Source organism: Tenrec ecaudatus, chromosome 9 (assembly GCF_050624435.1).
Source record: "Tenrec ecaudatus isolate mTenEca1 chromosome 9, mTenEca1.hap1, whole genome shotgun sequence".
Lineage (NCBI taxonomy): Eukaryota > Metazoa > Chordata > Mammalia > Afrosoricida > Tenrecidae > Tenrec > Tenrec ecaudatus.
Genome location: NC_134538.1, coordinates 157,709,839 through 157,986,977, shown reverse-complemented (window position 1 = coordinate 157,986,977; position 277,139 = coordinate 157,709,839). Strand labels below are relative to the sequence as shown.

The window sequence follows — 277,139 nt, the reverse complement described above, 5'->3', positions numbered from 1 at the left end:
GGGGGTTCACAGTCTGATGCCCAACCCGCCCCCTGGAGAGCGATCTTTCTAAGCCTGGGAATGTCTCTGTGCCTGGTGAGGCTCAAGGGAACCACTCCCTGAGGTCTCTGCTTGGCTTCAAGGGGCTCAGCTCATAGCCAGCTCAGTGGAGCTGAAGTTCTTCTGAGATTTCCAGGGGTCAGGGTGAGGCAAGACGGGGGCTGCCCACCGGTGGGGGCGGAAAGTGAACGGGGGGACCTGGGCTGCCTCATGCTTGGACACCCTGACCTGACTTTGATGTGGGACTAGGTTTTGCCTCCACCTCCCTTCACCTCCCTTCTGGGGCTGGTGTGGCTTGCAGGTGGGTTCTGCTGAGCTGGCCCGGCCTCGAGGTGGTCGCAGTCCTGAGAGCGAGAGTGAGCGTGGGAGTGAGGCGTTGAACAAACACTTGCTGAATTGTCCTCGGATGTTTAACGGGGCTCAGCCTCGGAGGGAGCGCCCCAGCTCTAAATCTGAGACCCAGCACCTGGATCAGGGCTCCCCCGTGGAGCTCCTGCCTGTGGAGTGGACTCCTTGGCCTCCCAGGGGCCGAGGAAAAGGGTCTGGCCCACACGTGAGCCACAGGCGGCAGGAGAGAGGCTGCGTGGAGGGGGGAAGTGAGAGCCAGCACCTCGGGGCCTCGCCTCCCCCGTAGGCCCCAGTCCCCCGGCCTGCCTGGTCGGGGGTGGACGGCTGTTGTCCTCACCAGCCTGGAACACCAGTGAGCCACAGCCCTTACGTTGGCTCCGCTTCGGAACAACCCTGCACAGTCTTTCCAAGCTGGTGCATCTCTAGGGGAGCAGGCAGCCTCGTCTATCTCCCGTGAAGCGACTGGTGGGTTTGAACCTTGGACTCTGTGGTAGCAGGCCAACGCATACCCTGCAGCGCCCCCAGGGAGCCTTGAAGAGAGGACAAGAGTCTGGGTGTGGGCAGGTAGCTCCCAGGGGTTAGGCCTGAAGTGCTGAGCCTTGAAAACTATAGAGAGAAAAAAAAAAAGAAAACTATAGAGAGCCCTGTTTCCAAGTACCCGGTGTGCCGACCGGAAGGCAGAAGCAGCCACCCTTTCAGCTAGAGGAAGCCCACTGGGCGATCAGCCTGGGCTGTTTCGGCTCTCTGATCCACGGCGGTCTCCGGGCTGCAGAGCCTCACCCCACAGCACGGCCCTTCCTGATGCTGAGCTGTTCTGCGTGTGATTTTGCAAGGACTCCGCCCTCCGGGAAGGCTATGGAGAAATGCGAGGTGGGGCGGGAGCCCCCAAAGGCCTTCCTGTTTACTCCGAGGGGGAGAGAGCAGGGGGGGGTGGAACTTCCGTCTGTGGCACTGGCGTGTCATCAGAGGGGAGCAGGGTGTGGATACACAGCCTCCACACTAGCTCCACGTACAAGGACAATGTACGCCTGACTCCTTCTGGAGAGTGGTGACCCAAACCCGATTTCTCCTCGGCGTTAGGGATCAAAGAGGGTGGAGGTTGGCAGCAGCGTGCCTGCTACAGGAGGGTCAGGGCTGTGAAGACCCCAGACCGGACGCTGGGGATGCCCCATTCAGCATAGCAGGTTGAACACGTGCTTTGGCTGTCTCTCCGAAAACAAGCCCAAACTCGCTGCCATCGAGTCAGTGCTGACTCACAGCGACCCTCTGCGGGTTTCCGAGGTGAGCCTGTGACTTGACGGGATAGAAAGCCCAGTCTTCCTCCTGTGGGGCTGCTGGCGACGTCGAAGTGCTGCCCACAGGGATCGCAGCCCAACACGTAAAAGGACTCCCCCTAAGTCCCTCTCAGTTTGGAGCAGAGAGACCTCTGCTGCCGCCCCACTGCCTGGAAACATCGATCCCTCAGGGAAACCAAAGCCGAGAGATCAAGGAAAATTGAAAGCTGGAATGAGATAAAGAGACATCGGGCCCTGCACGCTGACAGAAGCCGGTTTGTGTCTCCGGGACCCCCAGGCTGCTTCTGCAGAGGGGCGCCTGCGGAGGACATTGGAGTTGAGGGGGGTTCAGGAGGGGCACCTGGCGCTCACAGATGGTTTACACTCCGCGGGTGACCAAAAGATGCAAACCTACGGAGAGGCAGGCCTGGCCATCAGACCTGCCTCAGGCACCCTCCCCCAAATTTTTTTTTCATTGCTACTTCATCACTGTCATTTTGCTCCTGTTATGAATTGGGAGACCCCTGTGAAAGGGTCGTTTGACTCCTAAGGAGTCTCGACCCACAGGTTGAGAGCCACTGGATTAGATAAACTCTGTAAAGAAAGCAGATGGACTTCCATCAGGTAATCACTTGCCATCTGTGTTGGTCTGGAGTTAGACTAGAGAAACAAACCCATGGACACACATATGTATATAAGAAAGAGGCTCATGACCACCACACCATCTAACGTAATAGAATCGTCACTTTCCATTGAATATAGTATGATGTAATGGCTTTCCCTAGTGTCCTCTAATGAGGGCTGTGGCCATTCACTGGGAGAACTCGCCCCTTCCTGTGGGGACCCGGGTTCCGTTCCTGGCCCATGCACCTGATGTTCAGCCACCACCCATCAGTCAGCGGGCGCCCTGGGCTGACGAGCGGGGTTCAGTGGAGCTTCCAGACTCTGACAGTCATGGAAGAAAGGCCTGTTTATCTATTTCTGAAAACCAGTCAACAAAATCCCTATGTGCACGGTGTCGCCAAGCTTCAGGGGCCAACCTGACAGCCACTGCCCTCAATAACACTGGTGATGAAAATCTTGTCATTTGTCAGCCAGTTTATGCTGCTTCTCCAAGGGCCGCCTCTTCTAGTGAGGGTACTGGCTGGAAGGTGGCCGGGGATTAAGCGTATATAGACCCAGGTGGGTTTATAACATCTCCCCTTGTGCAGCCGAGTTCACTTAGCACATGGGAGCACTCCTTAGGAACAGGAGGGCTTGCTAAAGAGGCATGCTCCTGAGCCCTGCCCGGATGTGCGGGCGAAGACAGGGCTGAGGCTGGGAGAAAGGACGGACGGACGCCTGTGGCCACCTTCTGCTTTGGAGAAACTTCAGACTTCCAGAACTCTTGTTCACATTCTGAAGTGTGATGGTGGCTTCACAAAAGTTGACAGGACGCAGTAGTTTCCCTTATGCCCACAGTCCACAATTACTTCATTTAGCTATGTACCTATCATTGTTTGAAACGAACTTGTCCGTCACGAAAGAATCCAAGTCCTGTCTGTTTTACTTGTCGTCCTTGTACAGCCCCTCAGACCAACGGTCCGATCGGAGGGGCAAGGAGTCTGCAGGATTCTAAGGCTGTGACTTTGCTCGCTCTCTTTCTCTTTTTCAATTTTAACGTTATATATATATATATAAATGGATAATTTCCCCCTTTTGTTTGCGGAGTATAATACAACACCCCTCCCCCATCTTCTGTATGACTGTACAGCCCAGTCCATCAAATCAGTGACAGTATCCCAGTAAACTCTGTACAGGTGCTTTCTCCCACCTCACCTCATAGCATCTCTTACAGTCTCACCCTTTGGTGTGCAAGCCATTTGTCTTTTTTCCTTTATAAGAATGGCGTCTCACAATATTTATCTTCATGAGATTGACCACCTTTGCTGAGCATAATGTTCTCCAATTGTCCAACTGTGTCCAGATTCCGCACTTACTAACCTCCTACGACATTGGTTATTTGTCTAGCTTCTGTCTCTCTCTTAATAGTTTATTTTACTTGCTTTTGGCGGGGGTTGGGGGTGCTGAGACATGTGAAAGTATATTGCAGACCTCATGACACCTCATCCCTAAATAGGTATTCAGGTGTCTCTTGAAAGAAAAGCATGCCACCAGGCCTTGGCCGTGGAGTCTGCCCTGCCTCACAGCGTCCCTACAGGACAGAGGAGAACTGTCCCATTGTCCTCTCTGTGGGAGTTGGTGGGTCACCCCGTCTTGTCCCAGTTAGCAGCTGAGTGCTTAGCCCCTGAGCCACCAGGGTTCCGTAGGAAGAAAGCTCATGCCCCGTACCCAATGCCACCAGCACATCAAAGACAATGACCAATCATTCTGCACATCATCACATGTATCCAGTGGTCTCCGATGCAATGTGATCTGTCATGGATTTCTTTCTTTCTTTGAGCAGGTTCCAGACACGGCATTTAACATCCAGTTGGCGATGTCTCTTTACTTCATACTAGAAGATACTGCCCACTCCTGCCCTCCCTCTTTCTTGAAATAAAAAAGATCTCTTCCACTTTTTGAGGTTCCAGGCACTTTGCCTGAGGGTCTACATGTATACCCAGAATCTGTCTCTTTTGCTCCCTGTTGTTGTCGTTGAATCAGTTCCTCTGTGCCGGGGGGTGGGGGGGATGGGCAGGGGGGAGTTCCTGACGGTGGGTGTTTGATCAGGTTGGATTTGTTTAGATTCCCAAGAGTCCCTATGAAAGCGGGCATTTCCGATCCCATCCGAGGCCCCTCAGTGCGACAGCTTGGTTACATGGTGCGGTTGGTGACCACCAGGGGTCTCCACGGTAAAGGGAAAGGCTTCCTGAGGTCCTTTGTCACCTGTGGGTGCTCCAGGTAGCCTGGCAAGGAGCACCTGTGGCTTTGTGGGAGCAATAGCAAGGTTGGCAGTTTCAATCCACCAGCCGTGCCACAGGAGACACATGAGGCTTTCTGCCCCTGTGGAGACTTACAGCCTGGGAAACCCTAAGAAGCAGGGCTCGACAACACAAGCAAACCTATTGCCCTTGAGAACAGAATAGCACTGCCCCTGTGGGTTCCCGCGCTAGTCTTTGCTGCAGTGACAGCATCTGGTGTCAGCTTGCCAAGGGGTGGAGTCTGCCCTGTCAGTCAGGTCGCAGTATGATGACCTCATTTAGAGGCACCGCGGAGATAAATAGCTCACTGGAGGTGAGACACACACACTTTCTGCTTGGTATTCCTGATGACAAGACACATGGAACGAACTACACTTGAGCCCTGGAGCTGGAGGAGCCATGTGGAGACCCACGCCAGCGCTGAGATGTCTCCACTGCCACTGGATCCACAAGACTTCCCGCCCACTGGCCTGTGAGCTTCCTGCATTCAGCATCATTGCAGGTGTTGCATGAGTCTGAAGAGGAATTTATAGATTGGTATCAGACATATGGACTAATATTGGACATAAGGACTTGATCTGGACTGGGCTGGGCTGTTTTCTTAATATACACGTATTATTTATATAAAGCTCTTTCTTATACACCTGTGAGTCTCCACGGATTTGTTTCTCTTGGTCACTGACATCATGCATTATTGTCAGACAGGCGAACTTACAAGATTGGTCTAGGACCATAACTTGTTTCATTTTGAGGGCCACAGAGTGGCGAACTCCCAGTCTCTCCTTACCCTCCCTCCGACCCCATGCTCACGGGCTGGCATCTCATTGTGGGCTCTCTCTGACTGTGAGGATCTCATCCCCAGGGCCTGTCAGAGCCCTCTCCAGCTGCCTCCTGCATCTCCTCTCCTGGCACAATGAGTGGGTCCAGGCTGTGCCCCGGCCCGGGATCAGCAATTCTCCAAGAGCATCCCTTGACCACTCTCCACCCCATCACCATGGTATCTCTCCTTACTCTCATGGACTTGGCCCAGCCCTTACAAAGACTGAACAAAACAACCCAGTGGCTATTGGGTCCGCTCCAACCACTGCCCCCACAGGGTTTTCCTGGATGACTCTCTGGAAGGAGCCGCCAGGTCTTTCTTCCGAGGTGCCCCTGTTTGCACGGCTCTGGGTAATGACTCCTGTTGACCATCGTAGGTTGCTTCCGACTCACGGCGGCCTGGTGTGAGACCTGATGACACAGGCCCACCCTCGGCTGTCTTCAGGAACTGGGCTAGGTTCAGTGTGTTGTCAGCCCATCTCGTGGAAGGTCTCCACCTGCCCACGTCCACTGCCCCTCCACATTACCGGCCACGCCAGCTTCCTCCTCCCTGAGGACATGATCATGATGGGAGGGTGGGTTCCTGGGTCTTGCCGGCCTCCTCTGATCTAAGGGTCAGTCAGGGTATGTCCAACAAATTCTCCAGGCTCGCCCATTAACAGGTTAATTAAAGGCTTCAGCTGAGACCCCGCAATTACCTAGCAGCACCCAGGGCATCCCCCCACCCCACCCAGCTGCAGGGGTGAGTGAGGGATTGCCGAGGGGCCCTTTTGCTAACCTGTGCACAGGTGCCTCTCAGCATGCAGAGGGCAGGTCTGCAGGGCATCTCTGCAGAGTAGGCCAGGTTCAAGGCAGCGAGTCTGTTTTCTCTGGCAGAGAGACTTCCTCCTCCCAACAGGAATTTCTAGTTATCAGCCTAAGTGTGACTGACCTTCCCTTCCAAAGAAATTACCTTTCCCTGCACTTCCTGTTGTCCTCAGGGGAAGCCTCTCTGCTTCTCCCCTCCCCCTTGGCAGGTTCCAGGAGCCCCCCTCTTCCCTGCCCCCCCCCCCGCCCCGTGGGTGTGGAGTGTGGAGGGGCGTGTTGGGAGCCCCGTGAGTGTGGAGTGTGGAGGGGTGTGCTGGGAGCCCCGTGGGTGTGGGGTGTGGAGGGAGGGGCGTGCTGGGAGCCCCGTGGGTGTGGAGTGTGGAGAGGCGTGCTGGGAGCCCCGTGGGTGTGGAGTGTGGAGGGACGTGCTGGGAGCCCCGTGGGTGTGGGGTGTGGAGGGAGGGGCGTGCTGGGAGCCCCGTGGGTGTGGGGTATGGAGGGGCGTGCTGGGAGCCCTGTGGGTGTGGGGTGTGGAGGGGCGTGCTGGGAGCCCTGTGGGTGTGGGGTGTGGAGGGAGGGGCGTGCTGGGAGTCCTGTGGGTGTGGGGTGTGGAGGGAGGGGCGTGCTGGGAGCCCCGTGGGTGTGGGGTGTGGAGGGGCATGCAGGGAGCGGAGGCTGGGACAGGAAGATAAAGAGGAAAACAGCAGAGGCAGATGTTCCTTCAGCTGAGAAACAGGAAGCAACTGGCAGCTGATAAGCAGTTGTCTCCTGGGCTGGTGGCTTGAAGCCCCTCAGAGGGAGCTGGGCCAGCATTGGTCTCTCCCCCATCTGCCGGGGGGCCAGGCAGGGTCCCTCCCCAAACACTCCCTTCTCCCTCCTCCGGGAGAGAAATCACCCATGTTCACTCTCTACCATCCTCAGTGCCAGTTGCCTTCTAATTGGATAGCCAGTCACAGGCCGCCGTTCCCTGTGGGCTACAAGGGTGGGGCCTGTACCCCACACCCCTCCATGCACATTGTACACACCCCACATACCATATACACACATCATACACACCCACACCCTCACATACCTACCGCATACACACATCATACACACTCTCATATACCATATACACACACCATACATACCCTCACAAACCATATACACACACTATACACACCACATACCCTCACATACCATATACACTCCCACACTCCCCCACATACCATATACACACACCATACACACCATATACCATATACACACACACCATACACACCCACAACCTCACATACCATATACACCCCCACATACCATATACACACCATACACACCCACCCCACATACCATATACACACCATACACTCTCACACCCCCACATACACATGCACCACACATACCCCATACCCCACATACCATATACATACATCATACACACCCCACATACACACCATATAAACCCATATCCCCATTTACACACCCCACATACACACATACACACACCATACACACCCACCCCATACCATATACATACCACACACCACACATACCACATACACACACCATACACACCCCACATCCCAACAGACCATATACACGCACATCATACACATTCCCACACCCCACATACCACACACACATTCTCACAAGCCAAACACACATCATACCTGCACTACATACCCCACATATTCACACACACCAATTTATACCACACACACAACATATCACACACTATACACACCACACAACTGTCACACTCACCGCATACATAAAAACACAACACAAACTACATATATCACACATTCTACATTCCACACACATTGTACTCACACCATACACACACACCCATACACTAAGCATACCACACATACCCCATACACTCACACACACCTCACACTCATACCACATGCACAGACAACACACAACTATACCATGACACATAGGTACTGTGCAGCTCACACCCCACACCCCGACATATGCCACATGTACCATACACACCACACGGCACCCACAACACACATGTATATTCCATCATACTGCACACACTACGCACACACTCCCCACACACACCTACCCGTGTGTAAGCACACACTAGCTTTCATTCCCAATGAGACAAAAGAAGCTCTGAGGGGCCTGCATTCTCCCAGAGTGAGGGCCCCCAGTCCCCACAGACCTGGGGCTCCCTCCACAGGGTCACCCACAGTGAGAGGCTCCTTGGGCCTGGGTGTCTCCTCGGGAAATGTGAGTGAAGAAGGAACGCTCGGACCCCAAGAGAGCCCCAGTAGAGATACAGAGTCTAAAACTGTCCTCGGGGGACTTAAGACCCCAAGCTCAGGGCCATCCAGTCCCTCCCGGTGCACTGCGACCCTGTCAGACAGACTAGAATGGTTCCTGTGGGCTCCTGAGACCGCAACTCTGCATAGGAGTAGAAAGCCTCGTCTTTCTCCCTCGGAGCATCTGGTGGTTTCGAACTGATGACCTTGCAGTTAGCAGCTAAACTTGCAACCACTGGACTAGCGGGGCTCCCTTCTAGGGGAACAAGACCCCCATATGCAAACACATTTGATCGAGACCCCTTTATGAAGCCTCAACAGGACCAAGTCCAGACGTGGTTTATTGTGAAGGTCTGCAGTGATGTTCATCAGCTTACCCCCACCGTCCACCGCAGGGCACAGAGCGGGCTAGGGGCATGGGGGACACACAGCACTCCACTCTGGAAGACCCAGAGCTCCCCACACCTAAGTACCATTGGGCAGTCCGCCCCCGCCACACACACACACACACACACACACACACACACACACACACACATCTTCCTTCTCCATCTTAAACCAGCTGCCATTCTGTCGACTCCCATGCGCCCAGACCCTGTGGGTCAGAGGACAGCTCTGTTCTATGAGGTTTCCAAGGACTGACTGGTTTGTTCAGACGTAGATTGCCAGGAGATTCTTCTGCAGAGCCTCTCGGTGGTCATTACCATCCAGCCTTTTGGTGAGCAGGTGAGCGCACACTGACCAGAATTCCTCCCATCTCCCAGCAGGCGATGGCACCCAGACCCACAGAGACAGCGGTACTGGCCCTTTAAGTGCTAGGATGGACCTGAATGTCCAGGACAGAGGTTAGTATGAAGTCTGGGAACACACATCTTCTGAGGAGCTCGAGGCGGTAGGGGGAGCAGTTGGCCAGCTTCATGTGCTACCTCCTTGCTGAAATAGGGAGACGTCTGGCTCCCTCCAAGGGACATGGGGGTTGGGTACTCCCAGTCAGACGGCCACCTGAGCCCAGGGGACCTTGAAAAAGGGATGTCTCTGGGCCTCAGGTTCCTCAATTTTCAAATGGGACCATTATACCCTCTCCCGCTAACTACAAGGTCAGCAGTTTGAAACTGCCAATCGGCAGCCACTTGGTGACAGTGAGTGGTGTTGAATCGAGGGCATTTACTTTATATTAAAGCTCATTTTATTGGAGGCTCTCACAGCTCTTATAACAATCCATACATCAAATGTATCAAGCATATCTGTACCTAGATTGCTATCATTTTCTAAACATTTACTTTCTATTGTGCCCTTGGTTGGGTGACAAGCTCCTCCAATGATATGGGGAGAGCTACCTAAGGTGCCCAGGTGGGGGTCCTCTTACGCCTGTGAGCACCACACCTGGCTGGTCACAGGATCACTTCTGAGTCTTCTGAACAAAGCAAAAGACCACACCTGGGGCTTCTGAGCTGACCTAGCAGGTCGGGGAGGTGCTCTGTGCCACCTGATTTCTGAAAACCCATGATGCTGAGCACGCTGAGGATTCTCAGGGTGGGGGTGGGGGGAGGTGCCCCCTAGGACCCGAATTGCGCTAACAAGTCGTCATCAAGGCCAGGGAGGACTGTGGCCTGGGGGTTGAGCTAGTGGCCTGGAGGTCCTCTAGGTGTGACCTACTTCTCGGGTAGGGTTCATGTGACCTGGCCTGGGAGATGCTCCACAATCATCCCCAATCCTGTTCTATAATGTCCTGGCTTTTCTGGCAGTGTATGGGTGGGCCTGTCTCCACCCCCCACAGGTAAGGGAGTGTATGGGTGGACCTGCCTCCATTCTTCCCCAGGTGGGGCAGTGTATGGGTGGGCATGCCCCTATCAGAGGCAACCTGAACTTCAAGGGCTCTGGCTGAAAGTGCAGTGACTAAGGAAAAAAAAATGTGGCCACTGAGTGGTGGCCTGTCCTCACCCTTATCCCGGGTTCTCAAGCGGCTCTTTGTGAGGTTAGTGGGGCTGGAAGTTAGGGTGTGTCTCTACAGCCCACCCTCATCCCCACAAGAGAGCAGAGGAAACCAGGCACAAATCCCAGCAGGAGGGGCCAAAGGAGTGGCTGGTCTGCCTGTCCAGAGCCAGGCTGAAGGGAGCCCCAGCCCGGCCCCAGAGTCCAGTGAGCGCCCACCTGTCCCTAGAGCCCAAGCCTGAATTTGAACTTCCAGCCTCTGAGACTGTGAGCAAGGACATCTCTGTTTAGGAAAGCTGCCCTCTTACAGTATGCTTGCGATTCCCTGTCAGCGCTGGGAGGGGGCGTGTCCCAGAACCCTTGTCACAACCCCAACCACCGGCCCATGCTGCCTGGGGGTCTGCTGTCCCTGCGGCCCCACCCCGCACGAGCCCACGTTGTAAATGGCACACAGACAGCAAGATGTACGTGTACACACAGAAAGACACACACGCACGCGCGCACACACACACACACGTCTGGCCGAGGCTAGCCCAGACACGAGTCGAGTGGGGGCAGCCGAGCGCCCCTGGACAGCTTCAGGGTCCCTCCCTCGCGAGGGCGGCCCCCGGGGTACGGACCCTCCCCCTCGGCCCGACCCAGCCCAGCCCATTCCCGGGTCCGCTAGTCCGCGAGGCCTCTCCAGCATCCACTGTCCCACCGCTACGGCCCCGAAGCGTTCCCCTACCGTCCCAAAGTGGGGCGCCCAAGGGAAAGCGCCCAGGACTGACCGAGCCCAAAGCCCGCGCAGCCCCGGGCTTCCCTGAGACCCCCTGCCCAGCTGGTGTCATTGTCCCCAGCAGCCCCCTCCCCGCGGAGCGGGCGGTGTCGCCAATCACTGCGCGGGGCACGTGCCGCACGTCCGCCGGTCGGCCAAGGCGCTGGGGGAGGGGCCGGGCCGAGCGCGGGGGAGGGGCGCGCGGGGGAAGGTGGGGGCGGGAGTGCGGGGTGGGAGGGGTGCAGGCGTGCGAGTGTCTGCCCTCGAGGGACCCATAAGAGGGTCCGGAGAGGACGAGCCCGGAAAGTCGCCAGCGCCTGGTTCCACTGCTGGGCCGGGCTCAGCTCGGCAGGAGCCCCTCTTTGGCGCCCACCCACCCAGCGGCAGAAAGGAGGGCTTCGGTTCCTGGTCAACTTGCAAATCTCAGACTTCCAGCTCATGGCGGCCCTTCTCCCCCCTGTGGGTTTCTGAGACTGCCCCTTTCAGATCGTCCCGGGGCTGGTAGCTTTGAACTCCTGACCTTGAGGTTAACAGCCAACTCATAGCCACTCCGCAGCCACTGGGCTGTCCTACTGGAGCGTGGCACTGTGAGCGGAGGCCCAAGGAAGAACTCCAGCAGTCTGGGTGGCCAGTGAGGGGACTGCCTCTGGGCACAGGTGACGCCCTTCTAGGGCTAGCTGTGGTGTCTGTCCCAGCAGGCTGGGAACCCTACTTCCCCTCATGAAAGGGTTGTCACCGCTTCCGGGCCAAGACCACCCTTTCCCTTTGAAGCCTGGGCGGGACTGCCGTTCTCTGGCACCTGTGTGCAGAGTCTTTGATGTGGCAGGAGACTGCGCCCAGACTGGCTGGCCGCAGAGGAGATCAAACCCCCAGCCCCCAGGATGGAGAAGTCCTCCCCACGTCCCATTAAACCTTGAGAGTCAAGCTCTAGTCGGGCATGCCGTTCTGGAAAATGACAGCCGGGAGCACTGCCACCATGTAATCACCATGTCACCAACGCTACCTAAAACCAAACTCATGACCTTTCAGTTTGGTCGATTCTGACTCAGAGAGACCCGGAGCCGCTGGGGGATTTGGCCGTTTGAACCACCAGCCTTGCCACGAGTGGCCCAGTGCTTACCTCCCAGCCCCCTACCTCTCTGCTAGGTGGGCAGCACCTCCTTTCTCTGAGGGAGGAAGGCAGTGTAGAACTCTCATCTTCTGGGCGGGAGGCCAGGGTTGGTTCCTGACCCGGGCAGCTCCTATAAAGGCAGTGGAGGTTTACCGGTTACGGGCTGGGCTACTCACGGCAAGGCCAGCAGTTCGGAACCACTAGCAGCTCCATGGAAGAAGGGCAAGGCTTTCTACTCCTGTAAAGAGTTATAGGCTCAGAAACCCAGGGACAGTTCCGCCTTGCCCTCTAAGGTTGCTATGAGTCGGCGCTGACTCAATGGGAGTGCATTTGTGCTTTCTTTTTGGTGGTGCTGGGCCGCTTCCAGACGATCACAGACTAGGAAGGAAAGCTTGCCATCTCCTTCAGAAGACCAGCCGATGGTCCCCCCCATGAATGGCGAGGGACTGCTGAGGGCCGGAGCAGCGTCTCTTGCCTGGATGGCAGCGTGGGAAGATACGGAAGGACTGGGGTCACAGAGAGCCCACCACACCACTGAGCATGCCTTACCAGGAGTGACCGGGCTGAGTAAGTGGCTCCTCTCACAAGTACCTACAATAGTGCCACAGGGAGCTCTAGGGGACATGGACATCCCGCCCCCCCCCCCCCCCCCCTGGCTGCTGCACGGTTCTCAGTCTGCAGGCCCCCAGGCAAGCCGCTTGGAAAGGTTTTTAAGGCTGTGTGAGAACAGCCTCCCAATGGGAGGGTGAGTGGAGCTCCCCCCCAACAAGATGTTCCAAGACAAATGAGGCCATGTGTCTCCCCAAGCAGGTGTGCTCCCGACTCCAGCTCTTTCCCCGGCTCAGCTGCAGCACGTTCCCAAAGACAAGTGCCAGGCCTTTCTTCCCAGGGCCTCCTGGGTGGACCTGAACTTGCAGTCTTTCAGTTTCCACCCAAGAAACTGCAGCGAGTTCAAGCTGCCCCGGGGACCCCTGATTCAGGCCCAGGCTTGAGGCTGCAGGGGTCAGTAACATTGTGTTCTCTGACGCCGCCCAGGTTTAAGTGAAAGGTGTTAGTTTCGGGGACGAGTGTTGGGGGCCGTGCAGAAGTGCAGGGTGCGGGGAGGGAGAAGAGCACAGCCATGGGACCCTGTGTTCACGGAGAAATGACGAGTTTGGTCTCCGCTGAGTTCATCCCGGGCATGGTATGGGGGAGTCAAAGCAGTGAGGAAGACATCCCTGGGGGAGATCAAAGCACAGGGGTCAGGAAGCTTAACAGTCACACCGCGCAGGGTCATGGCCACACAGACCACCACCGTGCCCTGGCTGCCTCAAAGCCCTAAAAGTCTGGAAACCTGGCTCGTGGACCCTGGGAGGATCTCCTTTACATACAACCACCGTCTCCCTCTTTCTCTCTAATACAGTGACAGGCACAGAGAATAAAGCCTCAGAATGGAAAACACCCAGGTACAGTGAATGCTGGAGGACTCCGTAGAGGGTTGGTGGTTCAAACCCACCCAGAGCCCTGGGGGCAGAGAGATGAGGCCTTGGGCTGCTAACTGAAAGATCAGTAGTTTAAAACCAACCACCAGAAGCTGCTGCAAGGAATTAGTCTCCTCAACCCACTGGAGCACCTCCGCCCTGCCCCATGGGCTCGCCAGGGGTTGGGATCAACTTGATGGCAGTGTTTTTCTGTTTGTTTGTTTTTGGTGTTAGTTTAGGACCCAATTTGGAAGCCAGGACTGGCAATCTGTTTCCCAAAGGCCACAGCCTGCAAACCCTCGCCCCCACCCTCCACCCCCAGTCATTTTGTGCATACCTGGGGCCTGGTGCACTGCCACCCAGCAACAGTGGAAGTAGTGCTGCCCCCCTCCCCCTCCTGCCTCTCCCAGGGCGTTCACCTTCACTGGGTGTCCCGTCCCTGGTCTGTGTCTCCAGGTCCTCCTGTGACTGTGGCTTGGTTTTCTCTCTGAGGCAGGAACCATGGGAGCTGAGGAGGGGCCCCTCCTGCACCCATATGCTCATATCACAGTGCAGGAAAGTCAGGCGCTCCTCTGAGACTGCTCAGAATGGCAGAAGGCGAAGGAGCCAGGACCGTGAATGTAATAGATGAACAAGTGTTTGCACTTCGCAGGGCCCCCAAAGACCTGCCTAATGACAACAAACAGCACGCGTGCGTACACACACACACACACACACACACACACACACACACACACACCCCTCACTGCCATTCAGTTGATTCCAACCCATAGTGACCCTGTAGCAAACCACATACAGAGCCTCAAAGCCACACTGACACGCAGGGACGACAGACGGCTGTGCTGATGGTGGGAAATTGAGACACTGGGTGACGCTCCCGGTCCTGGGACCGTGCCACCCTCTCTGCTCAGCAAATGCCAAAGTCTGGTCTCACTTTTGCCTCTTCTTCTTAAAATCACGAAATTGTTTCTGGATTTATGTCGGTCAGGACAAGCGGGCACTAACGCCCATCCTCCTTGAAGGCGAATCAGGGTCAAGCGGACTTTAGCGAAGCAGCCACCCACGACCTGTCTGGTTGGCTGATAGGTGCTCTCATCATCAGACCAGCCCCAGCCTACTGCTCGGAGTCCGTTCAGACCCCAGAGACCCTGCCGGACAGAGCAGAACGACCCCTGCACGTGTCTATGGCTGCGAGTCTGAAAACGTCAACCGCACTGCCGTCTGGTGAAAGCGACCCCGTAGGACGGGGTAGACCTGCCCCGGGGGATGCCCCGGCTGGAGCGCTTCACAGCACTGGAAGGCCTTGTCTTTCTCTTGCGCAGTGACTGCTGGATTTGGACTGCTGATCCTGTGGGGAGGAGCTCACCACACAGCCCACCACACCATCCCCGGGCCCAGGGAACGTGGCCAGCCCCTCGGAGCCTGCCTTTTTGCCCAGCACGCCAGCTCACTGTAGCCTTGGAAGATGCACCTGTTACCGTGGAGATTGTACCCTGGGCCCTGGGTGCAGAGTGGGCAGCTCCACTGGGTTTTCCCGGCTGGCACTGGCAACAGGTGTCTAGGCTGTTCTCCCAGGCACCCCTGGGGCCAGAAGTCCCACCTGCTGGTTAGAAGCCAAGGTCCTTAATCCTTTGCACCTCCCGGATCCTTCTGTAACCCCCAAACTGGGCCACCTTGGTGTCACATGAACGTAGCGGGCAGAGTGGGAGATATGGCTGAGGCCTGAGCTGGGAAGTGGCCCCAAGAAGTGGGGAGAGGGCTGGGGAGGGGCACTGGGAGGGAAAGCCATCGAAGGCTATGTGCTAACTTTAGGTAACCAGGCCTCCCTGGGTGGGCGGGAGGGGGGTACCATGCGGAGCCGTGGAGTCCAAGAGGAGGGACAGAGGATATTTGGCCATCAGCCCACCTCTCCTGAAGGTCAGGGGCATTCCCCACTGCTCAGGTTCCTGCCCATGCCACACCATGGCAGGGGGTCACCGGGCAAGAGACACAGATCAGGCAAGGTGCTGGGGCCTGCCACAGCGACAGATGGTTACAAAGAGGTGGGTGGGAGGAAGGGTGGTAAGATGTGCCCTAGCTGTGCTGGTAGCTCGGGGACGTTGAGCACCGCCTCGCCCCTACACACCCGCACCCCCAGCATTGCCTGCTGGCTGGAAGGGGTGCTCATCTGTGGCACCTACCCTCCTGTGGCAGCTGGTGTGGTGCCATTGGCCTGGTGGCACACCTGCTTAGGGTGTGGGCTTCCTGGGAGAGTATGGAGCCAACCCATTTCAGGACCAGCTGGGGTGAGCCGGCGGTTTCCTCCTGATGACAGGGCGACTTTGCTGTGCTGGTGCTTTGTCCAGGGGTCTGGGAAAACAAGACTGGGGCTTTGATGCCTCTGCATCGTCGTCTACAGCTACAACTCACTGCCCTCATGCCGATTTCAACTCAGAGCCACCCGACAGGCCCCTGTGGGCGTCTGAAGCTGGAACTCTTTATGGGAGCAGGAAGCCTCACCTTCCTCCCTTGGAGCAACTGGTGTTTTCAAACTGCTGACCTTGTGGTTAATGTGTAACTCAGAAAGAGCCGCTCTCCCTTGTCCTATAGGGTCAAGGTCAGTGAGGACCAACTGGAGGCAGTCAGAAGGCGTATACATTCACACACACTTACATACACATATTCAGACACATGTACACATTCACACACATTCAGACACATGTGTACATACACTCACACATTCAGGCACATGTATACCAACACACATTCATACATATATATACACATATTCACATATACATACATTCACACATTCAGACACATGTATACATACACACATTCACACATACTTACACATACACATTCACACACACAATAAGCATACACATTCACACATGCACATACACATTCATAGACACATAGGTATACACACATTCATATATACATACATTCACACACACTCACATACACGTACATTTACACATTCACACATGTATACATACACATTCACATGCATACACACATACATACACACATTCACACATACATACATACACATTTACACATCCACACATGTATACATACACATTCACACATACATACACATTCACATAATCATTCATACGCACACACACAGGCTTCCAAACTCTTCGGAAGAAGTGTCAGCCTCGTTAAGCCCATTTCCCCATGAACTTTCTGGTCCTGTGGTAGGTCAGCTCTCCCATGAGTGCAGTGAGGAAGTGCTCAATTGCTGACAGGCTGGCTGCTAGCAGGCGCACAGACTCCGCACCCCCTGCTGCAGTGTGTACCTGAATACGCTCAGCTCCATATACGTCTATATTGGGGGCTCCAAAACGTTCGTGGGGAATGGAATGAAGTGATGAAGGAATTTCCCCTCACACTTTTTGAAGGCCCCTATGAAGCACATGTATTACATACACATAGAGAGAGATGGGTCCAAAAATCCATTATAGTGTGAAGGCAGGCCGCACCCGCTCAGTCCCGCACTCTCAGTGAGGGATGGGTTGTCTGAGGGGGCATTAAGGAAAGTGAATCTATCACATTCAATCACATTATGGAACTGCTGCCAGCCTTGTGTTTGGCAAAACCACTGGGAACCATGATTGTGGTAGTTACACAATCTGCTGGCAGTTTGAGAGGATGAAGAGTGAAGTGATGGAGTTTAGTTTGTCAATCAGGTCACAGCTTGATAACCTCATTTGGAGGTGCAACAGAAATAAATAGCTCCCTGGAGGCTGGACACTCGCATACTCCCTGTGAGACGTTCCTGACGACAAGTCACGTGGAGACAGGCTAATGGCAGCCAGAGCCTCGGAGCTGGAGGAGCCACGTGGAGACCCACACCAGTGCTGAGATGCTGCCACCACCACTGGATCCACAAGACTTTCCACCCACTGGCCTGTGAGCTTCCATCGCATGTGTTGCGTGAGTCTAAAGAGGAATTTATGGACTAGTATCAACACATGGGGTAATATCGAACATAGGGACTTCATCTGGACTGGGCTGGGCTGTTTTTGCAATCCACAATTTCTCTTTTATAGGAAGCCCTCTCTTACTTACTCTCTCTCTCTCTCTCTCTCTCTCTCTCTCTCTCGTCTCCCTGGATTTGCTTCTCTAGTCCACCCGGACGAGCACTGTTTGGGGAAGGAGCCTTGCTGTTGAGCTGTGTTGAGGTACATCAAGCGGGTCAGTGAGAAGGAGGTAGACTCTCAGTGAGAAAGAAGGCCCTCATAAAGTTGGACCAACTCCGCTGTGTGGAGTCAGTTTGTTATCACCAAACTGCCCCACAGGGTTTCCAAGATTGTACATCTTTATGGGCGCAGGCAGCCTCTTCTTTCTCCCACAGAGCAACTGGCTGGTTCAAACCACTGGCCATTCAGCTAGTAGCACAATACTTAACCCATGGTGCCACTGGAGCTCCTGAGCCTGGACTTCATACCGGGCAATAATCTGGTGGCTGGTGCTTGGGCTTTCTGAATTTTCCTTCCGCGTGGACACATCCCTGGGCGGCAGGAGAGAAGCTCCAGGTCCTGGGTGGGAAGCTTTTCTCTGGGTTCCTGGAGAAGCCAGTTGGACGGGTTTGGACGGGTTCAGTCGGTTCAGGTTTTGTGGTTTGTGAGTCGAAACCCTGGGCCTGTGTCTGGAAGTTGCTTGGTGAGGTGCTCATGAATTTGTGGGTGATCAGAGGACTCTTGACTCCAGGCCCTTGCCATCTCTTTCCTAAGGTCCCGAGTGAAAAAACAAAGGGCGTTGGAAGAAGACGGGTCAGGGCTTGCCTCTCTGCTCAGCCTCAGGCCTCTGGGGCCTGGGTTCCCTCCCCAAGCACTCACGCCTCGACGTAGGGCTGGGAGCGGCTGCTGTCCACAGTGAGAGGATGGGCCGTAGCCCTTCATGGCTCAAGCTCATCAGAGGCCATTTTCCCTTAGCATCACACCTGTCTGGACAGGTTGTCGGCCCCTGGAGAAGGACTGAGTATGTGATCAGTGAGAAAGAGGAAGCCCCCCCATGGGGCTCGGACCCAGCCTTGACTGTGAGCACCAGGCAGGGGCTCCCCATGGTGCGTGCGTGCGGGGCGCTGTGAACCCTGGACAAAGGTCGACAACAACAGGAAGGCGCAGGCCTGGTCTTAGCGACGCCCGCCCGGGAGCCCCAGCCTGAGCAGCCGTCTGTCAGTTTCTGCCCCTCCCACAGTGGGAGGAGGGGACATCTGTGCTCGGTCCATGTTCTGGTACCTTCCAAATCCCACTGCAGGGCCTTCAAGGCGGCTGGTGACTTTCTTCTCTGACTGTTCCCTCACGCTGTCCCTTCCCGCTTCATGGTTCGTGTCCCCCTTCATCAATGATTCTCCTGTCCTTTGGACGAGCCAGGGGCCTTGCTGTGCTGCGGTGTGTCCGGCCGCCAGCCAGGAGGTCCACAGCTTGAAGCTGCCAGTTGCTCTGAGAGAGAAAGACAGGGCTTCCTACTCCCATGAAGAGGTCCAGTCTCAGAAACCCACAGGGGCAGGGCAACCCTGTCCCGAAGGACCACGCTAGGAGTCAGAGTGGACCCCACAGTGAGTGAGCGAGTGTTCCACCTCAGCAGCAAGGCGAGGCCCCCCCACCTCAGGGAGCGGGTGTCTGATCCCTGTTTTCCCTTTCCCGGTGTAGGCTGCTCCTTCTACTTCTGCCTCTGCCTCCACTCTGCCCCCGCCCTCTGAGCTGAGCTTTGGCAGCTCTCTCCACCCAAAGGACTCCTGCCAAGGCTGCCAACACCCTGGGACAAGGTCTCAGCTCTAATCGCGTGTGACCCTTATCTTTTCTGGGGTTCCTGAGGTCGCCTTTACTACTTCAACAGAGAAAAGACCAAGTCTTATCACTCTAAAGCCCTTTGTGTTCCCGTGCTTTTGAGGACACCCCTACCCCGCCCACGCACCCACCCAACCATAGACCTGTCTATACCCAGGGTGTGCGTATCTTACAAATGGGGGTGCTTTTGATGAGCACAAATGTCTTCTCGCGTGGGTTGGGAGGCTGGAAGCCTCAGTCCAGAGCACCAGCTCCGGGGAAGGTTCTCTCCCTCTATTGGTTCAGGTTCCAGCATCCATGGACCCAACTGTCCCTGTGGTTTTGGTATCACTCTTCCTCAGGGCCCAGGAGGTTTCCGGCCCGGGGGACCCTGGATCCAAAGGACATGCTCTACTCCTGGCTCTCCTTTCTTGGTGGTCCTGAGGTCCCTCCAATCTCTGCTGTTTTGTTTCATCTCTTTTATATTTCAAAAGAGATTGCCTTGAGATACACCTTGTGGCAGTTACATCATCTGATGTCAACTTGCGAAGGGGTGGAGTCTAGCTCGTCAATCAGCTCATAGCTTGATGACCTCATTTGGAGGCACGAAATTGATAAATAGCTCACTGGAGGCCAGACACATAATCCCTGTGAGACATTCCTGTTGACAAGACACATGGAGCTATGCTAGAGCCCTGGAGCTGGAGGAGCCATGTGGAGACCCCTGCCAGCGCAAAGATGCTTCCACCGCCACTGGATCCACAGGACTTTCCACCCACTGGTCTGTGATCTTCCTGCACTCGGTATTATTGCATGGCTGTGTGAGTCTGAAAAGGAATTTATAGATTGGTATGGGATATATGGGCTAATACCGGACATATGGACTTGATCTGGACTGGGCTGGGATGTTTTCTCAGTAGACAACTGGTCTTGTATAGAAAGCTCTTTCTAATGCACACATGAGCATCTATTAATTTGTTTCTCTAGTCCATCCAGACTAACACGCACCTTAATTCTGTAGATGGTATCTTGCTTCACCAACATAACAGCTGCTAGACCTGCCTCAGTCGCCTCATTGGCTGCGGTGGGTTCCAGGGGAGCAGGTTCTGGCGGCAACGGTGCTGTGCACAGCGGACCAAACCACGGCCGGTGACCCTCTCAATTGTTGTGCTCGAGTCCATTGGTGTGGCGGTGGTCTCACACCATCTCATTGAGGGTCTTTTTCTTTTCCCTGGAATCTCTCCTTACCAAGTGTGTTAGTCCTGGTGGACTAGAGAAACAAAATTCCTAGACACTCATACGTGTATAAGAAAGAGCTTTATATGCAAGAGCAATTGAGTGCCACCTTCTCCTGCTCTCTCTCCCACCTCTGAGGCTGTGCTGTCCGCTGTGTTCTTGGGCACCTTCTCCCTTTCCTTGACAACAACAATGACAAACTATCTTCAAATCATTTCTGACTTAATGGAAGTTGAAAGAAATCATTCTAGTCTATCTGCCCTCAGATTCTCCAAGCATTTTAGCACATTTGCTTAATCATCTGATCCATCTAGGTCCCTGTTCATCTGTCTGGAGCCCTGGTGGCGGAGTGGGTTGCTCACTGAGTGGCTAGTCCAAAGGTCAGCAGTTCAAAACCACCAGCTGCTCCTCAGGAGAAGATGGGGCTTTGATCTTCAGTAAATACTTAGAGTCTTGGAAACTCATGGGGGCCATTCTACTCTGTCCTATCCGTGACAGACTTGGCTCAACTGCAGTGATTTTTAAATTCTTATTTTTAATCTATTCTCTCTCTTACCCAATTAGTCCATCCGTTTATTATCTACCACTTATTATCTATCATCCATCCATCTATCCACCTATCTTATCTATCATCTGTCACTATCTGTCTGTACTTCCCCCCATGTATTCATTTCTTAAGTTTTCTGCTGTGAATTGGGTGAAGGTTTATGGAGTGAATCAATTTCCCACTGAACAGCCCCCACACCTTTTATTTCATTCACTGACTGCAACCCTAGCAAGCTAACCTTCCTCTTCTTGTGTATTGCCTTCACCTTCATCCAAGTTCAGGGTTCATACTAACTCAGGTGACCTTCAATCATAATTCACCTTCCCTTGCCTTCCCACCTCTGGGAATTATCAAGTCTTGTTTCTTTTTGGGTGACTACCTTGCCTTGACTTAAAAACGTTTCCTTAGCCTGCACTTCACTTGTCATGTGACTGAGCCGTTCCATCAGGTTCCGATTTGTGCAGCCGTCCCCGCCACCGATGTGAGAGCATGCCGTTGGCTTCCTCGTCAGTCACATCTCGTTTTCCGGAAACACAGGCGGTCTGTTCCCCTCTGCAGGCTGATCCTCTGGGGAAGATCCTTTCTTGTCTCTCTCAGCCTCTGGTGGCCTCCCCTCCATGTCCTCACTATTCCCATGCCCCTCACCCCACCCCCCACACACCCATCTAGGGTTTCTAACCTTTCCCCTTGGGCTAGAGTCCCACTCATCCAGGAACCCTGTCTTATCTACTCCCGGTTGGGAAACCGCAATCAACACACCAGCTGGCTTGAAACACAAGCTCCATAAACCTTTGTTGACTGAAGAAGCAGGTGACTGAGTGGAGGAGGGAGGGAGATAGGACTCAGACAAACGGCAACTTTTCAACCAATCGAGCGAGAGTCAACAGGTCTCTGGCGACTCGGCAACTCGGGACAAGCTCTAGGAGTGTCACTGTCCCAAGTCTAGGCCCTGCAGGAGGGACACCAGGAACCAGATGATCAATTTCCTTGTCCAAAAGGCTTCACCGTGGCAAGGCATTCATTGGTTACTCATGGTGCCCATGACCCAGCAGGACTGAGTGTCCAGGTGACCAAGGACGCCAAGGAAGAGCTTCCCAAGGTCCAGGTGGTTCAGAAAGGGTTGGGCTGCTGGGTTCAGGAAGAAGAAAGGCCAGATAAGAAAGGCACCAGCAAGACTCTGCCCAGGTGGCCAACCACGTGGCCTCAATCCCCCATGGATTGGCAACCCATCCGGCCCACAGTTTCCTAGGAAACCAAGGGCCAAACAGTCTGTAGCTCAACTTGGCCTGGCGCCTGGTACATTTTATGAGGGCCAGATGGCCGGGCCCTGTGCGTTGTTCGTGGTGTGGGGTGGGTGGCCCAGGGCCTAAGGTGGGATTCGGAGCTAGGCAGCTAGAGGAAGGCCCTCTCTCCTGTCGAGGGGCGCCAGGCCAGAGGAGACCCCGAGAATCACTTTAGAGTTGGCAGGCAGGAGAGCACAGAGCCAAGGGCTGCTGTCAAGATAGGACAGCGAGTTTGTGAGAACTTGGGAGGGACCATGTGTTTGGGATCTGGGTCAAGATCATTATTCCCCTCCCCCCCCGGGTTTTTTGTTTGTTTGTTTCATTGTATTGTGGTAGAAATAGATGAACAAAGCATGTCTTGTCAGCGATGTCTGGGTGTGCAACTCAGTGACATGGACTACATATTTGAAGTTGGCCATCATTCTTGCTATTTCCCCCCCTTAGAACATTCCATCCCCAATAGCATAATCTCCATTCTGCCTAAACAAAGTTCTCCCGCTCCCTCCTCCCTTCCAGCCTCGCTCACCGAGGCTCATCTTTGACTTCTGAATCCCTGAGTCTGTGTATTTCATCCAAGCAAGATCCCATGGTGTTTGTCCTTCTGAGATGGGCATACTTCATCAGCACAGGGTTTTCAAGGTTTGCTCAGGTCACATGAGCCCTGGAGGGGCCGTGGCGAAGGTCCTGGCTCTTCGCAGCGACATGGCCACTTGGAAACAAGTGGCCACTCCTCGAGAGACAGCTGTGGCCATCTGCTTCCTGAAAGACACTCTGACTCAGACTCTCGGCAGCAGTCCTACTCTGTCCCGGAAAGTGATCCTGTGTCGGAATTTCGTGCAATGGTACACAGCAGTGTCCCCAGGTGGCATCAGGATGTCCCTGGGGCTAGTTCGCCCCATGTGAGCTCGTCTCTCCTTTTCTCGGTTGTATCTTAGCTGCCTGCGCAGAACCTGGGACAAAGCTGGCACCAATCAGACTGACAACCAGCCATCAGCAGGACCACTGGAAGGACAGGGCCGATGGAGGTAAAGAGAGTTATCGTGGGAACGAGCCATCCTTTTCAGAGTTGTATCTACTAGAATTGATGCCTAATGGAGGCACCAAAGGAAAGAAACCATAGCAACAAACATGTAATAGGCAGGGCGATAGGCTCAGGCTCCCCCCCCCCACCCCCCATGCCAAGTACTGTGGACACCTTAGTCAGGTGTGAGGAGGTGAAGCAGCTGGGATGTCCCATTGGAGCAGGGAGGTGCTGCAGAAGGATCCAGAATGAGCAGGAACGAATGACTACACCTGACTCGTTCAGCTGAGGCAGGAAGTGGCTTCAGTGGGAGCTGCTCCCCAGGCTTGCGGGGCGTAGAGTACACTTAGTGTCTGTGTGGACGCCTGCACCCTGATCACTGACAGGGAAGGACCTTGCCTGTGGGGTGGGGCTAGAGGAGGGCACAGAAATACCCCGGGGGCTGGGCTGGGGTTTCTATTCTCTGGTGGCCGGGGGAACTCCTGCGTGGGCTCCTCTGGGCATGGTTTGAGGGGCTAGCAGACCAGCATACAGGTAGGCATGCTCACCTTCAGGAACCTGGACTAGAAGTCCCAAAGGGAGTGCCAGCCACCAGTGGCAAGGACCCTGCCACCTGGGGCCGTGCCTGTAGACAGGAAAGGAGGGCCACTCAGAGCCCAGCAGGCAGAGGACATGGCAGCTTCTGCCATCTCAACAGAGACAGCCCTGGTTCCTTCTGTAGGGATGCAATGACACCGTGGCATTTACATTTGCCGTCAACCTGCGCCTATGGAGGTGTGGAGGTGTGGAGGTGTGGAGGCATGGAGTCCGAGCCTGAAGATGAATCTCTGAGATGGTAACTTTGGGTGGGAGTAGAAAGCCTCATCTCTTTCCCACGGAGCAGCCGGTGGTTCTGAACTATTGACCTTGCAGTTAGCAGCCCAATGAGTAACCACTATGCCACCATGGCTCCTGCAGCTGGTGACAATGAGGATGTGCCTAGGATGAGGGTGATGATGCTAATGAGGTTGATGAGATGCTGAGCACAATCCTAATTAGATGCTGCTGCTGGAGATATTCATAACGATTGGGGATGATGGTGATGACGAAGGGAGCCTTGAAACCCCGAAATAAGAGTGTATTAGGCTGGGGTTGTCTAGAGAAATAAAATCAGTGATACTCATGTGTGTATAAGAAAGACTTTATATCAAGAAGGCATCCTAGCCCAGTCCAACTCAAGTGCAACTCAAGTTCATCTCAACTCAAGGCCGAGGTGTCTTCAAACTCACCTTGCTGCAGGCCAATGACATGACGCAGGAAGGTGAGACAAGAAGCAGAGAGAACACAGGCCGGTGGGGGGCGGGGCAGAGTTGTATGGAGTCAAGGTCGTTGTTGGTGGCAACATGGTGGCAGGGCGCCAACAGCTCTCCAGAATGGCAGGGCACACGGAACCAGGTCTGGCAGCAGGCAGAGTCCAAGCAAAGAGGAGAGCAAATGGGCAGAAGAGAGGAGACAGCAGCCTACACTTTCACACATAGGAGCAAGTTCACATAAAATCTCACTGCTATTACCCAGGGGCCACCCCAGAAGGACTTAACATAGAGACCTGCCGCAATGAACCGAGCCCTGCCTCAAAGGCGCCTGCATCCTGGGACTGAGGACGGGGGTACTAGGATGGGAGAGGAAGCAGAGAGTGGCTGCCCCGGATCTGTGGAAGTGGTGGTCATTGGACCTTGAGGGGAACCATCAGATTGGTGAGTGTCCAATGGAAAGGGACCCAGAATCACCATATACTTAGTACCTCGATGCCCTACCTCCCCCACCACAGTGACAAGACAGGTTCTGATCTGTTGGACAGGGATCTGAACTTGAAAGAATTGACCCAGGAAGTTCACCCCCCTGCCACCCCCTCCCCAATCACCCATCCCCATGCTTAGGGCAAACAGAGCTCAACTGAACGGCAGCTCCAATTATGTGGGGCAACTCAGGGTGGAGCTGGACCCACATGGACTCCTCATACTGACAGGGTCTCCGATTGCTGAGTCACTGGGAATATTGATGATGCTACCAGGGAGATGATCTTGTCCCCCAGGGGAACAATTGACAATGTTTTACTTTTCTGTTTTGATGGGTTTTTGTTTTCCTGCCTTTAGCTTGTTTTTGTTTGTTTGTTTTTTGTTGTCTATGAGTTGGTTTGTTGTTGTTGTTGGGGTAGTTGGTCTTATGGGGTTTTGATTTTTTCATAATAAGACTGCCAGGGTGAATCTGAGTGGTGCATATCTTAGGGACAAACCGATGGATTCTGGGTCCCCACTTAACTCTAGCCCCAATGCAAGAACAGTTAGTTCTGATAACCTGGCTCTGCTCGAGACTCACCTTCATGAAATGATCACTGAAGGGAAGGGTGTTACAGCAACGTGTGGTGAAGAAAGCACACGGTGTCCGGCTATCAATCAGCTAGCGTCTGGGGTCTTAAAGGCTTGTTGTATTCAAATAAGCAGCCATCTAAGCAAGGAGTCAACTAAGTCCACATGGAAGAAGCACACCAGCTTGTGTGATCCAAAGACAACAATAACAAAATTCAAATATGAAAAGGGAAAAGTATCAGAGCCTAAATTGTGAACATTCAATTTGTAGAAGCCTGTGGAGCCCAGTGGGAGCCCCAAACTCATCTGCAGAGTGTCTAGTCAGATGAAGTCTCTGGCAGCTCCCTCTAGCCACAGGCAAGGGTCTCCAACAGCTTTGCTCTCAGGTAGAGATCACTGTAATTGCCGGATTGAACTTGATACTTGCTCGGTTGACCTCCCTCTTGACCTAACCTGAAATTGCTCGAGGTGCAAGTACTTATTGCTTATTCCATGACAAAAATTTCTTCCCGGACTTTTTAAAAACTGTTGGTGGTCTTTTCTTCCTTACTCACTATTTGTATTTTTACCTTTGTATTATTATTTCACCCTTACCACTTTATTTCGTGTCTGTTTTCTATATTGTTTCTGTTGAGTTTTCCAGTTTGTGAAACACATTAGTTTGTTGTTGTTTTGTTTTATATTGTTGCTTGGGTTTGCTCTGTCTTGTTTTTGTGCATGTTATTATCTCTGCAGGTCTGTCTAAATAAGATAGGCTGATGAACAATCTGGAGGAGAAAACAACTAGACCGACAGTTCCGGGGGGACATGGAGAGGGGGAGGTGGGGAGAAAGGTCGTGGTGTTAACAATCCCATTCGCTGTCCTTGCAGGGAAACCGTAGGCCTCCTGTAGCCAGGCTGCCAGGCCCCGGTTTCCTCCCTGGGCATGCGCAGTGCTCCTCTCATAAAAACCCCACTGCACACAACAGGAGCCCTGGCTCTGCCCTGCGCTCTCTTCCCCGCCCGCCAGAGGCCCCTGCTGCAGCTGCTGTGTGTTTCAGGGGCCTTCTGACCCAGGACTCTCTTCTGGCAAGACATGGACCCGTGTGCTGTGGGGGGCCACAGGGCCTTGCTTCACTGGCTAGTCCTTGGAAGTAGGTGGCCAGGCCTTACCTCCTGGTAGCACCGCTATAGTCTACCCACCTGTACGGCAAACCCTGCTGGTGTTTGAAAGCCTGGTGGCCCCGCTTCCTGCATCATGCCGACAGCGTGCCAGGCAGTAATCATGCATGTTCTCATGAGTAGCTGTAGTCCACAAAGCGTGTGCAGGGCAGAGCTGCTCCCTGGGGCTCCCAGGGGGGTGACTTCTCAGAGGGGCATCTCCAGGCCCGTCTCTCTAGAACAGCGGTTCTCAACCTTCCTCATGCCGCGAGTGACCCTCTCATACAGTTCCTCGTGTGGTGGTGACCCCCAACCATACAATTACTTTCGCTGCTGCTTCATCACTGTCATTTTACTACTGTCATGAATCGTCATGTAAATGATATGCAGGATGTATTTTCATTGCTACCAATTAAACATTATTAAAACATAGTGATTCATCACAAAACAATATGTAATTATAGATTGTGAAATAATTATTTCTAATGACAAATAAATGAAATTTTGTCTTGAAGCATGGTGTAGCATGGGTCATAGTCTTCACACCGGGTACCCCTATGTGGGTGTATCTGCCTGTGGGCAGACCCGCGTGGAAACAGATAGAGGAGCAGTGTCTCAGTTCCTAAGACCATAGAAAATATGTGTTTTCTGATGGTCTTAGGTGACCCCCAAAGGGGTCGTGTGTTAGTCTACATACATTAGAGAAACAAATCCATAGAAAATCATATGTATATAGGAGAGAGTTTTATATTAAGGGTAAGTGCACATTAAGAAAGCATCCCAACCCAGTGATGTCCAAGCCTATAAGTCTAACATTAGCCTATATGTCTGACACCAATCTACAAGTCCTCCTTAATCTCACAAAACACACAATGTTGCTGACTTCAAAAGGAATCAGCAAGCATGTAAGCATCTCAGTGCTGGCCGGGGTCTCCACACGGCTGCTCCAGCACCCAGGGCTGCATAGGGGTAGGTCCATGTGGCTTCTCCTCAGGGATGTCTTGCAGGAAGTGAGCCTTGCCAGCTGAAGCAGGGAACTGGCTAGGGCAGCCGCACCCTGGTCTGACCATCAGAAAGCAAGAGACACGAGAAAACAGAAAGGCGAGACTCACTGAGCCATTTATCTCGCCACCCATTAATTAACTCCACATGTGTTTATCAGCCAGGTTAGCACAATAAACCTTAACTATCTCCGGTCTAAACCTACAGGTTGTGAACTGCTGTTTTAGATGCTCTGGGTGGGTTTGACCTGCCAATGATTGGCTAGTGTGGAGGGTTTAGCTGTCTGTACCCACCAGGGACCCCAGGAACGTGTGTAAACCCCTGCCACTAAGGCACCCTGCTAGAGCCAAGTAGAATATTTCCTGGGCTTCTCCAAGACTCCGTCAGTCCCTCCAGGTGCAGGCGGCCTCATCTTTGTCCCGTGTCGTGGCTGGGAGGTTTGAACTGCTGACTTGTTTGCAGCTAGAGGCACAGCAGAAGTGGAAGCTTAGGCGGGGCGCTGCTTCAGCATTTTCAGTGAGGGGGTGGTGCTGTCAGCAGGAACGGAAGCCCAGGCCTCCAGGTGACCAGGCCCCCGCCCGTTTCACTTCTCTCTCCCACCCACGGCTGGCCGAGGCCCAGGCAGAGTGCGGTTTTTCTCAGCCCAGGAAGTAGCAGCCGCAGAGAAAGGGTGTACACCACCCCTCTCAGTGGCAAAAAGGACATAGCAGGCAGCTCACGGTCAGGTTCTAACATACCCTGCCACCTCCCTCAGGGGGCTTCTGGTCTGCACCCAGGCCCAACGCCTGTCCAGCACGGACACTCTGGCCTCTGCTGGTCTTGTCTTTTCCTGTCTCTGTCTGGCCACCACCTGTCCTGAACTCAGAGTAAGCTTCATGACCCCCTGGGGCAGGGCTTGTGAGGACAGCGACCACCAACTCCATCCCCAGAGTGTTGATTCGACAGATCCAGTGGGTTGGAGATCTGAGGGGGCTTTGGTGCTGCTGGGCTTGGGCTACTCGTTGAGAAGTGGACTAAGGCGTTGGTGTCAGCAGGAGGCTGAGGCCCTGGGGGGAATCCTTGCCCCCCCCTGGTTTCCAGGCTGTTAGGAAGATGAGGTACCCCATTCTGTACCCCATTCATTGTGGGTGGGACCCCCACAGGGGTCACTGTAGGTTACCAGAGCATGTTCTCACCCTCTGGAGGTGGAGGCCTGTGTTGGGGTGGGGGTGGGGGGTTTTCTGCAGCCGAGTCTCTGCGTTCCACAAGCTTATCGTCCTCCTGGTGAGACAGAATGACGACTCGGGCTGACACCCAGTGCCCAGGGTGTCCTCAGACCCAACACATGGCCCTAACGATAGGCTCAAGTCCAAGCCCCGGGAAGCGTGAACAGGGACCTGCTTGGAAATGGGGCCTCGGAGATGCTGTCAGTCAGGTTGAGGTTGTCCTGGAGTGGGGTGGGAAGCAGTGCAGTTCCTGGCCTGGCCGTCGAGGGGGCTCTGAGCAGAGAGTGGCATCGTCCCCCGTCCCAGAGGTGACAGCTTCAGGGCTGTGGGGAGGCAGCATGTGGAGAGGGAGGCAGAGATGGGAAGGGCACTGCCACGAGCCGAGGAATGCCCAAGGCCACCAGGAGCTGGCAGAGGTGAGGGAGGGGCCTGCTGGGCGACCTTCAGAGAGAGCTGGGCCCTGCCACCCTGGGGCTGTAGACATCCAGCCCCCAGGGCTGTGGGCACTGTTCTATGGGGTTTCTTTAGCCTCTCTGCTCGGCTCAGGGTGGCTCTGTGGGACCTGCTGTCCAAGAGCTCCCCAGGGCTCAGATGAGGCTGTGACAGCACAACTCCACCATCCTCTGTCCAGCTGCTCCCTACAGGGGGACGCCTGGACACACAGCGGAGGCCGGCGATGGGGTCGCAGCACCGCGTGATGTGGTCCTACACCTTCGCCTGCTCCCTACATCGGGACTGTGTGTGTTGAGGCGCGGGGTTGACCCGGGGAACAGTGAGTTAATGACGATGCTGAGCTCAGTGCCACCCTCTCCCTGATGAGGGGTGCAGTGCCTCCCTGGAGGCGGAGGAAACGTGCTCTGAGCTGCAAAGCTGCTGTTTGAGCGCCATGCTGTTCAAGGCCCTGAGCTGGACATGGAAGACTGGTGAAACAGGACATGTTTGTTCCCCGTTTATTTCACACACACAACACACATGCACACATGTGCATACACACACATACATACACACCCAACACACAATGGCCCTGCCATGTTCTGGGCTGACCTTTGCATACTGTGACTCTGGCTGAGGGTACCTTCCTGGAAAGCTCCCACATCAGGGCCAGCGCCCTGAGCCCTCCCGCTGAATGCCACCTTAGCCTGGTGTCCTCTAGGGTCAGCACTGTCCCCTGGTGCCCCCTCAGTGAGCCTCTCACAGCCTGTGCCTGAGCCCCCTCCCAATTCCCCGCCAGTGCCTGGCCTACCGGGGGCCTTCACAAAAGTTGGGGAGTGAGCAGGTCACGCCCCTGCTTGTTGAAGAAACCATCTAGCACCGAGGAGGCAGTCTGTGCTAATTTGGGCGAAATATCTTTTTCTCTGAACCCTTGAAGGTGATAAAAAAACAAACCCACCACAACAAAAAGCAGAAACTGACGTGGGTGGAGGCCGGCAAAACAAGGCTGATTAGATAAGTGAGGACAAAGCTGTTCTCTGGGACTCTGCGGCTCCTGTTCGCCGCTCCTTTTCTGGAAGCCAGGCCTCTCGGTATCGTCTGGTCACCTTGGCCGCCAGGACACCACGGCCGAGGACATAACGGCCTTCTTTGTCTCCCCCCAAGCTGATCTCTCCGTGGCTCCGGAGCCTGCCAAACTGCCTCAAGTGACAGCCTCCGGCCCGCTAGATGGATGCTCTGCTCACTGCAGGGGTCCGAGCCCATGCTGGAACAGAAGGTGCTAAGGTTAGCACTTAGCCTATGAAACAGGCGACACATTGTCATCTTCCCCAATGTCGAACTGACTTCAGATCTTTAAAAAGATACTTATTTAAAAAATCATTTTATTGGTGGCTCCTACAACTCTTGTCACAATCCGTACATCCATTCATTGTGTCAAGCACATTTGTACATTTGTTGCCATCATCATTCTCAAAACATTTACTTTCTACTTGAGCTCTTGCTATCAGATCCTCATTTTTCTCCTCCTTACCCGCACCACCTCCCTCACGATCCTTGATAATTTATAAATTGCGATTTTGTCATATCTTTCACTGTCTGACATCTCCCTTCAACCACTTTTCTGGTGTCCGTGCCCCAGGAAGGGGGTTATATGTAGATCCTTGTGGTCAGTTCCCGCTTTCTACCCCAATTTCCCCATCCCATCCTGGTATCACTAGTCTCATTATTGGTCCCGAGGGGTTTATCTGTCCTGGATTCCTTGTGTTTCCAGTTCTTATCTGTACCTGTGTACATCCTCTGGTCAAGCCGGATTTATAAGGTAGAATTAGGATCATGATAGTGGAGGGGAGGAAGCATTAAAGAACTAGAAGAAGTTTTATGTTTCATTGGTGCTATAATGTAGCCTGACTGGCTTGTCTCCTCCCATGACCTGTCTGTAAAGGGATGTCCAGTTGCCTACAGATGGGCTTTGGGTCCCCACTCTGTTCTCCCCCTCATTCACAATGATTTGATTTTTTGTTCTTTGATGCCTAATACCTGATCCCATAGGCACCTCGTGATCACACAGGCTGGTGTGCTTCTTCCATGTGGGCTTTGTCACTTCTCATTTAGATGGCTGCTTGTTTATCTTCAAGCTTTTAAGACTCCAGATGCTATATCTTTTGATAGCCAGGCACCATCAGCTTTCTTCACCACATTTGCTTATGTACCCGCTTTGTCTTCAGTGATTGTGTTGGGAAGGTGAGCATCATGGAATGCCAGTTTAATAGAATAAAGTGTTCTTGCATTGAGGGAGTACTTGAGTGGAGGTCCAATGTCCTTCTGATACCTTAATACTAAACCTATAAATATATGCACAGAGATCTATTTCCCCTTCATCATATAAATATATTTACATATATACATGCCTGTATTTAGACCTCTATAAATGCCCTTTGCCTCCTAGTTCTAAAAAGATACTTCTTTGCATTCCCCAGTGAATGTTTTGTTCTTCCCCTTTTTTATCCTGTAACTGCTAAAAGTGAGGTGGTAGGAGGGGGTGGCTGGGGAGGGGTAGGGTTCTGAGAGGAGACAGGGAGCCTGCATTCAGAGGCTGGAAAGAAAGGGCTCAACAGGGAAGACTCAGCTGGGGACAGACTGTCCATGGGGCTCTGTTTCCATGGCGAGCTTCCATCTCCGGGGTCCCACTCACCAGGCCTCCACACACAATCCCTGTGATCCAGAACATCTTTGTGGGCTGGTTTGGGGAATTAGTCAGGAAGTTCTGCCTCCAAGGATAGACATGTGGTGATGGTGCATGAAGTATGTTGGCGGGTGTGTAAGTCCGGGTAGACTAGAGGAACAAATTCATGGACACTCACATGTGTGTAAGAAAGACCTTTATACAAGAGCAACTGAATATTGAGAACACATCCCAGCCCAGTCAAGTCCATACGTCCGATATGAGCCCATATGTGTAATACCAATCTATAAATCTTCAGACTCAAGAAACACATGCAGTGATGCCGAATGCAGGAAGATCACAGGCTAGTGGGTGAGACGTCTTGTGGGTGAGACGTCTTGTGGATCCAGTGGCACAGGAAGCCTCTCATGGCTCCTCCAGCTCCCAGGCCTCTGGCTGCATCAGGGTAGCTTCATGTGGCTTCTCATGAAGTGAGTGCCCCGCCTCCAGCGAGCTATTTATCTCCTTAGAGCCTCCAAATGAGATCATCAGGCTGCGACCTGACTGACAGGCTAAACTCCACCCCTTAACTCTTAATAGTCTCAAGTTAACAGCAAATTATGTAATGACCACAGCGCGACTTGAAACTGGGTCTCACACACGGAAGGCGAGAATTCTGCCACTGAACTGACTTCCCCCACATCACTGCTCGCTGGCCGACAGATGTTCTCACGGAGCTGGGTGGCTTGTGGGGTGGGGGCAGGAAGGTCCAGGAGTCCTCATTGCAAGATTGTCCTTGGGAACTGGGATTTCAGCTTCCTCCCGACGGAGAGTTTGCTTCTAGTTTTCCCGGGTGACTCACACGCTTGCTTCAGACAGTGACAGAATGGATCTTGCTTGAATCACTGGGCCTCTGTTATTTTTGTTACGATGTGGGTGGGTAATGTGACTCAGTATTTTCCCCAAAGATGTGCAAATCGCGTTGCCTATTTTTGATCGTTTCATGCTGAGATCTGGAACATTTTTCTTATTTCCCCCCCTTCCCTACTCTCCCTTGCATTTCCAATCTTGAGGCATGGGGAATTTTTGTTTTGGTTTGGTTTTGTCTTTCAATCCTCTCAGATCTTTTTAATTCCAGATAAAGTTTTACAGGAAAGTGCCTTAGCAGTGGCGCGGTCTAAGTTAGGAAGTGAAATTGAATTGCCCTCTACAACTTTAACATGAAAGGTCTGCTAAATCCAGCGGGGCGTTTGCCATTCCCATTCTAGAAAAAACGAGGGAAGAACGCTTCGTGTGGCTTGGGTCTCCTCGGATTGCTGCTGGAGCCCTGGGGGCACAGTGGGCCATGCACCGGGCTGCTATCTGCAAGGTCAGACGTTCAAAACCACCAGCACTCCACAGGATAAAGACAGGGCTTTCTACTCCCATGCACATTCCAGTCCCGGAAAGCCACAGGGCCAGTTCTCCCCGGTCCTGCAGGGTCGCTGTGAGTCAGCATCAGCTGGACAGCAGCCAGTGAAGAGTGCTGCCCTGAATACCAGGTACTTGGCAGAGGGGCGGGTGGGGAAAAGAGGAAGGGCCTCAGCGGGATGGAGTAACCAGTGGCTGCATCGATGGGCTCAGGCACAGGAACACTTGTGAGGATGGCGCAGGACCCACCGTGCCGTTTCCTTTTGTTGTGCCTGGGGTGCCTATGGGCCCGAGCCAACTCGATGGCACCGGCAGTGACAGTGCCACGGAGCGGGTGGCGACGCGCCCCCTCGCAGTCCTGCAGCTGAGTGGCCGAATGCTGTGCTCACCAGCACCTTGCTCCCTCTGAAGGCTCTGGGGCGGACTTGGCCCCCGCACTTCTCACCTGGCCATCTTTCCTCTGTGCCTGTGAGCCAGGACACCCCGCAGGTGGGAGGGCAGCCTGCCTTACTCAGTACGGCCTCATGCTAGCTAACCTGGCACCATCTTCAAGGACTCTCTTTCCAAACAAGCCCCTGTTCCTAGGTACCAGGCTGAGGATGTTAATGTGACTCTTTGAGAACAGAGTCCCGCGGTGTTAGGTAGGGATTTGACGGTCAGCTACTTCAAAACTGGTCTGATGTATGGGTACCTTCTGGCTGGGTTTCCACCTCCTGGATGGACGCCTCAGGCCATGGGACTCTCTCTCTGGTACAAGCCTGGAGTCCTGGGCGGAACCCAAACCCACCTGCCGGTAGCATCGAAGCCAGACCTTCCCTGGCCCCTGTTGTCTGTGTGTCTCAGCAGTGGCTCTGTGGCGGCAGACCCTTCCCCGGCCACTAGACCCACAGGCTCAGGCTGAGTGTCTGGGAGGAAGAGGGAAAGGGTGCTGGGAGTCAGGAAGTCAGGTCAGAAGATGGGGGGCAGGGAGGGGAAGGGGAGTGGTAGTGTGAGAGCACGTGTGCGTGCATGTGCAGGTGAGAATGTGTGTCAGTGTAAGTGTGTGTGAGTATGTGTTTAAGAGTGTGTGTCGACAGGCCGGCCCCAATCCCAAGTACGTGGACACCTGCCCATCTCCCCAGGAGAATTTATTTCAGAGGGCAACACTGAATCTACAGCTCCAGGAGAGGGACGTGTCTGATCAGAGCACACGGGAGCAAATGAAGAGGGAGGAGACAGTGGAGCACATCCTGGCCCATCAAGCCTTGAGGACTATATTTGCACTCAGAGTAACCAATCCACAGAGAAGACCACATGGCTGGCCTCACTATGAAACACGACATCTATCCCTCACAGACCCATAGCCCTACAGGGGACAACACTGAAGACACAGTGTGGGAATTGTACCTGATCTGATCCCACCACACCGAAGCAAAACACTAAGGGTGTGGAAGAAAACAGCAAGGGGAACAGAGCAACAAAACCCCAGGGAATACCAAAAATAGACTGTGGGGCCAGAGCTTGGCACCCCAACAGACTCCACTGGAAAACACTCCTAAAGGCCAACAAACAGTCCTTGAACTAACTACACGCTTTTCTTTCTTGTTGTGTTTTGTTCTTTGTCATTGGCTTGTTGTTATTTTATTTTATTTTGTTGCTTTGTTTTGCTCTGTCTTGTTTTTGTGCATGTTATTATCTCTGTAGGTCTGTCTAAATAAGATAGGCTGGATGAACAATCTGGAGGAGAAAACAACGGGACTGACAGTTCTGGGGGGACATGGGAGAAGGGAGGTGGGGGGAAAGGTAGTGATGTTAACAAACCCAGGGACAAGGGAACAACAATTGATCCAAATCAGTGGTGAGGAGGGTGTAGGAAGCCTGGTAGGGCATGACCAAGGGTGATGTAACCCTAATGAAGACTGAGCATGATAGTGGGAGAAGAGGAAAGTCAAAGGAAAGAGCTAGGAGGCAAAGGGCACTTATAGAGGTCTAAATAAAGGCATGTACATATGTAAATATATTTATATATGAGGATGTGGAAATAGATTTATGTGTATATATGTATGGATTAAGTATTAAGGTAGCAGATGGACCTTGGTCCTCCACTCAAATACTCCCTCAATGCAAGAATACTTGTTTCTATTAAACTGGAATTCCACGATACTCACCTTCCCGACACAATCACTGAAAGCAAAGCGGTGCATAAGCAAATGTGGTGAAGAAAGCTGATGGTGCCTGGCTATCAAAAGATATAGCATCTGGGGTCCTAAAGGCTTGAAGACGCCATCTAGCTCAGAAGCAACAAAAACCACATGGAAGAAGCACACCAGCCTGTGTGATCATGAAGTGTCGAAGGGATCAGGTATCAGGCATCATCAGAACAGAAAATCATATCATTGTGAATGAGGGGGAATGCGAAGTGGAGACCCAAAGTCCATCTGTAGGCAATTGGACATCCCCTTATGGAGGGGTCGCAGGGAGCAGACGAGTCAGTCACGGTGCAGTGTAGCAACGATGAAACATACAGCTCTCCTGTAGTTCTTCAATGCTTCCCCCTCCCCTCCACTATCATGATTCCAATTGTACCTTACAAATCTGGCCAGACCAGAGGATGTACACTGGTACAGATAGGAACTGGAAACACAGGGAATCCAGGGCGGATGATCCCTTCAGGACCAGTGGTGAGAGTGGCAATACTGGGAGGGTGGAGGGAGGATTGGGTGGAAAGGGGGAACCAACTACAAGGATCTACATATAACCTCCTCCCTGGGGGATGGACAACAGAAAAGTGGGTGAAGGGAGATGTCAGACAATGCAAGATATAACAAAATAAGAATTTATAAATTATCAAGGGTTCAAGAGGGAGGGGGAAGCGGGAAGAGAGGGGAAAAATGAGTAGCTGATGCCAGGGGCTTAAGTGGAGAGCAAATGTTTTGAGAATGATGAGGGTAATGAATGTATAAATGTGCTTTGCACGATTGATGTATGTATGTATTGTGATAAGAGTTGTATGAGCCCCTAATAAAATAATTTAAAAAAAGAAAATTTAAAAAAATTAGAGTGTGTCACTGTGTGTGTCTGTGTGTGAACAGAGTGAACATATGGGTATGCACGCGTGTGTCAGTGTAAATGTGCACGAGCATGTGCATGTGTCTGTGAGCATGTATGAAGAGAGCCCGTGCCAGCCTATAAGTGTGTGCGTGTGAGTGTGCAGGAGCATGTGTGTAAGAGTGAGTGCAAAGATATCTCCTGATAAGAGAGATGAAAACAAAATAGACGTTGAGCAAGTTTTGCTTTCTCATCTGTCAGCATTGCATCATGGGTCCGAGCGCCCAAGCCTCCGCCTGCCTCATTCTTTCCCTCCTCCTTGAGTGCAGATTAAAGAGCCTTGTAGACACCTTACCTTAGGGAAGCCTGGCTTTTACCTTCCTGACATTTCCCAAGCACACCTGTGTGGCAATTTTCTATGTCTTTGTTATCTAGGTTCGCTGGAAAACTTTGCTTTTCAGGGCTCCCTGGATCCGCCACTGCTGTTTTTTTTTTTTTTTAACATTTTATTAGGGACTCATGCAACTCTTATCACAATCCATACATATACATACATCAATTGTATAAAGCATCTGTACATTCTTTGCCCTGATCATTTTCAAAGCATTTGCTCTCCACTTAAGCCCTTTGCATCAAGTCCTCTTTTTTCCCTCCCTCCTCGCTCCCCCCTCCCTCATGAGCCCTTGATAATTTATAAATTATAATTTCGTCATGTCTTGCCCTATCCTGCGGCTCCCTTCACTCCCTTTTCTGTTGTCCGTCTCCCAGGGAGGAGGTCACATGTAGCTCCTTGTAATCGGTTCCCCCTTTCCAACCTACTCACCCTCTACCCTCCCAGTATCACCCCCTCACACCCCTGGTCCTGAAGGTATCATCCGCCCTGGATTCCCTGTGCCTCCAGCTCCCATATGCACCAGTGTACAATCTCTGCCCTATCCAGTCCTGCAAGGTAGAATTCGGATCATGGTAGTTGGGGGAAGGAAGCATCCAGGATCTGGGGGAAAGCTGTGTTCTTCATCGGTACTACCTCGCACCCTGACTGACTCATCTCCTCCTCTAGACCCCTCTGTGAGGGGGTCTCCAGTGGCCGACAAATGGGCTTTGACTCTCCACTCTGCACTTCCCCCTTCATTCACTAGGGTTCACTGCTTTTTACACCGAGAAGTTCTCAGACCTCAAAACTCCCTGCCATCAAGACAATGTCCACTCGAGGTGACCCTGCAGGACAACAGGGTAGAATTAACTGCCCCTGTGAGTTTCCCAGTCCACCGCTTTATGAGAGTAGAAAGCCCCGTCTTTCTCCCTCCAAGTGGCGGACGGATTTGAACTGCTACCCTGACAGCTAGCGGCCCTTGGCATAACCACTGTGCCCCCAGGGCCCCTCCCGGGAATTCGAGGTTTCCTAAAAGTGGGAGCTTCTTCTATGTTCCCTTCCTTTCCTCATGCCTTTCACTAAACTCACGTCCCCAAATTCCTCTTCTCAACTCGTTTTTGGTTCCCCACATGCCAACACGATTCTCTTTCATGTTTGCTGACAGTGTCGTGGACCTTACCCTTTACCAACTTGTGGGCAGACAGCTGCTTTCCCCGAAGCAAGGGGCACTGTTTTCCCCAACACTCCTTTACCATGAACAAATAGTCCAACGGAGCCGACAGCGTCTGTGCAACTACAAACCCAAGCCCAAGCCTCACACCCCCTTTGCTTTGATACTAATTTTGGAACGAGAATCTCAAAGGAAGTAGTTTGTAAGGGCATCTATTGAAGAAGGCTCACAATTTAACTAAAGTTACAGGTTTAAACCCAAGCCAAGCTCACTGCCATTGAGTAGATTCTGACTCCTAAGCGGCCCTGTAAGACAGGGTAGAACTGCCCCTGTGAGTTTCTGAGGCTATCAATCTTTATGGGAGTAGAAAGCCTTATCTTTCTCCCTCATTTACAAGTTTAGTGAGCTGTAAATTAGTTACTCCAGGGTAAAAAGGCTTCTGAAAAGTCCACAAGGACTTTAAAGACAATACCTGAACCTGTGACTTCTCGAAACTGGCTGCCACCCTGTGGATGCCCACTCACGGTGGGCCTGGAAGCTGGGGCAGAACTGCCCCTGTGGGCTTCTGAGACCGGGACTCTACAGTACAGGAGTGATGAACACGTCCTCTGGAGCAGCTGTTGGTTTAGAACTGCTGACCTTGACCTTGTAATTAGTCCCCAACAGAGCTAATCTGGTAACCACCATGCCTCCAGGGCTCCTGACCATGGGACTTGTTCCTGTATATATTCAACATTGTAATGTTCAGGCCACAAAACCCTAACTTGTCATTTAGATTCCGCTTGAAATGGATTCTTTGAGTTAAAACAAAACAAAACACAACCTTGGTTTACAGATGATTGGAAGCCATCAGAGATGAGACTGAGCCTCCCTGGAGTCAGGACGGAAGTGCCATTTCCTGAGACGGCGCCCGGGCTGTTCTGTGTGGTCTCCCTCAGAGTTTTGTGGATCCCTGTGAATTTCCTAACCACACTGCGAATCAAAGCTTTCTAATTCTTGATTTTCGAGGGCTTTTCCCATGTCTCTCCTCCGTTCGTCCTTAAAGCAACACGCCCCAGCCTCACGCAGTGCTGAGTCTTCTCTTGTCTGGCTTACGCCTTATGAGCAAAAAGACACCAACCAGCTACCACTAAGACAAACACAAATTTTAAAAATCACCTTGAGGTGGGAGTAGAACTTCCTTGTGCTGCTTAAAAGTAAGAACAGTCCCATTGCAAAAACGGGGTGGCTTGGCATTTAGCTGAAGCTGGCCCTGCCCAGCCACCCCAGCTCTGCCTGTGCCACGCAGTCAACACCGGTCACACTGCAGTATAATCCGATAGGTCCTGTTGGTTCCCCGAGCCCAGGGAGTGTCACTTCCACCTCTGTGTCCTTAGTCACTGTCAGTGGCACTAGGAAGCGAGTCAGTAGTAACTAACTCCCCAGTGGAAAGGGTGGATGAATGGCGAGCTTACTTTTAAATTCAGCAACTCCCTCAGGCTAATACCGCCCCCCCCCAATTATTTGTTCTGAGTTAATCAGTGTTTACAAGAACCCTGGTAGAGTAGTGGCTATGTGTTGGGCTGCTAATTGCAAGATCAGTAGTTGGAAACCTTGGGAGAAAGTAGGGGCTTTCTATTCCTGTAAAGAGTGACAGTCTCAGAAACCCACAGGGGCAGTTCTACCCTGTCCTGTTGGGTGGCCGTGAGTCAGCATCGACTTGATGGCAGTGAGTTTGGTTTTGTTTCTTTGGGGCAGCTAGTTGGTAGACTGCCTCCATTTTGGGACTTGTGTTGTTTTTTCCTGATGGTGAGGCAGGCGTCAAGATGGAACACACTTCTATCAGGAGATGCCGTTGTGAAACACACTTCATAGCGACGGTGCTAGTAACATGCGTTTGAGTCAGCTTGAAGATATAAAAGTATAGGGGTGGAATCTGGCTTCTCCATCAGCCTGATGGGGCCTCCTTGCGGGTGTGGCCTTCTCTGGGAACCTCCCCTCTCTCTTTGACTTTACCTTCCTGTTGAAGAGCCATGCTGAGACCTGCTTTAACCCTGGAGATGCACCCAGCACTACTGGATTCCCCAAGACCTTGTACCCATGAGCTGGTGATGTTCCTGCATCCTGCATCATTGCATGTAGCTTCATGAGTCTGAAGAGGGCCTTATGGACTAGTCCTGGGCTTATGGACTTGATCTGGACTGGGCTGGGGTGTTTTGTTATTGCATAATTCCTTCTTGATAGAAAGCTCTCTCTTACACATATATGCGTGTCACTGGATTTGTTTCTCTAGCCCACCTGGCCTGACACAGTGACTCTCTAGGATGGCGTAGAACTCTTCGCAGGCTGTCCAACTTCATGGGAGCAGATGGCCTCTTCTTTCTTTTAAAGAGTCAGGCCCAGTGGCTCTCAGGTATTTTGGGGTGTCACTTGGTTCCCGTGCACGCCGTGTGAGTCACACCTCTCACGGGGTGAGGGAGAGTGGGCTGGAGCCCAGCCGTCAGGTTGAAGAGAAGGTCTACAAGATGTCCCGAGGGTGGCGGCGGGCCTCCACATACTTCACAACCCCCCCAGGCTGTAAAGCTTGCAAGACCAGGTACCGGGAGCACTTTGAGCTCCAGAAGGCTGGTGGCATTCTGGAAGGTACTGGAGGAGACATTCTACCGAAATCCAGTGTGGGAAAGCATTAGGTACACAGATATGGTGCCGGGGGAGTGGTGGGAGGGGGCACCTTTCAGAGAAATCGTGGGGTGGAAAAGAAAAGATCATGAAACATCTCCACAAACCTTCTAAAGCACCCTGGCTCCAAGGAAGTTACTTCCGCGCAGAAAAAGAAGCGTATTCTCAGCTTTGCCTTAGGAAAGTTGCCAATGAAGAGACAAGATGAAAGAGTGGCTGGATCCAGGAAGGTCCATGAAGACACAGAGTGGGATTCTGAGACTTCCTCATCGCATAGCTTTCCTCATTCGCAGGCCTCCCACCCCCCACCTCCACCTCTTTCTCTTTCCTTCCTTCTCTCTCTCAGTGAACCCTTCCAAGCAAGGGTGCCTTCTCCTCTAAAGCCTTCATCCACGCTCCTCAAGACCAGCGCCGTCTTGCACAAAGCACAAAACTGCGTTAGAAAAACACAGACAAACGTTCCAAACCCAGCCGACACCACTCGCAGAGGACCGTATGGGGCGGAGCGGAGCGGCCACGCAGGGGTCCCAAAGCGGTACATTTTTACAGAAGCCGACTGCCTCATCCCCCCACCCCCGGGAAGCAGCTGGCACCTTCTGATGAGCAGCAGAGCGCTTAACTACCGTGCCACCAGGCCCCGAGTGCTCTTTCACACCAAAGAAAATGCTTGCTTAATATCATCTGACGTTCCATCTATATTAAGATTTCTCAAGTTTTCCGCTCCAACTATCGCTCACAGTCGATTTTTTCAAACCAGGATCCATCAAGGTTCATGGATTGGCTTGTGTTTCTTTAGATTTCTCTAGAATGGTGTTCCTCCCCACCCCACCCCTGCCACTATCCTTGTTCTGAGAGAAACGAAGCCAGTTGTCGAATATCTCCCATTTGAATCTGTCTGATGATTTCCTCCTGGGATCATGCAGCTTGGTGCTCGGTTCTCCGCATTTTCTAGAACCTGGACGTCAAGTCTAAAGGTCAATTACGGGCCTGAGAAACGTTTTGTGGCTTGAAGACGTCCTAAGTGATGCTGAGTGCTTTCACGCGCATCCGCTTCGGCAGGCAGGGCGGGATGGCCGAGATGGTTAGAGTCAGTCTTTCTTCTGAGAGCTGTCCCATGCACTTTGCCTTCATCTAACTCGCTCACCGTGGATTCATTCTTAGATACGCACTTGGATGGATGTGGTCAACGTGGGAACGGTCTGCCTTTAATAGCATCTTAACCTTGGGCTGTCAGTCTAGAATTTTCCTCAGCTCCTGGAAGGAAGCAAAAAGCCGGCTGGAAGTGTTGGGGTCCTGTCTTCTGCTCCCACTGACATGCTGCACATTTTCCTCTCAGCATCCTAGGGGCACCGGCACCCAAGCTCAGTGCCCTACCCCTCGCCCCCCCAGCCTTCTGACAGCTTTGGGCAGGTCCTTAATCTGAGACATCTTTCATGTGGGCCCAGCTGCCTGGAAAGTACTAGGCGAGGAAGAGTGAATCATTACCACTGTGGCTATGTCAATGGCTTCCCTAGCATGCGCCCAGTGTGTTTGTTCTGTGGACTATTGATGGCCATTAGGGGAAAAAGACAAACAAGGAAACCCAACAATTTAAAAGGTCAAATGACCCTGAGAAATGCTGAGTCAGAATTGAACAGGCTCCAGGTTCTCTGCTGTGGGAGGGACAGGGGGCAGGCCGCCTTGTCCAGACTTGGTGGACTCTAGAAACCCTGAGCCACAAGAGGAGTTCTCAGGGTTACTGGTCTGTAGAAACTGCTGTCCCTGGCTTTCCCTTCATCCCTGGCATGACTGCATGTCAGCAGGGGCCTGGGGCTGGAGGACCCAGGCCAGTCCACATGGGCTAGATGATTTCTCTCGGTGCCCCAGATTGCACCGCGTAGAGCAAATGGCTTCCTGAGCCCGTTGCCAAAGAAACACCCAATGGCCTACGCCATTCCCTTCTTGGACAAAATGCAATCTAATTGTTCATGTGCTCTTCTCCGCATACATATAGCTGCTTCAACATAAATTCCTCCACTTTCTGAAATTTGTAAGAAAGGAAATACGGGCAGTCCGCGGTTTATGAAACTGATGACTCTGCTGTCATCAATTCCTTTCTTAAACCTTCTTCTTCGTGCCCTTCATTATCAGTGTCTTTATAAACCTGGAAGTGTTTTGAAGTCCAAGGAATAACACACACAGATTACATATGTGCAAATCATAAAAAAAGAACACTTTGCTGTGGTGGTTGGTAGGTGCCATCCAGTTGCCTCTGACTCACAGTGACCCTGAGCACAAAAGAAGGAACCACTCCCCGGTCCTGTGCCATCCTCACAATGGTCCCTATGCCTGAGCCCATTGCTACAGCCACTATGTCAATCCATCTCCTTGAGGATCTTCCTCTCTTTCATTGTCCCTCTACTTTACCAAGCACGATGCCCTGGTCTCACTTGACAACGTGTCCAAAATAGGTGACATGCAGTCTTGCCATCCTTGCTTCCCAAGCACACTCTGGCTGTACTTTTTCCAAGACAGATTCATTTGTCCTTTGAGAGTTCATCTTCTTCTCCAGTGCCACCATGCAAATGCACTGATTCTTCTTCGGTCTTCTGTATTGTTTCGGACTTTCACCTGCATGGAGGCCATTGAAAATATCATGGCTTGGGTTGAGTGCACCTTGCTTTTCAATACCTTAAAAAGATCTTGCGCAGTATTGTGTTAGTCCAGGTTGACTAGAGAAACCAATCCAGAGACACTCATATATGTGTAACAGAGAGTTTTATGTCCAAGAATAACTGTATATTAAGAAAACATCCCAGCCCTGTTCAGATCAAGTCTGTAAGTCTGATATTAGCCCATATCTGACACCAGTCTATAAAGTCCTCTTCAGACTCATGCACCACATGCAATGATGCCAAATACTGGAAGATCACAAGCCAGTGGGTGGAAAGTCTTGTGGATCCTGTGGTGGTGAAAGCATCTCAGCGCTGTTGTGGGTCTCCACGTGGCTCCTTCAGCTCCAGAGCCCTGGCTCCATCAATGTAGCTCCACCTGGCTTGTCAACAGAAAGTCTCGAAGAAAGAGTGTGTGCCCTGCCTCCAGGAAGGAAGACAGGATTTCCCAGAATCCTCAGGAGGAGGCCATGCCCACACAGGGGCTTCATTGGCTATGATCTGATTGACAGGCTAGACTCTACCCCTTCACAAATGGACAGAGGATTAGGTAACTGCTACAAGCATATTTACTCAATGCAACATATCATTTGATCTCTTGACTGCTGCTTCCATGAACATTGATTGTGGATCCAAGCAAGATGAAATCCTTGACAACTTCGGCCTTTTCTCCATTTCTTATCATGTTACCTATTGGTCCAGTTGTGAGAATTTTGGTCTTGTTTATATTGAGGGGTAACGAAGACCAAGTGATAACACCAACAGATTATACATATCAAGATTGTGACTGCCTGTAGTCCATGTGACTAAGGTGGTGTCAGCATGGTTTGTTGTCACTTGAGTGTCATAAATTGGGGACTACCTGTAATTATATCCCAGGGGAAAATTATGCACACTGACTGAAATCTGAGTATCCCATAAGTCACCTGGTGGTATAGTGGGTCACCCATTGAGCTGCTAACCCCAAAGTGAGCAGTCTGAGCCCATTCTATGGGCGAAAGATGTGGCTGTCTGCTCCTGTGAAGATCTGAAGTCTTGGATACTCAAAGGGCACTTTGATTATGTCCTGTAAGATCTAGGGCACTTTGATGATGTCCTGTAAGATCTATATGAGTCAGAATAGACTAGATGGCATTAGGTAAATGAGATAAAGGAACATAGTCCAGGAAGAGCCCCTAGAAGGTGCATTTTAATCTGGGTTTTGAAGACCAGGAAGGACGGGGAGAGTAGTAGGGAAGAGAGGAGTAGATGTAGGCATAAAGGGGAAGTATTGGAAATTGTGGGAAGCAGAACAGTTAGGCTGGAGTGGGTTCGCCTTACCAGAAGGATGGCCATGTTGGAGCTGCGTAGATTCGATATGAAGATTGGGGTCTGCTCCCCATGCTAGAGTAGGACTGGAAAGGAGGAAGGCAGAGGGCACCCCCAAACCCTTGTCAAGCCAGTTGTCCTGGAGCTGGGTCCTTTCTTCCTAATTTTCCTGAAATTCTCTTCTCTCTTTGCTTTGCAATAATCTTCTCTCAACTCTCTAGTGGCTCCTTGGTCCCCTCTATTATTATTAACTAACAAGTAGCACGATAAATATTCATGATTCTGTGGGAGGGAAACTTTGAAACGGTGTAAATATGCCACTATGGTTCAAACTTCCTATGGGAAACTGAGAACTGGAAGAGAGTGTATGAAGACACATTCCCTACGCTCATATTTAAGAAGGCTGGGAGGCCAGGATTTTTGGGGAAGGAGACCTTCACGTACGTGGGGTGGAGATTCATCCCAGTCACGTTCTCATAAGTTGTCCCTCACAATGTCCCTGTCATATGTGGTTGCTACTGTCTGCACTTGAAGGTCAACTGCTTGAAGGTTCTCTGCCTGAAGGTAGTCTGCCATCTAGAGCCATAAGACCAGTGGTTCTCAACCTTCCTAAGGCTGAGACCCTTTAATACAGTTCCTCATGTTGCGGGGACCCGCCAACCATAAAATTGTTTTTGTTGCTACTTCATCACTATGATTTTGCTACTGTTATGAATCAGGTGACTGCTGTTAAAGGGTCGTTTGACCTCCAAAGAGGTCGTGACCCACAGGTTGAGAACCGCTGAATTAGACCCTGTTGTCTGTCCCACCCTAAGTAGGGCCCGTTCCTTTCTTATTTATTTATTTTCACTCCTTTCTAATAAGGCTCACAGATTGCTCCCCTGAAGAAGAGCTCAGGGACTACATCCAGCTCAGAGATGAGCAAGGTTAGGCTGCCATTCTAACTCTAGAACCCCCATCTTATTATGTATGTACAGTAGAACCCCGGTACTTGACCACATCAGGACTCAACATAATCGGATTTCAACATGAAATGTTAAGAAAATTTTGCTTCAGAGCTCGAACAAAACATCGTAATCTGACCCAATGCATGCGATTTTTTTTTAAATTTTAACAATTTATTGGGGCTCATACAATTCTTTTCACAGTTCATATATATACATACATCAATTGTATAAAGCACATCTGTACAGTCTTTGCCCTAATCATTTTTTTCTCTTTTCTTCTTTTACATTTTATTAGGGACTCATACAACTCTTACCACAATCCATACATATACATACATCAATTGTATAAAGCACATCCATACATTCCCTGCCCCAATCATTCTCAAGGCATTTGCTCTCCACTTAAGCCCCTTGCATCAGGTCCTCTTTTTTTTCCCCTCCTCCCTCCCCCTTCCCCCCTCCCTCATATGCCCTTGGTAATTTATACATCGTTGTTTTGTCATATCTTGCCCTATCCGGAGTCTCCCTTCCCACCTTCTCTGCTGTCCCTCTCCCAGGGAAGAGGTCACATGTGGATCCTTGTAATCAGTTCCCCCTTTCCAACCCACTCACCCTCCACTCTCCCAGCATCGTCCCTCACACCCTTGGTCCTGAAGGTATCATCCACCCTGGATTCCCTGTACCTCCAACCCTCGTATGCACCAGTGTACAGCCTCTGTCCTATCCAGCCCTGCAAGGTAGAATTCGGATCATGGTAGTTGGGGGGAGGAAGCATCCAGGATCCGGGGGAAAGCTGTGTTCTTCATGGATACTACCTCACACCCTAATTAACCCATCTCCTCTCCTAAACCCCTCTATGAGGGGATCTCCATTGGTCGACACTTGGGCCTTGGGTCTCCACTCTGCACTTCCCCCTTCATTTAATATGATATATATACATATATATACATATGCATGCGATTTTTGTAAACAAAAGCAGTTCCTGCTTTGGTCACTGTGTTAGTTGGTGCTGTTAGGACATGTTGTTTAAATCTTTTGAGACTGTGTTCCAAGCATTTTGCTGTTTGTTTTTGTGTGTGTGTGTGTCTTTTGTCCTGTTTTTGGATAAGAAACATGGATAGGAGTTTTTTGAAAAGAATCATCATGATAAGGAACTGGTTAACCGTGTTATCGATATCGTTGATAATTTCGTGAGCCCTTTTAGAAAATAGTTAAGGAAATGCCAACAGCAGACCACATTAGACAGATTTTGTTTTAGAGAAAGCCAGGCAGGTCCTAGGGGAAAAAAGGCAAAGCAGGGAACAAACTCCTCAAAAGCAGCTACCAGTGGATTTTATGGAAGGGGATTCCCCTTCCCAACGACGACACTCTCTCTCTCCACACCTCCTCTCCACATCCCTGTCCACAGATCCAGGTCCTCAGCCATCTCAAGGTATGGGCCATAATGCATAATGTGGTTGTTAAGAACTTTTTTAATGTTGTGTTTCTTATTTAAATTATATTATTTAAATCTGAACTCATTTACTTCGAAATTTCCGTGTAATGTTTTGTATAAAAAGGCAAGGTTAGGGTAAAAACTTGGTGGTCAGAACAGATTAATCCGTTTTCAGTTATTTCTTATGGGGGAAAAACTGATTTGGAACTTGATGGCATGCATTGCATCTCGACGCTCCTTCTAGAATGGATTAGCATCAAGTGTGGTTGTCCTGTACCTTCTTCTCACATGTATGACTCTAGAGCAGCGGTTCTCAACCTGTGGGCTGCGACCCCTTTGGGGGTCGAATGACCCTTTCACAGGGGTCACCTGATTAATAACAGTAGCAAAATTAGTTATGAAGTAGTTTTATGGTTGGGGGGGGTCACCACAATGTGAGGAACTGTATGAAAGGGTCGCGACATTAGGAAGGTTGAGAGCCACTGATCTAGTACCTCCCCTTCCCATTGTGTGTATACTCCTAGCTCATCTCCCTCCTGTTGTGTATGCCGCCAACGCAACTCCTTCCTGTTGCTGTGTGTGTGATGTGGCCTGCTTGCTTGAGATTATAGAAGTCCATGAGAGAATACAGTCCTCTCTCACTCTGGTTCCAGTCACCATGGCAGAGGTGAACACTTGCATGTCTTGTCTGGTAGCTCTTTTTAATTTACCCTTCAGTGACACCACTCCCCCTGGGACCCATTCGATTGTGGAGGCTGGTCCCCGCAACTTTAAATTGATGTACTTAGAGTCTTTATGGTTTGTTTTGTTTTGCAATGGTGTACAATGCATTATTATACTTATTTTGAAGCTCAATCTGTCCCAGGTTTGGCCAGTGGGGCCCATGTTGGAGTGTTTTTAGTTCCCTGAGCAGGTCCCTCTTTTACAGCACAAGATGCTCCAAGCTCAGCCTGTGTTTTCCGTCTCCGGTTCTGATGAGAAGAGATAGTGAGTGGAGGATGGTATTTAGAAGCCAAGATCCAAGCTGGTTGCGCTCCGTAATGTGATGTTACTTCTCTACTCCCTCCATCCCTCACGCTGCCAATGGACTGAGTGCCTATGTCCTTATATATCAAGCCGCTGTCCAAAGGGGTCATTTGAAATATCTTTCCATCATTGTAACAACACTCTTTCCCAACAGGGAGAATTCTGGCTCCCATGATCTTGGTCCACTTACTTGATGGATTCATTTTTCTACATGAGGCTGATTTCCCATTGCTACTGCTTCACTTTTGCCCACAAACATGCACCCTGCCCATGCTGACACCCAAGACCAGGTACTAAGGCTCCTCAGCATGGAGGATGGCTCACGTGCAGGGTGAAAACCTGTGAGATTGCCCACCTTGGTTGCCCAGGCTCCAGCATGGCACCATGGCCACCTCCCGACACCACACTTAGCCCATTTGGGGTCTGACTCCTTCTGTTGTGCTGTCTTCAGAGGGTACACCCTCTGCCAAGTGTGTTCCAGGCCCAAAGGTGAGCGAAAAAGCAGGGCTGGAACATCATAGACACCTTTTTTAAATAAAAAAAATTTTTTTTCCATAGACACCTTTCTTGAACGACAATATCAAAACGGGATACATGTGCTTCTCCAGAGCCTTCATCTAAATCTGTATCCTTCAGAGGGCCGGCGTTTCCATCTCTCTAGCCCTTCCCCAGAGAGCTGTGTGCTCTTCAACTGCCGCCACGTCAAAATGGCAGTTTTGACAGCATCCTTGAGGGATTCAAATCACCTTCCGTTTCAGCGTCCTTTGCGTTTGGGGAACAAAATGAAATCTGAAGGGCCAAGATCAGAGCTGAAGGGCTGTGGGGTGGATGTAATGAAGTTTCCAGATGAAATTCTCATAGGCCAGCCCTTGCTACCCCTGAAGAGCGAGAGGTACATTGCCGAGATGGAAAATAAAACAAACAAAAAACGTTTCTCAGCCCAATTTTCCTGACTTTTCTTTTTCTTTCCTTCTTTTTAAAAAAGATTTTATTGGGGGCTCTTATAACAATCCATACATCAATGGTATCAAGCATATCTGCATATATGTTATCATGATTTTATAAACATTTACTTTCTATTTTAGCTGTTGGTATCAGCTCTTTTTCCCCTCCCTTTCCTGGGTTTTCTTCTCATGATGTAGTTTTCAGTGTTCTTGAAACTTCTTCTGAATAAGCCCCCATGATTGCCCTGCGTTCTTGGAGCAAATCTATCAAGATGAGCCCTTTGGAATGCCCTCCCCACCAAAAAAAAAAGGCACCATATCGACTTGGCTGACCTTTCTGCCTTGAACTGGCCCCAACGGATTCCTCAGAAATCACTGTTTTGGGGGAGGGTGCACTTGGACTGTGACAGATGTGGTGCTGATTGTACAACTGCCCTTGATAACACTGAATGATCGAACTATTCAGTTGTATGACATGTAAATTATGTGCCAATAAAGCTGTTGAGAAGAAAACGAAGTTCACTGTTTTGGTTGGACCTTCTTTTGAAGGCACTGTCATGAGACTAAGACAAACATGTTACTGCGAGGCCTTGTCTGCTGCCAGTCACTGATCACAGAAGCATTTTGAAACATGTCTTGTTCGGAATAAGCCTGTGCATGTCTGACCCTAGGAGCGATATTTTTTTCACTTCCCTTGTACACGATTCTTTTTGCTTCTTAAGATATATCATTATGAGGTTGTTAAGGAGGGAACCCAATGTTTTCTTCTAACGGATCCTCAAGGATCTAGTTCAAGAACACTTGAGAGCTTGTCCAAGGTCTCACTGTTAAAGGCACCCCCTGAAGGTAGGTTCCTTCCTCACCCCCTAGTCCAGGATGCCTCTGAGCACAGGCCTCGTGGCCCCGACACCTTCCTTTCCACAGGGGACTCTGTCACACTCATTCTCTGTGTGGTCATCCATGGCCTCCGGAGTTTTCTCTTTCTGTCATCCATGTGCCGAGCAGTAGTGGACTAGGAAAAGGGCCAGACACCGAATTCAGGAACTTAACCTTTAGCTTTGAGTCACCCTTTAAACCTCAGACCGAAACTATCTTGAGTTTACCTCTGAGTGAAATGACAGGTTGGCATGCAAATCAAGGGTATCACTTGTAAGTACAGTACCTCATTAAAAAACCATCTCTACGTAAACAAACTAAATTCCCATCAGTAGAAGATGGATAAACACACCTTGGTGTACACACACACACACACACAATTGGATGAGCACACATCATTAAAGAACAGTGACACGTTGGTGAAGCAGCTCCTGACATGGATGGATTTGGAGCACTTTACATCAAGTGAAGTTAGTCAATCACAAAAGGACACATATGGATACCAGAAATAAAAGGGGGAAAAAGAATCACAACAAAGGTTTTTATACCAAAAGAAGAGACTTTGATGGTTACCAGGGACGAGAAGGGGAAAGGATGTGGAAGATAACATTCTACGGGAGAGAAATGGGCCCCCAAAAAAGGAGGGGAAAGAGGGCAGGTTGTTGGGAGGTTTGTTAAAATGTTGAATTAAATTAAAAAAAAGATGATCTCAAATGTAAACTGCTACTTAATTCATAATACAAAGTTAATAAAACCTTAAAATGAAAAAGAAACATGAGCATCAATGAAAGGTCAACAGTGACTGTAAAGCAAACATGAGAAGATAAGTGTCTGGGATGTGAAACAACCAGGAGACAATGAAAGAGGATGTTGGCACATTGTGAAAGTTACAACTAATGTCACTGAACAGTTTGCGTAAAAATTGTCACGTGGCAGCCACAACTCAGTAAGCTACTATTCAAAATCCCAAAGCCTACGCTTTTGTTTCACCTGCAATCTTTGAGACTCGAGGCAAGCAACTCAAGGGACTCATCATTTGATGCCGAGGACACTTTATGAACTTTAAGGGGAAAAAAATACCTTTTTTTTTTTTAAAGTTCTATTGGTCAACGGGCTTTGCAAGTCCTCTGGTGTCAACAGGGGGAGGCATTACTGAATGCTCTTTCTGTGGGTGGGGAGCCCCCCCACCCTCAACAAAAATCACGGAGAGAGCCACAGGGCTTTCCCTAGTGGTACAGAAACAGTGTGACAAATGTCTGTTTAAATAGCCTTCTTCCGAGCCCTTTCCAAGTCACTTAGCTGTGAGTTGAAGCCAAACTCTGCCCGTTGTAAATGTGTCAGCTACCTTTAATCTGCGTAGGAGATCATGGATTACAACAGGCTGTGCTGCTCACCTCAAGGTCAGCAGTTCGAAACCACCAGCCTCTCTGAGGGAGAAAGATGAGACTTTCTACTCCCCTGGAGTTAGTCTCTGAAACTCACAGGGGCCGTTCTCTCCGGTCCTCTAGGGTCACTGTGAGTCAGAATTGACTGGATGCCAACGAGTTTGGTTTTTAATCACAGAGTGAAATCAATACCAGCGTCACCTGTTATCGGGAGGGAGGCAGCTAAGGCTTTCTGCTCCTATGGGGGCAGTTCTGCCCCGTCCTAGTCCATCGCTACAGTGAGTTTTCACCCCGGTATTTGGTGGCGCGTCCCGCTGCTGGTCCTTCGGTCGGAGCTGTCAGTGCCGTCGAATGGCATCCGTCTTCCCGGCGCTGGTCCCCGACCCCCACGGGTCTCCCTTGGGAAACACCCAGCCACCCAGAGCAGCTCCCTCAGCCGGCCCGGCAGAACTCGGCGGGACGTTTCCAGAAGTTTGCTCGCAACCGGGAAGCGCCCCCCGACGCCCCCGGCGAGTGTCCCCTGGTGCTGGGGCCCGGGGCTCAGGTCCCCTCCGCGAGCCCCCGCGGCGAGGCCAGGCGCTCCCCTCAGGCCCGGCCGGCGCGCCGCCGCCTCGGGAGCCGCGCGCGCGCCCCCGCCCGCCGCGCGCCCCCGCGCCCCCGCGCGCCGGAAGGAGCGGCCCGCGCCCCCGCGCGCGCGCGCACTGAGGCGCCGCCGCCGCCGCTGCTCCGGCCGCTGCGGGAGGCGGCGCTGGTGGCGGGCGGACGGGCGGGCGCTCAGGCGGCGGCGGCGTGAGGTTTAAAGATGGCCGGAGCGGCGGCGGCGCTGGCTGCGGGAGCGGCGACGGGGGCCGCCGCGGCCGGCGCGCCGCTGGCCCCGGGCCGGGCCTCGGCCGCCCCGCCGGCCCCGCCGGTCTACTGCGTGTGCCGGCAGCCGTACGACGTGAGCCGCTTCATGATCGAGTGCGACGCCTGCAAGGACTGGTTCCACGGCAGGTACGGCGCGGGCCCGCGCGGCGCGGCCCGGCCCGGCGGCCGCGACACGGGAACAAAGGGGCCGGGCGCGCCGCGGGGGCGCCGGCGGCCGGCGGGCGGGGGCGGCCGCCCGAAAGTTGTCGCCGGCGGCCGGGCGGGGGTCGCGGCGCCCCGCGCCGCGCGGAAGTAAACAGAGCAACAGATGCGGCGCCGGGCGGCCCGGCGGCACTTGGCCGTGTTGACGGAAGTTGGGGAGCCGGCGGCGCGGGCGGGGGGCGCCCGCTCCCGGGGCCGCGGGCCCCGGCTCGGGGCTGGGGGGCGGCGCGGGCCGGCCGCCCGCGGTGACGTTGGCAGGTCGGGCCGCCCCCGCGCGTGTTTTGTCATCAAAGTGTGAGGCTGGGCGAGGGCGGCGCCGCGGCCCCCGGCTCCGGCGTGGGAGGGCTGCCCAGGCATTTAAACAAAGAGCCGAGTTGGGGCTCGGCGCCCGAAGTCCTTATTTGGGGATTGCAGCCGGGCCCGCGGTCACCTCTGGCCGCAGCAGGGTCCCGGAGCCCCGGCCGGGGGTGTCGCGGGGCGGGAGTGCGCTCGGGGCAGGAGCAGACAGGGGCACTGTGATTGTAGGAAGTGCCCCTTGATTGACAGCAGGGCATTTAAATGCAGCCCCCCCCCCCTAATTTCAGGGAACGCTGCCGGGCCGGCCGGCCGTCGCGGGCGCCCCCTGCTGGTTCGGGGAGGAAAGCCCGCGCGCGGCCCAGGACCAGCCCCAGGGACAGCGAGTGTCCGCCCGGCCGGCGGTGCCCAGGTGCGACGCCTCGCCAGCCCGCGCAGAACAGACGGCCCTTGCACCTGAGACAGCGCTCCCCCTGGGTGGCCTGCCTCTGTTCTGGAGGCACCGAGAGAGAGGTTGTGGGAAACTTTGGTTGTGGAGTCAGTAAGCGCAGGGCCTGGCTGTGGGATGCTGGCTTTCTTGAACTTTTTTTTTTTTAAATGAAATTGGAGGCATCTCAAGCTGCATGAGGAGTCGACCCCCCGGGAAGAGCATAGAGATTTGATAGGTTTCAGATGAGAAGTCCTTTAATCCTCCACATGTGAAACTAACGCAGTAACTGAGAAACCTCAGTTAGTCTGTGCTGGGCTTTGGTAACGCATTTGAATGTAAATTTGTAAATGAGTTTGAAGAGGGAATAAAGAAGGATGTGTGTGTGTGTGTGTGTGTGTGTGTGTGTGTGAGAGAGAGAGAGAGAGAGAGAGAGGAAGCTTGGTGGCAAAGAGGATTAAGCACACTGGGTCAGCAGTTCTGAGCCACCAGCCCATCCGAAGGAGAAAAATGAGGCAGTCAGCTTCCATAAAGACTGCCACCCTTGGAAACCCTCTGGGTAGTTCTTCTCTGTCCTATAAAGTCACTGTACGCTCAGAATTGACTGGGTGTGAGTTTGAGGTATTTGTGTGTGTGTTTGTGTTTGGGGGGGCGGGGGACGTAGAGGAGGAAGAGCGAACCCACAAGTCTGCTCTGTACTGTCATTTAAATTCAAGTGACTTTATATCACAGAATAAAGTGATTCCAAAATAGGCATTTTTGTAAGCGAAGGGCTTTTTGACAGGCGCTTCTTGGGGATTGAATGTGGCTGTCAGTCATCAAGAGTTAGGAGGGAGTCTTGTTGCAAAAGCAGTATCTTATGAATAAGCCTAATTCCTCAGGCTGTGCCAGGCGTTCTGGGGTCTGTTTGATTTTGTAGGAGTCCTGCTGGTGTAGTGGCTTACCTGTTAGGCTGCTAATCACGAGCTGCTCAAACTCACTGCTCCTGGAGAGAGAGAACCACGAGGTTGTCCACTTCCCCACTTCTGGTCTGACCCTTAGGGTTGTTGTGAGTTGGGACTAGGCTGTGGCTGGGGGTGGGGTGTCTTGATTTGTTTACTGGCCTGCCAGGAGCCCTGGGGCCCAGTGGTTAAGCACTGGGCGTTAATCAAAGTGTGTCTCAGACCCACCTGGCGGCTGAAAGATGTGACATCTCCTGTTAAGGTGACAGCCAGGGAAACCCTGTAGGGGCGCTGTGAGTTGGCATCAACTTGATGACAGCCTAACAACAGCATTATTTTCCCAGGAGCAGTAATTCCTGCTATAATCATTACTCTGTGAAGTGAGTGGAGGTTCCCTTGAACCCAACAGAAACATTCTTGATGTAGTCATTACTGAAGAAATACTATTTTCCCAAGGGAGAGTTGCCCACCCCACCCCCAATTTGGGGGAAGGGGAACATTTGCAGAGAAGGAGAGAGGGCTGATGTGGCGCCCAGAAAATTGTCCTTCCCTTTCTCAGTTCTCAATTCTTGTCTTTCTTCAAGGAGAAGATTCTTTTTTAAACTTGAAGAATCCGTGATTCATGATATACATTTGGGTTTCCTGACACTTTGGGTGTGAGACCCAGGGCTGAGCAGTTGGCATCCGCTGGGCAGAGGCTGGTGGAATCTAGCTGTGGCCTGGCGTTCAGGGAAGGCCAGAGAGGCAAGGCATCGGTGGGTTTTTCCTGGGGCGGGTGGTTTCTCCTACCCAGGGGTTGAGTTTCTCCCCTCAGAGTTCTTGGTGGATGGGCGTGGGGTGGGAGTGGGGACTGCCTTGACTGGTCACTCCATCATCTCTAGACCAGATGTCATTCCCAAATCCCGGCCATCATCCAACACAAAGCTCTCCATCTTGGTTCATGTGTGCTACGGTGCCTGCGATCATCTTGTTAGGATATAAATCCATGATCAGTCTTTCTATTAAACCAAACCCCAAACCGACTGCATTGAGTCTGTTCGGCTCACAGTAATCCTATGTGGGTGTCAGAGGCTATATGTCTTTATGGAAACAGACAGACTCATCTCTGTCCTTCACAATGGCTAGTGGGTTTGAACTGATGACAGCAGCCCATCACTTACCCATCAGCGCCACCAGGGCTGTTTAATCATTTTAATAGCATATCCTCTTTGAGTGACAAATAGCAGTGTGTCACAGAAAAGCTGAGAAGTATGGAGTGTGATACTTGTGCAGGCTGTTTTTCTATAACCTCTTTTAAAAGGTTATTATTTTTATTGTGAATTGAGTGAAGGGTTTACATTTCAATTCTGCATTTATCCATCCAAACCACTCGTCAACACCCCTCTGATTTTACCTGCAGCCCCATGTTCTGTCCCACCCCCATGCTCCTCTTGTGGGCTGCCATCCTCCCTTCCACCCGCCTCAACACCTGTCCACCCTCTAGTCCATTTGCTGCCTCTGCCCTCCCTTCCCCCCACCCTTGGGAACATTCAAAATCTGTTCCCTTTGGAATGCCAGACTTGGTCTTGGTTTTTGTCTTTATAATGGTGGTCTCACACAATATTTGTCCCTTGGTGAGAGGCTAACTCCACTCAGCATAATGTTCTCCAGGCCCATCCCTGTCACGAGGTGCTTTGTGGTTTCCTCCTTGTTTTATACGGATGCAGAGCATTGCACTGTCTGTTTCTGCACCAGCGTGTCCTTACCCATTCTCCCGCTGACAGCCTCTGGGCTGTTTCCAACTTCTCCCATTGTGGACAGTGCTGCAGTCGATACACGAGTGCACAGCACCCGTCTGTGGGTGTTACGGCTCCTACTTTAGGACATGCACCCACGGAGGGATCGCTGGCTCCTACGGAACTTCTATTTCTAGTCATTTGAGGTGACGCCGTATCACTTCCCACAATGGTTGTGCACATTTTTTCCCCATTAGCACATAATAACAACAACAAAACACCTTTGTACTGGAGTTGAGCATTACCCATAGCGACCCTTAAGGACCAAGAGGAACTGTTTCTCCCTCTTTCTTTAATGTCCTTGGAAAACATTTTTAGAGGCTGTGTTGCCTTTAATTTCATGGAAGTACAATACGTTTTGTAATCCCCAACCCGTTGTTAGTTATTTAGCTGGCGTACTACTTTTCTTTAGATGGACATCTCTGTTTCCCCAGAATAAACCAATTGACTGACTGAATACAGGTTAGCTACTTAGAAGAAGACAGGACCTGCAGTGTGCAGTGAGGAATGCCCTTGAACTAGAGACCTGGCCAGGGTACACAGCCCTACAGAAGCTTCTTCCAATTAGCGCTCTCACCATTGGTGCCCTTCTGTACAGTGTCCTGCAGCCTTCCCAACTTACAGCATTGTCATTGTGCCTCACCGGTGCCATCCTGACTCTGACAGACCCTGTAGGACATGCCAGTTGGCTTCCAAGTGCTTTAATCTCTGCAACCCCAGGGGTCCTTGAAGGTATTATTAACACACTAAGAACAAACTTGAAAAAACCAACAACACTCAAATTGTGTTGGAAGAAATTTAGCCCCAGTACTCCATAGAGGTGAGGATGGTAAGACACTGTCTCACATACTGTGGGCACGTTGCCAATGTTCCAGACAAGGACAGCGTGCTTGGTAAAGTGGAGGGTCCTCAAAGAAGGGAGAGATCCTTAGCAAGATGAGCCGACTCGGTGGCTGCGACAACAGGCTTCGATGTAGCAACAGCTGTGAGGCTGGCACAGAACCAGGAAATGCCTCCTGCTGCTGTGCGTGGGTCATAGTGTGCTGGGACCGACCGCACAGCCCCTGGCAGTAAGCAGCACACCACCGACTTGCAGAGAAGTGACTGTAGCACTAAAAGCCATTCATTCCCAGGAATGCGCACGGCGACCTTAGTTATATTATCCCAAACTGGTGAATTCATAAAAGGAAATCCCGCTCAGCCAGTAAAGCAGGACGTGCCACAGCACAGGTGGCTCTCATCCAGAAGAAGCTGAGTAAGAGGCCTGCCTGAGCGAGCGAGCATATACAGACGTCCAACTATCTGAAGTTCAAGGGTAGGCAACAGGGAGTGATGGGAGTAAGAAAGGGGCTGGCCTCTGGGAGTGCTAACTGAGGGACCCGGGAACCGCCTGAGGGGAGAAAATGCCCCACCTTGAGGGCAGCTCCCTGGGTGGAGGACCGGGGCGGAGCGGGGAGGAGATGTCAGGACCTGGTCTATACTGAGTATTGTAAAGAACCTTTTTAATGCATGAAGTTAAAAAATAAAAAGACCAGTTTAGTGGTTAGCATACAGTTATTTGTAGTTCTTTTTTGTTTCTTGTTCCTGGTTTTAATGTTTCATCATCATGAGGTTGGCTTTTGGGTTAACCAAAGTGCTTTTGGACACATCACAATGTTCTTACTAGTTGTAGGAGTTTAAGTATTTAAGATCCAGGGGGGAATTTTGTTGGTTTCTTTTTTGTTGTTGTTGGTTTCTTTGAAGATGATTCCTTGGCTCTTCATTCACACCATACGCATTTGAGAGTTTATAATGTGCAAACATTGGGCTGCCAGCCAAAAGGTTGGCGGTTCAAACCCACCAGCTGCTCTGCGGGAGAAGGATGCCTCAAGCCAGGGTCCCTCACACAGAATCAACTTGATGGCAGTGGGTTAGGCGCTGTTCTTGGTGCTGAGATGAGGCCATGAACAGGACAAGGTCTGACTCACCTGAGACTTATATTTTCGTCAGGAAGGAGGAATAAGCAAGTGTGTGTCCCCAGAGTGAGTTCAGGGCTATGAAGAAACAACACTTGGGGCTGGAGGTGCTGCTTAAGAAGTGTGACTAGCGGGGGTCTTGAGGAGGACGTGCTTGGGCACAGGCATGCCGGCGAGCTCGTGGGAGTCTGGGAAGAGAGCTAGGCCTCGTGCCTGCACCCAGCTTGTCACTTTGAGGCGAGCAGCACACTGAACAGAGAGGTGGGACAGAGCCCTGGTCAGCATCCGGGCATGCGTTCGGCTGTACGTGAAGTGAAAGAGTAAAGCTTTGACAGTGACGTGTCTCTGGCTGCTGTCTGTACAGACTTGAGCCTAGGAAGCAGGTTACTGTAACCCTCTGGGCCAGAGGCACTCCTGTATTCCTAAGGTGGCTTTGGTAGATTACCAATGTGTTCTGTTCATTGTTATTTCTGAATCCTGAAGGATCGAAGAGCCGGTGAATTGAGAGAGGAGTTTGATCTAGGACAGTACCACTGGACAGGGATTTCTTGGGTCCTCAGTATAGTCAGAGGATCAGCGACATTTCCTGCCTTTGCCAAGTGCACTGGAGATGTATCTGTCACTGGAAAGGCTTGGTGATCTACTTTATGAAATCAGCCAGTGAGAAGCCTGTGGACCACAGGGGCTTTGTCCTGTCGTGCCAGGAACCTCTGTGGGCCAGAGCCATTTGGTGGCCACCAGCAAAAGCAGGTCTCAGGGTGTGCCTATGAACATCTTACTCTGGTTTTCATTTAGCATAAACATGGTAGAGTTAGAACTATTGGCAATAGTGTGAAATGCAAGGGAACATCAATTATCTTTTAATTCCAGTTTTCCATGAATTTTGGGAACCCCTTGTATTTTCTCGAAAAGACATTTCATTCTTATGAATTTCCTATTGCACTTTATTTTTTTTGCTTTTAAAATTTATTTGGGATTGTACCTATCTTTACATTTCCATCTGACCTGCATTGCCTCTACGAGAACAAAGCTCCGCTCTATGAAGCGTCTCTGCCCCGTCCCCAGCCGTCCGTTTGATCAGAGCAGTGTGTTTGAGAAGCCTCTCGGCAGAGTCGTCTTTCATTCCGGAGCACGACAGTGCGCGTCTGTGTGGTTCTGACGGTTGAGCCAACCCTGATGTGACATGGGTGTCTGCCCTGAGGCTGCCGGGGCACGAGACAAAGAGCGCTTTCCTGACACTTGGCTTGGCTGTGGCCAATTGGGTGGGTGCAGACTTCTACCTGGCAGACTCCCAAAGCTGGACTGTGGGACAGGAAAGTGGCCTCTCTGATCCCCAGGAGGCCAAATGCCTTTATTCTGAAGATCTGCAGAGGGAGGCGCAAGACTGAGAGTGTGATGGGGCTGGAGGCGTGCTGTCCTGAAGCATCTTGGGCTGGTTGAGCAACTTAAGCACCTAGATCATGTGGACAGCTTTTGGCCAGCTGGAGGGAGCTGAGCTGCAGCTGCTACTGAGTGTCAGCTTTGGGGTTTTTTGTTTTGGCTTCGTTACATTGTATCACTTTTCTGACTGGTTACATTTCAGAGCGTAACAAAGGAAGGTTCTGGTCCCCCCTTCCCAGTGCCCTCCCTCCAGTAGCCAACACTGTTCAGGGACCCTGGTCTCTAAAAGTTGGGGGTGGGGTGTGTGGGGAAGGAGCATGGGTTTCCAGTGATTAAAATGTGCTGCAGATCTAGGAGCGTTTCCTGTTCTCGAAACCGGCTATTCCATTCCTTTAAATGCTGCAGAGAACGCCAGAGTGTGGATTTGCCAACATCGAACTGGCTCTCTGCATGCAGTTTGCCTGCTCAGCTCATAACTAAAAGATTGCGGGTGCTTCCAAAGAAAGGCCTGGCTGAAAAACCAGCCATTGTGCATCCTGTGGAGTGCAGTTCCACCCTGACCCACCTGGGGGCACCATGGTTTGGCTGCCTTTTTTGGGACCTTTTAAAAAAATTGTTTTATTAGGGGCTCATACAACTCTTATCACAATCCTTACATAACATCAATTGTGTAAAGCACATTTGTACATTCATTGCCCTCATCATTCTCAAAACATTTGCTCTCCACCTAAGCCCCTGGCATCAGGGTGTTTGCCAGTCAAAGAAGCTTCAGGCTCTAGGGATTTTTGTTAGGCAGGGTTCTTTAGAGAAATGAAACCAGGACACATGATATATATGTTTATACAGCAAGAAAAAATATAACAGCTAATCAGTCCACCCAGCAGTGAGAGGACTCAGTTGTTCGTCTCACTTTTGTGGACCAGTTAATATACTGAAAGTCCTTCCATTTACGTGGGCTCAGGTAAGACAGGCAGAGTCTGCCCGCAGACAGCAGGGCAGGCTGGCAACAGTCAGTAGCAAGGGAATTTATCGCAGCAGGGCCTGATGGGATCTCGAACTCAAGCAAGTAGCATGGCGAAGCAGGTCTCAAAGGAGCCTCAAGCTCTAGTGACAGGATCCACGTGGCTTGATCCATGCGACTTGGCCCACAGGTAGCACAGCCCGCTAGCTCACGCAGTAGCATACCAGTCCGGTCACCAGGGAGGAAGAGGAAGATGGGAGGCCGGCCAGCTGTATTTATCTCAGTTGCCCTCCAGTTAAGCTGCCACATGATCAAAATCTGCCCACGTGTTCCTGTTGGCCTAGTTGGCACGATAAACCTAACTATCACAGGGTCCGTGGTGGCATAGTGGTGGCATGTTGGGCTGTGATCTGCAAAGTCGGCAGCTTTAAACCACCAGCTGCTCCCAGCGAGAAAGATGGGCTTCTCTACTCTCATGAAGAAACTCACAGAGGCAATTCTGTCCTGCCCTGTAGGGTTGATGGGAGTCGGCCTCGACTGGTACTGGATGAGTGAGGACTGATGTAGCTGTGATGGGCCCGAGTCCTGGGTCCGCGCAGACTCTACTGCATTCGCCCAGTTCCCGGGTGTCAGAGGCTGACTTTCTGCCTGCGCGATGCTCTGACTCACTTTCCCCTTTGCATGCTGATCCTCATTTTCTGACTCTCAGAGGACCGGCTTCCCTTTGCACGGAGGTTACGGGGGAGCAGGGACCCTCTGTGAGCTCCGCTGTGCCTCCTGACATGTCCACATTATCCTGTCCTCACTTCTCTTTTCTCTTGTCAGCTGCCTTTGGACTCTGTCACCTGGTCCCGCACCCACTCTATGGCTGGTGGCCGATCCAACCATTGTGGACCTTAGGATCAGTTGATCTTCAGAAATAGATGTCCAGGCCTTTCTTCTTAGTGTGCCTTAGCCTACGTGAAGAACAAACAAATCTGTATATCCAGAATGTTGCTTAGAAGCAAGGGTAACGAGATATCATGTCACGTACTTTGGACGTCATCAGAAGGGCCCAGTTCCTGGAGAAGGACATGCTTGGAAAAGTGAAGGGTCAGCGGAAAGGAAGACCTTTGAAGAGATGGACTGGTGTGTGGCTGGACCGTATCAGTGACTGGGAGGGGCGCAGGGCTTCCTTCTGTTTTACGTGGTCCTCAGGTCAGGACACACCTCCTGAGGGCAGGGTGCTTGGTGTGATTGTAGTTCCGAATCCCCCTCACCAGGCCAGCGGCTGGCTCGAGAGGAAGGATGGCCTGGGTGCGTGGGTAATTTGACAATTTGAGAAAATCAGCTGGCTGACCAGAGTGCTGTGGAGCTCCCTGGCAGGGCTTGTCTTGGAGAAAACTGGAAAACCCGTTTCCACCTAGGTGCACTCAGCCCCTAGCTCGCTCAGGGAACAGTGCTCAGCCTGATGCCATGAGGGATCCGGAGGCACAACCATGCACCGCCTGTGGCTTCCTTGGCACCGAGGCCCTTGCCTCGTCTGTGCTCTGTGGACACATGCGCCAGTGCGGTCGCCTGTGTTGTAAGGGCTGGTCTTCTGATACCCTTGATTTATTGGTACTTTAATTGTAAAAACATCAAGTGCATTATCAACTCATGGCTCATAGTCGGAAAATCACTTTCTGGAACACTAAGCCGAGGTGGGACTAACCGCTCCACTGCGGAGCTGTGAGGGCAAGGAGTGGGCGGGCCGAGGCCAATGGCAGCATTTCCCACCTATGCCCGGCCCCATCTGGAAAGGGCAAATGCACAGTAACTGTTGGAAGCGGAAGTGACCTCTTCCCAGCCCAGTGCCTCCCATCTCTTGTGATTCTGGGACTCTCTCTGGTGTAGCCTGCCCTTCAGGGGGCCAGCAGAACAAAAACTTTTGCTCAGGAGCTGTTCCCACAGTGCTCTGCCGGCCAGCCCCCCAGCCTTATATGTCAGACCCGGCCGGGCTTGTACTTCCTGCAGTGGCATCAGGTTCCAGCTCCTGTGTGCAGCCAGCCTGTCACTGTGCTAGTAACAGATGTGTGTCTGTGTCTCGACAGGCAGGGACGCATGGAGTGGTGCTGCCTCATTTCCTAGTGCTGAGCCCATGGGACAATGCAGAAAGGGCCCTGGACAGAGGGATAGTCCAACCAAGGTGAACGTGCTGCAGAGCCACCAAAGGCCAGAGTTGACATGGAGCATGTTGGAGTCATGAAAGAAAGAGCTGCCGTGGGAATGTTGGCACACCCTGCTTCCAGAGCTTCCTGGTAGGAAAGTAGTGGGAGTTCTGGTGATGCAGCAGTTCAAGCGCTCAGCTGTTGACTGAGAGGTTCAGGGTTTGAGACCACCAGTGGCTCTGGGGAAAGACATGGCAGCTACCTTCTGTAGAGATTTATGGCTTTAGAAACCCTGAGGTGGGGGTGGGGAGAGTATCTCTGTCCTTCAAGGTCATTGTCAGAATTGACTTGATAGCCAGGGCTTGGATGGGTAGCAAGGAACGCTTGTGGCACAGTGCTTAAGCACGTGGCTGCCAACCAGCAGGTGGACACTTTGAACCCCCTGATTACTCCTCAGGGTCAAGACCTGTTGATCAGGCTCCATAACAGTTGTTGTAACTGGGGGCCCTCAGGTGGCTTCTGATTCCAAATGACTCCAAGTACCACAGAACAAAACACTGCCTGGCCTTGTGCCCTCCTCACAATCAAAGCATTCCTGCGTTGGAGCCCATGTTGCATCACCTGGGCCGGTCCAGCTCGCTGAGGGTGTGCCTTTTATTTGCTGCCCTCTACTTTACCAAGTGCAGCATCATTTTCCAAGGATGTGTCCTCCTGGTGACTTCTCCACCGTAGGTGAGCCAAATTTCACCATCCACGCCTCTAAGGAGCGTCCTGCTGTGCTTCTTCCGAGACCGATTGGATCTGGTTGTTCTTCTACTTTCAGTATTGTTTGCCAGCACCATCATGCAAGCACATCGACTCTCCTGTGATCTTCTTCATTACCTAGGAAACCCCACGGACAGTTCTCCTCAATGCTAGCACCGGCTCACTGGGAGTCAGAGCTGACTTACTGGCAGTGGGTTCGCTGCAGGCAGCGGAGTGAGGTTTCAGGACAAAACTGTGAACTGAAGAAGCACTAAGTGCATAGGCTTTGCTACTTTGTTCCATTTTCTGACACATTATAAGTGGTCTTAAGACAGTTGTCAGTGCTTTGATAAACATTTTTTTTAGATTTGTAGTTGTTTTGTTTTTATTTATTTTTTTACATTTTATTAGGGGCTCATACAACTCTTATCACATTCCATACATATACATACATCAATTGTATAAAGCACATCTGTACATTCCTTGCTATAGATTGTTATTTTGTCATATCTTGCTCTATCCGGAGTCTCCCTTCCCCCTCTTCTCTGCCGTCCGTCTCCCAGGGAGGAGGTCACATGTGGATCCTTGTAATCGGTTCCCCCTTTCCAACCCACTCACCCTCTACTCTCCCAGCATCGCCCCTCACAACCCTGGTTCTGAAGGTATCGTCCACCCTGGATTCCCTGTGCTTCCAGCTCCCATATGCACCAGTGTACAACCTCTGCCCTATCCAGTTCTGCAAGGTAGAATTCGGATCATGGTAGTTGGGGGGAAGAATTATCCGGGATCTGGGGGAAAGCTGTGTTCTTCATCAGTACTACATGCTTTGATAAACATTTTAAAGGTCACTTTGAACGGGACACTTGTCATGTTGCTCTTCTTCACGAAGATGACCTGGCACAGTTCCAGCATGCTTGGCCGTGTTCATGGCCCCGCACCAGTATGCCAGGTCAGACCCACCCCCTGACTGCTTGTGGAAATGAAGAGGGATGACAAAATGGGCTTTAAGGACCTGATAACACTGAGATCCAAAAGGCCCCCTTGGGAAGTGGGCAGTTCACTGCTGAGTGTCCTAGTCCTAGACAGAACGGACGGTTCTGGACGAGCTGTTCTCCAGTCCAAAAGTGATGGTTCCGCAGGCGTGTGTTGCAGGTGCCAGGAGGGTGAGCTTCCAGTTCTCACACTGAAAAGGAAACTGCCCCAGGCTGGGCTGTTGCTGACCGCTGATGGCCCACTCACTCAACATCCATCTATTTGTTTGATCCATCATCTAGTTAGTCTATTCTGTCAGTACATCTCCTTTTTGGAAAACCCAAAGGTACTTGGGGAGGGCATGTGAAATAGCATTGAAGTAGATGGTGTCGTAAATCCATCATGTGGAGCGTAGGCACACTCTGTACGCTTCTTAAGTCGAGATGGGCAGTTGGAACATGGCATACTTTCCCTCGGCAGGCAGCATGGGCCTTCCAAAACGAGCTCTCCAAGGGAAGGGTTGATCCCTTCCCCATGTTTTCCCTCTCAGCATTTCAACTTGGGTCTGCCTGTCCAGAGTATTGTGGAGGCTCCGCTCTGTACTCAGCCCTGGGTAAATCTGCTGGGGAATCGCAGATTTCGATGATTGAATCTCAACCTTTCTCCAGGGAGCTCGCTGCTATGCTCAGGTGACAGTGCACTGGTGCGGAAGCCATCTCCCTGCCCACCTGGCTGCAGGAGAGCCATCTGGGGAACTTGTTAAAAAGAAAGACGATTGGACCACCACCACCCACCACCACCCCTCCTTGGAAGGAGCCTAATGGACTCAGTGGCAGTGGTTCTGAGTCAGAGATTGGGTTCTACCCAGTAATTTTTCCCACCAGTGAGGGTGGGGTTCAGGAATGGGTGTTTCTGTTTTTCAAATAGGCATCTGTACAACTGTCTGTCCCAAGTCCCATGCTGGGTCCAGCAAGGACCTTGTATATCCTTGCAGACTAGGCTGCACATGTGCAGTCATTCAGGTTTGCACACGAGGGCTGGAGGGCATGTCACACAGACTGGTCTGTACCATACCTCACAGAGCTGCCTCAGTCTATGGAAGAGTCACCTACAAGCCACATGTGGAAGTTCTCAGGGCCCAGGGCCAAGCAGCAGGGAACCCCCAGGTCGCTTGCTGAGCCTCCTTCAAGGAAGGCTCGCGCGTAGAACATGGCGGGCCCCCTCCTCATTCTTGGAAGACCCCATATTTACAAGTGGGCCTACTCACTGAACTTTACTTGTAGCTCCCAAGTCAGTACTTGGGGTACTTTATGGCCATGCACAGACATGCACCCAGCAGTGTGGTGGAAAGTGGGGTTCATGGAACTGACTAAGCTTCAGACTTGGGGTGCCCCACAGCTTGTGTGTATAGTGTCTCTCAGCAGCAGTTACTGGGTAGAAAGTATCAGTTAGGATCATGTGCTGGGCAGTGTGTGTGTGCACACCATCCACTCATTCTGAGAGGTGATTCTGTACCTACTGACGTTAATCCAATCACCGAATGAGAACATTCTGAAGGTTTGCTCCAGGAGAAAGGCAGGGCTTGTGTGTGTGTGTGTGTGTGTGTGTGTGTGTGTGTCCCCACAACAATTCCATCAACATCCAGTGCGTCTCCTCCTTGTTTCTGCTTAAAATCTCCGTCCTGTTGTGTTCCACTGAGCTTGCAGCCAGGCTTGTCTGCCAGAAGCCCGGCTGACACATGCTCGTGTGCCAGCTTCTGAAGGCACATGACGGCCTTCCCTGCCTTGGGGACATGAGTTGGGGACATGAGCCGGCAAGGGGGTGGTTTTCAGCAACAAAGCCACCCACAAAGAGCTGGGTGCTGTGGAAACCATGGCCCTAAATGGGCTGCGAAAAGGACACTTGTTCACGGTCTGAGAGCAGAAATGAGGAGGCCAAGCCTTTGTTCTGCCCCCAGGGAAACAGGCGCAGAGGCGGCTCAGGTTTCCCCACCTCCCAGAAGCCCCACTCACTCATCGGAGTGTTGGCGTGAGGTCCAGCGAGAGTGAATTCGCAGACACAAGAGACTCTGAGTCAAGAGACTAGATGGTGTTTGTCAGTGTCTGGGAGAGGACGCTGCTGGTCGACCAGAAACGGAAGGTCATTTGCAGCCTTCACAGGGTGATGTGGGAGAGGACAAAGAGGCCATCTGGGGTTGGAGATGACTCCAGGGAACGCTCTACCCTTGCAGCTCATCACGCTAAGCTGTGTGGGATAAACGGGTCCTGCCCACCTTTGCCATAACTTTTCAAGTTATGGACCAATGGTGCCTTTCCATTTGGACCCACTGACCACCCGGCAGGCCTGCTGTGATTACAGACATCCTTCAACAAACTTTTATGAATCGATACTGTTCACAGCCAGCTTGGTCTTCCCTGAGGCGACTTGCAAAATTCTGATTAAAGTCTTGTTTCACTTAATATTTGTTTAACAAGGCACCTATTTGCCAGATCACTGGTCATAAATAAAAGCCTCGTCCCTATGGGACAGCTAGCTCTGTGTCTCTTGTGGGGTGCCATAACTCAGAAGAGACTCTGGTGAACCTGGTCCTGTGCACTTACGAGCTCAGCTCAGCCATGGGCCTAGGCAGTAGTTTACCATCAGGCCCTAGTACATGGGGTGTGCCCCAGGGACCTGTGGGAGGGCTCTCTGTAGGAGTCTCCGGAAGGAGAGGGAGTCTGAAAGGCGGCTTGGTGAAGGGCAGGGAGCACAATTAGCCCACTGGCAGATCCTGAAGAATTTGACCACCTACTCTCTGACACCAAGAGAGAGAATGTGGATGGTGACATTATCCAGAGAAGGGAAAAAGGAATGTTTGGCAGACCCCCCAAAATTCTGGTTAGTCATCAATAGAATTCTGTTAAGTGTCAGAAAAACAAAAAACAAAACCCTCGGCTCAGCACCAATTTCTGTAGAAGAAGACAATGGAAAGGGCTCAGTGGTTGCCACTCCACTCCTCACACAGGGACAGACTGCTGGGGGCTATTCAGCAGAAGCCAGGTTGTCCACCCCTACCAGAGTACCTACCAGGGTACGCCCACAACCTCCCCACCCCCATGGACACACAGCTGTCTGCTGTGGAGGCGTGGGTAAAGAATAGCGTCCATGAGAGAAAGAAGTGCAGGGGAGAGACTGAAAGTTTCCCTCCAGATTTGAAAGTGGTTCTTGCCAAATCTGCTTCCTGCGTTGTGCATGTGCTGCCTCCCGGCTTGTGCTCTTAGCAGATCTGTGTTGATTCCAGAATGTTCTTAACGGGAGGGGTGTGGGCAAGGACGGAGTCGACAATTCACTGTGAGCGGAACTGACCTCTCTGGAGGTTCCTTCCCTACCCCTCAGAGACCTGAAGTAACCTTCTGAGTTTAGGAAGACATCGATGTGAGGGTCAGTGATTTTTAAAAATTGCATTTGCTATGCTTCTTTTGAAAGATTGACTCACTTACCAAATTTGCCATTGTTTTGATGTTTTCAATCATGGTAGCTATAGGTGTTTTGGCCATGACACTCTGAGGGTGGAGGGTGGAGGTGGGAGCAGGAGATGGACAGGAACCCATGGCTCTGTGTCCAGAATGTCCTTGCTGGTAACGTTAGTTACCTCTTACCTCCTCTCTTCCCTAAACCTGATTTGAGCCATGTGGGAGTTACCCTAATTTGTGAACTCTAGGTACATTAAGGTGAGCTTGAAATATAGGCCGGTTTGGGTTTTGTCCCAAAGACCCGACTTTGGGCGCTGCGTGGCCCCTTCCATCCTCTCTGTGCAACCATCACTCTGCAAGAGCGAGGGACGTGATCCAGGTCCAGCAAATGCACACCCAGGAGCTCTGCAGCACTGCCCTGCTGCCCTCTGTGGCCTGTGTGCCAGCACGCTGCGGTGGGTGCAGCACCCTCCCCTGACTGGAGGGGCGGAGAAGAGTGCTATGGACTCTGTTGGCCGTGGACCACCCCAAGGGACCCACAGGAAGCTTCAGAATCTACACGGTGGGCTTTAGTCCAGTGCCTCTCCTCACTGCTCCCTGGCACAGGCGGCATTGCAGGGCCACTCCGCCACTTTCCCACTGCTGTCCAGCGGCATCCCTTCTCGTCCATCATAGAGTTCATGGTCCATCCCAATACTGGTCCCCTTGTAGGTCCCCTCAACTCCCTTCTAACATGCTGCCAACTCTCCAACCCCAGTGTCACACTCCCACCTCCCCCCACTCCCAAGCAGGGAAGATCACCTGGCTGAACTGTGCAGGGCGGTGTCAGGCCAAGTCCCTTGGTGCAGAGCCAGCGCCACCCAGGTCATGTGTGCCATTGACCTTGGACAGTCTCCCAAAAGGAGCGGAATGAAGTGTGCCCCTCTTTCCCTCACCACCCCTGCCATGTACCCAGGACACTGCCCTTTACCCATCCAGTCCCACAACCTTACAGCCTTCCTATGCTGGTGTGCCTCTTTCTGCCGCTGCGTCCTTGTGGTGTCCAGCATTTCTGACACAGGCCCAGGAAAGCAGGGCTATGAATGTGCCTCCCTCAGCCGTGCTTCTGGACACAAGCATGGGCCCTCGGGATGTGCTTGGGAGCAAGGCTAGTAAAGCCCTAGAATGGGTCTCTTACAGTGGGTTGTGCAGCTGTGCTTTACGACTTTGGAACAGACCGCTGGCCAGTGATCGTTGATCCCCTCTGTCCCCAGTGTAACATTTAATGCCTTCTTAGTTGGTAAGTGTCGTCCAGCTGCATGGCGATGCACACTCACGGCCTTTAAAATCCGAGTCTGCAGCTTGTTTTTGTTTTTTCATGGACTCTCTATCGTCTGCTTGTGGAACATTCCCCTCACCCTACACAAGGAACTCAGGCTCGCTAGCAGTGGCCACTAGTCTGCTCCAGCTCTCAGGAAGGGGAGAGGGTGGAGGGAGCACCTCGGCATGCAACTTCCTTCACTTTGGGCACGGTTTTCTGTTGGGGTCCTGCCCAGCAAGGACAGGCACTTGCTTCCCTTCTTCCTTTTTGTGGAAGAAAGAGTTTTATATACAAGAGCAATTGATTATTAAGAAAACAGCCCAGTCTGGATCAAGTCTTTAAGTCCACTATTAGCCCATATGTCTGATACCAATCTATAAAGTCCTCATGCACTTTCTTTTTATGGCTTGAGTGCCCATACTACTTTCTGTTCCCATGAGCAACACGGGCTCCTAATTTCCCAGTCAGTGCTTTGTATTGCCCCTCTGGTGGGTGTGAAGTGGTGCCATGTGTTGTGTAAGTTTGCTTTTATCTGGTGACTAATGATATTGGGTATCTTGGGGAAAATGTTGGTGTCGGCTTTTTTTGAATAGTATTTTGAGTTTGGTGAAAGTATGCACAGCAAATTAGTAAACCCATTTGTCCGCCCCTCTCCATGTTAGTCAAGGAGCCCTGGTGGCACTGTGGGTTACGCCCTGGGCTGCCTACCCTTTACCCAGTGTGCGGTTCTGTGGGGCGAGGGCGTGCGGTTCTGTGGGGCGAGGGCTTGGGTGGCTGTGTTGAATTGGTGACGATGTCCAGCAACTCACACTGACTGTCTTCTCTCCTAGCTGTGTCGGGGTGGAGGAGCACCATGCCTTCGACATCGACCTCTACCATTGCCCCAGCTGTGCGGTCCTCCATGGCGCCTCCCGGAGTAAGGACAGAGCGGGTGCACGGACTGGTGGCTTCACTCCACGAGGGACACCCTGGGCACTGGGGAGGGGGCTGGTGGGCAGGTCCAGAGGCTTTCTTAGTCCAAATGTTTATATGTCTAGGGGCTTAAAATACCATCATTTGTACTAGCCAGAGGACGCAAATACCTTCTAGAGGGCTTCAAAAGTTTTGGGGAAAATGCTACTATCTTTTCATTCCCTTTTTCTTTCTTTTTGTTTCTTAATCATTTTATTAGGGGCTCATACAACTCTTATCACAATACATACATACATCAATCATGTAAATCACATTTTTACAATCATTGCCATCATCATTCTCAAAACATTTGCTCTCCACTTAAGCCCCTGGCATCAGCTACTCATTTTTCCCCTCCCTCCCCACTTCTCCCTTCCTCATGAGCCCTTGATAATTTATAAATTATTATTTTGTCATATCTTGCTCTGTCCGATGTCTCCCTTTACCCACTTTTCTGTTGTCCATCCCCTAGGGAGGAGGTTATATGTGGATCCTTGTAATTGGTTCCCCCTTTCCACCCTGCCCTTCCTTCACCCTGCCGATATTGCCACTCTCACCATTGGTCCTGAAGGGATCATCTGCCCTGGATTCCTTGTGTGTCCATTTCTTATCTGTACCAGTGTACATCCTCTGGTCTGGCCAGATTTGTAAGGTAGAATTGGGATCATGATAGTGGGGGGTAAAGTGGGGAGGAAGCATTGAGGAACTAGAGGAAAGTTGTATGTTTCATCATTGCTACACTGTACCCTGACTGGCTCGTCTCCTCCCCAAGACCCTTCCACAATGGGATGTCCAGTTGCCTACAGATGGGCTTTAGATATCCACTCTGCACTCCCCTCATTCACAATGATAGTGACTTTTTGTTCTGATGATGGCTGATACCTGATTTCTTCAACACCTCATGATCGCATAGACTGGTGTGCTTCTTCCATGTGGGCTTTGTTGCTTCTGAGCTAGATGGCCGCTTGTTTACCTTCAAGCCTTTAAGACCCCAGACATTATACCTTTTGATAGCCGGGCTACATCAGCTTTCTTCACCATATTTGGTTATGCACCCGCTTTGTCTTCAGCGATTATGTGCGCATCATGGAATGCCAGTTTAATAGAACAAAGTATGCTTGCATTAAGGGAGTACTTGAGTGGATTCCCAATGTCCATCTGCTAACTTAATACTAAATTTATACATATATGCACATAAATGTATTTCCACATCCTCATGTATATATTTACATATGTACATGCCTGTATTTAGACCTCTATAAATGCCCTTTACCTCCTAGTTCTCTCCTCTATTTCTTTTTGCTTTCCTCTTGTCCCACTATCATGTTAGGCCTTCATTAGGGTTTAGGTAATTCCTCTCAGTTACATTACCCTTGGTCACGCCCTACCAGGCCTCTTACACCCTCCTCACCACCGATTTGGATCACTTGTTGTTCTCTTGTCCCTGGGTTTGTTAACACCACTACCTTTCTGCCCATCTCCCCCTCTCCCATGTCCCCCCAGAACCATCGGTCCTGTTGTTTTCTCCTCCAGATTGTTCATCAGCCTATCTTATTTAGACAGACCAGCAGAGATAATAACACGCACAAAAACAAGACAGAGCAAAACAAAGCAACAAAATAAAACAGCAAGCCAGTGGCAAAAAACAAAACACAATAACAAAAAAGAAAAGCTTGTAGTTAGTTCAAGGAGTGTTAGTTGGCCTTTAGGAGTATTTTCCGGTTGAGTCTGTTGGGGTGCCAAGCCCTGCCCCAAAGTCTATTTGTGGTATTTCTGGGGGACTTCATTGCTCTGTTCCCTTTATTCTTCTGTTCCACATCCTTGGTGTTTTGCCTCGGTGTGGTGGGATCAGATCGAGTGCAATTCCCACAGTGTCTCCAGTGTTGTCCCTTATAGGCTATGGGTCAATGAGGGATGTCGTGTTTCATAATGGAGTTGGCCATGCGGTCTTTGTGGATTGGCTGCTCTGAGGGGGCATATCGTCCTCAAAGCTTGGTGGGGCAGATGTGCTCCACTCTCTCTTCCTTCCCCTTCATTTGCTCCCATGCAATGACATGTCAGACATGTCCCTCTCTCGGAGCTGCAGATTCAGTGCTGTCCTCTGAAATAAATTCTTCTGGGAGGAGGGGTCATTCCATTTTTCTCTGAACCTTTTTATCTTTTAATTTATCATTATATTGGGTGCTCTTACAGATTTTTATAACATTCCATAATTCAGTCACATCAAGCAGTATTGTACGATTGCTACCACAATCAGTTTCAAAACATTTTCTTCTTGAACTCCTTGGTATAGCTCCCCTTTATCCACTCCCTCCCCCTCCCTACCTCCACCCAGGAACCTTATTTTTCCTGTAATCCCCCCCCCATATCTTTCACAGTTCAATATATCCATTCATATATAATTCTGTTGTTCTTTTCCATTTCCATCAACTTTTGGAAACCTTTTCATATTTCCCAAGCTTTCAATTTGTGAAGTGGGGTAGAGGATTTTTTTTTGGTTCTAGAAATTTATTTCAATCGCTTATATGGTTTTATAAATAATTTTTGAACCATGTATTGACTAAGACTCTAATGCACACATGTTGCGTTATATATTTAGGGCAGCGGTTCTTAACCTGTGGGTCATGACCCCTGTGGGGTTGTTGAAAGACCATTTCACAGGGGTCGCCCAATTCATCACAGTAGCAAAATGACAGTGATGAAGTAGCAACGAACATTATTGCATGGTTGGGAGTCAGCACCACATGAGAAACTGTAGGGAAGGGTCGCGGCAGGAGGAAGGTTGATTGGAGATTTAGTATAAGAATCAGTTAAAATGTCAGATTTTCAGTTATGTCCTCACTGGAGTTTGGCTGGGGCGGCTCCCAGTCACCTGTTGTACTGGAAGCCACTCCCAGGTGGTCTCTGGAGGGTGCAGGCCAAGAGAAGGAGGGCAGACTAAGCCTGTCCCTGCATTCTTCCTCTAGAGAGACGCGAGTTTACCCATCCCCCTGCCCAGCCAGGAAGCAGACCCTGGAGCAGTATTTACTGGGAGCCTTTTCCAAACGTCCCACTGCAGTACCAGTCGTAGTTAGTACTCATGCGTATCTATCACAGAGTGCTTCAAGCAGTGTACGCCGGACCGTCAACCTGACTCTAAATGTCCCCATCGTGCTGGCCAGCTGCTGTCATGAGGACGTGGCCCCGGACACCCCCTCCCTGTGGGCAGCTCTGCTCTGTCACTCACTCCTGGGCTTACCAGAGTCAGCACTGACTCCCTAGGGCTACAGCGTGGGCTGTGCCAGGTTTTGTTTTCCCCCAGAAGAATACATAGAAATATTAATGTCATTTTCAGTTGTGAGACCAGAGAATATATTTGAAAGGCTTTGTGTTGTGTTATAATTATTTCATCTAAAAAATTTAGACCCACAAACCAAAGGCTTTGTGCCCCAAAATACTAGCAATTGACTGCTTATCTGTTTGGCCGGTAACATTCTTAATTTTCCTTAGAGGAAAGATCGAAATTCAAGCTATTAGAAGGCATTAAAGTGCCCCTAAAACACAGATGCTTGTGTTGGTTTCACAGGAGAAGAACGGGGGTTAGCAGGTTGTTAAAGTGGTGCGTGTATCTGGTGCCTCGTAGTGCTCAGTATGTATTATGTAATTTGAGATCATTATTGATCAAGGGCATTCTTGGAGGAAGTCAATCATATTGGATTGTCTTCTCAAAGGAAACTGAATTAAAATGTTTATGTTTTCTTTTATAATTTATATATACCTAAACACGATCATTTATACTGAGTGTCTCATAAACACACAGTGGTTATTATGAGGTGGGGTCATGTGGTCCTTAATGATCATGCGTGGTCTATATGAGGTGCCACCCCCTCTGTGTACTCGACGAGATTTCATTGCTTATGAAGTTGGTGGGCTCACCAGCCAGAGTCCACGAGCCCCACAAGAAGGGGCCGTGGTCTGTGTCAGAGGCGAAGGCCTCCTTCGCTGCCTTCCTGGGCCTATTTCTGCACATGGAAGTCCAGCTCTGAGTACCACTGAGAAGGGCTCAGAGTCCAGCCACCTGCTTGATCTGGACTGAGGCTCCCCCATCCCTGTACTCCTCAGTCCGTCCTGCTTGCTGACAGCGTGGCCCATTCCCAGGAAGCTTCATGATTGCTTGTTTCATCAGGAACTGCCCCTCAATATTGTGACTCCAGGCTTTACTCTTCCCGTGGGAAGACAGAATCCATTTGAGGCGACTTTCAGACACCAGCCAACGCTTAAATGTGTTTTCTTGGCTTCTCAGGCACCTGCAGTCCAAACACAGAATCCTTCCTTTCTCTACAACTTAGGAGACTAAGGAGACTGTCTGCTCCCCGCAGTCACAGCACAGCTCCCAGACTTTGTTGGGAGCAGTTGCTTCAACAGTGTCCAAGGGAAGGCAAATTTCCATAGCATTAAAGGGTGAGTGGGAGCTGTGGGGAGCCCAGAGGACCTGCAACACGCCGCTTCTAGCCTGGACATGCGCCCAAATGCCACCAAACCACGCGTCTTTGTTTTTTAATCACGTCTGCCTCTGTGATGGCTGCCTGTGTCCCAGGAAGGGCACAGTGTCACTGTCCCCTTCCCCTTGTCGCCCCTGCAGTGAAGGAGCGGCGGAATTGGCACCGGCATGACTGTACAGAGGCGGACGATGGCTCAGCGCCAGTGCAGGCTGGGACCCAGGCCTTCGTGCGGGAGCTGCGTGCTCGTGTCTTCCCCAGGTGCGCTCGGGCCAGGGCTGGGTGGGCGTCGGGAGCAGGGCTTTGCAAGCTTCAGTTTGTGAGGCAGTCATTCACCCCTACCAGCTTCTCACTCACTCTCCTGTTTGAGGGAACAGAAGAGAATAATCGCAAATGGTAGGGTCTCGCGGGACTCCCTTTCCATCCGTGTAGATCAGCAGCAAAGCTGCCTGTCCCCGCTGTGAGAGAGCAGCCCTTCCTCAAGCAAGTCTGAGCGCCCTGTGTCCCAAATGGGCATGTCCCCTCCCCTCAGCCTCTCATCAGGCTGTTGCACCCCTCACAGACCGCAGCTGAGTGCCACTGTGACCTGTCTGTGCTCTGGGACACCCCAGGACCAGAGGGGTTTGCTGTGTGGTGACAATTGGCACCATGTCATAGCACCCCTGAGGTGCGCTTCCCATAGGTGAGCACCGTCAGTCACTTCCTCTCGGTGGGTCATGGTCCCCATGTCTGCACGGTCTGAGTCGAGTTAGGGCTGGCTCTTCCTTCCATTTCTCTGACCTCACTTCTGTCGCCCAACTCTCCTCCCTCCTGATGTTGGTGTGTGTGCTGCGTGTGTACCGGGCCCGCTGGAAGGACCCACGGCTGCCGCCACCCCCCTGGGCGTTTTGATGAAGGGCAGGGGCTAGAATCAGAAGCACCAGAAAGCATTGAATCCTGCTCCTTCAAACCATTTCCTGCTCGTTGCCGACATGTAGATAACATCTCTGTCTGTCAGAGATCACCGCCAGGCCGGGCACAGTTTACACTGGCATCAGCTGGTTTGGGGACTCGAGATTGGTAGCATTCTCACCTGTCCCTTTCCTTCCTGAGATCTCAAAGAAGGCATGGTAGGAGGAGAGGAAGCAGACAGGCCCTGCTCTCACATATCCCCCTTTAACTGGTTCCACGCCCCAGGAAACTCCAGCCCCATCTGTACCCCTCCTTTATTGGGAAGTACTAGGTTGCTTGGGAGCCGAGCACTGGGGCTGTGAGCAGCTCCGGAGCAGCATAAGCGTCTTAAACGTGTTCTTGTGTAAGCGTGAGCCTGCCAGCGAGGAGGCGCCAGCTCTCCTTAGATCTCTTGTCAAGTTGGCTTATGCGCCTCCTCCACCAACTAGATAATGACACACATGGCTTTCTGCCACCGCAAACGGCAAGGACAGAGTCAGTGGCAACTGTAGTTACTGTCAATCAGTTAAAGGCCTTCTGGCTTTATTCTGTCGGACTCCACACGCTGCATCGCTGCAAAGGAGTCCAGGAACACACGTGCGCAGATTGCCCCTCTGCACGTGAGTAGCGCAGAAGCGGGCGAGGGGTTCTGAATGAGGGGTTGTCGTCCCCTGCCCTTTGTTCAGTGGACGTCTTGGTGCAGAGAAAGGCCAACAAGACTCTGGCCAGGGGGACTCCTGTCTTCCCACACGGAGCCAACGCCTGCCGAGTGTTGTACAGTGGGTAGGGTTTCACTTCCAGTTGTGTGGAGTGGGTAAGTAGCTTGCATGATGGGTGGGCTTGATGTTCGGAGACTACAAGAGAGTTTTCATGCCATTTGTTATGAAAAGTAGAATTAGGCACAGTATGTTGAGAACCCACCACATTGCAGTCCAGGCATGTCAGTAATATGCACAGTATGAAGAACAACGTAGGCAATGCAGGCCAGTCATACAGTATATTAATTAATCCGCTGCACAGTCTTCTGTCTTTTTTTCTTTCAGTCTTCTGTCTTTTCAGCAGCGATGATATTTTCCCCTCTGACCCATTTGTCCCCTCAGTGCCGACGAAGTCCTCGTGAAGATGCACGGCGGCCAGTTGACCCACAGACACCTGGAGAAGCATGGTTTCGACGTCCCTATCTTGGTCCCCAAGTTAGATGACCTAGGGCTCAGGCTCCCGCCACCCACTTTTTCTGTTACGGATGTGGAACATTACGTAGGTATGAACCGGACCCCTCCACGGCCTTGGGGAAACCTGGCCAGGGGAGACCTGGCTAGTGGCCCCTTAGCATTAAACAGCGAGTGAAGGTGTGCTGATAAAGGTCAGTTTCTTGTGCCTGAGAGAAAATAAATCGCTGTCATTGCTTTGTTGAAAACAGTTTTCTCTTGGCAGACCTGCAGTTGTTAGCTAGATAGGATGAATCCTCTTCAGCCTCCTCATCTGCTAGTGTGGCGCTGGTAGATTAGGCCTGAGATGAGGAGCCAGGGACCAGGGAGTGGACATCCAGCCTTTGGTTCTCGGCCAGCTTTCCACTATAGTCTACCATCATTAGTCCTTTCAACTCCCATTAGTAGACGCCGGCTGCTGTGAGAGAGAACCAGACCGACTGCCTGGAGTCAGGCTGACTCACAGCGACCCTATAGGACAGAGTAGAACGGCTCTGTGATTTCCCTGGACTGAAACTGGAGAAGCTGGTGGTTTGGAACTGTTGACCTTGCAGTTAACAGCCCAGCTTGTAAGCCAAGACCTCTGCCACCAGGGCTGCTGCTTGAGTGAGAGCAGATCGCCGTGAGGCTACCTTTATGTTAGTGCCTTAGTGAATGCTGCCCTGCAGTGACTGCCGGACTTACAGTCTGAGGTCGAAGCCCAGAAAGGCTTGAAACACCAGGCCAGGGGTGCTTCCTCGGTGCCCCCTTGTTGACTTGACCAGGCGGGTCCTCGGTTCTCACCCTGCTACTGGCAGGTGCGGAGGGTGGTGGGTGGAGCGAATCCCTGCAGCAATGTGGAAGCCAATTGGAAGATTCACTCTTACACCTGCCACAGCTCCCAATCGTAAACTCACCAGCACACGCAGCCCCTTTGTGGAGCCAGCAGCTGACACGTCTCATTGCTGACCGTCTCTTGGGGGAGGTCCACTTACTGGTCCCACCCCCAGTCAGTCAGTGAGTTTTGAGTATGAGATCCCGGGTGAGACAATGTATTATACCCTGCAACTTAGCCTCACCAGCTCCGGGGATAAGAGGCTTCTGTAGCACAGATGCACTCACTGCCACCGAGTCGGTTCCGACTCAGAGCATTTGCCAGACTGTGAATCTCAACAGAAATAGACACCCTCATCTTTCTCCAGAGGAGCAGCTGTTGGGCCTGCACCATCACCTGACCAACACCTGACCCGCAGCGCCACCAGGGCTTCTTAAAAGAAGCTCAGGGAAAAGGGTTTCCGTTGGCCGTAGCTAATCCTCAGCGTTCTAAGGCGTGTGTGTCCCTTATGAAAAGGCGGTGACAGAGAAAAAAAAAAAAAGAAAAGGCGGTGACAGGGCTGCCTTCCTGCCAGAGGTAAATGAAAGAGCTGGTTAGGCAGCATGCTCCCAGCTCCCATCAGGTTCATTTAAAGCAGAGCAGGCATTTATCTGCCTTCTCCTCAGATCCGGTGCTGAAGCACACCCCTCCCACGCTGGCTGCGAAGCTGGGATCGTGTAGCATGTTCATGCTCAGAGCTCCCAACTGGCCATGCCCGCATGCCAGCCCAGGTCTGCTTCCTGCTCACGGGTGCTCTCTGGTAGCCAGATGACCAGGAGGAGGTGAGGTCTGGCCTCACAGCAGGTGGACTGGTGTGGTGCGAAAGGGGGGCGGCTCGAATCTTAGTTGTTAGAGGAGGGGAGTAGGAAACCATCCCCTCACTTCATGAATGAGGAGTGCAGGCCCCTGGAGCACCCCCCTCTTCTTCCCAGGTAGTGTGCGCTGTCGCAGGCAGTCACGAGGGGAAGGACGTTCATAAGCCAAGGGCAGTGTTGTCCATCCTCTCTGTCCATCTCGAGTGTAAATTCCAGTTTCTCTAACATTCCAGTTGGACTGAAGAGTAATAGGAAAAATCTTTGTTTAGGCGATGCAGTTTTTCAATGGCTGACCTGTCCTACCAAGTAAATGCACCTTTATGACGTTGGCGTGGTGGACCCCTGCTCATGTCAACCCCAAGCCCACCACCGGTTGATTCTCTCTGCAGGTGGTGAGAAGGTGATAGATGTCATTGACGTGGCAAGGCAGGCAGACAGCAAAATGACGCTGCACAATTACGTCACCTACTTCACGAACCCTCACAGGCCCAAAGTGCTGAATGTGATCAGCCTGGAGTTTTCAGACACCAAGTGAGTAGTGGGGGCAACCTGGCCCAGAGCTGAGGGTGTCCCTTTAAGGGGATAGCTGGGACATTTTGGTCCATCATTGTGCTGTCCCTTGAGTCATTTCTAACTCACAGCGACCGTACAGGTCAAAGTAGAACTGCCCTGGGGTGTCCGAGACTTACTCTTTACGGGAGCAGAAAGTCTCACTTTCTCCCATGGAGCTGCGCAAGTTTCAGACTGCTGACCTTGAGGTTAACAGCCCAGCTTGCACCCCACAGTCTGCTCCAGTGAGGTGGGGGTCGTGTAAAGGGAGTCCAAGGATCTGCCTGCTTAGTAAGAAGCCCTCTGGCTCTCACGGCTGCAAGGTCGCAGTGGGAGGACACTGAGAGCTTGGAGTGCTGCAAACCTGCGTTTTGCTGTTGGCCTGTGTGCCAGGTCATTGCAGGGTTCGGGTGAGATGGGCGCTGCTGCGTCAGGAAGTGTAAGTGCTGGGCTTGTTTTTTGTAAAGGATGTCTGAGTTGGTGGAGGTCCCGGATATAGCCAGGAAGCTTTCCTGGGTGGAAAACTACTGGCCAGATGACTCCGTCTTCCCTAAGCCATTTGTGCAGAAGTACTGCCTCATGGGCGTGCAGGACAGCTACACAGACTTCCACATCGACTTCGGAGGCACTTCTGTCTGGTACCACGTCCTCTGGGTAAGCTGCGGGGCTCCTGGTTCTGCCTAAATCCTGTCTCTGCCGTACGTAAAGGGTGCCCTTTGTGAGGGCCACCGTCACCTCCCCTGAGATGTTCTGCTCAGGTTTGGCTCTCAGTCACAGAGGGGTGAGGATGAACGAGCAGTGGGGAGAAGCTCTTGGACCGAGAGATTCTTGAACCTTTCACCTACCGGGACTTCTGTACCTTTGTGCGGCCCAGCTTTTGTGACTTTATGAGACTCTTGTGCCTGACGTGGAGGAGATAGTGTGGTCTCACTCCCTACCGGCCCACGGCTCTCGGACTTGGTTCCGGGGCCTGTGGAAGGGACGCTGACACTGCCCGCAGGCGGCCACATGTGCAGGTGGGCATGCTTGAAACAGTGCGAGGGTTGCCAGGTTGGGACAGAGAGACAAAGGGGCATGCGCTGTTGGGAAAGCGGTGCCAGTCAACTTACCTGATGCTGGGTTGCCACCAACCGTCCATTTGTAGAAAGAGTAACATCTGCAGTGACAGGAGGCTCCTGTGGTGGGAAATCGAGGTGTTCTGACATATTTGGATGAATTTTTGGGCCTCATCTCTAAGTTAGTTTCTTTTTGTGTGTCCCAACCCCCCTACCCCCCCACCCCAGCAGTTATCAGTTATTCCCTGAACCAGAGAAAATCATTGTTTCTGGGCACAGGTTGGGGCGGGCCAGCTTATGGGAGAAGGCAGGACCGCCCATGCCAGAACCACTTCTTCTTGCCTTATCCAGGCGTGTGTGTGCTGGATGGCACTGTCTCCCCGAGCCACTGGTGACGGTTTAGATTTAAGTCACTCAAACTTAAAAAGTCACACCCAAACTGGTGGCTGTCAAGTGGGTTCTGCCCCACAGGGCCGTGGCCCCTGTGTGACAGTCAGAGTAGAGCACTGGGGAACTGCAGCCTCAGGGCTCTAGTTAAAGTCAATGAAAGTAAAAATAAACCGCTGTTCCTTGGCTACACTAGCCGTGTGTCAATGGCTCTGTGGCCCCACATGGCCAGTGGCTACGGTACTGGGCATCGCGGGTTTTACCTTTCCAATGTTACTGGGCATCTAAGATCTAGAACCAAGTCTTGATGTTGTCTGCATCAGACACCCATGCCTCCACTGTGCTGGGCCTCCACCAGGAAGCGGGAGTTGGTTTTAGAGACATGGACGAAAAAGCCGCATGTTGTGGGTCCTCAGAGAAAGATCAGCACTCGCAGAGATGGCTCTGTAACTGGGGGCCTGTCGTCATGGAGACTCGCTGAGGAGACCAGTGAGATGTTGGGGTTCTGTGCCGACCTCTCCTTCACAGGCAGGTTCTCCAGCACTCCTGGCCTGACTTGCCGTCTCGCTGGGAGTACAGCTTCTGCACCTGCACAGGTGCTTATGATGGACCCTGCTGTCGCCTGGTGCGTGAACTAGGTCTCTCTGAGCCTAAAAGCCCCGGCAGGTTCTCTGTTTAACGTAGGCTGGACTGAGAATAGCTTTTCCTTTTTCTTAATGAGTGTGACAATGACCTTCCAGGGGGAGAAGATTTTTTATTTGATAAAGCCGACGGATGAGAATCTGGCCCTCTATGAGTCTTGGAGTTCGTCTGTAACCCAGAGCGAGGTGTTCTTTGGAGATAAGGTGGACAAGTGCTACAAATGCGTGGTCAAGCAGGGACACACCTTGTTTGTTCCCACAGGTAAGGCTCTGGCCCCTTCCCCTCCCGTATCCCGGTAGCCTGGGTGCCTGCCCCTTTACCATAGCATCCTGCGGTGTGAAGTGGGACCTCAGTGTGCTTTGGGCCTGCGCTCCCCTGGCGGCACAGAGCTGCTTCCACTGCCTGGTGGTCCTCTGTGGACCATCTCGAAGGACTGCGTGCTGCGTCCCTGGTCTGCTCTTTAACCACTCTGTCCTTCTCTCGAGACCAGCACAAGTGCTTTATTTCCCCCAGCCCAGCAGACAGGACTCTTCTGAGAGAAGCAAGACCAGCCCTTCCTGGCGCAGTGCCCCGCCCCCGCCCCCGCCCCCCGCCGCCCCCACCTCCCTGTGCCCAGAATGAATGCCATGGTGACCATCAAACAGGCCCCCAAATGCCCCATGACCCTTTCCGGGCTCAGCAGGACAGACTCGGTGGGAACCACTCATCTCTGGGATGTGTAGACGACACAGACAGACCTGAGGTTTTACACGAGAGTCAACCTTGCCGCTTTGTCCCTGTGGGAGACACATGGCCACCACTTAAAAATGTGTATTCTGTGTCAGAGCACAGTGGGGGGCCAGGGAGTGAAAAGTACAAAGAAAAGGGTATTTGTGTATTTGAAAAGCAGACTTACATGCAAGCATGTGTGTTTATTTCTGGTGAAGTCGTTATCTGAAGGTGTGGACAGTTCTTTAAGAAGGTAGCCTATCACTGTAAAAACGCTTCCCACTTTGAAGCATCTGTCTGTGGACAAACCAGAAACATGGCTTAGAGTCATAGGACCGTGAGCCAGAAAACCCATTGCCGCCAACCCATAGCGACCCTGTGAGGTAGGACTGCCCGCAGAGCTGGAATCGGCACGGGAGCAGACTGCTGCGTCTTTTCCCTTGGGGCTGTTAGTGGGTTCAAACCACTGACCCTGTGGTTAGGAGCCAAGCACTTCAGCCCTGTACCAGCAGGGCTTCTCCAGCAGACCATTAATGAAACGAAAAGCTCCTCGGCATTGGGGTGACTCTGACTCTCAGGTCCACCCACTGCAGTTCATTGTTTGAGGGCTGCTCTCCTCCCGAGGCGCCAGGGCTCCAGAGAAGGGGGTCCTGGGTGCCTTTCTTTGGGATCTCGGCATCTAGTCCCTTCCAGGGCAGCCAGTCTCGTGTCCACTTTAAGGGGCATGAGCTTTGCTCCTCCTGACCTATGGCTTGTCTCAGAGTCAGGTCTGCCAAGGGGGATGTGCTTTTCATCAACCAGGGAGCCCAAAGCCCGGCCTGCCCACTGTTTCTGAGGGCCGCCTGGTTGTTCTGTGCCTGGTGCCAGCCATGCCAGCCCCGGGCAGGAGGTGGGGTGCCGCGGGCACAGGGACACTGGCTGACTGCATTCTTCCCGTTGCAGGGTGGATTCACGCTGTGCTCACTTCTCAGGACTGTATGGCTTTTGGGGGGAACTTCCTGCACAACCTCAACATTGGCATGCAGCTCAGGTTTGTGTCCTCAGCCCATAAGGGCCTTCCTTAATGCAGGGCGTCCTTTAATAGTGTCAGGAGAATAAATATGCGGCTTCTCGGTGGAGTGTCCACGGAGACAGGCCAGGAAATAAAGGGGAATGCAGTTCTGTCAGGGAGGTCCGGACTGCACATTAGGGCTAGAATGAAATCCTGTCCTTTATTCAGTTGGAGACTAGAACTTGCCTCACCTTTTAGAACTGTGTACAATGCCTGTGTTCTCTGCTGGCCGTGGTGGCAATGAGGGGACCGAGGCCACCCAGTCAGCCACAGTGCGGGCGCATGCTGGGACCCAGTGGCCCTGCATCAGCATTGCTGGGGGAGGGACACCCAGCCGGCTCTCCCTTAGAAAGTCCCTTGTGAGAGAGTAACCCACGACTGCAGTGCCTACTGAGAAACAGCCGGGAGAAACCCCCCCTTCCCTGAGCGAGGAGACTGACTGGGCATCCCCCGTGGGCAGTCTGCAGCTGGCTGAGCTTGTGATAGGGAAGTTGGCTCCGGTGGGGCTGTGGCTTGACATGGGACGCATGGCCGTGTGTCTGTCTGTGGACCTGAACTGTTGCTGGGGAGCACTCTAGGGCGTCTGGACTGCACTGCGGACTCCACACATAGGCACACAGTGGCCAGCTTGGGTCCTGCCCCCTCACCTTCTGAATGGACAGCACCTTGTGCAAACTGAAGGCCTGAGAAGAGCCTCGCACCCACCCCATGGTGTGGGTGTGGCCCCCGCGGGGAGCTCACGGCTTCATCTATTTCATAGAACCCTCGTAGAATTCCCTCAGTAAGCCCAGGATGCACACCCAGGTGTGGTCCTCACAGCCCAGCCCCCTGTGTCACTCTGAAGATCCTACCCAAGGCCTAAGGCGGGGACCTGGCTGGGCTCAGGGAGCATTCTTGTGCAGCCAGACTCAGCATGTGTAAGGACCAGGCAGGGTGTGCTCATGCATCAGGGCCTGCTTCCTGTGTTTCCCTTAAGTTGCTTATCTACATTTGATGTTGGAATATGAGTATTTAATGTGTCTTCTAATTCTATTCATGTAGGTGTTACGAGATGGAGAAAAGGCTAAAAACACCAGATCTTTTCAAATTCCCTTTTTTTGAAGCCATATGTTGGTTTGTAGCCAAAAATTTACTGGAAACCCTGAAAGGTAATTAGCAGTGTGGTTATTTTGTTGTTTGTATGACGCACACACACAGAGGGCTGGCCATGACATCCTGGTTTGTTTTTTCCAGTACAATATTTTCCAGTCAATAATCTATTTAGCAAATTAGAGTCTCCGAAGGAGCCCTGGTGGCGCTGTGGGCTAGACAGTAGGCGGCTAAGCACAGAGTTGGTCAGCAGTTCAAACTCACCAGCCACTCCTTGGGGGAAAGATGAGGCTCTCTGCTCCCTGAAGATGGGCCGTCTTGGAAACCCTGTGGGGCATTCTGTTCTGTGCACTGTGCGCCCATCTGGGCTTGTTCCCATTTCTAATTGTAAGCCAAGCCCCCGCCCTCTGTCTCACGCCAGGCTTTGAGGAGTCCCTTCCCTGTTCCTGGTGAGGCCGTTTTAACCTGCACGTGGGCTGACATATATGCCAGCCTTGGGGCAGGTGTCCTCTGGTTGGCGTTCTGACTGGCCTGCCCACTGTCCTTCGCCCAGTCTACCTCGGTCTGTCTCTCGAGTTCCTGCGGCCCAGGCAGACCCTCCCGCCCTCCCCCACCCCCTGCTAGCAACCAAATTTGGAAGCACCAGGAAAATGTTACATCATTAGATCACTTCATTAGATCTTCGTTAATGTCTTTCAGAATTACACACACGCACACAACACACGTGTGTGCATATATACATAGGTATGGTCTTACACAGTCATCTCTGAGATTGATTGCTCTCGGTGCTATCGATCCAATGCCAACTCTTAATGAGCAATTGTGGGTTCCCGAGACTGTAACTGTTTACAGGAGTGAAAAGCCCAGCCTTTCTCCTGAGGAGCTGCTGCTGGTTTCGTACTGCTGACCCTGTGGATCGTAGTCCACTGAGTAACCACTACACCACCGGGCTTCCTAATTTTAGATAGTTTTATAAGTGGATGCATGTGTCATTATTAGAGTGAACTTATGAAACAGCAATATGTATCACTATCTTACATAAAATTACACACACACGATTGAATCATGAAACCGCTGCCTTTACAGGCCAGTAGTGGTCAGACATTTCCTGTGGCTCATCCTAATAACCACATAATGCTGGAAGATCGGAGCAGTTCACCTTTATGCTGATTTTGTATCCAGTGACTTTGTTCAAAACACTTGTGAGTCTAATAATTTGTCAGAGGATTCTTCCAGGTTCTTTAAGACACAATATCCTTCCTCAAGAATGAGCGCTTGGATCCTTTCCAGTTCTTACATCTTTTACCGACTCTTCTTGCCTTGTGGGGCAAGGACGATGACCCCCAGGGTGACCTGGGAGAAACGGTGACAGCATTCACTGTGCGTTTTTACACATTGTACAATCCATCTTGTTTTCAGTCTCAAGCAAACCTCTGACCGCTACATACTTTGTTTGCTGCAGGTTTTTTGCTATTCATCTTTGTCAAATTAAAAAAGTTTCATCTATTCTCAGTTGATTAAGAGATTGGGATTTTTCTTTGATTTTTAACATGATCATTGTTAGTTGGACTTTATCAAGAACTTTACCTGTGTATATCAGATAGTCCTGGGCTTATTTTTTTTTTCAATCTAGTGGTTATAGTAATTGATTTTCTAATATTAAACCAACTCTGGGCTTGACATGTTATTTTTTGATGCTGCTGCATTAGAGGAGAATGTATTGTATAGTTCTACATAAGTTTATGTATTATGCATTCACCATGTCCAGATGAAAATGTGTTTGCACAGAAATAAATACTCAGTATGTTTATACATGTGTGTGTGTGTGTGTGCGCGCGCGCTCTAGTGACTGTGCTCTTAAGCGAAATTGGCCCGTGCGTGCGTTTGTTTGCTTGTACTGTCTTCCTTAGGTTTTGAAGAGGAAGCCATGCTCGTCTGAGATAAAGAAATTAGGAGTGGTTCTTCTCGTTCTTTCCTCTGGAGAAGTTCATAACTGTTCGTGAAGCATTAGTCGCACTCACTGTGGCCATTTGATCTTGATGTGGCTATTTTGAACTACCGAGTCAGGATCTTTCATGATGATGAGACTCTTTAGACTCTGGTGTTTGTCCAGTCCCTTTGATCAGTCAGTCACTGGCAGCAAGGCTGTGTCACCTAAGTTTCATCTTTGTTGCGGAAGACGCAGCATTTGTGGTGGCATCTCTTCTCTCACTCTTGATACGGGAGCACGTGTGCATTCTTTTCATCAATTCTATCTTAAGGAACTAGTGAGTTTGTTCATCCTGTCTTAAGTTTTGTTAATCCTTGACCTACCATATATACTCAGTATAAGCTGAGTTTTTAGCACGTTTTTAATGCAGTTTTTGTGGTAAAATTAGGTGCCTCGACTGCCCTTCAGGTAGGCTTACACTCGAGTATATGTGGTATTTCTGTTTATTTACTTTCCTATTTTTTCCCCTCTTTTTATTGTTGTTTCTAAATTTTAGTGGGTCCTTGATTCATCGGTTTTTATACTTTTTTGTGACAAATATTTAAAGATACATATTTTTCTGTATTACAGTAGACTATATTTTAGTATAGTGATTTCATCATTGCCTAACCAAAATATTTTCTGATTTTCAAGATTTCTTTCTTTGACCTAATAATTATTTAGTACTTTGTTTTTCAATAGCTGTTTCTTCATGCCCAAACAAATGTCCTTTAAAAAGTTGGTTTCTGTGTTACTGATTTCTAACTTAATTGTATTAGGATGAACAAAGAGACTGTATGATTTAGATCCTTGGACACACATGTCCAAGGACATGTCCATGACCCAGAGCCAGGGCTAGTCTTGCACATACCTGAGAAGGATGTATGTGTTTGTTCTCTGCTGTCCTGGGTGCAGTCTCCAATTTATGACCATTGAATCATAAATGGTCTAACTCTATTGTTCCTACTGACCATCTGCCTCCTGATTCTCTTGTGTGATCCTCTTAGTCTATTAAGCATTTATTAAAAGACGTTTTAAAATCTTCTAGTCCTGTGGAGTTGCTTTATTTCTCCTTATAGTTCTAGTTCCTGGTTGCTTCCTATGTTCTCAGGCTATGTTGTTAATATACATAAATTGTCAATGCTTATGTTTTCTGGTAAACAGAATATTTTATCATTATGCAGTGAGTGATTCTATATTAAAATCAATCTATTCACATAGCTACACAACTTTCCTTCTGAGAAATAGCTTTTCTCCATCTTTTTATTCCAGACTTTGGTGTGTATGTTATGTATGTATTTTTAAATGTTATATATAAATCCTTTTTTTATTATTATTATTGTTGGGGTCTCTTGCAGCTCTTATCACAATCCATATATACTTCCACTTTGTCAAACACATCTGTACATCTGTTGTCATCATCTGCTCTTTCTACTTGAGCCCCTTCTTCGGCTCCTCCTCCCCACATCCCCCGTGGGGTCTTTCAGTGGGGCGTTTAGTGCAATTACAGTGGATGTGACTCTTGGACTTTTTTTTTTTTTAATTTTAACAATTTATTAGGGGCTCATACAATTCTTATCACAGTTCACACATATACATACATCAATTGTATAAAGCACATCTGTACAGTCTTTGCCCTAATCATCTTTTTCTCCTCTTTTCTTTTTTTACATTTTATTAGGGACTCATACAACTCTTATCACCATCCATACATATACATACATCAATTGTATAAAGCACATCCATACATTCCCTGCCCCAATCATTCTCAAGGCATTTGCTCTCCACTTAAGCCCCTTGCATCAGGTCCTCTTTTTTTTTTTCCCCTCCCTCCCCTTGGACTTTTTTTTTTTTGCTGGTCTTTCAACTGATCATTTCTTGTTCCTCCCCCACCCCCTTTGTCTTCTGTTAATTTGGGAGTCACTTGGTTGATCCTTCTCTTACTGTCTCATCCGACTCCAGTAAACCCCTTGGTCAGCTCCCCTCTGAACTCTAACGCCTCTTCCCACCCTGCTTCCTCCCTGCAGAACTCAGAGAAGATGGTTTCCAGCCTCAGAGCTACCTGGTGCGGGGAGTGAAAGCCCTGCACGCGGCTTTGAAACTGTGGATGAAGAAAGAAGTGAGTGCTCCCCCCGTGCAGTGGCAGCCCTTTCCTGGGGAACAAAGGCTGGGAAAGAGCCCCGGTGCCAGTGCGCAGCACCTGTGAGCCGGGAAGTGGACATCCGCCGGCACTGCGGGTGTAGTTTGGATACATGTGCTCCGTTGTCTTTATAGTTAGGAGAACGAGGTGCACCTTCTCTGCTCTTTAATCCGGAGACGAAGAGCACTCCAGGATAGCCAGGCTGTTGACCAAGACCTGGCTTTGTGGCTGAGCACTGGATTAAGTCTCCGTGGCGTAACCTGCAAGCAACTCACTGAGACCTGGTGCTCTTGTTTCCCCTCTGACCAACGGGAAAGCTGAGGTTCTAGTTTAAGGAACTTGCCCGAGACCCCTGATGGAGCTGGGACTTCAGCAGAGGCCCCTGCAGTTGCAGTGCTCATGGCCTTGACTCGCCACTCTGTTGTCACAGTGGAGGCTTCAAGCAGGAGCTTTCTGTCCCCACTAAGACGCTTTCAGTTGTTGGCATGTCATGCTCCATTTGGAGAGGGTACCCCTCCCCGGAGGCTTCCAGAGTGTTTTTCTTACCAGTATCATAAGACTTAAAGGCTCATGTGTAAACTATGTGTTGCTGTCTCCCTCCGGGTTTACGAGCTCCTGGAGAATGGGGACAGAGTTCCTCATCCTCACATCCCCACCTTCCTAAGTGATAAGTCTGTCAGCTGTTGAGAATACATCCCCCTGTGGACACGTTGCGTGTACACCTGAAGCAAAGATCCTGCTCTGGAGAGGAATGGGGGTGGGGGGCAGGCAGGAGCATGGCATCTTCCCAGTTATTTCCCACTCCTTGCACTCTGTTGTCATCACGGTAGAAGCCCTGTCGCGCAAAGCACTGTGACTGGACCTAGAAAATAAAAAGGTTGCCCAGGGCTTCCTCGCGTGAGTCCGAAGCAAAGAGAAGAACAGTAAGTCACTGCAGGGGTGCCTGCTGAGGACTCCACTCGTGGTTGCTGGAGCCTCAGCATGGACTGTGGAGCTTTTACAGATGGAGCCTCTGCCCCTAGCAAACTCCCTGGAGGGTCTTGTGCACACGCCCAAATTCTCGATAAAGACCAGTGATAACATTCTGAAGGAGCTCTGGTGGCATCCCAGGCTACAAGTCGGGCTGCTATGAGCAGGTCAGGAGTTTGAACTCACCAGCCCCTCCGTGGGAGAGAGGTGAGACTTTCTGCTCTGTAGAGAGGCACAGCCTTGGAACGCCACCCCCACCCCCCCACCGGGCAGGTCTGCTCTGCCCGAGAATGCTGCTGTGGATGGCAGTGAGCTCTTTGTCACATCTCGCAGGACAGCAACAGTAGTGAAACGCTCCTCTTTAAAAGCATGGCTGCTTAGTTTCACTATTCCGTGGGATCCAAACTGAGAAGCCGCTTAGACTCCTGGGTAAGAGTGTGACCCCTGGATCCAGGTGTGTGCTTTTGGATCTCACCCCTGCCACTGGTCAGCCAGCTCTGTAACCAGTCACCCAACTCCTGTGTCAGTTTCCTCAGGTGCAGGCCGGCGCTCGGCACACTGTGCCAAAGTGTTCTCGGGCGGGTTCAGTGAGCTCTGCCGTGAAGGCGCACTGGACACAGGGTCTGAAGTACGTAGCTGGCCCAAGTGTGGTTCTTCTTAGCTTGTTTTAACAGATGGTGCCCAAACCCCACGGAAAAGGTCAAAGTAGAAATCTAGGTATTGAGTGCATGTAGAAAACCAAAATGTTGTCAGCTGTAGCCCACCACCGTCACATCGATTCCGACCCGAGCCAACCTCTCAGAGGGTCCTGAGTCTTTGTGGGTGCAGACGGCCTCGCCTTTCTCCTGTGAGTGTGGCTGGTGGGTTTGCACCGCTGACCTTGCAGCTAGCAGTTTAGCACTTAGGCTACCGTACCACCAGCACTTCTCTTTGGGTTTTTAGATATTGAAACCAATATTTGGGAATGGGTATAATACTTGGTGACGGGAGTTAGATGTTCAATATACGGAGAGCTCGCCAATCCCTCTTGCCAGTTGATGGGGTTTTCTTTCTTTTTTTTTTAAAATAATTTTATTAGGGGCTCATAAAACTCTTACTACAATCCATACATACATCAATTGTGTAAAGCACATTGGTGCATTCATTTCCCGCATCAGTCTCAAAACATTTGCTCTCCACCTAAGCCCCTGGCGTCAGCTCCTCATTTTTCCGCTCCCTTCCCCCTCCCCCCCCCCTCATGAATTCTTGATAATTTATAAATTATTATTATGGCATATCTTGTCCTGTCTGACGTCTCCCTTCCCCCACTTTTCTATTGTCTGTCCTCCAGGGAGGAGGTTATATGTAGATCCTTAAAATCGGTTCCCCCTTTCCAACCCACCCTCCCTGTGCCCTCCCAGTATCGCCACTCACACCACTGGTCCTGAGGGGATCATCCGTCCTGGATTCCCTGTGTTTCCAGTTCGATGGGGTTTTATTTCTGTTTGGCCTTTGGCTATGAAAGGAAAAAAGAATATTGCAAAAGTTTATTGAAATTAGAGTTTCCATAAATCTTGGTGGATGCGATCGTAACTAATATGCTAAAGCTGACTGCGCCCCAAACGGAACCCACTGAAATCGTGTGCCCTTGTGAGGTACATGGGATCCTTGGGAGGAACACAGCGTCACTTCTGTGACATTCCTGCATTCCCCAGCAGGCTGACCCATGAAAAACTAGGGCCTTCTTGGTGCCCATGTTTCCCTGACGCAGCCTCATGCAGAACCAACTCGACATTAGGCTTAGCCAGTTACTCTGCCAGTTAGAGTGATGGCAGCGTCCATGGTATGTGCCCCAAACGACTTACCACTTACCACAAAGTGGAAGTCACATCCACCGAGAGCTTTGGAGTCTAGGAGGTGTTGTGCCAGCTCCGTGAGCCCGGGGAGCTGCCCAAGGAGGAGACACCATGGTTTTTAAGTGTGGCCGGGGCCTTGGTAGCAGAGTGATCATGTGTCAGGGTCATATTTTGAAACTGGTAGCCGCTCCACTTGGAAAAGAGAAGGCTTTCTGCAAACTCCTGTAAAGAACTGCAGTCTGAGAAACCCACCCACAGGGGCTGTTCCACCCCGCCCCACAGGGTCGCCACGAGTCAGTCGGCTCGACCGCAGTGAGGGGGACTACAAATCTAGAGAACTCCCAACCACCTCTCTCAAGGGTGGCTAATTGAGGCTTTCTTCTCTCTGTCCACCCATACAGCTTGTCTCTGAACATGCCTTTGAAATCCCGGACAATGTCCGGCCTGGCCATCTAATTAAAGAGCTCTCTAAAGTGATCCGAGCCATAGAGGTAAGTGCAGAAGCTGGCGTGGAGGTGCCTGCTTGTTCTCTGCTGGGAGGAGCACATGGTCTCTCTCCTTCCAGCCCCATAGAGATGCTACATGCAGAGGAGAAGCTTGTCAGGTGCGTGGGCGGCGCCTGACCCTGGATGCTGAAGGACAGGGCGGCATGCATGTGTTAGGGAGATGTGGCTGAGCACTAGGAAGGACCTCATCCAGCAGGGGAGGAAGTCGGCAACATCAAGAAGTCATCATATAAACATGCCAGTTAGGGACTTGGGGGACCGCAAGCCCGTGGGCCCCATGATCCCATCACTTAACTCACCAGTCCCACAAAGAAGTGCCTGCTGCGAATGCAGTGCACGGAAAAGAAGCACGCCTCGGGTTGCCTCCCCAAAGCACAGATGGCAGCCTGAGGGGCAGCGCGGCACGGATGGGGACGAGACTAGGAGGGCAAGGGGACACCTTGCGAAGGACCAATTTCGTGGTGCTCGTGTGGGACCTAGGAGAGGATGTGTGCTGCTACCAAAAGACATACGTACCCGAGGGGGCTTCGGAGAGCTTATGGAAAAGCCGCCTCCATGCGAATGCGTGTGTATGTGTGTATTTCCACGTCACCCACACACGCAGAGTGCACCTGCATGGGGACGTGTGCAAAGAACTTGGGAGCCGAGGAAAGCAGGCCTGCTGTCAGTTTCAGGGGTGGTTTCTGACGACGGGAATAGGGCCGGGAGAGCCTGCCAGAAGTTTCCATTTCTAAAGGACCTCTGTGTGTGTGTGTGCGTGTGCGCATGCGCCTTTGGCTTTTAAAACAGTCATTGGCGATTGGTCACAAACGTGTATGTGACAGGTTATCAGGTTAGGAACAGCTGGAAGCTGTCTCTGAGGCCCCTTCCGAGCTGGGCCCACTGCGCAGCACCCACGGCCCTCGTTCCCAGCAGAGAAGGGGGAGAGGCGCCGGGGCCCTGTGGTCTGGAGTGTGGGCTGTGTACGCGATAAGGCGGTGGCCTTTGTCTTCTGGAATCTTTTTGTGGTGGATTACTCTGGCAACTCTGTAGCCCTGCCATAAAAACGCTCCGAATTTAATTCCTAAAGGAGGAAAGCGGCAAACCAGTTAAATCTCAGGGAATTCCTACTGTGTGTCCAGTGTCACGCCCCTCAAATGAAGCATCGTCCCCCTACCACTCCCGGAGGAAGATGCGGAAACTTCGCGATCACACTGTGCGGACTCCTTCGAACCTCGATGTCCTGGAGCTCCACACCAGGGAGGTCCTCAAAAGGCTGGAGATGTGTCCGTGGGAAGAGGCAAGTGCCATGCCCCTCAGGGATGGGGCCCTGCGCAGAGCAAGGAGCGCGGCCTGGCCTCCGTGGTTCGTTCTTCACCTTGCCTGTGGATTGGCCAGTGGGCACGCCTGGGACAGGCGGTGGTGTTGGGGGTAGGGAGGACATAGATGGCGGCTGGTCCCTGACGGCTCGGTGTGCGTGTGGCCAGCTAGCTACAGGAGCACATTGGCCACAGTTGGCTCCTGCTGACCGTGCGGCTGCTTCGCCGCACCGACGGGCCAGGTGTGTTGGAGGACGGAGGCTCAGGAAGCTCTGCCTTTGTGCCTGCAGGACATCTTGAACTCTAAAGTGCACGGCAGATTCAACAAACACCTCCAACCGTCTTCCACGGTACCTGACTGGAGAGCGAGAGACAACGACCTGCGCCTACTGCTGACCAACGGAAGGATCGTTAAGTATGTAGAGCAAGGCTCTGGGTCACACTAGTGGCGCCCCCGCTGCCCCCTTGCTGGTACGAGCCTTGCCGCTGACTTTAAGGGGCACGGGAGACTGCAGGGTGAGGGGGGAGGATGGAGTGGCGCTGAGTGCTGTGCTGAGTCTGACTGGGCGACTGCCCCCGTGACGCAGAGATGAGCGGCAGCTCTTCATGGACTCCAGTCTCTACACAGCAGACAGCGAGAGTGAAGAGGACAAGAGGAGGCCCCAGAAGACAAAAGTGAAGAGAGAGGAGCGTGCCGGACTCGAGCGGCTGCACAGTGACGCGGCTCGGACCCCCCTCAACGGTGAGTCCGCTTCCTGGCCGGGGACCCGAGCTAATTCCACACCACTCCACCCTGGCAAGGCTCTGACGGAGCTGCCCCCGTCACACCCACCCATCTCCCATGTAATTCAGCTACCTTCTCCGAGTGGGCCGGCCTGGCGCTGTCAGTTTTATTCGGTTGCTGGATTTTCATGATTGTCCCTGGGCTCAAACAACAGCCTTCTCCCTTTGAGCTCGTCTTCATTCAATGACACCCTCCCCCTTCTATCCCGAGAAGTAGTTAAGGTGAAAGGTTGCAGGTAAGCACTGTCTACTGGCCCAGGGTGACTCCATCCATGCTTGCCAGCTCCGTGCCAACACCAGGACAGGCTGCTAATGGATTGGGAGGGAAAGTGCTGGGAGCTGTGTCCTGGAGTTACAGACACAGCCAAAGCCCTGCTGGGAAGCCGGTGGCTTCCTGCTGAGTCTGGAGAGCGGCTTGACGAGACTATTCCAACAGGAAGGGGATGTGACCTGTGCCTTTGGCACAGGCTCTTTTGAAGAGAAATGCCAACCGGCTGTAGGCTCTGAGTGCAGGTGCCTGTCTGCCCGGATGAGCTCGTCAGGGAGAAGGGCACAGAGCAGGCGAGGGTGAAGTGGGCGAGCTGCAAGGATCTGGGCGCTGCAGCATCTAACGGTGCCTCCTCCCCGCAGGGTTCCTCACAAGGAGCGTCAAGTCGGAGTACTCAGACATCTCGGACTCGGAAGACTCGGGTCCCGACTGCACTGCACTGGTGCGTCCGTGCAGCCTGGGCCACCGCGGCCCGGAGCCCCTGACTGCTGGAGCCCTCCCCGGGCTGCACTTTTTCCCAAATTCGTTTTTTTGTGGGGGGTGTGGTCAGTGCGTTTAAGTGTCCATCCCGTTCGACAGTTTCCACACCGCTGTTCATTCTGTTCTGTCCTGCGGGCCCCCAGTGACTCCGTGGGCACCGGGGCGGTGGCTTTGTGTTGCTATGGTTACGAGAGATGATATTTCATAGGGAAGACAGACTAGGCTTCACAGTCACTTCGATTCTGGCTCTCCCTGATGGGTGAAGCCACCCCACCCTTCCCGGTCAGTGCGTGCAGACTTCGGTAACCATGCACCGTTGCCCTGTTCTCTCAGAAAAGTCGCTTCCCCACGGAGGAGCTGGAGAGTTCGGAGGACGAGAAGAAGCAGGAAGTGGCCTCAGACTTCAAGGTGGAGCCTACAGGGCTGAGGCACTTCCTTCAGAAGACCCCCGAGCCCCCTCGGAGCGAGGCCCCGGTGAAAAGGTAGGCTTGCTCGTGGGGTCGTCCGGCGAGGCTGTGGCACGTGGAGACCGTGCTTTCAGTTCTGCATTTGGCCAGAAACCTCACCAGAGGAAACGGGTGTCTGCCCCCAGGGAGTGCCCGACCTCAACCCGCACAGAGGAGGAAGCCATCCAGGGCATGCTGTCCATGGCGGGGCTGCGCTGGGACATTGATGGGAGAGACGCGGTGGGGTGTGACCGGGAGGCCAGGCCGCTGTGTCGTGGTGACAAACCTGCGGGATGTGGTAAGGAAGCCCATTCTCCGTCTCTTAAGACAAAACACAGGGCCCAGCTGAACAGCACTGACACCCTCCTCTAGTCATGGCCACCTGCGGTTGGAAATGGACCTGGGTATGCTGCCTGGGAACCACACGACCCGGAGAAGCTGGGTCAGGGGGCCAGGGCTCGGGTGTGGCCTGGGAGCTGCGTGAGCTTCCCGGGCAGGCGCTGAGCTGTGGTGCCCGCCGCCCTCTTCCCAGCAGCGGAACAGGTCCCAGGGAAGGAGGGTCTGAGCTGGAGCCGTTCACGCCCTTCCCTCTAAGGGGGAAACCACGGGTCCCCCATCTTCCCGACTTACCAGCCATTGTCAGAGACTGTCAGGGCTCCCGCTCCAAGGTGACCAAGGGGCCCGGAGCCATGGCCCTTTCCTCCTTAGGGACAAGGGTGTCCCTTGAAGTCGGGCAGGATTGGGGAGGAGACACTGCTGCATTAAAAACAGACTTCTACCGTGACCAGGGCATGTGGAGTGACAGACCATTCCACTGACTGAAAACAAGTAGCTGCTCGCTCTCCTTGCCTGCAGAGAAGCCCTGGTAGTGTGTGGGTTACTCGTGCCACTGACTGCAAGGTCAGCAGTTTGAAGTCACCAGGAGCTCTCGTGAAGAGTTGCCGTCTTGGGAACCCACAGGGGCAGTGCTGCTCTGTCCTGTAGGGTCTGCTGTGAGTCAGAATGGACTCGCTGCAGGGAGGCTGGTGTTAGTGTTGCTGACCTGCACATGCACTATTAGCACTGAGTGGTGTTGTATGTGAACGCAGACCACATGACCCCTAAAGCATTGCTCGTGGGGCAAGAGGAGACTAAGGAGGGAGGGTATCAGATTTAAGGAGCCTTGGCGATGGAGGAGCTCACGTTGAGGCCTGGGTCTTCCTGTTTCTCCAGCACCCCACTGTCGCCCCTCGATCTTTGCTTCTTTGAAAAGAAAACCCTTTGGGGAATGCAACAGGGTCAGGCCGACGTCTGCCTGCCTTGCCTGAGGAAGCAGCCCACTTCCTGAGAGGAGGCCCTTGTGTGGCTGCATGTGTGCAGTAGCGGGTCCCAGCCGGACCCTGGGCCCCAGCATCTAGAGCAGTGGTTCTCAACCTTCCTCATGCCTCAACCCTCTCACACAGTTCCTCATGTGGTGATCCCCCAATCATAACATTATTTTCATTGCTACTTCATCACTGTCATTTTTCTATTGTTATGATTTGGGTGACCCCCATGAACGGGTCATTTGACCCCCAAAGGGGTCGCAACCCACAAGTTGAGAACCGATGATAACCCAGTGTTGGGAAAGGGCAGGCCCGAGAACAGAGACACTGGACCGGAGGGACAGGGAGGGGGGCCTGACTGCGCTGCTTTTGTTCTTGAGCTTGGGGACGTGGGAGTAAATGCTGAAGGGACGTTAAGTAAAATGCTGTTCGTCCCTGACAGCACCAGGCCGACTGTGTTCTGGAAGGCGGGAGGTGTGTGTGGCGCTAACACAGTGAACCTGTCTCTTCAGGGCAGCACGTCAAGGCTGACGATCAAGATCCGAGGACTTGTTGCTGGGCTAAGCCGTTGGGCGCCACATCCAGAGTTAGCCCTCAGGTACGGTGAAGGTTTGACGCTGTCAACGGAGCTTTAGAATCGTCACTCACTTTGTTACTGTCTGCGTTGTTGTTTTAACGGCACCTGCTTTCCAATTGGTAGATCTGGGAAGCAGAAGGCTTCGAGGGATTCTGGGCTAGTGAGTCATGGTGCCTATGAAGCCGGAGCAGCATGGTGCTTAAGGTGTCCGAGCAGCAGGAGGGGTGGGTGGGGCACAGCCCCACTCGGGCCCCATGGGCCTTTGTCGTCTGTCTCTGCTCTGCTCTTTGTCTCCTTTCTCGAGGAGCGTGGTACTCCTGCCAGAGTGACACCTCCCAGATCTTAGGTGTCCAGAGGGAGGTGGCCTTCTGGAAGCTGGCTTCCTCTTTGTCCTCAGTGTCCTTTGTTGACTTGCCTTTCCCACGGCTCACACAGGTACCGGCTCAGCCTTCTGTTCCTTCCCTCCTTTAGGACCCACGAGGAGGCCAGCGAGTAGCCAAGAAAGAAGGCCCTTCAGAGCTCCCCCAGAAGGTGTCCCCAAGCAGGAGCTCCGGGGACAGCAGCGCCAAGTGCGGGCAGAACTCAAGCTTGACCCCTGGGCCCTGTGCGCTCAGCAGCCGCAGCCTCAGCCCTGAGAGTTCCGGCGGGGAAGGCTCCTTTTCGGTGCTCCTCCACCCCACCAAGAGGCCTGCGTCCAATCCCCCACCTATCAGCAACCAGGCAACGAAAGGTAAGGGCTGCCTGGGGCACTGGCCACCACAGGGGTGGCCGGCTTGGGGATAGCAGGGCCCAGGCTACTTGGGGGATGATGAAAGACACCCGACTGGCCCTGAGCATGGGGTGGCTTTCCGGAGGAGGAGTGGGGGAGGCAGCGGGTCGTGGGGAATGCCCGGAGGTCAGCTCTGTGGGCTGGGGAGGTGGTATGACTCAGACCCCAGGGAAGAGGCAGTGAGGGAGAAGGATGCTGAGAGCTGAAGGCGGCTGCAGCTTAGGCCCCTGCTGGGACCCAGACGACAAAGGATGGAGCGGGGTCCACTGAGTCCCACAGCTCTTCCTAAACCAGTCGGGCTTGGTGGGCAGGGCGGCCCTATTGATGCTCAGGAAGGGACGTTTGATGTCCATTGGTGTCTTGTAGGTAAACGTCCAAAAAAGGGAATGGCGACAGCCAAGCAGCGTCTCGGGAAGATCCTCAAGTTGAACAGAAATGGCCACGCCCGCTTCTTTGTGTGACGCAGACACAGCTGTGTGGGCGCCGCTCCCTCTGAGCCAGCTCGGGGCAGGGGCCAGGAGCCAGGTGCTTGCCCACCCTGCACCCCTGTATCCACCCAGGAGAGCGCTGCCCACAGAACCACGTGGCCCGGTGCTGCTGAGCCCTGGTCACACTCACTGAGCAATAATGTCCCGACCTGGTGGGAGGAGGAGGAGCTTAAATGAGACCTTGAATTGCCAAGGGCTCATGTCAGGGCTTGAATTTTGTTCATTTATTGGTAGCGTCTTGATTTCTTTTCAGTGGTAGGGTAAAAATTATCGATAATTTATTTAACAGATTTTTTTTTAAAGTTAACAGCCTTTAAATTCTTTCTTCTTTTTTAAACCTATTTATTTGGAAGATTTCTGGAGAAATATCTCACTAATTTAGATTTAAGAATGTGAAGGTTTTTAAATTATTTTTGATAGTGTGTGTGTTACCTGTGGGGAGCACCATGGTGTAACAGGAACTAGTCTGGACTCTTAAATTTGCTATTCAGGTTAAAGTCTTAAACAGGGATTTGATGCATTAATTATTTTAAATTAAGATGTATATGAGAATCATTTTATTTTATATATTTCATGTGTTTTTTATAAGCTATTTGCTTGCTTTTGCTAACTTCCAAGGTGCATACTGTTATCCAGGTGGGTTCCCCCCGGCCCCTGCCCTTCCCCCCAACCCCCCACCAGGACTCTTCTCGTGGCAGGGACAAGCTTTCTAGCCAGTGTGTAAGACCCCCATCAAAGACCCCACGCTCATTGCACGTGACGTGGCGGCTCTTCCTCAAAGGAAAAAACGGCCTCTTGCATTTTCATTTCGTCGATGATACTTGGGTCCCAAAGAGAACAGCTTTAATATCTTCTCCCCACGTTTGGGGAAAGGAGTCTGAGTTAGGTTTCACTGTCGTGTGTGGTCGTTTTCCCAAATGCGTTTGTCTGTGAGTTCCCCCGTCTTCCTGACAGTGTGGGTGCTGGGAGGCAGGCCCCACACCTGCTGCCCTGCTCTGTCCCTCTGACACTTGTGTGCGGTGCACCCAGCGTGTTGCAGGATTTGATTTGACTTGGTGGAATCAAACCTGTGGATGAGTGTGCCGCAGTGCAGGAGGGTCATCCGCTTGTCAAGGGGCCCTGGTGGGCCCCCTGGAGAAGCACTCAGATGCTATCCAGAAGGGCGGGCAGAGATCCGGCAGTCTGCTCCTGCCCAGACTGAGAGCCTGGGAAACCCTGTGGGGACATTCCAGCCTGCCCTGCAGGGTCCCAGTCAATGAGTCAGAATCAACTCGACAAGATTTGGTTTTGGTTTTATACGATATTAAGTTGTATAGAAGGAAACGTGCTGGAGTACATGGTGTGTGTGTGTGTGTGTGTGTGTGTGTGTGTGTGTGTGTGTGTGTGTGTGGTATTTGTGTCTTACCCTTTTCAGGAATGACATAGGATGTGGGTTTAGAGTACAATGGGTGCTTTCTGCAGTGTCTTCCACCAGCCCTCACCAAGCTGCACCTACTTCGGTCGGCTGTCTGGTTGAGCTTTAAGGTTTCATCTATCTCCTCGATGCACAGTTTTTACTAAAAACCAGTTTTTTTATTATAATCCCTTCCTTCCTCCCCCCCCCCATGGCTGAGAAGTCAGTGGTTCCTGGGGACGGAGCCTGCAGACACAGCTGATCTTGGCTCCAGAGCATCTTAGCAACACCCCCAGAGACCTGGCAGGCAGGTGAGAGCTGTGTCTGTGGAGAAGAGACAGGACCACATTCTCGGTCTGTGTTCAGCAAGGGGGTTTTAAAGAACCCTATCTCCCTCATCTCGTCTCCCTCAGTTACAGCTAAGGTGTTTTATTTTCCAAAGGGAAGTTCTTCTTACTAGTAACCCTCTTTCCCCCCTTCTGAGCGGGATCACTTGAACTTCTCTGTGTCTTTCGGTGGCCTGCAGGGGGTGGGGCTCTGTCTACCCCAAGCCATGACAGACGGGAGCAGTCGGTCAGGCGTTGGACAGGCCATCTTCTCTCCAGGTGTCCAGATGTCAACCACCTTCCCCACACACTCAGTCTCCTGCAGACACTGAGTTTGTTTGTTCGATTGAATGACTCTAAGAAATAACTATTTCTTCAGATACCTCGTGATCTGGGTTCTCTCTCTACCTTTTTCTCAGCTCATCAGTATTCCTGGTCATCCAGCTTTCCGTCCTTTAGCCATGAAAATTAAAACGTAAACCATCTACGACTTACTTTTATGAATTGAAATTGTAGCAGTGTGTACCCAGTGTGTGAAACATTGAGGGGCGGTGCTGTGGGCTCCTCTTTGGCCGTGTGGGCCTGAGGGCGCTCCTGTGCGGCCACGTGTACAGAGCACGGCTGTGGAAAGGCCCAGACGTGGAGGTGACTGGCTGCAGTGTCTTGGCTTGGCAATGAGAGACGGCCTCTCCTCTCTTCCTCAGTCTCTGTGCCAGGGGCACAACCGGACAGATGCTGCAAAAGGAAGGTGCCAGCATGGCAGATACGAAGATGTCCAGCTGAGAATCATGACCAGACGGAGGCAGCGCCCCCAGTAGCAGTAGATAGTCATTGTCCTATACTCAGATGAGTGACTTGTGACCACAGGGCCTCGGCACTGGACCTTACGCCATAGTATTGAGAATGACATAGACTACACAGAGCTGGCAGTCCTGTGATAGGTCAGCATCCTGTACATAGGTTGAAGGTTTTTTGTTTTTTTTTTAATTTTAACAATTTATTGGGGCTCATACAATTCTTCTCACAGTTCATATATATACATACATCAATTGTATAATCCATACATATACATACATCAATTGTATAAAGCACATCCATACATTCCCTGCCCCAATCATTCTCAAGGCATTTGCTCTCCACTTAAGCCCCTTGCATCAGGTCCTCTTTTTTTCCCCCTCCTCCCTCCCCATTCCCCCCTCCCTCATATGCCCTTGGTAATTTATACATCGTTGTTTTGTCATATCTTGCCCTATCCGGAGTCTCCCTTCCCCCCTTCTCTGCTGTCCCTCTCCCAGGGAAGAGGTCACATGTGGCTCCCTGTAATCAGTTCCCCATAGGTTGAAGTTTTTAAACCTCATCCCCTTATGAACCCAGAGAGGAAGCAGGCTCGGCTCGGCCACCACTTCAGAACCGCACCCAGCACTCCTTAGTTCTCTGCTCCTCCTCGAGGGGCCTCCGCCAGGGAGAGGTATCTGTCTCTCTTCCGAGACCTCTGGCAGGAGAGAGGTCCGTTCACGCAGAACACCGCCACCTAAACCAGGGGACTTAGAGATGCTCACAGCCGAAGTTCTAAAGGACCCGCGCTCTTTGTCTTAAGATGAGCTCTTGTAACCTTAAGAACCACTTAAAACCATGATTTCCTCTTGGTGTCCTCCAGGGGCCCGGTGTCCGCATGTGCACGCGTGTCCCCGCTCTGCCGTGCACTGTGGAGTCAGCCAGTTACTGCCCCCCAGCCTTCAGTGTTCGTCTGTCGGTAGGCTGCAGGGTCATCAGGATCCTAACACAGGGAAGCAGCATAACCCTCCAAATTCCAGAGCATGACTGCCCGCCAGAGCCAGGAGGGACGTGGCACAGACCAGTCATGAAGCGCCTTTTCCTCTCGCGTTGTCAGTGGCAGTGTTTGGAGCAGGCCTAGCGACCAGGAGTCTTTCCTGGGAGGTGTTTGGGCTGAGTTCTGACCGGTGCCCCATGTGGGGGGCGGGGCTTGTGCCCAGGGTGCTCACCTGTGTCAAGTGCTGGGCTCACTGTGGCCCACCCTGTGTTCAGCCACGGCTGGTGCTCTTGAGCTCGAGGGCCGGGCCATGGTTGATACCTGGAGTCCTGTTGCTGCTCTCTGTTGTCTGCCCGAGGCAGTGGCCCTGGTGCTCCTGGGCTGTGGCGGCTGCTCTGCCCGCTTTCTCTGCTGAGCGCGCTTCTCACGCAGGCCCTGCTCCCGCAGTCGCCGGCAGTCTCAGTGTGCGACTCACAAGTAAGTTCCCTAGTCCTCACAGAGGAGGAGTGTCTGGTGGTGCCTGCCCGCCCGCCCGCCTGCCTGCCGATGATGGTGCCCTGTGGTCTCTCTGGGACCCTTGGTGAGGTGTGTGTGTGTGGTGGGGGGGGGGGTCAGTCTTGGGCATTCCCACGGGAGTGCAGGGTAAGCAGCTGTTATTCACACGAGTTAATTCCCAGGAACCCCCCCCCCCCCGAACCCCCCCCCCCCCAGCAGAACTGCAGCCACTCTTAGCAGGGCTGGGTGGAGAGCAAGCTCGAGGCGTGGGGAGGAATGGAAGGATGGCGTGCTTTTCCTCCAAGAGGAACCAAGCTCGGCTTGGCCGGCAGTCGGCCCCACAGGCCCCGGACAAAGGAGAAGTGGGTTACAGAGTTGGGGTTCTGGCTGTGCCCAGGTCGCCAGAGCACACAAGAACCGGAGGTGGTTTGAAAGGTGGATGGGCAGCCTCGGGATGGGCTGCCGCTCTGAGAAGGTGCTCTCCGCCAGCGCAGCTCATCTCAGCGTGGCCTGCGGGGGGACCAGGGCCTCCATGGGGATCAGAGCCGTTTCCACAAGTTCACCCTTCTCGTTAATATTAAACCAGTTGCAGCTAGAGCCCACCCCTCACCCCCTGGAGCCCCTTGACTGAATGCCACCAGAAGGCAGGAAATGCCCAGTGGGGGTTGCTGTGTGTCCCCACTCTTGGGGGTACCGGCAGTGCTGCCTGCCCGAAAGCCACCAGGGCAGATGGGACGTGAGACTGTGCTCTGGGTTTCGTTGCTGAGGTTTTGGCCCCGTCGCCTTACTCAAAGCCTTTCTCTGACTGCTCTTGGCTCTCCGTGGCCGTCCTCACTCACAGCAGTGCGGCCCCCAGGGCACCAGCGTGCATTTCCAAGGCGGTTAGCATCTGTGGGTGTGTTTTTATTTGTTTATAGTTAAATTTTAAAAAATCCTTAGACAGGACATTAATATTAGGAATTCCTACTTCACCCCCACCTTCCCCCCCATGCCCCTCCCGGGGCCCGAAGCCCCTCTTGACAAGGGCAGCGTCCAGTTTCCCTGTTAAAGCCCTGTGGTGCCCCAGGGCCAGCCCAGCCTTTGACTATGCAAACCTGTGACTTCTCAGTCCTGAAGGGGGGCCCTGGCTGCCACCCGCTGTCATTTGGGCCATTTCCTTCAAAACCTCAGCTTTCCTCTCCTCACCCACCCCACGGTTTTCACCAAAACAGTGATCGTAAGTGCTGGAATCGACAGCATTTTGCAGGGATGAGATAAACCCAGACATCCTCCGCGCCCTCCTGGGCGGCTTGGTTGTTGGAAACTGCCAGCAGCCGCTGTGATGTGGGGCAGACGTGTGCCCCTCGTGTGGAGCAGTCTTCTGTTCATCTCACGAGGCAGACGCACGCTTTCCACGTTACAGTCGGACCCGAGGTGCAGCTTGCTCAGTGCATGCCCAGGGTACTTCCTCTTGCAAAAGAAACCCAAACCAAACATAGGGCCTTACAGTTTACGGTTAGACCGAATCAAAAGCTATAACCTCAGTGTTCCCCCTCGTGGCCCCTGCCTGGGGAAGCCAGGCCAGCGGGCTGTTCGGTATGAAATAGCACTGACCAGGGAGCACAGCCTGTGTTTCCTGTGGAAAAGACTTTTCTACTTTTAATAGAGATTAAGCCATAACAGTTTGATGCTGTGGAAAGAGGGTGCAAGGTTCGTTTTCAGAGACTGTAGAAGATGAGCTTTCACACTTGACTGTGACATGTCTAACGCTGCCAGTGCTTCAGCAGGTGTTTTTTGGGAGGGTGGGGTGAGGGGTGGGTGGGCGGGAGGAGGGCGGGTAGTACTGGTCTTAGGGTTTACATCTGTGAACTTTGCAAGGGGACAGTTGTTGGCTAAGGTAGTTACTAGTTTTGTAGTAACCTTTTGCTGGCCTGACTGCCTGCTTCACTGGTTTTTATACTCATGGTTCATGCTGGAGTCTGCGTCTGTCTGTCTGCCTGTCTGGGCTGTCGGTGTGTGTGCTCCCAACGTGCACCAAGGGCAAGGTTGCGCAGTGTGGCTGGGGAGGGAGATGCTGGCGCGTGAAGAGCAACTTTCTCTCTTTCCCCCCTGGATTCTGAGCAGTATTTCCCGTCTTTTGCCTGCAGGCAGGGAGAGTGTACAGTATTTATTTTGTTTCTGTTTTACTTTAAACGTGTAAGTCTTTATGTAGCTTATTTACATCAGTTATATAGGGGTTGACAGGTGACCTGTTTAAAGTTGTATTTGCTATCCCCACTTTCCAGTTTCTGTATTTTAAAATATTGAAATTAAAATTGTACTCCTTTTCATTTCTTTTTTTAGCACTCAGCATTTTTTTGTTTTGCCCATTTTGTTTGAAAGTATAAATGTTGAAAGTTGTACAAAATATGTCTTTGAAAGAAAAAAATCTGAATTCTATATCCAACTCTGCCTTTCTGTGTATTGATTTGTGGAGTTCTCTGAGGGTGGGCAGCCGAGCATTGGATGGCAAGGAGGGTCAGGATGGCGGGGCTGCCAGGTGGCTGCTTGGTGGGAGCACTGGGCTCTGGGGGTCGGCTTTTGCCAGGTGCCCGGTACCTCCCTAAGGGGAAGCTGGGGCCAGATGCAGGAAGCAGTGCTTCATGGTGTGAAAGAGAGAGGGGAGGGCAGTGTGTAGTGTGTGGCCATGGAACAGACACTGGACATCGGCCCAAGGAGGACCTTCACCTGTGGGGAGGAGGAAGAATGGGGCCTGATGAGTGTATGTGGGGGAAGGGGCGGCAGGGGGTGACACAGGTGGCTGAGGAGAAAGGGCCCCTGTGAGTTAGATAGAGGACGGGGGAGCCCTGGGCATCTGAGGGGAGAGGAAGAAGGCCCCCTTGGTGTGTGTGTGTGGTGGGGGCGGGGGGCGAGGGGATGGAACCAGGGAGCCCTGTGTGTGGAGGGGCTGATTGATAATGCTGTATGTGAGACCAAAGGGCCGGTCTAGGACCCTGAGGGCTGGGAGGTGCTGGGCTGTAGGGTGGGTGGAAAAGACCCTGCCTTAGAGCTCGGAGCTGGGGGCAGAGGCGTGGCAAGGAGGCCACTGGAAGTGAGCGGAGTCCACTCTGAAGAAAGACCACTCCTGGGGACCACGGGGGCAGAAGAGCCAAAGGCCTCAGCTCTCCCTGCCCCTCTCTGTGGCCATCAAGAGGCTCCTCTGGGTGGTGCACACAGTTAAGCACTGTTGCGCAACCCCAGAGATAGGGCAGGTCAAACACACCGAGAGGCACCATGTGATCTCCCATCATGCCAGGGCCACGAAACTCACCATCATCTCCGTGACAAAGATGCACCGGAGCCCACCACTGAAACATTGGCCTCATTCGGACTGACTGGAGCCTGCAGCTGAGCAGAGCGGCCGTTGTCCGGTGGAAGCCCACAGGGTCACCACACACTTGGGCGCGTCGTGCATCAGGGATGATCGGGGTCCTGCTGGGCTGCTTCCTTAGTTGCTAGCCCACCTGGTGTCTCCCCCCGCTTGCCGCGGGGCAAGCCCACAGTGGACGTAAAACACACACACACACACACACACACCACCACCACCACCACCCCCTCCCCATTTAGGTGGTTCTACTCCCGGACACTACTTCCTGCACACAGGCATGGTTTCCCCTCTCTCCCAGTAACCCCACAGGGTCGTCCCACAAGCCCACCCGACCCGAGGAGCCCAGGCTCCGAAGGGTAGAGTAGCTGGTCCGGGTGCACCCTGGTCAGGGGCCGAGGCTCTCTCCATGACACACTGTCCTGCAGCCTCTGTCATGCAGAGGCTGTCCTCAGTGTCCTGTGAGCGCTGCGTGGCACTGCGTCTTTTCTCACTGTGGCCTGACCCTCGGCTGCTCAATTTGACCCACATGGACAGTGGGCCTCAGGAAAGAGCCGCGGTGCCCTCCAGAACCCCCTTCTTGAGGAGAAGGCCTGTGAAGAGCAGCTGTGCTGACCGGTCCACCCTCTGATCCAGATAGGACTTTCTCAAGTGTCCCGACCCTCCTGACCCCAGCGCCGGGAGGGGGCTGCCCAAGGGTAGGGGGGGTTGAGGGGGAGGGCTCCCTTAAGAGCCACTGCCCTGTCCTCAAAGCTCACTCTCAGCTCCGTGCATTCCCCGGCTTTCCAGGATATACACACGGATGGGGTGTAGACTAATGGGGTCTTCTTCCAGCAAGACTCACAGTGACTGGAGAATCTCCCAGGGCCCCACTGGGGGCAACTCCTGACCCAGAACAACTCTGCCTGCATTTCTGGGCCCCAGCAGGGTAGGGGGTAGTCTTGGGCAGAGCATGCATGGCCCCATCCCTGGGGACATCGCTCATGTCTACTACCCAGCCCCAGCTGCCAAGCCTGGTTTTCCCATCCAACCCCAGAAGGTGGGGGTTCTGCTGGTCGCTCCTGCCCCCACAGGGAGCTAGACTAGCTTCGCCCGTCAGAGGGAGGCAGTCATGGTTGGCTGCTGCACCCCCCACCCCCACCAACTGGCTGTCCCAAACCTCAGGGCATGCAAACTGCTGAAACTCCTTTTGCCTTACATGCTGCTGTTGGTTTGGGGCACAGCAGTGCTTCTCAACCTTCCTGATGCCACAACTCTTTCATACAGTTCCTCATGTGGTGGTGACCCCCAACCACAAACTTATTTTCGCTGCTATGTCATCACTGTCGTTTTGCTACTATTATGAATCGGGCGACCGCTGTGAAAGGGTTATTTGACCCCCAAAGGGGTGGTGGCCCACAGGTTGAGAGCCGCTGGGGTAGAGGGTGTAAGTTTGTACCTACAGCATCCCCTTCACTTTTGGTCCCACCTGCTAGTCTTCAAAAGACCGCAGTCCCAAAGTCAGTTATGTGCCCCCTTCCACCTGGTCAGGCCTCACTGTGTGTGATGCACTTCCCACCCTGGGATGCTACCATGGGGCCTTTAGGGTAGGGGATGGAGAGAGGAAAGGTCAGCCCACATCTGACCTGCTCGGAGTCAGCCCTTCAAACCTATGCCCTTGGAGGTTGACCAGGTCCAAGTGACTGCCAGGAGTGAGCAGGGTTGGGTTAACGAACCCCCAAGAAACATTTCTCACTGGGGACTGCAGACACTCCGGGAGGCCACTTTCCCACCGTGCCGCTCAGAACCACTGCGGGAGTGGCCGAATGGAAACCGGGAGTGTGCCGGCACATTGGGGGTCGGGACCCTGGTCACTGGAGCTATTTGTGTGTGAATTACTGGCTGGGAAACAAATTCTGTGTGAGCCTTCACCACAAGCACAATAAAATGTCTCCCTCCCCCCCTTAAAAGATAGAATTCCAGGGGGACCTGCAGAAGAGCAGAAGGGCAAAAGCAAAAGCAGCCTTCCGAGGCCAGTGTGGGGCTGACCACTGGATATCGCCTATCTGAGCAGCCGGAATGTGGTGGCACACCAGGCTTTTTTGGGACTTGAAAGATGCTGTCTCTCGACAAGGCTCCTCTGGGAAATGTTGGCAGCTTCCTTCTGCCTCACATGGTGTCTGCCTCACATGGGTTCTGGTTTTCATGCGTCGGACCGTCCAGCTCTCAGACAAACCCTAACTCTCAGAGAACAACCTGCTAAGTCATATCTCTCTCTCACCCTCTCACCACCACCACCACCACCACCACCACTGCTTTCTCCCACCAACTCCTGCTCAGGAGCACACCCAGCATCCGCCCACCCACCCCAGCCCACCAGCAGCCCAGACGGTGGCCGAACTCCCTCTGTAACGACCACCTGCCACTCTGCTCGAAGTGGTCACTTCACCTGGACTGGATGGAATTTGGGGGCAGGGCTCCCAGGTCCAGGCCCTCACGTGGTTGCACCTGGGCAGGGAGAGGGGGAGGGTGGGAACGGGGCCGGCACCATGCTTCATCCAGTATGAATCGGCTGTTGGGGCACTGAGGAGCCCCGTGGGGTAGCAGTTCGGCACAGGGCTGCGAACTAAGGCTGGCAGTTGGAAACCACAGTCAGCGTCTCGGGAGAGAGCGGGCTTTCTGCTTCTGTGAAAAGTCCGTCTTGGAAACTCACACGGCCAGCTCTACTCTGCTCAGCAGGGTCCCTGTGTGTCAACACGGACTCAGTGGCACTGAGTTTGTGTTTGGGGGCCGGGGGCGGCGGTTATGAGGGCATTGGGCTGGCCCAGGCAGGCGGGGTGCTTCAGGCAGAGCAGGTGCCTGGACAATAGACAAATGACCAGAGAGACCAGAGGCCAACGCCAGGCCGAGGGCACCAAACCATCCTGGGCCTGGCATCCAACCCAGGTCAGCGGGGCCACTTTCCCTACTCTCTGGGCGGGCTGGGGGTGGTTTCCTCATGAGAGTTGTCCCTTGCCTGGGACATCAGCATGTGTACACTCTGGTCTCTGCCCAGGGGCCTTTGGACCCTTTGGCCCTGACCATGGGCCCCTGTGTGAGATCTGCCCCTTCCTGGGGCTGTCCTGCCCAGGTGAGGTGCAAAGGGCAGGACTGCAGTGGCTGGGCAGGTGTGAGCACAGAGCAGGGACTAGCCCTGAGTGTGTATACTCCAGAGCACCCTCAGGTGGTCCTGCTTGGGATGATACCCGGCTGCTCCTTTCCCTCCTGAACTAGTGCCTCCTGGAAGCGTGTCCTTCTTGAATCAAGACCTGGGCTGCCATGATGAGATGCTCTCCGACAGCTACAGGATCCAGGAGATCGCAGACAGGCTGTGTCTGGGAGTGGAGGGGAAGATGGTCAGTAGGACCGAAGGTAACATTGATGACTCCCTCATCGGTGGCAGGGCCTCAGCTGAAGGCCCCGATGGTGATGCAGCAGAAAGCACCACGGTCACTGGTGTTGATATTGTCATGAACCCTCACTTGCAGGAAACCAGCTTCACAAAAGAAGCCTACAAGAAGTACATCAAGGACTACATGAAATCAATCAAAGGCCAACTTGAAGAACAGAAACCAGAAAGAGTAAAGCCTTTTATGACAGGGGCTGCAGAACAAACCAAGAACATCCTTGCAAATATCAAAAACTACCAGTTCTTTACTGGTGAGAACATGAATCCAGATGGCATGGTTGCTCTGCTGGGCTCCCGTGAAGATGGTGTGACATCATATAGGATCTTCTTTAAGGATGGCTGAGAGATGGAGACATGTTGACACAGTGGGCGACTCACGACCGATGCCTTTCATCCTATCCGGCTGCTCTTCATCCCCACGACACCAGGACTTACACAAATGGAACTGATGTCATTGTGAGCTCTTCATTTACTTTTGACCTTGATTGATTTGGAGTGGAAAAAAAACCATGTCGTGTAGGTTGTCTACAAATAAGATGCATGTAACCTCACTTGAGAATGCCTCCTGGTTGACTATCAGTAAACTAAATTCACCCCGTAGTGCTCCTGGAGAAGCCAGCGCCACGTGTAGTCCGCTGCAGTGTGAGGCTGCTTCCAGATGCCTGCTGCAGCCAAACTACAGGGATCTGAAAAGAGACAAGAATGCAAAGGCTTAGTTTTGAGTTTAAATAAAGGGAGTGACCATGTTCTTAGCGGTGCCAGCATCAGAAGTGGATCCTTAAGCATTTCATCATCTAAAACTGGAAGAGATTATCAAAAGAATAAAGAGACTAATACAATTGGGGGAAAAATGACCTGAGCTGCTTCTGCGGAACCAGACCCGAGACATTGCAATCCCCTGGTGTCCCCGGAAGTGCCTTGGAAACCTGATGGGGCGGTTTTGGAGAACGACTGGGCTCTCTACTCCCACCATCAGCTACAGTCTTGGAAACCCACAGGGAGCGCCGTGAGTTGGCACTGATTGGATGGCAGTGAGTTTAGAATTTTTTTTAATAGGGTCACCACGCACGGCTGAAGCAGATGGAGGTCCTGGTTCCATGTCCTCACGAGCAGGCCCTCCCAAATCTCTTTCACTTCATCCGCCTCCAGCATCGCCTCTGCAGTTTGTTCGTGTCGTCTTTGCTGTGTATTGACACCATGTTTTCTTCATCACTGTGGTCGTTTTTGGATCGGACTGGGCGCTATCATGTCCACCCGCTTCATCGGCATATCCCACCTCGTTGCCTTCAAAGCAAGCCCCACGCAGGACCAGCTGCACCTTCCCGAGCGAATCCCTCCACAGGGCTTTCCGACTGCCTTCTGTACAGAGGCCGGCTGCCAAGCCTTGCCTCCAAGCCACCAACCTTGACGCTGGACGTCAGCATTCCCCTCCTCACCTAGGTTGATTTTCGCAACCAATTAAAGCAATGTCTTCTCTCTAAAACAAGGCCCTCAGAAACTTGACCTGATCTCCCTCCATCTTACACAGAAGCTGAAAGAACACCAACCCCAAACCACACTCCTGCCACTGAGTTGATACCATCTCCCGAGACTCCACAGGACGGGGTAGCACACTGGATTTCCCAACCTGTCACCTTTTAGCGCAGCTTTATTGGCATTCCACCCAAGCTGGGATTGTGCTGGGCTGAGCGGAGCTTTCATGGCACACGCTTTTCCCACCAGGCAAGCATCTGGCACCTCGCTCTGAGCTAGTGCACCCACGGGCGTCACCCGGGAAAATGCCGCAAATTGCTGTGATGTGGAGCATAGCTTTAAGGACGGCGCTGCGGGGAAACTCAAGGGTAGGAGTGGTTTGCTCACGTCAAAAAGGCGAAATGTCGACTGATGACAAACCTTGTCTGACGTCTGACAACTTCCTGAATGACCGAAAATGTTGACTTGTAGTGCATCTGGATTTTGTTCCACCAGGTCAGACTGCTAATCCTCGTTCTATTTAGAAGTTCTGAAAAGATTGCCTAACAGTTTGTGTCCAAAAAAAGGCCTGATTTGTGGCAGACCAGGGGCTGGTTTTGCCACCATGACAACGCACCTGCTCACACAGCCATCTCAGTGCACCTGTTTTTGGCAAAACCCAGCATGCCTTTCTTGCCCCAAGCACCTTACTCACCTGACCTCACTGGGTGCAACTTCTTTTTGTTTCTGCAAATGCAGAGGGACATGAAAGGACAGTGATTTGACTATAAAGAAGAGGTAAAGGAAAAAACAAGGGAGGTGCTGTCAGCCATCCAAACAGATGAGTTTGAAAAATGTTTCCAAGAATGGAATTGCAGATTTGACCAATGTATTAAGTGTAATGGAGAGTACTTTGAAGGTGATAAGGTTGTTTTGTAAAAAAAAAATTAAATATATTTCTTTGAGACATTTCCCAGTTATTTTTGGGTACCCCCTTGTATAATTCACAAATCATAAACTTATGCTCAGTCACATCAAGATGAGTTGTACAATCATCACTACAATGAGTTTTAGGACATTTCCTTCATGCTGGTACTCAGTGTTGGCTCCCCATTTCCCCCCTTAATCCAGTTACTGGGTCTATAGATTAATCTATCCTGGATTTCATATACAGAAAACTTTTTTAAAAGAAAATAACAACACAACTAACAATAACAAAGTAGAAAATATGAAAAACTGTAACAAATTAAAAATGGGTCAAAAAGGAGATCAACAAACATGGTTGATACAATTGATGTATGATTGTTGATGGATGGATGCATGAGAGCTATAAGAGCCCCCAATTAAAAAAAGAGAGAGAGATTAAAATAATAGGATGTTAAATTTTAACCTACTGTATATACTTGAGTATAAGCTGACCTGAATATCAGCTGAGGCACCTAATTTTACCCCTAAAACCACATTACAAAATGTGCTGAAAAAAACTCGGCTTATACTCGAGTATCTATGGTAACTAAACCTGCAATAATCCACTTTCCAGTGCAGTCTGCGTGACAGCAAGGTGCTCACGTCCCTGGTCTGTGGTCAGAGGGGATTCACCAGACTGGATCCATGCGTGAACCCTGCCAATGGATTTCGGCTCCACTGCAGCCAGGAGCTGCTGGAAGCCAGGCGTTCACACTCAAGCTCGGATCGCATTCCCTCCTTCCGAGTTGGATTGTATATTTGAAACTGCAGCTCTTGATGGAGGTGAGAAACCTCCTCGTTCTCTCCAGGAGGGATGGGCTTGCAAATTGCTGAGCAGCTGGTGAGCAGACCAACACCTAGCCACACGAGGACTCATTTGGGAGAAGAGGAATCCTGTTGTTTCCCTCATGAGCAGGCCCCTGGGGCCCATGGCCCCTGATTTCCCAACCCAAATTAAGCCTAGCTTCTCTAGGATTGAGAGGCAGCCGGCCTCTGTTGGGAAAATCCAGTCCCATAGCCGGTTGACCGGCTACACTGTAGATTTATGACCCTCGACTTTACATGGAACTTAACATCACCAGTCAATTCCATGATTCCCTGGCCAACCTGACCTTCCAACCTCCGGATCCAATCTAAGTCTAAATGCCCTCAAGTCGATTCCGGTGTGTCTGACCCCACAGGGCAGAGTAGAACTGCCCCTCGGGGTTTCTAAGGCAGCAGGTCTTCACAGAAGCAGACTGCCAGATCGGCTAGTGCTGGGATCGCCGACTCCGAGCTCTGTAACTGCCTCGCCTCCACAACTCAGTCTTCCCCTCCTCCCGGCCATCAACCCAGCCCTGCAGTGGCTGGTAGAGATAGCAGGTCCTCCCATCGGTAAGGCGCTAGCTCACTGGGCTTTGCCCTGCTTTTCTGTCTCCTCTCCTGTTTTTATAGCTTCGGACCGATGTCACAAGTACTACAAAACGGGCAGCTTACATTCACACAGACTCTTAGGGTCTCACATTCTAGAAATGGGGGTCTGAGACCCTGGTTTCGACCAAGTCGATCCCGTCTGAGGCTCTGAAGGAGACCCGTCCCAGGCCACTCTCCTAGGCATGCCTGGTCTTGGAGCTTCAGGGCCACCGGGCCTCCTCCCTGTCTCTGTTCCTCTTTTATAAAGACAGCGCTCACATGGAATGAAGACCCCCTACTCAAGCATACCCAGGCATCACAACAACTGTGAGGATGTCGCAGAGCCGTGAGGGGTTCCCATCTGTGGTGCAGAAGGGGTTTTTGTGGGGCGGAGCCGACTCAATGGCATCGAACAACTACTGCTACTCAAGTATGACATCGTTCTAACTCAATTGATAAGCACCTTCAAACACTAGCTCCAAGTAGGGGTGCTCCCAGACACCACAGTTAGGATTTCAACGGACCTTCTAGGGGGACACAGCTCAACCCATCCCACCTCCTGTTGCACCAGCAGCGGTGCTCTCTCACCAGAGGGGCCTCTTGAGCGAGCAATAGGCTCTTTACTGTCCAGTCAACCTGTCTCGTTGGTCTACTGTGTTGTGTTAGTACTTGCACGATCCATTACTAACAGTAGAATATTAGTCTCCCACTATTATTCTTGGATTGTCTGTTTCTCCTTTCAACTCTGTCAGTTTTTGCAGCATCTATTTGGGGGCTCTTGTGTTAGGTGGAGAAGCACTGTGGGTGTGATGATTATAAATGTTTGGTGGCTAACTAAAAGGTTGTCAGTTCAAACCCACCGCCCACGCTGCAGGAAAAAGCTGCTGCAGTCTGTCTCCACAAAGATTGATGGTTCCGGAAGCCCTCTCAGGAAGTCCTACTCTATCCTACAAAGTCTCTGTGAGTTGGAATTTCACTTGATAGCATTGGGTTTGTACTTTCTGCTTGTTTGTTCGGTGTATGTTTACAATAATTATATTTCTTGGTCGCCTGGCTTTTATTATTATAACATCCCTTGTTTCTAGCGATCACGTTTAACTTGAAGCCCATTGGCCCCATATTTGTGTAGTCACCCCCGTGTTATCTTGGACGGCAGCCCAGCTGAGAGCCGCTATGCAAGCAGTGTCTATTTTGTTGTTGCGAATTAGATCGCACACCAATCCAACAGCTTTACGCTTACACTCCAGTCACTTTGGTGACGTTCTTCCAGTTGAGCGGTCACTCACACTTTCCCTCTCTGAGCTGACCCGGCCGCTCTTTCGGTACCACTTGGGTGGTGCGCCTCTCCTAGCCTTTTCTCTCAACTCACTTGCGTATGTGAGTCCAAGTGTGTCTGTTGTCGACAACATGTAGATGGAGATTTTTGCAAAACCTAAACCATCTTTGCTGTTGGGAGAGTTTAATCCATTGACATTTCATGTAATTACTAAGAAGGTAGGGCTTCTGTTGGCCACCTTGCTCTTTGTTTTCTATGTCTGATGTCTTTTAGCCCCTCAATTTCTCCATTACTGCTTTCTTTTGTGTTCGATATTTTCTAGTGTGTATATTCTATTTTTAATATCTATCTTGAGTTATTTTCATGATTGCCTTGAGGATTACCATTAACATCTTAATTTACATAACAATCTGTTTTGTATTAGCACATTAATTTCAATACTACACAAAAATTCTGCTTCTACGTGGCTTTCTTTCCATTTCCCCCAATTATGCTGATCACAAATTATATTTATATATGGGTATATATTCTTACAATCGTCAAACATGTTCATTCTGATTACTGCTTAATCGTACAGCCAATACATGATAAATTATCAAGTTAACTTTATATATTGCTTTGGGATTGAGGGTTTTCAACCTCAAAATTTCAAATTTGGGATCTTCAGATGTGAAGCTAGGAAACACATCCATGTCTGCTTTACCAAATAGCTGCTTGAGCTGGAAGAGTCTCTTCTCCGTCTCTGACTGATACCCTGGGCCAGCATCAGCAGGGCCTCCAATTAGAAATTGGATGTCTGTCACTTGGATTTGTATTCTTTACCTTGTCTGCAAAACGTTCCTGTATAGGATCGAGTTCCTTATTAAATGCCACCGCGGTAACACCAATGTTGCTCTGCATGTGGATGGAAACTGCTGACCCAACGACAGAGGAAGACCAGGAGAGCCTTTGGAGAGACATGGGGACTCTGTCACTTGCCCTTCAGCCCTGAGCCGCTGTCCTGCTTCCGACTCCGGCTTCGCCCCCGACAGATGATATCTGCTATACCTTTTGTGCTCTTCAACTAGATGCTTGCCTCTGAAAGAGCCCTGGTGGTGTAGTGATTATGTGCCGGGCTGTGATCGACATGGTCGGCAGTTGGAAACCACCAGCAGTCGGTGGGAGAAAGACTAGCTTTCTACTCCTGTCAACTGGCGCAGGCTCAGAAACCCACCGCGGGGACTCTGTGGAGTGCGTCTGGAGTTTTTCTCATGTGTGGAGTATCGGTTCTCTCTCTGCTTTCCAGACTGGTCTCTGAGGCTCTGTGGGTTCTTTTTCATCCCACTTTTTCTTTGTGTTACAAGCTGTATCATCCAAATCGGCCAACCTTTAAGTCCCTGATTCTTTCTTACCTGTTCAAGTTTACTGTTGAACCTCTTTCGTGATGTTTCTTTATTTCAGTAATTGTACTTTTAAGCTCCAAAATTTCTAATTGGTTCATTTTAATAAGTGCTACTTCTTTACTGATATTCAGAGTTGGTGACAGCGTTCTCATCCCTCCCTTCAGCGTTGGCTTCGTTTCAGCCAGGCTCTGGCAGCTCTGCCGGGATCTTTCCTTCATGCTTGCACACACGCTCACGGCCAGCCAGAGGCAAGCACGGACGGCTTTGCTTTTCTTTTGAGTTTAAATGCATTTTTCAAAGTTACACAATATTTTTGGATTTTTTTCCTTAAAAAAAGAAAAGCCTCCACTCCAAATCAATCAAGGTCAAAGTAAATGAAAAGCTCACGATGACATCGGTTCCGTGTGTCTAAGTCCTGGTGTTGTGTGGATGAAGAGCAGCCGGTTAGGAGGAGAGGCATCGGTCGTGAGTTGCCCACTATGTCCATGTGTCTCCATCTCTCAGCTATCCGTGAAGAAGAGCATCTACGGGGTCACACCGCCTTCACGGGAGTCCAGCAGGGCGACCGTGCCATCTGGATTTTTGCTCTCACCAAGCAAGCACTGGTCGTTTTTGAAGTGTGCCCAGCTGTGCTGGAATTGTTCGGCAGCCCCTGTCAGAAAAGGCTTGACTCTCTCGTTTCTGCTCTTCAAGTTGCCTTTGATTGACTGCATGCAGTCTTTGATCTACTTTTCATGGGTGTCTTGTGTGAAGCTGGTCTCCTGCAAGGGATGGTTCATGACGATATCAACAGCGGTGACCACTGTGCTTTCTGTGCCATCGCCACTGGGCCTTCAGCTGAGCCATTGCCACCGATGAGGGAGTCACTGAAGTTACCTCCTGTCCTATTGACCTCTTCCCCGCCATCTCCAGACATAGCCCGTCCAAGATCTCCTGGAGCTTGAAGATGTCATGGAACATTTCACCATGGCTGATGAGGTCCTGGTGGATGATCATGACGGTGGCCAGAGGGAGACAGCGGTGGCGGCAGCGGTGCTAGCTTAGCAAGAGCCGGAGTCCTAGCTCTGCCGGAGAAAAGACCTGACAGCCTGCTCCTGTGAAGAGGGTCGTTGTGCGCTGCTGAGTTGGTTCAAACCCACAGAAAACACTACAGGTCCTGAGCTGCCCGTGTCTCCACTGCTGTGTCAGTCCATCACATCGAGGGCCTTCCTCTTCCTCCACTTGGCCAAGCATGAGTTCCTTCTCCCAGGACTAGACTCCCTGATGCTATGTGTGAAGCACGCGGGAGGAAATTCGGGCAGCCTAGCTTCTGTGGAGGATTCTGGCCTTACTTCTTCCAGGACAGATTTGCATATTGGCATATTCAAAATCCTTTAACAATACCCTAATTCAAAGAAACCAATTCTCCTTGAGACTTCCGTATTCATCTTCCAGCTTTCACATGTATAAGAAATGATGGACAATACTGTTGCTTGGGTCAGGTGCGTCTCAGTCCTCAGAGGGACATCTTTGCTTTAAAAGAATGGAATGAAGTCCTTTGCAGCAGATTTGCCCAGTGCCATGCATCGTTTGGATTGAGTGGACACTGTTGTTTCCAGGAACATTGGCTGTGTGGATGTCGAATAACAGGAAATCCTTGACAATGTAAATCATTTCCCCCTTTATCATTATGCTGCTTACCGGTCCAGTCGTGAGGGTGTGGGTTTATTCTGAGGTGAAATCCACACGAACCATCTTTGATCTTCAACAGTCAAGTGTCTCAAGTCCTCTTTGGTTTCAGCAAGCAAGGCCATGTCAGCTATTACCATACAGTCGGTTAAGAAGTTTTCTTCAAGTCCTGATACCATGTTCTCCACACAGTCCAGCTTCTCAGATGATTTGCTCCGCATACAGATCAACTGTGGTGGAAAGTTACAACCCCAACACTCACCTTTCCTGGCTCTGAACCACCAAGAATCACCTAGCTCTGTTCAAATGACTGCCTCTTGGTCCGTGGACACAGTCTTCACGAGCTCAACAGAGTGGTCTGGAACTCCCGTTCTTCAAAATCTCATCCACAATTGATCACCAGCCACGATGTAAAACCGGATGCCGTGAAACAGCCAATAAAACACAAGGAAACATCTTTCTGGTATTTTCTGCTTTCAGCCAAGATTCATCTACGTCAACAATGACATCTCTCTTCCACACCCTTGGCTGCGTCCGGGTTGAGTTTCTGGCAGGTCCTTGTTGCTATATTGCTGCAACTGTTGATACAGCTGCCGCAACACCAAAACTCTATTTCTATGGGATATCAATGGAACGTTGATAATTTTTGCATTCCATTGGAGTAAATTTCTTTAGAAGCGTTGAGTCCATTGGCCAGGTTGTTGTCTTTCAATTTTTTGGCATAGATGTGCGAACACTCCCAGCATGTGCAAGTTTGTTGACCCATCTCGGTTGGTATGCTGCCAATTCCCGGAGCCTTGTTTTCTGCCAAGGCCTGCAGTGTAACTTGGACTGCTTCCTTCCTTCAGTGCCATTGCTTCTTGATCTCACTCTGCCCCCTTCTCCCCGTTGGTTCACTGCCTGTGCGTTCCTTCAGTCCTTGGGTGTTTCCTGCCCGTAGACTCCTTCCACATTTCAACTTGAGGCTTGACTTTTTTCTTTGGTTCTCTCACCTGAGAAATACTGAGCACATTGCTTTCTTTTGGTTTGATAACCCCAAGTCTTTGCACAGTTCATTCCAATGGTTCCCCTTTAAAAATTTTCCCCTGGACCCACCCTTTGCAGTCTTCTGCTTAGCTCTCGTCCATCGTTTATTCTTTCCACTTTCCTCTGTTTTCAAGACTAGGTTTCCGAGTCTCTCCTGACACCCACTTTGGTCTTTTCTTTCTTTCCTTTTAAATAACCTTTTGCTTTCTTCATGTAGGATAGTCTGGATGTTATCCCCCACTTGTCTGGTGTTCTGTCATCAGTGTAAATATGACTGGCCAGGAAGCCCTGCAAGGCTGTTCCTCTGCCTAATGGGGTTGCTGTGAGTGGAAAGCGACTGCCTGGCACATAACAGCAGGGACAGTGCACTCACCAGTGAGGTCGTTTCTTAGGTTGACTGCGGGCTGCCCTACCTGTTATCTACCACCTCAAGCATTTGAGAAAAACACCTAGAAAACTCTGGGGTACCAGCCCCATGACCGAATGGGTCCAGGGGGTGGTTGTGCAATTGAGGGGTACATTAAAGAGACATCAGACAAGATAGGACATGCAAGGGCTCACCTCGGCAGCCATGACTTCAGGAGTCAGGTCTGTGCAGAGAGAAAGAATGTATTTCCAATAGATGCTTATATACTCAGGGGGGGAAGGTGGGGCATGCAAGTCCCTCTAATTCAGGTAACCACATATGTTACAAAGTGGGTTGTATATAACCTTAAAAGTCACCTGAGTTGTAGGAGCCCCCAGTAAAATGATTAAGCAAACAAACAAAAGGTCCCAGAGTTCATTGGAGGAGTAACCTAATACCAGTGCCTGGGGCAGGTAAGGGGGAGTGACTGTCTTCCGAGCCCAGAGAGCAATAGCACACACTGCTTGTGTTAGACAAGGTTCTCTAGAGAGAGAAAACCAGATTGCTGATAATTTTATATATAGATTTACAAAGATAGTTAGATATATGACACAAGAAATGAACTGTTGAATTATAAAGCAGTATAAATGGCTCAGTGCAACTCACTCCCGTGAGAGAGTTGTGAGACACTGGCAGTCCTTCAAGTCTTGAGGGCCGCCAGGTAGTCCTCTGTAGAGAGCTAGGCTATCCCAGCACAGACAGCAAACAGCAAGGCAAGTCACCAACTGTCAGCCAGGTCACCGACTGTCAGTCCTCAGCTCCGGAGATGTAAATTCCAATCGTGTGGGCTTAAAGGGACCTCAACTTACAGCGACACAGTCCACAGCCTCGGCGTCCCACAGGTAGTGTGCCCTTTAAATTGAGGCACAGAGCAAGTAAGGCAGCCGCACACTGGTCTGATGATTAAAGAGCAAGAGACAAGAAAGGCGAGGCTCACCGAGCCATTTAAATCTCTTTCCTTCAATCAATCCCACTTGTGTTTATCGGCTAGGCTGGCACAATAAACTGTCTCAATCCACCCCTTGCCAACCTGGCACCTGTACACAATTCTTTAGACATATATACTTACATAATTTCCAGACATTGATGAAATCACACTTATACTTATCATCAATCATCTATCATGCATAGAAATGAAAACACACTGAGTCCAATTGTATCTGATATATCATACCTGAACAAAGGAAAGATATGCAATAAGCACATAAAAAGAAAATAAATTGACAATTACAAACCTCGCTTTTGCAATTGATCACGTGGTCGTAATCGATAGGTAGAACTACCTTCTACTACTACCCATTCTATATTACCTTTGGCCTCAGCAAGCACCTCAGCTGGCTGTGGTTTTTGGCCTGGCGGGGTGAGACCCAGACCTTCATTCCTGAGGGGGCTGGGTCATTATAAGTCCTGTCAGGATTGGGTTGCTGTAATTTACCATTTACTTTAATCACAGGGCATGGTAGCACTAAGAGTCAGCCTATGGGATCTCCTGGATTCCAGACATATTCTTCTTCACCTCCATTATGTAACATCAGTCCAATTTCTCCTTGGTAATCAGGATCAATCATACCACTTAGTACATTGACACTCTTCCTGACCTGTTGATCCAAAGGCATGAGAAGTCCAAAGTGGCCAGGGGGCATTCTCAGCTGCCAGTTCAGTGGAATCCATGCTGTGTTTCCAGGTGAGAGAGTTTCTTCCTTTGGAACCAGTACCTCCAGGCCTGAGGAGCACAGGGTTGCTGGGACAGGAAGCAAAAATGCTGCAAGGGGATCACTAGGAGTAATAGTGAGTGGTGCCACTCCAGCTTCCACCCCTTGGTTCCTGGACCCATGAATTCTGGCTACTGGAGACACAGGCCGCTGGTTTAGAGCGTATATAGCTGCCTGGAGAACATTGCCCCAGCTCCGCAAGTTGTTGCCACCTAGTTGGCACCTTAATTGTGTTTTTTAGGAGCCCATTCCATCGTTCTATCAAGCCAGCAGCTTCAGGATAATGAGGAACATGATACGACCAGTGGATTCCATGGGAATGGGCCCCTTGCTGCACTGTATTTGCTGTAAAGTGAGTTCCTTGATCTGAAGCAATGCTATGTGGGACGCCATGCCCGTGGATGAGGCATTCTGTAAGTCCACGAATAGTAGTTTTGGCAGAAGCATCACGTGCAGGGAAGGCAAATCCATATCCAGAGTAGGTGTCTATTCCAGTAAGAACAAAACACTGTCCCCTCCATGATGGAAGTTGTCCTATGTAATCAACCTGCCACCAAGTTCCTGGTTGATCTCTCCGAGGAATTGTCCCATATCTTGGACTTAATGTTGGTTTCTGCTGCTGGCAAATGGGGCACTCAGCAGTGGCAGTGGCCAAGTCAGCCTTGGTGAGTGGAAGTCTATGTTGCTGTGCCCATGCATAACCTCCATCCCTGCCACCATGTCCACTTTGTTCATGTGCCCATTGGGCGATAACCAGGAGTGGCAGAGGAAAGAGGAGGACCAGTCTCCACAGCGTGTGTCATCTTATCCACTTGATTATTAAAGTCCTGCTCTTCAGAGGTAATCCTTTGGTGAGCGTTCATGTGAGATACAATTGCCTTTACTTTCTGGGCCCATTCAGAGAGGTCTATCCACATACCTCTTCCCCACACCTCCTTGTCACCAATTTTCAAATCATGGTCCTTCCAATTCCCTGACCATCCAGCCAAGCCATTAGCCACAGCCCATGAATCAGTACATAATCTCACATCTGGCCATTTTTCCTTATATGCAAACTGAACGGCCAGGTGCACTGCTCAAAGTTCTGCCCATTGGGAAGATTTCCCTTCACCACTGTCCTTTAGGGAGATCCCAGAAAGGGGCTGTAGTGCTGCTGCTGCTCTTACGAGTGGCACCTGCATATCGTGCAGAGCCATCCGTAAACCAAGCATGACTTTTTTGGTCTTCATTTAAAGTATGGTAAGGAACTCCCCAGGAGGCCATAGGTGCAGACTGGGAGAAAGGAGGCAATGTGACAGGAGTAGAGACTGTTGGCATTTAGGCCACCTCTTCATGCAGCTTCCTTGTTCCTTCAGGTCCTGCTTTGGCCCGATCTCCTATATACCACTTCCACTTAACAATGGAGTGTTGCTGCGCACGTCCAACTTTATGATTACGTGGGTCAGACAATACCTAGTTCATGATAGGTAATTCAGGCCTTATGGTGACTTGGTGGCCCATGGTGAGGCGTTCAGTCTCCACCAAGGCCCAGTAACAGGCCAACAGCTGTTTTTCAAAGGGGGAGTAGTTGTCTGCAGAGGATGGCAGGACTTTACTCCAAAATCCCAATGGTCTATGCTGTGATTCACCAATAGGGGTCTGCATCTCTGTCTACAACTGACACCTCTAGAACCATTGGGTCAGCTGGATCATATGGTCCCGGTGGCAAAGCAGCTTGCACGACAGCCTGAACCTGTTGAAGAGCCTTTTCTTGTTCTGGGCCCCACTCAAAAATGGAGGCTTGTCGTGTCACTTGATAAATAGGTCGAAGCAGAAGACCCCAGTGAGGGATATGTTGCCTCCAAAATCTGAAGAGGCCCACTAGGTGTCATGCCTCTTTTTTAGTCGTTGGGGGTGCTAAATGTAATAGCATATCCTTCACTTTAGTAGGAATATCTCGACATGCCTCACACTACTGAACCCCTAGAAATTTTACTGGGGTGGAGGGTACCTGAATCTTCGTTGGTTTAATTTTCCAACCTCTTGTACGCAGATGTTGTACCAATGAATCTAGAGTCTTTGATACATCCTCCTTAGTGGGTCCAATCAGCATAATGTCATCAATATAATGGACCAGTGTGACATTTTGTGGAATAGACAGGTGATCAAGGTCCCTTCAGACTAAATTATGGCACAGGGCAGAAGAGTTGATGTACCCCTGGGGGAGAGTTGTGAAAGCATATTGTTGCCTCTGCCAGGTGAAGGCAAACTGCTTCTGGTGGTCCTTTGAGACTGGTATGGAGAAGAAGGCATTGGCCAGATCAATAGCTGCATACCACGTACCAAGAGAAGTATTAATTTGGTCAAGCAATGTAATCACATATGGAACGACAGCTACAATTGGAGTCACCACCTGGTTAAGTTTACGATAATCCACTGTCATTCTCCAGGATCCATCTGTCTTCTTTACAGGCCAAATTGGTGAATTAAATGGGGATGTAGTAGGAATCACCACCCCTGCATCTTTCAAGTCTTTGATGGTGGCACTGATCTCTGCAATCCCTCCAGGAATGCGGTACTGCTTTTGGTTTACTATTTTCCTAGGTAATGGCAATTCTAAAGGTGTGCATTTGGCCTTTCCTACCATGATAGGCCTTATTCCACATTTCAGGGATCCAATATGGGGATTCTGCCAGTTACTAAGTATGTCTATTCCAATGATGCATTCTGGAACTGGGGAAATAACCACAGGATGGGTCCGGGGGCCCACTGGACCCACAGTGAGGCATACTTGAGCTAAAACTCCATTGATAACTTGACCTCCATAAGCCCCACTCTGACTGGTGGGCCTTCAAATCACTTTGGGTCTCCTGGAATTAGTGTCAGTTCAGATGCAGTGTCCAGTAATCCCCCAAAAGTTTGATTATTTCCTTTCCCCCAATGAACAGTCACTCTTGTGAAAGGCCACAGGTCCCTTTGGGGAAGGCTAGAAGAAAGACTAACAGTATAGACCTTCAGTGATGTAGCAGGATCCTCCTTCAAAGGGACCCGGCCTCCCCCTCATTCAAGGGGTTGTGGGTCTGTAAACTGGCTCAGGTCTGGGAATTGATTGAACGATCATGACTGTCTATTCTGTTGTTCACCTGATCTACCATTCTTTCGCCTGTACAGATCACGTAAATATTTAGTAGACTTCCCATCTATTTCATTCCTAGGGACACCGTGGCTAAGTAGACAATGCCATAATTCCACACGAGACAGGTTGCTTTGATTATTATTGAAAACTTGTTGTCTATTATAACCACACCCACCCTATCTCTATTGATTCAGTGCTGACACCTGCCCTCTACCATCACGGGGACCAATCAGCCCCATTGTGGGCAAATGTCGGCGTTCGCTTAGGGCAGTGCCCACTGTTAATCCTGGTGCACATAAAATAGCAATTACAGGAGCCTTAAGAGATGCTGGGGCCCACTTCACAAACTTGTTCCTTATGGTGTGGTAAAGGGATGTCCTCAGCACACCCCCTTTTTGGGTCTATGGGAATATCCTAATGGATCCATTCCAACATACCAATTTCCCTAAGCTGTTGGATGCCTTCCTCTACAGTGTACCAAAGTAGGTCAGGTACTACAAGTTGGTCTTATCCAGGCCATCTGGCAGTCCATGCTTCATTGAACCAACCAAATAAAGACTTAGATCCTGTTTTAGCCTCTCTTGCAGAGACATTGAAAGAAGAGTCTGCGCTTAGGGGTCCCATATCCAGAATCTCAGACAGGTCTAATATTACATTTTGTGCACCAGTATCTCACACCCTTAGTAACCATTCCCAGGGATATTCCCCAGGCTTCTGCTTGTACGTATTTGAAAACTCGAGCAGATCTTTATGAGTATAGCGCGCTTCTTCTTGGGTAATTATCGCAATCTTGCCTTTAGGAGCTTTCTGAGACTTAATTTTAGTGACAGGTCTAGCGGAAATAATGGGTGGTGAGGGTGTTTCCTGGGCGCTCTCAGCAATATTTTGTAAGGCATCTCCCTCAGGCAATGCTACTGATGCAGCCCCACCTGGCATGTTAACTTGAATAGTTTGGCTAATCTGCTCAGGTGTGGATTGTGAATTAATACTTTCACCTGGGAGGGGTGGATCTATTGACTGTGGTGGGTCAATTGTTTCTAAGGGCTCAATATCCTCCTCTTCTGGATCATCAGCCCGTATGTTCCCATCCCATGTTTCAGGGTCCCAACTTTTCCCAATCAGTGCCCTCACTTAGGTATCAGACACTGCTCTAGATCTGCAATTCAGCTGCTGTTGTAATTCAGCCACTCGTGTAATGAGACTCTGGACCTGGTTCTCAGCAATGTCAGCTCTTTTACTAGAGGAGAGAAGGCGCTCCTTTGTAGCACAGATGGAAGTTTTCACACCCGTTCGTCTGCACCTGAGGCGTGCTTCTGAGCCTCTGAGATCATCCCTCTCCTTAATCCCTCTCTTTTTATGAATGGGCCATTGAGAAAGTTTCATTCCTACTATGCTCCCGCCAGTACCTGTTCCGGGGATCCAGGGTGTTATTTTTCAAGGGCTGCCATGAGCTGGGTGGTGGGGGATGGAATTCGGATAAATTAAAACACTACAAAGCTCACTGTTCTGAGATCCAGCCGCTGTTGTTGACTAAATGCTTCCTGGGTTGGCACAAACCTTCGATTCATTTCCAGAGCTCTGAAACAGTCGATTCTGATCATTTGGGCCGCATTTCTGGATGTTGTAAGTTTTAGGAAAGGACAAACCTTCAGTCCTACCCTGTCATCTCAAATAAAGCTGTACTTTATTGTAAAACAGCGTTGTTGCCATTACTTGCCGTTGAGTCGATGTGGACTGATGGATGGTGGTCCTGTGTGTGCAGAGAACTGTTCTGCAGGGTCTTCTTGACTGTGAACTTCAGAAGCAGATCATCCTGCCTGACTTTCCAGGTACTTCTGGGTAGGTTCAAACCACCACCCTAATGGCTAGCAGTCAAACACCTAACTGTGTGTGCCATCCAGACTCCTAAAACATTGAAGCAATTTAAGGTCGAGATTAATTTTTTTAAAACATTTTATTAGGGGCTCATACAACTCTTATCACAATCCATACATATACATACATCAATTGTATAAAGCACATCTGCACATTCCCTGCCCCAATCATTCTCAAAGCATTTGCTCTCCACTTAAGCCCTTTGCATCAGGTCCTTTTTTCCCCCCCTCCCTCCCCGCTCCCCGCAAGAGATTAATTTAAACCATCCTCCAAGTCAGGGGTGAGGAAGGTCAGATTATATAAACTCACTGCCATCGAGTTGATGCTGATTCACAGGGACCCTTTAGGACAGGGTGGAACCTCCCCTGTGGGTTTCCGAGAGTGTAACTCTTTATGGGAGTCAAGGTCCTTGAAATCAACACCAGCTAACATCATCAGAGAACCAGTTCCAGCCAGCACATCCACTCATGCCATTGAGTCGATTCTGACTCATGGTGACCCTGGCTTGTAACATTTTTTTTTTAACTTTTTTTATTGTGAATCAGATGGGAGTTTACAGATCATATGTTTTTTTTGCATTCAACAATTTTAAACAAGTTATCAAAATCCCCCTTGGCTTGCCCCAATCACTCTTTTTCATCTCTCCCTCATGTTGCATATCATCTTCTCCTTCACCAAGTAAACACCTGTCTACTCTTTTGTCTGTTGTACTTCCTCTTCCCCTGCCTTCCTCTCTCACCCCTAGTAATGTCTTTTCTTTTGACAAGAAAACTTTTGTCTTGATTTTTAAAATAACAGTGGTCCCATACATCAATACTTGTCCTTTTTTGATTGACTAGCTTCACTCAGCATACTTAAAAACAATCACTCACCTCCATTGAGTCCATACTGACTCATAAGAACCCGGTAGGACAGGGTAGGATTGTCTCTGTAAGTTTCGAAGACTATAATTGTTTACTGGAGAAGAAAGCCCAGTCTTTCTCCTGAGGAGCGGCTGATGATTTTGAACTTCAGACCTTGAGGATTGTAACCCAATGTGCAACTACTACTCCACCAGGGCTCCTTCACTCAGCATACTGTCGTCCAAATCCATCCCTGTCATGAGGCATGTCACAGTTTCATCATTCTCCTTTTTAAAAATCATTTTATTGGGGGCTCGTACAACTCTTATCATAATCCATACATACATCAATTGTATAAAGCACATTTGTACATTCATTACCCTCTGCATTCTCAAAACATTTGCTTTCCACCTAAACCCCTGGCATCAGCTCATCCCCCCCCCCTTCCTTCCCACTTCCCTCTCCCTCATGAACCCTTGATAATTTATAAATTATTTTGTCATATCTTACACTGTCCGATGTCTCCCTTCACCCACTTTTGTGTTGTCTATCCCCCAGGGAGGAGGTAACATGTAGATCCTTGTAATCGGTTCCCCCTTTCCACCCCACCTTAACTCCACCTTTAACATGGGTCCTGAAGGGATCATCCATCCTTGTGTTTCCAATTCCTATCTGTACCAGTGTACACCTCCTGGTCTAGACAGATTTGTAAGGTAGAATTGGGATTATGATAGTGGGGGTGTGTGTGGAGAGGAAGCATTTAGGGCCTAGAGGAAAGTTATATGCTTCATTATTGCTACATTGCACCCTGACTGGCTCGTCTCCTCCCTGTGACCCTTCTGTAAGGGCATGTCCAATTGCCTACAGATGGGCTTTGGGTCCCCAGTCCACACTCCCCTTCATTCACAATATGATTTTTTGCTCTGATGATGCCTGATACCTGATCCCTTCGACACCTTGTGATTGCACAGGCTGGTGTGCTTCTTCCATGTGGGCTTTGTTGCTTCTGAACTAGATGGCTGCTTGTTTACTTTCAAGCCTTTAAGACCCCAGATGCTATATCTTTGGATAGCCGGGCACCATCAGCTTTCTTCACATTTGCTTATGCACCCAGTTTTCTTCAGCAATCATCAGGGAGGTGAGCAGACAATGATATGATTTTTTTGTTCTTTGATGGATTTGCAACTCTTTACAGGAGTAGAAAGCATCACCTTTCTCATGCAGAGCGACTGGTGGTTTTGAACTGCTAACCTCCTGGTTAGCAGCCCAAGGAGCAACTACTACACCACCAGGGCTCTTGCCATTGCATTAGGGGTGAATCAATGCTTGACCAGCATTGCTCCCAAATGATGCTATAAAATCCCAATGGCTCTTGGCAGAGAAAAGGTTCCCCAAACCTGCCCTAAAGTAAATCAATTGACTTCATTTGCCTATATTACTCTCTAGATTTCATCCATATACTTAATATGGTTTTGTATTGTACTAAGACTATAGATAGGATTTTATATTCACTTTAATTTAGCCAGACAGTCTCTCTCAAAAAAAGTCTCCCTCATTTATGTGTGCCTATATGTGTTATGTGCTCTCAGGCATTAAACTACTAACTGAAAGATTGGTAATTCAAATTTACTGGCTACTTCTAGGGAGATTGATGAGGCTGCTTGCTTGAAAACCTTATACAGAGTCACTGTGCGCTCAAAGAGCAGCTCTAGTGGTGTAGTGGGTTATGCCTTGAGCTGTTAACCACAAGGTCAGTGGTTCAAACCCACAGAAGGGGAACTGTCTACTCCTGTAAAGATTTAAAGTCTCAGAAACCCCAAGCGCCAATTCTACTTTGTCCTATAGGGTCACTATGAATCAGAATCAACTTTGAGGCATTGGGTAAGAGTCAGAATTAGGTGGCAGTAGGTTTATATATATATATATGACTTATGCCTCTCTATGTCTATATATGTGCCATAAGCTCCCACCACACCTCCTCTACAACTGTGCTGATGAAACAGGCTGATGCTTTCCTCCTCTTCCTCATGCGCATCCAACCACATAGACTCTCCTAAGGCCTTTATTGATTTAGACATCTCTGTAGTTTTCCTTTTCTACATCTCATCGTGGGGGTACTTCGAGGTCCGTAGATTGAGATTCAACGCCCAGTAACAGTCCCATAACCACCTGCCACACTATTGTCCATACAACCTCCTCCCCCATAAACACTGTCGCACCTGCTCTATTTACCGTGCCTCTCACTTCTAGAAGATTCCGAGAAGCAAGATGGCTGAGCCACAAATGGCGTACATCGAGACGTTGTATAGCTATCTAGTCCCGAATTACTTTCTCCGGGGGACCCTGAAAGTTCATTTCCCTCAGCGAGGTGCGTGAGCCCCTGCGGTCTTTAAACATCGGGTTCCCTGTTGATTTAGCAGAGGGGGTGCGGGTGGGCTCCCATTTTCTGAGAACGTCACTCCGCACGTCTAGAACAAGACGTGTGCGGTGCCTCCGTGCGGCGGCCGCGGTCCTGCGTGGGGAGCCTGGGCGCTCGGCTCGCGGACACGGGGCACCGTGTGCACATGCCTGCGGGCCGACGGCGCGGGCACGTCGGACGTGGGCCTCGGTCCTGCGTGGGGAGCCCGGCGCGCCGTGTGCACATGCCTGCGGGCCGACGACGGCGCGGGCACGTAGGACGTGGGCCGCGGTCCTGCGTGGGGAGCCCGGCGCGCCGTGTGCACATGCCTGCGGGCCGACGACGGCGCGGGCACGTAGGACGTGGGCCGCGGTCCTGCGTGGGGAGCCCGGCGCGCCGTGTGCACATGCCTGCGGGCCGACGGCGCGGGCACGTCGGACGTGGGCTGCGGTCCTGCATGGGGAGCCTGGGCGCCGTGTGCACATGCCTGCGAGCCGACGGCGCGGGCACGTCGGACGTGGGCCGCGGTCCTGCGTGAGGAGCCCGGCGCGCCGTGTGCAGATGCCTGCGGGCCGACGGCGCGGGCACGTCGGACGTGGGCCCCGGCGGCGTCGCGGAGGCCGCGGCCGGCCGAGGAGCGGCAGTTGGCCGGACGCCGGCACACAGCTGCGGGCCCTGAGCAGAGCGCCAGCGCGGCTGCGGCTGCGGCCTGGGGGGGCGGGGCTCGCGGCGGCTTTTCCCGCCGTGGGTTTCAGTTTCGATTCCCGCTCCAGTCTCCACCCGGGAAAGCGGCCGGCCGCCGTCGAACGCGCCGCGGTCTCCGGACGCCCGCCTCCGGGCCTCCGACGTTCCGCGCGCCTGGGGACCCCCGACATGGCGCAGGCCTTGGCCCTCGGCCAGGCGACCCAGCTGCTGTGCGCGGCGGGCGGCGCCCTGGAGGTGGGCGAGCTGGGGCGGCGGCTGTGCACGGACTCGGCGACGCTGGAGGCGCTACTGCGGGATGACGAGCGGCTGGCGGTGGCCGTGCGGGGGCCCGGGGACCGGGAGCGGCGTGTGGTGCTGGCGGTGACCGCGCTGCGCCTCTGCCGCGGGCCCCAGGGCGGCCGGCCGGCCTGCGACGGGCTCTGCGCGCAGCTGCACCTCTGCAAGTTCCTGCTCTACGGAGCCTGCAAGTTCCAGAAGGGAGGGTGAGGCCGCGCGGGCGCCCCGACGGGCAGTCAGCGGGTGCCGGCTCCGGGGGGGGGGGGACGACTCCCGTCGGCCAAGCAGAGGACACTTTGAGGCCACTCCGCGCCCTTCCCCGTGTGCCCTATCTAAGGAGCATTGACTGAGCACCCACTGAATCCGCGGCCCGGGACCCAGTGGGGTGGGGTGGGGTGGGATGGGGGCCCTCGGCACCTTTTAAGGGCGGCGGTGGTCCGGGGAAGCTTTCAGTTCCTTCTAGGAGCCCCACGACTCCAAGGGCCCTCGGGGGGCGGGATTCCGGGGCTTTCTGGGTCCTGCACCTGCGGCTTGTCCGCCTAGGTAAAACGCGCCAGGCCCCGACGTTCGCCTCCCAAACTCCCGGAGGTCTGGCCCTTGCCTACCCCCTGCCAGGCCGCCGCCTTCCTGTTCTTTTGGGCAGGCCTCCGACAGCCGGGCTCCAGTCCCTTCGCGACCCCCGCCGCTTCCCCAGATAGCTGGACAACCGGCATTTAGCGCAGCTGCAGTGTGGGGTGGGGGTGGGGGTGGGGGCTTGAGATCTGTGGACCGCCGGGAATTCCTGCTGGAGAACCATGACCGCGGGGACCCTTCGGTCTGGAATCGGCCAGGCCGGTTAGACCCGAGAACTGGCCGGCGCCTTTCTCTTGTCCGTCCATTCTTTCTCCTTTGCTGTCACCCCGCGTCACCCCTCGTTCACTTCACCCGGTCACCGCGTCTTCCGTCCCACTCTAGAAGGTCCTTGGTGTTCATGGCAGGCTTTGCCCGCAGTTTCGGGGGCCGGTGGACTGGTTAAGGCTCTACCCCTCCTGTCCCCCCGCAATCCCAGACAGAAGCTGTCCACTGTTCCCAGGGATTTGGGCGAGTTGGGGGCCAATGGGGTCACAGGCTGCGCGGGCGATCATGGCGCTGGGCTGTACCTGCTCCCGCCGTTTAGGGGGTGGTTGGTGACTGAGCGGCTGGAAGGACTTCAGTGTGAAGCCGACGGGAGGTGGCTAGCCGAGTCGAGTCCAAGCTTGACCACCTGGCCACCAAGGGGGGTGCGGGGAGACCCCAGTGGAGACTGAAGGGAGCGTTTGGGGGAGCCATTTCGTGAAAGGCTCGGGTGGAGTGGGGGGAGGCATCTCAGAGAGAGAGGCGGCAGGTGCCGACATGGTCACGTGGGCGTGTGGGCGGTCACTAACCGAGCTTCTGCCCTTCCTGCGGCCACAGCACAGTGAGATGCGATCACCCTGCGGTCAGGTCACGGTGGGGCGGGATCACCCTGCGGCCACAGCACAGTGAGATGCGATCACCCTGCGGTCAGGTCACGGTGGGGCGCTATACCCTGCGGTCAGGTCACGGTGGGGCGGGATCACCCTGTGGTCAGGTCACGGTGGGGCGGGATCACCCTGCCGTCACATCACGGTGGGGCGCGATCACCCTGTGGTCACGTCACGGTGGGATGTGAGATCACCGGGCTGTAAAATCCTGTGCCCCATGCTCAGCCTAGCCCCACCCCTGGACGTAAGGGAGTGATGGAAGCCCGATTCCTCCTCACCATTAGTCCCCTCGTCATAAAACAATGGTGTAGAGGATTCTCAGGCAAGCCCCCACACTGGGGGCCAGAGTTCACCTGCTTGGACACACCTAGACATTGGAATTCACTGATCTAGATGACTCCAAGTTCTTCATTCTGACACAGAATTTCTAGAACTTTCTCTATTTCTGGCCACCTAAGAGTGAATGGATGTCCTTGGCTGCACTTCAGTGCGGTCCCCTCGACCGCTGGCCTCACTGAACTCTAGATTCCCTACCAGCCAGTCGGTTCTGACTCAGCAACCTTCTAGGATGGTAACATTACCCATTTGAGTTTTTGAGGCTGTAAATCTTTTAAGGAACAGCCAGCCACTTCTTTATCCTGTGGTGCAGCTGGTGAGTTGGAACTGCTGACCTTGTGGTTGAAGTTCAATGTGTAACCCACACACCACCAGGCTGCTTGAGTTACAAGGTACGTTATTTCAGGAGTAGGTGGTCAGCCCTGCTGTTTGTTGTTCATCGGTGCAGGCTGGTAAGGGTTCCAGGCCCTTCTGAGGGTCGTGGGGTACTGGTCTGGAGTATAGTCCATGGACCAACTTTGCAGCCTGGCTCTGCTTCTGCCCAGCAGGGTTACCTTGGGCAAGTCATACCTACTTCTCAGTTCCTCCTCTTAAATGGGCAAAAACACACTGCCTACTTCCTTGCTTATTGTGAGGAGCGAATAGGTTAACTCATGAAACTTTTAGGCAAGTCTCTGACACAGGGCTACTACAGAATAAATAAGCATTAATCATCAGCATTATTAATTCATTTGACTCCTGCAGCACGAACAGTTTAGCCCCTTAGTTTAACATGTTCTCTCTGCCTCTTCTTGCCCAACGGTGCCCACCGCCCAGCCTTTCCGGCTTCAGCTGGGGCTCCAGGAATCCTCTGGCTCTCCCCCCACTTTGAGCCCCGCCCTAACTGGCCCAGGTGCACCTCCTATGGGCTGAGCCATCCCAACACAGCTGATCTTGTCCATTGACCCTACATCGGAATCACCTCTGTCAGCCTTTGCTACCAGATAGGATCAAGGGCCGGGCGGGGAGAGGACTGCAGTTTCCTACCACGGGGTGGGGGGGGGGGGCGGGGGAGAAGAATCACCTTTCACTGGGCGCGGGGCTAGCGAGCCGTAAAGTCCTCCACATACATGTATTGCTGGAATGGTCCCCTCACAGGGTCAGTTCTGTGATGCCCTTGAGACTCAGGTGTGGTTAGAGTGAAAACCCTTCCAGGGTTGCTGGACCGAAAGCTAAGCTCTTTGTACTGCTTAGGTGTGTGCACCTGCCCGCAGGTGCCCCCTGGGAGCTCTCACTCTCCTGTGTAGTCCCGTAGTCCTTTGGGGAGGAAGTCCTCCAGGTGCTTTCCTATAGCAGAGGGTTGTTCGTCGGCCAGGAGTTTTGAGCAAAGACAGATTTAACGTGACCAAGGAGCTCCTGGGTCCCCGCAGTGGGGTAGGTGAAAGGGCACTTGGTTGGGAGGATTGCCCCAGAGGTCTGGCCCCAAAGGGCCCCATTTTTCCTTCAGAGACTAGAGCTTTCCCCTCCACAAAGCCCCCTCCCCTGCAACACTTACACCCACACCTGTTGGGCAGGGCTATATGCCTCAGCAGGAACCGAGGGTTCCACAGACTCAGGTGTGGCAGGGCTGAGTCAGGCAGGTGCTATTTGCCTGACACTTCCGGGAGGGCTTATCTGTGATCGTCAGGACTTGGGAGTAGAGGCAGGACCCAGTGATTGGACAGTCCTGGAGAGAATGGAGGAGGGGCAGAGATCCATGCCAGGCCTCAGGTGGGCCCTGGGAGAAACCCATTCGCCTCCAGCGCCTGTATGCATGTTTGGGCCTCTGTGTGTTTTGACCATGTGTGAGTATGTATGTCTGTGTGTCTGCAGTTCTCTGTATACGCATGTGTGTACGCAGCACCACAGACACCTCTGCTCACTCTACCATGCCATGTGTGTGAGGGCTGAGCCCCCTCTCCCCAGTTGCTCTGCGTGGGTGATGAGTGAGACCCTTACCTGGCCTGTAATTCTTGCCCAGTGTCTGTGGTGGGAGTGCTGTCTTAGGCTAGAGAACTTGGCACGTGCACGTAGATGAGTCTCTGGTTCCTCATTCCCGGACACACTGGCGTGTCTCTGGCGCTTGGGGCCAGTCTTGAAGTACTGACTGCATTTACTAGCACCGCATCTTTGCAGGAAGGACTGCAGAAACGGCCACAGCCTGTTGACCCTGCACAACCAGGGTGTGCTGAAGGCCCATGGCGCGGACCTCCTCAACTTCCCCCAGCTCTCCCAGCTCCTGTTCCAGAACGACCCCTGGCTGCTGCCCGAGGTGAGCGCCGGTCATGAGGAGGCAGAGGCTGCCCTCTGTCTCAGGTAAGGTGGCTTGGTGATGGCTGAACACCACCAGGAACGCAACTGACGTCACTGAAGTGTACATGTCGCTGAACCAAATGGCAAGGCTTATTACCTCTGTATTTGTGCCCACACGAGTGTCTCAGCCATGGGAGCCTCTCTGAGTGCTTGGGTGCCTGCAGGTTCTCTGGTGCAAGGCACCTTGAGGCTGTTCCTCGACCCGGCATTAATGATGTCCTTCCAGCACAGGCTGCCACGTCACCTGTGATGTCACAGCGCCATTTAAGGTGCCTCCCTCGCCCTCCCTCCGTCCCCAGGTCTGCCTCCATTACAACAAAGGGGAGGGGCCCCACGGCTCTTGCACCTATCAGACGCAGTGCACCAAGCTCCACATCTGCCAGTACTTCTTACAGTGCGAGTGTAAGTTCGGTGTGAGCTGCAAGCGGTCCCACGACTTCTCCAGACCCGAGACGCTGGCCAAACTGAAGAAGCTGGGCATGAGCCCTGACCTGGTGCGCAGGCTGCCTGCCATTTACAGGAACGCATATGACATCAAGAACCGTAGCTCCGCCCCGGACACCGCACTCCCTGGCTCCCGGGCCACTTTGGGTGAGACTCGGGTGGGGTGGGGGATGTGTGGGCGTGGCTTCTGCAGGCTGGGGTGGGGGACCTCTGGTGGGTTTGGGGTGGGCTGTCTGACTATGGGAAGGCTGCATCTGGAGCCCAGGGCAGGCTGTGAGGCAAACAAGCCACACCTCGAGAGAAAAATGAGGCTGTTTCCATAGAGATTCACAGCCTTGGAACCCACTCGGAGCCAGCATGGATGCGATAGCAGTGGTGTTTGATTTGGTGCTCCACCTAATAAAGTGGAAGGACGGCGAGCCCTTCTAGTGAGTAGAGCAAATAAAGAGGATGACAGTCACAAACGGGAGCGCATCCGGATGGCCAGGTTGGGGGTCGACAAACTGGCTTGCAAACCATATGCTGCTCTTTGGTAGGTACAAGTGGCTCTGAAATAAATAGAAAATGTTTGAAGGATACTATTCAGATAATGGTGATTTCATTTGTTTATAAAAATATATCGATGGTTCTCAAGTTTTACAGTTGTTGTGAGGGACAGGATTGGCTCTTTAGTTTCAGTAGTTTGCCCCCATGCCTACCCAATTATAGATGGATGGGCTTGGTGTAGACCATAGGTTCCCTGCTGCCCCCTTTATTACTTAGTGTACCCCCAACACCTCAGCAGTCTTTTGGATTATAGCCTGTAATCCAGGAAAACGTGTGGGATCTGCTTTTCAGCCCCGTTCGTTGTGGCATCGTCCCCTAGGAGGCGCTGTGGCTCACTTGGGGAAACCGTGGTATAGGTGAAGCTTGTTTTGAGGTTTGAGTCTGGTCTCTTTTGGAATGAGCGATCTTGCTCTCCCCCACCCCTTTCATTGAGGGTCCCCCAAGTCATGCGCGCCCTGCTGCCATACCCCCAAGGGCAGCCTTCACATCGGGATCTGTTTGGGTTTTTAAACACTGAATGAAATAAGCGGGCTCTGACTGTGGCAGTGGCTGTCTTTTGACGCTCACAGATGGACTTCTCTGGGCCAGCTGGACTGTGTCTGTCCTGTGCACAGCTCCCGGCAGCCCCGGCCAAGAGGCACTCAGACCTGGGCTGAGTGCATGAGTGTGCTGGGCACTCCTTCTCTGAGCAGTGTTGAAGGGTCATCTGTAGTAACGTGTGTCCCCTGGGAGCTCATATACACCAGGATCCTTGATCTTCTGCTCCAGCTGGTTGGATGCCTCTCATATTAGAGACTCGTGTGCTTACTGAGTGCCGGACGCCACGCGACTGGTGATACCTCGGTGAGCCCCGGGGCGCCTGCTGGAGAGATGGGGCCATGTCAGGAGATCAGATGGCAAACTTGTCACCCATTGTTTTCTTTCTTTCTTTAAAAAAAAATCATTTCCTTTGGGCTTGTATACTCTTATCACAATCCATCCATCCATCCATCCATCCATCCATCCAGTCAAAGCTCATTTGTATATTTGTTGCCATCATCATTTTCAAAACATTTTCTTTCTACTTGAGCCCTTGGTATCAGTGTCTCATTCTTTTACCCTACCCTACCCTCCTACTCTCATGAACCCTTGATCATTTGTAAATTACTGTTTTTTCATCTGACACTGATGTCTGCCTTCACCCACTTTTCTTTTGTCCATCCCCTTGGGGGAGGGGGTTATAGGTATATCATTGTGATTGGTTCCTCCTTCCACCCCAACCCCCCATCTTCCCCTTCCCCTCCTAGTATGACTAATCTCACTATTGGCCCTGAGGGGTTCATCTGTCCTGGATTCCCTGTGTTCCCAGCTCTTATCTGTACCTCTGTACATGCTCTGGTCTAGGTCTAAGGTAGATTTGGTCACCCAGTGTTTTAATCTGACTTTTATAATTAATCCTTTCCTGAGGAGGCTGGGGAAGAGAGAGAGAGATGTTTCGATTACTTTCTCCTATAAGTGTCTTTGAACTATTGGGAACTTACATACAGAGAGGGTCTAGAAGGCTTGCCGGTTGGTAGCTGAGGTGTGGCTGCTGAATGATCTACCAGTATCAAGTCACTTCTGACGCATAGCAACCCTGTCTGTAGTTTCTGATGCTGTGTTTACAGGAGCCTCGCCTTTCTCCCCGGGAGTGGATGGTGGGTTTGAACCCCTGGCCTTGCTATTAGCAGTCCTATATTTAGCTGGCAGCACCACCAGGCTTCTTGCTGAGTGAATTCAGGTTCAAAGAGCCCTTGGGGTGGTGACCTTGAGAGTCCTTCAGGGAGGGGGCAATATCTGAAGGGTCATGGGAGGAGAAGGGAGGATGAGTAACATAATGTCTGTGACTCTTGGGCTGCTGCCGCCACCTTTCCTGTTTTCCAGGCAGGGGGTGGGCTCTTGGGTCATTTCCATTATGAACCCCCAAACCACAGAACACACCTTGCCAGCAGTCCATGCTGACCCTCAGGCGCTGTGGGACTGAGCGGAATTTCCTTACAGGGTCTCTTAGGTCTTTGTAGATCAGGGGCCCAGGAGGCGAAGTGCCAAAGTGCTCACCTGCTAACGTAAGCGTTAGTGGTTTGAACCCACCAGCCTTTGGGGGAGGTGGCAGTGCGCCTCCCTAAAGACACACAGCCCTGGAAACCTGACGGGCAGCTCTGCTGTCTTCCAGGGTCATTGAGGTTGAATTGACTCGCTGACAGTGGGCATTTTGTTTGACTTTAAAAACATTTTCAGATGCAGACAGCCGCATCTTTCTCCTGCCAGAGAAAGTGAGCTCAGGACTGTGGTTCATTGTTGATCACCTCACCAGAGGGCCACCAGCACTTCTTCCAAAGTCCCTAAACAACTCAGTGGAGAAGTTTTGTCTGGGTAGATGGCCTTGCCCCTTGTATTAGCACTAGATTCCCATCAGCCGTGAAAAGAGGTCCCTGATGCGTGGTGCCAGCTCTGGGGCTTTAAAAAAGCTCATGTTGCAAAAGGAGACTCCCAGGCCTTTCTTCTCAGGTGCATCCAAGCTTTTGTTAGCAGCACAGAGACCCCAACAATCAACAGGAACTTGTTTTTAAACAACCAAATCTAGTTCATGAAAAGGTGGCCTCTGGGGTCCTGACAACTATAGAGATGGCGGAATCTTAAGCTGTTCCTCCTGTGGGGTAGCCCTAGCTCACTGCAGTGAGGGTGGGGTGGGGTGTCATTTCTTCTTATAAGCCTTCCTCATGGTGCTGGTGGAGGAAGTCCTCTGGCGCACAGGATTGGTTGGTGGCCGTGCAGTCTCAGGCTCCCTGGCTCCACCCTGCAAGGTTGTGTCCAAGGGTGCCTGGTCCCCACACTGTTGGGGTTGGACTTTGTGAAGTGCTCTGCCCACTCCTGCCCAGTGCGGAACGATGAATGCAGCTTCTCTGCCCACTCGTCCCCGACTGTGCTCTGATGGTGGTGGACACACCTTTGTGGTGTTCCTCTGCAGAAAGAAGAGAAGCCGCAGGTTCTGGGCCTTTAGGCTCTGCCAGCCAGGATGAGAGTGACCAGATCTGCTTATACTACATCCGGAAAAGCTGCAGCTTCCAAGGTAAGTCGGAGTAAAGGCCCTCGTTCCTCACGCAGTGCTGCCCCTCCCCAGAGAGGATCGGGTCCATGCCTGGCAGGGAGCTGGGGTGGCCCTTGGGCTGTTTGGGAAAGTTGAGGTCTAGTTCAGTTTGGAGGAACAAACATTTGGTTCACTCAGTGAGTGCCGAGTATTGCCCCTTGATCGGCTTAGTGCAGGGCTGTGCCCCTGCTCTGGACTGGTGGGAGGCCCTCCATACGAGGGTCATGTGTTGTGGGTGTGGAGGGGAAAGCTTGGTGTCACCTCAGCCTGGAGAAGCCCCCTGCTGGAGGAGACCCCGAGCTGGGTAGTGGGAGGCTTTCTGACTTGGTCCACATTGCGGATCCCCCCCCCACCCTCCACCCCCCCATTGTAAGAAGTTGCAGTTCTTGCATGGATATGTATTTTGATGAAGCCATTCCTTCTTACTGCTTCCCCGGGCTTTGACAGTTCTTCTCAAGCTCGGGGTCTGTGTTTTTCACCTTCAAAAACTACCTGGGCATGCACAATTACCCCCTTCCCCCCCAGCCAGAGCCTGGAGCCCTGGGCCATCCTCCTCCCCCAGGGCACGTAGCTGGGTGCTCTCTGATTTTCAAGGCCCGTGCCACATGCACTGTCTCGCCTGCTGCTGTTCCTGACATCGTGTGGGAGGCTGTTTCCACATCAGTACACTTCCTGAGCTCTTCTTTTGAGCCAGCTGCCACTCTGACGCTCGCCTGCATATCCATGTGCACATGGATTTCCATAGGACACGAAATGTTGGGTCCAGGAATGTACGCCGCGTGTGCTGTGTAGTGGTTTGAAATCACTGTTCCACTCCACGGGAGAACAGTGGAGCACTCTCCTCCAGCAGAGTTCCCATTTTGGAAACACGTGGGCAGTTTTTGCCCTGTCCTGTGGAGTCACTGAGAGTAGGCGTCAACTCGATGGCAGGGACTCTGGCTTTGTTTCCATGCACATGGACAAGGTCCTCAGGTGACACGGGAGATGGATGCTCGCCAACCAGCCCAGAGGTGAATGGTTCAGAGCCACTCAGCAGTGCAGTGGAGAAAGGCCTGGCTGTCTGCTGCCACACAGATGATGGCTCGGGACTCCCCAAGGAGCCAGTCAGCTCTGTGAGACGCGGGGCTGCCAGGAGTCAGGATGGGGTAGATGATGGAAACGGGCTAGGTTTTGACTGTGTATACGTTTGTATGTATATTTAAACACAACTTTATTGAGATACTATTTGCACGTGAGCATAGACTTCCGTTCCCAGTTGTGGTTCTTGGTGGGACTGTGCAGTGTTCCTGGTCCTGGGCAACCCTCTTGTCTTGCTGGTCACCTCAGGGGACGCCAGGACGCTGGATGAAGGTGCCGAGCTTGCTAAATGTGCTTGATATCTGTGGACTTCTGAGCTGAGGGGAGAGGATGCAGAGTCGGGATGGGAGGACAAAGTAAAGCCTGCGTGCTCACCCCAGGGCCCCAAGCCAAGTGACTGAGACAGCCTGTGTGGCACTCTGCTCTGGGCACCTCCTGACTTGTGTGAGGTGGGGCCCTCCACACACAGTCTTCTATGGCAGCGGGCCTACAGTGCCCCTGTGGCCCTCATGTCCTTCCGGGAGTCTGGTGTGGGCCCCTCCCCAGTAGATACTGTCCGCACCTGTGCCTGGTTCCACTGACTGGGTGTGTGGGTGCTGGCACGCCCAGCGAGGCCTTTCTGCTGATGTTGGTCACGTCCCCAGGGCCTGCCAGTACAGCACCAGCCAGCTGCCCACCGTGACCTCTGGACCCAGCTCCTAGCGGCCCAGCTTTCAGTTCTTGAGAGTCCAGCTAGCAGGCCTTGGCCGGTGGGCTTGCTCTGTTCCCCAGAGCCATGGCTGCCGAATGGCCTCTTAAACTGGGGAGGCAGCCTCCAGGGGGCCCCTGACTCCCTGCGCCTGCCTGACTGCCTGGTTTTCTCCCCCCGCCCCAGGAGCACCTCCCCTTTCTTGCTGGGGATCTCCCCTCCCTCACCCCATCTTTTCCTAAGGAATCTGGAATGGCCCCTCAGGCTTTAGACAATTTTAATTCTTTTTCGGTGTCAAGTTAGCCAAGCTTCATTACTATTGACTGGAAAGTTACAGATAGACAAAAGGTGGTCTGATGGAAGTCAGTCTCCCCACACCTCTCCCCACCCTGAGGAGACTGTGGCTCCCAGGCAGGTGCCCTCCCCTAAGATAGGCTCGGGAGCCTGGGCACCAAGGTCAGGTCCTGGGTGGCTGAGGCTGACTGACAAGGCTAGCCCCCAGCCGCCCTGCAGGAGATCCAGGTCCTAGTTGACGAGATGGCAGACTGGGCAACCTCGCGGGCCAGGTCTGCGCTGCCTCGTGGGATCGCCGTGAGACCCAGCAACTGAGCACATGGGCATGAGGGCCTTTGAGGGTTTGTGGGAAGAGCCGCTCCTCGGAGTTTGTTTTCCCAGGAGCTTTCTGACGCCCTTGGTGTGTGTCCATCCTGCATGTGTGCCGGTTTCCCCTCACTGGGCAGTTACCATTGCACTCCTGGAGTGCAACACGAGCACTCTGCCAGAGTGACAGCAGAGGGGTCCCTCTGCATGGCCCCTCTCCGTGGCCCCCTGCACTGTTCAACCTGCACTGAGGCCTCTGGGCCAGGCTCTCCGTCTGCTACCTGCAGGCTCTGTCTTGGAAGTAGCACCGAGAGTCAGAGGGCAAAGAGCGGTCCCCTTGTCACCTCCCCTCACACCCGATGTGTGTAAACGTGCACCAGGCCCTCAAGTAGCACGTCATGGGGTGGGGGCTGGGAGTGGGCAGGTGAGAACCAGGGCTGGGCCAGGGCCCGGAAGCTGAGGCCCTGGCTGTGCTGAGGGAGCGTGGGAAGTTGTGCAGAGCTGCTGCTGTGCACTGGCTCGTGGTGACACTGAACCCCAGAACGAAGCTTCACGCAGACCCGCGCCGTCTTCCTATCCTTTGTATTTCCTAGTCCTCTGCATTTTGAGTATCCGCTAATCTAGGGGCTCACCTTCCAGTGCTTTATGGGACAGTTATCTGGGAACTGAGGCTGCGCTCGTGTGTGGATGTGGCCAAGGCAGAATGGGCCCAGGTACCCAGGCTGTGGGAACTGCATAGGGGACACTGTGTACTGACCGCCGCTGGGCAGGGTGTTTGGGGCAGGCTGGGCCTCACTGGGTCTTTGGCAGGGCCTCCTCTAGCCACTCTGCCCATGTAGAGGATTTCCCTGCCACCAGGCCAGAGGGCAGCACCCCAGAGACCCCCTGGCTGGGGTGTGGCATGCCTTCTAGCTGCCTCACTGCTTTGTGGTATCATTTCAGACAAGTGCCATCGGGTCCACTTCCAGCTGCCGTACCGCTGGCAGTTCTTCAGTGGAGTCAGGTGGAAGGATTTTAACAAAATGGAGATTATTGAAGAGGCATACAGCGACCCCAGCAAAGAGAGGTATGTAGTGCGACACCTGCTTTCTGTTTGAGCTTTTGTGGGCCGAGCAGGAGGGCAGGTGAGTTTGAAGGTAGGAGTGTCAAGGACACACCTCTCCTACAAGCTCAGGTACTCCATGCGTGCGCGCGCTCATGCACACACACACCCCCCACTCACACTCACCCGCATTCTACAGAATGTGTGCACACGCTCCTCCTGCAACCAGCTTGTCTGAAGTGGGCATTCCTACTGGTGTGGGTGACACTGCTCGCCCACCATCTTCTCAGGGAGGTGCTGTGGGGGAGGAGAAGGTGGCACCAAGACTAGGTGATGCTCAGGTGTTGGTCACGTGCTTGCCCTCAGTCAGAAAGCCGGCCGTGGGGTGGGGGGGCGGGCCCTTTGAGGTCCCAGAAGTGGCCCTCATCTCCTGAGGCATATTTCCCGGAGGGCTGGGCAGAGGAAACGGCAGTCCAGGTGCTGAGTTTTCAGAAGCTTAACACATGTGGCTTGGACTTGCTCAGACTTGTTGACCGAGAGGAGAGTGACTCTTCCCTGGCCAAACTGCCCTTCTGTTTCTCTTGCTGTAAAGCTCATGTAGCCCACGATCCCGTGGGCTTGGGCACAGGTGTAGCCAGCATGCCAGGGGGGATGCACATTTGCCCCATCCAGAGAGGCCCTCCTGTCTCCTAGTCAGTGTGCCCCGCCCTGCCAGGCCACCACCGTTCAGACCGCTGTCACCACACGTGTCTGCCCCTACCCACGTGTCTGCCCTTATGCAGGCCATCTTTTCTCGGACACCCTCAGTGTCACCTCCTGTGCGGCCAGCAGGCCTACCTCTTGGCCTGTTTCCGGCCTCCACACCCCCCTCCCTTGGCCAGTGTGTGTGTGTGTGTGTGTGTGTGTGTGTGTGTGTCTCTCTCTCTCTCTCTCTCTCTCTCTCTCTCTCTCTCTCTCTCTCTCTCTCTCTCTCTCTCTCTCTCAAACACATGGAGGGTCCCCTTATCATGAGCTCTGGTTTCTTCATGGCAAATCCTTCCCTTGCCTGGTTTTCCCCTAAATTATTTGGAGAAATAAATTTTGGTCTTTTGATCTTCTTTAGAAATCTTAAAATCTTTTGTAATTAAAAAAAACTTAATTACATTGATTTGTAGCCATTTTGGGAGAATTGACAGGTTAGGAATTTTTTGTTTGTCTTTTAAATCATTGGGGGCTTGTACAGATCCTAAAATCACAATGCATCCAGTCATCCATGTGTCAAGCATATTTGTACATTGTTGCCATCATCATTCTCAAAACGTTTTTTTTCTACTTGAGCCCTTGGTATCAGCTCCTTGATAATTTAGAAATTATTATTTTGTCATGTCTTACACCGACTGATCTCTCTTTTCACCCACTTTTCTGTTGTCCATCTCCCTGGGAGGGGTTTCTTATTACTGGTCCTGAGGGGTTTATCCTGGATTCTCTGTGTTTCCAGCTCTCATCTGTACCCGTGTACATGCTCTGGTCTAGCCGGATTTGTAAGGTAGAATTGGCATCATGATAGCTGTGGGGAGGGGGGAGGAAGCATTAAAGAACTAGAGGAAAGTTGTATGTTTCATCAGTGCTTTACTGTCCGCTGACTGGCTCTTCTCCTCCCCCCTGACCCTTCTGTAAGTAGATGTCCAATTGCTTATAATGGGCTTTGAGTCTCCACTCTGCACTCCCCCTCATTCACAACAGTAAGATTTCTTTGTTCTTTGATGCTTCATACCCGATCTATCGACACCTCGTGATCACTAAGACTGGTGTGCTTCTTCTGTGTGGGCTTTGTGCTTCTTAGCTAGATGGCCGCTTGCTTATCTTCAAGTCTTTAAGACCCCGAATGCTCTATCTTTTGATAGCCAGTCACCATCAGCTTTCTTGACCACATTTGCTTAGCACCCGCTTTGTCTTCAGTGATTGTGTCAGGAAGGTGAGCATCATGGAATGCCAGGTTTGTACAACAAAGTGTTCTTGTGTTGAGGGAGTACTTGAGTAGAGGCCCAATGTCCATCTGCTACTTTAATACTAAACCTATCAATACATGTACATAGCTCTATTTCCCCATCATCATATATAAATCTGTTTACATATGTACCTGCCTGTATTTAGACCTCTATAAATGCCCTTTGCCTTCTAGATATTTCCTCTATTTCCTTTGACTTTCCTTTTGTCCCACTATCATGCTCAGTCTTCATTTGGGTTTCAGTAATTCCCCTCGGTTACATTCCCCTTGATCAAGCCCTACCAGGCCTCCTCCACCCTCTGTCATAGATTTTAGATCACTTGTTGTTCCCTTGTCCCTGGGTTTGTTAACCCCCATTTCGTTACCCCCACCTCCCCCTCTCCCATGTCCCCCTGGAACCATCCTCCTGTTGTTTTCTCTTGCAGATTGTTTATCCGGCCTAGCTTATCTAGATAGACCTTCAGAGATAATAATATGCACAAACACAAGACAGCAAAACAAAGCAACAAAAGAAAACAAAACAACACAAAGCCTATAAATAGCTCAAGGTCTGTTTGTTGACCTTTAAGAGTGTTTTCCCGTGGAGTCTGATGGGGTGCCACGCCCTGGCCCCACAGTCTATTTTTGGTATTCCCCGTGGACTTCATTGCTCTGCTCCCCTTGCTGTTCTGTTAAACACCCTTACTGTTTTGCCTGGGAGAGGTGGGGTCAGATTGGGCACATTTCCTGCACTGTGTCTCCAGTGTTGTCCCCCAGAGCACTATGGGTCAGTGAGGGATGTTACGTCTAATAGTGGGACCGGCCCAATGGTCCTCTCTGTGCATTGGTTGCTCTGAGCAGGATATTGTCCTCATTGGTGAGCTGGGATGTACTCGACTCTCCCTCCCTCCCTCTTCATTTGCTCTTGTGTGCTCTGATCAGACATGTCTGTCTCGCTGCGCTGCAGCTTCAGTGCTGTCCGCTGAAGTGAATTCTTCTAGGGGTAAGGGGATGTCCACTTAGGATTGGGGCCAGGCCCTCAGACCTCTTTATTGGTTCCCTGCTTCATGCCGGTCCCACCCACTTTGTGTAAAGCAGCTACGATGTCACCATTGTCCCACCTTCAGGCCCCATCAATTGGATGTTTGTTCTGGCTTCAACTTTAAAGCCGCGTTGCTAGCCTCGGGCGCCTGTCAGGGTGCCATCTTGGACTTATGAGAGCCGCAGACTGGATCCTGTTGAAACAGCCAGTTGTTGTCAGTGCCCTGGAGTCGGCTCCTGCCCACAGCGACCCGGTCCTGGCTGTCCTCACATCGGCTCCTATGTTTGAGCTGTCCTTGCGGCCGCTGTGTCTGTCCGTCTTGTCGAGACCCTTCCCCGGCGCTGCTTGACGCGGCACAGGTCTCTCCCAACAACATGTCTAAGTCTGCGAGACCAGGTCCACCCTCCGTGCCTCTGAGGAGCTCTGACTGTACTTCCAGCATGTGTTTGTTCTCCCAGGACCTTTGAATAGTCATGTACTCTGAATGTTCTTCACCAGCACCGTAACTCAAATGTAGCATGAGTTGGAATTGACTTGAAGGCAGTGAGTTTTTAATATTTTGTTTATTGCGTTTAAAAAAATTTATAACAAGTGAATATAAGTTTATTTTGGATCAGAGAACAAATAGAAATCCATGTGCAGTTTTTTTTTCCATAGTAGACATTTTTTTCATGAGCTTTTTGAAGACCCCTGATGTTCGCTTTGCAGTACAGTTTAGGGCTCTTCCTCGGCTTAGGCTAAGCTCTGACAGGCTTCTGCTTAGGGTTAGGGTTAGGGCGAGGAATATGATTCGGTTTCAAGTTAGGATTAGGTTCTTGGTTACTTCAAGGTTTATTTGGGTTAGGCGGAGGGTTAGGTTCTGGGTCAGTGTGAGGTTTAATTTTGGTGTTAGGAATAGAGTTAGGTTCCGGGTCAGGTTGGCTCTTTGTAAATCATGTGTTTCTGATGAGCATTTACACAGCAAGTTAGGTGTGATTAGACCCTTGTGTACAACTTGTCTGGTGACACTGATGTTTTCACAGTGGGACCGCGTTTGCGAATTGCATTCTGGGTGTGTCACCGTAACTTTGCATGAGCTCCTCTCTCGAGTCCCTGTAAGTTCCTGGGCGGGCCTTACTTTGGCACCTGCTCCTTGTCCTTGTCTGCAAACGCCTTTCTTTCTCCTTGGACTTGAAAGGTAATTGCATTGGGTTTTTTCCTCTACTCTGCAAGGGTATCCTCTCGTTTTAGGGGTTTCATTTCTTCCATGGATTTAATTTAGACATTAGCTGCTGGTCTAAGTGCAGGGCTCTTCTCTCTCCTGTCTGGCTTCTCAGCATCTCGGACTTTGGTCTCTTGCAGTTGCTCGAGGGGCTCTGAGGCCTGGGTCTATTTGGACGGACTCTTTCCCCGTCACCTGTGAGGCTTTCTGAGGCAGCAGTGTTACGTCTCCTCAGTTGTGGAAGCTTCTCAGCCGCGATCTTTTCAAGTCACTCTTTTCCCTCGCCATCAGTATCTCTCCTGATCTCACCGCTCGGCACCTGCTGAGACCCTCCCTCTGTTTCTGTCTCTTCTCTTTCGTTCCCTCTCCCTGCCCCCTGCCCCCACCACTGCTGCCGTCCACGCAGCCTCCCAGCTCCTCTCACCTCCCAGCCCCTCACTTGGCCTTGCCAGCTGTGTGCTGTCTCCGTCATACTGCTTTGACCTCTCATTCTTATGGTACGTACTCCACGGAGTCCTGGTTTGTTTCCTTTAAATTTACCTCGCTAATTACTAGTCTCTTGACCTTTTCTCATGTGTGTGACATTCACTGCCACTGAGTCAGTTGGCACTCGCAGTGAGCCCCCTAGGAGGGGTTTCTGAGGCTTTGCATCTACAGGAGCAGGTAGCCTCATCTTTCACCCATGGAGCAGCTGGTGTGGCTGAACCACCAACCTTGCATTTAGCAGCTCGGCGCTTCCCAGACGGTGCCACCAGGGCTGATACTGGTGCTGTATTTGCATTTGACGACTCTGCGGGTGTCAGCTGTGTGCCCTGCTGTGACTTTCCCTGGGGAGTGCCTTGAGGGCCTGGCCTGTAGAGAAGCACCCAGAAAGGACTTGTGTTTAGGCTCCCGGTCGTCTCTACAGTGAGAGGCAGGCCCGGCTCTGGTGTGAGCATTTCAGGCTGTGCGAAGGGTGGACCAGGCTGAAGCTCCCATGAGGCTGACTTGTAGTTGATCCCCCAGGGGCTCTCCCCACTTGGGAGCCAGCGAGAGAGTCCAGGCCCACGGCCTATCTGAGCCCTTTGCCCTTGCTCGGGGTGTGTGGCCTCCAAGCACCTTGGCTGTGTGTAGCCATGTGCCTTTGGGTTCCGCCCTCTCCCTTCCTGAGGCCCTTCCCTTTATTCTGAGACCAAGTGCCAGCACCCCCCACCCCCTCGGCCAGGCCATCAAGGTCTTCCTGCAGGGGTGACACGCAGCAGACACTTGGCGTGTGCCAACTCTTGCTCCTTGTTCCCAAGGATTTCCCCAGCCTTCTTGCCAGCTCTGCAGTAAAAGCATAAAATAAGACTTTCTCTACTTACTGTCGGAGCCCTGGTGGTGCAGTGCGTGTGCGTGGGGCTGCAGTCTGCATGGTCAGCTGGCTGGACCCACCAGCAGCTCCTTGGAGAAAGGTGGGGCTTTCTGCTCTTGGAAACAGTTAGTCTCAGAAAGCACGAGTCAGCATGGTCTGGCTATCAGTGAGTTTGTTTGTTTGTATTTGGTTGTTGTGGTTTGGGTGGTGGATGTTTCAGCAGGATACTTCTGCATTTTGTAATGGAAGGAATCTTTGTTGAGTGCACAGTGGACTTGTCACCACAAGGTCGGTGGTTCAAACCCTCCAGATGCTCCATGGGTGAAAGGTGGGATAACTGTCCTCAAGATGTGCAGCCTTGGAAACCTTGCATGGGGCTGCAGTAAGTCAGACTCGACGCCACGGCAGTGGGCTTGGCTGGTTCCCACATCACCCTGATCTACAGAGCGGTCCCCACCTCCCAGCCCCGAGTGTTCGGGAGCCCGTGGAAGTGGAGGCCTGCCTCTGCTTGGTGGGAGCGCTGGGTGCATTTTCAGCCTCCTTTTTGTTTTGTGCCCCAGGGTCCTCTGTGTGGACTCGGCTGACAACACCTTCACAGGGTCCCTGAACTTTGTCTCCATGACGTTTGGCACCTTCCCGGCCCGCCGCCTCTCCACAGCCTCCTCAGTCACCAAGCCCCCGCACTTCATCCTCACCACCGAGTGGGTGTGGCACTGGACTGACGAGGCTGGCTCTTGGCAGGAGTACGGACGACAAGTAAGTGGACTACCTGGGAGCTCCATCTCCTCTGGTGGCGGTAAGGGGCTCACAGGTGCCACGGCCCAGCTGGGACTGCCTGGCTCTGCGCGAGGGAGAGACAGCGTAGCCAGACTTCTGTAGTGAATTTGTGTAGATGTGGCATCACTGAAAGTAGATTGTGATTGGCTCCTGAGACTCTAGGCTTAGAGGTGTTGGGGAGGTGGGTGTCTAGGGCGGACAGAGACACTGAGGACAGGTGACTCTGGAGGGTCCACCCAGCGCTGCCTGCTGTGCAGGTGTGTGGGTGAGCGGAAGAAGATTGGTGTTGGCCTGTCTTGAGTTGAAGGGCTCTGGGGTGCACAAAGGGTTTGCACATGACTCAGCTCATCATGAGGTTGTTGGTTCAGATCTGGCCAGAGGTGCTGTGGAAAAAGGGCCTGGTGATCCGCGTCCCTCCATTCCAGCCACGAAGGCCCGGGGAGCATGCTGCTCCTCGGAGACACATGGGTGCTGCCGCCGCCTTCCCCTCATGGCAGTGGGCTGCGTGTTTAGTTTGTCTTTTGGCTTTGGGTTCTAGAATGAGCAGCTCTTCTGCAGCTGGGTGAGATGTGGGTGGCTGGGCCAGAACGAAAGGTGCTCCTGGCCCCTTGCCTCCTGGGTGCAAGTGTGGGGCGGCACCCCAGAACCAGGGACATGCTCCCCACGTGAGAGCTGAGCTGTTAGCAGGGCGGGAGTTGTGGCACCTGCACTTAGGATGCCCTTTTCCCTGGTGATGCCCAGTGCACTTTCCGGGCGGGCAGAGCCTCTGTCATAGAAGACCCTATGCACAGCGGCACCTGGCGCAGGGGGAGTGCAGGGGACTGCAGAGGCCATGACGGAGGAAGGGGCCCCACTGGCTGTCTGTTCCCGCCTTCCAGAAGGCCCTGCCTCTGTGTTCTGCGTGTCTCCATCCTCTTCCTGGTCCCTGTGGGCTTAGGCCTTCTCGCACCTTTCGGTCACACTCTGGGAAGGGTCGTCTTGTTGAGTCTTGTTCTTTTGCTGCCATTCAGGGCATCTTTCTCCTGCGTCGTCACCCTGGTGAGTTGCTGTGAAGTGTCACAGAACTGGTTCGGACTCACAGTTGTCCCTTGTGTGACAGGGTGAAACACTGCACCTCCTCCCAATTGTCCAAGCCCCTGTGTCCATCCGTCCATCCCATGGAGGCTCTTTCTCTATTTGCTGACTCTGCCTCACTGAGCATTCTGCCCTTGCAGGCATTGGTCTCCCCTGAACCCATGTCCAAGGTTCATGAGACAACGTCTCACCACCCTGCTTGCCCGGGACCGGCTTTGCCCTGTCACTCGCCATCCCCCCTGGCAACCCGGCGGTAGAGCTGGAGGGAGGACCTGGTTCTGGAGCAGGAGTGCCGATCTTACTGTGAGACCGTGAACTAGGGGGGTATCTTAGATGTCACACCTGTCACTCCTTCTTGGCATGACTGGAGGGGGTGAAAGGGTGGGGGCTGAGCTGACTGGTGGGGGTGAAGAGGCAGGGGCAGAGCTGACTGGAGGTAGGGAGAGTGTCTGGAGGTGGTTTAGGAGCAGGAGGGCCAGAGGGCTGCTGGGTCAGGCTCACTGATGCTCCCCCCATGTCCATCCTTGGCTCTGTTGCTTACTTCAGCCCCCATCGCCTGTTGTCCTGCTCGTCCATAGCCGCTCCCTCCCCTTTTCTGCAGCATCTTCTAAAGCAACGGTCTGGGGACTGTCTCCTGTGCCCTCCTTCCACACCCTCTCTACTCCCTACCCGAGGACACGAGTGCCCGAGTGGGCGTGCTTAAGGGGTGTGGTTGCCTGTTGGGATCATTCCGGCCCTTGAATTCAGTCTGGTTCTCCCCTGCAGGGCACAGCGCACCCGGTGGCCACAGTCAGCAGCCCTGAGTTGGAGAAGGCCTACCTGGCATTCTGCACAGCGGGCTCCAATGCTCAGGCGGCTGTGCTGAGATTCACGGCCGGGAAGCACGAGTATGAGCTGGATTTCAGAGGTACTGCCGACTCTTCCAGCACCCCAGGGAGCGCATAGCTGACACCAGCTCCTGACTGCTCACAGCTCGGCTGCTGATGGAAAAGTTGGGGGTGGGGGGCGGGTGTCAGTCTGGGTTGACTAGAGAAACAAATCCATGGACATACATGTGTATAAGAAAGAGTTTTATATACAAGAGGAATTAAACATTGAGAAAACCACCCCAGATCAAGTCCATAAGTCCGATATTAGCCCATATGTCCGATACCAATCTATAAAGTCCTCTTCAGACTCACAAAACACATGCAATGAAGTCAAATGCAGGATGATTACAAGTCAGTGGGTAGAAACTCTTTGGGTCAAGTGGCGTTGTCAGCATCTCAGGGCCGGCAGGGGTTTCTTTGTGGCTTCTCCGGCTTCAGAGGTCTGGTTGCATCCATGTGGCTTGTCTTCTGCAATGTCTCCCAGGGAGTAGCAGAGAGAGAAAAGTGTCTTCCGCCTCCAAGGAGGAAGTACCAGATTTCCCAGAATTCTCAGGAGAAGGCCATGCCCACACAGAAGTCTCATTGACAGCCTAGACTCCACCCCTTCACTCTCAGTCCTTAGATCGACACCAGATTAGGTGACCACGACAGGGGGCTGCCTCCTCCCAGAGCAACCTGGACGAGGGCCTGGGGGTCTGCTTCCCACAGTCGGCCCCTGGAGATGTGGGGAGGGGCCAGGAGTGTGACTCGACTGATGCTTGGTAGTTTTCAGGCCTCCTTAGCACTCTGTGGAGGAGGGAGAGGATGAGGTGGGCTACTGATGTTGATTCGCTTGCTTTCCCAGTGGAAGTCCCTGAGAATCCAGCATGGCTTCAGCCCACTACGTGACAGGGAGTCCATGGGAAGCGGGGAGATGGTAGTAGCCATATCTGATGGGAACAGGGTGGGCGGGCCCCAGGGACACGCTTCCTTCCTTCCTTTGTGAGCTGCACGGCAGTTTACAGAGCAGAGCTCTGTTTCACTCAACAGTTTACATGCTTCCTACCCTTGATTGTACTTCCCACAGTCACATCACGTCTCTGCTTCCTCTCTCGTCCCCGTTTCCAATCCTGCCTTCTGATCCCTCTTCCCTTTTGCTCTCAGATGGTTGATTGTCCTAAGGAGAACAGTTTCCTCCCACTCTGTGCAGGACCTTCTGATAGGATCCCTTTGAAAAGAAATTGCCACTGGTGGCCGGGTACCATCTAGTTCTCCTGGCCCCAGAGTCATGTCCTGCAGGATCTGTTTCATGTGGTCCATTAGGCCATTGGACTCATTGTTTCTGTGTGTGGTTGATTTTCTCCTCTCTCTTTTGCTCTGGACCAGGCCCAGGAATATTCTTAATGGGCACTCACCCCCCACCCATGGGGTACGCATGCTTACATGCAAGGCCACGGTCCATCCCAGATCTTCTGACAAAATTGACTATGAACGTGGTTTCTGCCATTTAAATGCAGAGAGCAAACCCCGACAGGGTTCTCCTGATGGATTTCCACTGCAGGAGTGCTGGCCACTGATGCCCACCCTCTGGACCTGGGCCAGCAGGGGGGTGTTTACTGTCCAACTCTGAACCAACTTGCTGGGACACAGCAATACCAGTTCCTGTTCATTATTGGCTACTGTTTGAAAAAAAAAGTGGCTTGCTCCCTTCTAGGAGTGACACAGGTTTATAAAGGGGATGAAGCCCTGCTCCTGAGTCCAATTAGAAAAAGACCTAAGATTAAAATCATGTTAGCTCTACATCCCACCAACTCAAGATATGGCAGAGCTGAATTTCATACCCAAGTTGGGAGAAATCACTAAGCAAAATAATAGTTTAAACAAGATCAGAAGGAACAATTTGAAAGCACTCATGTATAATTGATATGTCAATTACTAATCATTCATCTATTCATTAAATCCAGTCTCCCAAGGGTACCTCTTTCTTTATGAGTATGTGAAATGGGTAAAGCTGCCTTGTTGTTAGCAGACTGATTCTGGGCTTCACACACTTAGAATAGCTTTCCATCCCATTTAATTTGTGTTTATAAAACATTTCTGCCTGCCTGCATGTCTGCGCACCAGAGTGTGTGTGTCTTTTTAATTGGCCCGGTGTCTCCCAGCTTTTGTTCAGAAAAACCTGCACTACAGCACAATCAGAAAGGTGTGCCGGAGACCCAGATACGTGTCCCCGCAGGACGTCAAGGTGAAGCAGACCTGGTAGGTGCTCTTCGGGGGTGGGGTGGTGTGTGTGTGTGTGTGTGTGTGTGTGTGTGTGTGTGTGTGTGTACACGCGCACCGGGATGCAAGTGAAAGGGGCCTGCCCTCAGTTCTGCTCCAGCCTGGCTGCCCCCCGCCCGCCCCTCCTCGCCCCTGCACACTCCTCCGTCCTAGAGCCGCTGGCCAAGTGTGCGTGCCCTCTGCCCCCTTGCAGCACATCCATGCTTCCAAGCCCGCGGAACATCCCTGACTACTGGGATACCTCTGCCCTGCCGGACCTGGGGTTCAAGGTAGGGAGTGGTCCCTGCAAGGTTGGGGTCCACCCAGAGGTGCCTTGGATGAAAGACCTTGTGAGAACTTAGTCCCTGAGGATCTTGGGAAACACACCTCTACTTGGACATTCCTGGATGGCCGTGAGGCAGGGCTGAGGGGACAGAAATGATGGGTTGGGGTTGGGATGAGGATGCCAGGAAGGTGAAAGATGTGAACAGATGGGGTGACTTCCCGGTAGTACCCAAGTCACGGACATTCAACTGGTGCCTGACCGCAGGCTCCATGCCCAGTATGTGTGACAGGCTTTTTTGCAAGGTGGCCCACTGACCTCGGAGGCTCCCTGCTTAGTTTGTTGGGCACGATGCCAGCCATGCCCAGCTGCTGTGCCAGGTGCTAGGACAGGTCAACGTTCCATGGACCCTTGAGTAGGCTAGTTGATTCCTGAGGGTGAGGAGGCACCAATGTTGGTGATCTGCTCAGTGACCGCCTGCTTCTGCCCAGAGGATCGCCCTCAGCCCGTCCTCAGAGGAGTACCAGAAGGCCTGCGAGCTCTTCAGCCGCACAATGCCCTCCCACATGGTCCAGAAGATCGAGCGTGTGCAGAACCTGGCCCTCTGGGAGGTCTACCAGTGGTGAGTGGGCTGGCGCTGCCTTTCGGGCCTGGTCCCTGTCACGCCCTGCCTCGCCCCCGGGAACTACAGGCCGAGCTTGTCCCTGTGCAGAGGACATCATAGAGGTCACTGTGGGATGAAGACCCCGCTCTGCTTCCCCCCCCCCCCCCCGCATTGTCTGGCGGGGCTGCTCTCCCAGGGCTAGCCTGCTTTTGAGGCTCCCGAGCTCGGGGTCAACCCTGTCTGCAGTGTGGGGTGAGGCCTGCTCTTCATCCCGGGCCACTCCCCCTCTCTAGGCAGAAGGGTCAGATGCAGAAGCGGCTCGGGCACACCCTGGTGGATGAGCGGCAGCTCTTCCATGGCACCAGTGCCTGCTTCGTGGACGCCATCTGCCAGCAGAACTTCGACTGGCGCATCTGTGGCCTCCACGGCACCTCCTATGGCAAGGGTGAGTGCCTAGCAGGCAGGTCCAGGGACCGTGCGCGGCTACCCGGTCACTGGGTCTGCAGACACCATGTGACTTGCTTGCTGGAAGGCTGATGTCCGCCCATCCAGAAGTGCTTCGGAAGAGAGGCCTGGCAATCTGCTTCTGGAAACCCACTCTGAGCCCTTGGGCTCTTGGCCATTCCGACACGTGGGCTTGCCCTGAGCTGGGCTGGACTCTGCAGCAACTGGTTTTCCCTTTTCACCTGCCCTGTGAGGTTGGCCCGTGGCCCTGTCACAGTGCAGGAAACTGAGGCAGCCGGCTGGACAGTGTGCTTGTAGGTCTGGTGTGACAGGTCCATTATTGGTGTGTTCTCTCTCTCTCTCTCTCTCTCTCTCTCTCTCTCTCTCTCTCTCTCTCTCTCTCTCACACACACACACACACACATACCACCCCACCCCCATCCCCACCACCCTGGATGTGCAGGGTGGGAGTAGGGGAAGAGACAGCCTGGTGGGGTGACACCCTCACCCTCCCCAGCCCTGCCCTGAGCCGAGCCGGGCCTGTGTTCTTGTAGGGAGCTACTTTGCCCGTGATGCGGCTTACTCCCACCACTACAGCGAAGTCGGTGCGCAATCCCACATGATGTTCTTGGCTCGCGTACTGGTCGGCGAGTTTATCCGTGGCTGCTCCACCTATGTGCGCCCGCCAGCCAAGGAGCGCCAGAGCACCGCCTTCTACGACAGCTGCGTCAACAGCATGTCTGACCCGTCCATCTTTGTGGTTTTCGAGAAGCACCAGATCTACCCTGAGTACCTCATCCAGTACACCACGAGCACCAGGCTGCCCCCGGTCTCTGCCCCAAGCATCTCTGCGGCCGCCAGCACTGCCACCATAGGGAGCTCACCTCGCGTGGGTCTCTGGGGCTGGCTCACCCGCTGAGCTATCTCCCCAACACTAGGGGGCGGGGTGTGGTGACTTTTTATTTTCGATTTTTTATGAACAGAAAGCTTTTAATATAAACCACTGGTTCCGTATTGACTTCCCTGAAGCGGCCTCTTAATCTCTGAGGAGCCCGGTGTTCGCTGTTAGGGCTGCCGTATGTCCTGGGCTTTGGGGCAGCCCAGCTGGCAGGCCGTGGGGAGTGGGGAGCCTGGTTGTACTTTTTAAGAATGTTTTAGATTTTGTTTTACTCTTTGTTGACTTTGCTGCTTATTGGCATCAGGTAGAGATTCCTAGACACGGTTTTATGGATTTGTTTTAACTTTTAGGATTTTTCTGTCTGTGCCATGATCTTGGGCCTCCTTGTGTTGGCTTTGCTTTTTGTAGGAGACACAGTTACCACCTGACCCTGAAAGCATGGGGTGAGGGTGGGAGGGTGCAGCCTGGCTGCCCTCTGCCTAGGCTCACCCAGCTGTGCCCTGGCCTGCATGGCCTTGTCTGAGATATGTGGTGTCCTCCTACCTTGTGGGGGGCTCCTTTGTCCTGGGGCATGAGAGGTGGCCCTGAGGATCCTCACTAGGTTTGAGTGTGCACCCTACATCTCCATTGCACCCCGAGCACCCCGAGTGGGTGCTGTGGCCCCAGGAGCTTGTAACCCTGCTGCTGCACATGTCCCAAAGAGCTGGAAATAAAGACTCCCCTGAGAGCCCAAGACCAGGCTCCGCTAGTGTCTGTTTACTGAGCACCGACTGTGCCCGGGTTCATGCTGGGGACGGGATGTCAGGGAGCTGTGACCCCTCCATGAAACTCAGTTTCTGGGTCTGGCCATACAGACGTGTGTGTGCTAATGCGTGCAAACAGGGAGTATGGGTGTGTGGGGGCGCTGTTTGGTGTGTGCACGCCATAGCTCATGGGTTGGGGGTGGGTGGGTTAGGGGTGTCGGGGGAGGACTGCGGTGGGGAAGACCAAGCAGCAGAGGCTGCGACACCCCTGCAGCAAACTCATCTAGCGCCCTGAAGGCTCAGGCCTGTGAATCCAGTGAGCTCAACCCGCAGTGCCTGCTGGCAGTGACGCGGTGGATAGGCCAGCGAGGCCTCACAGCACTTCGGGGTCATCTCTGGCGTTGCACTTGGAGGTGCCCAGGCCATGTAGGTGCTCCACTCATGGGGTGGGGTCCCAGTGCCTCAAACACAGTTGACAAGGTCAGTGCCAAGTGCAACCAACAAACATTTATTGAGCAGCTGAAGAAGGCCCTGCAGACACCCTGGTTCCTGCAGGCTCCCACCTGGGTGCTGCTATCAAGGCTCAGGGATGGGGTGGGGGACAGTCTCCAAGGGGGTCAGCGGGTCACCATCTTGATGTAGACTCCGTTTCTGGGGGCTAGGGCAGACTTGGACTCCAGCTGCAGTGGAACCTGAAGTAGAGGCAAGCAACTGTGGTGGGGTCAAAGGTGGCTGCTAGTGGAAGGCACTTGGGCAGGGTCTGTGGGCACTGCCAGGGGCCACTACACCCCTTATGCTGGACCTAGGCTCCCACCGAGTCAGTGGAGCAGCTCTGTCCCTCCTGTCCCACACCATTGAGCACCTGCTGGTGACATGGTGGCCCAGGGAGGCCAGCCTGGTATATGTGGGGTGAAGCCAAACCAACCTGACAGCCTCTTCCTCTGCGTTTCTCTCAGGGGGGCGGGGGCGGCCCGTCCCTGGACGGGCTGTGGGGCTCCTGTCACCTGTCCCGTTCCTGAGGCTGTGGGTGGGTTCCCTCATTATTAATGGGTGTTCACAAGTTAGTAATTCAAATGAAAGTAAGTCTTGAGCAGCCCCACAGGGCTCACAGAGGCCGTATGCAGACCACCCAGAAGGGCCTGCGCTGCTCCAACCACTGGCAGAGGGCCAGTTGGTCAAGGGGGGCTCCCTGGAGGAAGGTGCAGAGACCTGGGGCGATGGTGTGAGCCTCACGGGGAGCAGAGGTCAGACAGTGGAATGGCACCTGAATTTCTGAGTGTGGACACCGAGGTGGGATTTCAGACACCACAGGGCAGAGTAGCATCACCCCGTGTGGTTTTCACAGCTGGCAACTACCAGAGTAGAAAGCCTCATCGGGGTGGCTGGTGGTTTCAAACTGCTGACCTTGTGGTTGGAAGCCCAGTGCCTAACCCGCTGCACCACCAGGGATCCTTAAGGGAAGTCAGATTGGGTGACAGCCTTCGGGGCACGTGGTGGCTGTTGGGGACTAGCGGTGAGTGGGAGTGTCCGGAGGGCGGGGCTGGAGAGATGTCACGCCCTTCCATGGCTGACTTGGCCCAGCCCCAGAGGGGAACCCTTGCACCTTTGGGCACCCTCAAGGACTGCTTCTCTCACCTGGCTGCTGCTCCCACACCCCCACTCCCCTGTGCCCACACCCTTTCCCAGATGAGGAAACACCTGATCCCACTTGGGGGTGGGGGGGTAGTACAGAGGAGCAGGGGGACCCCAGGGTTGGCCTCACCTGGGTCTGGGTGCAGGCCTGGAAGCGGAAGGCACGCAGTACCCACAGCAGAGCCAGCTTGACCTCCAGCAGCCCCAGGCGCACTCCGAGGCAGCTCCGTGGGCCTGCCCCAAAGGGCAGGTAGGTGAAGGGCCGCCGTTGCCTCTGCGCCTCGGCTGAGAACCTGTGGGTGGGGGACACAGGGTTGGCCAGGGACCAGATGGCGTGCAGTCCCTGCCATGACCTCCCTACCCCCATCCACTGGCTCCCCCAGTGCAGCCAGCGACTCCCAATCGTGTGAAGCCTGTAGGCCCTGGGAGGTCAGGACCTTGGTGCCCACTATACCCTCTTACTCTACAGTCTGAACCCCAGAGCTTGCCCTCCTGGCCTTACCTGGGCCCCACGGTTGGCCCCCACCCAGGCCTACCCCAGAGGTGACAGCACCCCTTCCTAAAGGAAGCACCTCTGCTGCCTGGTGGCCATTCCTGCTGGCTCCTGCCTGGCCACTGTCATGGGGCCACACTGCAGACCAGTCTGCCCCGTCTCTCCCATCGCACTCAGGTCCTCTCCGGTGGGCCACGGGGCCCCACGCCCCAGCCCGGCTCAGGTTCTTGGACAGAGGGTAGGCGGCCGCGTCCAGGGAGAGCAGGTGGCAGCAGAATCGACTCTGCTCTGTCTCCACGGAAGCTCTCAGACACCCATTGTTTCCCATGCTGGACTTTGTGGGCCCGGGGGGGGGGGGTGGCGGGAAAGCCCTTCCCAGGGTACACAGCCCACTTCTGTTTGCAAAGAGGGCACAATTGTGTAGCCTCAGGCGGCAGCCTCCATGTGTCCTGGAGCCCCTGCAGCTGCCCGGGGAGTGGTGGAGGTGGTAGGCACTGGGTGCATCATGTCTCCCATTGGTCATGGATTTCCAGGACCCAGCACAGAGTTGGGCCATCTTCTGCAAAGCTGGAGCAGCTACCGGTGGATGCCTAGGGCCGGCTGGTCCAGCCGCCCACCAGACCACAGAGCCAGGGAGCCTCAGGGTGGGGATGGGGGTGTCAAATCAGAAATGCAGCGCCCACATGAGTGAGGGTGCGGGCAAGAGGGGGTGGTCTAGCATTCCCGTCTCAGCAAGGTCAACTCTCCCTGGTTCCCGTTCAAGGGTGGAGAAGGTTGATACTAATTGTTCTAGACCCCCCTGATGCATATGCGTCTGATCTGTTTTCAACATTTTGTTTTCCCCATGTATTCATATTGTGGTTTATCTCAGATGAGTTGGTCACTGGGGGCGGCCCTCTTAAGATTTTGTTATGCTCTATATACTCCAGTATAAACCGACCCACATGTCAGCTGAGGCACCTAATTCTACCACAAAAACTGCATTAAAAATGTGCTGAGAAAACTCGGCTGATACTCGGGGATATACGGCATGCTTTCCCCCTGTTTTTCAGTATATGAAACCCAGGATTGATGAACCTATGGGGTTTCTTGGGGTGGGGGTGGGGTGGTACAGTGGTGGGGGTGGGATAGAAGGGAGCCAATGTCAAGGAGTACAAGAAGGAAAAGTTTCTGAAATGGATTGTGGTATCAATTGTGCGATACTGCCAGATGCGATCAAACTGAGGGATGATAAGCTATCTGTATTAGCTCCCAATAAAATGGTTTGGGGAGAAAAAAAATGCTAGAAAGGACCCCCTGTGGTGCCGTGGTGCCGTGGTGAAGCGCTTGACTGCTAACTGCGGATGGCTGGTGTGGATCCACCAGCAGTGCGGAAGGAGAACGTCGTGGCGCCCTGCCCCCACCAAGAGGAATGCCCTCGGAAACCCCAGGGTCATTTCACTGCCCAGCTCTGGAGCCACCGGGACCCAGCAATGACAATCCCCATTCTTGACGACCGGCCACTCTTTGGGAAAGAAATTGGCCTGCTCCCTTTTACGACATGCCTGGTGGACAGGCCAACCTGGTGGACAGGTACAAGAATTTGAGGTGGCCAGCAGTGACCTGCTGGCTGGGTGGGTGTAGGTGTTTGAAGTGGGGTGGTGATGTCCTTTGCATCGTGAGGCTTCTGGACGTTTGAGAACCTTGGTGGTGCTGAGGGTGAGGCGCTGGGCTGCTGAGGCAAAGGCCACAGCTCAAACCCCCAGTCGCTCCCTGGGAGAAAACAAGGCATGGCTGTCGATGCCTTGAAAGATGAATAGTGTCAGAAACCCCTACAGGGTCGCTGGGGATTGAAACCACTTCCTGGCAATCGGTGGGAACTGAGGTGAGGGAGTGGGCTGACTGAGAAGTGGATAGTTCGAATCCCCCCGCCGCTCTGTGGGAGAAAGGCGAGGCAATCTGTTCCCGTAACCAGTCACGGTCTCAGGAGCCCTCAGGAGTCCTGCCGTGTCCTACGGGGCTGCTATGCATTAGACTCATCCACTTGGCAGTCGGCTCAGGAGTCTTGGTACTAAGGTGTATGTCACAGAGAACCTGATTTCAAACCTGCATCTGGTGGCACCTCCTGGTCTCGATGGTGGCTTGGCCCCAACCATCATCACACCCCTGCTGCCAGCCTCTGCTGCCAGGGCCCATGGAGGGTGGCTTACCGCTCAGGATCAAAGGCCTCAGGCCTTGGCCAGTGCTCGGGGTCATGGTGCAGGGCTCCCACGGCAATCTCTAGCACCGCTCCCGCAGGGATGGCCTGTCCCAGGAGCTCGCAGTCCTTGGCCGCCTTCCGAGTGAACCTGCCAGAGGCAGCGTGGGAAGGACGCAGTTAAGGACTGGGGGAGGGAGTGGGGCTAGGGGCCACCTTTCTGAGGACCCCTCTGTGCTGTGCTGTCCCTGGGGGGCACAAGTGGTTAGGTGTTCAGCTCCTGGTGGCTTGAGCCGACTGGAGGAGTCTGGAAGAAAGGGTGTGGCTATCAGCTTCCAAAGGATCACAGCCTGGGAAAGGTGACTCTGGTCTACTGCCCCTGGGGATTCAACATAACGGCTTCTGGGTTGCTTTTACAAACACTCATCAGCAAAAAATCATAGCATTCTGAATGCGGGGGAGTGCAGACTGGAGACCCAAAGCCCATCTCTGGGCAAATGGACATCCCCTTAAAGAAGGGTCGTGGGGAGGAGACCAGCCAGTCAGGATGCAGGGTAGCAATGATGAAACATACAACTTTCCTCTAGTTCTTAAATCCTTCCTCCCCCCACTATCATGATCCCAATTCTACCTTACAAATCTGGTACAGATAGGAACTGGAAAAACAGGGAATCCAGGACAGATGAACCCCTCAGGACCAGTGGCGAGAGTGGTGATACTGGGAGGGTGGAGGGAAGGTGGGGTAGAAAGGGGGAACTGATTACAAGGATCTACATATAACTTCCTCCCTGGGGGATGGACAACAGAAAAGTGGGTGAAGGGAGATGTCAGACAGTGTAAGATATGACAAAATAATAATAGTTTATAAATTATGAAGGATTCAAGAGGGAGGGGAGAGTGGAGGGGGAAAATGAGGATCTGATATCAAGGGCTCAAGTAGAAAGCAAATGCTTTGAGAATGATGATGGCAACAAATGTACAAATGTGCTTGACACAATGGATGGATGGATGGATTGTGATAAGGACTGTATGAGCCCCCAATAAAATGACTAAAAAAAATACCCATCAGTCATCAACTACTCCTTTAAAAACTAAAAACCACCCATGTACTTCCAGGACTCAATTCTTCATCTCATAGAGGAGATGCTTGTGATGATGCTCGTGCGCCCTGGGGCCTGGCAGCGTCCATCTCTGTCCTAAGCCTTCCAGTCAGGATGAGGTGGGGGACTCAGGAGGGTGCGGAGGCGGTAAAAAGGGGGCAGAAGGACTTGCCCTTTGATCTCCCGGGTCAGCATGGGGGTTCCCCGGAGACCAGAGCCCACCCAGTCAGCTGCGCTGAAGGCGGAACCCTCAAAGGAGCACTGTTACGGCTTTCTCTGCGGACAGAGCCATCGTGAAGCATGTCAGTATGTTTTTCATGATAGCATGAAGTCAAATAGAGTCTGCAATAATGTAACAATGTTTCAAACCATAGATAAAATATGTAAATTTAAAGATAATGAAACTGAAATAAAAGAATTCAATAATGCAATAATATAATGTAAAATAGAATTTAAAACAAATTAAATATGAAATAAACATGTAATATAGATCAAAATAAGATAACATCAAATTAAATTATATAAGAAAATAATTTAAAAATTTAAAATAATGATGAAGCATTAAGGGTTGAAATAAAATAATTAATCCAAATAAATAGTAAAATAATTTCAAATACGGTAGCTAAAATAGTTAAATCAATTAGATTAAAATTAGTAAAACAAAAAACTATTTAAATTAAGATAAATAATTTAAAATAATATTAAGATAATCAAATAAATTAAGACCTAAGATTAATGTGGTGCAGTGGTTACGTATTGGGCTACTTCAGCAGTTTGAAACCACAAGCCACTTCACAAGAGAAAGACAAGGCTTTCTACTTCTGGAAAGAGAGTCTCAGAAACAGGGGCAGTTTTACCCTGCCCTATAGGATCATTATGAGTTGGAATTGACTTGATGGCAGTGAATTCAGTTGAAAAATTAAAGTAAATGAGAAAAAAATTTTAAATAAAAGTAAACATAAAGTTAAATAAATTAACACAATGAAAATATAATTTAAAATAATTAAAATTTTATAAAAGAAAATAAGTTATTAGAAATAAAACACTTAGAAAAAATAAATTTAAAATAAAAATCAAATCAGATAAATAAAATGAACAAGTGAAGTTAAGTAAAAGAAATAATTATGTTAAATAAAAATGTAATAAACATAATAACATAAAAGAAACATAATCGAATATAAAAAGTAAATGAAAATTAGTCTAACTAAATTAAAAATACAGTAAATTAACCAAATAAAATAAAATTAAAATAGTTACACTAATAAATACATAAATTAAAAATGAATTAAGAAAAAGTAAGTAATAGAATAAGTAAGCTTAAATGAGCAGTAAAATTAAAATAAAGTTAAGTAGAAATATAAAATAAGTAAGATTTAAAACATTTAGTAAGTAGTAAAATAAAAAAATAAGTAACTTTTAAATAAAATAAATGAAATGTATAAACAAAGTAAATAAAAAAATATTCAAAAATAATTAAGTGAGATAAGTGTAAAAAACAAAAGTAATAAAAGTAAAGTATAATAAAAAATAATTAGAATAAAGTTAAAGGCAAATCACCTTAAAGTAACAAATTAAATTAGTGAAATAAAAATATATCAAATGAATTAAAATGGAAAGAAGTACATTTTTTAAAAACAAGTAATCTAAAGAACAAAATAATTTTAATAAATGCAAAATAAATCAATTAAGCTAAAAGTGAAGCAGGGTGGAGACATGGACGCAGGTGAACACAGAAACACAGTGGGATGGGTGAAGAGGGCTCTGCCCACTAACAGCCCAGCTCTGTGTCCAGGACGGCTGGTGACAAAGTCCACCTGCCGTGCTCAGTGCTGCTGAGGGACAAGAGCCAACCGGGTTCCGGAGGGCCTCTGGGAGAGGCTGCCACAAGATCAAAGGGCACCTGCAGGTGGCCTTCGTCCGAAGGTGACATCGCACTCCACTCCAGCCTGCTGCGCGCACATCCGTGGCCGCCGTGTGAGGGCCACAGGGAGTTGCTTCCAGGTGCCTTTCAAGAGCAGGGGTACTTGTCGCACAGGCTGGAGATAAGATTGTTCTATAGTTTTTATTGTTGGTTAGTTTATTTAACTTTACACTTACTTTTGTTTAAAATTATTTCCTCCTTTAATTTTCAACTCAAACAACTCAATCACTGACACCAAGTCGATGGCAAGTCTGCCAGCCTCGGTGTCTCAGCATCCTCCCAGGGCACCTTGCCTCCTGTGTGTGTCTCCTGCAGCCTCGGCGGCTCAGCATCCTCACAGGGCACCTTGCCTCCTGTGTGTGTCTCCTGTTGACTGTTCTTAGGCGCTGGGAGAAGATCTCCAGGGCGGCCACCCTTGAAGGTGCTGGGTGGGTTTCGACCCGCCAACCTTCGGTTACACAGCCGGGTGTTTCACCGCTGCGCCACCTCTGGGACCCCCTTTCTGCGGCACCAGGCAGAAAGACCTGATCTTTAGAGCAAGCCTCCTGCAGAGTGACCTCATGAACACAGCAGCAAACGAACACCCGGTTTCCAGACAGGGTGGCCTTCGTAGGGCTTGGGACTTGCACGCAATGGTGTCACCCGGGCGGGGGGGAGGGGGAGAGCGGAGGAGGGGTGGCGATGCAGACTGAGTGATAACTGAAATGACGAGCCATGCAATGCCCGTGCTCTGTTGCAGCGACAGTCATCGTTTTCAGTGGGCTGATTCCTGTAGTTAGCTCACAGAAACAGGTCCTGTAAGCCCGAGCTTACATGTATTCGTTGACCACCTGGCTCAACCTCTGTGTTGCTTTGGAACCGCTTTGGAACAGCGGTTCTCAACCTGTGGGGAGTCAAACAACCCTTTCACGGGGGTTTCCCGATTCATAACAGTAGCAAAATTAGTTTTGAAGTACCAACGGAAATAATGTTATGGTTGGGGGGTCACCACCAGATGAGGAGCTGTAGGCAAGGGCTGCGGCATGAGGAAGGTTGAGAACCACTGCAAGTGCGTCCCTGTGGAGGAACCCTGGTGGCATAGTGGTCACCCGTTGGTGGCCATTACTAACCCCAAGGTCAGCAGTTCGAAACCACCAGCCACTCTGCGGGAGACAGAGGCTCTCTATCCCCATGAAGAGCGACAGCCTCGGAAACCTTCCGGGTGGCCTGTCCTGTGGGGTTGCGATGAGTCGGTATGTCACGAGATGTCTGCAAGCGTGGGTGTTTGGGATGCACCCGTGTCAGGCTGTCATGAGGACCTGCTGACGGACACTTTGGATCATGTGGTCTTGTCTGCAGGCAGCACCAGCAGGGCTATTGTTCTCTGTGTCTCAAGAGTCGTTGGATTTGTGGAATTCTCTGGTGTCGTGGCTATGACACTGCAGTGTCGAGTATTTGTGAATCTGTGGCAATCACATTTTTTTGGGGGGGGCAATGACGGAGCAGTGAAAGGAAAAGGAGGTGTCATCCCTGGAGTTCGCCTTCGTGAAGATGTACTAAATGTTTTTCCGTGTTTCCATGTATGAAACCCAGGCTTGATGAACCTATAGAGACAGTGGGTAGAGTACGGGTTTTGGGGGGAGATGGTGGTGGAGATGGAGTTGGAGGGGAGATGACGTCCAGGGTTCCATGTAGAAAAAGAAGGTTTGGAAGCTGATTGTGGTGGCCATTGCTCCATTCTGCTGGATGTGATTGAACGATGTGTGTGAATGGTATATTTCATTATAATTAAATAATTATATAACTTTATACCTTTTTTTTAAGAAAGGAGGAGAACACACTTTTAGCAGCTTCTGCGTAGTTGCTAGTACAGCTGTCACTCCACATGGATCGATTCTAGAAAACACTTTCGTGGTCACTATTTTGTTTGAAACGAACTTGTCCTTCACAAAAGAATCCAAGTCCTGTCTCCGCTTTACTTGTCCTCCTTGTATAGCCGCTTGGACCAACGGTCCGATCGGAGGGGAAGGAGTCTGCAGGATTCTAAGGCTGGGGGACCCTCTCTTTCTTTACATAAAAAGCAACAAAGAAACCACCTTTATATATTTCTATATTAATTTTCCCCTTTTGTGTGTGGAATATAGTATTTACAAAGAAAAACACACTCGCCCTCTCCTCGAATGAAACCAGCCGAGCATCCCATTCACCCTGCCGTCTGTGCGGCTCTTTGAAAACGTTCTCTTCCCACCTTCTTCCTCCCGCGGCTTCCTGTCCCTCCCCTCGGCCCACACCCTCCTGACCCGGCCTCGGCGAAGCTAGTAGAGCCTTATCCTTTGGTGTGAAAACCGTCTCTCGTTGTCTTTCTTTTCCTTTACAATCATGGTGTCATGGAGTAGCTATCTTTGGAAGACTGACTAAATGGGCTGAACAGTGTGTTCTCGAATTGTGTCCGTGTCTTAAGGAGTTTGGCAGACGTGTCTTACCCGTTTGTTTAGCCATTAGAGCAGCGGTTCTCAACCTGTGGGTCACGACCCATTTGGGTAGGGGTTGAGTGACCTTTTCGCCACCCGATTCATAACAGTAGCAAGATGATAGTTATGAAATAGCAATGAAAGTAATGTTCTGGTTGGGGGTCACCACCATGTGAGGCACTGTATGAAACCACGAGGAAGGTTGAGAACCACTGCGTTAGAGTTTTTGGTTGTCTCCGTCTTTCTGCTATTATAGAATGAACTGCAACAGACATGGGTGTGCACGTGCCTGTCTGTGTTTTGGTTTCTGTGCCTTAGGGTCTATCCCAAGTAGAGAGTTCCCGGATCATAAATAAGCTACTTGTGTTTGCGTTTGTTGAAGGGTGGTCCAGACTGATTTCCGTAGCGGCCGCTGTACGAGTCTGCGGTCCTACCAGTCTCTCCACTTCCTCACCAACAGTTAGTAGTTCCTGCTGGTGTTGCTTTTAAAAAATTTTTCTACTGTCGTTGCTTTTTAAAAATTGCTAAGTGTCAGTGTGCGGCAGTATCGTGTCATTTTAATATGTGTTTCTCTTTTGGCTAACGAATGCGAACCTTTCTTCATATGATTGTTGGCCACCTGGCAGTCTATCCGTGTCTTGTGCCCATTTTTAAATTGGGTTGTTTGTATTTTTCTTATAAAGGTGTATTTTCTCTTGCTCACCACTCACTCACTGCCAGCCAGTAGAAGGCGACTCATCGCGAACCTGTGACAGGGTAAGACTCCGCCTGAGAGTTTCAGAGGCCGTAACCTCATCTTTCCTGCAGAGCGGTTGGTGGTTTCAAACTGCTGACTTCATGGACTGCAGCCCAACAAGAAACCATTATGCCACCAGGGGTCCATTCTGTTTTCTATAGATTTTTGAAATTTGCTCTTTATCTGGTGATATATACTTGCTTAATATTTTCCCCCCAGTCTGTGAGTTCTCTCTGAACTCTTTTGAGGAAGTCTTTTGATGTACATCAATGTTGTATTTCTGGACGGTCCAAATCCTCTATTTTGCCTTCTAGAGTGAGGATAGTTTTCATTATGTTCAGTGGTGTCTTTAGACCTTGAATTAGGGCTCTTAGGTTTTCCCTGTTGTTGATGGTCTTTATGGTTGTGCGGTTTACAGTTAGGTTTTTCTGATACATGGTGTGAAGGATGGGTCCTGCTTCAGTCTTCTGCTGGGGGAGATCCAGTGTTTTCAGCACCGTTTATTAAAAAGGCCATCTCTCCCCCACCTCACGTGTTTAGGCCTTCATCAGTGATCAAGGGGCTTGGTTGTATTTCTGGGTGTTGTTGGTGTTCTTATGAGCTAAGAAATGTGACATTTCAGCAACACACAGTTCTGTCGATTGCTGAGTCTCTGGCGTAAACGGGTAGTGCACGGTACTAAGGACCCTGGATGGTCCGCCTTGGGAGGAGGTATGTGTGCAACATTGTGAGTTACTGCATTGGGTGGCACCACCCCTAGTGGTGCAGCTGATTCAGCAATCCTTTCAGGGGACACAACTCAACCCTAAGCACATGGTCTCCCCACTCAGCACGTGGGGTCTGCAGAACACATGGACTTGGTCGACATCGCACAGTGCAGGAGGGACAGGCGGAGATGGGGCAGGCCCTGTGTCATGCCCAAGTGTCCGAATGCCACGGCCTTGAAGAGGAGCTCATCTAGCGTCACCGGCCTCTGTCGTGCCGTCAGAGACACCAGTTCGGAGGAAGAAGCTTCCTCTTCCCCCCTCCCCCTCTCTGTCTGGTGGTGGCTGGGGGGCTGCCTGTGGTTTCTTGGTTTATGCAGGGGGCATCACCCCATCTCAGCCTCCATCTTCCTTCTGTCTCAGTCTTGTTTCCTCTTTTCTAGAAAGAACTGCCTCCGACTGCTTGAGGAGCCACCATGCTCTGATATGACCTCCCGAGAACCCAACAGGTGCCAGCCGTGAAGACCTGTTTTCAAGCGAGGCCACATTCCCAGGCACCAGGGACGACAGCTTCCATGTGAGGAAGCTCAGTTCAATCGTGACAACCATGGAATGCTCTGTGTCCATTTTGCTTCTAGAAACAGAACCCCAGACACTGTCTCAGTGCCTGGGGACCGAGATTGACCATCCAGTCTCAGGAGGGCCCCTCCTTTAGGAAGCAGAAGCCCTGGCTGCTGTGACTGTCACATTACCGGTGGCTGTGACTGTCAAAGGCTGATATGACTGTCACAGTGCAAGTGGATTTGGCTGTCACATTACAGGTGGATGTGACTGTCACAGGTGGATGTGACTGTCACAGCACAGGTGAATGTGAGTGTTACAGGTTGATGTGACTGTCACAGTGCAAGTGGATTTGGCTGTCACATTACAGGTGGCTGTGACCGTCACAGGTTGATGTGCCTGTCATCTTACAGTCGGAGTGACTACCACAGATTGATGTGGCTGTCACATTACAGGTGGATGTGACTGTCCACTGGTGAGGTGCTGGAGCTGCTGCAACATGCCCCACAGTAGAACCCAAAGTCCCCTGTCCACAGAGACATGGGCATGGGAGGGGCATCATGGGGAGGGGCATTGCAGGTGTGGGAGTTGTGTCTGAGCTTGAGGACTGGCTGGAGTGGACTGCTGAGAACTGGGAGAGGCATCTGCACCTTGAGCTTCCCCCCATGGGGGTATCGGCTCCACAGAACAGGGGCTCTTATTTCTTCTGTACCCAGCTGATTCCCAATGATTGGCCCAGAGAATGAGTGAGTGAATGGAGAGGGGAGGGCAGAGTTACTGTAGTTAGGATAATGAAGAGATGAACTGGCCAAGTCAAGAAAAGACCAGTGAGGGGCCTTAGAACCCCAAGAAGAAAGAGCCAGGAGCAGGGAGGCATCCTGTCACTCGGGGTCCCTGGGTTGAGAAGCTCCTAGATTCAAGACAGTCTATGCCAAGACGCCTCAAGATCTTAAGGACAGCCAGGCCCACATATATTGAAAGAAGGTAAGGTCTTAGCTCAAGAGAAAAAGAGACAGACAGGTGGGGACTTCTGGAGTGGACGACCTGATTTCAGCCTTCCAGTCTCCTCAGCTGGGAGAGAATCAACTCTGATTGTTGAAGCCGAACAAAGGAAAGGCCTGGTGCGCCGGACATGCGCTGCCAGCTCACAGGTGGAATGCATTGTGCTGGTGGCACCCCGTGCTGCAGGGTCCTGGGGTGCAGGAGAGGGCCCGGGCATACCTGAAAGCCGGTGGGTACAGCCTCAAGGTCTCTGCAATCACCATGTCCAGGTAGGGGAGGTCCTCTTGTAGGCTGCAGTACCCGGGCTCAGCCTGGGGGAGAGGGCGGGACAGAAGAGAGATGTTGCCTTAGACAAAGCCCCAGAGCATCAGCTTCTCCATGGTCCTTCTTTCCCATCACTGGGACGTGGGTGAAAGTTCGGGGAGCAAGTGGGATTTCCATTCCATGATTCGTACTCCTTTGGTGACGTCAATCGCCATTCCCACAGGGGAACGGTGCAGTCCACACTTCCTCCTCTCCCGTACACCCTCCTTTCCCACGGTAGGGTGAGTGAGCACCCCCTCCCCTCCACATCCCATCGACGGGGGCTGGCGACGGGCACGCATTATCACGGTGGACATTTCAAAGAGGTGACTGTGAGATCCCTGTGGACGGATGCTCCCGGAATGCTGGCTCAAGTCTGCATGGCATGGCTGCCCTGGGCCTCCTCACAGACACCCTCCCCACTTCCTGACCATAACCAGTGGACACCCCTTGCTGGGTGTACAGGCCGAACCCCGAGCCAGCCTGCTGCCCTCTGTGCGCAGGGGACCCCCAGACCCATCTGTGCTACGTAGGTAGCTGGGAGTTGGAGCCAGCTCGATGCCACCTTGCCACCACAATCAAGGGATTTTTGCATTAGGGAGCCAGGTCTGCTCCTACAAACACACCCCTCAATTGGCCCCTTGGGGCACCCTCTGGAGCCACCAGGCCCTTTTCCTGAAGATCACACCAGGCCCCGCCCCCTGATCCGACTCTGATTCAATTGTTCTGAAGTGGGCTCCCACCTCCCCGCGGGAAAGAGGTCCTTCAGAAGTGCTCAGGGACCTCCTTGTAGTCCTGCTATCTGTCTGAGCCTGGGGGAGGGATGGGCTCTGCCTCTGTTTCCAGGCAAAGGGGACACTCAGCCAGCAGGGGGCAGCAAGCGCCCGGCCAAAGTCAATGCCATGGGATCTCCGGGCCCCATCTTTCTCTCTGAGCGGCTGTTGGGTTTGAACCTGTAGTGTGGCAGCCACGAGCTCATCCGTTGAGCCTCCACGCTCCTTCTCCCTGCCATCGAGTCGATGCTGACTCAGAGAGACCCTCCAGGGTAGGGTGGACGTGCCCCCTGGGTTTCTGAGTCTCACTCTCATGGGAGTGGAAAGCCTGGCCTTTCTCCCACAGAGCAGCTGATGGTTTTGAACTGCCGACCTTGCCGTCAGCAGCTCAGCTCCCCACCCACTAGGCCAACTTGGGTTCCTTCTTGTTGTTAGGTGTCATCATCGAGTCTGTTCTGACCCACAACGACCCTGTGCGCATGCGCACGATGCCGCCTGGCCCTGCGCCCTCCTCACAAATACTGCCTGAGTCCATGGCTGCAGCCACCATGTCCGTCCATCTCGTCAGGGGCTCCCCTATGTTTCGCTGCCTTCTGCTCCACCAAACCTGCTGTCCTCCTCCAGGAACCGGTCTCTCCTGACAGCGTGTTCAAAGCACGTGAGACGGACTCTTGCCATCATGACCTCTAAGGAGCATTCTGGCTGTACTTCTCTCAAGGCAATTGTGATGGTTCTTTGGTGGCCCGTGACACTTTCCATATTCCTCACCGGCACCAGCATTCAGAGGCAGGTATAGCTTCTTCTTCTTCAGACCTGCCTCCTTCCCCAATGCCCACCTTCACACGCGTGTGAGCAATCGAAAATACCCTGAGAGGAGGGAAATGAGGCCCAGAGAGGGAGGCAAAGTCACACAGACAGACCTCATGCGCCACTCCCCCAGCACCCCTCCTGCCTGCCACGCCCTGGGGACCCAGAAATGAACGCACTCTGCCCACTGGGAGGCAGGCCCCATTCCATGGGTTGAGTTTTACCACACGGGCTTATGGGAGATGGAGAGTGAGTTTTGTCGGTAGCTCACCCACTCACCTGTCCACCCAACACCTGCTGTGTCGTCTGAGCGATGCAGCTGGCTCTCCGGCACACCCTTGCAGCACACTGAGCCCTGCCCTCGGGGAGCGGCCAGTCGGGTCAGGAGTGTGGCCAGCACAGGGCAGCGGTCCAGGCCTTTGGGCTCAGAGATAGCACCTGGAAGAGGCCGTAGCGTATGAACTGAGACTTTGATGAGAACTCCTTAGCCACTGGAGAAGGGGTGGGCTTGGACACTGACTCACCCCCCCCCCCCTCCATCCCCATGGGTTCCCTGTAGGCGAGCCCTGGAGGGCACGCACTTAGTTTTGTTGGGTGCAGTCAGGGGACTGCGGGCATGCTTCTGCTTTGGAAGGCTTGGTCGTATCGGGATGCAGACAGACATGCGCACAGAGGAAACACCACGGCGCCTAGCGCCTCTGGAGACACCGGGCTGTCAGAGACTCCACTTCTGTTCACACGTGTGAAAGTTGGGAGTGAGATTACAGGTTTTGGAGTCCTTCCGTTAGATCCGTAAACCGAGAGGCGCAGGCAGCCGGCAGGCCGATGGACAGTCTGTGAGTTCGTCCTGCTTGCTCCCAGTACCCTGCCTGCCCTGCAGTTAAATGTGCATGTCCGTGAGAGCTGGCCACACGCACACTGTGGCACCCTGCGTCCACTTCAGAGGTGGAGTGTCAGCGAGGAGAAGGCAAAGGGCAGCTGGGAAGAAAGACTTTGCCTGGGGATTCCGGGGCCTGCGAAAGAAAGTCTGGTCTCTACCTGGTATGATCAGTCTCTGGTCTGCGTGGGGAAACTGGTAATGAATTGGGGAGCCCAAAGAGGGAGCAATGCCTTTGAAGAATACTGAACGGGCCTTCGACGACCAGAGGAGAGAAATCTGTCTTGGAAGAAGTACAACCAGAATGCTCCTTATGCAGAACACAAGAAGGGCAAACTTCGCCTCCCGTGCTTGGACATGTCGCCAGAAGGGACCGGTTCCAGAAAAGGACAGCTTGGACCGGACTTGGTAAAGTGGAGGGTTAGTGAAAAGGAAGCCGCTCCGTGAGCTGGATCGACCCAGCAGCTGCCAGAGTGGACAATATACCAACAGTGAGGATGGCCCAGGGCCAGCAAGAGTGGACTCCAATATACCAATCATGGGATGGCCAGGACCAGGCAGGACTTCATTCTGTTGGGCAGAAGGTCACTATGAGTCGGAACCAACTTGAAGACACCAACGGCAACAGCAGGGGAGAAGGGGACATTTCCCTGTTTTACTAAAGGGACTGTGGGGGCAGCTTGCCTTTCCCCGTCTCAAAGCAGCAGCTGCAAACAGCCTGGCCCGCGCTCACCCCCACGTTGTGGCCCTGGGACCATACCGCGCAGGCCACTGAGGCTCAACTCTTGCCCAAGAAGCGGGGACCGAGACTTCGCTTCGGGCACACATTCCCTCACAGGACAACCAGGGGCAGTGCTGCCCCACCCAAAACACAGCTGTCCACCTGTTCTGGCGTTCAGAAAGCCCAGATCTGCGCTCTCAGACCAGTCCGTGGACAACGGGGAGACCTGAGTTCTGACCTTTGACCACAGCCTTGGGGACACCGACCAGCTCGGCCTCCCTGTGACAGGGCATCAAGGCCCTGTCAGTGCCGATCTTTCAGTTTTGAGATGGCGCATCGGCCGAGGCTGAGGGAGAAGCAGGGGCCGGGCTGGGGGTGGACTTGGTCTATCTCACTGGAGGGCCCTGCCTTGCGAGGCCCAGGGAGTCGGGAGTGCTCCTGCAGAGAACTGAGCAGGCTTCACGTAGGAACGCGCCCCCGCCTTGAGGAGAGCCATCCTCCGGTGCGCTCAGCACATGTATTTATGTCTTCTCACAACCACAGGCTACTCCTGGCCCCCTACTCCCAGCCCTCTCCCTGGAGCGCAGACCCTGAGCAGGGCTGGAGCGAAAGAGCACAAATCAGTGTGTGCACGTGTGCGCGTGTGTGTGTGCGCACTGCGATACATGTGCATGTTCACACATCTACACACAAGACCACACATACCATGGACACACAATGACACGTGTCTACACATACCACATCCACACTCTCCAGCCCATCCCCTCCCACATACCCCACCCCAGACCTAGCCATACCACCACCTCCTCACAAACACAGCACACAGGCACACCGCCCAGCCCCCGGTCTACTGTGTTCACACTTTCCCATCTACGGTCGGGCTTGGGCTCTGCCGACCCGCTGGGGGTTCTTGTCTTCAGACACCTCTCCCACCAGCACCTCCGTCCTGGGGAGCTGGACCGTAGGTCAGTCTCCCAGAGGGGTTTTACGGGCTCATAACTGCGCTGTGGGGTGAGGAGGGCAGCTGCACCTGTCCACTGACAGGTGAGAAACAGAGAAGTTGAGGGAAGTGAAGTGGGCTGCCCAGGGTGTCACACATGGCTAGTCAACAGCAGGACTGGGACGGGGTCCAGGAGGTCAGGTTCAAACCCTCCCCATACAGTCTGGCGGCTGCCTAGACCTCCTGCCTACCTCCCCTCCTTTCCCTCCTTCTCCTCGCTCTGGGACATTCTACAGGAGGCCTGCCGAAAAAGACACAACACAGACACATGTGCTTGCACAGAGCAAACACACTGAGGATAGGGCTTCGAGGGCATGATGCCTAACGCCACCCTCTGCAGCCCCACGACAGATCCGCCCCCAGCCCCTCGGGAGGGACCGCCCCTGGCTTCTGAACACAGAAACCAGGCTGCCTGACAAGGTTTGGCACCATTGGCCCACAGTTGAGGTGCCCCGGCGGCCCCCTGTATACCATCCGGTTTGGGGAGTTTGATCCTCTCATCTCTTCCCCCCTGCCCCCCAATGTGGCGGAGGAGTGTTAATTGCAGGACACTGCATCAGGCTCCCTGGTATCTCAGCTTGATGAGGATTGGACTGCTAAACGTGAGGTTGGGGGTTCAAATCTACCAGCTGCTCTTAGGGAGAAAGATGTTATTCTCGGACTGCCCAGTGTGCTGTGTGTCTCAGTTTCCCCTTGTCCCCAGAACCCCAGGTGACTCGACCCCTTGGACTCAGCGACCCTAGCCACCACCCTGACATGAAGGCACCATTGTCCCCGTGGTCAGTCCGTTGCCCTGCCCTTTACAACTGCCGCCCTGGCCCTGCCAGCAAAGAGCCAGCAGGGGCAGCCTCTCACAAGGTGAGTGCCGGTTGGGCTCCTCAGATTAAGCATCGTAACAAATGGTCGGTCTGCGGCAACCTGGCTTCCAGCAAGTCTCCCGGGCCACTTTCCCAACAGCGCGTGCTCATCATCGGTGTCTCGCGTCCCATTTTGGACATTCTCGCCCTAGTTCAGGGTTTTCCATCGTGTGATATTGCATGCTCCTCAGCTGAAGGAAAGGCAGCTTCGTGCTTACACGATGAGCTGCTTGCTCACTGCTAGGTCAGCAGTTCAAAACCACCAGCCTCTCTGCAGGAGGAAGATGGGGCTTTCTGGTCCCGTAGCGTTAGAGTCTCAGGAACACAGGGCAGTGCTACCCTGCCCTGTAGGGTCACGGTGAGTCGGCATTGACTCAGTGGCAGCGAGTTTGCCCTTTGGCTCTTCGAGGAAACCGACAAATTCTCGGGACCTGCTTTATGGCGACAGTAGGAGGTCTGGCGAGTGCAAGTCGCCAGGCTTAGCAGATGAAAGCACAGGCACCCAGTTAGATGTGCATTTCACATAAACACCTCATGCTATTTTAGCACAAGTATGCCTCAGACACAAGATGCTTCTACTGCAAACTAATGTGTGGCTTACCGAAAGCTCCCCCCTGGACCAGGCACCTGTGCTTCCCCACCACCCTCAAGAACTAAGCACTGCACAGACAGGAGCGTGTCTGACGACGGAGGCTCGTAGATGCCCCAACTGCAAAACTTTGCGTTTCCCTAGGATCATAAATTAACAACTATAGGCTAGTATGCAAATCTATGTTGTTATTCATAGAAGCTCTGCCATCAAGCTTCTATGAAAATTGCATGTATGACATTTAGGAAAAGTGACATCTTCTGACAGTAGTTTTACTCTGCCTTTGGGGAGTGCAGGAGCCCTGGTGGTACTGCGGGATAAGTGGTGGATGGCTCACCGCAAGGTCAGCAGTTCAAACTCACCAGCTGCTCCCCAGCCACAGAGGAGGCTGTTTGGCCTCAGCTGACAGCAGAGGATGCCAGACAGATATTGATTTTGTGGGAGCCATAAAAACCAACCATGGGTAGTTTTGAGAAGAGCAGGTAGGGGCATTCCGAGCTACATGAGAAGAACGGGAATTCCAGAACATTTCATTGTGTTCACGTGGAACCTGGATATGGATCAAGAAGTAGTACAAACAGAACAAGGACATACGGCTTGATTTAAAATCAGGAAAGGGGTGCGTCAGGGTTGCATCTTGTCACCATACATGTGACAATATATATGCTGAGCAAAGAATCCAAGAATCCAGCTTCTATGAGCAAGAATGTGACATTAGGATTGAAGGGAGGCTTGTTGATAACCTATCCAGATATTCAGATGATACAGCCTTGCTCACTGAAAGTGAGGAGGACCGGAAGCACTCGCTGCTGATGATAAAGGGTCACAGCCTGCAGTGCCAATTACAACTTACCATAAAGAAGACCCAAATCCTCACAAAAAATATTGGAGAAAAGGAGAGAAGACTGAAGTTGTCAAGGATTGCATCTTGCTCTGACCCATGATCAGTGCTCATGGAAGCAGCGGTCGGGAAATCCAGGGCCGCTGGATTATGTTGGGCAAATCTGCTGCACCAAGGCCTCTTCAGGTGTTGGAGAGGCGGGATGTCTCTGTGTGGACTAAAGCACGCCTGAGCCAAGCCATGGTGTTGTCCACTGCCATATGCATGTAGGAGGTGGGCAGTCAACAAGGAAGACTGAAGAAGAATGGACGCATCTGGGTTACAGGGCTGTTGAAGGCTAGCCACAGGACCACGGACTGCTAGAAGGACAAACAAATCTGTCTAGCTGAAGTACAGCCAGGATGCTCCTTAGCAGTGAGGGTAGGGAGACACATCCCCAGGAGACACCAAACCCACTGTCATCTATTTGACCCTGCCTCTGACTCACATGTCCCCTAGACGGGGCAGACAGCCTCCCTCTTCCTCCTGCAGAGGAGAGACCAGTCCCTAAAAAAGGACGCTCTGCTTAGTGAAGGAAAGGGTCAGTGAAAAAGAGGACCGCCATGAAATAGATCGGCCGGTGGCTGCAGCAGTGGACTCAATCTTAACGATCGTCGTGAGGACAGGGAAGGACCAGGCTTTATTTCATTTCATTGTACCTACAGTCACGATGAGTTCATGCCAGCTTGATAGCACCTAACAACGCCATCGACTCCCGTCAAGATTTACATCCTCAGGGACCCAATGGAGGGGCGCTATGCATTGGAAACGATGTGGTGGGGTTGGGTTTGTTTAGTTTGGGGTTAACCTGTGTTCGTCTGAGTGCTGTAGCCTCACAGGGTCAGAGTTGGGGTCTTGGAGAGAGATTTGTCTTATTGTTCATGGTCTGTTTAGAACATTCCAGAACAAGTGCAATGAGTGGCCAACGAATGCAGCTCTTCCTCTTACTGGCTCTCTGTTGAAGTAGCAGAAGACAGATGTGGTGCCAAGTGCAGGGGGCTGCGCCAGCCAGACACCGCAGACGTGGGCTTGGGTTCTGAACCGTCTGCGGGTTTCCTGGGGTCAGACACAGAGTGACAGGAGCAGTTTCTGCTGCTGCCCTTCTACCGCATCACCAATGTCCAGCAGTCCCTTCGTCACTCGATACGCCTCACCTTCAGCCGGAGGTACTAAATGTTTTGACTGGGACTGGCCTTCGCTTAGAGGGTACTGACACCCACCAATATTGTTCGATAAGCTTGGTGTTAAGGGTGGAGTTGTGACCCCACCCTCCCAAAAAGAAATTCTGCTGAAGTCGTCACCCATCCCTTGCACCTGTGAATGTGACTTTGGAAGGAGAGTCTTGGGGGATGTCATCCTGGAGCAAGGTGGGGCCTAATCCTGTCTGAGTGGTGTCCTTAGAAAAGGGAAGAGGCACAGAGTCAGGGAGACTGAGGGAGGGAGGACAAGGTGTGATGCTGTAGCTTCAAGTTGAGGGACACCAGGAGCTGAGACAGAGGCAGGAACAGATTCTTCATCAGAACCTCAGAGCCATCAGCATGGCCGACGCCCTGACCCCAGACCCGTGGAGAACATCTTTCCATTCTTACACACCATCCACTGGGGGGAACGTTTGTGGTGGTGGCCCTAGGCAATGGGTATGCATGGCTAAAATGAACCCCCCCCCCCAGGTCTCTTTTGAGGGGAGAGCTAAAATCCGGTTCGAGGCTCAGTTACATCCTTGAATTCAGGCAGAAAGGAGGAGCAGGAAGCGAAGGATCCCCAAGGGAAGAGACTTCCTGCCTGGAACCCCAATAACAAAATGAAGGGAGGAGTTCCTGGCCTCGTGACTTTTCCACCGAAAACGTCCATTTTATGTGGACATTTCAGTAGTGTTTTATCTTAGGACACTCCGGGACAGACCAGGAGAGTGTAAGTGTGTCAGATGTGAGGTTTGAGGAAGCAGTGTATGTCTTTGCATGGGCTCTGTCTGTCTTCCTCCGGCCGGGCACCTTTTATGTGGCTTGACCTGTTTGGTGGCTGTTGAAGAAAACCAAGTTCATGCTTCTTAAGGGTAAGGGCTGGCCTCTTTGGACGCACCGGAGTTTCTTAGATGTTTCTAACCCAGGCAAACCCGCCATTCACCCTGAGAGAGCCCTCGGTACGGTATGTGGTGGCAGCAGACAGGGAGAGGCTACCCAGAGGAGGAGGAGTTGCTCTCACAGAGGTGACACAATGTCACAGAGGTGACATCAGTGCGTCCGCCATGCCGCCCAGGGTCACCATGAGTTGGGACCGACTGGACAGCAATGAGCAACAACCTGTGCTTTGGACAGCCATCTGCTCGTACAGAACGGTCTACCTCAGGCCCGTCTGGGTTCCAAGCAACTTTGGAGCCAGTGGTTCCAGGTTCAGATCCCAAACTCTGCTCCCACCTCAAGTCCTGCCATCATCGCGGAGCTTCAATGTCCCCCTCTTTAAAACGGGGGGCATGCAGAACTGGAAGTTAGAATTGTCTGGCCCAGCTCCTATCGCTGCGCATGTCACCAGAAGGCAATTCTTCTTGTTTTCAATATTCCTTATTGTCAATATTATTTGATATTGATATTCGATCCCAATGATATTGAGTTCTCTGAGGCAAACCAGTTGAAAGGGAGATGGTTCTCTAGAGGACCCCGGCGTGGCCAACACAGATACCAGGGAGTTACAATCGGCCACAGGCCACAAGGTGAGACTCAGGAAGGTGGACAATACTCCTGGAATCACCCATGAGATGTGCAGAGGACGCAAGCCCAGGGAGAGACCCTGCCGGATGGGCCCTGTGGCGGGGAGTTGAAACATTTCCACCAGACATTTCTAGACGATGTCTAATTGATACAATGTTCCTGGTTAGCAGGGTCTGTACCTCTATGGAGTGAGGTCAGATTTGTTTAACATATGAAATGGCGATGAATGAACAACTGTTTGTAGTAATTTTACATGTTAAATAAGTCTGACCTCACTCCCTAAGGGGCTCAAGCATAAGAGCAGTTGACATGTCTCTGTAAAGGGTTCAAACGGGAGAACGATTATGCTACATGGCCCAGGCCGGGCGGTGCTGCATTCTGTGGTCCAGGGTTCGCCGAGAGCCAGAACCGATCCCAGGGCATATTCACAGCACTGGGAATGCTTGTGATGCTCCATAGATGTTCACTGTGACAAGAGGGCCCTGGTGATCATCATGGTGATTATGAATCAGGACTACAAATTGAATTTGCAGCCAGGCTCTGGATACAGGGCTGTTCTCAGTGCCCGACCACCCCTCACAGGAATTTCATAGCATTGAAGAGAGACAAGAGCCTCGGGCCTGGCTCCAACAGGGAGGGTCAAGGTCAGCTGTCCATCAGGCCACTGCCGAGTGTTCTTTGACCAAGACTACAGGGAAAGGAGACAGGAAGTGTGAGGGATCCCAGGGGATGGGACCCAGAGTGACAGCCCAGGATGGCGGGAGAATGACCTGTGTTGGTAGGAGCCAGGATGGAGTCCACAGATGGAGGGGAGGATGTCCCAGGAGAACAGGAGCCAAGGCCAGCATCTCAGGTTGGGTTCTTCAGAGGCAAAGGCAGTGATATTTATGTATAGATAGGTTGGTGTCAAGGCAGTGGCTCACACAGGTGTCAAGGTTGGCGAGTTCCAAGTCGGTGGGTCAGATGCCAGGCAGGAGGCTTCTCCTGACTCACCTAACCATAGGGGCTGATGAAACCAAGACTGGCAGGTCAGATGACAGGCTTCTGGCTTAAAAAGGTGAATGGGTTCTAGATCAGCAGGTCGGGTGGCAGGTTTCTGGCTGCAGAGGCCAGCGAATCCAAGGTTGCCAGGTGAGATGGCAGGATGCTGATGACTCCCCGAGTCAGCAGGCAGTGTGGCAGGCCACTGGCTGAAGACCACAGAACTAGGTTGACAATCCAGAGGCAGGATCCAGGCCCAGCAAACAAACTAACAAACAGGCTCCCCACCGAGTCCACTTTTATCAGAAGCAAGCCCCACCCTTGAGGAGATCAACCTTCCTAATCCCACGACCCTTTAATGCAGTTCCTCATGTGGTGGGGACCCCCAGCCATAAAATTAGTTTCGTTGCTACCTCATCACTATAATTTTGCTACTGTTATGAATCGTCATGTAAATATCTGATAGGCAGGATGTATTTTCATTGCTACAAATTGAACATAATTAAAGCACAGTGATTCATCACAAAAACAATAGAGGAACGGTGTCTCGGTTCCTTAGACCATTGGAAATATGTGTCTACCAATGGTCTTAGGCGACCCCACTGCTTTGGGGCCCTGGGAGGGGCATGCCTACACCTACAGACACCAGGTCTCCCCAGGTCTCACCCTGATGGCTTAGAGCAGGGGATGGGGGCCTCCAGCCGTCAGGCTTGTGCAGCCTGTGTGGCCTACTGGACCATCTAACCAGCTACCCCGACAGGCCTCCCTGCAGTGAAGCCATCCCAGCCTGCACACGAGGGGTGGGCTAAGGGAATGCTCCACCAGGAGGGCCCACCGAGGAGGTTGTAAAGATCCCAATGGCCCCCCGCATAAACAAGGTTCCCTAACTCCCCCGGTGTGGGGGAGAGCGGTTGTCTTTTCATAGCAGGTCTTAGGGGCTGGGTTTGTGTCCTCTGCCCACCTCTTCTCCTTCCCGCCTAGTCCCCACCCCATGCCCCTCAGCCCTCACCCCACTGGGTCCCCAGCGTAGCCCTGTCAAGTCTTCACCCCACCAGGTACCAGCCTCAGCAGAGCCTGAGTCTGCCTGGTTAGGAGACCCCCAGCTGGTTCCTGTGGGCATGGAGTCTGGAGGAGCGCCGACTGGGGGAGGAAGCATTACACAGCTCCAACATGAGGGGCCCTGCAGTCTTCCCCCGGGTCCTGCCCTGTGGCCAGCTGGGCCCTCCTGCCAGGTTTGCAGTTGACTTCAGGTCTATACATGTTCTTGCTCCCACCTCTGCCCTGGCACCGTCTAAGGGCAGCAGGGGTTCCAGGGTAGCATGCCAGCCTGCCGTGGCTAAGCATCGGGTCGCTTCAAATACACCAGCTGCTCCCTGGGAGAAAAACGAGGCTGTCTGCTTCCCCGCAGAGCTACTGTCTCGGGAAACCTTTACATTCAAGGCTGAATGGATGGCAGTATGTTGGGGTTTGAATGCTGGAGGCCCTGGTTCAGTTCCGGGGTAACCGTCAGTTACCACCATGCATCAGTAGAGGCGTGTGTGTGCTATGACGCCAGATGGGCTTCCTCCGTGGAGCGTCCGGATGACACTAGGAGGAAAGGCCTGGTGATCTACGTCTGAACACCAGCCAGTGAGAATCCGGTGGACCACAAAGGCATGGCCACAGCCTTGCATGGCATCTCGTGTGGTGCTGCTGTGATGTCGGGGCTGGCTCCATGGCAGCGGCTGGCACCCAGGGAAGGAGCGGAGGAAACACTTACTGAACCCACAGGGACACAGGGTCCCTCGGCCCCCCTGAGCCGCTCACCCCCTTTTTCAGTTTTCATTTGAGTCTTCGGGTCAGAGGCCTGTGTGATGGCGGCCCTTGGTGGGACACAAACTGGGAGGTACGTGTTCGTTTTCCTCCATCGTGAGGGTGAAGTTTGGCTAAGCTCATGGCATTTTTTCTGCCCTCCCTGCCTGCTCCCAGAACCCAGTGAAGCAGCTGTTTGGGGGTCGCATGGCTACGTGTCTGGTGGTGGTGGAATCGGTCTGTTTTCCTCTGGGCTTCTCTGGCTGCTCTGAGGAACGCCCCTTGTCTGCTGGCAGACGGATGGGCGAGGGCAGGAAAGGGCATGAGAGAGAGCCACAGCGAGTTGTCCCTGTACCCTGGCCGACGCAGCTCTCCAAGCGGAGTTTCCAGAGCCGGCCTTCCTTCTTGAAGGGGCTGTGTGTCCCCCGAATCCAGCCCGAGAGGGATGTGCCACTGGGCTCTGTAGGCAGATGGGTCGCAGCAATTAAGCTGCAGGGAATGGGGCATACGTTTCCCTGGGCCCCGTCCAGAGCCACCGAGGATGGTTCAGTCGGCTCCACAGTCGGTCATTTCAGCCAGAAGTGCCAACCATGCCCAAAGCCCACGCTATCGAGTTGGCCCCATAGGGGCGAACATCCCTGCCCACAAGCGTTCCACGCCGCCCTCCTCCCTGAGGCAGGCCACCCCTGCTTCCAACCGTGGGCCTCTGGGTGAGCCGCCAAGCACTCTGTCCACTGCACCACCAGGAAGCCTCATAAATGGCCACCGTTGTAGCGGAAACAACGTGCGTGGAAAGATTGCAGCTTTTCTGCTTTTTCTTCTTTCCCTCTCAGCCCTTTCCTCACTAGGAAATACCATGGTATTTCCGTTACAGCACAAAAGTTTCATGAAGTAATTGAAGTGCTTTTCCATTTTGCACGCGGTACCAGTGGTCTAGGGGTCCCAGGTGGCGAAAGGGTTAACGTGCTGGGCTGCTCGCCCAAAGGTTGGTGCTTGAGTCTACCTAGGGGTGCCTCAGAAGAAAGGCCTGGCAACCTGCTCCACCTGTCCCCCCAATTGAGTCCCTGAAAGGCCCTCGGCGCCCAGCTCTGCCAACACATGTTGGGGTCCCCTGGGTCAGAGTCTCCTGGGCAAGGATTGGTTACAAAGAGCACAGACCTGTGACCCCCTCCTCTCATAGCGGGTATGTCGGACTGCCAACTGCCAGGCCAGCAATTCGAAAGAGGAGAAAGATGAGTTCCCTGTTCCCGTCAAGAGTCACCGCCTTCCAAACCCACAGGGACCGTCCCAGCCTGTCTTGTTGGGTCGCTATGGGTCAGGATCGACTCGACAGCAGGAGTGTGGTGTTTTTGGCTGGATGACACTCACATCCTAAGCCTACCACATCTGAGCCTGCGTCTGGATTTCACTCCTCTCTGCAGCTGAGGGACATTCCGTGTGTGGACAGACCACATCATGGTGTCCAGTCATCTGTGGGCGGGCTCTTGGGTTGTCCCCACCTTTGAGCTCTGGAGAAAAAAGCTGCCGAGGATGCTGGTGTACCGCGAGTAGACCTGCTTTCAAGTCTTCTGGGTACAAAGCTCTCAGGAGGGCCATGCCTGGGGCATACGTGGTTCTGTGTTGAACTCTGCTGAGTAGGTCTAGCTGCACCCCCTTGCTATCCTCCCCCCACCCCATTATGTGGGGTACCTGAGCTCTGTTAACATTGAATTGTGTCTACACACACACACACACACACACACTTTCTCTCTCTCTGCTGGTGATCACAATCCCATTTAGGTTTCAGCTTTCTTTGTTATGTTAATGAAACCGGATTAGAGTAGGATACATTTTGAGTCTGTTTCTTACAAAATAAAAAAGGGATCCCATGGATGGGAATAGAGAGGTGGAGAGCCTCCCCCACGTCTCCAAGGAACTAGGAAGCAGAAAGTGAAGAGAAAAGGGGCTTCCCTCCGAGCTGAGAGAGAGAGAGAGAGACAGAGAGAGAGCTCATCTTCTCTTGGAGCCAGTGCCCTGAATCCAGACTTCTGGCTCCTCAGCCGGGAGAAGACACACTTCTGTGTGAACCTCTCCCCATCCCCGCCTTGGTATTTCCGTTACAGCAGTGCTAGAGAACCCAGATCATCTCAAACCCAGCACCCCCTAGGCAGATGGGGGGGGGGAACCCTTCTGAGGGGCCTGCTGGCTCAGCAGGGACCTCCCTCCCATGGGGCCCTGCCGCCCTGGAGTGTGCTGGCACTGGAGAGGTGTTTGTTGATTGGAAACCAGCAGGCCAACTCTCACAAGTCATACTTCACATGCAGATTGTCAGGAATATTTTCAGGAAAAAGATCTAATGTGTGAACATCGGATCTGTATCTCCATGTCCTGACAGATGGCCCATATTAACACGGCTCTGATGATAGTAAAAAGTGTGTGTGTGTGTGTGTGTATGTGTTGGGGGGTGGGGGACAACAACAAGAAGATGTTACAGGTACTCTCTGAGCACTCTCTCCCCTGCCCCCCCAAGAGCCCTGGCGGCCGCCCAGCTTGTGTTTCTGTCAAGAGACCTCCCAGCCACTCGGAGGGAGTGGAAGTGGCCTGTAGGACTCACTCCCTTGGGCAAGGCCCAGAGGGTCTGCACACGGCCCGCCTGCACCTGAATGACCTGGGGTGCACCCCTCAGATCAAGCGGCCACTGCACCATCCGAGGGGCGGCCCTGACCCCAGGACAGAGCTCAGAGGGATTGAGAAGGAGGAGGTAGGCATGGCAGTGGGCACTCAGGGAGGTCGTGGGGTAAGTGACAGGACATCAAGGGGCTGGCACGAGGAGCTGGAAGAAGATGGATGAACCACTGACTGAAAGGGATGCCTACCCCTAGCCTTCACTCAGGTCACCATCAAAGTGACAAACTAACAAACCCGTCACAAGGTTGGACGTATAGCCCCCAGCCCGGGGACGAATGACAGGAATGTGGGTGGAGGGAGACAAGGGACAGTGTAAGATACGACATAACAAGACTAATCTAGAACCGACCAAGGAGTCAGGAGGGAGGGAGGGGAGAAAAGAGGAGCTGATTCCAAGGACCCAAGGAGAAAACGTTTAAGAAATATTGATGGCAAACTGTGTACAAGCGTGCTTAATACAATTGAATGATGGGTTGTCATAAGATTTGTAGGAGTCCCCCAATAAAATGATTCATAAAAACAATCCAATAAAATGCATAGGCATCTCCGTATTCAAAGCCGCCCCCCCAAAAAAAGCTAAAAAACCTGGGGCGGTTCTTAACAATACAGGTTCCTGGGCCCTGACCTTGACTTACAGAACCGGAATCCCTGAAGACCAGACTCTGGAATCTGTACTTTAAGCCATCTTCTCTAACTGTTTTGTGTCCACTGAAACTCGGAGCCCTGGTAGAGTCGAGGTTTATGTGCTGGGCTGCTCACTGCAAAGGTGACCGCTGGAAACCACTAGCCGGCCCTCAGGACAAAGATGTGGCTTTTTGCCCCTGCAAAGGCTCATGGAACCGACAGGGGCAGTTCTACCCTGTCCCAGAGGGTCGCTGTGAGTCGGAACCCACTTGAGGGCAGTGCGTTTGGTGGGTTTTGGTGTGGGGCACATTGGACTCGGGTAGACAAGAAAGAAAGGCTTCCTGGAGACTGACAGTGGAAACTGATGGGTCACACAGGACGGAGCCAACCCGTCTGCTTCAGCTGCACCTTCAGGAGGGGTCGGCCATGAGAGGAGGACCCTGTGCTTGGTGCAGGAGAGGCCTGGTGAGGACCCCTGGTGAGCGGGATTGGCACAATGGATGCATGGTGGGATTCAGACAGGTTGGGAGGGTGAGGGAGGTGGACACTCACTCTGGGGTCATCTGAGTGTCGGTGGCGGGGCTCTCAACTTCCGAGCTCTTACACACAGCCTGAAGCAGGTGCTCTTCTGGGGAGCAGATTTCTGGACCTGGCTGGGGGTCCTGAAAGAGGCAGGCGTCGGGGGAGATGACGAGGCCACAGTCAGAGCTGAGGGGTGGGTGTGAGAGGGCCTGCGAGCAGAAGGGACTTGGAAGCACCCCGGGGCCTCCTGGTAGAGCGGACATAACCAGGAGTGACGACAGCTGTCGTGGGTGGGGGCAGACCCCTGAGCCCCACCTCTTGCTACAGGAGCCCCCGCATCCAACACTTGCTGGCTCCCCGCCTTCAGACACCCAGCAGGGCCTTGTGTGCCGGGGAGGTGCTGCTTCTGCAAAGACACGGTACTTTCTACCCTGAGATTGGGCTCTGGCAAGTTGAGGGCCGAGACTTCTCCTCTTCATGCCCTGCCCTGCTTCCCCCAGCCACACAGCCTCCCACCTGGTGACACGCAGTGGAGGCCCTGGTGCCTCTGGTCTGACCTGCCCTGGGAGAGACCAAGAGGCTGCATATCCTTCTCCTGCTTTTCCTGCCACCAAGCGTCCTTTGGGAAGTCACCATGCCAAGTTCTCAGCCTTCTGACTTGAATGTGACTGGCTGACCCCAGAGCTCAGCTCCGTCTCCTGGCCACATCCATCAGCTCAGGGCCAGGCAGAGGCTCCCGTCCGAGTCAGCGTGAACCTTGAGACTCAGGCTCAGACCTCTGGGCCACTGTCTCTCCTCTGTTGCTTACAAACGATTGAGCCTGTCGTCCTTGGTGTTCTTGGCAGCCAGAGGCCTGACTGAGGGTGCAGGGCGGAGGCCGGGGAGGAGAGACGGGGTCCTGAACACATCTCTGAGCCGGACAAGGATTGCTCCGTAGCTGGTGCTCAGAAATCCTCTTTTCTTATATGCGCAGATCCAGGTTGGGATTTTGGTTACCTGTGATGGAATGCGTCCTAGTTGCAAAAGACCACTTTAAAGTTTTAAAAGGCATTTCTGCCACGGACCAGGGGTGGGAAGAGCCGGGCTCTCTACCTACGTGCAGAGTGCACTGGAAGTGGACTGTGGGGAGGCAGTTAGGCCAAAATCCAACATCTATTGTTCCATCTCCCCTTTGACCCACTTAAATTAGTTCTAGTCTTTAACGCTTTCTAATGTCGTTTCGATTGAGGTTTGTCCTCGTTTTATTTTGTTATTCTTATTAGTTTCCTTTTTCTTTTTTTAAAAATTTTTCCTGTAGACAAAATCCAGGCCAGGTGACTCAAGAGCAGCAGTTCTCAACCTGTGGGTCGGGACCCCTTTGGGAGTCCAAGGACCCTTTCACAGGGGTCGCCTAAGACCATCGGAAAACACATATTTCCGATGGTCTTAGGAACCGAGACACCCACCGCTCCTCTATCTGTCTCCAGGTGGGTCCGCCCATGTGCAGATACACACACCTACCCAGCATGAAGACTGTTACCCATGCTACACCATGCTTCAAGACAAAACTTCATTGATTTGTCATTAGAAATCAATATTTCATAAGATATAATTACATCTTGTTTTTGTGATGGATCACTATGCTTTATGTTCAATTTGTAACAATGAAAATATATCCTGCACATCAAATATTTACATGATGATTCATAATAGTAACAAAATTACAGTGATGAAGTAGCAATGAAAATAATTTTATGATTGGGGGTCTCCACCACATTAGGAACTGTATGAAAGGGTCGCAGCAGCAAGAGGAAGGTTGAGAACCACTGCTCTAGGCTAGGGAGACGGTGACTGGATTCATGGTTCCTTGGGGCATGGCAGGGGAGATGGGGAGCTAATGACAATAAGGACAAGAAAGAAGGAAATGTGCTAAAATCGACTGTGGGGATGACTGTACCCTCCTCAATGTGACTGGCCCATCGAGTCGCATGATATGTGGATTAGGTGCCCACAGAACTATTTTTAAAAATAAAAAACCAGAACCCATACAGTGGAAAGGAACGTCCTGGAAGGTGGACCTGTCTGTGAGGACTGGAGCACGGTGGACTCCAGCCCTGGCCTTGCTGGTGCTGCGGGAGGACATTGATGCCACCCTGGACCACTGGAAGTAGAAGGACAGCAACAAAGCTGTCCTAGGAGACGCACCACTTCTCAGGACGCTCCCCAGCGGCTGGCTTTGGACACACCCACTGGCCAGGACAGGTGAGTTGCAGGGAGGACACCTCATGGCGGCGAAGAGGGGTCAGAGGGCACCAAGGGACACCCTGATGAGAGGGACACTCCAATGCCTAGTGGACAAAAAGAACACCTGGGCCCAGGCGACCTTTGGTTGCAGTGGGTGGACATCCGGTCAGCAGATGTCAGAGCCAACCCTCACGGAATTACCAACAGCAGCTGTCCCCGTCAGCCCCCCTCCTTCTCCTTCAGCTGTGTATCTCAGCCATCTTTGGTTATTTAAATGGAAAATGACCTACCCTGGTGACAGGGGAGAAGCTGGGGAGGGGGGGTGGAGGGGGTATTTGCACCCGTGGCTCGATGAGAATTCACCTTGTGGTCAGGGGCTGCTGAGCTGCTTCCAACCCATGGCAACCAAAGTGCAACCATGGAAACGTTGCCTGGTCCTGCCCGTGCCATCCTCACGTGCCTCCTCGCCACGTCTGACCTCGTGGCTGCAGCCACAGTGATCTTTGTCTCTGGCCCTCTACTCTACCTGAGACTGGTCCCTCCTGATCACACGTCCATGGTAAGTGAGCCAGTCTCCTTGTCCCTGATTCTAAGGAGCATTCTGGCCACAATTCTTCCAAAACAGATGGGTCCCTTCCTTTGGGATTTTCCACATCTCTCACTGACACCACGACGCCTAAGTGGTCTTTGGCAACAGAGTTGCCCAGGGCAACACGTCATTTGATTCCTGTCTGCGGCTGTCATGGCACAGATTGCGGATCCAAGCGAAATGAAATCCTTGATCATCTGAATATTTTCTCTGCTGGTCACAGTGTCTCTTATTGATCCAGCTGGGGAGCCTTCTGTGTTCTTCATGGTGAAGTGCAGTCTACACGGAAGACTGTGGCCTGGGGGCTTCATCGCCGAGTCCCTCCAGCATTCTTCACTGTCACCAAGCAAGGCGGTGTTATCTGCTTCTCCTGCTACTCTGCGGCCATGTTCTTCTTTGTACAGACCCGTTTCTTGGATTATTTGCTCAGTGAGGCATAATGGGAACACGCTAGGCTGCTAACTGCAAGGTTAGTGGTTTGAAACCACCAGACACGCCTTGGGGTAAAATATGGGGCTTTCTACTCCCACTAAGAGTTGCAGCCTCAAAATCTCACAGGGGCAGCGCTACCCTGTCTCGTAGGGTTGCTATGAGTCAGCGTCGACTCGGTGGCAGTGAGTTTGTTTTTTAAATACAAATTGAATAAATATGGTGAAAGCCTACTACTCTGATGCACAACTTTAACTTTATTTTTTCTTAAAAAATCATTATATTGGGGTCTCCCACACACATTAAAGCACCCATTATATCAAACAGACATGGACCACTGTTGGCCTCAACAATTTCTAAGCATTATCTTTCTTCTTGAGCCCTTTGATATCAGATTCTCTTTTTTTCTCCCTCCTTCCCCCACCCTGCCAGCCCCATGAGCCTTTAATACATCATCTATTGTTATGATTTATTTAAACATATCTCATACTTCCTGTTCTGTCCCGTCACCTACCGTCCTGGTATTCGTCCCCCTCAAGGGGGCTATGCTGCTGTCACCGCTGTCCATTTCCTCTTCCTCCCCCTTCCCTGCCCTTCCCCTCCTGGAACTGCTACTCCCATTCCTGATCCAGAGGCGGTTTGTCTTTCCTGAATTCTGTATATTGAAAGCTCTCACGAGTGCCTCCGTCTGGATGCCGGTCTAGCAGACTTTGCAAGGTGGGACTGAGACCCTAACAGTGGGGGCAGGAGGGATGGAAGGACTAGAGGAGGGCTGTGTGGTGTGTCGGCGCTCAGCTGCCCCCTGGACGCACTTCCTCCTCTGCCTGATGCACGCCTTTCCTTACACTGTTATCCACGATGTGTGAGAATCTGTGCCCGGAGAATACTGACGAGCACATCAATGTCACCCTGGAGGGGAACTGTTTACTGGGAGACTTAGATGCACAGGAGATTTGCTTGGCCTGTCTTGGGTGACACAAAGCTAGAAGCGTTGCTCATAGGATAGAAGGCCGACTCAAGACCCCCACGAGGGTGACGGACTTGGGCAGTTGGTGGTTTCAAACAACTGACCTAGCAGTTAGCAGCCCATGTGTAACCACTATGCCAACAGGGCTCCCTAAGTAACTTGTTTTTCTAGTGGTTCCAATGGCAAAGTAGGCCGCTCCCCAACCTTTGAGCAACATGTGCTAGAAACCAACATGTGCAGACCAAGCTCAATGATGCACACAGCAGGCCAACATAAAGAAGGGGGAAAGAGGGGGGCGGGGAAGGGACAAGGGAAAAATAAGGTGTGTGTGGGGAAATGAAGGCATTGGGGGCCCTAATCCACCATGGGGAGGGTACTGTTTCCATCTCCACAGGAAAGGGAGGGAGTAACCAGACCTCAACTGGTGCGCCAAGCCTTGAGGACAACATACCGGCATGAAGCTGTGAACTAACAGAGAGGTCTGCTGGGCCGCCCCTATCCCAGCTATGTGACCCCCCCCCCCTCCAGAAGGATGCCCTACAGAGGGCAGCACTGAAGATACAGCCTGGGGAGAGAGGCAGCTCTACCCAGTCCACATGGGAGCAAACTAAGAGGGAAAGAGAGAGAGAGAGAGAGAGAACAGCACCCTGGTCCACCAAGCTTCAGGGACGACATTCCTGTTCGGAGGAGCCAATGCACAGAGAGGACCTTAGGGTTGGCTTCACCAAAAGACACGACGTCCCTTACGAACCCCCAGTGCTAAGGAGGCAGCACCGAGACACAGTGTGGGAATTGTGTCCAGTCAGACACCCCCACACCAGGGTGTAACACAGCAAATTAATAAAGTCTCCGAGGAATCTGAAAATAGACTTTAGACTCGGGGGGAAGGGCTTGGCACTGTGTCAGAAAACATTCATAAGGGTCAGCAGACAGGCCTGGAACCATTCATTGGCTCTCTTTTTCATGTCTATCTATATAAGATAGGCAGGATAAACAACCCCAAGGAGAAAACAATGGGACTGCTGGTTCTGGGGGACAGGGGAGAGGAGGAAGTGGGGGAAAAGCGATTGGGGAGCCAACAAACCCAGGGACAAGGGAACAACAAGAGGTTTAAAATCGATGGTGAGGAGGACATAGAATGCCCGATGGAGTCCCATCAAGTGCAATGTAGCTGAGAGGAATTACGGAGAGCCTAATGAAGGTCACACATGAGGTGGGACAGGAGGAAAGTAAAAGCGGAAAGAACTAGGAGGCAAAGGACATTTATAGATAAATAAATATAGGTATGCGCATATGAAAATAATATATAATAATAGGGATATAGGTCTATGCATACATATATGTTAAGTATTAAGGTAGCAGACAGACATTGGGCCTCTACTCAAGTCCTCCCTCAACACAAGAACACTGTGTTCTAATAACCTGACATTCTGTGATGCTCACCTTCCTGACAGGATTGCAGAAGACAAAATGTGTGCATAAGCAAATGCGGTGAAGAAAGCTGATGGTGCCCAGATATGGCATCTGGGATCTTAAAGACTTGAAGATACACAAGCGGCCATCTAACTGAGAAGCAACAAAGTCCACATGGAAGAAGCGCACCAGCCTGTGTGATCATGAGGTGTTGATGGGATCAGGTATCAGAAGAACCAAAACAAATAACCATTTCGATGCCAATGTTGGAGTGAGGACCCAAAGCTCATCTGTAGACAATGGAACATCCCCTCACAGAAGGGTCACAAAGGGACTAGCCAGCCAGGGTGCAGTATAGCACCAACAAAACATACAACATTCCTCTAGTTCTTTAATGCTTCCTCCCCTCCCCCCACTATCCTGAACCCAGTTCTACCTTACAAATCTGGCTAGACCAGAGCATGTACACTGGTACAGATAAGAGCTCTCGACACATAGAATCCAGGACAGGTACCAGCCCCCAGGACCAATAATGAGAGCAGCAATACACAGATAAGAGCTCTCGACACATAGAATCCAGGACAGGTACCAGCCCCCAGGACCAATAATGAGAGCAGCAATACCGTGAGGGTATGGGGAAGGGGGGGAGGGGGAGAAAAGGGGAACCAATTGCAATAATCGTTATACACCCCCACCTCAGGGGGACGTACAACAGAAATGTGGGTGAAGGGAGATAGCAGACGGTGTGAAATATGAAAATAAAAATAATTTATTAATTATCAACGGTTCACAAGGGTGGGGGCGAGCTGATAGGGCTCAAGGAGAAAGAGAATGTTCTGAAAACATTGATAGCAGCACATGTACGAATGTGCTTGACACATTGGATGTGTGGATTGTGATGAGAGCTGTAAGAGCCCCAGTAAAGTGATTTATTAATATTACAAAAAGAATTGATTTGTTAAAAAGAAAAATGGAAGTGTCCTTTTCCTGAAGGGCTTCATCAGAGAGCGGAGCTTTTTGAAAACGTGAATTTGTTATTAATCTTGTCAATAACGTGGAAGTCCAAGCTGTGTGCGCACATAGCCCCACAGAAACAAGAAGACAAACACTGGGCGGCCACATGGCCCACTCAGCACCAAAGCAACCGAGAGGGTGCCCCCAGCTGGCAGGGGTGCTGGGTCCCTGAACAGCCCTACCCAACTAGACACCAGTTCTCCAGCCTCTAGTCAGTCCCAGCCTCAGCGCATGCCCACGCCGCCCACACAACATGGCCTCTGTTCTCGGGCTCCCACCTGGCTGGACCATGTGGCCAGGCCACAGCCAGAGCGCTGGAACCAAGCTCTCCCTTCCCAGCCCAGGCCTGCCCGTGGGCCTCTGCTCATTCTTAGAACTTGCAGCTTCTATGAACCAGGCTGGTGCCACGAACTGCCCAGACAGCAAAGGGGTACGCAGCGCACGCCCTTCCCTCCGCTGTTGGGACCATTCCACCCTCCCTGCGAACCCAGCGAGAGCAGAGATGGAGGAGCCAGGCCATGACCCTACTCCATCTGTGGCAGGGCTGTGGCACACAGCACGGATTAGAAGTAGGTGTGCTTCTCTGCACAGGCGGTGGGCCCCTCAGTGCCGCCGAGCTTGGCACACCCAGCCCACTCTCTCAGATCCATCGAAACAAGAAGCCTGGGCAAACACGCCGGCCACCAATCCCACCCAAGTGCAGCAGCACCGCAGTAGCTTGGGGATGACGGACCACCGCAATGCACACAGGGAAACAAGACAGAGTGACCAAACACAGAGCCTAAAGGGCGCTGGAACGACCCAATAAAAAAGCGAGCTTCGCTTCCACGAGCCCACACCTGCTTGCCCGTGGCCACCAGCAGCCGGGCCCGTCCCGTACTCACGTGCTGCTCATGGAAACGGTCCACTTCTTCCAGAAGCTTCTCCTGGCAGGCAGGGTGAGTGGCCAGGAGGTAGGTGGCAAAGGAGAGTGTGTTGGTGACAATCTCGTAGCCGGCGATGAGGAAGAGGAAAGCCTGGCCCACAATCTCGTCCATGGCCAGGGGCTCCGATGGCACCTGGGGTGCATGCAGCCCGGGAGGAGGCGCCGGGCACGCGGCCGAGGGGAAGACCTGCCGGACGACGTCGAAGTTCTCCACCCCCACGGCGTTTGCAGCGCTGCGCGCGTCCAGGACCAGCTGCAGAAAGTCTTTCCTCCTCTGCGGAACAAGAGGGGACAGGGCACCGTGAACACAGAGTCCGGGTGGGTGAAGCTCTTGAAGAGCTAGGCTGTCTGTGACGGTGAGAGCCCGGTGCCTGCTGGTCAGCCCATCACTGCGGCGGGGGCTGAACCATTTGGGTGGAGCCTGGCATTGCACTAGGAAGGCCTGCCACCATCAGGACAGCCAGGACTGTGTGGGCTGACTTGGATGGTCACTGAGCCGCTCGGCACCTGTGGTTGAGACTCACAACCGCCCATGTGCACCACGGGCTTGGCCCACTGTGGCCCACGGGGTTTTTGCTGGCTGCCTTTTGGAAGCAGATCCCCAGGCCTGCCTTCCTAGTCTGAGTCCGGATAACCCACAGAAACACACAGCCCCTACCGACAGGGGAGTGTCGGTGCCCGTGAGATGTGCTGGAATCACACCGGAGCCTCGCACGTGGGAGGCTAGGATTCTACCCTGCATCGCTTACATTGGGGGAAAACAAAAAAAGGCTGCCGAGCAGGACAGAGAGCAGTTGCTAAAGTACTGACCCATAGCGACCTTATGCCCAGCCGAAGGAAACCCTGCCTGGTCCTGTGCCAACCTCACAACGGTTCCTGCGTCTGAGCCCAGTGCCTCAGCCACTGTGTCCGTCCGTCTCCTCGAGGGCCTGCCTCTCTCTCGCTGCCCGCTGCTTTACCGAGTTAGGATGTTTCTCTCCAGGGACTGGTCTCTCCTGATGACATGTCCAAAGTAGGTGAGATGAAGAAGTCTCAGGGAGGGAGCGGGGAGAGGAGCAGATATCAAGGTGTTCAAGAAGGAAGACTGCTTTTAGAAGCTGATTGCGGTCGCAGTTGTACACTGCTGCTTGGTGCGGTGGAACTAGGATCGTGAGGACAGCGGTGAGAGCTCCTAATAAAATGATTAAAAAAATAATGGAGTTTCGCCATCCTTGCCGCTAAGGAGCACTCCGGCCTTCCTTTTCCAAGACAGATGTATTTGTCTTTTAGCAGTCCATGGTAAGCTCCCTATTCTTCTCCAGCACCGCAGTTCAAACGCATCAACTCCTTTCAGCCTTCCTCATTCGATGACCCCCTTTCACACACATCCGAGGCGATCACCAATACCATGGCTGGGTCAGGTGCCCTCAGCCCTCAAGAGGACATCCTCGCCTGTCACCCCTCTAAGGTATAAAGCAGGTTCTTCATCTATGAAAGATCACAGGAGCATGTAATGTGAATAAACCCAAATAGTCGTTTGTCTACACAGAGAGAAAACGTAAGGAGACAAAAGGAAAAAACCAAGGTGCTGGTGCTGGTGCTGGTGCTGCTGTGGGCTAACCACCACCGAGGGTCTAGCCAGAAGGTCGGCCTTGGGCAGGAAGATGAGGCTGCCTCCAGGTCAAGGTTGGAAGTCCGGGAACCCACAGGGCAGTTCTGTACTACCCTGCAGGCTTGCTGTGGGCCTGGGAGCTCTTTTCAAATGCATAGAGAATGCTGGGGAGCCTTTGGTCCACTGCTGTTGGGGTAGGCCCTCCGGGATGCCAACAGTTAACTCACTTGGTGGCTAATTGGAGGGATGATGGGAGGTTCATGTCCTTGAAGGCAGCCTCCTGACCACTCCATGAAGCACAGTTCCCCCCCAACCAGAGCACCGGGGCAGAGGTGGGGCGGGGGGATCCATGAGTCCTGCTGTATACTTCAGGCTGCTCCCTGGTTCTCTGACCCACAGTTGACTGGACAGCATCATTTTTCTCACACAGCAAAACGTTACCAGAACTGGGGGTGGGGGTGCTGCAGAGCCCTAACTCTGAGTTCTGTGTGCAGTTTGGTTTGCTCCCTGTGAGCAAGCTCTGTTTGGGACCACCCTGAATGTGACCAGCATCTGCATCTCCACTCAGCTTGGACAGAGCCTTCCGGGTGCCCCCTCTCTCCTGTGAGGAGTGACAGCCAGTCTGCTCCCCCTCTGAAGTTCACAGCCTCAAATAGCCCATGGGGGCCTCGGGTCATCGGGCAGCCATTTAGCCTCGGTCCTGGGACCTGGGTACCCGCGCCTCTGCGCTGGGTGGCAGGTGCTCAGAGAATTGTTTTCCTCCTCAGCTTGTCAGCAGCTCTGCTGGGACCCAATCTCCCACCCTCACCGTGGGCACAGTCCTGGGCCTGGTTCTGGTCCTGCTTATGACCTGGCTCTAGGTCTGGTCCTGTTCCTGGTACTGAGTTCCTAGCCCTATACTTGGTTCTGGTCCTGGTCCAATGTTTGGTCCTTGACCTGATTCTGGTCCTGATTGGAGGCCTGGGTTTAGCTTCGGTTCTGGTCTTGAACCTGGGTCTAGGTTTGTTCCTGTCACTGGTTTTGGCCCTGTTCTGGTCCAGGTCTTGGTCCTAGGTCTGGTTCTGGTCCTGGTCCTAGGTCTGATCCTGGTCTGGGTCCTGGTCCTAGTCCTAGGTCTGGTCCTGGTCTGGTTCTTAGGTCTGGTCCTGGTCCTGGCCCTGACCTTGCTTTCAGTTCTGGTCCTGGCTCCGGGCTTGAGTGAGCTGAGCAGATGCGAGAGCAGCGAGCCACTTTGAAGAAGGACTCGGCCTGCTACTGTCGCCTGAGTGCTCTTTGGAGCAGGAACCTGGGGAGCTTTGAAGCTCTGCCAGTTTCCGGCTCTTGACCTTGGAGGGTATTCTGGCCCCAGCAGGCCTCCGGGCTGAGCCTGTGTGGCCGGAACCTTGAGCCAGCAAGGCTAGGCCCCAGCTCCCTGCCCTTGTCAGAAGCAGCTACAGATGGCACCTGGCCTGTGTTCTGCCTTCTGAGGTACACCCCACCCCAAACCTGGCTGCCTCCTCTGCCCCCTGGCTACTGGATGCCTGCTTAGTCCCCACCATGCCTGCTTCTGGGGGAGCCCGGGCAAAGCAGGGTCACAGGTGTGCCCAAAGTCTTGGTGACTGCTCCTGCCAACAGCCAACATACCCAGACCTCGGGCGGCCTCTGTGCAAACCCCTGGGGTACATGCCCCCAGGGTCTCTGGGGTGATGGTGGCAGGTTAATGGAGGCTGTAGCGTCTGCTCGCTCCTCTGGCTTAGGCTGCTGTCCACGTGGTGGACTCTGACCCCCTCCAGCAGGGCCTGGCAGGCTGCCGGACAAAAGCCACTGGCACACTGCCCGGGAGATGGTGACAGATGTGGCTTTGGTTCCACCCCCCAGCCAGCGCTCAGACGATATTGACCTTCCTACATCTGTGTGGCATGGCGTCGCTGGGCCTGGCCCTGGGGCCAGCTTGCTCAGATCAGCTGTCGAGGAAACAAACTGATCTGTCCTCATCAGAGCAGTCTGTGAGAGGGAAGGCTTGGGGACAGTCCCGGTAACTGGATCTTGAGTGACCTCTCACCCCCAGTGGGCCCCTCCCGGCAATATGCTAGAATTTGCAGCAGATTCCTCCGTCCACGGCTTCTAGGCACTCGCTCACAGAGGGAAGAGCCCTGTAGCAGTGGTTTGGACCCGGCTCCTTCCCAGAGGCTGGACCTGACCTGGTGGCTCAGGTGCCCGGGTGACAGGTCATCACACACCTCCTGGGTCCCCACTCGGCACCGTGGAGTGGGCAGGGGGAGCAGTTGCCCTGGGCCCCGCAGGGTACCAGACCTCCGCTGGCCGGGCCTCACCAGCATCTTCTGGTCACCCAGGCTCCTTTGCTCTGGTTCTTGTCGATCCCCTCAAGTTGGTCCTGACCCGTGGTGATCCTGAGAACCACAGACATGTCCGAGCTGGCACCGTCCTCACAGCCGTGGGCGAGCTTGGGCTCCGGTGTCCATCCATGTGGCTGAGGGTGCTCCTCTTTTTCACCGACTACACGTGATGTCCCGCTCCAGGGCCTGGTGTCTCCTGTCCCTGACCCTCCGAGGTCCTGCCATTCCTGCTTCCAGGGGCTTACTCCAAGACAGATGGAGTCGTTCCTGACTGCCCTTGGCCCGAGAAAAGCCTTTTCGAAGCTCCACTTGGAATCAGTCCGTAAGTTGGTGAAGGCAAAGACATTCTAGCCGAGTACATTTTCTTCAAGCGGCAGGGCGAAAAGAGCATCTCCCTCCATCCTGGTGACACAACCCGCCCCCACACCCCCTGGCCGCCCCCTCTGTCCTCGGCTGTTACTGGATGCCTGCTCCATGCGCAGCATGCTGGCGGCTGCCCTAGTGTCAGCCCAGGCCGTGGCCATGCCCCGGTGTGGATCAGCGTGGAACCGTGGACTGTGGGCCTGTCGGGCCGAGTCTTTGGAAGCATGCTGCTGGGACTTTCTGCGAGTTGCCTCTGGGTGGACTGAAGCCGAATGCACCGAGTGCTTGCCCAACACATGCGGAGAGAAACGCTCAGTCCTGGAAGATGGCTGTGAAGGGGACCAGGGGGCCCTCAAAAGGGATCCCCCGACCTGGTTGTCCCTGCTGATGGGGGAGGGCAGCCTAGCTGATGCACTGCTGCTCAGCCTCCACTTTACCATTTGCCCATAATCTAAGGACTCGGCCCAAACCAACCCACTACCATCGAGCTGGGTCAGTTCCGACTCACGGCGACCTCACACAGACTGTGCATCTCCATAGCAGCAGGTGACAGCCTCATCTTTCTCCCAAGTGGCAGCAGGTGGGTTAGAACTACCCATCTTCAGTTTACAGGTTGCTTCTGGCCCACAGCAACCACCAGGGCTTCTTACCAGAAGGACCAGCTCATGGACGTGATATGTGGGCATGTTCTGGGACTGTTACCACCTGTGCCTGTCTGGGGAGGAGCCCGCAATGAAGGGGAAGCCTCAACTCTGGGTCCCCTTTCAGAGTGTGAGCAGATGGCTCTTGAATCTCTGGCCTTTCTCCCCTCCCTTCCCTCCTCTTCCTGCTCCCCCGCTGCTTCCCCCACCCCCAACCCCCAGCACTCTCAGTGAGATGATGGTGGGAGGGGGCAGGGAGGGGAGAGGAAGGTAGGTGACACCACTTTGGTTCCATCCCACCCTCCCACCACCCCCCTGCTCTGAGTAAGAGCTGTTACCTCCCCTGCAGCCTGCTGGTCTCTCGAGGCAGCCTCCTTCCTAATGAGCTTGTTAAAGAAGCCATTCAGCTCCTCTCGGTTCTTATTGGGCAAAATCCGGGCCAGCGGGACCATCAGGGATGGAAATGACACTTGAAAGAGGAAAAAACAGGAGCGGTTGATACAGCAGGCCACCCACGGGCCTCGGAGCAGTCCCTGAGCACAGGAGGGCTCAACCCGCGGGGTGGGGTGGATTTTGAAGAGCAGCAATGGGCCCTTGCTCTTGAGACTCCTAGGGCTGCCCCTCCATCCAGAGAACAGGCAAGCTGGAGGGACAGACCGTGTGGCAGGTCCCAGCCAAGCACGGAGGGGCCTGGCTGTATTAGCTCGTTCAACATGAGCAAACCCTTCTGTTTTTGTGCCCTGGTGACACAGTGAGCTATGCATTGGACTACTTTAACTGAAAGGTCAGTAGTTCAAAGCCACTGGGGAGAAGCAGGAGGCTTTCTGCCGAGTTACAGTCTCGGAAACCCATGGGGGAAGTTCTACCCTGTTGACGTGAGTCCCGGGTCTGTTCAGGCTCACCTACACCCTCCCCGGCCCCTGCCCCATCCTCACCCCCCACCCATAGCCACTGCACTTACAGATCAAAACCAGGATGGGTTTGGGGATGGAGGAGCTGAAGAAACGTCTGCAGTGGGTCACAAAGGGGTGCTCCGGTGAACCCTGCGAGTCCAGCTGGGTGCCAAAGGCGACACTGGCCACCAGGTCCGTGGAGTAGCTGCAGTAGCACCTGTGGGCAAGTGGCATAGGTGAACTCGGGGTGGTGGTGGGGAACACAGCTGGCCTGTCCACATGCCCACATACATGCACATGTCTTACTCCACGGAAGGCTTGCCCAGGGAGGGGCCTGGCCTGGGAAGGACCAGAGGGGTTTCCTGCACCTGAGCCAGGTGTGTGTGTGTGTGTGTGCGTGTGTGTGTGTTGCACATGTGCAGGAACAGAAGCTGGGCCAATGGGGGAGGGACATAAAACACAACAGCCAGCTTCCCTGCAGGCAAGGACAGCTTGTACTCTGTGGTGTGAGGGGCACGCCACCATTTTTTTAGAAAGACCCTGCGTTCAGGAGGCAATGGCTCAAGAACTCAAGCACTGACTAGTCGGTGTTCTCTACCCCTCAGCCGGTGGCCCGCATGTTGCTGTGATGCCGGCAGCGGTGCCTCTGGTACTTCACACACCAGCGTGCTTACCGAGGTGGGTGGGTTTCGGCAGAGTTCCAGACTGGGAGAGACACGGAAGAAAGACCTGACACCTTCTGTCTGAAAACCCTCTGGGTCCTGACAGACACTGCCTGAGGCAGTACTGGCAGGCGAGTCCTCTAGGTTTAGAAAGCTCTCACCATACAGCACACTGGCTCAAACCCCAGGCACATGCAACGTTGGGGAATGTGGCGCTGGTCCAGGGAGCACTTCCACCTGCGGCATGTGGTGGCTGTGACCAGAGTCATCAGCAAAGAGGAAGTGACTGGTTAGGACCTGAATGTTCCACAGGCCCTGGCCTCTCCTGAGTGTGTGGAGGTCCCGGGGGATGAGAACACTGTGGCCTAACCACCACACACATGTGAGATGTTCCCGCTGCTGGATTTGAAGACAGTTTCACTTGTTATTTGTCCATGTGTCTGTCCTTCCTTCCATCCATCCACTCATCTATCTATCCATCATCCACCTAGCCATCCTTTCTTTCATCTATCCATCCATCATCCATCCATCCATCCATCCATCCATCCATCCATCCATCCATCCATCCATCCATCCATCCATCCTTTCCTATTTCCATCCATCCACCTAGCCATTCTTTCATCCATCCATCCATCCATCCATCCATCCACGCTTTCTAGGTTTCTTCTGAGGCTGCAGCTGGTTGTCTCCCAGTGATGCCCAGTCCATGGGCAGCTCCAAAACCCCATCATTCTCAACTCTCCTATGTGGGACGCCCTCACCTCTGGATGTCGAAAGCTGTCGCAGAGTCTGCGTAGCGTTTCAGGTGCATCAGGAGAACATCACAGGCTTGCGAGACGAGTGGAATCACCTGAGAATGGATAACGCAGCATCATCAGGACCACGAGGGGCACAGCTAAGAGGGCTGCAGGCTGAGGTGACGTGGCATTTTCCTGGGATATGGTCACATGACTGAGATTCCAGAGAAGAATGAACCCCACAATATCTCAAAATGCAATATCTGCAAACCTCTAATTTGACTTAGCTAATGTTTTTTGGGGAAGGGGGCAAAAAGAAAGGGCTTAGAGGAGCGGTTCTCAACCTGTGGGTCACGACCCCTTGGGGGGAATCAAACGACCCTTTCACAGGGGTCGCCTGATTCATAACAGTAGCCAAAATTACAGTGATGAAGTAGCAATGAAAATAATTTTATGGCTGGGGGTCACCACCACATGAGGAACTGTATTAACGGTTTGCGGCATTAGGAAGGTTGAGAACCACTGTTTTAGAAAAAATGCTGTAAAATAATCATGAGAATGATCCTTAAGTGGTTAGTCAAAACTGATGTAGCACCTTTCATGACTCAAGGACAGCATGAGAGTGGGCAGTCCGGGAAGTCCCCCAGTGATGAATGTCCAGCCACCTATCACCCCGAGTTACCGACCAACCCCAATAACCTCAAAGCAAAACTCACTGGCCTCAAATCAATGTCAACTCAGAGGGGTTGTAGGACAAGGTAGAACCGCCCAAGACCAAGTCTTTACAGGAGTTGAAAGTCTTATCTTTTTCCAGTGCAGTGGCTGGTGGGAATAGCTAGCCTCAGCTATGAAGCAGTTGGTGGTTTCGAACTGGTGACCCTGTGGTTAGCAGCCCATGTGCTACCATGACACCACCACGGCTCCTGTATTAAAAATCCCAGGTGCCTACGATGGCTCATAATAACAAACAGGTGCGACTTTGTGACACATCATTACTAGCATAACCTTGCTGTTGGCGGCCCCGTGTGTTTCTCACTATACCACCAGGGTTCCTGGTTTGACAAGTCGGACCTGAAATTGCCCTATGAAGTGACCTAATACAACGTAATCAACTCCGTGATGGGATCTGCTCTGATTGCTCAAGCAGTTGTAAGAGGATGAGGGTCAGCACAGGCCCTGACTCAGCTCCTAGTCCTGGCACAATTGAAAGGAAGTCTCCTCAGGGGTGGGACCTGCTCCCTACCTAGGTGGACACTGTGGGAGCGCTCACTTGCTTTTTGCCCAGTCTGAATCCTGCATGTGGCTCTTCAACCTTCGGTTCTTTGATCTTGAGCCAAGGGTCTGTCAAGCCATGTTGCCTACAGATTCCAGAAACCATCAGTGACGGGACGGACATCTAACCCACTGATCTTGGATTTGTCCAGCTCTGTAGCCACTAGTCTGTGGTGTTCTTGTGTCAGCCCAGGATGAACAAGCTACACACCAGCCCAGGGTGAACTAGCTACGTGAGTCAAGAGAAGCCCTAAGGTACAACCTGGCCCCAGGACTGGACTGCACTTGCCTCCCTCCACCACCACTTTCACGATATGAATCTCTTGGAATATACACATGCGTCACTAGCGTTGCTTCTCTAGCCAGCGAGCCTCACACACAGGAAGAGGAGCTGGCGCTCTGTGAAAACCCTCTAGCCTATGTTTATCTAGCTGCAGGTGTGCATTGTGTGGAATAAATGTAATTGGGAAGCGCTCATCCTCCCCCCGACAGGCTGGAGCACAGCCATCCGACCGCAGGTCTCTCATGAAGAGCCGAGCGCACACAGCACCGTGTGCGTGTGTTGTACAGTCACCTGCCTGTACTTGGATGGTGTGTGAGTGTACATGGGTACCCTAGTGTAAGTGTGAGTGTCCACATGCGCATAGGTGTGAGCATGTGTCTACGTTTGCATGCCATGTGCGCCTGCCTATCTGCAGATCTGGGGCTGGGGGGTGCAATCCGCAGGGTCTGTGGCAGGCATGGAGGTAAGGCACCGCCAGCCCACAAAGGGAGCTTTTGTTTGGATGCCACTCCTGTGAGGACCAACTCTGTAGCTGCCTGCCGAGAAAGCACAGGAGCCAGCCTGCGAGCGGCCACCATGTTGTAGACCAGTCCCCACTGTCGCATCAGGTCTCCTCGACTCTGCTTTCTCACACAGTTTCCCTATGATGTGCCCCATCTCATATCACATGAACCCCAATAGGAATGTCATTAACCATTCAGGCCGACAGCCGGCAGGCAGAGTGTGGTCGGAAATGGCAGTCGCTCCAGCCTGCAGCAGAGCATCCTGCTGCGTGCACGGTGGGTGGGGAGTGGGGAGGTGGGGAGTGGGGAGCCTGTGGCAGCTGGCCCAGCCCCCTCTGCGCCAGCCAGCCCTGCGATTGGGTGGACCCCTCTCCACACACGGGGTGGCCGTCTGAAGACTGGAGTGTAAATCAAATGCGAGGTGACATCCCATTGTTATCAGAAGCACAGCTTACGCTCCACATCCAAACAGTTGGGAGGAAGAATTCACATCATGTCATCCTTCCTCTGAAATAAATCCGAAAGGTACTCTTGTGTCTGGAAGCTGAGCCACAGAGGACTCCCCAGAAAACAGGAGCCTGTGAAAACAGAGGGGCTCAGGGTCCAGAGGCGCAGCGATGTCTGGGAGTGATGGCTCCTCGGCCGTCACACGTGACCCGCGTACACGGACCCCTACACTGGGGCTCAGGAGACTGCCAGCGCGGTAGGCACGCAGCCTCCACAGGGGGCTATTGAGAACAAAGCAGGGCCACTTCCTCCTTTCATCCAGCTTGACTTCAGGGAGGGAGGCAAGCTGCTCTGCACTTGGCAGGGAGAGGGCTTTGCACCCCATCGGACGACTTACTAGTGAGATGGTGTCCAGCTGAGGGCGTACTTAGGTCAGGCACTTAGGTGGTCTGGAGAGCCAGAGTGATGGATGGCTCCGGGGCCACCTCAGGTGGTCCTGTGCTTAGTCCTGTGGGCACAGAGGTCGGCCAGCAGGTACCAGTTGCCCGTGAGTCGATTCTGCCTGAGGAGACCCCACACCGTGGGCACCAGGGTTGGACTGTGCTGGTTCCCAAGGACAGCTCTTATGGAAGGAGACCACCAGGCCTTTCTTCTGTGGTGCCTCTGGGTTGGTGTGGACGCCCGGCTTCTGACTGGCAGCAGCGAAGACACACCCTTGGTTCCGTCCCGGGACTCCCTGTGCGAAGCTCCCCTTTGCTAGGGAAGGAGCCGGGGTATACGTGGAACCCAGCACACATGGGGCTCTTGGCTGACTGCGGCGGGGTACTTGCAGTCCCTGCATCGTGAGCGGACAGACGTCTGTCCACCTGTTAGTCAAACCCACACATCAGTTCATACGTAAGGCCAGTTAGCCAAATGTTTGCCTTAGGACATAGAGTGTGCCTCTCTATGCACTGAAAATACACAAAACTAAAAGCCAATTCAAGAAACACTTCCAAGTGACCTAAAAACATTTGTTAAATGTCCTAATACAGCAAGAGCAATGAGAGGTAGCGTCTCAGAAACCCCCAGGGGCAGGTCTCCCCTGCCCTAGAGGGTCGCTCTGAGCCAGAGGGGACTCAATGGCAGGGAGTTTGGGTTTTGGTTCACCTGTCAAACCACTGAGAACCCTGTCGAGCCCGGTTGGCACAAAACCTAACGATTGCACCATGATTCCTGCTCCTCTCTCCCTGGCGAGGATTAGAGGTGGGCGGAGCCAGGGGTTGGGCGGCTTCTTGTCAACCAGCTGTTGCCGCCAATGGGGAGGCCAGGGCAAGGGATCATCCCCACCACCACCACACATACACCACACACACACAGACATCAGAGCTCATTCTACAATTGGAAGTTTCTCCTCCAAGTGTCGAGGAATTCTGAGTCACGATGCAGACAGGGGCGACTGGATTAACTCCAGTAGGTGGGCTTCAAGCGTGTGCCAGAGAGACGCGGTGGCAATTGACTCCTCTCCTGTCAACTGGAGCGCAGAGGTGGACTCTAGCCTGTCCATCAGTCATAGCCAATGAGACCTCTGTGTGGGCATGGGCTTCTCCCAAGGATTCCGGGAACTCCCGTCTTCCTCCCTGGAAGTGGGGTGTGGACTCTCCCTGCGTCACATTCCTATTGACATGTCACATGGAGCTATGCTGATGAGCCAGTGTCTCAGAGCTGAGGAGCCACGTGGAGACTTGCGCCTGGCTGAGATGCTTCCACCACCACCGGATCCACAAGACTTTGCACCCACCACCCTGTGACCTTCCTGCATTTTGCATCATAGGCATGTGACTGCCTATGTCTAAAGAAGGATTTTTGGACTACAGTAGTATTGGACTTCTGGACTTGATCTGTATTGATTGTGCTGGCATGTTTTCTTAATATACAGTGACTCTTTGGCGTAAAGCCCTTTCGTATACACATATGAGTGTCCCTGGACATGTTTCTATGTCCGCCGGGTCTAGCACAGCCTCTGACCAGTCCTCAACACATCGTGGTGCTGTTGGGTGCCATCGAGTTGATTCCGACTCACAGCGACTCCCGAGACAGTGTAGAGCGGGTGTCCCCGTGGACTTCCCCAGCCTATGTCGGGGCGCACAGTGCTGGGCCTCTCTCCCTACAAGCCCTTGGTAGACTTGAACACTAGCCTTTGGTTAGCAGGCTACGGCTCAGCCATTCAAGCCACCAAGGCGCCTCGAGGTGTTCAAGATGACGGCTGGGCTTCCTTCAGACACACTTTCACGTCCTTGCTGCTGGGGAGCAGTCTGGCCATACGTCTTCCATGACAGTTGTTTCTTCTTTTGGCAGTCCACGGTACTTTCAGAATGCTTCCACCGGCACCACAGCTCAACGCCCCGGTTCTTCTTCAGTCTTCCCTATTCAGTGTCCAACCCCCGCAAGCGTGTGAGGTGATTGAAAATACCCTGGCTTGAGTTTGACTCACCTTTGTCGGCACAGCAGCGTAAGTGGTTTGGTTTATAACCCTTTAAAGAGATCTCAGCAGCGGATTTGCCGAATGCAACATGTCGTTTGACTTCTGGACTGCTGCTTCCATGAGCAATGGCTTTGCATCCAAGCGAAGGACACCCTTGGCCACGTCAGTCTTTCTCTGTGGTTCACGGAGCTGCCTGACGCTGCGGGGAGCAGGGTTTGCTTTCTCTACGTGGAGCTGTAACCCACACTGAAGGCTGTATCGTCTTTGAGCTTCAGCAGCAAGTGCTTTTAGGCCTCCTTGCTTTCAGCAAGTCAGGTTGTGTTGTCTGCAAGGTGTGGGTTGCACGTGCGCCTCCTCCAATCCTGATGCCTCTTTCCTCACACAGTCCAGCTTCTTGGGTCATCGGTGAAGGACACAGATGGAAGAAGTATGATGCGAAGATGCAACCCTAGCGTACACCTCCCCGATGTCAAACCACACGGTGTTCCCTGGTTCTGTTCTACCTACGGTCTCGCGGTCCACCCAAGGGGTCCTCGCGAGCACAATGAAGTGTTCTGGAATTCCCATCCTTGTCCAGGCTGATGAGGGACACAGTCAAACGCTTTTGCATAGGCAATAAAAAACCAGCAAACCTCTTTCTGGTATTCTCTGCTTTCAGCCAAGAACCATCTGATGTCAGCAACCATATCCCTCATTCCACAGAAAGCCTCCTCTTTCTCCAACCACAGCGATAGGTGCCATTTATGTTGGGAAAGAAAGGTATTTGTGATGAAGGAATCGTCGTTCTTGCAAAATTCTAGTATGTGATCTCCAGAGTCATTTCTGTCACCAAGGCCATGTTTTCCAGCTACGATCATTTCTCTTTATTCCCAACTATTGCATTCCAATCGCCGGTAATCTTCACTGTCTCTTGATTGGACGTTTGATCAATTTCAAATGAAAAAAAGTGGGTGAAATTCTTCCATTTCTTTCGTGGTTGGTGGGGAGATTTGGATAAGAGTTGTAGCTATTGCTCTTCTTTGTAGGCCAATAGTGGTCACCCTATCACAAACAGCATTCTCTTGAACTAGAGATCAATCTTTCTGCATGGTGTTCTTTTTTCACGGCTTCTAATTTTCTTAGATTCATGTTGCACACAGCCCATATTCTGCTTATGAATAGACCCTCGCAGCTCTCTCTTCTCATTCCCAGTTGTGTTCCACCAGTGAACCAAGGTCCTGAACGCTTTGCTCCATCTGAGTCACGGAGGCAGATGCTTCTTTGAGGAGGCAGCTCTGCCCCAGGTGTATTTTGAGCACCTGCCGACGCGAGGAGCGGGTCCTGTGGCGCTGTATCAGACAGTGTTCCACTGATACACATAAGACTTTCAGCGGCTGATTTTCAGAGATGGACTGCCTCTTCCGTCTTCTTAGTCTTTTCCTAGTCCGGAAGCTCCACGGGACCCAGGTTCACCACGGGTGGTCCTCCTGGTATTTGAAAGGTGGTGTGCTGAAATGAAGACAGGGTTCTCCCACCGAGAAGAGGCCCATTGGCTCAGCTCCCTTTCCCTCATTTCCCGACTGACCCGACGTCCCCTGACAGAGGGTCAGGCAGCTGTAGAACCCCACGTGGAAACCACAAGTCTGCGAGAGAAGCCACCGATGTTCTGACTTTTAAGCGCCAACCCAACAGATAAGAGGTATGGACATGGGAGCTGGTACTGGAAGCTGAGATTGGTAGACAGGAAGCCAAGGGACAAAGAGTTATCCCCACAAAGCGACTCACCCGCCAGCCAAGCCCAGAAAGAAAGAGAACTTCCTAAGGGCCCAGACATGCACAGTTCAGGCTGCGGGGGAAACGGGCTCAGTAAGAACCAGTCTCGTCACACGACACATGCATATTTAAGTGCACCGCTGAAAGCCCACCAACATACAACCAAGCAGAGGTGGTGCTGGGGGGAGGGGAGACCAGTTGGGGAGGAAGGGTATACAAGATCAAGGCCTGGACCACATGTCCCCATCTGGTGATGGCCCATTCTTGTCTGAGAGTGACAACGTGCTTTGCCTACGTTCGCTTGTCTTTGTGGATCTGCCGTGCAAATTCTTCCCACATGGAGAAGAAGCAGGGCTTGAGGAAAAACCGCTCATAGCCTGAGAAGCTCAGGCTCTGCCCCAAATGCCACAGGCTTCCAGGGAATTCCAGCCCAGCCTCACCGAGGACGGCCAAGGTCACTGGTTTCTGAACGATGGAATCAGACACTCGGTTCCCTTTCTGAAGACTTGGAGGCTTTACACCGCGTGCGGGGGCGTGTTCGTTGAAGCCACGCATGACTGCTAGTGGCGATTGCTAGTGGCTACTGCTGCCTTGGCCCCGGCTCCTGGCGATCTCACGTCCTCTGCATGATGGTTGCGATGCCCAAGACCGCTACTGGGAGTGTCTCCCAGCCTAGGGGGCTGAGCTCGGCTTTCAGCAGGACATGAGGTCTGGAAGGTCCGCTGGGTGAGCACATGGGTGACCCTGCTGGGATTCAAGCTTCTATCAGTGGGGTGTCCCACTGGCTAGCTTCCCCAATTGCTGAACTGAAGGCAGGTTTCTGCACGCTGGAATGGCCAGTGTCGGGGGACAGCCGAGCCCAGGCCACCCACTCTGGGGCTGCCTCCAGCCAAGGTGACCTCTTCACCACCTCTCGCCAGAAGAAGAGCTCATGTTGATACAGAATCCAGAACAACAGACTCCAAAGGCCGGCACCAGCTGCGGAGGGAGTGAGCCCCGCTCCCGGCACCACCCCACTGCTCCACAGGAGCCTCCCTGTCAGGACCCTGCTGGAGGAGCTGGCAGGGAGGCGGGAGAAACCCCAGGTAACACCTTTGGTGGGAAAGGTGGACTTTGAAGGGAAGGGCATGCCAGGACCCTGCTCCTCGGGTTTGCTACAAGAATTGAGCTGGGTACACTGCCATAATGTACCCCACCCCCCTAGGGGTGCTGCCGGGCCCTGTCCTCTCACTCGTCTTTTCCTTCTGTCACCCAAAGCCACCACTTTCGGTGGTAGTGACATAATGGCCCATTAACTTGAAGATGTAGATATGAAGGGGTGGAGGTTAGCCTGTCAATCAAGCCACAGCCTGAAGGTACCTCCCTGTGGACATGACCTTCTCACAAGGAGGATCCTGGGAATTCTCTCTCTCTCTCTCTCTGCTTCACCTTTCTGTGGGGAGCCATGCGGCGGAGACCTGCCAGAGCCCTGGAGATGCATCCACCGCCATTGGATCCACAAGGCTGCACCCACCGGCCTGTGACCTTCCTGCATTTTGCATCATTGCCTGTGGCCATGAGAGTCTGAAGAGGGACTTGTGGACTAGTATTAGACTTACAGACTTGATCTGGACTGGGCTGGGATCTTTGCTCGATGTCTAATTCCTTCTTTCTATAAAGCTCTCTCTCATACATCTTTGAGTCCTCTGGATTTGTTTCTCTAGTCCACCTGGCCTCACACACTCCCCTAAGACCTGACTGCAAGCTCACATTCTTGGAAGCCCTTCTCAGTTCCTTAAAGCTCAAGCATGGTTCTCCCAAGAGCTCCTTGGAAGCTTGTTGGAAATGCAATTCCCAGACCAGGAGTCTGCATTTCACAAGGCCCCCAGGGGCCCAGGAGACCTACAAGCTTGGCTCAAGTTTCTCCTGTGTGCCCCAGTGTGACCACAATGCGCCTTGGGCCATGCAGGAGGTCCAGAAGCACTGTGGGCCCCATGACCGCGGTCCCTGTGAGGAGGGGAGGTTGGTGAAAGGAAGCCGCTCAGGGATGGCCTTCCGGGCTTTGGAGACAGGTGGGGCGGGCACAGACTGGGTGAATCTATACACAGATTGCCCACCACAGGTGGGAGAGAAGTAACCTGCTCCCCAAGGGACAAGGGCCCGTATTCCCGACATGCCTCACCTCGCTCAGCTTCTCCGGACTGAAAGCAGGAGTCAGGACCCCTCGGACCTCCTCCCACCTCTTGTCACACAGGAACAGGATGCTGTTAGCTACCGGTTTAGACGCCAAGCCCGATGCCTGATGGGAAGAGACAGAAAGAGAGAGAGAGAGAAAGGGAGTTAGGCTATGAAGTCTCTTTGGGGTGGGGTGGGGGTACTGGAGGGCCAGTCCAGGGTCTCAGTAAACACCACAGCTAAAGTCCACCTGTGAGCACCGCGGGTCAGCACGTAGGATGTGGAAGACCATGAAGGCTTCTGGGGAATAGTCTGTAGGTCCAAGGCTGAGGACCAGAGGCTGCATCGCTGTCCATGTGCTGCCCCTGCTGAGAGAGGTCACCTGGAGCTGACCCTGCAGATGGCCTACTGGCCCTTGGCCTGAGTTCTCAGGACTGTCTTTTGTGTCAGGGTGTGTGTGTCAGCTTCACTAGTTGGGCCAGGAGATGACAGAATCATGCGTGTGTGTCTGTGTGCGTGTGAGTTTAGGTGGGGTGCGGGGGCAGAAGGTGAAGGGAAATGGGAGCGTGACAAAGGAGAGTTCCAGAGGGGGCCCTGTAGAGCTGCTTCCCTGCGAACTCCTGTCGGGATATGTCTATGTCCTTTCATTCCATCCCTCGTGCCTGGTTCCCACTCCGCACACACGCTTCGGAGGATTGGCCCGTGCGGGGATCCGGCTGTGTAGTGTGGAATCTGGAAGACACCGCTCTGGCCCTCTCATGGGCGCATGGTCTGGTAGAGCGGGGCACAGATCGTGAACTTAGAGACCTAGAAGTCAGGACAGTTGTGGGGCAGCGAATGTGCTGGAGGGGAAATCGGGCGGGATGAGAAGCTAGTGTCAAGTGAGGGCCGGAGACGCCTCTGAGGAGGATGTGAGCCGAGCCTGGAAGCCTATGGAGCGTTGTCAGTCTGCTCGGCCTCCCTGGTCCTCTCCCAAACTGGCCTCTCCCACGAAGCTGTCAAAGAGGGCTCCCTCTCCCACCGGCCGGTGCGCCCAGCTCCGTGGCTGCCGGGTGGGGGAGCTGGGAGGACCCACGCTCTTCAGAACCACGTGTGATGCTCAGTCAATGTTCTCTCTTGTCACTGTTTTAATTATCCTTGAAACATCAAACCAGCCATCATCATTTAAAAGCCTGGTAACAATCCCTGCATAAAGGAATGCGCTCATTTTCTGATAAAATATGAGCAGGCAGAACAAGCCATAACACCTACCTATGGAGCTTGGGGGTGTCTAATTATACCCCGGTGCCATGTGGTTGGTCTGGCTTCCTGCATGGGTCTCCCTGTCCTTCTCCATTTAGAATTCTTCAGATGCCAGGGCCACTACTGTACTGTGGTTTTGCAGCATTTTGGAAAATAAAACATTGGCTTGAGTCCTTGAGTCCAAGGTAGAAACTCTATGTGTTAGTCCGGGTAGGCTAGAGAAACACATCCAGGGAGACTCATACATGTACAGGAACGAGGTTTATATCAAAGAGTAATTATATGAGAACACATCCCAGCCCAGTCCAGATCAAGGCCATAAGTCTATATTAGCCCATATGTTCAATTCCAGTTTATAAAGTCCTCTTCAGACTCATGCAACACATGCAATGATGCTGGATGCAGGAAGATCACAGGGCAGTGGGTGGAAAGTCCTGTGGATCCAGTGGCTGTGGAAGCATCTCCAGGGCTCTGGCTGCTATCAGCGTGGCTCCATGTGGCTTGTCAACAGGAAAGGGAAGCAGAGAGAGGGTGGGTCCAGCCTCCAGGGAGCCATTTAGCTCCTTAGCACCTCCAAACGAGGTCACCAAGCTGTGACCTGATTGACAGACTAAACTCCACCCCTTCACGCTTAATAGCCTCAAGTTGATAGGAGATTATGTAACCACCACACCCTGCATTAAGCCTATTGACGTATCCTATGCCACACTCTGCGTGTGACCAGGCCATTCATCACACAAGAAGCCAATGTGTGGCATGTCTCTGATAAGACCCAGAAGGACTAGAGACCAGGGTCAAGAGTAGTCCGGCGTGGTGGCTTCATAGGCAGACCCACAGTGTCTTTGTCTTGAGGGTCCAGTGTCAGGGCTGGCCTTGAGCCTGCTCTGTCGCCCACCTGCAGTCCTATTGGAGGTCCACTCACCACTGCAAAGCCATCAGGACATGGAGGTCACCTTGAATGATGCCCTATTAGAAGGCCTGTTGGGTTTGAGGCCGTTTGGCTGGAAGGGAGAACCCTGGGGGAGCAGACGGTACTCCGTGAACAGGCACCGCACAGAGTCCCCGGGAGAGAGAATTGAGGTCGCTGAGGGGACTGAATGTGGGGTCATTCCAACCGTGGAAGGTACACAGGAGAACTGTAGCTCATGTACAGGTGAACGTCCCAGTGGCTGGGAGTGAGGCTTACTCAAGGCAAAGCCGCCCGCCTGTGATGAGTGCCCACGCCTGGAGACGGGAGGTGTGGGAATGCTCCCAGGGAGGCCCAAGCACCAAGTAGGGTTGAAATGACTTCCAGAATTTGCCAAGCTTGCTGCCTCCGCTCCTTCCCGAGTTTTGAGTCATGAGTGCCCGTGGGAAGTGCCTTGAGGTCCAAAGGCCCTGCCCCTAGAGGAAAGAGGCCCAGGGCTGGCACAGGCGATGGGGCGGGGTGGCAGGGGTCTTGGAGGGAGGCCCAGGGACAGAGCTTTCCTAACATCTGTCAGCTCATTGGTGCACCAGCGTTCCAGAGAACGGTGTCACCTGGCACTCTCCAGCTAGGGCCTTCCATGCAGCTCCTGACCAGCCCGAGAGGCATGCAGTGGTTGCAGGAGCAGTGGGTGGTGGGGAGGGGTGGGGGCAGAGGACAGAGAAGGCAAAAAGAACAAAGGAGAACTAGACAAGAAAACACCGTGTAGCACACAGGAAGGTGATGTTACTGTCAGGCAGGTGTGCGGGTGTCTGGTGTGTGTGCATGCGTGTATATAAGGCACGTGTGTGTGTGTGATGCAGGGTGTGTGCTGCGGCATCTCTGGAGCCTGAGGTGTGCACGGCACATGTGCACATGTTGGAGTGTGTGGTGTATGGTGTGTGTGTGCACACGAGTGTGGCATGTGGGGGGTATCTGGTATGTCTGGTGTATGGAGTGTGTATACACGTTTGTGTGTGTGTGGTGTATGTGATATATAGGGTGTGTGTTATGGTGTCTCTGGTGTATGAGGTGTGTGTGCATGTGTGTATCCAGGTGTGTAGTGTGCATGCTCTGTGGGGGTAGGTGTTATGGTGTGGGTGGGGTGTGTGCACATGCTTGTGTCAGAGTGAGTGGTATGGTGTGTGGCATGTCCGGTGTGTGTAAGGTGTACAGTGTATGCTATGGTATATGGTATGTGGGGGTGTTATTTGTGCATGTGCACATGTGTGCGTGGTGTGTGGTATACAGTGTGTAGGTGCACAGGTGTGTTGCATTCTGTGTCAAGATGTGGTTGTAATAAAAAAAGTCTTTGGTCGCCTCATTCCAACCCAAAATGCACATCGGGAGTGTGCGCTCGCAGGGCTCTGCTGGGCCAGCCCGTTCCCACTGGCCCAGGCTGCCTGGCTCCTGGCGTCTCTCATGTGTGCCCTCCACATTGCAGTTTGGGCTTCTTCTAAAGCCTTGCCTCCCTCATGCTTCTCCTTGTGTAAACCTCGCTGGGCGTGTATGGCCTGGTGTGCTCTGACCAATCCCCCCGCACTTCAGACCTGGCCCAAAGGCTGACCGTGGCAGCCAAGGACCCCGTGCTGGGTCTGTGGCACTTCATGGCTGGAGGCCTCCTGGGTGGACTTGTTTGCTCTCAGACCGTGAACACTTCCTGAGCACCTACTGTGTGGGAACTGTCAGGAGACAACTTGGTGCACGGCGCACAGCTAGCCAAGGGCGTCTGGCGTGATTTGGGGGACACTTGCGTCATTTTCCAGTCACCCCTACAGAGCAGCCCAGCAGCATTTCCCCGAGACAGATGTCTTCTCCACCAAAAAGTCCTTAAGATAGAGCCGGCTTCCTCAGTGGCACAGCCAAGCACAGACCTTAAATCCGAAGAACTGCCAAGTCCTGCGGAGCCATGAGGCTGCAGGAAATCGGCAAGCATTTACGCTGGGCTAGGTGTCCCTGGCGGTGCAGAGGCAAACCCACGGTTGTTAACCGGCTGCTAACCAAAAGGCTATCCGTTGGCATCCACAGAGCCCTGCAGCCACCCCCCGGAACATCCGCCACTGAAAACCCCAGGGAGGCAGACACCATCCTGCTCTGATTCACGTTTCGTCGCCAGGAGTGGGATGGACTCAATGGCACACGCTAATGCAGTGGGTCTCAGCCTTCCTCATGCTGCGTCCCTTTAACACGGTTCCTCATGTGGTGGTGACCCCCCAGCCATACAATTATTTTTTTGCTACTTTATAACCATAATCTTGCTACTGTTATGAATCAGGCGACCCTTGGGGAAGGGTCGTTGGACCTCCAAAGGGGTCGTGACTCAGGTTCAGAACTGCTGCATTAATGGAAACTATGGGCTGAACCAGCAATTCTCAACTGGCCCAGGTCGGCCTCAAAGAAGCTGCGGAGTGGATGCCGTGAGTGAGGGGATGGGATCTGAAGCCACAGCCAAAGAGCTGTGTGTATGCCAGGACATGACAACGCATGGCCTTGTGCTCCACATGGCCCCTGGGTTTCCCGGGCAGGGCGGCGGCCACCCTGGGACAGTGGCTGTGGAGTTGAGTCCATCCCATAGAGACCGGACAGGAGTCAGAGCAGGATGGAGCTTTGCAGAATAGTTGATGGCTGCGGCCTTTGGGGAGTAGAGCTCCAAGTCAGTCTTTCTCCACACTCGGATGCCCCCAGGGTGGAGTCACACCTCCAGCCTTGTGGCTAATGGCCCAGCACTCAACTTTCGAGCCGCCCACCCACCAAAGAGGAAAACCACATCCATGGCCGTCAGGTGGATTGAGAGACATCACGACCTTCTAGGACCCGAGGGTTTCTGAGACGGTGGGTCTTTACAAGACCAGATACCCTGACCTTTCTCTCCCAGAGAGATGAGTGGATTTGAACCACTGACTTCAAGGTGAGGTTAGCCGTCCACCATGTCACCCACTCCGACACCCAAACCAAACCAAACCAAACCAAACCAAACCAAACTCACTGCCCTACATCTGATTCTGACTCACAACGATGCTATGGGACAGACAGAGAAGAACTGCCTTCATGGGTCTCCACCGAGACTGTAGATCTTTACAGGAGTAGAAAGCCCGAGGGTGGCTGGAGGTAGAATGGGGTGCTTTTAAAGCCATGGCGAGAGCCAAGTCTTCCATTGGCGAGATGCCAGTCCCGGTAACTTGCTGAGGGCTAAGATTGTCGAGTGTGTTCTAAAAAGATGCGCTTCAGGAGCGCCCTGGGGGTGTCCTGGCTACAAGTCGGGCTGTGATGGCAGTGAGTTAGGGCTTCGGTTTTTTGTTGGTTACTTTGGTGGCTGTCGTGAAGGGGCTGAGACCCACGGTCACAAATGTTGCCTCTAGTTCTCACACAGCCCTGCAAGGGCGAGGAAGGACAATGGTGCCTGAGGATGCGGGAGCCCATTGCCTTCCAGTCCACGAGAACACGGCACCGCTGCACGGGGACAGCCCCACACTGATACTTGCAGCTGTTTTGAACACACGGCTCTCACTCGCTGGTTCGCCTAGGATTCTAACCGAGCAGTGGGTGTCCTGAGACAGACAGGTGTCCATCTCCCCAGGCCCATTGCCCCTCACCCCTCTTTCCCTGCAGAAGATGGTCATAAAGACTCCTGTGCGTGCCTGCTTCCCTCTCGGTGGCGGATCTGACTGGCCCCAGAGCACGGTCTGCAGGGAGGTGGTCTTCAGTTCTCAAAGGTCCACACACAGGGGCCCAGTCAGCCCAGGAATTCATTGCCTCACAGTCATGGGAGCTAGAAGTCCAAGACTAGGGTGTCAGCTCCATTGATTCCTGCTGAGGCACCTAGGGGGGCTGCCCCATGCCTCTCTACTGGCTTCTGGCGTTCCCAGCAAGTGTGGTGCGCAGCCGCGGCACCACATGGCCCCCTTCCTCCACACCTCTGTCTGTGTCTCTTGTTCTTTTGTGAGTGAGCATCCAGATAGGAGGAGGACACACCCTACAGCCGCATGCTCACCCAGCTGATAACATCTCCAAAGACGCTCCTTCCAGGCCAGGCCCTGCTCATTGGTATCATGAATTAGGACATCTACAGACTTCTTTGGCTAACACAATTCAACCCACAAAGCACGGGCATGGCAAAACATTCCACACAAAACCACGCGGCGCCTCTCCTCACAGAGAGGGCTCTGCGTCCACTCTCTCTGCGGCCTGCTCATGTGCTGGGGAAGAGTGTGGGCCTCGCTCAGAGCAGCTGACCTGCAAGGTGAGTTTGGTCCTTCTCGGGAAACGCAGCCCTAAAAAGCAGCCATTTTCATGGGAGTAATGTGTGTGTCACATGGGGATTTTTTTTTTTCCAAATTGGGTAACTCCCTCTCATGTTGTTTTCCTAAGGGTGCTTGGACCCACAATCGGTGCTCATGGAAGCAGCAGTTGAGAGATCAAAAGGCGTTTGGCGTTATACGTAGATCTGCTGCACCAGCCTCTTAGAAAATTCAAGAGCAAGGATGTCCCTTTGAGAACGAAGGTGTGCCTGACCGAAGCCATGCTCTTCTCTACTGCCTTGTGTGCATGTGAGTAAGGAACCGTGGTGCTGGAGAAGAATGTTGAAAGTGCCATGGACTGGCGAACGGACAGACCATCTGTCTCGGAATATGTATGGCCAGAGTGCTCCTGAGAAGTAAGGATGGTGTGGTTGTTACATAATCTGGTGTCAATTTGGGACTTGAGAGGATTCAGAGTGAAGGGGTGGAGTCTAGTCTGTCAATCAGGTCATAGCCAATAAGGCCTATGTTTTTCCCTCCTTGGAGGTGGGAGAGACTCTCTGCTCACTTCCTGTGAGACATCCCTAAGGAGAAACCACATGGACCTACCCTGATGCAGCCCTGGGTGCTGGAGAAGCCACCTGGAGACACCTGCCAGCACTGAGATGCTTACACCACCACTGGCTCCAAAGACTTTCTACCCACTGGCCTGTGATCCTCCTGCATTCGGCATCATTGCATGTATTTCATGAGTCTGAAGAGGACTTATAGATTTGTATTGGACATATGGGCTATTATTGGATTTATGGGCTTGGACTGGACTGGGTTGGGATACTTTCTTAATGTGTATAATTACCCTTTATATAAAACTCTATTGTACATACATGTGTGTTTATGGATGTGTTTCTCTAGTCTACCTGGACTAACATAGATGGCAAGACTTTTGTCTCACGTACTTTGGACATGTTGACAGGAGAGTTCAATCCCTGGAGAAGGACATTGTGTTCGGTCAGGTGGATGGGCAGCAAAAAAGAGGACGGCCCCTGGACGAGATGGATTGGCACCATGGCTGCCCCAGTGGGCTCCGACTTGGGGCCATGTGTGAGGAAGGTGCAAGACCAGGCAGTGTTTTGTTCTGGGGTGCACAGGGGCACCATGGGTTGGAACCGACTCAATTGCACCCGAGAACAACAACACAATGTGGGCTATGTGCATGGTACCTGTGTGTATCCCATTTATGTGGGAAAGTGCAGTAGTGGAGGTCTGACTGAAGTAGTGCGGCCTCCTAAGCCATGCCCACAAACCATCCTCACCACCAAAGTGCAGTTCCCATGAAGACGCCTCGAAAAGTTCGTGGAGAAATGGAATGGAAAGACAGTGAAATTTTCCTATGAACTTTTTGAAGCCCCTGGGTATGTTGGGCAACCATAAATGGGTTCATCTACTTGAGTTGTTTTTTGGTGCTTTGTTTCTTTTTTTGAGAGAGAGAGAGGTGGGGTGGGGCAGAGAAAGAACCCAGACACTAGAAAAGTAAGTTTCCAAAGCTGTGGGTGGGGAGTTGCCAGTTTCAGATAGGGGGCTAGCTCAAGGGGGCAGTGTCATGACATGCCCAGATGCCCTGCTCTGGGTCAGGAAGGCAGGGCTTTCTGGCTCTGGCCCAGGTGGGCCCGTACCTCCTGGAGCCCCGAATGGGGGTTCTGGGGTGGTTGGCTCTGTACTGAGTGAGTGGGCTCCTGTCCTTCTCTGTGATGAGACGCTGCTGCAGACTCAGAGACGAACTGGCTTCACAACTGCAGTCATCGTTGCCTGTGCCAAGGGGGCTGTGGCCGCACAGGAACCAGTCTCATGACCTGGTGACCACGTGGCCAGTGGGTGAAGGCATCTGGAACTGAGTCTTGGGCTGCCAGACCCCTGGGAGCTTTATGGTTTGGGGGAGGGGGGCGGGGATGACTACTTTTTAAGGGTGAGCGAGTCAGGGTCATCAAGTCTGTCACCTGGGTGTAGAGCCGAGGTAGAGTTCCCAATAAGTAAGCATGAACTTGCTTGTGCTTATGTCCTTATCTCTAGTGAGCAATTCCACATGTTTTCACCACATCAAAGGTTCTGCTTCTATCTCTGACTGTCTCTCTCCCAACCCCACAACGCCTTCCTACAGAATCAGAGCCTTTTTTGAAGTCTATAATCCCTGGCAGGGACAGAGTGACCAGTCAGCAAGGTAAACACAGTCCTACTTGTGCTAATTTACTTACCATGTTTACTGGGTAATCTGACACTGGGGTAAAGTCTTATGGATCAGGTGGTATGATCTAGAGAGGTGAGCCTGCATTGACTGTGGGCACCTGAGGGGTGGTACCAGCCACACATACAAATGCTCCCACCATCACCTAAAAGCAACAGAACCAAGGAACAGACATGCTGGTAGCTTGCCTCGGAACAGTGGGTTTAGTGATTCAACACATGTCCCCCATGTCCCTCAGGCCATCCAGTATTCAACCAGACCAGTGTAGCATCCACCCAGACCATCCAGTGGTCAGCTAGATCAACCTACCTTCCACCTAAACCAATCATTGTTCACCCAGGCCAACCAAGAATCCAACTAGACCAATCTACCTTCCACCCAGACCAAGCAGTATCCAACCAGACCAACTTAGAATCTAATCAGCATCCACACAAATGAACCTAGTTTCGAACCAGTATCTACCCAGACCAACCAGAACCCATTCAGACCAAACAGTATCCAACTAGACCAACTAGTATCCAACGATACCAACCTAATATCCAACCAGACCAACTAATATTCCACCAGACCAACCAATATCCACCCAGGCCAACCTAGCATGCCCCCAGGTAAGGTAATAATCCAACAACCCCCCTCAATGTCCTTCAAATACGCCTGATAGCAAACCTGACCAACTGTCTTAGTTATCTATTGCTTCTATACAAGAAATATCATAAGTGGATGATTTTTGCAACTAGGAATTTATTCCCTCACAGTTTAGGAGGCTAGACTTCAAGGAGAAGGCTTTCCTTGGGGTCAGCTCAGGGGGGAGGTCCATGTCCTCTATCTTGTTCTGGGTCAAGGAGGTTCTCTGTGCAGAGACCCTGGGTTTAACGGATGCCCTCTGCTCCCGGCTCTTCTTTTTTGGTGACAGTAGGTTCCTCTATCTCTGTTTGCACCTCTTGCCTTTTATTTCTTATAAGATAAAAGATGTTGTAGGTACATTCAGAGAAACTCCGCTCAGGGTTATGATCTGATTAAGAATGTTGTATCTCACCACGTGTGTGTTAGTTGGTCATACCGTGGTGGCTTGTGTGTTGCTGTGACATTGAAAGCTATGTCACAGGTATGTCAAACACCTGCAGAGCCACCCAAAGTGAACAGGTTTCAGTAGACCTTCCAGACTAAGAACAGACTAGGAAGAAGAAATAGGCTATGCGTTGTTTTAGGAATTAGCCACTGAAAGCATTATCAGTTACTGAAAACCCGATGAACCTAGTTGGAGCCAGAGATGAGGTCAGAAGGCACTCAAGCATGACTGAGGAAGAGCTGCCTTCTCAAAGCACAGTCGACCACACCAATGTGGGTGGAGTTAAGCCTGTGGGAAGAAAGCCTTTGGGATCTTCATTGGCTGATGGACCACATCTCAAAATGAGAAGAAAGAGCTGAAAACACCAATTAATAATTGGAGCTTGGAATATATGAAGTATGAATCTAGGAAAATTAGACGTTGTTAAAAATTAGAGGGAACACATAAAAAATTGATGTCCTAGGCATCAGTGAGCTGAAATGGCCTGAGATTGGCCAATTTGAATCAGAAAATCAGACGGTTTATGACCAGAATGACACAATCAGGAGGTACGGCCTTGCAGCCATCATCAGCAAGGCCAATCCAAGACGGTCTTGAAGTACAATTTTCCAACTCCTGTTTCTTCCTGTTTGTTTCCAAGTTTTGCATTCTATTGGTCAATATCTATGCATGCATCTTGAGTGTATGTTTGATTGTTTTCAGACTGAGGACGGTGGAATTCCTCATTTTCGTCACTAGCTTTAGTGGTTGGTGCATCAACTGGAACAATAGTTTTGTTCTGTTGTGCATAGGGTTGCTGCGAGCTAGAACTGACAGAGTTGGTAGAATTGCTCAACTTCTTCATCCAGCTAGGCCTTTCTCATATCCAACCAGCTCCAACCAATATCTAGCCAAACCCATGTAATATCTAATATGACCCACCTACTATTGAGCCATGCCAACCTACTATCCAACTAAACCCACCTAATAGCCAAAGAGACCAGCCTACTCTCCAACAGGACGTACCTAATATCTAGCCAGACCCAATCAGTACCAAACCAGGCCCGCCTAATAACCACCCAGACTAATCTAGCATCTAATTAAACTCACCTAACATCGAACCAGGCCACCCTAGTAGCCAACCAAGCCAGCCTAATATCCAACCAGACCCACCTAATAGGTAAATAGACTTGATACCTAGCCATAACAGCCTAACATGGGCCAAAGACCACCCCGCTTCTTTCACCTTTCCCACAACTTCCCTAACACCAGGTCTCAATGGGAGGCCAAGAACAAGATACTGTTCCACAGGCTGTGCATGTTCTGAGTCCTGTGGACCCAGTCCCAGTTTCTGTGGCCATTAAGAAAGGGCTGTCCCCAAGGCGTTACTGAGTGACTGGGAGCCAAGGAGAGCGCATCCAATTATCCCAACAAAAATAGCTCAGTCCTGAGGTGGCGGGACAACCGGACTCTACCAATGAGAAGAAGACGGACTAGGCCTTAAAAGGAGATGGTCAGAGGAGACTCACCTGAGGCTTCATCCCCGTGTATTTCTCCTTCACTATTTTAACAAAAACAGAACCAACTTTGACATGGGTCAAAAGGGAGATCACTAACCACGTCTGTCGTCATCTGTCTGATGACGAGGCTGTTCGCATCCCTGGGCTGTGGTCAGAGGAGTCACGGAGGGCTGAATCCATGTGGGGACCCTGTGAGTGGATCTGGGGCTTCCACTGTCATCCATTGCCTTCTGCAAACCCAGCGTTCGCAACGTAAGCTGTGATACCGTTCTCTCCTTTGGATCTGGATCTCATTATCGACAGTCCTTGGATCACACAGGCTGGTGCACTTCTTCCATGTGGACGTAGCTGACACCTTACTTAGATGGCTGCTTATTTGAAGACAGGCCTTTAAGACCCCGGACACAATTCCTTCTGATAACTGGGCACCATCTAGTTTCTTCACCACACTTTGCTATAGCAACCAGTGATCTTTTTATGAGGTTGGGTATCAAGCAGGGCCATGTTTTAAGAACTAATTGTTCTTAGATTGGGGCTAGAATTAAGTGTGAGCCCCAAATCCATTCATATGTCTCTGGTTTATATATGTCTTTGGTTCACCATAGAGACATCATTGCTATTTCATGTTAGAGAACGTTATCAAGCATCCCCCTGGCACATAAGGTAATTCTGTTGATAGTGCCATTGATTTAGCCAATGGTTTATGTGAATAGTCCTGCTACCCTGCAGAATGCATTGGAAAGTGGATTATTGCAGATGCAGTTAGGTTAAAATTTAACACCTTACCATTGGATTTCCCTTTTGACCTATTTAAAACTTGTCTCAGTTTTTAGTATTTTCTGCTTTCTTGATTGAGATTTTTTCTCTGTTTTATTTTGCTGTTGTTGTTAGCTTTTTTGTTTCTTTTAAACCTGTTCTTCTGAACAGGAGATCCAGCATTGGAAAATCTATGGAGACAATAACTGAAGTGATGGTCCTTGGGGGGATGGCCGGGGAGGCTGGGGGGACGTGGGGGGCTAATAGCGATGAGGACAAGAACAAAGAAAAGGTTCTAAAGTTGATTGTAGTGATGATTATGCAAGTCTTCTTGACATGATCAAACTACTGAACTGTACAGTTTGTGGATTGTGTCAGTAAAGCTGTTGAAAAACAAAGGGGAATGGGGCTTCCTACCCGGAAGGCAACATCAGGAAGGGCTAAGGGGACCCGTAGAACTCCCAGGAGTCTGTTCGGCAAGAAGAACAGAGAGAGCAAACGGAAGCGTCAGTGGTCATGGGCAATGTCAGAACCCCCGTCCTGGATCCCATTGGTATTTCCTCAGCTCAGTGTTCTGGGGCTTGAAAAAAACAAGCAAACAGAAACCTTCATTGATTTCAGATGCAAATATTTGCTGCATGCTAATGTCTGTGACAGTGTCCCCTCAGGTTAGAGACCGGGTCACATGAAAACAGAAGTGGATGCCCCGATGCCTGTGTGGCAGTTAGATTTTACATCAACTTGATGGCTCCTACGCAGAGGTGAGGGCGGAGTCCACCTTGCCCTCAGGTGGTAGCCTGGTGATGCCCCTTCAGGGTGTGGCCTTTTTAGAAGACAGAAATTAGGAACCTCCCCTCGTTCTGCCTCCTGCAACTTCATCTTTGCTGGGACTCTGCCCTCCTCCAGCGGGGCGGGCCCACGTGGCCGCTCACTGGCCCTGGGGGCCAATCTGGAAGCTGCCGGCACCCTGCCAGGTCCCCACCGACTTTGGATTCCTGAGAGCTGCCACCCACCAGCCTGTGATCTCCCTGCTTCCCACTTCGCCTTTCTGCAAGACCAGCCTGTAGCCGGGAGGCTAAAGAGGGCTCCCACTAGCCCTGGGCTGCTGGCCTGGGCTGGCGACCTTTCTTGATATTAAGTTACTCTGTGACAGAAAGTGCCTTCTTATCCCTAATGTGTGTCACTGTTTTTGTTTCTCTAGACAGCCCAGCCCTATGACAGCCTGGACCCTGTGAGGGTGACTTTGTGGGCGGCTTGAGGGTCTTTGAAGGCCGTTGGGAGGAAAGGCGTCCCCAGGCAGCAGTGCTGAAGCAATTGTCTACTAATCAGAAGGTGGGCGTTTGAACCCACTGGGGGCCACTTTGGTGCTCTCCATCTGAATGTCACAGTCACCCCAAATCCTACGGAGCGGTCTATTCCAGCCCATGGGATTGACATGGACCGAATCGACATGGACTCAAGGAGCCGGCATTGCAAATGGCCCAGCGCTCAGCCGCAAAATCAGGAGAAGAGTTCAAGTTGAGAGAATGACCTGGCACTCCACTGCCACATCACCAGCCTTCCACAACCCGTGACCCATGGCCCGTGGCCCACAGTTCTGTGTGATACACATGGGGTCACCGGGAGTTGGGAGTCCACTTCACAGAAGCTAGTTTGCATTGACTTTTTGTTTTGTTTCGTAGATCTAATCAGTTAGGTTAACATGCGGTCAGCCTGCAGTAGGGTGGGCTTCACCCACTATGACTCGTACCTTATAAAACACGGAAGGCAGTCATGTGACCATGAAGGCAGCACCGGCAAGCCAAGGAATGCCAGGCTGCTAGGAGAAAGTTCTGGAACAGACAGCCCCTACGAGCCTTGGAGAAATCTACATGGCTGACACCTGGTGACACCTGGTGGGGACTCCTGGCCTCCAGAACTGCGAGACACCAGATTTCTGTTCTTAGGTGCCCTCCGCCCCCACCACCAGCACGTGGTGTTTAGTCATAGACACGGATACCCCCACCCCACCTCTAGTCGCAGGTTCTGTCAGTCAGTACATCCTTAGATGCCCACGGCTGGGAGCCATGCTTGCCTCAGAGCCACGCACAGCTTCTGGCTGCCAGACTGTCCCCGCTGGACTGTCCACGGGTGCCCCTGACTCCAGTCCCCTGGTGTGGGCAGAGGTGGGCGCTCAGGTTGGATGATGAAGCCCTGCAGCATCCGAGTTCCTACTTGCTGATTGTATCAGGCTAACATGCCATGGTACTTTCTGTATCACAAGGGACCATTTGGTGGAATCTTGCACGGGGTAAGTGTTTAATGTTTACAGAATGAATCTATAATAAAGTCGAGTCGCTGAACACTTAAGTAAACACCGCTTATTAGAAGAAGGCAGCCTGGAGTCGGGTGGAGGCAGCACGCCTCGCTAAGCTCCGTGAGTTCTTGGAGCAGAGGAATCAGCATATGGATAAGAGGGGCCCACAGAACCCAATTTAATTTGACTTTCAAAAACCTGCGAGGAAATCCCACTCCGAAAGGCTGTTTTACCAAGACTGGCTCACGAAGGGCCGTTTAATCATGGGTATGGAGTTGGCTAAAAGACCATAAACAAAGCCAACGAGAAACGGAGACGGTCCCAGATGGAGAAGGATAAACACGGGGCTCCGACGCTCTACGTCGAGGAGCCCCGGTGACGCCGTGGGAAGGGCCTGGCTGCCCACGGAAACGGCAGCACTTCAAGAAACATGTATCAGATTGAACCCACTGCCCTCCAGGCAAGGCCGGCCCATAGCGATCCCACCGGAATGAGAGGGAACTGCCCCTGCAGGACCCCGAACTATCAGTCTTTATGAGAACAGAAACCTTCATCTGTCTCCCAGGAGGGGCTGCGGGTTTTGAACCGCTGACTTGGTGGTTGGCAGGCCAGCATGTCGCCCATCTCACCAGCGGGGCTCCTCTGGAAAGATGACAGTGTTGGAAAGCCGTGGGGCATGTCTACTCTGTGCTAGAGGCTCACTGTGAGTCAGCATCGACTAGAGTAGATGGGGGGCTTCAAACGCTGGCGGAACAAGGGGCATAAGGATCATGGGATTGCCCCCACAAGCTTGTGAAGCCTCCTGTACCTTGGGTCTCCAGGGTCAGGCAGCACCTGGTTCTTCCGCAGAGGGTGTCAAGTTGATGGGAATTTAATTCGACGTGCACAAGAAGATGTAGCTGACTGCTTGCTCGTGCACAGCGTGCTTGGGCCACGGAGATGAAAAAGAGCGTCAGATTGAGTTTCTGCCCTTGAAAGACCAATCGTCAATTTAGGGTGAAAGCCATATCTTAGTTTTTCTGGTCAAAAAAAAACCCAGCAGAAGACCCAAGGCCATTGTGTGAGTCCAGGTGGACTAGCGGAACAATTTCATGGACACTCGTGTGTATAAGAAAGAGCTATATAGACAAGAGCAATCGAATCCTGAGAAAACGTGTTCCGTGCTGGAGACCCCTGCCAGCACTGAGTGCCTCCACCACCACTGGAGCCACAAGACTTTGCACCCACTGACCTGTGATCTTCTACATTCGGCATCACTGCATGTGTTTTGAGAGTATGAAGAGGAATGTATAGACTGGTATCGAACATATGGGCTAATATCAGACTTTTGGACTTGATCTGGACTGGGCTGGGATGTTTTCTCAATCCACAATTGCTCTCGGATATAAAGCTCTTCCTTACACAGAGCTGTGTGTCACTGAATTTGTTTCTCTAGTCAATCCGCCTTAACACACTATGTGCCCGGGTAGAACTGCCCCTCTGGGAAAGGAGCCTGGTGGCTATTCAGCACAGAATCAGCAGTGGGAAACCCCCAGCCGCTCTGGAGGAGACAGAAGAGGCTGTCCACGCCTGTCAAGAGGTCCAGTCTGAGAGGTCCAGTCTAGGAACCCACAGGGGCAGTTCTGCTCGGACCCACCTGGTCTCTGTGAATCGGAACTGGCTCAATGGTGGTGGGTTTTTTGGAGGCCGGATCTTTGCACACTCAGGTCCGTCGATCGCTCTCCCACAGAGCCGCAGGGTGGCTTTGGGCATTGGGCATTAGCAGCTGAACGCTTAGCCAGGACCTTTGACGACTCAATCCGACACGCCTGCCAATCCTCATACCCTCTCGGAGCCTTCCTTTCCTCCCCTGTCAGACGGAGACGCTACGTGTGCCTAACTCATAAAGTGCCCGTGGGTTTTCAGGAGGATAAATAACTCTGGGCCGCTCACCACCAAGGACCATTGCTTAACTTCTTCAACCTAAACCAGGCATCTCCTACCCAGCAAGCCTCCCCTGGCTGCAGCCGAGGAGCCCTGCTGGCAGAGTGGATACGTGTTGGGCTGCTAACCATGAGGCCAGCAGTTCAAAGCTAGCCGCTCTCTAGGATAAAGACAAGGCCGTCTACTCTGATCAAGCGTGGCCGTCCTGGAAACCCAAAGGCACACCTCTGCCCTGCCTTTTAGGGCCGACCTGGGTCCGAATGGCCTCAATGGCAGTACGTGGGTTTGGGCTCGCTCCTCATCCTGGAGGAAGATGAGGTGGTCTGCTCCCTCGAGCGGCACAGTCCTGGAATCCCTGGCAGCAGCTCTCCTCTGCCCTGTGTTGTTGCTCTGAGCTAGAACTGAGTCGATGGCAATGGGCTTGGGGGTCCACACGCCAGTGTCTTGGGGACACCCGTGGTGAAGTATTGGACTACTCCCTGAAAGAAGAGAAGACCTTGACTTCCGAAAGATCGCAGCCTGGGGTCCCAGTGGGAGTCGTTGGACTCGGCAAGGGTGACAGCTGGTCTCCTGTGGTTTGGCGCCCACTCTGCACGTTGCCCGCAGTCGCCATGCTGCCTGGGTAAAAAGGTGCGGGTCTCTGGACTTCTCTGCCCCCCTCACTAGACCGTGCGTGACCTCTTTGAGGACAAGCCGTGTCTTCGCTCTTTCAAAGCAGCACCCTCCCCGGGCCTGGCGTTTGGCAGGGGTCTAAAAGTGCCGAACAATCAAGAAGAGAGCGACCACTCCGTGACCAGCTGCCCCTCCTGCAGAGGACAGCACGTCCCATCTGATGATAAAGACAATGGTTGGCACGTAGAGCGGATCACAGGTCATGTTTTTCTAGCTCCCCAGTTACGAATTCACTTTAGACAGTTCCCTAAATTCCTCATGCGGCGATGGGTCCGCTCTTGCTGGAGTTGCTCTCTGTGCCTCTGGGAAAGGTGAACCACATCGCCTTCCGCCATGTCTTGTCACCTCGCACCTTCCTGGGGATTCCCCATCACAGACACAGATTGGGGGTCACGCTTCCCACAAGAGAGGGGCTGTGCTTATCCGTTTAATGGGTTGTTAATACACAGGGGACCCTTAAAAGGCTTCTCCTCCATAGGGACAGACCTCCCCACCCACCAATCCCCGATGTAATGCTCTCAGGAGAAGATGGACACACAGGGGAATCTCAGTTTGACTTTTTTACCTTCTCTCCAGTCTTCATGATCCTCGCCCTGTCTAGCCCAGTTAGTTGCCCTGTGCCCTCTCCATTCCCCTAGTTTTAAATCCAGTTTCGGAAATCCTGCTGGCGATGGCATTTTAATTAGCTCAACTTCTTTTTGGCCTCTAGGAGCCCTGGTGGTGGGGTGCTTACACGTTGGGCTGTGATCCCTGAGGTCAGCAGTTCGAAACCACCACCAGCTCCATGGGAGAAAGACGGGGCTTTCTGCTCTCATCAACAGTCACTGTCTCGGGAATTCACAGGGGGCAGTTCTACCCTGTCCATAAGGGTCGCCATGAGTCAGTACTGACTCCGTGGAGTGAATTTTGAGTTTCTCATTTGCTTTGACTTCCCTAAATGATTCTTTACCTGTAAGAGCCCTTCTCTGTGCACTGCATTGAAAATCTGAGCCCCCAGAGGGGCTCCAGTTGGGGCTGAGCAAGCCTGAACCAGGAGAGCAGCACAGTCTCACACTCTCATCCACGTTCAGACGGGGCCCACGTACCATTCGGTTGCTGAAGTTCCTGAAGTTCTTCACCAGCACCTGCTCGATCATGTCTGGATCGGAAATGACAATGAACATCTGACGACCAAGGTAGTACCTGGGAAGGGGGGAAAGAGGTGTGTTAATATGTGCTCTATCTACTTCCCACTCCTCCTCTCCAGAAAGAGGTCACCGTGGGTTGGAATGAAGCATCAGATGGTGTGGAGAAGACGGGGAAGAAGAAACCATCTGTCCTGGATGAAGCCTAACCAGAATGCTCTTCAGCAGCGAGGATGGCAAAACTTGGTCTCGAGTACTTTGGACAAGTGACCGGGGGAGATCAGTCCCTGGAGAAGGACACTGTGCTTGGGACAGTAGAAGGTCAGTGAAAAGGAAGACTCTCAGCAAGACAGATGGATGCCCTGACTGCAGGAAGGGGTCCAGCATGACCACAGTGGAGGACAGCACGGGACCAGGCGGGGTCTCACTCTGTTGGATGGGTGTCATTGGGTGGGAACCCACTCGGCCGCACCTCACAATGACGGCAATCCCGCAGGGTGGGGCAGCTGTCAAATTTCATTCCATTATGCTCATGGAATTCCACGTTGTACTAGCACCTAGCAGTCCCTACAGAACATCAAATTCCTTCAAAAACGAAAACCCTCCAAATCCAGACTTTCTGGATTGTTTGAACAGAAGACTCCCTGAGACTTTTGCCCAGTGATGCTCTTCTATCCTTGAGCCCAAATGGAGGCCACATCTGGCTGAAGGACAGACTGGCTTACACAATAAAGACTGTCACCCACGAGGGCTGCATTGCTAGACTTGAGCCTCCATCTCATGGGAGACCTTCATTTTTGCTGGTGGTCTTCTGGGTTGGACATTGGGCTGCTAGCGCAAGGCCAGTGGTTCAAACCCACTAGCTACCCCTTGGGAGAAAGATGAGCTATCTGCTCACATAAAGATCCTTCATCTCCAAAACCCCACGTAGGGTTATGCTGGCTTGGAATCCATCTGAGGGCAATGGGGATTTTTCTTGCTGTTTGTTTGCTTATTTGTTTGTTACTGTACCGAGCCTGATATCCTTCTCCAGGGATTGGTCCCTCCTGACAACATGTCCAAAGTCAAGGAGACAAAGTCTCACCATCATTGCATCTAAAGAAGTCTGCCTATACTTAAAAAAAAATCATTTTACTGGGGTTTCGTATAACTCTTATCACAATCCATACATAGATCCATTGTGTCAAGCACATTTGTACATTTGTTGCCATCATCATTTTCAAAACATTTGCTTTCTACATTTTCAAAACATAGCCCTTGCTATCAGCTCCTCATTTCACCACCTCCATCCCCTATCCCTATACTTTCACCAAAATTTGGTCACTCTCTGGCAGCATTCAAACACATCCCTTCTCCCTGGTCCTTCTTACTCCCCCTTCCCCCCCCCCCCCCCGCCTTTGTCTTTGTCTGCTGGGAGAAGCCCGTGCTGCCCTGCAAAGGTTGCAGCCTGGAAAAGCTGTGAGGTCTTCTCTGCCCTGTAGGGTCTCTAAGACCAAGGGCACACAGCCACAGGGGCAACAAGGTCAGTGGGAGTGCCTGGTTGGCACAAACGGCTGACCCACTTGGCTGAATCAACGCAATGGTAACTGGTGTTTTTAGATCTCGCTGGCCGACAAAGAAAATGAACCCCACTGGGGGCTTATGGAAGTGCCTGACCACCCCCTTGCAGTAGTGCAGCAAGGAAAGGCTCAGCGCCACCTGGCGGCAGGGAGCTCTCCGTGGTGGCAGCAGGGAAGGGCAGGGTAGAAGGGCAAGCCAGACAAAGCTCCGGCCCTCCTGGAGCTCATGGCCTGGCCCCAGCCTTCAGGAACCAGTGGCTTGGGAGGCACACCCAACTCTGAGCTTGAAGAGGCAGGGGGCGCTTCTCAGACACTGCAGCCTGGGAGGTGGGCGGTAATCAGTTCAGGACGGTAGACCGTCCAAGAGCCTGACTTCCAAAGGTGCAGAAGGAATCAATGTGCTGGCTGAGGGCCCACCATGCAATGCCCTGCCTCCCTGTCTGAAATGACCCCGGTCATTGCTGTCTTCAGGTCTGGTGGCACCGTGGCCACACGTGGGGCTGCTAACCATGAGGTCTGCAGTTCGAACCCACCCAGCTGCTCCAAAGAGAAGGACGGGGCTTTCTATTCCCTACGGAGTTACCGTCTCAGAAACCCACGGGGCAGTTGCACCCTGTCCTACAGCATCACTGTGAGTCCGACTCCCCGCGACAGCAGTGAGTTTACAGTTTAGTGTTGTGATTGGGTCTCCAGCCCAGAGCAGTCAGGGGAGGTGTTAAGGGTCAGAACAACAACAAACCCAACCTTGCTGCCCCCAAGTCAGTTCTGCCCTTCTGGGTTCCCAAGACTGTGACTCTTTACAAGAATAGAAAGCCTCATCCTTCTCCCAGGCAGTGGCTGGTGGGTTTGAACCACCAGCCTTGTGGTTAGCAGCCACATGGAACCACTGCCACCAGGGCTCCTGTAGAGACCCGCAGCCGTCAAAGCAGGCAGGTGACTTCTCACAGCCGGAGCCACCTGGAGTTCCTCATATGCAAAAAAGATTAGGAAAAAATGAGAGAAAAAATTTTTTCTGGTACCTATTAGGTACTCTAAAATATTTACCCGAGTGATACATTTTACGAACATGTTGGGGAATCTTTGAGTCACAGGGATGAAGCAGGATCTAGAGAAAGGAGGGATAGTAACTATGTCCCTACTGGTTTCCAAAAATCCCAAAATAATCCAGGAAGGTGGTCAAGAAAGGCCTTGTGTGTTCAATGCCTGGGGGGCAGGGACTCGGGGGTGTCACAGAACCTTTCGAGCATCTGGTGAACCTTGTGGTATTCATCTAAGAAAAATACATACCATGTTTTATGTGCAACTTTGAGGGGTGATTAGGACTCTGAAGTTCCCTCTAGAGCAGTGCTTAAGAGTCACTTGTGTGAGGAAACAATGACAGAGAGTCCCTTGACTTGGGAAAAGACAAACTCAAAGCTAAGTGAACTTCAAGCAGGTAAACCACAAAATAGCCATGTCAGGATGCATCAGAATGAAACCTCTGAAAACGGAAGCCAAGGGGCAGCCTTGCAAGCAGGCGTAGAGAAATGATGCCTCCCCTTTATCTCCACACAGTGCTAGAGGGCCAGCCATCCCCGCAGTAAGACGAGGAAAAGAAATAAGAGGTATATAGACTGGAAAGAAAGAAAGCTGTCCCTATTTAGAGGTGTTGCTGTTGTTGTTGGTGTTTTGGTTAGTTGTGTTCCTGTGGCACTTGTAATTAGACTAAGAGGAAGTCATTCAAATGGAGCAAGGGGATGTGGAGTGATTAAAAACCATGGTTGCAGCCTTTCACCGTTATTCAATCTGCATGCTGAGCACAGAATGTGGATCACCCGCTGGAGAGCCCAGCACTGATTTGTAGAAAATCTCATTAACAACCTGCGATACAAAGATGATACAACCTTGCTTTTCGAAAGCAAAGAGGACTGAGATCACAGTCTATAGCCTTCAGGATAGATTCCACCTCAACATAAATTAAAACAATTCTTTTCCCAGTTTGACCAATAAGCAACATCATGATACACAGAAGATGGAAGTTGTCAAGGATTTAATTTCACTTGGATCCATAATCAACGCCATGGAAGCAGCAGTCACGAAATCGATTGGCATATCACATTAGGCAAATCTTTGGCGAAAGAGCTCTTAGAAGCGTTAAAGGACAAAGATGCCACTTTGGCAACGGTGTGCCCGACCTAAGCCAGTGCGCTCTCCATCACGTCCTGTGCATTGGAAGGAAGACCGGAGAAGAACTGATGCCTCAGCTCTGGTGCTGCTGAAGAACACCGAGTGACCCGTGGCCCGTCAGAAGGATGAAGAAATCTGCCTGGGGAGAAGTATCGCTAGAATGGTCCTCGGCTCCGAGGCTGGTGAGACGTCATCTCATGTGATCAGGAGGGACTAGTCCTCGGAGGAGGACATCCTCCTTGGGCAGCAAGACCCTTCAAGGACTACCAGAGCAGCCGCGACAAGGGGCTCAACCCTGACAGTGACCAAGGAGAGCACAGGGCCGGGCAGCATGTGATGCTCTTGTGCACGGGGCTGCCCTGAGACAGAACCGAGTCAATGGCTCTGAATAGCAACAACATTTTCAGATCTATGGCATGATCATCTGCAAAGAAAATCTCAATGGATAATAATTTTTTTAAAATCCTACAATGGATGAGTTCAGCATGATCTAAGATCAACTCAAAGTATCCACCATATTTCTATACACCAGCAATAAACGCGGGCGATCCATTTTAAACAAAATGCCACTTGAAATTACTTCCAATCAGGTCTCCACAGCAGTGTCTACATGGCTAGTGCAGTGTAATTTGAACGGTTCTGAATTTTCAAAATGTGGGTGGATTGGAACAAGAGCTGGAATGGGGAAAACTGCAGTTCAAAGCCTTGGAAAGGGAGACTTGGAAGAGGCACCGGGAGCCCTTTCAGGAACTCGATCTGGGATATGTGATTATCGCCAGGACTGTGAGGAGAGACACACATTCAGAGCAGGTGGTTGGCTGCCATTTCATGACTGGACGCTATTGTTTCCAACTCTGTCGATCAAGAGATTTGAATGCTCTACGACGCACACGCTGCCCTTGCTTTCTAAGGGTGCAAGTGCGTCTGTAGCGGGGCGTTAACCTCGCTTGTTCCTATTTCAGTTATTCTAGGACACCCACATTTGGCAGGTGCTGGTCCATTTCCATTTCACTCCATTCGCCATGACGGAACCAGGAAGAACCAGGTCAAAGCCCTCTTTCAAAGGAAACACAATTTTTTTTTTTTTTGCTACCAAATGCTCTTTTAATGTGGAGCTAGAAAGAACTTTCTGGGTCTGCACAGCCACCATGGACGGGCTAGGCAGGCATGCCCACAGAAGACGGTGAAGGACACACAGGACAATTTAGAAGGGCAATCATGGGCAGGACGCCAGCGGCGGGCCTTCAGGATCTCAGAAAGCCAGCGGCAATGAAGGGATCCTGGTCCTGGGTCCAGGATGCCCGCGGGCCGTGGAGGGTCCGCCAGGCTCCTGGCGGCTGCTCCTCACGGAGTGACTGGTGCTCTGGCTGGTCTGTGGCACTTTGGTTTGGAGGAATGCATACACGTGGGGTCAGATCTTGTTGGCTTCGGTTCCGGAGAAGGTCTCCAACACCCCTTTTCTCTGGTAGAACTCCAGCACCGGCTCCGTCTGGGCCTCGTACGCCTTCAACCTCTGGAGGACTGTCTCTGGCCTGTCATCCCCGCGCTGGACCAGAGGCTCGCCTGCCAGGTCGTCCACACCCACTGTCTTGGGAGGGTTCAACTCGATGGTGGATCCAGCGAGCAGTGACACGCTGCTTAATGACCTCGACGGGCACGTTCAGGTTGATCACCGTGGCCAGCTGATACAGTCTGTCCAGGGCCTCAGCCTGTGTGTGGCACTGTCCTTGGAAAACCGTCCAGCAGCCAGCTGCCCCGGGCCGCCTGCTTCAGCTCGTGCAGGACCAGCCGGGCCATGACGTCATCGGGGATGAGCTTCTCTTGGTCGATGAAAGTCTTGGCCAGAACGCCTCCCTCTGTGCCCCGTAGCATGTTGTCCTGGAGCAGGTCTCCGCTGGAGAGGTGCTTCAGCTCGAAGTGCTTGATGATGCGCGAAGACACGGTGCCCTTGCCGGAGCCGGCCCCCAGGATCGCGGTGCAGAGCAGCCTCGCCGACGCCCCAATGGCCACAGAGAAGAAGCCGCCGCGCAGCTGGGTCTGGGTCTGGGTCCGGCTCTGGCCTGTGCGGCCCTCCCCGCTCGCCCGCCGCCAGAGCGCCCAACCCAGCCGCCCGGAAGTGAGTCCCGGTCACTCCGGCCCTCATGGGCGCCCCCGCCCCCAAGCTTTCCGGCACCGACCCAGAAACGCAATTCTTAAGGATCATCCTGACCCGACTTGTACAGAACCGGTGTTGTACAAATTACAACACACTGAAATCAGAGACCCTCAGTAAATGGTGAGACAGCATCCTGCTCATGGACTGGAAGGTCTCCTCATAGCAGAGATTTCAACTCTTGAAATTGGCCTATAGACTTAATATAATTCCTACCAGAATCCCAGCAAGATTTATTATTATTATTATTATTATTATTATTATTATTATTATTTTGTAGAGACAGACAAGCTTATTCTAGAATTTATATAGAAAGGCTTTAAAATGCCCAGACGGTCTTGAGCAAGAAGACTAAAGTGGCCCAATTTCAAGGCACACTGCCAACAGGAGTCAGAACTCATATTGGCAGCAGAGGGATTGGCACAGGGACCAATGGAAAGGCCCACACATTTACTCTAGTAATTTTTGACAAATGAGCCAAAGCAATTCAATGAAGAAAGGGGAGTTAAAAAAAAAAAAAGATGCCAGGGGACTGGAACATGCAGGGGCCTTCAAACTGTTCCTGGAACATTTCCATTATTTCCAAGTCCATTTTCCACGCAATGTGTCCAACTCTCTTGTACATAAGCATTTTTTAAAAAAAGAGGGAACTCACACCTTATACAAAATGAACTCAAAATAGATCACCGACTTAAATGTACAGCACAAAGCTTTTGGGAAAGAAGACGGAAGGGAGAAGTCTTTGGGAACCAGGGCTACACAAAGAATTCTTAGACTTGACCTTCAAAATTGAAAGCCTGTGTTCCGTGAGGGACTGGAGGTTGCTTGTTCCTGTAAGGGCTCACGTCTGGGAGCCCATCCAGGGGGCGCTCTGTGTGGAAATACACCGGGTGGCTTTGGGAGGCACGGAGGATTGACCGACCACTGCCAACCACAGACTGGAAGAGTGTTTGAAAACCACATATCTGACAAAGAGCTTGCACCTACCCTACCCAAAGAACTCTCAATGGTAAACAAACAAACAACCAGGAAACAATCCATTTAGAAAATGGGCAAAAAACATGAACCAACATGTCAGCAAGAGGATATAGGGATGGGAAGAATGTTTTAAAATGTGTAACAAAACCACAGTGAGCTGCACTGCACACGCTCAGCATAATTAAAGTGGGTCTTGAGGGGACTGTGCTAAGGGAGACAAGCAAATCTCGAAAGTTCCACACTCGCTGGTTCTATTGATACAGCCACAACCCAAAACTCACTGCCATCCAGTCAATGCCGACTCACAGCCACCCTACAGCACAGGGTAGAACTGCCCCTTTCAGTTTCTAACTCTTTCTGGGAGTAGAAAGCCTTGTCTTTCTCCCCTGGAGCAGCTGGTGGTTTCGAACTGCTGACCTTGTGTGTAGCAGCCTGACACATAACCACTATACCATCAGGGGTCCCCATTTATACAACATCCTCAAAATGACACCGTGATAGAAGTGGCAAACAGAGTGGTTGCCAGGGGCTAGGAGTGTGGTGGGGACGGGTGACTGTGGGGACACAGGGTAGCAGCTGAGAGCCCCCAGGACTGCATCTGCATCTTGCTTGGGGCGGTGGCTGGGATAAACATTGCATGCTGCTGTCAATTGCCATTGAGTCGGTTCTGACTCTTGGCAAACCTGCACGTGCACAGCAGAGCAGCTCCGTCGGGTCTCCAAAGTGGTGACCTTTCAGAGGAAGAGCTCTAGGTCTCTCTTCAAGATGCCTCTGGGTGGATTCAAGTCCCCAGCCTTTGCAATAGTTGTCACGACCCGGGGCATAGAACTATATAAATGCATTCACACACAAATAAGTGCATGCAACGCCCACCACCACCACCAGCGAGTATTGAAGGGCAAGGATGCTACTTTGAGGACTGAGGTGCGTCTGACCCAAGCCATGGGATTCTCCATCGCCTCCTATGCATGTGAAAGTCGGGCACTGAATAAGGAAGACCGAAGACTTGGTGCAGTTGAACCATGGTGCTGGAGAAGAATACTGAAAGTACCATGGACGGCTGAAAGGACAGACCTGTCTGTTTTGGAAGAAGTAAGGCCAGAGCGCTCCTTAGAGGCAAGGATGGCAAGACTTCATCCTACAGACTTTGGACCTGTTGCCAGGAGAGACCCGTCCCTGGAGAGAGACATCGTGCTACGTAAAGTAGAAGGGTGGCTAGAAAGAGGAAGGCCCTCGAGGAGGTGGACGGACACAGTGGCTGCGTCAGTGGGCTCAGTCTTCGGAATGATTGTGAGGACGGCGCAGGACCGTGCAGTGTTTCGTTCTGTTGTGCACAGAGTCGCTACGGGCCAGAATCCACTCAAACCCACCTAACAACACAAAGAACATTGGCCTCAAATAAACCAAACCCCAGCGCCATGGAGTCAGCTCCCACACAAAGCAACCTTCTCAACCGGAACAGATCTGCTCAGTCATCTTCACAGCAGAAGGCCGGGTGTCAGAGTGGTTACTAATTGACCAAAGGTCAGCAGTTCGAGTCTACCAGCCGGTCCTCAGGAGAAACTTATGGCTTCATAAACACACAAGGGCCGTTCTACCCTGTCCTAGAGGGTTGCTATGAGTAGAATCAGCTCAATGACCGTGAGTTGGAGTTTGGGGGTCTTAAAGGAAGACAACGGTCATTTCTTTGTCCTCCAGAGTGGCTGGTGGCGCCAGACAGACAACCTTTCGGTTAACAGCCAAGGGCTTAACCACTGCGCCACCAGGGCTCCTTAGGCACACTGCCCCAGGGCTGGTCAAAACCGGTGTTTTTCAGTGTGCCCAGATGAGGATGGCTGGCCCTGGCCCTGCCCAGCCCTCCTCCCCAAATTAGACATCACTGCCAATGAGTAGATGCCACTTCACAGGGGCTGACCCTGCATGGGGTGTCTGAGACTGTTAGTCTTTACGGGAGTCGACAGCCTCACCTTTCTCTCTAGGAGCAGCTGGTGGGTTTGAAACTTGGACCTTACCGCTGTCAGCCCCACACCTAACTCACAGCGCCACCAGTGCTGGCCACCTCTACTGAGTCACCTAATTTTAACAGGATCCCCCACATCCTTGGTAAATGACCTATCCAGGTCTTGTGCTCATGGTTGTATCGGCTTATTTGTATGTTTCTTGTTAAGATGTTGTAGTTTTCTATAGGTTTTGGAGATTAGCCCTTTATCCTGTGGATTATGATGGAATGTTCTTTCCTAACCGGTGGGCTCTCTGTTGACTCTTTCGATGAAGTCACCTGCTTTCTTAAGAAGCAAAACGAGGCTTGGGCAGTCACATGAGCGTGGCCTGTCCACCGTGTCATCGTGGGCGCCTCTGTGCCATCTCGCCCACACTGAGAACAGTGTGGCAGCATTTCCTTCAGAAGCGCTGTGGAGCCGGCATATGGACCTCGTGAGAAAACGGGCCCTGTGTCACGTGTACACGGTGTTCTCTTGCGGATTCATAATTCTAAGGACACGCATCCTGGGCTGATCTTGAATGAAGAAAAAGGTGAGGGAGGTGTGTCTGGAGGTCACCCCATCTTGCTCTGGGGTGTTGGTGGGGGGACCCACTGCTTTCTGTCTGCCCAGCCCTCCTGGGGTTCACCGCTCATGGGTACTATTGCATTGGGTCTGACCCACAGCGGCACGGCGCCTGGCCCTGCTCCATCTCCATGAGCCCTGGAAAGCCGGAGTCCACTGCTGCAGCCAGCAAGTGCCTTCCACCTGAGGGGTTGTCGCCCAGGGTGAACCGGGCGGTGTCCTGGTGCAAGCCACAGGCTTCCCCTTCCCTCAGTCTCCCTGGCAGTGCCCTGTCCCCTGCTTAGCCTTCCGGATTCCCAGCCTTGCTGGCCGTTAAATGGACCTCCTTCCCGACCAGCTAGCTCTGTGCTTGGCTGTGTGGCCGTGGCTTGCAATTCCAGATTTGCTGTAGTACTCAGAGGCCTGCCTCCCGAGGCAGAGGGCCCAGATGGAGGGGAACCCAGTTCTACACCCACTCCACGGATCCTCGGCAGACTGGGACCCCTGCCCTCCACTTCCTAATCTCTGCAATGGAGAGTCAACGCAGGTGCTGGGGTGGGCCATGCTTTTAAATCTACGAAACCCATGCGCTATGAGGGAAAGCCAGGATGGGCTTTGCATTTTAAGTCCAGGCTCTCTGGGGTGTGAAGAAACTCCCCATATCAGTGAAATCGGGTATTGGATGAGCTAGGTGCCCTTCCGAGCACCTTCCAGGTAACCATGACAACCGCAGCGATTATCCGCAGTTCCTGGGAGCTTGCTACCTGCCAGAACTCCTTCTGAGTGCATTTATCTGTTGTACCTCATTGCAGCCTCAGTGAAAACGGACGAGGGAGCTGCACCCACTTTTCAGAAGGGGAGACTGAGGTGCCAAGATGTTAAGCCACTCCATTCCAATGCTCTCCCGGAAGGTTTCCAGTGGCTGGTCCCTCTGGCGTGGACAGCGTCTTCCTTCTGACGCTGGAAGTTCTGCTGAAACCTGCCCCTTGTGAGTGACCCTGCCTGTATTTGAAAATACCAGGGACACCGCTTCTCAGCCACACACAAGCCGCCAGAGTAGGGGAGGACGTGCTGGCTGCAACAATGGGCCCAAACGTGGGAGCGACTGTGAGGCTGGCTCAGGACCGGGCAGGGTTTCCTTTCATCGCACATAGGGGTGCTCTGGATCTGAGCCGACTCAGCAGCCCCTCAGAACACCACTCAGGCTTCTCCCTCCATCTGACGCTGTCTGAACCCGGGCCCAGTTCTGGATGGTGGGGGGCAGGTTCTGATTTGATGGGAGAGGAAGCCCCTGGCCTCAAGAGGAAGGCCAGGCCTGGCTTCCCACTCCCTGAGTGGTGGACGTGGTCCCCACGGAGGCAAATGCTCCTGGCCAGTTATCCATGACCATTTACCTCTGCGGTGGAGGATCGGTTTGTTCATCGCCAAAGCAGCTGGTTAAAGAGAACAGGTGGGCAGACCGTGAATAGTGTGTAGCCGAAAACACCACCTGTTTGGCCTATTGAATGAGTGGCTTTCCCTTTTCAAAACTGGCCAATAACCCGTTCCACCCAAATAGCCCCAGTGACCTTCTAGCACCTGGAGGTAGGCGCTAGGGCGACTGGGATACCCCCGGGCCTGTTTAGGGTGCTTATGGGAGGACCTCCCCCCAGGGGTGGCCCAGTCATCGATTGTCTGTGGGCGTCCAAGCCACACCGACCACATGGAAGGTGTCCAAGCCACACACTAAAAGGGAAAGCTAACCGGAAAAGATGAGGGGGCTTCCATGGAATTCGAAGGTAACGGAACTTCCCCATCAGCTTCCGGAAGTCCCTGGATCGTCAGGTGGTTCTGTCAGAGAAATAGCAGCCTCTCTTCCTGCTGATCCAGGAGCCCTCCGGCACTGTCGGGGGCTGCTGACAGCGAGGGCAGTGGTTCAAACCCATCACCACTCTCTCCTAGGGCGAAGGATGAGCCGGTCTACTCCCATAAAGACTTGCAGCGTCAGAAACCCTACTGGGGTCCTGTGCGTCGAGATGGCTTTGATGCATCCACCACTTCCGATGAGCCGCCATCCTCCATGTCAGGCCCATGCAGGAGGAGGCTTCAAAAGGCTCCTGGGGAAATGGACGCAAGAGACCATGGACGTTTTTCCATGAATTTTGGAAGGGTCCTTGCGGGCTTGGGTACAGCAGGTGGTGTATGTGTGTGCTTGCGTCTCTGGGGTCTGGTGGGTGTCTGTGTGCGTGTGCATTGGAAGACAAGGACACAGACCCCGGAAAGCGTGTGGGATGAGTCACAAGGAAGGGGGAGGGGCGGTAGAATGGACAGTGGGGGTGAGGGGGACTGATACTAGCTGGAGATCGGCATTGGGTCAGAACTGGGTGGCTTTGGGCCAGTCCTCTGAGCTGGAGCCCAGCCTCCTAGTCTCTTTGGGGGTGTGGTTGTGAGAACACCAGCTGGGACCGTGCTGAACTGGTCAGTTCTGAAGGCCCTTGGGAACCTGGGCAGGTTTCACAGGAGCCGGCCTTAAAGAGGAGCCCTGGTGGCGTGGTGCTTTACGCGTTGGGCTGCTCACCACAAGGTCAGCAGTTTGAAACCACCAGCCACTCTGAGGGACAAAGAGGAAGTGTTCTACTCCCGTAAAGCATGGCCGTCTTGGAAACCCACAGGGGCAGTTCTGCCCTGCCCCAGAGACTCACCGTGAGTCAGAATCGACTCGATGGCAGTGAGTTTGGTTTTGACTTTTGTCCTTGAAGAGGCCAGAGGATCAGGGCTTCCCCAGGGGCTTTCACAAGACCCTCACCTTCCACCTAGAACCCTGCCCCGGGCCTGCTCGGGGTGGGCTGGGGTCTGCACGGTGGGTGGGTGGTGCCACAGAACACCCAGCAGGACACGTACTGCCGAAGAAAGACCGTGATTGGGCAGCAGCCATGACCATGGGCGTGGGCACTGTCATCCCTCTGATGGATCTTGGGGGCGACTCTCCCTCACCTGGAGTAGATGGAGGTGGGACGTTTCCCCGGGCTGTGCTCCTTCAGCTGAGACCCCCCCACCTGCTCCCCAGGACCATGACTTGTAACTCTGACAAACCACAGGGGCGCGCTGGCTACTCCGAGGCGAGAACTCAGGGCAGAAAGCCTATAATGATAAACCTCTCTCTGCTACCGAATGTGCCCGCCCCCCTTAATTTATTCAGTTAATAAAACCGCGTTCCCCAGGGAGACGGGCAGAGGTAAGCCTCCGCTGGTTCCGCCCTGTGTGCACGCATATGTATGTACATTCCCTAACAATAAAGAAGAGCAATTAAGGGGGGGCACGAGCCCGTGGAAATCCAGAAGGACAATGAAGATTCCAATCTAAGTGATGGTCCTTGCTCACACTGACTCCAACGGGGGAGAGATAAATAAAAATAAAGGGGGGGTGGGGGAGACACACATATTCAGAACAGATGTTAGGAAAGCACTTTTTTCACAGCAAGAATCATAAACATGAAGAACAGCCCAGAAGGCAAAATTGTTGATGCAAACAGCATCAAGCTACTAAATAAATAGTTAGATGGCACCGCAGGGACAAAGGCACATTACACCGTCATTTTGCTGTCCCCACACGGCTGTGCCTGGACAGGTATATTTTGGGGTACAAGAGAGGACTGTGTGCATGTGTGTTTAGGACTGTGTGTGTCTGTGTCTGAGGGCATGCCTGTCTTCGTGTGGTGTATGTGTGTGCAAGAACATGCTCATAGAGGTCTGAGGGGCCGGTCCCAATCCCAACTACTTGGACAGCCCCCACTCCCCGCAGAAGAATTCAGGGAGAGGGACATGTCTGATCAGAGCACACAGGAGCAAATGCAGTGGGAGGAAGAGAGAATGGAACACATCCTGGCCCCCCAAACCCTGAAGACGATATTCCTGCTCAGAGCAGCCAAAGCACAGAGAGGGCCATAGGGCCAGCCCCACTAGGAGACACGACATCCCTTCAGGAACAACACTGGAGACACAGTGAGGGAATTGTGGCTGATCTGACCCCACCACACTGAGTCGAAACACTAAGGGTTTCGACAGAACAGCAAAGGGAACAAATAGATTTTGGGGCCAGGGCATGGCACCCCATCAGACTCCACCGCAAAACACTCCTAAAGGTCAACAAACAGACCTTGAACTATTTACAGGCTTCTTTTTTCTCCGTCCTTGGTTTTGTTGTTTTGTTTTCTTTTGTTGCTCTGTTTTGCTCTTTCTTGTTTTTGTGCATATTATTATCTCTGCAGGTCTAGCTAGATAAGATATGTTGGATGAACAATCCAGAGGAGAAAACAATGGGACTGATGGTTCCCCACCGGAGAGGGGGAGGCCGGCGGGGGGGGGGGGGCGAAGGAAGTGGGTGTTAACAAACCAGAGACTAGGGAAAACAAGTGATCCAAAATTGATGGCGAGGAGGATGTAGGAGGCTGTAGGGCTTGATCAAGAGCAATGTAACAAGAGGAATTACTGAAACCCAAATGACGGCTGAACATGATCGTGGGACAAGAGGAAAGTAAAAGGAAATAGAGAAAAGAGCTAGGAGGCAAAAGGCATTTATAGAGGTCCAAATACAGGCATGTACATATGTAAATCTATATGTGATGATGGGGAAATAGATCTATTTACATATATGTATAGGTCTAGTATTAAGGCAGCAGATGGACATTGGGCCTCTACTTAAGTACTCCCTCAATGCAATAACACTTTGATCTATTAACCTGGCATTCCATGATGCTCACCTCCCCAACACGATCACTGAAGACAAAGCGGGTACATAAGCAAATATGGTGAAGAAAGCTGATGGTGCCTGGCTATAAAAAGATATAGCATCTGGGGTCTTAAAGGCTTGAAGATAAACAAGCGGCCATCCAGTTGAGAAGCAACAAAGTCCACATAGAAGACGCACACCAACCTGTGTGATCATGAGGTGTCGATGGGATCAGGTATCAGGCATCAAAAACAAAAAATCATATCATTGTGAATGAGGGGGAGTACAGAGTGGGGACCCAAAGCCCATCTGTAGGCAACTGGACACCTCCTTAGAGAAGGGTCTCAGGGAGGAGATGAGCCAGTCAGGGTGCAGTGTAGCAATGATGAAACATACAACTTTCCTCGAGTTCCTAAATCCTTCCTCTGGCCAATTATCATGATCCCAGTTCTACCTTACAAATCTGGCTAGACCAGAGGATGTGTACAGGCACAGATAAGAACTTGAAACACAGGGAATCCAGGACAGATAAACCCCTCAGGACCAATAATGAGAGTGGTGATACCAGGAGGAGAAGGAGAAGGTGGGTTAGAAAGGGAGAACTAATCATAATGATCTACATGTAACCCCCTCCCTGGGGGACAGACAACAGAAAAGTGGGTGAAGGGAGACATCGGACAGCGTAAGACATGACAAAATAATAATTTATAAATTATAAAGGGTTCATGAGGGAGAGAGGGGGAGGGAGGGGAAAAATGAGGAGCTGATACCAAGGGCTCAAGTAGAAAGAAAATGTTTTGAGAATGATGATGGCAACACATGTACAAATGGGCTTGTCACAATGGATGGATGTATGGATGTAATAAGAGTTGTACGAGCCCCCAATAAAATTATTAAAAAGAAAAACATACTTGTGTTTTGGGCTCTGTGTGTGCTTGTGTGTGTGTGTGTGAGCGTGCTTGTCTGCATGTATATGACCCCTGTACCTCTGCCTTTGGCGTCCTGTGTGTGTGAGCACCATGTGTGTCTCTGTGAGTGTGTGCATGTGTGCCCATGTGACCTTGCTGTCCGTGGGTGCTTGTGTCTGCATGTGTGTACCTGTGTGGGTTTAGTCTGTGTGGGTCTGTCTGAGTGAATGCATGTGTTTCTGTGTGCATGGGCATGAGTGTGCAGGGTGTCTGTGTGTATGTGCGTGTATGCCCATGTGTCTGGTCTGTGTGTGTGTGTCTATAAGCATGTTCCTGTGGCTTTGGTGTCTGTGTGTACATGAGAGAGAGCTGATTAGTATGGTCCTTCCAGCCATTTTTCCCTAGGTGATGGATCCTAATTCTGAACATGTTGCCTGGGGCTACAGCCCCACTTTGGAGGGTGATTTCTGCTGCAGGATTACGCTGGGATGGAGCTTTAGACTCTACTTGAGGGTGTGGCTTAAGTCGTCTCCCTTTGTTTCTTTGGGGACCCAGGCTGCTGAAAGGTGCAAACCACACCTCCATCAAAACCATTCCTCTGCGCATAAGAGCCATCTTGGCACAGAGAGAAATCCCACGACCCTCAGAAGAGCAGGTTCTAGCTCTCTGTGGCCAAGGCTGAGACCACAGAACCAGAGACGGTGGCTCAGAGACCAGGGGACAGAGCAAGAGGGAGAGAGACAGGCTGGCTTCCTGGTCCACAGAGGCAGAGGCCAGGGGGGCCACGTGGCTGAGAGAGACTTGGCTGCTGGCTGAGGAGAGGTATTGCTGTGGGCCAATGGCCTTCCTTAGGATGTACTGATCCAGGCTCATGATAACCTGTTAACTTCCTAACAACACCCGCGTCACTGTGAGTTTTATCTCGAGTTCTGTGTGGCCGTGACAATGAATTCTCGACAACACTTGGGCTTCCAAGAATGTAATCTTGACGGAAGCAGACTGCCACATCGTTCTCCTTTGGAGCAAACATCTGGCTGGGGGGCTGGAACCACCGTCCTTCCGGTAGCAGCCGAGAGCTGAACTGGAGCACCACCAGGCTCTTTGGGCATGAGACTGGATGGGAAGACCCAGCAAGCAGAGGCCACAGAAGGCACAGGCTCTCCTCTCCATTGCCCCTCTGAATACAAAGACGACTCATCGCCAATCAACACTTGCAGGGGAGGGAATTAGTAAGAAGTGGAGGTCATTTCGGATCCGTGGCTGTTTCTTTATGTAGAATTCTTCAGGACCAGTGTTATCCCACCCAGCCTGTTCTCCACAGTCTAGTCCCAAGAGCCAGGCTAGAAAGCCGCAAAGAAGGGTCTCCAGTCAAAGAAACACTGCACAGGAAAGGCTTACGGAGACGGTCAGTCCGAGGACGCGATCACACCGAAGGTCCTGTGTCCCTTTGACTTGTCCAGTGTCTCCAGCATTTGGCCAGGGGACACCCCTCCTTTTATTGTCCACAGAACAATTAGCACTGTCAGTGGAAGTGGCCCAAGGGACATCCTGGAGGAATGCTAAACTACATTCTTCAACAAGGACAGGGCCTTCCATTGCGGGTTCATGGCGCCTGCAGTCCTTGGCCTCTCACTGTCCCGGCCCAATGTCTCCTTAGGAGCTCCAGCTGGATATGAAAAAGATGAAGCGACCTTTCCCTCCTCCAAGGTCAACGTCCTCCTCATGCTTCCTGCCACTTTGTCTCCAGAACTCCAAGCCAAAGTCAAAGATGAATGCGGACGTCCCCTCTAGGCTTCCTTCCAGCTCAACAGTGGCGAGCGCCATGCTCTTTCCCTAGAGGACGCTGACGTATCAACTTCCCTTCTCTCTGTCAGTGCAGTGGTCCGGAGCACCATTGCCTCTGGATTAGGGGCGACGTCCACCTCCCTCGTGCCCCAGACCTTGCCCTTCTTCACTCCGGGCACCTCCCCAAGTTCCTCCACAGCACTCTGTGGGCCTCTCTCCTCCCCGGCAGCTGCCAAGACCTTCCTCTCCGCTGGGGTCTTTGGTTCTAGGACTGTAACAAGCAGAAATGGATTGTCTTGTTCTTTTGGAAGCCAGACGTCGCATCAGGGTCTGGGCCCCGTTGAAGTAGTCTGAGGCCCTGAGGGAGGAGCTGTGCCTCTCTCGTCGTTTCTGGTGGCCGCCGCAGTCCCTGGCACTTCTTTGCGGCCTCTACAAGCCTCTGTCTCTGCTGCCACGCGGCATCTGCCTTTCCCCTGCATGTGCCCCGCCGCATGTCTGCCCTCCTCTTCCATTAGACACCACCCAGAGGGACCCCCACCCTGCCCACCACCACCACCCCAGCGTGACTTAGCTGAGCGGGTCCTGTTTCCCTACACAAGGCCACATTCACGGGCACAGTGATAAAGGACGTCAACACAACTACTGGAGAAACACAACTCCATAACACCCAGTGGCCCAAACACAATAATCTCCCAGCACACTCATGGTCGACTCTCACCCATCCTGTCCCCGACCCAAGCTCTGCGTCTTGTCCCAAGCTTATGGGACTGGGCACACTCTTTGCCATGTGTCAGCTGCCATCTCTCTCTTGTTTGGGCAGCTAGGGAGCTGGTTCACCTCTTTCCCACTCAAGAGAAACTCCCCACACTGGTGCTGTTTAACGTGCCCCCCCCCCCATCAAATGATCAGTCCGCTGGAAGGCATCGTGTCGAAGGAACACGGAGGAAGAACACTCACTAGCTGCAAAGAGTCCGGGCATCGTCTTGACAGACGACATGGGGTTGGAAGCCCAGCGATTGAAGTGCTGGGGCCAGGAGGGCGGAGAAAGAGACGTGTTGGGCTGTAGACAAGAAAGTGGAAGGAAGGAAGGGTGCCAGACAGACGCCTGTGTTTACCCAAGCCACAGAGGCGGCCGTGACCTGTTGGAAAGAGGAACAGTGGGCGGGGGCTGCGAGCAGAACTGACGCAGCAGCACAGAGATGGTGAGTGATTGAAGAGCGTGAGAAAGGAAAGGGGCTCCCGGCGGGGGGGGGGGGGACCCGGATTGACGGGGGCAGACGTCGTTCAAAGGGCTGGCTTGGAAGAGGACGCGCCTGCTGACTGATGGCCTTTGGGGAGTGGGAGGCACGGTGGCTGTGGTCGTACGTTCCTATCAGAAAGCTGGGGTACCATGGGCTGGTTTGGCTCCTGAGCACAGGGAGGAAGTGCTGGGCTCATCTGGGGTTCACGCTCCAGGCTTGAAGACCAGGGGGATGCCGTCCAAACGCAGGCAAGGGAACCGTGGAGCGTTGTTCTAGCACATGTCAGCACGCTTCGTGCCAGCAGGCCTGGGAACAGTCTCACCGATCCCACCACCCACCATGGGCCATGCTGCAGAGCTTGAGGACCCCTGCCACCCACTCAGATGGGACCTTTAGTCCGTGCAGTTCGTGGGTGCTCCATGGACTCAGGAACAAGTGGCGCTTTGAAGGAGGGAGGACTCAGAATGCCAAGTGGCCCTCAGGGTTTCAGATGTAGGGCTCCAAGGTTAAGAAGGACACAGCGTGGAGACTGCGTCAAGGGCTTGTCTGGGGAGCCTAAACTCTGGCAGAGAGAGCCAAGGCTCTGGGGCAGCAGCTGGGCACCTTGGGAAATGGAGTCGTTGGGAAGAAGCTGGGGGCCTCGTCGGGCATAGGACAAACTGTGGTCTGGCGATGGGATTGCGAGACCAGCCTCCAAAGGACAGCGGAAAGTCTAGTCAACAATCTCCTCTTGGGTGGCTTAACAACGGGCACTTCAGAAGTGAGGGGAGGTCAGGAGATGCCCTCCCCCTGGGCTTCTGGCATGAAGGACAGGAGTTTCCATTCAATACCTGGCTTCTCGCCTTTCCTATAGCATCCAGGCTTGCTGGGAGTGACAGAAACCACCACCACTGCCACCTCCACCCACCTCACTGTCACAGTTCACACCATCACCACCTCCATCCCTGTGACAGGTCACACCATGGTCACCTGCACCTCAATCCCTGTGACAATTCGCACCATGGCCACCTCCACCTCCATCACTGTGACAGGTCACACCATGACCACCTGCACCTCCAACACTGTCAGTTCACACCATCACCACCTCCATCCCCGTGACATGTCACACCATCATCACCTCCATCCTGTGACAGGTCACACCATGGCCCCACCTCCACCCACCTTGCTGTGACAGGTCACCTGCTTTCCCAGTGTTCTGGGTGCTATGCTCCTGTAAGGTAAAAATACCCAAACCAAACTCATTGAATTAGTGCTGACTCAGTGACCCCCTGTGGGTTTCTGAGACTGTCACTGCTGACGGGAGTAGAAAGCCCAGCCTTTCTCCTGCAGAGCTGCTGGTGGTTTCAAACTGGCGACCATGCAGATCGCAGTCCAACGCATAACCACTATGCCACCAGGGCTCCTAAGGAGAGACTAACGTCTGTTTAGGGATCCTTTTGTGATGAGTCTCAGAGGTCTGGTGAACACGGCTGACCTTTGTGAATGAACCAGTGACCGGAGGTCCCTCCCCAGGACCTCTCCCAGGTCACGGCATGGGCTGCTGCTTGCGGTGTGGGGTGTGTGGGTGTGTCAGGAGCACTGGTTGTGAGACGTGGAGAAGAGTCAAGACACGTATTTTCACACGTAGCTTCCTCTTATCTGCCGCAGGCGTGAGGACGCCGTGAAAGCCGGCAGCCAGGGGATGATGGTGGGCACGCCAAGAGCACAGTGACGGGAGACCCATCCGGAGGGTTCCTGTGCAAAATAACGTTCTGAGACTCCGATTGGCATGCTGGCCCGCTTCAGGGTCCTGGGGAGGCAGAGGAGCCTGTTTATTGCAAAGCCGGATCTGATTGTCGGGAACTGAGTTGGATTTTACGTGTGTGTGTGTGAATCTTTCTGTTAGAAAATTTCCATTTGTGTGATTCGGTGGTTACCGACTGACTCCAACTCATCGCGACCCCATCGGATGGAGTAGGACTGCCCTGTGGGCTTTCCTTCCCTGTAATCTTTATGGAAGTGGATGGCCAGGCCTTTCTGCCTCAGAGCCACTGGGAGGGAGGGTTTGAACAGCCAACCTTTCCGTTAGCAGCTGAAAGCTTGCTCAGGGGCCACGAGGGTTCTCTTATCCTCGTATGAACCCCAAACCAAACCTACTGTCATGGAGTCGATTGGTCGACAGGGCCTCTGCGCTGCGCACCTTCACAGGGACAGGCAGCCTCCTCTTCCTCCTGCTCATTGTCCCTGCCCTCCAGTCGGCTCAGAGTGAATCGCTGAGCCAGCCTCACAACTGTCGCTGCGTTCCAGCTCCCCTGCGCAGCCACGTGTCGATCCATCTTGTCGAAGGTCTTCCCCATGGTCACTGCCCACTCCTCATAGCGTGCCCAAAGTGAGTTAGGTGGAGTCGCACCACCCATGCCTCCATACTTCTTCCAGCAGATAGATCTGTGTCCTTACAGGATCCCGGGTTCTCTGCCAGCTCCATGAATCAAATGCATGGGCTCCTCTTCCGACTTCCTTAGTCAGCGAACGTCCAACTTTGACGTATGTACGAGGCCATTGAAAATACTATGCTCTGGGGCAGGTGCGCCTCAGTCCCCAAAGTATCCTCCTTGCCTTTCGACATGTTGAGGAGTCCTTATGCATCAGGTGGACCGGGTGCCGTGAGCCATTTCCGTCAGGAGTTTGGTTTGGGGTAATCGGGTGCCTTTGACTTTTGCCCTGTGTGAGTAACACGATTCAGAGTCGGCTCTTAAATCCTCCAAGGATCCAGGGAACTAGTTTGGAAGAACCTTCCCTGCTTATGAGATCGCAATCAAAGAGGAACTTGAAGCTAGGTGGGAATTGGGAAATCATAGCTTCTTTGAATTTAGTAGTTATCGATTTTTTTTTTTAATGATGACATCGGAGACGGCTTGTTCTCCCTTCCAGTAAGCAGACTGGAGATGGGTCTGCACCCTCAGCTCAGTGGGTGAGTGTGGGTGAGTTAGCCGTGTAGAGACCCCTGCCAGCACTGAGATGCTTACACGTTCACTGATTCGGCTTTCCTCCTGCAGTCGGCATCATTGCGTGTGTTTTGTGAGATGGAGGAGGATTTTGTGGATTGGTGTCGGATATATGGGCTAATGTTGTTGTGGGCTTGGGTAGCACTGGGTTGGGATGTTTTCTTGATGTGCACCTACCCTCCATATAAAATTCTCTCTTATACATATGAGCTTCTGTGGATTTATTTCTCTGATGTACACAGACTAATACAAACAGCTAGGATTTGCTGCCGGTCTAACTCAATTGGACATTTAAGATTTGAAAAGACATGCTGGAAATGGAGCAAGCACCCAGGCAATTCAACCTGGAGACATTTACCTATGGGACCCATCTATGCGGGCTGCCACTCAGGGAGAAGACATCCCCAAGACCACAGCTGGTCACTACTTGCTCCTCCCTTGCCCCCGAGAATATTCTTTTTCAATGGGTAACTCAGCAGGCAAACAGCCAGGAATGCAAGTCTGAGACTCCAGGGGGCCGCTCCCCCAGCCCAGACCATCAAACCCGGCCCACTCCCAGATCTGCATTTGGGGACTCAGCATCCCCAGCCAAGAAGGACACTTGTCCCCATTGGTAATAGGGTGAGGATCTGAGCTGAGTCTTGCACTCTTTCATTCTCTGGGTCTTAACATGAAGTGTCCACACCCAGTTAATCCATAGGAGCCCCCATCCCACCCAGCCAGATATGCGCCTGCCAGACTCCTCGGGGCCTTGAGCCACCCCTGATGGGGACCCTGATGTCCATGGACAAGTCTCTTCAAGACAGATGGGGACCACCTCACCCCACACTCCCCCACCCCCACCCCACCCCATCAACTTTATGGGCAGCATTCTTCTGGACTGATCATTGGACCAGTGTTTGCTAAATGTTCTTACCCTGTCAGCCCTGGGCTTTGCTTATCAGATGCCTCCTGGTCATTTTCTCACATCTAGCCTACCCCGTGAAAGGGCTGCTTACAGCGGAAAAATGAGGAGCTGATTGATACCAAGGGCTCAAGTAGAAGAAAATGCTTTGAAAATGATGAGGGCAACGTATGTACAAATGTGCTTGACACAATGGATGGATGGATGGATGGATGGATTGTAATAAGAGTTGTATAAGCCCCCAATAAAATGATTTATAAAAACACACAAGCAAACAAACAAAAATCATTTTTGAATGCAGTGTAACTTGAAAGATTCTGGGTGTAGGCTGGGGAATTGTTTGCGTGACACTTGAGCCCTCCGGAAGGTGGTTATAGAGAGGGGTGAGGAAGAGGGGGTGGGGGGACTGCTGCAGGACCCTCAGTGCTCCGATGCCCATAGGCCGGTCTCAGGGGAGCCAGGTGCTGGCTGTGGGTTGTTGTAGAGCTGGGGCGGAGTTTGTCAGAGCCCCTTGAACCCCTCGGGGGCAAAACCGAGGGTTTCCATCCGTTGTTCTCGGTTGCCTGTTTGGGGGTTGAGTCAGCTGTTCTTCCCCAGCTCTGCAGGGGCCGTCAGACACCCCTCATGCCTTGGCTTTTCCAGCTGCAGACACAGGCTCCCAGGTGGTTATGAAATCAACACAGCGGGGCGCGACCCACTGGTATTGGTTGGGATTTTTGACGAAATGGAATAGAAGAGACCAAAGTGGATCTTATGTAATAAAGAAGGGAGGAGGTATTTTGTAAAAGCTCTTCTTCAGTTCTCTCTCTCTCTCTCTCTCTCTCTCTCTCTCTCTCTCTCTCTCTCTCTCTCTCTCTCTCTCTCTCTCTCTTTCTCTCTCCCGCCCCCCTCTGTCCAGTGTTTGTGGGTGTGATCTGTTCTGGTCAGGAGGTGACATCCATTCTGCACAGAGGCTTGTCATTAAACAGAGCACCCATGCCATGGGCCCAAACCCTTGTGTTTTTCCCTCTGAGAAAACGATGCCCAAGAGAGGAACAGGTTCCGTCAAACCTGCGATGGCTGCCGAGTGGTGAAGACAGACCCAGGGCAGCACACCCTGTAGGTCTGTCCGATGTTGCGGCCGCCCCAGGAATTGCGATGGATCTAGGCTCTTGAACTTGGCTGAGTGCGGCTCCTGACGGGCCCGTGCAGCCCCCGTGACGAAGAGAGGTGGCTGTGGATGGCATGGTGTGGCCAGGCTGGGCTGAGAGACGGGGCAGAGCCGGTGGGAAGGACTGCATTTCAGAGCAGCCTTCCAATGTGTCTAAGGAGGAAGGGGCCACTGAGCTGCCGGGCAGAAAGGATGTTGTGTAGCCATTCACCCTCTGGTAGAACAAGGCAAGAAGAACACGATAAAGGGACCCAACGATGAAGGAACGGATACTGTCGAGCAGCTCGCCTGCCCCTCTCTGGTCTCCACGGCGGAGAACAGGGGCTCCCTCCGACTCTTCGCCGGCGGGCTGTCGGCGTGGCTTGGTGGTGGTTGTGCTGAACTTCCTTCCCATTTTCAAAGCCCTTCTGAAAGATCTACCCCCCAGTGTCGGGGCATGCACTCTCCTGGAACAATGGGCCCCCCAGGCCTTTGGAGATGTGCTTTCCCAGGCTGGGGACCCAGCCCTTCACCTGGATCATGATAAGCTATCCCTACATTGTTCTTATGTCACGCTCCATCGAGTTTCCATTGATTGGTGTTCAGAAACCGCATTCTTCCTAGTGTGTCTTAGTCCAAAGCCTGAGAACGAACGAACTGTCTTAGGGAAAAAACAGCCGCGATGTTTCTTAGAAACAAGGATGGTTAAGAGGACGACTCGCCCACTCTGGACATAATCAGAAATGCAACCCTCATGAGAAGAAGACATCTCGTTGGGTGAGGCGTGGGTCAACAAAAACAAGAGAACTCTTCCCTGAGACAGCTTGCTCCAATAGCCCTGACGGAGGGCTCGAACCTGCCAACCCGCATGATGACGGCTTGGGATCAGGCAAGGCTCCTTCTTCTCTTGTACAAAGGCCACCAGGAGTCAGAGCTGATTCCGTAGCAATGAGCAGGACCATTCCCCAACCTCAGCTAAATAGCAGATGAACTTAGAGCCCTGACAAGAAATGTTCTCGTGCCTCCATCCTCTCCAGTGGATGGTGTAGTGAACTCTGAGCTTACACGCATGTCCAGGTGATTGATTGATTGCGTTGCAGGTGCCCATGCTTTTCCACAGGTATCCCAATGTCCTCAACGGCCTCACTGCCTGGTGGCCTGTGCTGCGAGTTCATGCAGACTAGCTGCTAAAGGAACCTCGACGCATGTCAGATGCCTCTCCCTCTCTAGTCAGGGGCCTGACGCTAGGGTCGGCCCTTTCTACGGAAAGATTATTTGTTTGCTCAATTGTTTCCTCAGCATGAGGACTCAGGGTCCCTCTGGGAGGTGCACTGATGGGTCCCAGTCCTGATTCTGACAACTTTCTTCTGCTCTGGATGCAGGAAAGTACTACCCATGTGACAGCCAAGCCACGGCACCCAAGTGTGACGGGCCCAGGTAGCACCAGGGGACAGAGCCGTCACAGACGCAGGTGGAAGCTTAGTACGTGACAAAATGGTGACTCCGGGTGGAATACCACTGTTGAGAACCAGCAAGGGTGCCTCCTGACCAGCCAAGAAATCCCTGATACATCAAACCTTCTAATGTGCATTTAAAAATGAAACTGAGCACTGAAGAAAATGGGCGACCTCATTTTACTATCCATGCTAAAGAAAGTCTTTCCGAGAAAGGTATCACATGCAAATGCCATTAAAATGGATGCAACTGAACGAACAAAATGAAATGCTTCACCCCCACCCCCACCCTTGGGAAAATTACACAGGAAACCAGGTCAAAGACTATTGATAAAAAGGAGAGCATATTTGCAGGATATCTTACATCTAAGGGGCTCCTCTCTGTAACATATATGGAGCTTCTACAAATAAATTAAGGGAAAGATCAATAAGCCAATGGAAAAGTTGGCAAAGGGTTCCGCAGCAAAGAAAACATAAATGGATGTGTGTTTGAAAAGATGTTCAAACAGTCTCGTAATTAGAGAACGGCGAGTGAGACTACGGCCATGCCCCATCAAGTGGGAAAGACTGAAAATGCTGACGACACAGCTTGACAGCAAGCACGCGGGCGAACCCAGTGCTCTCCAGCTCCTGTTTATGGCTGTGTAAATGACCACGATCCCCACGGAGAACAGCTTAATGCCCATCAGAATAACAAATGTAGGAATCCATCCCATGGGCACACGTACACAGGAGATCGGGAGGGGGGGGGGGCGTCTATATACAAACCATCACTTTGTAAAAGCAAAGGATGGGCAAGACATCGTTGGGAACTTGAGTCAGAACTATGGGATGGCCAAACAACGGAATTCTTAGGAAAACAGTATCATTTTAAAAGATTAACAGCACTGAAATCGGGCCATTTTCCAAATACCACGAGTGACTAAAAGCACCACAAGCAGCCGTAGACGGCATGGAGCATCCCGGGGGTGTTAGAGAACAGTTCACAGAAGCGGCCCCAGGGAGAGGTGGCTAGGGGACCAAGGTGGGAGTCAGTTTTGTTTTTTTTCTAGCTCTCCCTGTGTCCTTTTTGAATGGTGTAATTTGGGGTAGGTGTATATGGTAATGAGTGTCTGTGCGTTTATGCAAAGCAGTTGACTTCATTAAGGGCTAGAGGGACGCAGGTGCCACCAATCAAAATGGAGGGCATGAAGGATGAGCGCCAGGTACCAAGAAAGTCAACCAGTGAGAGCCGCATTTGTACCAGAAATCAAGGTCAAAGTGACGTGGGGCAAGTGGGGGGAGGGGAGGCGGATGAGGCTACAGATAAGGAGACTTGCAGACCAAGTATTTAAGAAGCACATTTCTCTGGTGTCAAAGATCTATCATGTGACTAGAGATAAGAACCCGAAACAGACATGCACAAGAGACAGATGGGCCTCTAGGATTTGCTGATGGGTTAGACTTTGGAAACGATGTAAGTACTTATTACTAATTAATACCAAAACCAAACTCGTGGCCATCAAGAGGTTCTCTCATCAAACACACTGCTGTGGAGCTGATTCCGACTCACAGGGACCCCAAACCACAGACTCAAACTGCTCTGTGGGTTTCCGAGACGCTAACTCCCTCTGAGAGCAGAAAGCTTCACTTTTCTCCCACGGAGCAGCTGCAGGTTTCCAACTACTGACCTGCAGCCCGACTTGGAACCCACGATGACACCAGTTGCCCTATAGGGCAGTGTTGACTAGTCATGGCATCTTAAGGGTGTGTCACCCACGGGATTACACAATCAGTTACAAGTCGAAGGTGGGCATAACTCATTCCGTGTACCTCCAATCACACATGTATGACACTGCTCTCATTTCTGAGTCCGCGAGGGCCCATTGTCGGCCCGAGAGAGATGACAGGTACTCAGGGATTGACAGGCTGGGGCGGGGGTGGTGTTTCAGGCAATAACTTGGGCCTTGCTTGCCTCGAGTGAGGTTGCTGAGGGTGGTGCTGTGTCATGGGAAGGCATTCTAATCAAGGGGAGCGACTAAAAGTGGGAGTGACATGCAGTCTGTTTCCTGCTTTCCATTTAAGTCCACAGGTGGCAGACATGACTGCCTAGTTTTATTGCCACAGAGCCTAGCAAAGCAGACTGCAGGATGAGACTTTGGGTGGAAACAGCTTGCTCCCAGGGAGGGTGGTGGTGCTAGTGGCCGTGGTGGGGGTAATGGAGATGGTGGAGGAGATGGTGGTGGTGGTGATATGGGCGTTATTGGTGGTGGCAGAGGATGGGTAGTAGAGATGGTGGCAGGGGTGGTGGTGGTGGTGGTGGTATACGTAGTGGTGGGTGGCAATAGTGGTGGTGGTGGTGGTGGAGTGATGATGGTGAGGTATCGGCAGTGTTGGTGCTAGTGGTGGTGTTAATCAGAAACATTAATATTGCTAACTCTTCTGGACAGGAAAGTCTCAGCAGTAAGTAGGAGAGGAGAGGGGTAAGGACCTGATTTCCACTTGTGGGTCCTGACTGCTGACTGAGTTTTGATGAAGACTACCAGAGAATAAGCAGTTATCTTTCAGGCCCCGCACAGAGAGGCCGTCTCAGCTCACAGTTTTCCCAGCATACAGTGGTATCATACTAACTAAGAGCACAATACCTCTGTCTTTCGCAGACTTTGAATCCATTGATGGATTCACCTCTCAGTTGTGAAACAAGCTATTATTTCCATCTTAAGAGGACTGTTACGGGTTGAGCTGGGGCCTGCTGCACTGTTGGTTAGGCATTAGGCTACTAACAGGAAGGTGGGCTGTTCAAACCCACTAGTTCCTCCCTGGGTGAAAGACGAGGCTGTTTGCTCCCATACAAGATGTGTAGTCTCAGAAACCCTATCTAGGGTCTCCATGAGTCGGACTGGGTCTGATGGCAGTGGGTTTGGTTTGAGTTATACATCGAAATTCGTCCTCCAAAAGATAGTGGAAGTCTTAATTTCCAACACGTGCAGATGTGGCCTTATTTGAAAATAGGATCATAACACATGTTATCAGTTAGGTTGATACAAGGTCATGCTGGAGTAGAATGTGTCTTCATCCAGTGTCCTATAAAGGAGGAGAAGCGAGACAGAGGATCACAGAGGGCAGGTGGCCACGTGTCGATAAAGGCAGAGAAAGTGCCCTCCAAGGTGAGCCCAGAGCGGGACACGGTCAGCCTCAGCAGCTCCACCACCGGCGGCTCTGTGGTCCTCCTCCCTTTCCAGGTGCCAGTCATGGTTCCATCATTCGCTGAGGTTGGCCGCGTCCCGCTCTGGGCTCACCGTGGAGGGCTTCCTGACCTCCCTTGGGAGAAAGCGCTTTCTACCCCGTGAAGAGCGGCAGCCTCAGAAACCCCCGGGGCTGTAGGAGCCGTGCCCACTCGAAGGCAGTGGGGGCTTTTTGATGGATCTTCCTTCAAACACGGATCCATCTAAAAAGCTGTTGAAACTTGTTGCGAAGATTCAGGGATTTAGGAAGATGACCACTTAGGTTATATTAAAATTTTTATATTAGCCTGGACCTCAAAATTGTTTGTTTGTGGCTCTCCAGGCGCCGCCGCGCTACCCGCTGCAGCGCGCCGCCTCGCCGTCTGGGCCACCCATGGGCAGCGGCGAGGGGCACGATGACGGACTACGGCGAGGAGCAGCGCAACGAGCTGGAGGCTCTGGAGTCCATCTACCCTGACTCCTTCACAGTATTCTCAGAAACCCCGCCCAGTTTCACCATTACTGTGACGTCGGAGGCCGGGGAAAATAACAAAACTGTCCAGACTACGCTCAAGTTTACATACAGTGAAAAATACCCGGATGATGCTCCCCTTTATGAAATATTCTCACAGGAAAATTTGGCAGAAAATGATGTTTCAGACATTTTAAAGTTACTAGCATTACAGGCTGAAGAAAACCTTGGCATCTTTACTCTAGTATCAGCTGTGCAAGAAAAAATTAAACGAAATAGTAGATCAAATAATAAGTAGAAGAGAAGAAGAAAAGAAACAGAAAGAAAAAGAAGCCGAAAAGCAACTATTTCATGGCACTCCTGTTACAATCGAGAATTTCTTAAGTTGGAAGGCCAAATTCGATGCAGAACTCTTGGAAATGAAAAAGAAACGAATGAAAGAGGAGGAGCAAGCAGGAAAAAATAAATTAAGTGGGAAACAGCTATTTGAAACAGATCATAATCTTGACACGTCCGACATCCAGTTCTTGGAAGATGCTGGAAATAATGTGGAAGTCGATGAGTCTTTGTTCCAGGACATGATGACTTGGAACTGGAAGATGATGAGGACGATCCAGACTCTCCTCCTGCTGATGCCGAGAGTGACTCAACCGACTAACGGACTGGAGAATATGCTTCTGATAACTTTCGTCACTGAACTTAATAAACTGACTATGAAATTAAATTAAAAAAAATTGTTTGTTTGTTTTCCCCGTGACACAAAATGTCTCCTGTTTTCTGAAGCCACCCTCGCTGACTGAGACCAGTGTCTTCATTCCCGAGAGAGCTCGTCTGCAGGCGCGCACAGAGGGCAGAGCCGTGTGTGAACACCTGTGACCCGAAACCGGAATAGCAATGCTCTCTGGCCTACCCCCTCCTTCACAACTATAGGCACGGTTCCACAACGGAGTGGCATTTAAATGGTATTGGTTGCATTGGCGTGCTGTGCTGAAGTGTCAGCAGTCACAAACTAGTATTTAGAATCAGAAAGGACCTTAACGATCAGCTGGCTCCACCCAGCCTTGCACAGGTGAGCAAACCGAGGCTGATTACAACCAAGGAGCCTCCGTGGCGGCTCACGGCTGCCCTCCGGACTGACCCGCAGCGACCCCGTAGGACCAGGTAGAACTAACTGCCCCTGGGGGCTCCCGAGACCAATTCTTAACGGGAAGCAAAAGCTTCATTTTTCTGCCTCGCAGCAGCTGGCAGTTTCCCACTGCTGACCTGTCCATCGGGAGTGGGATGTTTAAACACCGCCGCCTGCTGCGGCTCAGCCCTGTTTGTTCCCGGGGAAATGCTGTGAGCGTTGAACGAAGAAGCCGCGCTCGCCGCAGCCTTTCTGTCTTTCTGCTTTTCACCAGAGACGGAGACAAAGGGGGAGGCGATCTCTACAACCTCATCGGAAATTATTCTCCGTGACTTAAGCTTTCATGAAATGAAAAGGATAAATTGTGTTAACTTAATTAAAGTTGGGTGGAAAGTCGATTGGACATCTTGTTGTCAAGGAAACCAATTCTCTACTCACCATTCCTTCCCCCACCACATGTATATCCACAGTCACACATTCACACACACGCACACACACACTCACATGCATCTACTACACACATACATCCCCATTCACACACACTCACCCACATGCACATGTATCTATACACACTCACACACATATGCCCATACACATTCCACATATACACATACACACCTGTGCAAGCAGATACTCACATATACACCCACAACCACACATACACATAGCACACATGTTCACAGAAACACACACAGACCACACACATCTACACAGTAACATATTTACACATGCACACTCATGCACACAAACCTCCATCACACACCATACCCACATGCACACACCACTCACACATATACACATCACGCTCCCCCGAGATTTTGAAGTGCCTTTTAAACTCTTCAGCTGACATTTCAACGTGATTGTACATCCCCAAGGGCTCTCCTCTGAAAATGTGTGCCTGCCATCCTCCAGGGGAGCGTGCCCTACCATTCAAGCTCAGGGACTTTCTCTAGGTCTGGGGACAGCCCTGTCACGCCGAGTCAGCCCCAGGTCCCAGAGACTTACGGAAGATCTCCATGTCAGCCTCAAATGGGACTGTTGGAAACAGAGCACTGTGGCAGGAGAATTTTAAAAACGAGTCCATAGGGTGGCAGGCGAGTCAGGGTCCTATGGAGCCTGCAGTCCCATTCTTGTGTCACCACGGCACTCACCGGTCCGTCTACCCGATTGGTGCTGGTGTGTTGCTGGAAGCTCGCCTCCGGGATTTCCCATACCAGTGGGGTAACCCATGGTGAACAGGTTTCAGTGGAGCTTCCAGACAAAGAGAGACTAAGAAGAAGGGCCTGGCTATCTATTTCTGAAACAATCGGCCAATGGAAGCCTTATGAATAGCAGAGGTGGAACATCATTTGATACAGCATTGGTAGATGGGCCCACAGATTAAGGCACTCAAAATGCAACTGAGGAAGAGCTTTGTCCTCCAGGTTGTTGTTGTTGTTCGGTGTCATCAAGTCGGTTTGACTCATAGCAACTCTAGGTTCAACCGAAGGAAACACCACCCAACACGTGCTGCTGTGGTTGAGCCCACAATGGCAGCCACTCTGTCAACCCATCCTGTCGAGGACCCTCCTCTTGCTGTTTCCCAGGAATGAGCTCCTTCTCTGGGGACTGTTCTCGCCTGGTGACCTGTCTGAGCACAGGAGAAGAAGTCTCTCCATCCTTGCTTTTAAGAAGCATCCTGGCCACACTTCTTCCAAGACCGATTTGTCTGTTCTTTCGGCAGCCCGTGGCTCTTTCAATATTCTTCTCCAGCGCCGTCATTCAGATGCGTCAATGCGTCTTCAGTCTTCCTGATTCAGTGTCCAACTTCCACACGCATAGGAAGTGCTTGAAAACGCCGTGGCTTGGATCAGGCACACCTGAGTCCTCAGAGGGACGACCTTGCTCTTCAATGCTCTAACGTGGTCTCGTGCAGCAGATTTACCCAGTGCCAGGTGTCCTTCCAGTGCAGTGTCGTTTGACCTCCCGACTGCTGCTTCCTTGAGCATCGGTTGTGGATCCAAGTGAGATGAAATCCTTGACAACTTCAGCCTCTTCTCTGTTTATCATGTGTGACCTGTTGGCCCAGTTGTGAAGATTTGAGTCTTCTTTACATGGGTTGCCATCCATACTGAAGGCTAAAGTCCTTGATCTTCATCAGCAAGGGCTTCGATTCCTCCTCTCTTTCAGCCTGCACAGTTGTGTCATCTACACATCAAACTCATTCACTGTCATCAAGTCGATATCAACTCAGCGTAACGCTATAGGACAGGGCAAGGCTGCCCCTGTGGGTTTCCGACTGTAACTCTTTATAGTGGACTTAGAACACGCTGTCTTTCTCCCAAGGAGTGGCTAGTGGTTTTGAACTGCGGACCTAACAGATGGCAGCCCAGTGTGTAACCACCATGCCAGCAGAGCTCCTTCCTCATATAGGTTGTTAATAAACCTTCCTTCAGTCCTGATGTCACATTCTCCTTCGTATAATCCAGCTTCTTTGATTATTTGTTCATCTAACAGATTGAATAAGTAAGGCGAGAGGATACAACTCTGACACACACCTTTCCTGATTTTAAGCTATGCAGTAAGTCCTCGTTCTATTCGCACAACGGCCTCGTGATCCATGCCCAGGTTCCCCGTGAGCACAATAAATGCTCTGGAATTCACATTCTTCTCAAGACTATTTACAGATTGTTATGATCCACACAGTCAAATGCCTTTACATAGTCCATAAAACACAAACAATCATCTTTCTGGTATGCTCTGCTTTCAGCCAAGATCCATCTGAGTCAGCAATGACATCCCTTGTTCTGTATCCTTCTGTCAACATGCTTCTGCGACCACTGTTGGATAATCTTCAGCAAAAATTTACCTTTGTGTGATATGAATGATACTGCTCTATAATTTGCACATTCTGTTGGGCCCCCTGTCTTTGGAATGGATACAAATATAGGTCAGTTGACCAATGTCTTGGCGGAGATGAGTGAGTGCTTCCGGCGCTGCATCCATGTGTTGAAACATCTCAATTGGTGTTGCAGTAATTTCTGGGGCCTTGTTTTTGGCTAATGCTTTCATTGCAATTCAAACTTCTTCCTTCAGCACCAATGGCTGTGCCACCATATGCTACCTCCTGAAATGGTTATATGGGTACCGTCACATATTCGTTCCATCTTCTTCGGCTGCTTTCTGCATCATTCAATATGTTTGTCCACTCAATCTTTCAATATTGTAACTCGAGGCTTGGATTTTGTCTTCAGTTATGGAATACAAAAAGACTTTCCCCCAGCTTTTCTCCCCCAAAGATACGCCAAACATTAGCAGTTGTTTGCCAGCTCTTGGTGGGAGCTCAGATACTTAAGACATTCTCCCTGAAGGCATTCAGCCTTCAGACTACTGTCTGGTCCCACCACAGGTGGGGCTCACTCCCTGTGTTAGGGACAGTGGATTGCTTCCCCTGAAAGCTTGGAGTCTCCAGCTCAAGGGCAATCACGGTTAGGCCGCCATCATGAATCTAGCATCTGCCCATCTTGTCACATGTGTGCCCAATGCCTGCCCTTCCTATTGCATGTATACACCTAGATCGTCCCCCTCTCATTGCTATATTACCTATAACACAACCCCTTCCTGTGATGTAGGTCTTTACCTGTAATTACGGGGCTTGCACGCTCCCAAAAGATATATAAGCCTTGGTTAGCAATAAATCACGCTCGTCCTCCTCTCTCCTGCACTCTCTGCCGTGCTGTGCACAGACCTGGCTGCTGAAATCACGGCCATCCGGGAGGTGAGCGTGCTACTATGAAATGTGTCTGATTTCTCTATTTCACTCTCTCTCTCCCATCTCTCTCCTATTACGCTATTCCTTTATTACAAGCTTTATATATCTTAACTGCACAAAGGCACTTACTGAGCCCGTGATTAGTTGTGGGGGGCTGCCCTTACTCCCACCTTCAGTTCTGTCCATTTGAAATGAGCTGAGTTTGTCCTTCCTATTTGGTTTCCTCATTAGGTCTTTGAATATTAATCGTGATGTTTTCATGTATCTTCTCGAGCGACCCTTGGAAAATTCCTGTTCACCTCTGATGCATGATTTCTTCCACTTGCTTTTGCCGCTCTGCTTTTAAGAGCAGGTTTCAGTCTCTTTTGACAGCCACGCTGATCTTGGCTTGCTTTCTTGTGTTCTTAATGGCCTCTTGCTTTCTTCAGGAGTGATGCTCTTGCGTCATCTCACAGCTCCTCGTGCTCAACGGCACATCTGTTCCTGAGATGGTCTCAGAATTCAGGAGGGATAACCTCAAGGATGTGTTTTGGCTCTTGTGGACTTGTTTCCATTTCCCTCAACTTCAACCTGAACTTACAACTGAGCCATTGACAGTCTGCTCCACAGTCAGCCCCTGGCCTGCTGATACTGAGCTTCCCCATTGTGCCTTCCCACAGATGTAGCCCATTTGATTTTAATGTATTCCATCTGGAGAAGTCCGTGTGTACAGTCTCCTTTGGGTTGTTTGAAAAGGTATTTTCTATGAAGAAGTTGTTGGTCTTGAAAAATTCCATCATTCAATTTCCAGCATCCTTTCTATATTTTTTACAATTGCCTTCCTGCCTTCTTTGTTTCCATCTTTTGCAGTGATAGGCTGTCCACTTCAGAACAATCAACCAGTGAACACCTTACGGATAGCATGGAACAGGGTCAGATAATGAAACCCTCACGGGTAACAACAGGACATGACCGGCGATGGTGGCAGCAGACGAGGCCCTCGGGTCAGAGGCACTCAGCACATGACTGAGGAGGAGCCGTTTCCTCCACGGAGAGTGGACAACAGTGACCGGATGAATAAAGGCTCTGCTAGTAAAGACCCTAGGACCTGCCTCCGTTGATGGGCCTTGACTCCAAATGAGAAGGAACAGCTGCAAAACTCCATGAATAACCAGAACGTGGAATGTACAAAGTATAAATCTAGGAAAAGTCAAGTAGTCAAAAACGAAATGGAATGCAATAAGATCGATATGCCAAGCAATAGTGAGCCGAAATGGATTGGTACTGGCCATTTTGAATCCGAAAATCATGGTTTACTGTTCCAGGAATGACAGAATCAGGAGGAATGACATCGTATTGATGGTCAAAAACGACATTTCAAGATCCATCTTGAAGTACAACACTGTCTGTGATAGGATAATATCTATCCACATACAAGTCAATACAACTGTTCATCAAATTTATGCACCAACCACCAAAGCTAGTGATGCAGAAGCTGAAGGATTCTACTCACATCTTCAGTCTGAAATTGATCAAACATGTGATCAAGCTGCATCGATAATTATTGGTTATTGGCATGCAGAAGTTGGCCTCAAAATAGTCTACCTTAATGATGAGGATGACGTCATGCTTACAAAAGTAGAGCCATCAAAGCAAGAGAAAGGCCCTCAAGGAGCAGACTGGCACAGTGGCTGCACCAGTGGGCTCAAACATGGCAACCTGGTGAAGATGGGCAGGACTGGGCAGTGCTGTGTTCTGCTGAGCGCGTGATTGTGAGTCAGAAGTGATTCGAAGGACCCTCACGACAACTCGCCCCATGGAGGATCTGACTGAGAGCAGACAAAACAGTCAGCATGTAAAGTCTGTGTTGGAAATCTGTGTGCTTTCAGCCGGTTAAATCTCTAACACGGTAGGTGGCATGAGCCAGGGCTTGGTCATCTGACTCCGGACACAGAAAGAGATCAGGCTGACTGGCGAATAGAGACCAGTGGAAGCCCTCAGCACAAGGCCTTTAGTCACCCACCCTTCAGACCTGGAAATGAACTCACCCCCAAACCTCAGATGTTGTCCACACAATGGACAGTTCAAGAAGGGGAACACCAGGGAGGCATGGACACCTTTGAATCATCAACCATTTGAGAGCCTGTGTTAGTCTGGGGACTTTAGGGAAACAAATCCACAGCAACTCATGTATAAGAGAGAGTTTTATATGGAGGTTAAGTGCGCATTAAGAAAACATCCCAACCCAGTGCTGCCCAAGCCCTCAAGTCCAACATTAACCCATATGTCCAACACCAATCCACAAAGTCCTCCTCCATCTCACAAAACACATGCAATGATGCCAACTGCAGGAGGAAAGCAGAATCAGTGAGCGTGTAAGCATTTCAGTGCTGGCAGGGGTCTCCACACGGCTGCTACAGCACCCAGGGCTGCATTGGGGTAGGTCCATGTGGCTTCTCCTCAGGGATGTCTTGCAGGAAGTGAGCCTTGCCAGCTTAAGCAGGGAACTACTAAGGCAGTTGCACCCTGGTGTGATCACCACAAAGCAAGAGACCCGAGAACTAGAAAGACAAGGCTCACCGAGCCATTTATCCCTCCACCCTTCAATTAACCCCACATGTGTTTATCAGCCAGGTTGGCACAATAAACCAACTAACTCAGAGCCAAAGGGTCACATTACCCAAGGACAAAGTTCAGAAAACTTAGGGAAAAAGGAAGATTAGAAACAGGAGGAAGTAGGATGCATGGTGGTTCTTGGAAGAGACAGCGATGACGGAGATGAAGCCAAGTGTTCATGGGCCGTTGGATGGGAAATGGTGATCTGCTCTGCCAACCTCCACCCAATTCACAACCAAAAGGAGTCGTTCTTAATTGATCATGTAACCACCGCAGGACCCAGCAATTCCCCTTCTCAGTATACACCCCAAAGACTGGGAAGCCGGGACTCAGACAGTTGTACATCACTGGGATAACCCAAATGTCCATCAACACATGAGCAAATTCACAAAATGTAGTTTCTGCACGCGATGGACTATATTACTCAACTGCAGAGAGAGGTGAAGCCTGACACATGTCAGGACCTAGCCACACCTTGACAACATTGGGCTAAGTGAAACAAGACAAATAGTCTGAGACTCCGAGGCTCTGAGATATTCGGATTAGACATATTCATGGAGGCAGGAAGTAGATTAGAGGTTTCCAGAAGCTTCTGGGAGGAGGAAGATAGATGTACGAACACAATAAAGATTATTCTGAAAAAGAAAATCCAGGAATGACCACAAGAAGGACCTATTGCTTCACATGCTGAGGACTAGGGACCATCAACGCCCCAGTCCAGCACTGTCTTTGTCTGCATCAGGGGTGGGAGGCCTTTCTCCTGCCCCGGGCCATCTGGATGTTTATAACCTCTTTCTTTGGCCACATGGCCCCACATTTCATGAACTCACCCCTACCGTGATGAGTGGATCTGCTTCTTTTTGGTGAGACATGTGACCTAAGCTGATCATGACAATTTCTCTGGCCTTACACAGGCTGAGGGCCAACGCTCTCCACCTCAGGTCCACCCTGTTGGCCTGGGGAAAGAATTAACGACACCCCCTTTTACTTTTCCAGGGGCCCCTCCCTGGGTGACGGCGCTCTGTTGGTGTAGTGGTTAAGCACTGGGCTACAATCCACCAGCAGAAAGACTGAGCTTTCCACTCCCATAAACAATTCCAGTCTCAGAAACCCACAGGAGGTCGCTCTGAGTCAGCATTGACTCCATGGCACTGAGCTTAATGAGTCTCCCTGCGTGGCACAAACAGTTAAACACTCAATTATTAATAGTTGACTCCCACCCAGAGATACCTGGGAGACAGGCTTGGCTGTTTCCAAAAGGTCCCAGGCTTGGACACCCTGTGGGGCAGGCATGCTCAGCACATACACGGTCCCACAAGTCAGAATGGGCTTAAGGGCAAGTGGGCGGGAGGGTATGTGGGGCTCGTTGGTTTCCTAGGAAACGTGCAGTAGGTTGGATGGCACATTGGAAAATCACCCTGCAGGAGATCCCTGCATCTTAGAGCAGCAGTTCTCAACCTGTGGGTCATGACCTTTTTCACAGGGGTCACTAATTCTTAACAGTAGCAAAATGACAGTGAAGAAGTAGCAACGACAATAATGTTATGGTCGGGGTGTCACCACCACATGAGGAATGGTATGAAAGGGCCACCGCATTAGGAAGGTTGAGGACCACTGTCTTAGAGGGTTAGTGGAAGAAGCTCAATCAGGTTTAAGTTAACCTGGCATGGGCTGTCCAAGCTTAGTTGCCATGTGAGTTCAGGACTGCTCACCCAAAGTCAGCAGTTCAGACCTACCAGCCATTCCCTGGGAGAGAGATGAAGCTGTCTGCTCTCTGAAAGACTCACCACCTCGGAGACTCCTACAGGGTTGTGATGAGCGGATGGATTCATGGCCGTGGGGATTGGGGGGAAGTGCTGTGTGGAGGTCCTGGGTGATGTACATGGTTAAAGTGCATAAGGAAATGTGGTGAAGAAAGTTGACGGTGCCCGGCTATCAAAAGAGGTAGCCTCTGGTGTCTTAAAGGCTTGACGATAAACAAGTGGCCATCTAGCTCAGAAGCAACAAAGCTCCCATGGAAGAAGCGCACCAGCCTGTGTGATCACGAGGTGTTGATGGGATCAAGTATCAGGTATCAAAGAACAAAAACATCATATCATTGTGAATGATGGGAGTGCAGAGTGGAGACCCAATGCCCATCTGTAAGCAACTGGACATCCCCTTACAGAAAGGTTGCGGGGAGGAGACGAGTTAGTCAAGGTGCAGTAATAGCACCAACAAAACACACAACTTTCCTCTAGTCCTTTAATGCTTCTGTCCCCCCACTATCATGACCCCAATTCTACCTTACAAATCTGGCTAGATCAGAACATGTACACTAGTACAGATAAGAGCTAGAAACACAAGAAATCCAGGACAGATAAACCCCTCAGGACCAATATGGAGAGTAGTCATACCAGGAGGGGAAGGAGAAGGTTGAGGGAGAAAGGGGGAACCAATCACAACGATCTACCTTATAAGCCCCTCCCTAGGGGGAAGGACAACAGAAAAGTGGGTGAAGGGATACATTGGTCAGTGTAAGACATGAAAAAATAATAATAGCTTATAAATTATCAAGGGTTTATGAGGAAGGGAGGTTGGAAGAGGGAGGGGGAAAAGGAGGAGCTGATACCAAGGGCTCAAGTAGAAAGAAAATGTTTTGAAAATGATGATGGCAACAAATTGTACAAATGAACTTGACACAATGGATGGATGTATGGATTGTGATAAGAGTTGTATGAGCCCCCAATAAAATGATTTTTTTTAAAAAGTGCTTGGCTGCTAAAAGAAAGGTCGGCAGTTCAAACCCACCCAGGGCACCTTGGATGAAAAGTCTGGCACTCACTCTCATAAACAAAAATCAAGAAAATGGTAAGGGGGTGTTCTACTGTGCCCTACTGGGTCACTATGAGACTGGGTCAACTTGCCGACTCCAACAGCAGGCTCTGTTTGAAGCTGCCTGGCAGTGTGACCATGTGACATGTTCTCCATCCACTCAGAGCAAAGCTGGTGGCTCCAGTCCACTGCACAAGAAAGGCCTGGAGATCTCCTGCTGAGAAGCTAGCCACTGGGAGTCCCTGGTGGCACAGCGGTTAAGCCCTGGGCTGCTAAGGACAAGACCAGCAGTTCAAAACCACCAGCTGCACCACAGGAGAAAGACAAGGCTTTCTACTCCCACAAAGAGTCAGGAAACCCACAGGGGCAGCTCTACCCTGTCCTAGCGGGTCACTGTGAGTCACAGGCGACTCGATGGCAGAGTTCAACTTTCGGGTTGTTTCTGTTTTGAACTCCTGTGTCTGGAGCCCAGTTCTACTCTAACACGTCTGGTCCCTGTGTGTCAAATCAACTCAATGGCAACACGTTGGGTTTGTTGGTTTGTTTGGGAATCCTATGTATGGAGGGAGCCCAGTTCTATTCTGACCTTCCTGGGATCAGAAGCAACTCGATGGCAGCTGGTAGGCTTTGGGCATACTCTGTGTGCTCAGGACACCCATTGGGTGCAGCGGTGAGAGAGGGGAAAGGCTCTCAGGTCCCGGCTGAGGTGAGAAGGGTCCTGAGGACTGGCCACTTTCCAGGCCAGCACAGTGTCCCCTTGGGCAGCCTCTCAAAAGCTCCCTCAAAGCCATGGAGTTGAAGCTGGCACACAGCCACCCGACAGGCCTCAGAAAGATAGACACCCACCCAGCATCCCTGCCCTCGCAACAACTTCCAGAGCAACTCCACTCATGGTGGAAGAGCGCTCTCCCTTACCCGCTCAGAGGGCCGTACCGCTTCCGGAGCTCCAGGTGGCTTTCCCAGAAACCCTGCAAAAACATGGGGGGAAGCGTCAGCGGGGGGGGGGGGGTGAGGAGCGTGGGCTCTGCAGCCGTCCTCGGAAGCCAGTCAGGGACAGCAGAGGCAGAGGGTTGAAGTGATATTGCTTTCAAGTAGTTCAAGGGGAACTAGAATCAACTAATCCCTTTCAGAATATTTCCTGCCAAGTCAGAATCTTGGCCAGCTCTGCTCTAATGGACAGAGGAGACTGTCTGTACTCAAATTCTTTGTGTATAATGACTGCAAAAATATTTGAAAACTGCTTGCTTCCTCAAGCATGTCAACATGCCCCTTTGCTGTTGGCTTTATCAGTGGTTTGTTTTGTTTTCTTCTTGGCAAAGCCTCTCTTTGTGTCAACTTCCCCCGAGCCTGCCCCTGTGGTTGGAAATCCCGAATCGTTGTCATCCATGTTCAATAAGCATTCAAAACACGAGAAGCTTCCTTGATCTGGGACAAAGCACTGAACCAATGTTGCCACGTGGAAAGCGTGCTTCTGGCGATATGGAAACGGGGTGGGTGGTCAGCGAAACGCCCGGGGACAGAGAGGGTGTGCTGACAGGCCTGGGCGGGGGCGGGGCGATAGATGAGACGTGTGCTGTTGTGGGGATGGTCTTTGCTTGCAGATATTGGGGCGGAGGGGGAGGGCAGGGAGGAGGGTCTGAAGATGCTGGAGCCACTGTGGTCCCGGGGTGGAGTTGTGTAAGGGGTGACAGGATGCGTCCAGCCCCGGGGGAGTGTTCTGCAGGTGGAGGGCAGGGACATGATAGAGCCCTTGCATTTTAGGAATGGAGTAGATTTGCGGATGTGCAGGGGTTGGTGTGCGGACTGGAGGGGTTGGAAGATGCTAGACTCGCTGTGGGTTACAGAAAAGGGGAGAGGAAGGAGTTGGTGGGGGGAGGGTTGAGGGTGGCAGAGGTGCTTGTTGGGAGGGGTGTGTACGCCATTCTCAATCAATGGGCTGAATCTCACAGAGTGAGTATGCCATGTTTCGAGGGGAGCTGCTGTGGATACAAATTACTCAAGGAAACGAGGGTGTTCTAGAAAGTTCTTAGTGGAGTTGGTACACCCGAGGATGAGGAGTGGAAGAGGAGCACATGTGGAGGTTCCCATAGCAACGGTTACCCTGTGTCCCTGCAGTGTTACTGCTGCTGCTGTTTTTAGGTACCATCGAGTCCGGATTGACTCATAGTGACCCGCTGAACAACAGAATGAAACACCACCAGACCCTGCCCCAGTGTCACAGTGGCTCTGAGGTTTGAGCCCACTGTTTTGGCCACTGTGTGAAGCGTCTTGGTGAGGGTAGATGTGTGTACGGGTGCGTGAATGCATGGTAGATGTATGTGTGAATGATAAGTGGATGGAATGATGGTGGATGGGTGGCAGGTGGATAGATGGATGGTAGGTAGATATAGATGGGATAGATGGGTGAATGGATGAATGGATGGTAGATGGTAGATGGATGGTGGGTGGGTGGATGGGTGGGTGGGTGGATGGATGGATGTATAGGTAGAGGGATGGTAGATGGGATGAGTGATAAGAGGGGGGTCTTTGTTTTTATCTAAGGATTCATCCCAGAAGCGGAATTCCTCACAGATCACCTTCCAACACAGCGTGCCCTCAGTGCAGTAGGCAGTACGTAGTATGATGAGAACATGACACGGAGGCCATGTCTGACCTCATGTGGCTACACAAGGGAAGGTAATCATTTCCATCCCAGCTCAAGGCTGATGGCCACAGGTAAGGTCAGAGATGGCACCCTGTCCATCTTTTTTCACCCTCTTCTGACACCAGCACTCTGCTCTTCTGCTGGGTTTGAGATGGTCACACAGAACTCACGGGCCATAGCACGATGGCAGTTTGTGCGGGAAGTTAACAGGTTAGCACCGGCCAGGATCATACAACATTAAGGACACATCTCTGATCCACAGGAGTGCCTCCCCTCAACCAGCAGTCAAGTACCTCTCTGGGCCTCAGTCTCTCCGTCACATGGTCCCTTGACCTCTGCCTCGCTCTGTGGGTCAGGAAGCTGCTCCTCTGCCTCAGTCTCCTGGTCTCCAGTCTCAGCACGGCATGGCCTCTGCTGCTTCTGCCACTGCAGGCAGAGATCTCAAAGGAGCATGCTCCCCTGGTGGCTCCTCACTGATGGTCCTGGGAATTCTTTCTCTCGGCTTCCAAGATGGCTCTCTTATACCCAGGTGAATGGCAAAATGGACCTGTCCCTGAGGTAGAGTCCGCTGCACCTTATTTGCATGATCCCACCCAATCACTTGGTAGCGGGTATAGAGAAATGGAGAGAAAGGCTATAAGTAACCCATTAATTCACTTATGAATATAAGGCCATAAGTGAACCAATTAATTCACTTATGAATATGATTGAATATAGTTCTATTCAATACAAGTGAACCACTTCACCATCTATGGGCTCGTAGGTGGGAGCCTTGGTACTCCGTGGTTAGAAGCTGCACTGAGCTCGGCAGGTGTTCTGCTCAGATTCTAGATCACCTTGAAGGTGCTTAACCAGCCCTTACCTGGCGGAAAAACGTCAAGTTTCCAATAAATGGGGAAGGCTTGGGATGTCTGATGCCCAACTTCTTCAGCCGTGAAAATGCTGATGTGGAGTACCTGAGGAGGAGAACGCAGTTAGAACATGGACACCCTCGTGCTTACCTGTGCACTGTTGGCTGCCCGGTGGTCAGCGTTAGTGAGCTCTCCCTGTGAAGCACAATTCTACTCTGACACATGGGCTGGGGGGGCGGGGGGGCAATACATTGGAGTCGACTTGGCAGCAACTGGAGTTTGTTGTTAGTTTTGAAGGACTGAAGAGGCCAAGGCCTAGAGGTGAGCCAGTGACTAGAAACTCAGCGATTCCTTCTGACGGAGGGGCCAGGGAGCCCTAGGACCTCAGAGCTCCATCTGAGTCACCGACAGCAAGGAGGTACCGCATGGGAAGGTGCCCGTGATGATCATGCCCCACCTCTGATCTCCAGCCTCCATCCATCTGTCCACCTGTTGGTTCACCCACCCACCTGTCTACCCTTCCACCTGTACACCCATTTGTCCACCCACCCATCTGCCCATCCACCTGTTGGTCCATCTCTCCACCCATCCACCCACTCACCCACCCACCCATCAATCCATTCACTTCTGTCATCCACCCACTTACCCATCCACTCACTCATCCACCCACCCCCTTATCTAGCCATTCACACACAGCCCATTCACAGACAGGAGCTGGTCCCACTCTTGCAACTCCCCACCCTAAAATTCCCTCCTATCTATGGTTTTCTACAACACCCCCTCCTCAACTCAGTTCCTTTGTCTCTAAGCCTATCGGGAACACTGGCACATCAACTAAGATGGAGATGACCCTCCCTGGGCCAAGCTGTGTTTGTATTCTTGGCCAGCACTGACCCTGCACATCATATGTCTCTTGGCACGTTCCATGGCTTACGAGGGGGAAAGAGAACTTAGGCATGGCAGGGACACACCATGGGAACATGGCCAGTTGGAATCCTGGAAGTCTTTGATGTCGTGGCCAGCGACCATATGGAAAGCATATTCTCTTACCCCTGAGTCAGGACACGTTACTCTGCCCCTTTCCAGGAGACAGCGGCCGTCTTAGAAGTGCAATGTGGTTGTCAAAACATTGAAAGTACTGAAATACTTCAACAGCTTATGGGAGCAGACGCATAGTCACAGTGGCTTCCCAAACCCTGGCCATATGGCTCCATCTCTAAGTCACCCAGCCAACTGGGTGAAAAGTTCAGTTCATTCAGCAAAATTAATGAGTCAAAATGGTTGTTTAGCATCACACCGAGATCAGCCAAGTCTCATTTGTGAACAAGAAGAAATGTAGAGAGGATTGCTCCAGTCTAAGGAGCCCTGGTGCTGACCCAAAGGTCAGTGGTTCAGGCCCATCAGCCACTCCTTGGGAGCAAGATGAGGCTGTCTCCTCCCATACAGATGTGCGGCCTCTGGGGCCATTCTCCTCTGTCCGACCAGGTCTCTATGAGTGGGGTCCACTTGCCAGCGGTGGGTTTACGGGTTGAGTTACAGGACTCCGGCTTCATAGAAAAATAGTCTAATATTCCCTCAGAGCAGGGGTTTCCAGTCTTCCTAACACCGCGACCCTTTCATACGGTTCCTAATGTGTGGTGACCCCACCCTAACCATAACATTATTTTCGTCGCTACTTCATAACTATAGTTTTGCTACAGTTATGAATTGGGTGACCCCTGTGAAAGGGTCATCACGACCCACAGGTTGAGAACCGCTGCCTTAAAGTGGCGGACTGGGTGCGCCAGCCTGGGACCTCTGTCTCTCCCAGCGGCAGCCTGGCAGAAAGCACCTGGAAGAACCCAGGCCTGCAAAGACACCAACAGGGCAACGCCAACACCTAGCTGCAACACCTAGCTGCTCGGGGTTCTCTGAGCAATGGTCTATTTGGCCAGGGACCGACTGTAAGGGGGCCGAGTGCCCCTGCCCGCCCCCAGCTCTCTCGACTCAGGTCTGACCATAAGACTGTGGTACTGGATTCGACAGCCCCCTCTCCCCCAGTACATGATTGGAACCCGTGTTTCCCAAAGTGGGAGATGCCAGCCCCTGGGAGGGGCTCTAAGGACCTAGCAGGGCTGCAGAAGCAGAGACCTGCATGTGTCCCTGGATTTGGGGCTAGAGGACAGACGCTTTCATTGCCAAGGGCATGCCGAGAATTTTTTTTCCTGAAAAGGGGGGCCAAACCAGAACCGTACTCCCTGCCATCGGGTCTGTTTGGACCCCAGAAACCCAGACTCTCTGCTGGGGGGTCAATTCTGACCCATAGAAACCCAGTGGGACGGGGCAATCTGCCCCTGTGGGTTTCCAAGACTGTCCCTCTTGATGAGAGGAAAAAGCCCAATCTTATCCTCGCCATGCTGAGTGCTGGTGATTTCAAACTGCTGTCAGCAGTCCAAGGCATAACCCCTACGCCACCAGGGCTCCTGCGAAGGGGGCAGTATGGCCACGACGTGTGGGACCCGATGTCCAAACGCAACCGTGCCCATGCTCAGCACACGTGAGTCAGTCCCGTCAACGCCCCTCTTCTCTGGAAGAGATTCCGAAGCTCTCGCTAACAGGCTCCCTGGCCCCTTCCCTGCCTGCACTGAAGGCCAAGACCCGAGACTCAGCAGCCATCCACCACGGCCCCGCTTCCAGGGTCTCAGTTCACCAGTTTGGGGGATATTTTGCTAAATGTAATCGCTAATGGGTAGAAAAAACTGCATAGATCTTGGGCCACGCAATCCCATCTTTAGTTTTGTAATTAGCTCTCTTGATTGTCTAATTAAGGGATGAGAAGTCCGAGCCTCATCAGGATGCGAGTCCACACTCTGGTTATGTAATTCCGCGCGCTGCGGGACTGAGGACGCGTGGAGGCATAACACTCAGATTCAGACATGCCCAAGCATGTGGGACCACAGGGGACTGTCCCCAGCAGCCGCCAGCTCGCCTTTGGAGCTGGACTCAAGGGTCGGGGCCAGGAGCCCTTGGTGAGGAACTGGCCCGAGGCTGTTGTCAGTACCCAGGGTCGCCATGCCGACTTCAGCTGCTGAGGTCACCACTGCCAGAGACTCATTTGTCCTCTCCGCACCTTGGTCCCGGGATGCCCGTGTGACCCACTGTCTGCGTCAGCAAGTGCTCCATGTGGAGCCACAAGCCCAGGGCTACCCAGGCACCCGGGGACCGAGGGGTCAGTTTGAACTCACATGGACCCCATGTTGACCATGTGGAGCTTCCCCGGGAGATTTCCTAGGATGGTCTTTCTCCCTCCCAGTGCCGGGTGGGCTCAAAAGGCCGACCTTGCAATTAGCAGCCGAGTGTTTTTTCCCAGTGGACGCTCTCAAAGCCAAACCCACAGCCAGTGAGTCCATTGCGACTCATAGCAACCCTGTAGGGCAGGGAGGGGCTGACCCCGTGGGTTTCCACAACGATACAAGTGAAAAATCCTCACCTTTCTCCCTTGGAGTGGCTGGTGCTTTCAAACTGCCTACCTTGCGGTTAGCAGCCCAATAACCAATCCGCTCTGCCCCCAGGCCTCCGATTGTACTTCTAGGGACCCATGGGTGGGTGGGGGGAGAAGACTCAAAATACTTCCTCCTTGTCACTTTAAACATTGCCATTGTGAAGTAAATGTCCTTTGTATATCAGATTCCTTCATTAAGACCCGTGTCATTCCGAACCAGCGCAGGTGGCCCAGGCTGCGACTGTGCAGAGCAGGTAACCGGCACTCATGGCGCCATCGTCACCACCTTGTGACACTGAGCACAGCCTTCCACGGATGGGCATGAACGTAGGGATGACCCTGGGCACCTGCCACTGTGGTCAGCAGACTCACGTTGGAAATGACAACACAAAGAAGGGATTGGAGCTTGTGCGTGTGTCTTCCGGTAGTACCTTGCAGTGGAAGATCGGTGAATTGTGAAGGGCTCAGGGCCGGGTGCACCTGACTTCTCTTCCCCACATGGATGGTTGTAGAGCTGTTGCTCGGGCCAACGTCGGGCACAGGACGCGACGTGTTGCCCAGTCCTGCGCCATCCCCACACCATTGGTGGTCAGTGGACCACCGTGTTCCAGTTTACGCTGGTTGGTTTTGGAAGTGGATGGCCAGAGGCCTTTCTTCCTAGTCTATCTTAGTCTGCGTGGCAGTTACGTAATCGACAGTCAACTCGAGGAAGGGGTGAGTCTAGCCTGTCAATAAGGTCGCCGCTTGATGACCTCATTTGGAGGTGCAACGGAGAAAATAGCTCACTGGAGGCCAGATACACTCTCTCTGCTTCATCTTCCTGCTGATAAGACACATGGAGCTGCACTGATGGAACCAGAGCGCTGGAGCTGGAGGAGCCACATGGAGACCCACGCCAGCACTGAGATGCTTACATCTCCACGGGATCCACTAGACTTTCCACCCACTGGCCTGTGATCTTCCTGCATTTGGCATCATTGCATGTCTTGCATGAGTCTAAAGAGGAATTTATAGACCGGTATCAGACATGTGGGCCAATATCGGACTTAGGAACTTGATCTGCACTGGGCTGGGATGTGTTCCCAATATTCAACTGCGCTTGTATATAAAGCTCTTTCTTTTTCCCCCAATCACTTTATTGGGGGCTCATACAACTCTTATCACAAACTATATATACACCTATGTATCAAGCACATTTGTACATTTGTTGCCATTATCATTCTCAAAACATTTGCTTTCTACTTGAGCCCTTGGTATCAGCTCCTCATTGTTTTAAAAATCACCTTATTAGGGGCTCATACAACTCCTATCACAATCCACACATACATCAGTTGTGTGAAGCACATTTGTACATTCGTTGCCCTCATCATTCTCAAAGCATTGGCTCTCCACCCAAGCCCCGGGCACCGTAAAGCTCTTTCTTACACACATATGCGTGTCCATGAATTTGTTTCTCTAGTCCACCCGGACTAGCACAGTCTGGAAGCTCCGCTGAACACGTTTGACATCGTAGCATCTCACCAAGTCTCTGCTGATGGACGGGCGGTGCCGGGAATTGAACTGGATCTCCTGCCTGGAGGGTAAGAAGTCTACCATGGAGCCCCACCACCCTCCCTTCCAAAGTAAAGTTCCATTTTGAAAAGCTGAAACTTTCCCAATTTGTGTTTTCCCCAAGGCATAGGCATTGTCTGATGTGTTTGAGGAGGTTGGGTGACCCATGGTTGTAGCCAAAGAAGCCACTTGCTCGACCGGGAAATTCGGATGAACCATGCCTTAAAGCCATGGCCAAACTGGTAGACTCCAAACAGAGGACGAGCCAGAGGAATGGCCTGCCCTCTGCACGCCCTCGTCTGAGTTCTGGGGTTGACTTCGGGGGCAGCACTCACGTGCTCTCCTCCAGGGTACAAGTGGGTGCAGCCAGCTCCTCCACCCGTTCCATCCTCACCGTGAACCAGTCATTTCCAGTTCCATGTGGCCCCTGAGGGTCAGAGCAACACCAGGCCCCAGGGGCTTTCCAGTGGCTGGTTTTTCAGAAGTGGATCACCAGGCCTTTCTTCCATGGCTACTCTGGGTTGGAATTGAACCGCCATCCTTTCAGTGAACAGCCAAGGACGTCAACTGTTTGCACCACCCAAGGGATGCCATCTTGCCAACACCTTCAAAGGTGTCCTATTTGGTGAGCTGCTTTGGGCAATTTCAGAGACCATGGGTGTCTGAGGAATAGTGCAAGAATCCTTGAGCAAAGAGCACTTCTCCCGCGATAAAAACCGTGGTGCTCTGCTGTGTCCTTGTTGGGCGCTGTAGAGTCGGTTCGGACTCATAGCAACCGTATGGACCACAGAATGGAACACCACCTGCTCCCGTGCCATCTCGCAATTTCTCTTCTGTTTGAGCCATTGTTGCAGCCACTGTGTCCATCCACCTTGTCGAGGGCCTTCCTCTTTCTCACTGCCCCTCCACTTTACCAAGCAGGGTGTCCTTCTCCAGGGACCTGTACCTCCTGAGAACCTGCCCAAAGCACATGAGACCAAGTCTTGCCATCTTTGCCTCTAAGGATCCTTCTGGCTGTACTTCCCCCAAGGCAGATCTGTGTGTTCTTTTTAGGCCATGGACGACTGCCAAGAGAGCGTGGAGCCCCGAGGACATGCCAGATGCAGCCAACCACCTGCCCTGCTCTTTGAGGATGAGGAGCCCTGTGCCCATGTCCACATGTGGCCACCACAGGCTGGCCAGCAGTTCTGTAAAGAGTCTTGGCCAGGACGGACGAGAGCATCATTGGAGACGCAGTCACAGTCGCTGCGTCCAGTGGGATTGGCTCAGGAAGGGAAATAGAAGGGAAGCTTAGTAGCTCTCCAGAAGATACGTCTTCCAAGTGTTTGACAGAAAATGTTTGGAGGGGAAGCAAGAAACAAGAAACTTCCGGGAAAAACGCATGTGCTCATTGTCTGGCCACTCTGTACATTTCCGCTTATACGCTCTCTAGTTTCCAACTCTTTTTCTTGCTTGAAATAAGAAACAACTTCTCATGTTAAGACTCCTTCACGGATTGCCTCTTTCAGAGCGTTTGTCACCGCTGCCATCGTCACACGTCCACTGTGGCGGCACGAACAGCTCCCTCATGCTGTTCGAGCAGCACCGTTCATGGCTCCCCGAGTTTCCCATGAAGGCTTGCCGCCTTCAAGATCAATTATAACTTGATGGAAAGAAAAGAATCCTCACAGCTGGACCCAAAGGACAGCCGAAGGAAGTCCTGCCCAGTCCGAGCCATCCTCCCAATGGTTCCTATGCGGGGCCCTCTCCGGAACCACAGGGTCCACCCATCTGCTCGAGGAGCTCCCTCTTTTTAACTGCCCCTCTACTTCACCGCGCATGACGTCCTTCTCCAGGGACCGGTCGCTCCTAACAACATGTCCAAAGCACTTAAGATGAAGTCTCCCTAGCCCTGCCTCTGCGGAGCTCTTTGGCCTTATTTCTTGATCTGTCCATTCAACAGCCTGTGGCATTTCAATATTCCTCTCCAGCACCGCAATGCAAATGCATCGATTCTTCTTCTTTGATCTTCTTTGGTCAGGGTCCAACTTTCACATGCATGAGGCCATTGAAAACACCCTGGTTTGGGCCGGGCACACTGCAGTCAGTCTCCAATGTCACACCCTTGCTTCCCAACACTCAGGTGAGGTCTGGTGCAGCAGATTTTCCTAATACAGCCCATCTTTCGCTCCCTTGACTGCTGCTTCCATGAGCATTGATTGTGGCTCCAAGTAAAACAAATCTTTGACAACTTCGACCTCTTGTCCATTTACATGTTACCTATTGGCCCATTTGTGAGGATCTGGGTCTTCTTTACATTGAGTTGCAATCCATACTGAAGGCTGCGATCCTTGATCTTCATCAGCAAATGCTTCAAGTCCTTCACTTTCAGCAAGCAAAGGTTGCGTCATCTGTTAAGAAGCCTTCTTCCAACCTTGATGCCGAATTCTTCCTCAGACCATCCAGCTTCTCTGATGATTTGCTCTGCATACAGATGGAACAAGTGTGGTGAGAGGACACAACCCGTCGCACACCTTTCCTGATTGTAAACCACGAGGTACCCCCTCCTTCCATTGGCACGCCTGCCTCTTGGTCCGTGGTGCAGGTTCCGAAGGAGCACCGTCGCATGCTCTGGAATTTCTATCCTCTTCCCAAAGCTACCTGTAGCTTGTTGTGATCCACACAGTCGAATGCCCCAGCAAAGAGAAAGGATAGAAGTTGCCAAGGACTTCATCTTGCGTGGATCCACAGTCAATGCTCACGGAAGCAGCAGTCACAAGGTCCATCGGCTCATTGGGCAAATCAGCCGCACAAGACCGCTTCACACTGTTGCAAAGCAAGGCTGTTCCTTCGAGGAAGGAGGTGCGCTACCCCCAACCCAAGCCATGGTGTTCCCAGTTGTCTCGTAGGCATGTGAAAGTTGAACATCAAATAAGCAAGACTGAAGAAGAACTTTTAACTGTGAAGCTGGCACATAACACCGAAAGGACCCGCCTCACCCACAGAACAAGACCTGTCTCGGAAGAAGTAGCCAGAATGAATGCTTCTCAGAAGCAAGGAGGGCAAGACGTCGTCTCTCACCCTTTGGACATGTGATCGGGAGAGAGCAGTCCCTGGAGAAGGATCCCGCGCTCAGGAAAGGGCAGCGCTAGAGAGAGGGGCCCTCCAGGAGACGAACTGGCACCGTGGCTGCGCAACAATGGGTTCAAACATGGCAAAAACGGTGGGGATGGCACGGAACTGAGCATTCAGAATGGACTCAACGGGACCTGGCAACCACAAGGTGTACAACACACCACGCTATGACAAGTCCACACGGACGCACCCAGGTGTCAACGAGACCTGTGTCGTTGCTGGATGCTGTGATGTTGGGCTGGCAGCTGTCCTGGGTGTAGCCCACTTGCTCACCACGCCCACGCTAATTGATACTCCTCCCAGAAGTTCAAGGGGGCCGCAGTCCCACGCTCGCAGAGCACCTGGTCCCTGGGCTGGTTTCTTTCTCTCTCGTCCGAAGGAATCTTGGAACAGTCATGCCCTAGGATTGATACTGGATGTTTCTTTGCGACTGGTGACTTGGGGTGTGTCTTGTCGAAAGAGCCCTTTCCTGCCACAAACTCCTAGTGCAATGAGTAAGACACAATGGAGTCCGAGTGTTGGCTCGCAGGGATGGAAAAGTTGTGTTGATGAAGCGTTGGGTCACAGAGTCAATGACTGTGAGTCATTTTGAAAAACCAAGTTGACAAAAATTGTGTGATATACAAAAATGGTTGCTGAGGCAACCAAACATGTCATGGGATTTGGCTCCTGGGCTTGGAGGTTCAGGGTCATGGTCTCATGGGATATCCCAGAGAACGGGGCCAACAATATGCCCAGTGCTTCTGTTGTACCTCTTACTGCACTGAGTAGTTCCCCAGGATGCTGAAAGCAGACCAACAGCCGACAAAGCCCAATTCCTCTCTGCCCACCTGGAGTCACAGCGCGAGAAGGCGTGTCAGGAGAGGGAGATGACTGGGGATGTGTGGCTAATTGCCTCTTACAACAAAACAACTGACTGCCTCCTTCCCAGGAGACCAGAATCACTAGCTGGTGCCCGGCTGCCATGACTCCACATTTTGATCAAAGATTCCCCCAGAAGAATCGCAATCAAAACAGGGAAAACGCGAAAGCACATCTCAGATGCTCACAGGCTCTAGACTTTCTGGAACATGGGGGCTGGATGAACCCCCCGGGCACTGGTGCCCAGAAAACAAGCGTGAATCTCAATCCAAAACTATGCCCCGAGGTCTTCTTAAAACAAAGCAAGAGTTAGACGGAACGAGTGAAGGTTGTCTATCCTGAGCATCGTCTTCTAAAGGACCATCCAGGGGACCCAGGTGCCAACAGGAAGTCCGCTTGCTTAGCACTGCCCCCAACTGCCGTAAAAAGGGGAACAAAGCCTGGTCTGGGTTCTTGGAAATAAAGGCACCCCGCTCCCTCATTGACCTCAGTCAGGGTGGCCGCCTTTTGCCCCCCTCCCCACCCCTCCCCCGGTTACCTGTGGGTGGCTGCTTCTTTGGGAAGGCAAGACAGAGTTCCTTACAAACTCCCTTTAAGCCTGATGCTTGCTTCTGAGCCCTTGTCCCCCCACCCACCCCCGCCCCCACTGGGGTGGGTGGGCTCTGCGGCCCTGCCACCTCCCAGAATGTTTGATTAGCCAAAGGCGGGGCAAGCTCTGGGGCCTGGCCACCAAGTCACTGCCTTGCAACTTCCAGATGTGTCCACCGACCTGGTGGCCCAAGGTGGCAGGAGCACAACCAGGGACATGCAAGGCCTCTGCCCCTCCCACAACACGTGAGGGCTCCGGACCCAAGCAGAGCCCGCTCTGTCCCCTCTGACAGGCATGTGGCTGAGACAGCGGTGTGTGTAAGTAACTGGGCTGTCTGCCCCACTGGGGAATCTCAGCCCTGAGAGCCCAAATTCACCTGGAGTCTGAGTTAATCACTCTGCAGGCATGACAGAGGCCCTCTCAGCTTTGCCAATTATCCCAAATGAGGCAGCGACCCTCCTTTAAATAAGGTAGCCCAGTGCCTTTAATTAGCGTTTCAAAGGCTTGCTCCTCCCAAGTTCCAGGGAAATGCAGCTGAGCAGTGTTTTGCATACCTCCCAGCTGGCTCACTGGCTTTCACAGGAAAAGGATCTAGGGGCCCAAGTGGACCTCAAGGTGGGTGGGTGGGTGTGCTCTCTGGGCCACAGGGGTTAGTGTCAGTATCCTCCCCCAGTGCCGTCCTTCCTGTGGCCTTAGGACTCCCTGCTCCCAGCCCTACCTCATGTCCCTCTCTAAACAGCTGTCTCTAGTTTCCTGGGTGTTACCTGCGTACAGAGTATGCCTGTCCCCCACCCCCGCTGACCTCCTATCCCTAAGTGGGCCCGTCAACAGCCTCCTGACAGGTCCCCACACCACCACCCCTGGGTACTGGCCAGCCTTGTTCCTTGGCCCATCGTCCATCCCGTCTGCAGGCCCTGTGTGGGCCAGGTTGGTCCTGTGTGTGTTGATCCTGTTGGAGCTGGGAGGTGTTGCTGTGCTGGCCCAGCGGGCCTAGCTGCCTGTCCTCAACCCACTCCACCGGGGGCTCCGCTCTGGGCCTGGAGGGTCACTTGGGTGGTTCTTATAGGAGCCTACTTGTTCCATGCGGACTGCAAAGTGTCCAGCCTACAAGAAGCTCATCGTTCAAGAACACGGGGTTCGGGGTGGACCCCAGAGTTTCGTGTGGGCTCCTGAAGCCATC

The 277,139-nt window shown here is 52.3% G+C and overlaps 3 protein-coding genes and 3 pseudogenes across 3 annotated transcripts; 3 read left to right on the top strand and 3 right to left on the bottom strand.

Annotated features, from left to right (window-relative positions):
* Positions 1-52,353: 52,353 nt before the first annotated feature.
* KDM7A (lysine demethylase 7A) lies at positions 52,354-101,662 on the top strand. The gene is made up of 20 exons (XM_075558735.1): positions 52,354-52,544; positions 69,780-69,865; positions 74,522-74,639; positions 76,409-76,569; positions 78,574-78,715; positions 79,201-79,387; positions 80,916-81,078; positions 82,468-82,555; positions 83,618-83,724; positions 87,662-87,753; positions 90,980-91,069; positions 92,154-92,363; positions 92,673-92,797; positions 92,970-93,124; positions 93,796-93,875; positions 94,247-94,395; positions 94,506-94,657; positions 96,176-96,261; positions 96,712-96,970; positions 97,376-101,662. Exons 1-20 carry the CDS (start codon positions 52,354-52,356, stop codon positions 97,468-97,470), a joined length of 2,736 nt encoding a protein of 911 aa, XP_075414850.1. The 3' UTR covers positions 97,471-101,662.
* Positions 101,663-106,556: 4,894 nt separating this feature from the next.
* Positions 106,557-114,298, bottom strand: LOC142456214 (ATP synthase peripheral stalk subunit F6, mitochondrial pseudogene; annotated as a pseudogene).
* A 14,225-nt stretch (positions 114,299-128,523) lies between these two features.
* On the top strand, positions 128,524-153,856 carry PARP12 (poly(ADP-ribose) polymerase family member 12). Its single transcript, XM_075558734.1, has 12 exons — positions 128,524-128,949; positions 132,715-132,850; positions 133,191-133,482; positions 136,868-136,969; positions 140,295-140,418; positions 146,497-146,692; positions 148,553-148,694; positions 150,798-150,894; positions 151,109-151,184; positions 151,669-151,799; positions 152,075-152,226; positions 152,780-153,856. Exons 1-12 carry the CDS (start codon positions 128,636-128,638, stop codon positions 153,142-153,144), a joined length of 2,127 nt encoding a protein of 708 aa, XP_075414849.1. The 5' UTR covers positions 128,524-128,635; the 3' UTR covers positions 153,145-153,856.
* Positions 153,857-154,483: 627 nt separating this feature from the next.
* Positions 154,484-271,440, bottom strand: TBXAS1 (thromboxane A synthase 1). Its single transcript, XM_075557406.1, has 14 exons — positions 271,366-271,440; positions 270,128-270,150; positions 266,375-266,468; positions 263,784-263,836; positions 224,359-224,455; positions 206,404-206,520; positions 197,546-197,634; positions 196,191-196,339; positions 195,568-195,698; positions 190,258-190,572; positions 166,861-166,952; positions 158,181-158,318; positions 155,629-155,791; positions 154,484-154,558 (listed from the first exon to the last, which is right to left on the bottom strand). The coding sequence occupies exons 1-14, from the start codon at positions 271,438-271,440 to the stop codon at positions 154,484-154,486; spliced, it is 1,611 nt and encodes a 536-aa protein (XP_075413521.1).
* LOC142457028 (GTP:AMP phosphotransferase AK3, mitochondrial pseudogene) lies at positions 229,375-244,772 on the bottom strand (annotated as a pseudogene).
* Positions 252,454-253,241, top strand: LOC142456600 (RWD domain-containing protein 1 pseudogene; annotated as a pseudogene).
* Positions 271,441-277,139: the final 5,699 nt, after the last annotated feature.

Excerpts from the sequence above, each read along its gene's own strand:
- KDM7A (XM_075558735.1), top strand. The coding sequence starts at position 52,354 with ATGGCCGGAGCGGCGGCGGCGCTGGCTGCGGGAGCGGCGACGGGGGCC. Across the intron at positions 92,364-92,672 it reads AGATGTGTCCGTGGGAAGAG|GACATCTTGAACTCTAAAGT; the intron begins GCAAGTGCCATG and ends TTGTGCCTGCAG. Across the intron at positions 94,396-94,505 it reads AGCGAGGCCCCGGTGAAAAG|GGAGTGCCCGACCTCAACCC; the intron begins GTAGGCTTGCTC and ends GTCTGCCCCCAG.
- PARP12 (XM_075558734.1), top strand. The coding sequence starts at position 128,636 with ATGGCGCAGGCCTTGGCCCTCGGCCAGGCGACCCAGCTGCTGTGCGCG. Across the intron at positions 133,483-136,867 it reads TGGCTCCCGGGCCACTTTGG|AAAGAAGAGAAGCCGCAGGT; the intron begins GTGAGACTCGGG and ends GTTCCTCTGCAG. Across the intron at positions 152,227-152,779 it reads CGGCACCTCCTATGGCAAGG|GGAGCTACTTTGCCCGTGAT; the intron begins GTGAGTGCCTAG and ends GTGTTCTTGTAG.
- TBXAS1 (XM_075557406.1), bottom strand. The coding sequence starts at position 271,440 with ATGGTAGACTTCTTACCCTCCAGGCAGGAGATCCAGTTCAATTCCCGG. Across the intron at positions 197,635-206,403 it reads GTCCGGAGAAGCTGAGCGAG|GTGATTCCACTCGTCTCGCA; the intron begins GTGAGGCATGTC and ends ATCCATTCTCAG. Across the intron at positions 195,699-196,190 it reads ACCCATCCTGGTTTTGATCT|TGTCATTTCCATCCCTGATG; the intron begins GTAAGTGCAGTG and ends TCCTCTTTCAAG.